This window comes from Polypterus senegalus, chromosome 6 (assembly GCF_016835505.1).
Source record: "Polypterus senegalus isolate Bchr_013 chromosome 6, ASM1683550v1, whole genome shotgun sequence".
Taxonomy (NCBI): Eukaryota; Metazoa; Chordata; class Cladistia; order Polypteriformes; family Polypteridae; genus Polypterus; species Polypterus senegalus.
In genome coordinates, this window is record NC_053159.1 from 193,377,364 (window position 1) to 193,581,933 (window position 204,570).

A 204,570-nucleotide genomic window follows, 5' to 3' on the forward strand; every position below is an offset into this window, starting at 1 on the left:
GCTCAGTGGTTAGCGCTGTTGGAGAAGCTGGGTTCAAATCTCGTCCCTGTCCCTGTTGTCTGCATATTTACTGCCCCCAGCCGTGGCATCAGAAGTGCCCCCCCCCTTAACAGTCAGGTGTGCCCACTGAATGTTTGTCTCCTTTTTGATAACAAGTGGACATTTAAACAGAATAAGGGGGCGTCATTGTGTCTGCCTGGTGGGAAGGGGGTGTTGAAGAGTGGGCTTCATAATACTTCATTGGGTGGACAATTTTTATATTCTTGTGGAAAACATAACTCCACCCTTGGCACCAGTAGCTGGCATTGCCACCTTTGGAAAAACAAACTCAAGCAGGCGTTTCCTGCCCAAGGAGGGTTTTTTCCACTCCTCCATGCAGACGTCTGTATAGCTGTGCAATGTGTGAGGGGTGCCCTGTGTGCCCACCCCACCTCACATGCAAGGCTTTGACTCGTCGTGTTGCCAGGTCCACCTTCAGCTGAGCTTCCATCTTCATTGATGAAGCAGATCCAGCAAAATTCCAACAGCTCAACGGTGGGTCCCACACTGGAGGCCACTGGTGGTTAGGAGTGAAGCCAGAGAGCATCTGGAAAGAACCATTGAGACGTGGAGAGCAGGCTGAGACCCTGAGAACCTTTAAGACGTGCCTGGAGGAGGGAGATGTTGGGGCAGCTCAGCTATTAGTTCAGCGGATGTGCTTGATAAGCTGGGTGGTCTCCTCTCTTAAGTTATTGTGCTCTCTGACAGGTGGTCTCACGTAGAAGATGCCCAGGCCGTGAACCAGAAGACCCCCCAGCAGCCTACTTAACAGGTGCTGTCAGGCTCTTCTGCTCACAAGCTGCCTGAGTTTGTCACCCCTTGTGTCCTCTGGTCCCGTGACCTCGTCTGTTCAGAGTGACTTCCTCTAGATGTTTGTGGGGTAAACCTGCCCTGGTGGACTTTGTGGTTTCCACCCTCCTGTAAATTGTATTTGTGATGGTAGACTCGTGGCGAGAGGTACCTGGAGGTCACCTCACATTCTGTTCTCGGGCTGAGCTCGCTGGGGCGCGTGTCTGGACTCTTCTCCCCTCGTGGACGACCCTCCAGACCGCGGGATGATCGGGAGACCCTTTGCCGCCAGACCCCTAGGTATTGTGGAGGCCTCAGAGAGCTCTTTAGACCTCCGCATGGCGACTCCACACACTGGATCAGCGAAGTGCAAAGCAGGCAGTTGGCGTGTTTGAGCTCCACATTCGGGGACAGGCCGTGCTACGAGCTCCTCTGACGATCTCATGGAGGGCTGCGCTCACATTTTCTATGTGCAGAATTCTCATTTCTGTTCATTTCAGTTGTCCATGTGATGTGGCCTCATGTTGGTCACCGCTATCTAAAGGTGGAGGTCCATGACGGTCACCTCTTAATGTCCACATACGTTAATAACAAAAGCACAAAGCCATTTGGAGATGCCAGTCGCTCGTAGTCCGCACAGCATGGCGTCCGTGTAAATCAGCCTTTGGTGATTCTGCTTTTGTGCGCTCAGTTGATGTCCTGCTCACTCCCCCAGGAAATGTCGCCCAAGGCTTTGGAATCGATCTGTGCCACAACATGTTCATCACCTGGCAATGCCATCGATGCCCGAGCTTGTGGTGCTCACTTTGAAACGGCATACAAAAGTGAATTCACGCCCAGCGTTCCAGACTCCAGGTGGTCTACAACATTCCACAGATAAGTCCAGTGTACACATCTGAAAGGCTGCTCGGGTACGGGCACAGGGCCACCATCCATCATATCGAGTGGTCTGCTTGTATCGCCAGTCTGTGCCAGTTCGGTGGTCCCAGACGTTTGATTTTTACCACCCAGAGGGTGAAGGCCCGTTTGGCTTGTTTCTGTATCTTAGGACCCTCATGTCTTCCTTCTTGGCCTCAGTCCTCCCACCTGTCTTACTGTGCTGTTGTGGGAGGCATGAAGGCACCACTGTGCTTGGCGTTATGCCACCCGAGCTCTCTTGTCATGGCATGTATGGAATTTCTGTGGTCTTCCTCCCAAACCCCAAAGTGTGCCTAATAAGCTGAAACGAGTGGCGGTGGGTGTTTGTGAGGGGGTGCCCATCACTCTGTCCTCGGGTATAAAAACTCTGCATAGGACCACAGCCTTTACCACCCACGTTGGTGTCCCAGTGACGTGCGCTCGTTAGGCCACCTTTGATGGGCATCTCCACGGTGCCATTCACCTGACCTTTCTTTCCAAACTGCCATTCTTGATCGAGCGGTCCTTGGGAATTTGAGTGCCTTGGCATCCAGTCCATGCCCACGTGTGTACACTTCACCCGCGGTGGATTGTGGATGGACTGACACGTCTGTTGAATGACTTGCTGCCTGATGTAGCGCCCCGCTGTTGTGTTTCCTTTTATTTCTTTCTCAAGTGTTATTTTATTTGTTTTCTTGATTTATTATTTGACTTGTGCCACCTGAATGTTTGTATTTTTGCGTCTTTTCTGTTTTCTTTCTTATCGTGTCCTGCCCCTCCATTCTTTCTGTTTTGTGGGAGGAGCCCCATGAGGCGGCGGCGCCATGCTGACATCACCGCTCCAGACTCCGCCCTCATTACGTTGCTGGACGTCTCTGAGGTTTGCTTGTGTTTTGCTGATTGTGCCTCGAGACTCGCTTTCTGTGCGACTGCCCCTCACGCACCTCCTTTTGCCCATTTGTGCTCTTCTGTGCCTTCCCTCATCTTTTCCTGTTTTTGTGATTAAATCCTTTATTTATAAAGATTCTTTGTTTGCCCTTCTGTGCACAATGTGGGGGTTTACGGTCATCCTCCCTCTTGGGGGGATTCTGATCTATTTCGGGGCATTTCTTGCATGCCCTGCAGTGGGCTGGCACCCTGTCCAAGCCTTGTGCCCCCTGCTTGCCAAGCTGGATTTGGCTGGTTATGTGGGGGACTGACTTTAGGGGGTCCTCACCCCCCATCTTGTTATGTTTTGTGTTGTTCTCCTGTGGGTGGAACCTCCAGGGGCGGGGCCACCGTGATGTCACCACTCAAGCCACACCCTACACCTTTAGACTCGACTCTTAGGGGCTCATTGGCTGGGGTCCACTTTTTTGGGGTCGGCATTTCCAGTTTTGTGGATTCTGTTTGGATTCCGCATGGGGTCTTGGTTGCCAATTTCTTGCCTTCTGTCTTTAAGTGTTCGTCCTTATAAAGATTTCGCTTTGGCCTTTTCCTTTCAGGTAATTTTGATATATTTGGGACATGCAGTTTATTTCTGAACTTTTCAATGCCCGTTTCCTTGGGCAGGCCCGTGTAGGCCGAGGCCTTCCTGTGAAGTCAGGGGGTCAGGCTGCCTGGGTTGAGGCCTGTCCTAGACCGGCTCGGGAAGGCTCTGGCCGGCTTTGAGGCCTCACACTCCATTTCTGTGTCAAGTCCTGACATTGAGAGCCATCCTGGATTCAGGCCTGATTAGAATATCAGACCAGCAGGGACCCCACAGGAGTGAGGACATGAATGGAGACCCCTGAGAAGGGAGTGGCAGCAGTAGATCAGTGTGGATGGGATGTTGGGAATTGAATGCCATTTCATTAAGTTAAAGTCTTTATATAGCGCCTTCGCCATGTTCTTTGTGCTTCCCAAATATTGAATTTGAGCAGAAGGCCCCGGAGATCTCAGTGAATAACAAAGAAGGAACTGAGAGGTCCAAAGTGTCAGGGGTGACAGCAGCAGCTCTCGGGACCCCCAGAGGCATTGCGTTATTCTTCTCTGCATTTCATTTGGTTCATTGTTTTCCACGTACCGTTTTTGTTATTTGATTTCTTTACGTATGTAATGAGACAAAAGAAGGAAAATCAAAGGTTGGGAGCCTCCATGGTACCCTGTGTGGTATGCAAAGGAAAAGGGCACAGCATGGGAGTTGAGGGGCCGTCTGGTCGAGGATCAGATCAACGAATCAACTTCAGATGTGAATGCCGGGCGGGGGCGGGCTTGTGCCGATGCAACTTCCTACACAAAAGTCAAGAATTATAAAAGGAAACGGGACGGCGACCCCCAACCCCCGATCAGACAGGGGACTGCGGCCAAACCAGCCGAATGACAAGTCACTGAGCTCGACGCCTCCTGGGCCCCATTTGAGTCCCCTTTTAAGGGGGTCCAAGCTGCGTGCTTGCACCAAAGGACTTTGCTGGGTTTTTGTCACTTTGTATCAGTAACCCCACCACAGGGGACGCACAAGCCCGTGTGTTTCTTCATGTCGGTCCCAAGCCCGGATAAATGGGGAGGGTGACGTCAGGAAGGGCATCCGGTGTCAAATTTTGCCAAATCAACTTGCAGACAGCAATTCAGATTTCCATACCGGATCGGTCGAGCCCGGGTTAACAACCACCGGCACCAGTACTGCCAGCCAACAGGGTGCTGGCGGAAATTGGGCTACTGTTGGCCGAAGAAGAAGAAGAGGGGGGAGACGAGGAAGGTAAAGAGAGTGGCACCGAGGGTAGGAACTGTGAATGTTGGCAGCATGACTGGCAAGGGGAGAGAGTTGGCAGATACAGTATGATGGAGAGAATGAAGGTTGATATATTGTGGGTGAAGAGACTGAATGGAAGGGGAGTAAGGCCGGGGGGGGATCAGAGGGGGGGCTCAAACTGGTCTATCATGGTGTGGATGGGAGGAGAAATGGAGTCGGTGTTATTGTGGAGGAACAGCACGTCAAGAGTGTCCTGGAGGTGAAAAGAGTGTCAGGCAGAGTGAGGATGATGAAGATGGAAATTGGAGGTGTGATGATGAAGGTTGTTAGTGCATATGCACCACCAGTTGGGAGTGAAATGGAGGAGAAAGAAGTGATGAACAGAAAATAGTGATTGGAACGGATTAAAATGGATATGTTGATGAAGACGAGGAGGTGATGAGTAGGTATGGTGTCAAGGAGAGGAATGAAGAAGGTCACAGGATAGTGGATTTTGCCAAAAGGATGGACATGGCGGTGGTGAATATGAAGAAGGTGGAGGAAGATGCCCACAGGTAGATGACATCCTATGGAGGAGAGTCGATCTGAAGGAGACTGAAGACTGCAAAGTGGTGGCAGGGGAAAGTGTAGTTGGGTGGCATAGGATGGTAGTCTGTAGGATGACATTGGAGATCAAGAAGAGGGCAGAGCCAAGGATCAAATGGTGGAAGTTGAAAAAGGAAGACTGTAAGGTTGAGTTTAGGGAGGAGGTGAGACTGGCAGATGTTATAAGGATGACAGCAAGAAGGGGGCTTGGGGTGACATCTGGACAGAGGAAGGAGGAAAAGGAAACCTGGTGGTGGAATTGAGAAGTACAGGAGAGTATACAGAGGAAGAGGATGGTGAAGAAGAAGTGGGATAGTCAGAGAGATGCAGAAAGTAGACAAGAGTACAAGGAGATGAGACACAAGGTGAAGAGAGAGGTGACGAAGGCTAAAGAAAACGCGGATGATGAGTCGTATGAGAGGTTGGACACTAAGGACGGAGAAAAGGACCGGTGGGCTACAGAGAGGGGGGCCGAGCTGGGAAAGATGAGCAGCAGGTTAGGGTGATAAAGATGGAAACAAGTGAGGAAGAGCAAATGACAGGGTGACTGAGAGGAGCTGTGGTATTGGATGAGAAAGTCAGGAGTGGCAGAGAAGTACGTAAGAGTGGCACAGGATATGAACGAGGGGCGTGTGACCGTGGTGAGGTCTGCAGTACGAGTGACGGAGCTGGGAATAAATCAGGGATCGGCTCTGAGCACTTTCTTATTTATAATGGTGATGGACAGGCTGACAGACGAGATTAGACAGGAGCCCCCGTGGACTGTGATGTCTGCAGGTTGAAGAGACCCTGGAGAGGTGGAGATATGAGAGGAGAGGAATGAAGGTCAGTAGGACCACCAAGATAGAATACATGTGTGTGAATGACAGGGAGGTCAGTGGAGTGGTGAGGATGAGGGGAGTAGAGTTGGTGAAAGTGGAGGAGTTCAAATACTTGGGATCAACAGTACAGAGTAACGGAGAGTGAGGAAGAGAAGTGAAGAAGAGAGTGCAGGCAGAGTGGAGTGGGTGAAGAAGAGTGTCAGGAGTGATTTGTGACAGACGGGGATCAGCAAGAGTGACAGGGAAGGTCTACAGGACGGTAGTGAGAGCAGCTGTGTTATATGGGCAGGAGATGGTGGCACAGCAGACAGAGCTGAAGGTGGCAGAGGTAAAGATGCTAAGATTGGCATTGGGTGTGACAAGGATGGACAGGATTAGAAATGAGGACATTAGAGGGGCAGCTCAGGTGGGATGGGTGGGAGACAAAGTCAGAGGGGCGAGATTGTGTTGGTTTGGACATGTGAAGAGGAGAGAGAAGGGTATAACAAGAGAAGGGTACTAAGGACAGAGCTGCCAGGGAACAGGAGAAGAGGAAGGCCTAACAGAAGGTTTATGGATGTGGTGAGAGAGGACATGCAGGTGACAGGAGTGACAGAACAAGATGACGAGGACAGGAAGATATGGAAGAAGATGATCAGCTGTGGTGACCCCTAATGGGAGCAGCCGAAAGAAGAAGAAGAAGATCAGCTGCCTGTTGTCACATCATGGGGGACTCCCCGACGGGTCAAGAATATCTCGGCCAGCCTGCTGTACTGAATGCCGTTCACTGGTTGGCGAGGCGCTACATTTGCAGATGGCATGGGGGCACAGACGTCAGACAAAACACAGCCGAGTTCAAATCTGGAGAATCCACAAAGTCGAAAGCAAATTGAGGAAAAGCAAATGAAACGACGCTGGTGCGAAGGGGGGGCGGGGGGACTGAAGTCCAGCTCCTCCTTAAACACAGCCGGCCCTCTGGCTTACTAGTCGCTGATTGGCTGAATTGTGGAAAAGTGCCAGGCACGCAACTTTGACATCCAAAGCGGGCAAACAGGCTGGGGGGCTCCACTTAGCACTGCATCTGCAACACTTGATCTGAAAAAGCCTCTCCCCCTTCTTCTTCCTCCTCCTCTTCTTCTTTTCGCTCGGCCCCTCCAAATTGACGACACGATGTTAAGACCCCCGCAGCTTTTCTAATGTTGGCACAAAATCATAAGAAAGTCGCTGAAAGTCACCACACACGCAGGCTGCCTGTCTGCTTCTTGACCAGCCGAGGGGCTCACGGACCCCCGAAACATTCGAGTCACTCAGGTTCTGCCTTTCAGGTTTCCTCGACCGCCGCCTCTTGGTTTTCACACGTGTCCATTGTTTTTAGTGCAGGCCGGTCAGGCTGTGGCGAGGAAACTGCCAAGGGGGTGACATTTCTGAGGTGCATGACGCGGGGGTCTTCAGAGGGGAAACACAAAGAGCGCCATTGATTGTTCTTGGTGACGTCACATGCGGTTAGAGCAGAGTCCCACCCAGGGGTCACACAGATATGCCCGTGCCCACGTTGCCAATCAGCTGTCAACACGAACACACGGCGTCCTGAAGTGGGCTTAGTGACTGCAGCGCGCATGCCAACCCACCCAGGCAGTACAGAAAGGGGGTGCCCAGCAAGCCAGTGCCCACACGTATGGCAGATCGAATGACCCTTTAGGGGCATCTCAAGATGAATCTCTGACCTCAGATACCATATTAAGACCCCCGGGTGACATAATGAATATAGCGCCTCAAAGGGAGAGCCGATCTTAGTTTTAACGGTCAGCTTCACCGCCAAACGTGCCCACGTCCTCAGCCACACTCGGCGGGTATTCATTTCATCGCTCTGTTGTGTCACAATTTGTATTTTATCGATCTGCCCTCCATTCATTGCCCAAACCCGCTTACCCAGAGCAGAGTCGCAGGGCCTGTGCCAGCGAGCATCGGGCACAAGGCAGGAGGAGCATCCTTAGATGGCGCTCCAGCCCCTCACCCGGTGTACATGCACTGAGCTCACATTCTTCTTCTTGACCACCTGGGCGATTGTGCACAGGGGCTCTGAGGACGCCAGCAAGTCTGCCAGAAGGTCGGTTATCAAGGAGGTCCCGGGGGGCACACCACGTGTGGATCGGAATATCCAGGAGCGTCTCAAACATGCGAATCATAGACGAGCTCGGGTTCTTCAAAGGCGAAGGAGGACAATCCAGAGCTGAAGAGCAGAATGAGGGCAGATTGGCACGGGTCACTATAAAGCATTATGTCGCCTTCAAGGCCAAATCAGCAGCTGCGTCTCCTGGGGAACCTTGTGAGCCACCAAGCCCTAAACACCCCAGGGGTCCAGCTGAGCCCCGCTAGTCCACCAGGGAGAACACGCAGACTCCATGCAGAGAGCCCGTGGGACGTGAAGCCTGGCATCCTTGCTCTTCATTTGTGTGGCTAATGTGAGGACATCTGCAGTTCATGGTGCCACTCGCCCTCATCTCGACTTCAAGCCAGCTGAGCAGCCCCGTCCCCTGCCAGCCACTAACTGACCCGCGTCCACCCCCCTCTCGGGCAACATTGGGCATTGTGACCAACCCAGCATGGCTCCAGCAAATGGCAGCAGTCCAGCACCCCGAAGTCTCACCAGTGGTCTCTACTGCTTTCTCCAGATGCCTCCACCGACCAGTCTGCATGTGCCCAGTGTGCCCGGGATAAATAAACAGAATGACCAGTAACGGGGGGCAAATGGACAAATCAAAATCAAAGCTGCCAGAGCTGTGCCACCATAACTGGTGGGTTTTCATTTTCCAGTTTTATGTTTTCGCGGTGGGTTGTTGGTCAGCCTACTGGACTCCAGCGCATGCGCACAACTGGGCCGAGAACTGGCCACTCAGCCCGTTGTGGTGCCCGTCGTGCCAGCCCTGAGGGCTCTGTGCTGCCCCCTTTCGTCCGTCTCGTCCCACCTGCAGGTTCTTAATAAGAAGCCGATGAGAAAAAAGTTTCGCAGTCCTCGCTCAGCTGGTCGTCAGCTGGTCGCCCCGCCCCATCACTCTTCTTTGCATGTGTGGCTCCGCCTCTTCCAGAATACGCGCAGACTGCCATTGGCTCGCTGCAAACTCCAGTCTCGGACTGAAAACGGGCATCGCAGCCCACACCGGAGCGGTGCCCAAAAACAAGAAAGGTGGTCGCTGTGCTCGGGCAGCCATCAAGAGTCGACACACAGGACCCCGTCAGGTGTCAGGGAGACACAGGCCGGCCAGCGACACTTCGGTCTGCGGTCGCGACAAACGATGCGTTTCCTCGGGGGCGTCAGGGGGCTCTCCAAGCTCCGCCCTCCCGGTATAAAGAGGCGAAGCGCGCACCCGAACGGCAGAGCGGATACCGAGGCGCAAGTCAACCGTACGGAGCGAGCACTGCAGTCCGCGTGAGTGACCAGTCGGGGGGCCAGGGGCTCTGAGAGACGCCTTACGTCCGGGGACTTTAAACGAGCGTGTGGACCACTCGATGTACACGTGAGGGGCGAGCGGCACCGGCTAGTTGGCGAGGCGCTCTTATGGGGAGGGTGGGGGCTGCACAGGTGTCAAGTGTTTCTGGTCGTGTGACCTCACTGGGAAGGGGGCTATCCGCTGACGTGCTGTCGTGGTCCCCTCGCCCTAAACACCCCAAGCGCGCAGATGAGCACCGAGGAGCCCCCCCCACCAGCCGAAGCCGCCCGTGAAGAGCGGGGGACTGTTGGTGGGGAAGGCGGAGTTCGGGCGACCCCTGCCGGCGGCTCTGCAGCTCTGCGCCGGAGGATTTCACTTTGGACTCCTACGCGGTGGGCACTCTGCCTCTGCCACCCGGTCCAGGGGGTCTTCTGCCTCTCCCACTGTGTTGTTAGTCGCCAAAGTTGCCAAGCCTGCGTCATCACGACCTCCCCCTGCAGGCTCCCCTTTGCTTGACCCTCAGCTGTTTTTCACGCCTCTTTCTCGGTGTCGTTTCAGATGAAGACCCCCAGCCCCGAGGACCCCGAAGCCTACGCGTACTATGACTACAACAGCACCTATGAGTTCTACGACTCGACTGACGAGAGCCCAGACCCCCACCAGAGGGAGGCGCTGCACGTGGTCTCCATTGTCATCTACAGCATCGCCTTTGTGCTGGGCACCGTGGGCAATGGCATCGCCATCTGGGTGATCGTGAGGAGGCTGCGGCGGTCCCTGAAGCCCTTTTGGCTCCTGAACCTGGCCCTGTCCGACCTGCTCTTCGTGCTGACGCTGCCCCTGTCCATCGACTACATCTACAGAGGCTTCGACTGGCGCTACGGCAAGGCCCTGTGCAAAACCACCAGCTTCGTGTGCCTTCTCAACATGTTTGCCAGCGTGTTCTTCCTCACCCTCGTCACCGTGGACCGCTGCCGCACCGTAAAGCCGGGCTGCAGGGCGGGCCTCCTGGTGGGCGTCTGGCTGCTCGCCGCGGGCCTCAGCACCCCCAGCCTTTACTACCGGGACACGGTGAGGGTGCGGGGCAAGGAGGTGTGCTACACGAACTACCACGCCAGCGATGGCACCAGCGCCATGCGCAGACACGCCACCCAGGTGTACATGCGCCTCTGCTTCGGCTTCCTGCTGCCCCTCTGCACCATGGTGGTCTGCTACAGTATCATGGGGGCGAAGGTGTGCCACAGGGCTGTGGTGCGCCCATCTAGCTTTGGCCGAATCGTGGTCACCCTCGTGGTGGCCTTCTTTGTGTGCTGGGCTCCCTTTCACGTCTTCAGCGTGCTGGAACTGCAGGTGCACACGAGCGCTGCCATCCACGCTGCCCTGCGGGTCGGTGTACCCCTCTCCACCAGCCTGGCCTTCTTCAACAGCTGCCTGAACCCCCTCTTCTACGTGCTCATGTCCAGAGAGGCGTGGACCCCCCTGTGCAGGGGTCTGGGGGACCGGGTGAAGCGCAGCCTGCAGGGGGTCGAGTTGCTCTCGCTGACCACCAGCCAGGCCGCAGTTGATACGCAGACCGCCGTGTCCCCCGCGTAGGGGGTCCTGTGAGCAGACGCCAGTGAAATCCCTCATCACCACATGGGGTGCCCACTAGCATCTCAAGACTGTTACAGGTTTATAGGAAAGGTGGGCATACAATGGGCTGCCCACAGGAAAGTTAAATCTGCCAGCCTTCCCATTCTGTGCCATCCAATGACAAAAAACAAAAAATGAAACTCTGGCTTCAAGGACAGTGTGCGGTGCCACCATATTGACCAGCATGGCATCCATCTCTTGCCTGCCCCCCTCATTCAGCAGCCCTGAAGGTGGCACACTGGGTATATGTAAGCTGGATAGAGTGCTATTAATGTAAAATAGTATTAGGTGGCACAGTGGCAGCCTGGGGTTGGGATCCTGGGTTGTCCCCGTGTCTGCGACAGTTCAAAGCAGGTGTCGGGTGGTGTTTGCCCAGACACAGAATGGCACCCTGTTCAGGGTTTGTTCCTGCCTTGCTCAATATGCCCACCGACCTGAAACAAGCTGTGAGAAGAGACCCCCTTTAGGGTGTATGGGTGGACCCTCAAGTGGCCACGAGACGTACGCAAGTCAGGGAGACTCCTGAGCTTCAAGGTCTGCGAGGGGAGCTGCCAGTTAGACAGTGGCATGTATATGTATATATAAAAAAGCCAGTTTGTGCCAGTGGATTTGTACCCCCGTTTTAACCTCCACTTTTTCACATTTATAGATTTTAAACTCTTAATAAAAGCACTTTGCACCCTTAAGTTACTCCCTTACGTTACTTGGAGTGTTTTGTGCCCGCTCATGCCAGTCAGGATTATCGCCGATGTCAGGTTCAACACAATGCAAACTGGGGCAGAAATTAAAGTGCTTTATTGTCTTGAAAATGACCAGCCTAGATCTTATTGAAAGCTGCCACGTCCATCGACTGGACGAAGTCCTCAAAGCCTGTGATGAGCTCTTCCAGCTGATCTGTGCCCACTTTGTCATCTTCAACCACACACTGGATCTGAAGCTTCTTGATTCCATAGCCTACTGGGACCAGTTTAGCTGCAAAATAAAAAAAAGCAAAGCATTGAGCATTGAAAAGTATTAAGCCAACCAGATGAGGGGGTGCTTGGTGGGCACAACACTCACTGATGCCAGAATATTTGGTCACAAAGGCGGACCCCCCAAACTGCTTTGTGATTGTCCGTCTAAGCCGCTGCCCTCTCACTTCGTTGCGTTCCTGTGGCTTCCTCGCCGATTGGCTGCCCAAGTAGCCAATCAATGACTAGCCTTTGGTCATAAAGTGAACGCCTGGACTACTGAAGGGAACCACAAGAGAAAGTCCTGGTCACTTTGGGATGACCGAGTGAACGTCAGCACTGCATTTAAACTCGACGTGGGCACCTCCACTGGGCACAACAGCCGCCCATTCTCTGCCATCACAAGGACCAGACCCTCAGCCCAGCAATTACAAGGCTGTATAAAGTGGACATTAAATCAACTGGCAGAGGGTGGGCACCAACGCACAATGTGAACGGGTACTTCAATCTGATGGACTGCGTGGCCTGGCAGACGAGATTTGAAAGATAAACTCAAGTCCTTTAAACATGGCAGGAGGAAGGCAGGCAGGCTCGCTCACGCCACCCCTTCATGAACTGGGCAGGAATGTGCAGACAACGCTGACTTGCCTTTTCTGCGGCTGCTAAAACAAACGGCCGCCATGCCAGTTACCACACGTTTGTAGTGATGGCCAAGAAAACTAATTTAACCTCAAGAGCCGGGAGACAATTTGCTGTCGTGCAAAAAAATATTCAGACATCCATTTAAAAAGCCTCCAGTTACACGCCACGCCTCAGCTACAGGTCAACTTCTCCAGACGGAGGCTCACAAAAACACGGAAAAAAAAACAATGCCTGCAAAAGAAACTCGTTCAATGGGGCTGCGCTCGGAAATGAAGACCCAGCGCACACACGCTGGTAAAGGGCACACAACTCCGAATTGTACCCAACTTTAATAAAAGGCACAAACGTCTGCCAGTCCATCCAGCGGCTCGCATCATCACTCCTAAAGATGGCACAAATCAGTAACTGCGTTGTTAGGCATTCTAACAGAGGGCGCATCAAACGTGTGCAGCAATCACTACGACAGTTTACTACGAGAGTTTGGCCAATGCATTGCAGCTTTTCTACGTGCATTCCAACAGACGGCGGCGCACTGCCATCATCAGCACCGAGGTCTAGAATGTTCACCAGACGGGACGCTGCACATCAAAGCCACAAGTCTTCGCCATCACCATAAACTACACAGCAACACAAAACCCTCCTCTTTGGGCCGAGGACCCCTTTAACTCGAGGTGTCCCACCCCATCATGGAGGGCTGCAGGTTTACATTCCAACCACTTCCTTAATTAGCAAAACCCACTCATTAGTTTGTCTCAATTCTAAATGACCAGCTAACTTATGGGACGACATCTACAAACAGGACGGCGAGGGGCTCTCGGGTGGTCTGCTCAGGTCCACAAAACAGATTACAAAAAAAAAAAAAGAGCACCAACAAGTCAAATAAATGAGATTGAGTGCCCACCGGGGGGCACACTTCACATTTGATCAGTGGCTACTTTAAGGACGGAGTCAAAAAACTAAAGGAAGTCAAACCGCAGCATAAACAGATTAAAGATGGCAGAAAGGAAAACCTGCCAAGCCTGCTGGGATTGGACTTTAAATGAGGTGCCAACCTGTGAACTCTCACTTTGCCCGACTTGAGTGGCCATGCTGTGCTGTTCCGATTTTTTGGTTTAATGAATGTGAACCCAGGATTCAGTTTCTGTAACCGGACCCTGTGCCAGGCAGTATGGCATTATGCTGCACCCTCAACAAACACCGGGCAACTTAAACAGCTGAGCGGATCACTGAAGACAAAGCAGAAAACTAAGCAGCAGCAAGTAGTGAACACTCTGAACAAACACCAAGTCCGCGTGTGAAGGTCGAAGGGGTACTGCAGTCGCTCAAGCAGGTCCTGCGCTGTCGATTTCCCCTCAGGATTAATAAAAGTATCCATCAATGGCAGACAGTCAAGTCAAACAGCCATTTGTGACTCCAGTCTTCACGTGTGTACTGGGGGTTCAGTTCAAGTTTCAATTAAAGGGTGAATTTCACACCAACATTAGGAAGTTTCTTTACACAAAGAGCGACAGACACTTGGAATGAGCGACCAGGTAGTGTGGTGGACAGTAAGACGTGAGGGACTTTCAGAACTCGACTTGATGTTAATAAGTGGGCAGGACTGGCGAGCTTTGTGGGCCGAATGGCGTGTCCTCGTCCAGAGTGTTCTAAAGTCATCAATAGGCCCCCAAAGAATCGAAGATTTAGGAATAATCAATCACTCGACACCCAACAACTCTGCACAGACATTTTAAAGTCAAATCGTCAAACTAAACGTACCCGTCCACTCGCGCCACACATGGCGACTGGACCATAAAACATTTACTCAGGTGGCTCTCTTTGGGGGGCTTTGTTGCTGAACTCAACCTTAACCTCCGCCATACGAGGGATTAAAACGCGTGGATGTTTAAATTCTAGGAGTGCCAAATCCCTCGCCCGTCGTGACCACCCCTTTAAATTGGAGCTCAGATTTCAAAATGAAAATAAACATCTCTGCTAATTCTGTGCACTTTGAGATGTGCCCGAGTCCGATGTGGAACAAACTGTATTGCTACCCGCTACCTCGGACTTGGTTTAGTTTGTTTGTGCCCGTGTCAGATGTGACCAAATATAAAAGGGAAACATTGAACAGGATTTTAAAAATACGCATTTGTGTCGATTTAAAGTTCTTCATTACCCAATTCTGAAAATGGCCGGCCTGCTAAATGCCTTGAAATTGCAAACCTGAGATTCTAACTCAATCCCCATAACCGCCCCACTACAAGTCCGCCAGACGCCACCACCGCAGCACCCACAAGTGGTAGAAAGTGAAGAGGTGGCCGGCCACTCACAGGAGCCCCACAGGAGGCCGTCCATGCTGATACTCCTAACGCACTCTTCCAGCTTCGCCATGTCCGTCTCATCGTCCCAAGGCTTCACATCAAGGAGAATGGAGGATTTGGCGATGAGCGCCGGCTCTGACAGACAAAGAGACAAACAAACAGTTTGAGTTTGCTGGACTGGGGCACCGCCGAGCAGGCCTTTCCGCCATCCTGGCGATCAGAAGTGAAGAGGTCCATCACTCAGTCAGCCGAAAGATGGTGAATTGGCTCATCAGCTCGCCAGCCTCACTAAAGGGGCACTTTATGAACCACCACAAGCCACTTACTCTTCGACTTCTTTGCCTCGTATTGCGCCAGGCGTTCTTCTTTGATCCTCTTTGCCTCCTCGCTCTCCTAAAATAAAACCAACAAACTTCAGCTGACGCGTCGCGGGACAAAGAAGGGGCAGCTCGACAAACAAACCTTCACAATCCGACCCACCTCCTCCTCGTCGGAGCCGAACAGGTCGATGTCATCATCGTCCTCCTCTGCCGCCGCCTTGCTGTCGGCCGCTGTGGTGTCCTCGATCTCCGCCGGGCCGTACTTTCCCAAAGGCTTCTTTACTCCTGGCAGGCTGGAAGGGGGAAGAGCACAAGGGACATGAGGCACCCCGAGGGAGAAGACAAAAGGGCAGTAAAAGAAAGAGGGACGTGTCGGTTTGTTCAGGTTTTAAGAAAAGCGCATCATCGAGTATCAGTCGAAAGATGGTGATTCAAAATTCATCATATAAACCGACACAGAGCTGCACAATGAAAGCCGGCCAAGCCACCGAGATTTGAGGCGCAGGCCCGGCCCTGTCACGGCACAATGGCGCTTACGTACCTCGACTTCTCCTTCTCGTAAGACCTGATGTGGTTGTACCAGCGAAGGGCGTGAAAGAGGTCCGATGGCGGCGGACTGGACAGCGCCTCAAAAACCACGACATCTGCTTGGGAGGGCACGTACCTGGAGGACAAGAGCAAACCTTGACGAACAGAACACGGGGAAAAAAAAGAAAGAAACGCAATGGAGTGACTGACGTGCGGCTTACAGGAGACACGCAGCCTTCCAAAGGCCAGCAGCGCCCCCATCTGGCAGCACTGCCGAACAGGCGCGCACACAAGCCCGTCGCAGCCCGCCGTTTCGGCGGGGGGATCTGCACATTTCTCCCCACCGGGCGTTCGCATCCTTCTTTTCGTAAGACGATAGCAGCCACCATAAAGTGCTGCGGCCCACTCGAGGCTTTTCATCGGCTGGTCGCCCGGGCTAAGCCGCACGCCTGGCCCCTGCAAGGGCCTCCTCCCCACCGCCGCACACGTGGCAATGAACACCCCGCTAGACGTACCCTTCGATGTAGCTTTTATCAGCCAAGTAGTCGTTGAGGACCTTAAGGCCAGCAGGGGATTTGATGTCACCGAAGCCCATTGTGCACCTTCACTTCAACACAAAAACTACTACAAACAGTAAAGACCAGGCCGGCGAAAGGACCGCAAAAATGGCCGAAGGGCTTCTTATAGGGCAGGAAGACTTGGCACCGCCCCTCTAACTGCGTACTGGCAAGATGAGAGGCCAATCGACGTGCAGATCTTCGTCTCCTCGACCCCCCCACCAGCGCATGAATCTCCCGCCCCGTTTCCGGTGTCAGCGCAGGACGCTCCCGCCCCTTGACGTCACTTTACTCAAAAGCGTGCCTGCGAACCAGCGATGGACAGTCGACCTGCAGGGGGCGCAGCGATACGGCAACGTTGTTTCTTCTGTCTGCCAATGGCTAAAACTAGAAAAGATTTGTCACCTTTCAACGTGGTTTAACATTTTACAAGTACATGGTCCTTTCTGCAGAGAGCTGGAGCCAAACCCAGCAGTACTACACAAAAGGCAGGGATGCATATAATTCTGAAAAAACACACAGCAACATACAGTACATCAGAAGGGTGGTGTGAAGAGGGTAAGAAGATTTACATGTCTTGAAGTCACCCTCACTGACCATCAACTGCAGTGGGCACCACAAGAAGGCCCCCCAGTGCCCTGATGTTCTCAGACGTCTGCCCTCTCTAACTTGTGCAGGTGCACACAGGAGTCCACCACACCCTGGTGTGGCACCTGCCCAGCTCAAGATGGTAAAGCACCTCAGAGGGTGGTGAAGGTGACACTCAATGACAGGCACCAGCTGCCAGCTGTTCAGCACATCTACAACACTTGCTTCCTGAAAAAAGGCAAACAGGATCATTAAAGAGCTCGGCCATCCTGCACAGCTGCGTTTCACGGTCCTCTGTTCTGACCACTGGCTCCCACTGTAAGAGTACTGAACAGACCACCATAAGTACAACCATCCACCTGAAGAAAAGGGCAGGCGTTTGTGTGTCTTTGTTATATGCCTTTTGTTATGGGATTTGTAAAAGCAGTGCTAATGCTTGATGCACCATCTGTTGGAACGACAAATGCAGCGCGTAAGTTTCTGTTATATGCCATTTGGTATGGGATTCATAAAAGCAGTGCTAATGCCTGTGATGTGCCATCTGTTGGAATGACAAATGCGGTGCATTTTATTATGTCAGGCATTACAAATTACTTTCCAGTAGATGTTGCACTGGAAACACTAACGCTGAGGTCTACATTGATTATTTAGATTTTGTTCAGAAAGTCCCTTCACTATCTTCATATTTAATTTATTTTTTTTCCTTCATCAAGTGACACTCGACACCCCAGAATGACAAAGTGAAGCCAGCGTTTTAGAAATACCTGTATCTTTATTTGTTAGTTGAATCCCCTTTGGCAGCCCGAAGTCTTCTTGGGTTTGACACGCCAAGCTTTGCCCACCTGGATTTGGGGATTTTCTGCTGTTCTTCTCTGCTGGTCCTCTCAAGCTCTGTCAGGGTGGATGGAGACCGTCTAGTGGACAGCGATGGTCAGGTCTCTCCAGAGGTGGTAAATCTGGACTCTGGCGGGCCACTCGAAGGACATTCCCAGAGTTGTCCCTAAGTCACTCTTGTGCCGTCTCTGCTTTGTGACCCTTTGGCCAAGTCTGTGGTCCAGAGGGCAGTGGGCAGTTTTCATTCATGGTATCTTTGAACTTTGACCCTGTCTAGTCTCTGAGTTTCTGATGTTGCCACCACCATGCTTCACCGTTGACATGGCTTTGTGATTTCCTCCAGATGTGTCACTTCAGATTGAGGTCAAACAGTTCAAGCTTGGCTTCCTCAGAGCAGAGAATCTTGTTTCTTACACTCTGTGAATCCTTCTGGTGGCTCAAAGTGGGCGTTCGTGTGCCATCAGACCACTGTATCTTGTGTTGCAGTGATGGTTATCCTTCTGGAAGTTTCTCCCATCTCGTCACAGGTTCTCCGGTGCCCAGTCTGAGTGACCATTGGGTTCTTGGTCACCTCTCTGACCAAGACCCTTCTCTGCTGTTTGCCCAGTGCTGGTCGTTCCAAACGTCTTCCATTGAAGAATTCTGGAGGCCACTATGCTCTTGGGGACCTTCAGTGTGGCAGTCATCTCCAGATGACACAATGCTGTCTCTCAGGCAGGTCCTTGGCCCTCACGGCTCACCTGCGGACCTTCTACAGACAGGTGTGTGTCTCTCCCAATCAGTCCAGTCAGGTGAATTGACCGCCGGTGGACTCCAAACATCTCAGTGATGATCGACAGAATGGGATGCACCTGAGCCACAGCGAGGGCCCTGAATGCTGCTGTCAAGTGACATTTCACTTTTTTAATCTTTCATAAATTTGCAAACATTTCAAAAGACGCTGCTCTGGCTTTCTGTCATTCTGGGGTGCCGAGTGATGTCTGATGTTTAGCACAAGGCTGGAATGTAACAAAATGGGCAAACGTGAAGAATTCCTAAAGGCGCTATATGACTAGGGGGCCTTCAAAGAGCTTGTGGCTGTCGACAGTTCCACCCCGAGTCGACAGGGGGCGCCGGTATTCACGTCCTGTCCTTTTTCCTCCATGTGAGGTCACTTCCTGTTCTGCCCCTTAGACCCGCCCCTTCCTGTCCTGAAGACGTGAAACCGTTTTGGATGGCATCGTTGGGGGGCAGTTTGATAGATGGGACACTTTTCAAGTTGTTCCTTAAGCTTATTGGTGAACCTTCACAGCATATGGGGGTCACCAGGCTGCTTTGCTCGTTTTTATGAGAGTCACGCTGTACACACACACACACACACGTACAGTATGTTACCCTCCGTGTACATGTGCCCACCGAGGGTCTGTTGCTGGCTCTTGTGCCCAGTTTTGGACTCATCTGTCCATAGATGATGACGATGATGGCATTGCATTTATATAGCACTTTTCACGACACTCACCAAGCGCTTGGCACACACAGATGGCAGCCCCCACAAGCACCACCGATGTAAGGCACCCACTGGCCACCACACGTTAGCTGTTAGATGGTGAAGGTGGGAGAGGCAGTTAGCCAATCAGAGACAGAATGACCAGGCCGTGGGGACAATTGAGTTTGGACATTGTGAAACATCTCGCTCTTTACCAAGGATGACCACAGAGTGTCAGGACCTCTGCTTTATGTCTCATGTGAAGGTGGGCGCCATATTTACAGCCCAGTGTCCCCCACTGAGGTCCACACACAGACCACAGGTCAAGCGCCCCCTGCTGGCCTCCCCACCTCCCATCCAAGTCCTGGCCGGCCTCAAACGTGCTGAGCTTCAGGTGGGTGACCCCGTCTGAAGTGCTGGTGAGATGGTCACCAGACTGTTCTTGGATGGTTGGCAGAAGTTGCTCTCAGCTGATGTTTTGGTGCCATTCTTTATTCATGGTCGTTGTGTTCTTGGGCACAATTGAGTGAGTGAGTGAGCCCTGCACTGCCTCGGCGGACATGAGTGGTCTCAGGATGCTTTACTGTTGGCCTGGCACAGGTCTGATGGCAGCGCCACTCACCTTTTCTTTTCCCCAGACGCCCCAAAAAATCAGAAAGAGGATTCATCAGAGAAAATGATGTGACCCCAGCAGTCCATCCCAGAATATCAGTCTGTCCCTGATGTCTTTCTTCTTTGCTGCCCTTCTTGACACCCACCAGGCCATCCCCCAAAAGTCTTTGCCTCACCCACACCTGCCTGCTGCCATTCCTGAGCCCACTCTGCCCTGGTGGTGCCCACAGCTGAATACATTTTAGGAGACTTTCTTGGGCGCCCTGATGCCTTCTTCTCCTCTCTTTTGTGACTCCATCAGTGTGACAGAGTGACCTCCAGCCTTGTCCTTGTTGTCACTGTCACCTGAGGTAACGAGAGGATCACTGAAGTGACATCAGCAGGTCCTTTGGTGGCAGGGCTGACGTGCAGTGGCTTTTGGGATTGAAGATCATCGTCATGGCAGTGAGGGACCTTGCAGTTCATCTGATAATTCTCTTCATGACATTCTGGACTCGATACAAACGTATTTGTGTCATTCTCAGAACCTGTGGCCACGACCGTATGTCATTCTCACGATCAGAGGCTTACAGTTTCAGTTTGTAGACGCCGTCCACTCAAGTGCAGGATTTCTTTTAGTGTTTCTCGTCATTGGCACGTGGTGCCACTTTAAAGGCCGCAGACATGAGGAGACACGTGAAGGCCGTTACTCCGTGGGTTACACTGATGTATTAATGCAGCACAACTTCTGTGGCTTCTCCACTATCCACGACTGATGCTGAGGTATTCCACCACTTAAGCATCGCACTCAGGGGGGTTCGGCCCCCCATAGCACCACAATGGGACACTGGAAGTCAATGGAGCCGATGAGATGACCAAGATGAGAGCCGGTAAAGATCTGCCAGAGAACTAAAGCCGCTGAGCTTCGCTAAACTTTTGCTTTTTCCTGTTCAGGCCACGCCCCTTCTTCACTCACCCGTCCACCCTATTGGTTAGTGGTGCCTTTTGTGTGGCCTGTCAATCGGTTCCGCTTCATCCTTCATTTGCATAAAGCTCACTCTCAGAGCAGGTACATTAGCATAATATTAATAGATATCGACAAATAAAACATCCTTTTTAACAAATTGTGATCAAATCCGTCAAAGCGTTTTGGAGATTTTGGGAGGTTTACTTGTCCTGGTGATTTGCCCCATGCCAGTGCCAGCCAATCCATTAGGTGACATGGGCGGCCACCCAGGGCATGGTTCACAGCACAGGGCCCCGTCTATGTGACTCAATAAGCGCACACTCTTCAAGTCACCCCCTCTATGGACACCGAGGGGCGCTGTTTAGGTAACTGGAGGGGCACGTGCACCAGAATGCCACCCGCACCCTACCAGTTCTCAAAGTCTAATAATACTGACTGTGCGCTATGGACACTGAGTCAAGCGGGGTGGGCACTCCAGCATTCAAACCCACGCTCCAGACCACCCACCTACAGCTTCATATCGACCTTGGTTGGCACTGCCCTAGATGTACCACCCTGCCAAATCTCAGCTTTTCAACTGTTTTTGTTGAGGAGCACAGGCAGATGAAGTGACCCGTTCAGGGTGACACAATGCCCCCCCCCACCACACTGTCTGGCATGTCACTGCAGGGACCTTTACCCGCTTTGTTGATGTGAATGGCAATTAGAAAAAAAAAAAAAGTCCAACTAAACAAAGTTCACAAACTCGATTTCCTTTCTTTCTTTCTTTATTTCTCGGATATCAGAAACAGCAGTAATGGAGTTGAGCAGAAGAACAAACGTACAACATTTTCCACTATTTTTAAAAGTTTGACATATCTTTGATCCTTAAATACAATCCAACGGACTGAGGCATACGCCAAATACGCTTTGATTTTTGTTTCTAATATTATGCCCGGTATTAATATTTATTACTAACTTAAACACTTTAGAAGAACATTCCTATTTGTTTTCTGAATATTGAAATCTTCCATTTCTGCTACCCGTTGAGCTGCAATGCTGGCCGACTGACCAACTGACCACACACTTCAGCTACTTGCAAACAGCAAATACGCTTTTTACTAAAGGATCAGTCTGGTGGTCCAGAGACCCAGAAAAATACAACCATGCGGAAAACCGAATTTAATCCTGCAAATAAAATCGAAGAAAACAGCAATAACGTTTGCCATTTAATGCTCGGAAAGGACGGATTTCTGACTGCGAGCTGGTGCTGCCTTGTGGAAATCTGCTGCACGCGCAAATATTGACATGTTTAACAGTCAAAGCGACGAAAGGAACAGCGGACTTTTACGATTATTACTCGCCGGCAGCCTGCGTTTTTTTCCTAAAGTTACACAAATCGTGTGGAGTGAAATGAATACTGCGCGTGCGCAGAGCAGCTTTGGAGGACCTGAACGCCGGCGGCCTCGTAAAGTTTCGCCGCTATCCGTTTGTATCTTCATCTTATTTATGTTTCGTATGAAAAAAAAAAATGATTATCAACACTATGCAAGTGATATTAAAACCAGAAATAAGTATTGCTAAAAACGATGTCTTTATCAGGGAAAACATATTGTTCAACAATATTCTAACAAATTAAAAATATTCACACCATTCAGTCTTCAGTTCTGTCCGACTCTAAAACATGAAGATGTGCATTTATTCTATATTATAATTATTATCTTTATATCCCGTGCAGTCGCCTTCTTCTCTGTTCTGCCATTTAAACGATCTATTTCGTAAGGACATAATCTGACCGTCACGGTCTCGGCAGCTCTTCTTTATTAGCGCACGCCAAGTTAATTAGCCGGCAGTTTAAAATCAGATCATAAGCACGCCATCAGTATTATACGATTATATTTTTACCTTTTCCCTTCTACTCTGCTGTCACGGGAGATCTGGTAACAGCAGCACAACCACACACAACAGCTGTCTGAACTCGTGACGTCACGGGTCAAAGTTTAAACCTAAAAAGCGTTATTTGTACGTCTTTAATAATAAACGCATTAAAAGCATAGACGGGTTTTCTTAGTGATTCTTTTGCGCATGCTCTTTGTTGTTTTGTGTTTGTAAACATTTTTAAACGTAATTCGTTGGCCGGCGGCCTTCGGCTTTTTCCGAGAGGTCGCCGGAGATTGTCGAAGCCGCCATATTGACTAATGCGCCTCTGCTGAGTGATAGGAGGCCGAATCGCATCACGGTAAGAGAAGCGCCGCTACGGGTTTGGGGTGCGCTGAGTACGTCGCCGCTCATACTATTGCCGCTTCAGTAGGAGGAGACGGCTGAGCTCGGCTCGTCGTCCCAGCGAGGTGTGTTAATACACGGCCGACGTGACCCCGTCATTCCGATGTCCTTGAGTGCCGGCACCGTAAAGGTAATCGAGCTTGCCGTCCGGACACGACCAGGGGACGAGACATCATGGATGGGACGTCGAATTGCGCCTCGGGGTGTCCTGCGTGTGAGGAGCTGTGCACCTGAGCCCCGGGCCTTGACTTTGGCGAACTCTGGGACGCCGACTCGACTCTCAGTCAGCCGAAGGGGCTTTGCGAAGGTCAGGTTTAGAGTGAACTTGCAGACCACCCGAGGGTCCCGTGAATGCCAGGCAGTACCGAGCTGGCCCTGCAAACCGAACCAAGGAGGAATGGGCAGGAACTGAAGGCAAGTCCCGGTCTAGAAAGTGCAGCGAAGGTGGAGGATTGCGGGGCATTGCCGTGTGATCCTCATGGACCAGTGGGCATGCTTCAGTAAGCCCCCCACAGTCCGGAGTCGCCTGTGTTGAGTCTCAGTTCAGTAGGGTGGGCTCTGACTGCTATTAAATGGGGGTCTTGGTTAGCACTGAGTTGGACTGACAGGTTCAAGTTTATGTGCGGCCTTGTGCAGTCCTGTAGACTTCAGATCAGATTGTGTTTGTCACATTGATCGTGGGGCGATAGGAAGTGAAATACGGGTCATCAGAGTCTAAATACCCGGCTCTCTCAATAAACCTCAAACTGGAGCCCATTACACTAATATTATAAAATCATGAAAGACCCCCTAGTGAGGAGTGTTCATAGGACAGCTACAGATGTACTCCGTGAGGTACCAGTACGTAATGAACAAGAGTAGTTGCGTCCAGTGATTGAATTATTCAAAGGTGTGCTTCAGTTTAAATGTTTCACTTCTACGTTTTCTCAGTTGTAATTGAAATGGATCATTTTTCACCCTCTGATTCTGCGGGGGGGATCCATAGAAGGCTAGTAAAAATCACATCGAGTTTGTAATTGACCTTAAAACAGCCGAAAACGATACCCACAGGCTTATGGTTGTCATTTTGAACAAATCGGAGTGGCTTTTAGGGGGCTCGGACCACCGGTAAACCTTCAAATATCGATTATATTCACGAACCTCGAGATAGTCTGGAATGACGCGTCTGTGCTGCCAGTGGCCATTTTTGTGAAAAGGAGTAACTGACCACACCGCTCTCTGCAGAGCCCAACGTTCTCCAAAGCAGGCGGTGGTGGTCCTTCCTGTCAGGATACTTTCAATGGTGGATGTGTAGAAGTTCTGTAGTATTTGAGAGAGCAGTCTGAGGTGGTAAAGACGACGTTGTGCCGATGTGCTTGGACCAGGCCAGGTCCCCTGCGAGGTGTTTTGCACTGTCCACCATCTCCACCCGAGGGTCGTTACTCCTGAAATGGGTGGCTGTGACTCCTCTGTCTTGCTGACATTCAGCTGTTGACTGTTGTCCTGACTCTCCACTCCACTCACTGTTGCTGGGGATCAGCCAGCCTGACCGTGATGTCCGAGTCCTGTGCAGCCACACGGTCCTCTAGCGGAGGACTCAGAACACGGCCCTGCGGAGCCCCCCCGTGTGTGTTGAGAGTGAGGGATGAAGAAGTGCGGCCACCCACTCGGACCACCTGAGGTCTGCCAGCCTGAAAGTTGAAGCTCCATCTGCACAGTGGCTTACGGACATGTCGCCCCCCACTACTTTTCCCCTCCATGATATTTCTCCCCCACCCCAGTAACTTCTAATACCCACACGCAGACGTTTTGAGTGTTGGAAATTTCTAGAAAAAATAAAGTGAATGATCAAAACTGACTTTATCATTTTGCAACAAAAATGTTTAAATTAGGAAAGCTAGCAGTGCATCACTTAAATGAAACGCTCTGTAAACGTAAATACATTTTAACTTTGATTAAACGAATCCAAACGGCTTTACAAAAATGAATATCGCATAAGTGAAATACAATTACGTACCAAATGAACATCTTTGTAATTTTAATGTTCACAAATAAGTTTCCATTTCTAAAATGATTCATTAGACACGTAGTTGTGTCGTTTGGAAATTGTGCAAACCTTGTTGTTTTTTAAAGCATCGATGAACCTGTAAATATTTGGGAATAACGCAGCACAAGTGCCGCCCCTCCATGTGATCGCTCAGCGTACGTTCATAAACATTCCATAATTCAATTGAAAACGTTGGGAATTGACGGCCTCTCTGTCGTCGTCTTCCAGTATTTGTATCTTCAGAGCACCAAGTCTTCCGAGTCTATTAAATCTTCAAATGCTTGAATAAGGTTGACTACATTTATACTTGCAGTTCTAGATATGTTCATAAATACTGGGGCAAAATATAGTGGGATTGGGGGGTGAAAATTACCAGTGGTGAAATGTCGGGGGCAACTTATCCGTACACCCTGCACAGTGAGGGGTTCAGACGCAGGCTCTTGGGCTTCATGAGGACCTCGAGGGGTTTACTGTGTCAGATTAGTCAATGAACCTCATTCACGCCTCAGTACCTCTCCTGCCGTCCAGTACTGTATGTGGGATCGAGGTGATGGCCTCATCTGTGGATCTACTGGGGCGATGTGTGAGCGGCAGTGGCTTTAGGTAGAGAGATAGAGAGACTTCATAAATTCACACACTAGAGCGGCAGCATACTTGATAAAAACAATATTAAATATCAGAGCGAGAACAATGCAGGTATAACAGACAATACCTTTAATGTGTAATGTTAACGTTTACCCCCCCGAGTCACAAAGTGTGGGGTCTCCTCAGTCTGTCAGTGGAGCAGGATGGTAACAGCAGTCTGTCACTGAAGCTGCTCCTCTGTCTGGAGATGATCCTGTTCAGTTGATTCTCCATGATTGACAGCAGTCTGCTCAGCGCCCGTCGCCACGGATGTCAAACTGTCCAGCTCCGTGCCTACAATAGAGCCTGCCTTCCTCACCAGTTTGTCCCTCTTCTTTATGCTGCCTCCCCAGCACACCACCGCGTAGAAGAGGGCGCTCATCACAACCGTCTGACAGAACATCTGCAGCATCTTATTACAGATGTTGAAGGATGCCAGCCTTCTAATGAAGTATAGTCGGCTCTGTCCTCTCTTACACAGAGCATCAGTATTGGCAGTCCAGTCCAGTTTATCATCCAGCTGCACTCCCAGGTATTTATAGGTCTGCACCCTCTGCACAGTCATCTCTGATGATCACGGGGTCCATGAGGGTCCTCCTAAGATCCACCACCAGCTCCTTGGTCTTGCTGGTGTTCAGGTGTAGGTGGTTTGAGTCGTACCATTTAACAAAGTCCTTGATTAGCTTCCTGTACTCCTCCTCCTGCCCACTCCTGATGCAGCCCACCATAGCAGTGTCGTCAGTGAACTTTTGCACGTGGCAGGACTCCGAGTTGTATTGGAAGTCTGATGTATGTTGGCTGAACAGGACCAGAGAAAGTCCAGTCCCCTCTGTTGCTGACCACAATGTCAGACCTGCAGTGCCCGAGACGCACACACTGAGGTCTGTCTGTAAGATAGTCCACCATCCACCGATGCCACCAGGTGTGAGTCTACTGCCAACTCTGTCAGCTTGTCCTTAAGGAGCAGAGGTTGGATGGTGTTGAAGGCGCTAGAGAAGTCCAGACACATCATTCTTACAGCACCACTGCCTCTGTCCGAGTCGGCGTGTAATTAAAAGGACTTGCGTGTGTAATTCTTGACTAACATCGTGACAGACTTCACTGCTACAGGCATCGCCGCCATGAGGCCGGTGGTCATTCTGACAGGTTGGATGTGATTTTTGGAGGTACAGGGTCAATGGTGGCTCTCCTGAAGCATGTTAGGACAGCAGACTGAGTTAAGGAGAGGTGAAGTATTACCACAGACACTGGTGGAAGCCAATTGTCACAAATCATACAAACACATCCTGGGATGCCATCTGGACCTGCTGTCACTTGGATTTCTGAGCCTCGTAACACGTTGGCACTTGCTGTCCCAGAGTTTCTATAAAAATCCAATTCAGAGAGAAGAGCCAATGAGAATTCCTGGGGAGAATCGATTTGAAACGTCTGGATCCTGTGACCGAGCTGCAGTGGTGTCTGGCCCACCATAGCCTGTTCAGCCCCAGATTCTCCAGCTTGTTGCTTTGGACTTGTTAACGTTTATGTGAAAGTAAGGCCTGGTGTCTGCCATTCTTACGACTTTGCTTTATTCCTTTGTCTCTCCCGGTAATCTCCAAATTGAGTTCTTCCTCATTTCTAACAACGCACTGTATTTCCCAGGTCGCCTCCCGGGGGCGCTCTAGAGTTTAGGCCTCATTTCCTCTGTTGGTTCCTCACGTGGTATTTGATAACATTTACTAGCTGAAGAGACTGAGTGAGGACCTTCACGAGCCCACCAAGACCCCCGGGTCACGTCATTATGCATACTTTCGTGTAGCAGCGCCTCACATTTTCAACAACAACGTTTATTTCTGTCGCGCGTTTTCATTCAAATGCCGTCGCTCAAAGTGCTTTACATGTTGAAGAAAAGAGAAATAAAAGACAAAGTAAGAATTAGAATAAGACAACACTGATTAACATAGGATAAGAGTAAGGTGGTCCGATGGCCAGGGAGGACAGAAAAACAAAAAAAAATCTGCAGGGGTACTGAGGCCACGAGACCACCCAGCCCCCTCTGGGCATTCTACCTAACGTAAATGAAGCCGTCCTCTTTGTATTTACAGTCCACATTGTCAAATTATTTTGTATTTTTACTTCTCATTTTAGAATGAGTGCCATTTGTCTGCCTGGCAGCCTGAGGCTGTGAATGCCAATGTTAGTCTGCTGCCAGTCACTGATGATGCCTCTCTCTCTCTCTCTCTTTATAGTGCCATGTTGCGACTGCCGCTGAGCCAGGCCCTTTTGGGACTGGCCCGCCATCCCAGAGCCCCCATCCCCACCAAGAGCCATGGTGAGTCTTGTTTCAGATTAGGGTACTTAAGGGGTGGCGGGTGGGAGAGTGGTGACATGCCAGCGTGGGTGCTTCTATGACACCAGGCCTCGGGTTGTGACTGGCTGGCATGTGAGGTGCACACTTGATGGCTTCTTATGGAATGATGATGATGGTTATAATACTTTTTATTCAACTCTGCCTTTCTCTTTATAAAAGTAAAAGACGACACACCAAATATAATAAAACGGCCACAGAGCTCCCTGTGAGAGGACAAAATGGAAGATCTAAAGAGGAGTTTGGAATTGCTGTTTAAATAATAAAATGAAATCGCAAGTGAGCTAAAAGGGACAACAAGAACAGCAGCATCAGCGGAATGGAGTGAGTGAGCAGGGATTTGAAAATCCAACGTGAAAAAGTATAGGCCCCCTTGTCGAAATGCTCAGCTTTGGTGTCGTAAACCGAGAAAGGGAGCCTGAGTGAAAGCACAGACGGTTTCTTAAATCAGGACTTTGTTTGTTTGTTTATTCAAGTTCACCATCACCACCCTGTGACGCAGCGGGCTCTCGCTCCAGGCTCCCATCTCCTTTTTAGGAGCTCTTGAACCCGACACTGTCGGTAATGTCACCGGATGAGCTGAGCAGTGAGGCCACAACGAAACAAGGGGATGGTGCAAAAAGGTGCAAAGTGCTTTTATTTCAAAACAGTCAAAACAAAGTGTTCAGATAAGTAGTGCAGAGCTTCAAACGTTATGAAAGAAAAAAAGAAAGAAATAACCTGTTAAAAACAAGACTAAAACGAGATTCCAGCCCTGCAGATGACACCGGGGTCACACCAGCCAAGCTCTGCTCCTTCCCAGTCTCTCCAGCTCAGCCAAGGTCTATTCAGCGGGAGAGACTTCAGCCACCGCAGTCCTCGCATTACAGACCACCATCATGGCTGACTCTGCCAGCATCTGCCTGAGCGCTCAGGGTCGGTTGTCCTCTTTTTTTTTTTTTTTTTCATCCCTCCGATCCCTAGGGTGGACTTTTCCCACTCTTCTATTAACTCAGTGGGCACAATCCTGTCCCACGAGCGCCGATCACTCGCTCCATCTGGGACCCCTGACCGCGCTGACCTCTCTCTTTCACAGCGGGCTGCCTCGTCCACTCTCCTTCCCCAATGCTGCTCCCAGCCTCTTCCTTTTCTCTTCCGCCTCGCGCTTCTCCTATTTATTATGGGGACGTGGCTCAGGTGTGGCGATTAGCGGCTCTCGGCTTCAATGACGCATGTGGACGATTCCTCACCTGTGCACTTCAGCGAGGAAACGCCCGCCTCACGCAGCGTCCAGGAACCGCCCCGGCCACACGACCATGGGGGCCCCTCTTTAAGCCACGAGTCCGGTGATTGATTATTTAAAAGCTGGCCTCTCACCTGAGCCGTGGACCCGCTGTACCACACACCCATGTGAGAGAGTCATTGCCCCCGGAGCTTCAATACTTGGCTGCAGCACCTGTGAGCAAAAACCACAAGGCTTCCCATCACTTAATGTCCTCCTTCCACATGGCCATTGAGGCAGTCTATCCCAGTCCTCTTTGCAAAATCGCTTTACTTCAGACCCGTTGGTGGCTTTGCAGTCGTGAAGTGCTCGTTTCACGTCCTGCCACAGCCTCTCCGGTGGGTTCAAGTTGGGACTGAGCCGCTCCCAAACTGGTATGTTGTTTCTTCTGAGCTCTTCTTTTATGTTTTGGCTCGTCATTCTCCTGCATGACCCAAGGATGCTTCAGCTTCAGGTCATGGACACGCGAGTGGATATCCACCTAAAGAATATTCCAGTAAAACACAAAGATGACAATATGCAGGCTTTGGAGGCCCCTTTCTCAGGCAAGTAGCTGGTAGTATCGGAGCTGCCCTGAAAGCTGGCATATTGTCATCTTCTCGTTTAGCCAACAAAAGGTGTCATTTTGCTTGACTTCTCATTGCATCCATAATGGCTAACGGGGTACCACACCCTAGTACCCCAGAAAAGTATGAAATTCGTGGCACTTTCTGTAAAGACGAGTCTTCCAAAGTATCCCTGTTTTATTGGCGCTCCGACGTTCTTCCTGTCGAACGCCAGGCATTGTGGGCCCCGTGTTATCCGAAGAGTTCATGTGTCGTCATTCCAAAAAGGCTTCAGGGATCATCCCAGTGTTTGTTTGCACCGATGCCATTTGCTGGCTCTTGGAGGATGCTGCTCTCCCATGAATCCCACTTTCCTCTCCTCTCGGTCTTTTTTCTTATCAATACTGACCTGAGCGGAGACTGGAGGGGCCCGCAGTGCCTTGGATGGTCCTTCAGGGTCCTCTGTGGTTTCTTGAACGAGTTACTGTTGTGTCCTCGGTGGTTATTTTTGGCAAGTGTGCTCCATTTGAGGTCCTTGCTCTCCCGGTGGTTTGCTGCACTGGACTCCCAGGAGAGCTTTACAAATGGCTTTGGAACCCTAAACTGATTGGGAAGTTTGCACAGATTGTTTTATCCTTAGGGATTTGGGAGGTGGTATGGGAATCTGCATATGGAGGGATGTAGAGTCAGCAGGTCTGAATGTGTCCAGTCCGCTAAGTTGAATTATTACATATGGTTGTGCTTGAAAGTTTGTGAACCCTTTAGAATTTTCTAGATTTCTGCATAAATTTGACCTAAAACATCATCAGAGTTTCACTCAAGTCCTAAAAGTAGATAAAGAGAAACCAGTTAAACAAATGAGACAAAAATGTTAGACTTGGTCATTTATTTATTAAGGAAAATGATGGAATATTACATACTGTATTAGTGAGAGGCAAAAGTATGTGAGCCTTTACTTTCAGTATCTGCTGTGACCCCCCTTACTAAACGTTTCTGGTAACTTCTGGTCATTCCTGCACACCGCAATTCCTCCGTACAGAACAGCTTCAACTCTGGGATGTTGGTGGGTTTCCTTACATGAACTGCTCACTTCAGGTCCTTGGATTAGGGTCAGGACTTTGACTTGGCCATTCCAGAACATTCACTTTATTCTTCTTTAACCATTCTTTGGTAGAACGACTTGTGTGCTGAGGGTCGTTGTCTTGCTGCATGACCCACCTTCTCTTGAGATTCAGTTCATGGACAGATGTCCTGACATTTTCCTTTAGAATTCTCTGATATCATTCAGAATTCATTGTTCCATCAATGATGACAAGCCGTCCTGGCCCAGATGCAGCACAACAGGCCCCAACCATGATACCACCACCACCACGTTTCACAGATGAGATAAGGTTCTTATGCCTGGAATGCAGTGTTTTCCTTTCTCCAAACATAACGCTTTTCATTTAAACCAAAAAGTTCTATTTTGGTCTCCTCCGTCCACAAAACATTCTTCAATAGCCTTTTGGTTTGTCCTCGTGATCTTCAGCAAACTGCAGACGAGCAGCAATATGGCTTTCTCATCACCACCCTGCCATGCACACCATTGTTGTTCAGTGTTCTCCTGATGGTGGACTCATGAACATGAACATTAGCCAATGTGAGAGAGGCCTTCAGTTGGGGTCCTTTGTGACCTCGCCGACTATTCCACGTGTGCCTTGCTCTTGGCGTGATCTTTGTTGGTCGACCACTCCTGGGGAGGGTAACAATGGTCTTGAATTTCCTCCATTTGTACCCAATCTGTCTGACTGTGGATTGGTGGAGTCCAAACTCTTTAGAGATGGTTTGGTAACCTTTACCAGCCTGATGAGCATCAACAACTCTTTTTGTGAGGTCCTCAGAAGTCTCCTTTGTTCGTGCCATGATACACTTCCACAAACGTGTTGTGAAGAGCAGACTTTGATAGATCCTGGTCTTTAATAACACAGGGTGCCCACTCACAGCTGATTGGCATCCCATTGACTCAAATTTCACCTTCAAACTGACTGCTCATCCATGAGGTTCTCATACTCACTAATATGTAACATTCTTTAATTTTCCTCAATAAATTAATGACCAAGTCTAATATTTGTGTCTCGTTTGTTTATCTGGTTTCTCTTTATCTACTTTTAGGACTTGAGTGACAATCTGATGAGGTTTCAGGTCGTATTTATGTAGAAATCTAGAAACTTCTAAAGGGTTCACAAACTTTCAAGCACCACTGTAACTTTGGTCAGCTCGCTGTGGGAATAACCAAGAGGGGGGCAATTACCTTTTCACACTGGCAAAACTTTACGCTTAAGCATATGAAGTAGTGATTTAGAAGTGCTGTTCTCGGAGGGCCCTTTTCGCTGTTGTGACATTTTCTTCAGAGTCCTTTGCTTTCTTCCTAGCACTGTGGTGAGATCATTGTGCACATTTATGATAGCCGATCTTTAACTGACTGGCGGTGACATTTGGAAAGACTGGAGGGAATGGGATTGCAGGTTTTAGCACAATGAAGTAAATGCGCGGCCGTCTCCTGAATCGACAAACGCCCGTTTAGCGGCTTGTTAGGAATATGAAACAGATGGGCACTGCGACGGTCTAATCCTGAAGTAATGAATGCACAAGTCGGAGGAACGTCCTCGAGAAACATGACCGCCATAATAAGAAATGCGCTCGGAGGAGTGAGGACTGTCGAGACCCACAGCGCCACCCTTGACGTACTCCGCGTAGTCCAGATATCAACACGGCCAGAGTTTAGCGAGCAGACCTGTGTGGAGTTTACGTCAAGTTGCATCCTCATATTGTCCTGGCGAGACGGAATTGTGTGCCTTCAGGCCCAAAGTGTAACGTGCAGCAAGACGAGCGACACGTTTAACAACCGCGCGTGCTGTAACGCACACCAGGAATGATTAAGCGACCACCTCAACTACTCGCACGTTATTACAGTAGCCAGAGTAACAACGGGAGTCTTGGGATTAAAGGAGTAAACGATTCCAAAGTTCACAGATCAGCAGGCGACGTAGGAGGTGTGAAGGAGCGGACGTGAATCCTGCAGTGCCTGATGGGAGGAGATCAATAAACGTACGCACGCAGCAGGTGAGCGCCGTCGGCCACAGTGCCGGATGCCTTGTTGAGACGTTCCTTGAAGGTTTGGTCCTCGCCAGATTATTACACGTTGAACCTTCCAGAAGAATTGAAACAAACTGAAAAGTGAGGAGCCACGTGGACAGAAGACCTCGGACTTGAGTGCGGCAAGAAGGTCACGTCACCTGTGCGGTTTCACAGGCTGCCGCTAAATACCGTATAAACTCGTGTAGAAGTCGGGTCTTGAAATTCAGACCCCGGTTTGTACGCCCGTTCAAAAGAACGACACTTCCATTATTTTTTTTTTTTTGTTTGTTTCCTCCGATCTCACACCAGTTTCTCGGACGCATTGAATTTTGTTACCAATCTCTTTCGTTAATTCAATGACGTTTAATTTAAAACCAGCTTCCTACTTTCTTCTGATCGTCGATATGAGATGCTCATACGATAAAGGTGTACATTTGAACCTCGGGTCTCGAACGTCTCTGAACACGCACAAATCGGGTTCCGACCACACGCTCGGGTGACGAACAAGCCAGTTTCCCTTGCGGTTTCCGCCCGTCTTCAGTCTCTCCCTGTGCAGTACGTCGTCCTCGGTCAGGTTACCTCAGAACTGTAATCTCCTCTCCTCTCCGCTTCCTGCCAGAACTCGACTCCTACAAAGTTACTTTTCTTGGTCGTTTATGGTTAGTTTGTGTATAAATTACAGATTTTTCAAATGTTCATTTTTGTTCTCGGTGCTTAAAACTCGTTAAAAAAAAATAAGTGTTCACAACGAGCGGTTTGTAAGGCCGTAGCGTGAAGTCCTTCAAGGTTAGTTTTCTCCGTGTTAGTCAGTGTTTGTACATTTAGTTTACTATTACGCTGCGCATTCTGTGGTATAATTTAACTGTGTGCTTAGAAATCTTTACAAAAATCTATTTACATACGGCTCGTACGGTCCGGAACGGATTCATCGTATTTACAGACAATCCTATGGGGGGGAATTAATTTAGAGGTTCCACTGTATGAGGGGGTGAGGCACAAACGTCACTTTGGGGTAGTTTGGGCATTAAATACCGTGTGGTCACGTAGGCACAATACACCGCGGTGACTCTCTCAGGTGGGCTTTAGCACTTCGTAATCTCCTTACACATTCTAAAATGCCAGAAATGATCCAGAACATCAAGCCCGACTTATCTTAAACGTGAAGATATGCGGTAATCCTGAGGTGGGCCGCTTGTGGATTTGATTGGGTTTGTAGGAATGAGAGGCGGAGCCACAAGTCCACCGCTCGTTGGCGTCTGAGCGCGCTCCATTTTCACTCTTCACTGCGTTTGGTTTAGTTAACACTGTTTTATTGAAGCTGCGTGTGTTTGGGACATTGTGACACTAGGCCTGGGTGACTTGACGTGGAGTAGGTGACATTTTTTATTTCCTTCTTGTTCAATGGCTGTTTGATATTAGTTTTGTTCCGGCTGTGTTCACTGTAGTCCCCTAGTTATCTCCGCTCTAAAAATATGAGATGGAAAATGTCTGTTGGCCATCAGTGCCCGGGTTAAGTAACACATGAATGGCACAGACGACATTCCTAGAGCACCCGCCAATTTTGGATGTGGTCAAAAAATGCCTGTTTTTATTTATTTTTAATTTTTTTATTTTTTGTTTTTTCTGGCCATCGCACCACCTTACTCTTATTCTATGTTAATTAATGTTGACCTATTTTGTTTTTTTACTGTGTCTTTTATTTTTCTAGCACTTTCAGCTACTTTTATATGACCATGTGCTATAGCGGGGGTCCTCAATCCCGGTCCTGGAGAGCCGCAGTGGCTGCAGGTTTTTGCTCCAACCCAGTTGCTTAATAAAAAGCACTTATTGCTAAAGTAACACTTGTGCTTCACTTTAGTGATTTTGAGCCCTTATAGCTTCATTTTGTCTTAAACAGCCATTTGAATTGCTCCTTATTATCAATAACATGCCAATGACGAGAGAGAGCAGCATTTCTCCACTTAGCTTCTCTACATTTACACCTGTGTGTATTTAGAACAAGAAAACATCAAGTCAAGTTTTGAAAGTCCCTAACGTCTTACTGTCCACCACACTACTTGGTCGCTTATTCCAAGTGTCTGTCGTTCTTTGTGTAAAGAAAAACTTCCTAATGTTTGTGCGAAATTTACCCTTCACAAGTTTCCAACTGTGTCCCCGTGTTCTTGATGAGCTCATTTTAAAATACAAGTCTCGATCCACTGGACTAATTCCCTTCATAATTTTAAACACTTCAGTCAGGTCTCCTCTGAATCTTCTTTTGTTTAAACTGTAAAGGCTCAGCTCTTTTAATCTTCCCTCATAACTCAATGCCTGTAGCCCTGAATCAGCCTCGTCGCTCTTCTCTGGACCTTCTCTTGTGCTGTTGTGTCCTTTTTGTAGCCTGGAGACCAAAACTGCACCCAGTACTCCAGATGAGGCCTCACCAGTGCATTATAAAGGCTGAGCAGAACCTCCTTGGACTTGTACTCCACGCATCAAGGCGCTATATAACCTGACACTCTGTGAGCCTTCTTAATGGCTAATTTATCTGCACTATTGGGTTTAATTAAATACTTGGAAGAAAAATGAAGAGAAAAAAGTGAAGGACTGAGAATTACTCGTCCATTTTAGCCTTCAAATCAATTGCATGATAGAAAGGGAAAGAAAATCTCGGATATGAGAATGAGCTGACATGGCAGAGTTAATTTAACTTCATCGCTTGTTAGTGCTTTATTGGCAAGAATTGCTTTCTAATTAAGCAACCAGGTCAGAACAAAAACCTGCAGCCACTGTGGCCCTCCAGGACTGGGATTGAGGACCCCTGAGCTATAGAAATAAATGTTGTTGTTTATAGTCTAAACCCTAAATATGCCCCCCAAACTCCGCATAATACATTACCCTAAAAAGCGAATGTAAAGGTAAAGCCGTCCACTGTCGAGTACTGTAGTGCTGAGTCTCCGCGGTGCTAGAATGTCAAATACCGATGTCACCCCACTCTGTACTGGAATTCACGCAAGAGCGTTTCCTTTGGTATAAGTCGGGTAAATACGTAATAAAAACACAGTAAAATATACGGGAACTCGCCAATAATGAATGATATTGATTGAAGATGAAGATGATGATGAGGAATTAGCTGTACAGTACGATGAAGGTATGTAATGAAGATGATGACTGCAGAGGATTCATGGCTCCTCAGGTGGCTACTGCGGCAGAAGCGTTTAGTTCCCGGAGCAAATCCAGCAGTTCAACCTTCTCCTGGAGTCTCTGCGACTTCTTCTGGAGCTTCGGTTCATTGCCAGAAGTCTTAGAAGGTGCAGGGTGTTTGGGCGCCACCTTTGGGCAAAACATAAAACATGAGCACGCTCGGCGAAACACTCGAGACTGTTATGATACGGGAATGCTCCGATGTGTCACAGAGCAGCAGCCAATCAGCAGCCAGGAGACATGAATAACACTCTCGGATTGGCTACTTTCACCATCCCAAGCCACCTTTTCCTTTACGGTTGCTTCCTGTTCTCTCTACAGTGCTGTATTGCCATGGACTTCGCCATCAACTGCGGAGGATATTTATTAGTCGGCTTCTAAGGAAAAATCCACGAATGACAGGCTGTGAACTCTGAACCGCGACTTGACGGGGGTCTTCTGTATTCCTTGAAGTCTGTTTGCTTTACTTGGAAGGGTCCGGCTGACATACGAGCTGTGATAGCAACTGTGGCTGCCGCTCTACAAGCCATTCAGTTTTTTCTTGAGCAATGGACGACTGAAAACGCCCTTCGTTTCTATGATCCATGCTGCCAACGTTCACAGTGAAATCCTGCCCAGCGAGTGCTAATCAACGTGACACACGCTGCCCCCTCTCCTCTCTAATCTGCCAAGAGCCGCCTGCCTCACCTGAAGCGTTGAGAGCGTAGCAGGCTTCACTTCATTCACATCCTACTGCAGCTCTCCATCTGACGTGGAAGACGACGAATCGGCGTGTGCCTGTCTCAGTCTATTAGAATGTCATCGAAAAACGTTCATTTATTTCAGTAATTCCATTCAAAAAGTGAAACTCGTATATTCTGGAGATTCATGACACACAGAGTGATGCGTTTCAAGTGTTGATTTCTTTTCATTTTGCTGATTATGGCCTACAGGTAATGAAAACTCGGAACATTAGAATATGCAGCACAAGGAGAAGGTCGTGGGCTCGGACTTCAGGCAGTCATTCACTGCAGAGGACCTTCACCCAAATACGGTGGTACCTCGGTATTCGTTCTTAATCCTCAGTTCTCAGATCTTTGGACTTCTACCAAACAGGATGTATACCAAATGAATTTTTCCCATAAGAAATAAAGGGAAAATGATGAATCTGTTCCTATGGGGGGGAAAAAAAAATCCTATTGTTGTTGGCATGTTATACAGTGGGTGCGGAAAGTATTCAGACCCCCCTCAATTGTTCACTCTTTGTTATATTGCAGCCATTTCCTAAAATCATTTCAATTCATTTTTTCCCTCATTAATGTACACACAGCACCCCATATTGACAGACAAAAAAAGAATTTTTGAAATTGTTGCACATTTTATTAAAAAAAGAAAAACTGAACTCTCACCTGGTCCTAAGTATTCAGACCCTCAGTATTTAGTAGAAGCCCCCTTTTGAGCTCATACAGCCAGGAGTCTTCTTATGAAAGATGCAACACGTTTTTCACACCTGGATTTGGGGATCCTCTGCCATGATGAGACTGTGGTGGCACGCAGAGCCAACATTAAGAAAATGGCATCCGTGTCCAAATACTTCTGACATGACTGTACAGAAAAGGGAAATCGGTAGGGCAGTAGCGGCGCGTCTGTGAACTGGAGTTGTTCTTTGTCTTGTTCTTCATCTTGTTCTTCTTGGTAATCAAGGTCTGAGATTGGTCACTGCGGCCCCCCAGGACCAAGGTAGCCCACCACTGGTGTAGGAGACTGCAGAATGGATGTCCTTACAGTTGGGATGTTTTCAGGCGTTGGCACAGTCTGAGGACGGCCTGCTGATTTTCTCTTCACCGTTGTACACTCGTCTCTGTAAATTTAGAATTGGAGATCGGCCACTGTTCTAGAGCGTGCCCAGGAGACGGTCGGGCAAGAACACACCACTGGAGCCACTTCAGCACGGAGGTGTAAGACAACTGGTCTGGGGAGGCTGCTGTGGTTCTAGAACAACTCTAGAGCACATTCAGATTCACACAAAGGCCGCTGATCTGACCAGGGGGGGCTGCGGGTTCTGGGGGTCACCCAAGTGCAGACACGGGGCGGGTATTCTAAAGCCAGAGAATCGGTCAAATGGCGGCAGGTTCTAGATATCGCTTGAAGCCGTTCTGGACCCAGAGCTACAGGTCTAGATCGTCTGACCTAGCGATGAGGCTGTGGTGGGTTACCAAGACCATTCAAATGCATCGATAAAGCCACAGATTCCCACAAGGTGCCCACCTCTGGGCAGTCATTCTGGACCCTCAGGCCTGAGAAGCACTAGGCTGGTGCCGTACCAGTTCTGCAGCTGGTCCAGCCCCGTGCGAAGTGCCCCCCCAATACACGCGATCTGCCTTCCCCTCCTCCAGTCCCGCAGCTCCTCGGTCAGCTGGGTGCTCAGGACCCCATCGACCTCCTTCAGGACGTCACCAAATGCTGAAGTGCGTTCGGGAGGTGCGTTGCGTAGCGATGATGGATTCATCGTCTTTGAAGAACAGTGAAAGCACGGTGGGCACCGGCAACCAACGACAGGGGATCGCCTGTCAAAGGACCCCCACCCATGTGGTACTGGAGTTTGGCTCACCCTGCGCTTGCCACTCTAAATGGGACATTTCCCAGTTGTCCTCTCTTTTTATTTCTGATTGTATTCATCTTTGTGGGCCAATGAGACTCGGCTGTTTGTTAAAATTTTTCCTTGGAAATTCTTGTCATTTAATGAGCGAGTTAATAAGTTAGTCAGGGCCGCTTAGGTGACCCGCTGCCTCCCCGATGCCCCCTTTCACCCCTCTTTTATTTGTGTTGTCCCATTTAGCCCTGGCATGTCCTGCCCTTTTACTTTTTGTCACCTGAGCCTTTCTCTCTTTCTCAGGTTGAACTTTCTTGCCAGGCAGCCGGAGTTGCTAGGAATTTGCCGCGGTGTTCCTTGACGTTTTGGGTCTCGCCAGCTGATTCCATTGATTCCTGCGAGCTCGAAGGTTCACTTTGTGCTTTTGTTTCCTTCGCTGCGTGCCTGCCAGCTGCTGTCCCCCTTCAGTCATCCTGCCTCCGCGATGGCGGGCGTCTCTCATTTTCATGCGTGCCCACACAGACCCTTTCGGCAGCCGGCTGTTCCATCCTGTTGCGTTTTTAACAGTGTGGCAGCAGCGCTGCGTTTGGCTTTACTTAAATGGAGAGCCAGGAGTTTGCGAGCCAACTTGTTGTGCTGTCACCAGTGTGACGGTGGCCAGCTGGGATATCTGACTGTCCAGGCCCGAGCACAGAATGTTAAAAAATGCGGTGACGATGGCGCCACTGAACAAACGAAGCAGGCGCGGAGGACTTGTCAGCTCAGTAGCAAAGTGGAATTCTCCACCGACGTTTGAAGTTAAAGTGTACATCCGAGAAATGGCCAGCCAATCTGTCAAAGCCAAATGAGGAAGAATGACAATGGCAAAGCAAACGGTGGCACGCGGGCGGCTTTTACTAAACTTTACACGTTCGGAAGGTGGCAGGAGTGCTCTGTGACTGCCTTCAACTCACTGAGGTCATAGAAACGAGATCGCTGGGAAAGTCGTGGGATGTGACGTGGCCTTTAGGTGAGGGGACTCGAAAACAAAAGGACGACGGCCGTCCGAGAGGAAGGAACTTAAATACCTGGACTGGACTGGACTGGCGAGCTTTGCTGGGCTCTAAGGCCTGATCTCGCCTCTGTGGTTCTAATCTTAAATTGACAACTTGGGACAAAAGAGTAACCCACACAGGGTGGGAATGGTTTTGTGCTGCCTGTGAAATGTCACTTGAGTCTCCGCCATCATCAGGGGAGCCCCAGGCGGGGACGGCCAGCTCAGAATGTTTTATAAATTTGGTTTTCTGTTCCTGGAGAGAAACCGTCAGTGAGTAAGTGTGGCACCTGCCCATCTTAAGATGGATAAGGTAGTCCGTGATGGTCCTGTCGTTCTTACACCGAAATTCCCCGCGTTTGTCACTACATTGGGGGACACGGCCGCCTCTTTCTTACGTGACGTTCAAGACCCGGACAGTCGAGATATTTTAATGTCCCGTGGGCCCTGTTCAGGACTACGTATGCGGATACCGGTGCCCATGGCTGTGGTGGTGTCCTCGGCTGCTGCTTCTTGATCAGGTGCGTGTCACAGCATCACCCTGGTGCACACTCTTCATCTGCTCTTCTTCTTCTTCTTCTCCTTCTCGGCAGCTCGCACCACAGCAACAGCAGCCAGCAACTTGATTGAGGTGTTTGTGGACGGACAGCCTGTCATGGTGGAGCCGGGAACCACAGTGCTGCAGGTACCCGGGCATCGACGGCTTTAGCGTGTGTGGTGGGAGGGGACCTGCGCCCTCGGCTCACTGTGCCGTCGCTCTCTTTCAGGCCTGTGAGAAATTAGGAGTGCAGATCCCTCGCTTCTGCTACCACGAGAGACTCTCGGTTGCTGGCAACTGTCGGATGTGTCTGGTGGAAGTGGAGAAGGCGGCCAAGGTGAGGTGGCTGATGTGCAGTGACATGGTGATGAGGTGCCCCGTCTCCGATCACTTGGTGCCCACTGCCCTTGTCTCCTTTTTCTTTTACAGCCAGTAGCTGCTTGTGCCATGCCGGTGATGAAGGGCTGGAACATCCTGACAAATTCTGAGAAAACTAGGAAGGCCAGGTAAGCAATGAGGGGGCTAAAGAGCGAGTCCTGCTGGCCTGGCACCATTCCTGTGCCTTGGGATCTCCTGGACTGCATGCTTTTTCTTTTCCACAGCTCTGTGTCACCAAAATGGATTTATTTTTGTCCTTTACTTGCTTGTGACCGATGCAGTTCACCTGATCGACTAATGGCTGGTAGTCAACGTAGCCACATTTCAGTGCCACAGGGCTTTGTACAACATACCAGCCTTTTAGCCCTGCAAAGTGCCACGACAGTACTGTGGCCATGCCTGCCTGCCTGCCTGCTTGCTTGCTTGCTTGCCCATCATCATCATCCTTGCCATCCAGGCCCTTTTCTGGCCGTGGCCTACTGCTTCTTAATCGTCTGCTGTTTGTGCTCACGTTTCAGGGAGGGAGTGATGGAGTTCCTGCTAGCCAACCACCCGCTGGACTGTCCAATCTGTGACCAGGGAGGGGAGTGTGACCTGCAGGTATGCAACGGGAAGTGCGTGTGTTCATGTGAGATTCTCGGGCCCAGCATGCTTTTCACCTCCAGTGACCACTTGCAGGGGTTAGCGTGCCAGGAGAAGACTAAAGGTAAAGGCTGAAAGGGGGGCAGCCAGCATGGAGCAGTCAGAAGTCCAAGTGAAGAACAGGCTGGCCGGTCCGCTTCAGGTAGACTCTCCAAAATGACATCCAGTTAGTTCCACTAAAGCACTTGGTCACTTAGTCCGTGTGTGAAGAGAAGCTTTGTCACGCGTGGTACATGACCCGGACACAGACAGACACGTTGGCATTACCCCACACACGTTTATTACAGTGCTCCATGTTTACAAAAGTGCCCCCAATACCCCTCAGTCCAGGCCAACACAATGCCTTCTCTCTCTCACCTTCAGACCACCTCCTTCTCTCCTCCAGAGACCTTGTCCACTCTTCCACCCAACTCTGAAGGGAGGCGGCCCCTTGAAATAAGCACCCGGATGTGCTCCAGGTCTGTTCCCGGCAATCTCCCACCGACACGCCCCAGTGTGGCGGAAGTGCCAGCTGTCTCCCCGGAAGCACTCCGGGTGTCCCCGTTTCCAAATGTGTCCCAGTGTCCTTGCTGAGGAATTTATTTGGATGCAAACCACTGAGATCTTCGGTTCGTGTCGCCTCTTGATCTCCATTGACTTCACCTCCTCCAGTGTCCACTCACGCCTCTCGTCCTCCTTCGGTCAGACTTGTCGGAGAGACCACCACTTGAGGCGTCACTAGTGCGCTATATAACTTCAGTGTCGCCCCCCTTGACCACATCGTGATCTGTAGCCCAGCATCCTATCGGCTTTCTCGATCGCCTTCTGTACGCCGCCTAGATGTTGATGGAGTCGAGTCCTCTTTGACCACCAGGCTCTTGTCAGAAGGCGTACTTTTTCCTTTTTAAATCTTCCATTGTGTACTCAAATCTGACATTTGTGCGTCCTACTTAAACACATTAAGTTTCACCTGCCATAAATCTACCCAAGCCTGTATGGTGCCCTTCTGATTCTCCAGGTTCTACCCTTCCACTCTGTGTTGTCGTGGTAGGGTCCTGAGGTGTCACGTCGTCGTCGTCACGTAGGCCACAACAGGATGTTCCAGGCCCCAAACTCTTCACTCGCTGCCGGGGTTAACTTGTGTTGTAGCTCAATTTGTACCACAGCAGCCAGGAGAGAAAACCGCTGCGCCGTTACTTAAAATACAAGCCAGCAGAGTATAAATATGAGTGATGGCAAAATAATAACGCCACCTTGGCAATACTCACTTCGTCCTGCTGAAGCTACCCGCTGCCTTTCTCTCTTGGTATGTTGATTGGCCTCTGGTTCAGCTTGGTCTGGCATTGCCCTTGGGTGCAGTGGCATAAACAGACCAGTCTGACTGTGGAGTCCAAGTAGGAGTTTCTTTGCTCTCCTGTCTTTATGTTGTCACAAAAACTACAATGAGAAGGTCTGGGGCAGCCACCCGTATAATATGCCCTGGCTGCAAAACGGATTTGGGAATTGATATACAGATCTGTTCAGATTGGCGTCCACAACTGAACTGCTGGTACAGAGACAAGATGGCCACTTTAAAGGCCAGTGTAGGAAGTGACGTCATCAGACCCCAGGACCACAAATGACCTCATCAGAAACGCTCCACCCCTATCCTGGACCAGAAGTGACTTAGTCAGTCCAACACCACACCCCTAAACACCCACCCCACCACTCTGGGACCAAAAGTGACATCATCAGATGAACACCCACCCTGCTCCCCACCGGGACCAGAAGTGACGTCATCAAAGGCGCCGGAACCCTGCGAGATTTTCCTGACAACGGTCTGCAAGGAATCGAGAAAGACGGTTGCCACCCCCTGCCGCCCCCTGGCCATTATTCAGGCCCTTTAGTTGACTCCTACTCGCACGAGTGTGACATGTTTATCCCGATTCCTTGATGTACCTCCCGGACCAATGGGACGCTGACGTGGCTTAGCTCAGGTACAGTAGGTTCCGCCCCCATTCCAGCCCATGCTTTGACTCTGGGGAGAGAGAGAGAGAGAGGAGGAGGGGGGAGCGTCGTAAATGTTACCTGCCTATTCCTTTCTAGGCTATGCCAGCCTGTTAATGAGGTTTCCTCTTGGGCCACCTGTATTCCCCCATGCCAGCTGACCAGGCAGTCGTGCCAGCCCCCAAAAAACCACCCCGATTTTTTGTAAAATATTTTCAACATAAGAAAAATGTATTTATAATGAACAAATATTGTATACAAACCAAATAAAACCTAATCGACAAAAGAGAATCTAAAGAAATAAACGGATGTTGGCGAAGGCGATTAGCGTATTAAAATGTTTTTCCTTTCACTTCACTTTTCTTTAACTTCATTTTCTTCTTCACTAGTTTTTTTCTTTTTTGCCACACTTTCGTCACTTTCATTCGTCACTCAAGGCGTTTCAATAGAAGCCTGTCCAGGGAGCTTTGTGTCGTCCTCCCCTTTAGAATGTTTCTGAAATGAGTTAGGCGAGTGTCATTAAATAGCGCCGCCGCACGATCAGTTGGAACTTTTTCAGGGTTCTTTTCTTTAAAGTTTGAAACCCACATTGCCAACACTTCCTTTATCTCACTTGAAGAGAGAACCTCCTCTGCAGAACCTCCGTATGTTGCCACGTCTGTAGTTCCGTCAACTCCTCCGTCGTCAGTTCCTCGGAATGTGCGGCGACGAGCTCTTTGATGGCTCGTAAGGCAAAAAATGGACCTCATGACGGCTCATATCTCAAAAAACCCGTATGTTGGGGCACTCGTATCGTATGTCAAGGTACCACTGTACTTCTTTTGATCATAGTATTATTACACCGCTCTCGTGACGCAGGCTTTGGAGCACTCGGATCTCCGAGGATGAGAACAGATAGGCGGCCTACTTTAACGAGTGCAGTTTCTGTTCTGTGATTTGTTCTGAAACTTGTCAAGAACAGCAGGTTTATTGAGGTGGTCGCCTAGCTGTGTGATGATGACCTTCTCTGGGATGTCACTTAAGAAAGGCAGGTTAGAAATGAGGCTAAAATGTCGAGATTCTTTTTCTTCAGTCCTCACTCGCCTCCTCCAGCTCTCCGTCATACTGTAGATGTTACCCGATCCTGGTGATTTGTTCGATTGCAGCCATTTTAATCTACGCAGCTCTTCTCCCTCAAACATTTTTCCAAGTCCATCAGCATCTCCTTGGCAGTACCCGTTACTGCTGGAAGTCATCGACTTCTTTAGACGTGGAAACCTCCGAAGAAAGCCAGTAGTCCAGTAGTGCAGAGCATTCACTGTGTCGCTGTCTGCATGTCTTAGTGCTGCCATGACTTGGGGTTAAGGAGTGATTTGAGCTCTGCCAGTCTCCTGCCAAGGTCTGGTTGTAGGATGACCGACCCACTCTGCCCCAACAGTCCGGCTAAAGCAGGGCGTCTCCTTTAATGACAGGAAGTGGTGGTCTCAAAGCTTGAAGAACAAGCCCAGCCAAGGCTTCATGTGGCCTCCTCTGAGCAGATCCATTAGTTAATAAAGTTGGCATATCGGGTAATCGTATCTGCTGCTCTTGTTACCAACAGGACCAGTCTATGATGTTTGGAAGTGACCGGAGTCGACTGACGGACAGCAAGAGAGCGGTGGAAGACAAAAACATCGGGCCTCTCATCAAAACCATCATGACGCGCTGCATTCAGTGCACACGTTGCATCCGGTGAGGCCACCCGCACCTCGAACCGCGGCTGCGGGCACAGACCCCATGACTGGAACACTCGGTTCGACTTTCACTTCCTTTTTGCAGATTTGCCAGTGAGGTGGCTGGAGTGGATGACCTTGGCACAACCGGCCGCGGCAATGAAATGCAAGTGGGCACCTACGTGGAGAAGATGTTTATGTCCGAGCTCTCTGGAAACGTCATTGACATTTGCCCGGTGGGAGCACTCACTTCCAAGCCCTACGCCTTCACAGCTCGGCCTTGGGAAACGAGGTACAGTACGTGGTTTGGGGTCTCCACTGATGGTGTGCATGCACAGCACTTGCCTGGTGACTTGACCGTCGTGTCCTCCTGTCGGTGCAGAAAGACCGAGTCCATCGATGTGCTAGACGCAGTTGGCAGTAACATCGTGGTAAGCACTCGAGGGGGAGAAGTGATGAGGATCTTGCCCCGGCTGAATGAGGATGTCAACGAGGAGTGGATTTCCGATAAAACCAGGTGAGGGGTTTGTGCACGTGGCAGAGGGGCATGTTGGGCCGCCGCACTAAGTTGTAATTCTGTTCAGGATTGTGCTCTCGTTGCCGCAGGTTTGCCTACGACGGGTTGAAACGCCAGCGCCTGACGCAGCCCTTGGTGAAGAACGCCTCGGGGCAACTGGTGCCAACCTCCTGGGAGAATGCTCTGTTGCAAGTGGCCCAAGTGGTACGTGCATTGAAGCGATACGGACGGAGAGTCTTGCTGGATTCCTTTCACCCTCGGCTTTAAATGGCTGTTTTTGTCTGCTGGCTTCAGCTGCAGGATGTCCAGGGTCACAATGTAGCGGCCATCGTGGGAGGACTGGTGGACGCCGAGGCCTTGGTGGCCCTGAAGGATTTGCTCAACAGGTTGGACAGTGACAGTCTCTGCACAGAGGAGGTGTTCCCCATGGCAGGAGCTGGGTAATGTCGAACTGGGCGACCGGTGGGTGGGCTGCACGGCTGAGACTTTGACGTGACTGCGTCTCCTGTACCAACAGCACCGACCTTCGCTCCAACTACTTGCTGAACACCAGGATTGCTGGGGTGGAGGAGGCTGACCTCCTGCTGCTTGTCGGCACCAATCCACGATTTGAGGCCCCCCTCTTCAATGCAAGGATTCGAAAGAGGTCAGTCGGTTGGATTGCGACCCCATCGATTTCTAGAAAAGTGACATTTTTGCAGGTGAAAGGTGAGTGTTTGGACAAATGTGATGTTCGTCTTATCCCATCTTGTTGCATCACAGCTGGCTGCATAACGAACTGCAGGTGGCACTCATTGGCAGCCCAGTGGACTTGAGCTACACGTACAACCATCTTGGAGAGTCCACCCAAGTGCTGCAGGAAATCGCCTCTGGACGTCACCCGTTCTGCCAGGTATGACAGGGCTGGAGTGGGGTGACTTGTGACAGGACACGCAAGGAATGAGATGGGCTTATGTGAGGAGCCAGACCTGGGAAGACCTGGGCATCCGATAGAAATGACTTGGCGTGAGAGTGGAATATGAATGGAGGCCTGCTCTGTCACGAGGTACCCTTTGTTCACTTAGTAATGGCAGACTCTTCCTCCCAGGTCTTGAAGCAGGCTAAGAAGCCCATGGTTGTGGTGGGGAGCGCGTCCTTCCAGAGAGATGATGCCACCGCGATTCTTGCCGCAGTATCCACCATTGCACAGAATGCCAAAGCCAGCAGTGGGGTGGAGGACAGCTGGAAAGTTCTAAATGTGCTTCACAGGTGAGCAGAAGCTCCAACTGAATTTGGTGTGTGTGTGCCAACCACAGATGCATAGGAATCCTACAGCTCACTGGGATGGCACCACCTCCGTAAGTGCCCATTTAAAATGCACCTTTACACAGGTGGCATGATCTGTGTTGTAATCTGAATGCAGGGTAGGGTGAGGCTTTGTGGCCTCTCTGGACGGTCCCACCTGCCCTGTCTCGGCTCACTAGTTTGTGGCACTAGATTTGTCTTGTTGTTCTTGTTCTAGGGTTGCAAGTCAGGTGGCAGCGCTTGACCTGGGATACAAGGCTGGCATTGAGGCAATCCGAAAGAATCCTCCTAAAGTCCTCTTCCTCCTTGGAGCGGACGGCGGCTGTGTCACCCGACAGGACCTGCCCAAGGACTGCTTTGTCATATACCAGGGTATGGTGGCACTGTTGTGAATGAGAGCAACAGTCGGTACTGCTTGGATGGCCTGTGGGCCTGACGGGGAGATGACTTAAGGCTTCACCCGATTTGTCTTTGACTCGCCACGTGCCGTTTGTAGGGCTAGCAAAGGTAAACTTTGAATGTCGCGTCTTCACGGACGGTGGAGATGACATTGCTGAAAGTAGGGGGCCCAGCTCGAATAACGGCAGGGAGTACGGAAACGTCCGAAAAGGAACTCTCAAATAGCGCGTGTCATGCAGCCCCCATGTCTGGTCCTCGGTCACGTGATCACCACGTCCCACCCGTGTACGTGTAGTTAAAGAAGTCCCTTCCAGAAGATCCCCTCGTCCGTGTTGGCGAGATTGAGCCTCCCGCCCATTCATTGGCTACCCTGGCATGTCACATGATATCCGAGAGGCGTGTGTAATTATGCGGTACAGTGAGACGGGTAGACCGTCCGCCTCGAGTTGGTGCAGATCTGAGGTCAGACCTCCATTGAATGGTCCTGAAGAGACGATGTGTCATGAACTCCTGTTCTTTAGCCTTGCTGCGGAGGTGCATTGTTGTTCATCAACAGTTTCTTTATTATCGTCGTCGCGGTGATGTCGCCGCTCTGCCATGCTTACGGTTGCTAAGGTGAATGCTGTTTGATGCCACGTCAGCCTGTTGGTTTGCCATCGCATTGTGTGACGTCATCGGTAAGTGGCTGCTGGCGGCGAGGTCCTCTCGGTATCCTAGTCCTGGGATTCACGTCCACAAAGAAAACCAAAGTCTTGCTTGGAGCAGATTTACTGTTGGCGCCGGATTTCTTTTGTCCATTGGCTGCTTGTGTTTTGGCCTTTTGGTGTTAACGACCGCTGCCCGTTCCACGAATTCAGCTTGGCCGCTGCACTTTTTAAGGAAATGTCTTCATTTCGCGATCTAGTCCCTTACAAAATTGGGGCCGCCTGGCAGCTTGACTGTAACACCAAAGAGAAAGCAGGACTTCTGACCAATGAATGGTGGGGAGTATTCACAAGCTTGGTGGTCTGTGTGTGCTTGACTTTTCTAGAAGTATTTAATAACGTTTGAGCCGAGATGCACACACGTGTATGGATTGACGTGAGCACGTGACTGGCGACAGACACACGTAGACCACACGTTTGACCCCCCGATCTGCTACGATATCTTTCTGTCATTTTTAACTTTGTCATCACTTCATGGCGTAACGACAGCCAATCGAGTTTGGGTAAGCACTCTGGTCTACGGGTATGCGACCTGTTAAAGCGCGGCGGCCATTTTGTCTTGGCGTGTTTGCACGTTCACGTCCTTGTTCAGAAAGTGGATGCTGTGCAGCCTCGTCTGTCCTTCTGCTGGTGTCGTTAGGCCAGTTTGTTGGTTTGGGTGTTTTGAGGGCTGAAGTCCTGTGGCTCTTCATCCTTTTCTCCTCCTTTTCGCTGGGGTGCGACACGTCGTGGACTGTGAGAGCGCGTCGTACATTTCATATTGTCATGAGCACAGCTGCTCACAAGCGTCGTAGCTGAAGAGCGAGCAGACAGTAGCCACGGCCCCCCGTATCATTCACCTTTCCCCGTTGACGGTGGTCTGCAGTACAGAGAGGTTTTCCCTGCGTCGGGTTACGTTTGTCTTTAACACGTGCAGTGCGCTCTCCGCACTGGTGACGCACATTTGTATGTTAAATTGGGGTCTTTTTAGCCGGTTCATCGTAGTCAGAAGCTGGCTGGCTGTCGGACCACATCAACAAGACCACCATTCTCTGTTTGCAACTCCAAAGCAGCGGATTGGCTTAGAAGTGTGACACTCGGTGAGCCCACCTTATTGTGCCCACCCAACTGTAAGTGAAGTTCACCCCTGGTGGTCTCCAAATGTGTGTGTGTGTGGCCGTCGGTCACTGTGGGTCCCCATTCAAGCCCACCGTATTAAAAGCTCTTCATGGCTGTCACTCGGATTGTGATTTTTGGGGTGGCGTATTCTTTTAAAGTAAATGCTCTGGGGGGTATTGGGCACACGAGTATGTCCTGAAGGCCCAGATGGCATGAGGGGAGCCTGCCGACATGGCAGTCAGAAAGTTGGCAAGAGAGCTCCTCACTCACCCATGTGGCCTCTTGTTGCTGCAGGTCATCACGGGGATGCTGGAGCCCCGATGGCAGATGTTGTGCTTCCTGGTGCGGCCTACACAGAAAAGAACGGAACGTACGTCAACACTGAGGGGCGAGCTCAGCAGACGAGGTTGGCAGTCACACCCCCCGGCATTGCCCGAGATGACTGGAAGATCATCAGGGCCATCTCTGAGGTGGGTTGGGGCGGATTATCTTTGGCGTCCCCTTGCCTGCTGTGGTGATGCTCACTTGGCCACCCCACTCTTACCGGCTTCCCTGTGGGTTCTTCCAGGTGGCAGGCGTCCTCCTTCCTTATGACACCCTGGAAGACGTCCGGAATCGGTTGGCAGAGGTGTCTCCAAACCTGGTCCGCTACAATGATGTTGAAAACTGCAACTACTTCAAACAGGCCTTAGAGCTGTCCCAGGTGAGACCCCTGCAGGCCTCGTGGGTTGGCAGATTCTCCTCGTGGGCAGCGTTCTCCCTGGTCACTCATGCCCGCCAGGCTTGTGATGTTGCAGGTCGAGGAAGGTACGTCAAGATGACTTCTCATATCTGACTGGCTGCTCTTGTTTTCCAGAGCGTTAATCAGAAACTGCTTCCCAGCCCTCTGGTCCCAACACAGCTGACGATCAGGGACTTCTTCATGACAGGTAAGCGACTGGGGGGCACTTGTGGAAAGCCGTGTTAGCAGGGGCTCATCTGTGCCTCCCAATACCCATGTGTTGTCTCGTGGAGGTCACCTGGATGCCTGCATTTGTTCACTTCTAGTTCAGGAGGAGTAGGTGGGCAGACAGACCCTTACCCATTCAGTCTGCTTGGCATCCCCTCTGCCCACCCATTTTTTCTGGAACATTTGTGTCTCCTCTGGAAACCCCAATACCTTCAAACCTTTTGAGTTGGAGTTGGTCCACCATGAGCACTGAGCCAAGAACTTGCTTTCGGGTTCGGACTGAAGCTTCTGTCTGCCTAACGTCCCTGACAGATCTGGGAATGCCCACTGGTGCCCACATTTTGGTCTCCCGTTTCATCCATAAATGTCCCTTCTGTCAGACTCTCCACTCCTGTGTATCTCGATGGCCACCAACCGGGTTTGGGCCTCTCACTGATACTCTGCTTTCCTGTCCTCGTCTTATAAGCCAGGGACGTGTGCCCAATGGTGCCCGGCGCCACCCTCTGCTATCTTCTTATCCCTGGAGTGACCAGGCCTCTCTGGCCTTTGTGTTTCCACACAATAGTTCAGAGTTGTCATAAGGGTGGTCCGCACTTTGAGGCGTGGGACTGCTATTTTTATTTTTTATTTCTTTTTTTTTGTGTTTTCACTTGTGCTTTCTTATTGAATATTCATTTATGTAAATCCTCCGTCTGGTCTTGTGACCACATTCAAGTTGTAGCCCCGCCCTTTACTTCTCTGGTCCCCAGTGCTGTGAAAAGGTATTTGCCCCCCCTTGCTATCCTTTATTTTTGTGCATTTGTCACAATCAGTGGCTTACCGGATCTAGAGCATCAGTTCTAAGTTTGTACTTCGTGTACTGGCGGAGTCAAAATTAGGTTAACGTTTGAATGGCAGAAACAATTTATTCAGAAAACATACTTCATGTGTGCCAGCAGATTTACAGGAATGTCTCCACCTGTTTGCCATCATGTGGCACATAAATTATATTCAAGTCGATACATAGCAGGACCATTAGCGTTGGCATCATTTAAATAATAATAATAATGCATTTATAATTACCTTACGTGACACTCGAGGACACGCTGGACCTTGTAAGACGATGAGATGCCAACAGTAAAGAGTTGGGGTGCCAGCCTGCTCACTCCCCTTCACTGCCACTCAAAAACAAAGAAAGAGACGTGAAGGGACGTCCTTGCAGACGCAGGTTCACAACAGAACTGCCGAAGATGGCTGCCCTTCCACCAGGAAGAGGCGGGTTCAGGTGGCCGGCCGCTGGGCGTGATGTCAGAGGTGTTATCGCTGTCAATCATCCTTTAGGACACGGCGCCAACCCCAGGGTGGTGGTGGTAGAATTACAGTCGCTAGAGCCCCTAAGCGCACACGCAAGTTCACATAAAAATGAGACAATAAGTAAGACATCAAGGGACAAGACCACCGAAATGACAAAATACAATCGGCAGGTTTAAAAAAATCGACAGTTGAGGACAACTGGCTAAGATAGAAAGGCCGGGAGCTCCAGTCACTGCAGAGCTTAAAGCTCAGCCCCCCACGAGGTTTGGGCTTAATGTGTGGGGACAAGAGATTCAGCATCAGGGGGGCCTTAAACTGCGACCAGGTGGGCAGTGTCGTAACGAGGGGACGCCACCGTAAAGAGCCTGGGGAGTTAACAGGAGAATTCTGATAGAGCTGCGATATTTACTGGGCAGCCAGTGCAAGGACGACCGTGATGGGGTCCCAGGGTTTAGGGGTGGGTTTAAATTGTGCTGTCATTTATTTAGGGCTTTGGGGGTCCACCAAAGCGCAGACAGAAGTATGAATGAGTAGGTGAGCAGCAAAGATCTGCTGATGTCCTTAACGTGAGACCCCCTAAGGTCCCGACTTCTGAGCTGGCAGAGACCTTTATGTACCATCAGGGCTGGCGTTTCCAATGATTTAAGAGGGCTGACCTGCGATGAAGACTGGACCCCTTCATGTGTGTCACTTTGGAGAATCCTTGGGTGTCATCGGTGGGACTTTGTGTTGCTCACGGAGTCCCCAGTGAGGCACATGACCTGCATTTATGGCACTATGGCCATGTGGCACCATTACCTGAGGGTGATCGGGCTCGTTATTGAGGACCCGAGTGGCTGGACCAGGCCAAGGGGTTGCCCATGTAACACCTGGCTCTGGCAGATAGACGCTCATTTCCTGCCCGCGTGTCTGCCTGGGCGGTTGCCAAATGGGATCCCAAGCTGTTTCATCCCGTGCCAGTGCATCTCCCAACTTGCCTTGTCTTGGTGCCCTCCGTCCGTCTCCAGTATGTTTTAAACAGGTGTGGCTGGCTATTGTTGAATTTGGTTTCAATCCCACCTTTCCGACCTCCATTCCGGTACCAAAACTTCCAAATCTCCCCCCCAACCGGAGTGGGTGTGCCGTTCCACTTAGCTCTTGATAGCCCTGAGGGTCCCGATCACGCCGAAGCAGTAAGGGTCCCCCGTGAAGTCTGGGCAGCGGTCGTTTTTCCACAATGAGGGAGGGTGGAGTTGAGTGGAAAGGCGCCGCTTACTTCTGGTATGGACGCTCCAGAAACGCTGCTACAAATCGTTTTAACAGTTGGCTTTTTCTGTGCTTATCCAGTAGTGGTATACTGCGTGCCCTAGTGGCACAGCCAAGAACCAAGGTGCCCACTCGGGGAGGGCCAGACAAGTCCAAGGTGGAAATCTTTGGATGACGCAGAGCCCACCATGTGTGTGAAGTGAAGCAAAGGCAGGCGAGTGGGCCGAAACTCCTCCACGGTGCATTGAAAGGCTGAGCTCAACTCCTATGAGTGGTGCTGCAAATGAGTATGGAGATGAGGGGGGCAATTACTTTTTCACACGGGGGATGACTCTGTCCCTTGAGTCACTAAAAGCCATACTGTGTGTTTACGGGGGTTTCCTTCCTCCAACTTCACTTGTGCCAAACGTGCAAAGGCGTTGTTGGGGGGCTCTAAGAGAGAATGACTTAGGGGGCACACACTTTTTCAGACGCTCATTGTGCCCGTTTGATTCTTGCAGACCCAATCAGCAGAGCCTCGCAGACGATGGCCAAGTGTGTGAAGGCGGCGACGGAGGGAGCCCAGGCGGTGGAGGAGCCGTCCATCTGCTGACGTGGCCTGAGGTGTGTGCCCGTGTGATGGTGGCAGGCCAGTCGGCTCGCTCTGTCCGTCCAGATTACCCGTTGTGAGTGCTGGCATAATAAACTTATTCTGGAAAGAGCTGTCTGTTGTGAATTCTTATGGGTGGTCTCGTGTCCACTATCACACACGTGTGAGGGTCTCCTTAAGAGTAACTGGGGCAGGCGGAAGAGGGTGAGGCCTCAAAGATGAAGAACCCCGGGCCCAGACCAGCCCAGAGGTGAACAAAGCAGGGATCAGCTTGCATAAGTCCGGCTCCATATTTGATATAGTGCCTGCCATGCGTCGCATCAAGGAGAGCCGGGCACTTCATCCTCAGTCCAGAGGTTGTGCTGCTGCCTGTGTGCCCATTTATGAGCCAGTCTGGTGTCTCTGCTACAGAAGAAATCCAATTAGAGGACGTTAGTCTGGTGGTTCAGCCATTTTGTTTTATATAGTGCCTTAGTATACAGAGACATGGGGGGGCGGGGCGGGGCTTATGTGCCAGTTCAGAAGTGCCACAGATGGAGGTCATTAGAGGTGCTTGGGCACAGATGGCACTGGTGTGGTTAATTAAAGGAGCCAATGCCCAGAAAGGGCACTGCCCGCTGGAATACACCCAGATGATGTGAAGGTCACATGATAGAACTGAGTGACGTCTCCTGTGCATTATATAGCGCCTTTCATGGGGTAGGCACTTCCCACACTGCTGCAGCAGTACTGGCATCTTTTCAGTGTGAGCTTAAAGGCACTTGGCATCCTGGTTTGACTGGACACGTGTGACACGATTGGTGTCTGTGCCTTCACATGTGTGCCCATGTTTGTGCCCCACTCTCTAAATGCTGAATTTGTGTGCTTTGCACTCGGTGAGCTCAAATGTAATGGCACCGTATTACTATTTATTTTTGTATAGTGAAAATCGGAGGGGGTGCCACAATGGGCTTTAACAGCGCGCCCCCCGCACCTTGACTCTCTTGGGGGCGAATGGAAGAAATCTCAGGAAAGGTAGGTTGGGCATGCAGCGGGCATCATTGTGCTGGAGCTGGCAAGGCCTGCTGTGCCCTTGAAAATGTCAGTGCCATTTATTTGCACCTGAGGATGTGCTGCCATTTGGGTGGGAGCTGGTGGGTGTAAAACCGAAGCAATGTCGCCTCCTACTGGCTCAGTAGCTGAAGTATAAAACACCCAGTAGGTCCACCCTGACGTGTGCCAGACCTGCCACCTCCCAAAGTGTGCAATTACGTCGGGGGGCGATGGTGACGCTTAGAAGGTGCTATATAAAGTCACAGGTTCGATGCCCACCTGCTAGTAAGACCCCGAGTTATTCACCGCACCAGCCCTGTTAAGCACATTGAGATTACGTGTAAAGATGGCATAGTGGGCAAGGCTTTGGACTTCAGTCCCACTACTGACACTGTGTGACCCTCAGCAAGTCACTTCACCCGCCCTGTCACTTGTCGTAGCTCAAATGCTGTAAGCCACCTTGGATGAAGACCTCCGCTACACAAGTAAATGAAAGCCCACCATGCAAGGCGCTATATATAAATCCAAAGCCAGCACTCTATGACCCCCCCACCCCGAATCCTTTTTTTTTTTTTAACCTCTCTGTGCTTGCATTGCACAAACAGTCATGTGATGTAACCCTTTACTATGGAAAAGGCTCTGCAAGGGCCATGTATGTGGGCAGGGTGGCACAGTAGTTAAGAATTTAGGCTGCCAACCCCAAGGCTCCAGATGGAAAAAAAACTAAGATGTAACCAAGGGTGCCCACCCAATAAAAGTCATAAAGAGTAACACATGAGGTCACGTGGCAGGCGCCTTGGCAGCACAGCAGTTGAAAGATCAGGGTTCAAATCCCCCCCCAAGGACTCCCTTCAAGACCCCCCAATGTGAGACTTCATTAGCTGGCTGGTCAAAGGTGGAAAGAGCAGACGTGGAGGTGGCAGCTCGTCGATGTCAAGTCCTCCTTCTGCCACCCAAGTGCACACTTGCTGCACTTCTGCTACTGCGGGGAGTCCATTCACTTACTGAGAACGAGGCGGGCAGCGTGGCACAGTGGTGACACCTATGGACTTCATACCCTTTATCAGATCCCACTACTGGCATGGTGTGACCCTGAGAGGGTCCAAATGGAAGCACATTAAACACAGTAAACGTGAAACGACCCACGACCCCCACAGAGGTGGGCTGGAGCTCAGCAGGCACTTAAAAAGCTTCAAAGTCCACCCCACTGAATGCCTTGGGGCAAATGTGAGGCACCCCGGACCCTGCTGCTGCTTTAGATGCGTAAGGCACTATATAAAACGACGAGGAGGGGGGCAGCTAGACGGCCAGTTCACGCCGCCATGTCTTTTTCCAAGGTGACGTCCGACATTTGCGCCGCGCTTCGCTCCATTTCTTTCTCTGTCTCTCTATCCTCCATTTGGCGCACAGGCGGGTGAAGTGACCTGCTCAGGGTCACACCGCATCATTAGTGGGATTTGAGTCCAAAGCCTTACCCGCTACACCACCATGCCAGCCAGCCAGCTAGCTCTGCGCCCCTACGCTTTGGCACTCCACCACCCGCATTTTCAAACGCCACCTTCTTCTTTTTCTTCTTCGACGTCTTCGTGACGCTATGCTGGTCATTTTCAACACTCGCATTCAAGGCGCTATAAAAAGCCCGAAGAATTGCAAGTGAAGCGTTATAAAGCGCAAGCGGCTCCACCGGCGTCAGTGAAGAAGTGCGCCTCTTGGGGAGCAGAGGAGCAGCCCAGTTACCTCTCAATGGACCGTGCGAGGCAGTAGTGCCCAGGGACTGAGTGGGCAAAGAGATGGGACGGTCACCTCAGCCAAGTGGCACCGGCGCTCTCTGGTGTCGCCCCCCTCCCCCCCTCGATCGTCCCCTCCAAAAAAAACAAAAAAAAAGCAAAGCGCCGCTCCAAGTGACAAGCGCGAGCACCAAGCAAGAAGGAGAAGCCGACCAAGTGACAGAAAAGCCACAGAATGAGAGAGTGAGGCGAACTCCGGCAAAGTGGCGAGTCCTCCGAGCCGGGAGGCTCCCGTGCCCGCCGCCCAGGCGGCTTCGCTCTGCGCTCGGGGGCGCGCGGTCCGGTCCGCCCTACTCCGGTTCGGTCCGCCCCGCCCCGTCGCCTGTCGGTCCGTCTGCCTGCGCTGCGCTCAAGCTCGGCTCGGGTCGGCTCGGCGGCGGACTTGTCCAACATGGTAGGGAGGTTGTTGTCGAGCGGCGCTCTCTTGTCATGTCCTCGCAGTGCCGGTAGTGGTGCTGTAAGGAGAGTGCGCGGCTGATTCGGCGCGGCGCCCAGGAGCAGCACGTCTGTCTGCCTTCACGGCTCTTTGCCGCCCGACATAAACAAGCCCACTCCCAGCGCTGCGAGCCCCGCGCACAAACGGCACTCCGCCCCGCCGCGTCTCAGGCACCCGCCAGCGAGATCGAAGCCCCGTTCAGGCGCGGGCTCGGCCAGCGGACCGCATCTCGCACCAGGCAGGCAGCGGCTGCAGGTGAGTGGCTCTCGACCGAGCGAGCCGGGGACTCGGGTGAGGGAGGGAGCCGCGCTGGAGGAGGCCGCCGGGCCGCCAGCGCCGCGACTCCGAAGCCGGAGGGGGCGGGGGCTCTAGCAGGCCTCGGCGGGCCGTCCGCCGGGACTCGCCGGCTCCGGACGTTTGGGCCGCTCGTGCGGGCGCTCGACACGTCACGGCCGTGGGTGGTGGCGGGGGAGCAGTTTGGCGGTGAAAAGGTCCGGTTTTCGGCTTCCCTCATTCGACCGTGGCAGAGGCCCCAGTCGGTGTGGCCTAGTAGCGCCGCCCTTTGTTTGAGCGTTTGTTTTGATAGTAGACGCGGGCGCAGGGCTGCTCTGGGGGGCTCGCCGGCTCGGCTTTTAGCGGTCCTCGCGTCCGCCGCCCGACATTTATCGGGTTCATTTACTTTCTTTATTTAATTATTAACCGTTTTCGGCGCTGCTCTTTGGTTTCTCGGCTTGTTTCCGCTTCCTGCAGGACAGACGGCGTCGCGGCTCCCACTTCCACGGCCGCTTTTCCCCGACTTGACGCCCCGCGGACAGACGGCGTGGCTGGACTTTGGGGTCGGGACCCCCGCCTTTTGGGTTTTGCCCCCTTTCGCTCGTCTGTCTATCTCTCCGTCCCCGGAGGGCGCTGCGGTTTGCGCGCGAGCCCACTTTTGAATTTTCGGTTTCCAAAGCCGTGGGCTGCGCGTCGTTTGGCGCGGGACTTGACCCTCCGATGACCGGCTGAACGGCCGGAGCCCCTCCGACTCGGACGGCGGCTTCTATTTGGCTGCTCATTTCGCACGTGGGGTGGCGCAGCGTTACGCCCCCTTGAACGAAAGGCGCTATATGGCCTTCTGCCCTCGTGTCGTGTTGGACCTGCCGCTTACCCCAAAAAGGCGCCGTATGAACCCTTGAGGGGCCGCAGGCCTTCCGCGATGTGGACCCCCTTCACGGGCATACAGAAGACCCCACCGGTCCCTCGATATAGCGCCTTTCAAGGATGCGGAGCGCTTTAAACGTCTGGCAGAGGGGGCACAGAGCCAGCAGGGCCATCTGTGTGCCCATTGGTGGGCAGTGATTCTCTGGCCCAGCACTGTCTGTCTGAGTCTGAGGTCTCCGCCTCGGTGCCACAACTAGAGGATGGCGCTCTGTTTGGCATCCCCCACTTTGTCTTATGGCACCTTAGCAGTCAGAGCTGTGCCGCCGGGTAGGGGCGTGCAGTTCAGGGCTCAGGTGCCCATTTATGAACCCGCTGAGCACCCAGAGGTGCGCCATCGTTGGCCCACTTCATCCGACTGTTAGTACATCTGCAGTGCCCCCAGTCTGGGGTCTCCACTCGGCGGGCAGGATGGACCTCTTTTATTTTATAAAGCGCCTTGGCAGGCATACGTGGTCAGGGCTGGGCCCGCTTCCCCGTGTTTGCCAGGGTAACCCCTTAACCTCTCGGCCAGCTGAGAAGTGTCACGGGAGGCTGAGAAGTGGGCGAAGGTTGGCACTTAAGGTCATTGGAGAGGTAGCTGGGCACCCATGGCGCTCGTCTACTGTTTGTGGAAGGGGCCTCATGTTAGACCTGCTAAGAGCGTCCACCTCCAAGGCAGGTCACTTGTGCCCCCCGTATAGCGCCTTTCACGAGGTGTGCACTTGTCAAGGGCGTCGCGCCGTGTACCTGGGTGACTGCGGAGTTTGTGTCAAAGTGTTAGCTGGCACGGGGCACACATGTAAAGACTCCATGCCAGCCCATCACTCACTTGTGCGCTGTGACCTTGAGAATAGTGGGTGACGTTTAGTCGCCCCTCGCTGTCCTTTGGCTTCCCGTCCTTGAGCCCGCGTCGTCTTCCTTATTGGTGTGCTGCCTTGACTTGATGACGGCCTTCCTCGTTTAATTCTTCTCCTTCTTCTTGGCAGGCTGGCACGTTTCTCTGTACAGCTGGTGAATCACCAGCCCGGGGGACGCCACGGTTGTGTCTTTACGCCGGAGCTCAGTCGGGTTCAGTGACTTGCGTGGGGTCTGCCAGTGACAGTCCTCGGCCCGCTAGTGACGTTCACTTAAACGCGTGCTGGCATTTGGTGTGCCCTGGCGCTGCCCCTGGCACTCGTGTTGCTGTGCCGTATGCTCCGCTCACAGGCTATCCTTCGTTCCTGCAGGTGCAGTGATTTCTTTATTGCGTTACACCCGAGTGCCACCGTCGCCAACATGTAGGAGCCCCCCGTGACCTTCAGATTGGTGACATGTCGGTGTGCACGCTGGTGGGCTTCTCTGGATGGGTCACGTGAGGTCGTCCCCGACTTGACGGTGTCCTCGCTTGCTCTGTCAGTTTTGTGACGGTGCACCCTTTGACTTGGCTGCTGGTGTTGATCGTGTAGTGGGCACGTGGCACCGTGGGCTGGGCGACTTCCTTCGAGTCCTGCGGTGGTACCTGGTGGAGATGATGGCAATCATTGGGGGGCCATCTCAGGCTCGTTTATGACACCCCTCGTGCTCACTCCCACCTGCCAGTCTCTTTCTTCAGTTTTATTGAGTGGGCGCTGTGTGTGCCCGGGCACAGCTGTTCATTGGCATTGTGTATAATTTGATTTGTTTGCTCCCTCACAGTTTTTAATTCTTGTACTTTGTCACTTCTGTACCCTTTTGTCACTTGTAAACTCCTTGAATATGTGTTCGGTGGGTGGCACCTCGTAAAGCCAAGCTTGATGGAGTTGGCAGCCTTGTGTGGTCCACACCCTTGGTCAGTATGGCACACTTGACGTTTTCTGCCTTCATCCGGTTGATTCCAAGAGTGATAGAATGGCAGAGGGTGTCTGTGACGTCACATTGGCACCTTGGCAGCTGGCATCTGGTCTGTGGTGCTGCTTTGCTTCTGAGCAGTGAGTGTTGGAGAATGGCATGTTGGTGGCATATGTGCTGCCACCCCAGGTGCCCCTTTCTCCTTGCTGCCCTGTAGATGGCCCGTTGTAGGGTATACACAGTGGGTTTATCATGCCAGGGGCTATGAAGCGGGGCAGGTTGTGTTCTCCGTGTCGCGGTGGCCAAGAAAACGTTTGGCTGAGAATGGAGAAGACACAACTTCTGATACGGCAAAAGCCAGCGGTGCCCAGCGGCGGGCAATCGCGAACAAATGAGAAACGGCCACGAAAAAAAGAATCTCCGGCCAGTCGTGTCGCGTCAGACACTCACGGGGTCTGCCAGTCGTACGCTCGGAGCGACCACCACGCTGGCCTTTCTTGTTCTTGTCTAGTTCTGTTTGAACCCTCTGGATGAGGACTCGCCAGTCCTGCCCACTTCACTCCCCCAGAATAACATCCAGTCGAGCTGTGAAGGTCCCTGAGGTCCTCCTGGTCGCTGTGGCTCTCTGTGTGAAGGACAACGTCCTGATGTTTGGGTGACATTCACCCTTCACAAGACCCCAGCTGGGTCCCCCTGCGTGTTCTTGGTGACCTCATTTGAAAGTCCTACTGGACTGACGGCCTTCATCATTTTAAACACTTTCATCTTCATCACTCATCCCCTGTAGTCTTGAATCGGCTGAGTCGGTCTCCTCTGGACCTTCTCTTGTCTTTATGGAGACCCAGGACTCCAGATGAGGCCTCACCAGACCCTCCTGGGACACGTCAAGGCGCTATATGACCTGACACTCTGTGGTCCTCCTTAACGGCCTCTCAACACTGTCTGCTAGTCGATATCTTAGAGTCCACCATGACTCCTGAATCTTCTCCTAAGGTGGGCTCTCGATGTTCAGACCCCCATTGTGTATTCTGTCATGGATTCCAAACTATCTGCCAGTCCACCTCTCTTGGTGTCATCTGCTAACGTCACCAGCTTGGTCCTTCTGTTCCATTCTAAATCATTTCTAGATATTAAAAATAGCAGCGGCCCCCCCACTGGTCACCACTCTTACCATCGGCCCTCTGCTTCTTCCTGTGTCTGAGCCAATTCTGCACCCATCCACACACCACACCCTGACCTGCCACTTGTTTTAGTTTGATGCCCACCCTCTCAGGTGGCACCTCATCAAATACTTTCTGAAAGTCCTCATCAATCATCTCATCTCCTCCTCTCTGGTGGTCTCCTTTTGTTTCCTCCTCATAGAATCCCAGCCTGTCAGTAAAACACGGCCCCCCTCGTCTGAGCCCACGCTGACTGTCCTGTCCTGTCCTTGCCAGGTGTTCCTCCATCTTCTCCTTGATAATTCCTTCCATTTATTTTCCTGTGATGCCCGTTTACCTTCCTGGTCTGCCCGGTCGCCCTTTTTCTATAACGTGATGATATTCACAATCTCCTCAGTGCTCAGTGACTTCCTAAATCTGTGCCAAGGGTCTCTCTCTGCACTCGCTGGCCCCCTTAAGACCTCGGTGGTGAGTCTTTTCTCGGGTCCTGGTGATTTGATGTTTTGAACGCCCAACTCCAGAAGATGAAAGTTCTCCACAAACGGACGCCTCTTCACACGGAGTTGTGCTTTGGAATCGAACCCAGGACTGTTGACCAATGGGGGTGATTGGGGGGTCCATTGGGTCCCATTCTATCACAAACTCGAGTTTAAATCATGTGAAAGTTTATCGTGTTTAGCCGGAGTGTCGCTTTAACACGAGCCGTGACGTCCGGATCATTCCACGCACACTCGGCCGACGTGCCAGACGAGCCCAGCAGCTCCGCGTTAAGACACACAAGCAGCTGGCGCTGAGACCTGACTGACCGACTGGCACACGTTAGAACAGCAACAGTCGGGTCTTTCAGGATTCTAGAAGAAAGCTTTAGAGATTTAACACGAGGGCACTTGTCAGCATCACGGCACAGCGGGCAGCGCCATGCTCTTGACCCATCAGCTGTTCCTTCAAATGTTGATGTGATCTTTAGAGCTGCGGCTGTGCAGGCTGATGAACGGTGGCTGTCCGGCTCGGCTCCATGCTCTTGGGAGCCCCTTGAACCCGAGCCATCGTGAGCCGTGATAAGCCAGGCAAATGAGGACCCCCACACTTCCAGCAGGGGTTTGGTGCCACGGTGCTCAGGGCTTCTATTGAAACAAGAACCAAATCAACGGTGATCAGCGTCCTCGGGGAAATAATCCGTCAAACCCCAAAGTGAATGTGCAGGTTCAAACAATCCAATAAATAAAGGAGCGATGATCCAGTAAAAAAATGAAAATCCAAAACTCCTCCCACTCCCCCCAGATGGCATCCTGCAGCCAGAGGAGCCGTCGTGCCGACTGGCACAGCCAGCCTTTTCATCACAGGCTTGTGTCACTGCTGTCTGTCACCGGCTCTCCTCACCTCCGCCTAATGCAGGAGCTCCCTGTGAACATCGAGTCACTCCTGTGCCCCCAAGGAGTACCCATTGAAGTGCCCCTCGAGCGTCGGCCCTCTGCTCCTCCTGGGGCTCTCCACCTCTCTTTCGTCTTCTGCCGCCTCCTCACGTTTGTTCTCTCCCTCTGCCACGCAGGCTCCTCTTGTATCGGCTCGACCGGGTACAGGTGTGATGTGCCACTGCCTGAGTGGTCTGCTCGCCACAGCTGGCCAAGGACCCCGGTCCATCTCGGAGCGAATCACTTTATTTATTTAAAATTGCACTTCGTCGCGGACCACTCAACACATGACCATTCACCGCCCCCTGTTGGTTTCGAGTGGAGAGAATGACCTGGGGAGGCAGTTTTGGGCTGATGGTGTATGGCAGCCCCTCGCCCTGTGGTCATGTGGGTGACTGGGATATCCAGCAGTGCCACCCAAAAAAAAGAAATTCGAATTTCAAAGAAGTCACAAAATAAGAACGGGGTCAGAAAGAAAACCTGCAGCCACTGCGGACCTCCGGGACCGGAGTTGGGGGCCACCATTACAGACCCTTCCATTTCCCACCCTAATTTCAAAGTTAAATTGCAAACACTGAAATGTAAGTTTTAATCCCCCCCATCTCACATGGTAAGATGTGCCCAGTCCTCCTCACAGAATTGCTCAGGCTGTGCCAGGTCAGTTGGGGAGCGGTAGTGGGCAGCAGTTCTGCCACAGACGTTTGATGGCTTAATGGCCACCCTTCTTATGTTATGCCACTCCATTGTGGCTCTTTGGCTCCTTGTCCTGTTGACAGACAAACTGCCGTCCCGTCCGAAGACGGCGTCTTTTCCTCCAGGATTTCTCCATATTGTGCAGCACTCGTCTTCCCATCAGTCCCAGCATCCCCCTGACAGTGCAGATGATGTCCCCTGACCAGTGTGTGCCACACACGCCACTTGGAGGTGCTGTTTAGTCTCATCAGGTTTCTGCCACATCTTTGAAGGATTGTCCGGTGATGTTGGTTTGCTCTTTAGAGGTAACAACATTCATTCATTCATTCATTTTTTTATTTGCCAGGGCTGCTTCTTCCTTTCCTCTCTTCTGTATAAACGTCTTCTGCAGTCCCAGTGACCGACTCAAGTGACAGGTGGCGTCACAGTGGCCTCTCGGACAAGTGCCATTCCTGTGGGTCAGCCTGACCCCTGCTATGTGCCTGTACTTTACTACTTGTTTTGTTTTTTGCTTCTTTTCTGTATGGTGGGCTGCACTGAGCTCTGAGGTCTTTCCAGTGCCTTTGAGGTGGTCTCGTCCCTCTCCACCATCTCTAATTCTCTCCCTGACTTGCTTTCGGGGCTCTTTTGCCCTGATTTGGGTTTGTTGTACCCCTCTTGTGGACCTTGGGGTCAGACTTGACTTGAGGGACCTTCTAGAACTCGACTTGATGTCATTTCGGACAGGACTGATTGGCCCGTCCTCGTCCACATTGGTGTGTTGTCAATTAACAATAAGTGGCACGGACTTGGGGACGAGACGACCAAATGCTGAAAGGCCTGGCACCACAAGTTTCACAATTTGATTTGCTGAATTGTATTGGAATGCAGCGAGTGTGTTATGTGCGCGACGCCAAGATAACGTGGTAAGCTGTTCACCCTCCTTGTGATTTTTTCATTGCACTCCTCCAGGTGTGCCACTAATTTAAGGCGCCTTTCCTGGTGTCCACACTAGCAGGTCAGACGCGGCCTTTCACCAATTTATGAAGTGCCAACTAAATGCCCGTTTAGAGTGCCAGTCCTGTGTGCTGTGAGTGCAGTGAGTGCAGTGTGCGTGTTTTTAGTAAGGTTCAAGACGTGTTAAACACTCCCAAGCAGTCTCGACGAAGTCCTGGCACACCTACAGTGGCAGAGAGAAGAGTCGCCCCTTTCAAGTATTCCCTTTGTGTTGCTTTACAGCCTTAAATGAAAACCCAAACTAAGATTTCTTCCCAGCTTTCCTTCCTCAATGCCACCTCAAACCTCAAGTGAAAGACATCACAGCTACAGTTCAGGAGAATTATCAAAAACAAGACCCACTGAGATTAATAACGGACCCCCACCATGTCAGTCATTTGGTTCACCCGCCTTTTGCTTTAATGCCAGCCTTGAGTCTGGTGATTCTTCTCTATCAGCTTTGCCCATCTAGACTGAGCCCCCTCAATATTTGCCCCCCACTCTTCTTCACAGTTTGACTGTTCAAGTTCGGTCACATTGATGGTGATGTTGGTGGTCTGCTATCTTCAGATCTCTCCACTGGTTTAGCTCTGGTCTCTCACTGGCCACACCAGGACGTTCACTTTGTTCTCCTTCAGTCACCGTGTGCTCAGTTCTGCTGTGTGCGTCGGCTCGTTGGCGTGTTGAAAGGTGAACGTTCTGCCCATCTTCAACTTTCTGGTAGAGGGTAGCAGGTTTTCCTCCAGAATTTGATGGTATTTTCCCCATCCATTTTTCCTTCTCCCCTAACGATGGCCCCAGGCCCCCCATGACAGGATGATGCCCCCTCCATGCTTTACTGTCGGTATGGTGTGTTGTGGATGGCGAGCTGCATTGGTGGACTGTTTGGTATTGAGGCCAGTTTGATTTTGGTCTCCTCTGACCAGAAGACCTTTTTAACACTTGGCGTCAGAATCTTCAAGGTGCATTCTGGGAAAGCTCAAACGAGCCTTCATGTGGCCTTTCTTGAGAAGTGCGACCCACCTGAACAAGCCACAGTGGTGGAGCGCTTGTCAAATTGTTGTCACCTGCACACCATCAATGACCACTCTGTGCCATCAAGTCCTGTATCTCCATCACAGTGGCCATTGACGTCTCAGTAGCCTCTCTTCCCAGAGTCTCCTGAACTGGAGCTGTCATATCTTTCACTTGGATGTTAGGGTTAGGATTAGGGTTGGATGTTCTACCAACTGTACATTCATAACGGTGTTATGCTAGAAATGATGTACGTTTTGTGAAACGAGAGTTTTAAAATGCTTTGCAGTAAAAGTCAAGTTCAAGTTGCTTGATTTACACTCGGAAAAGAGAAAACTGGTGAATTCCATCTGTTGGTATCCCGTGGCATACGTTAGGTCATAAGGACATCTGAAATGTGACAGACAAGGGGAGCTAAACTGGCCCAGCATCTTCTTAAAGGCTCATCTTCTTGTCTCGGTAGTTTGCTGCCAATTGGCACAAGTGAAGACGTGCCTCCTGGCTCCAGTCCTGGCATTTCCCCGTCATTGTCACTGATGTCCTCGGGTACCCGGCTCACCGTTCAGGCCTACTTTAACGGCACTCTGGAGGATTTGGTCCTCACGCCGTGTCCCCCTCTCAGACTGGTTTAATTCTCAGGGTCTGTCCCAGTGGGGTCCACTTGTGCAGAGGACAGCGACCAGGACTCGAGGACAGCTTCACGTGCTGCTCTGTCTTTTCTACTTTCTGGTATACAAAGTACAGGGAAAGTATTGGAATCGTCCAAAGATTTTGATGAATGAAAGTGGCGTCTTTGGAATTGTGTGTCAGTGTGTGTGTAAAGGCGCTAACCTGAGTACGCTGCCACTTTGGTCAAACAAATATTGCATTCAAGTATGAGGTACAAACGTAGATCTCCATCAACCTTTGGGCTTGTTCTTGTAACCCGAAGTGGTCCTTTACTTTACTTTTCTAATAATTGTTCCATCTGTTATTCCTTTAATTTGATTTGTTGTTGATGGCTCTTTAATGTCCATAATATAAAAATAGAATCCTTGACTTGCGCTTTCCTCCTCAAATATCCGTCTCCATATCTGTCGAAGGGAGACCACTCGGCTCCAGGTGGGGTCCGCGTGAATCTTCAGCATGTGGAGTGGTGTCAGTGAGTATTTGTGGTCAAGATGGCCGCCTTGGCAGGTCACTCCAGCCATGACAGGCGTGCTCTGGTCAGTTTGCAGACCCTCTTCATGTCCCACAGCACCACGGGTGTGTTCTGAAGTCGGGCGTTACGTTTAGTCACGTCGAGTCCTTTTGACTTGTGTTTGTTCACAATAGGACAAGTGACACTCCATCTTCATTTGTGTCCTGACTGGCGTTCAGCATAAGCACTCGTGTGTCGTGTCTTGTCGTGTCGTGCAGCGCCTGGCATGCTGCTTGTGTTCAGAGCGAAGTGTGACAGTTCACGTGACCAGGGGCTGCTGTAATTTAAGGTGACACCTGCTGAATGGGCGCAGTAGGACAGACGACAGAAGCGAATTGATTTCAGTGAGAGCTTCTTATTGCCGATGGACCACCCGGCCCAGCTCTGTGTTCTGATATCCTTCTGAAAGACCCTCCTGATCCGCAGCAGACGTTTAGAAGCCTTACAATACAATAATTTATTGTTGTATAGCCCAAAATCACACAAGAAGGGCCACAATGGGCTTTAACAGGCCCGGTGTCTATGAAGACGAGAAAAAAGAAAACCTTGTAGGGGAAAAAATGGAAGAAACCTCCGGAAAGGCAGTTCAAAGAGAGACCCCCTTACCAGGTATACTGGGTGTACAGTGGGTGTCAAAAAGAAAAAGGGGGGGCAAGACAAGATAAGACGATACACAGAACAGAACAAATCCTCAATACGGTATACCAATAAAAATGTAACAAGTACAGAGTAGAATTCAACAGTAGATGATATCCCATAATATGATTTGTTCAGAGTCCTGGGGACCTCCACCATCAAGCTGCCTCCTCTTATTGGTCATTCCACAGCTGAGTCGCTGCTGGGCCAGCCAATCCGATGACGGGACCCCACGACTCCTGCGATCCTCCATCAGGGATGACTTTACCTTAGGCAGGCAGGCAGGTGGGCCGTGGGCACCAAGTGGCACATCTGAGGACCGAGAAGAGGAAGAGAACTGGTGAGGGTTAGTGACCAAGTAGAGCTGTCATGTGACTTGTGTTTTAGTGCTAATGACAGTCTGCACAGTTAGTCAGCAGCTCTAGTCAGGGTGTGCTAAACTGAAGTCGTGAGTCTTCAGCCTGAGACCGAAGGGGTGTCTCTTATAGTAGCAGGCAGACCACCCCACAGTTTAAGGGCCCTGTAACTAAAAGCTCGACCCCCCCCTGTTATTTTAGTAATCCTTGGAATCCTAAGCAGAGCAGCATCTTGAGATCTTAATGTGCGCTCAGGTTTGTAAGTCATGAGAAGTTCAGACCAGTAAGCCATTTAAGGATTTTGAAATCTGCCGTGACCAATGGCATGTTGTCCCGGCCCATCACAAACCACCACGTGACCACCACCGTTCCACTTGAGCTCGTTGTGGTGCCCATGTCAGTTGCCCTGTGCCTCGCTCGGCCCTGGTCCTGATTGGCGCCAGCGCTCTTTGTCATGGCCAGAGCTTTGTCTTGTTGAGTAGAGAGAGGCCTGCTCTTCCCGACGTCTCTGTCATTTCTGGAGAGATTTGGGCAGTACGTTTTTATTTTGGCTGATTTGTGTGAGCGTTGAGTCGTTCTTCTTAACGTGATGACACAGTCGGCTGTTTATTTATTTGAGGCGGGACACCCGTTTGTTGTTCTGTAGGAGTCATTGGCGAGCGTCGGCTCAAATATTAACTCTGAAGGTTACAAGTGAGCCGAGGGAGACTCGCAGCCGTACACGGCAGGCCAAAGCTGGCAGGTCCAAGTGCGTGTTGCCGTGCCTGCAGACCCCGTATGCACACCTGAGACGGAGCCGAGGCCGATTGTTACCCGCCACGTTCACGTATGTATGGCTGAGGCCTCTCTCGGCGGTCGTAGACCCGCAGGCAGATTTAATATTTAATATTAATAACTCATTCCATGAATGTAGTGCGCTTCACACAGCGAGTGCGGTGCCACCACCCGAATGAGGCGACGGCAGCCGTTTGTGCGCCAGTACACCCACCACACATGAGCTGCGGGGGGGTGATTAGGGGGCCGGGATGACCAGGCTGTGGTGGGCAGCTTCTCACCCCTGCTCTTTACGAAGGAGGCCCGGGGATCATTAATGAACACAGAGGGTCTCGCCAAAGGACGGCAGCATTTTTACAGCCTAGTGTCCCCACCACTGCACATTGAGACCACGGGGTAGGCGCCCCCTGTTGGCCTCACCAGCCCCTCTTCCAGCAGAATCCCAAGCTTTTCCTCGATGGTCTCCCATCCCAGTACTGGTCGGGCCAAGAGGTGGATGACCTCTTCTGAAGTTCACATGGTGTGGCTGCCAATGTGACTTACAGACACAAACCAACCTGGCTGGTTGTCTTTCAGATGTAGGTGGAAGTCTGAGTACATGGAGAAGGTCCACAGACTCCACACAGCTAGGACTTCAAATATTCTGCAAACGTCCATCCATCCATTTTCCAACCCGCTGAATCTGAACACAGGGTCACGGGGGGTCTGCTGGAGCCAATCCCAGCCAGCACAGGGTGAAAGGCAGGAACAAATCCCTGGGCAGGGTGCCAACCTACCACAGGACACACACACACACACAAACACACATTAGGGCCAATTTGGAATCGCCAATCCACCTAACCAGCATGTCTTTGGATTGTGGGAGGAAACCCACGCAGACACGGCGAGAACATGCAAACTCCACACAGGGAGGACCCGGAAAGCGAACCCGGGTTCCCTAACTGCGAGGCAGCAGCACTACCACCGCGCCACCGTGCCGCCCTATTCTGCAAACAACCGACCCTAAATATCACTTGACATGGACGACGTTGGCCACTGAAGACCACGGGGCTGATTACTCTGCCTGCCCACCAAGTCAGGGAGAAAGTTCTTAAATGGGAGATGAGCAGAGATGGCCTAGAAAGGCGTGAGTGTAGTTACGGGGGAAACGGATCTGCTGGCATTTCAGAAGACAAATGTCCTGGCACTGCAGATACGTACAGTTAGTCTTGGTTATGTCCCAGAATGCCCTGCCATCGCTGTGTAAATGTTTGGGCTGTCGCTACGCTGCGTTCATCTGCTAGCTAAGTGGTCGAAGCTCCGGCTTGTGACGTTTCACCTTCCACTTCAGTGTGTTCACATGAACGGGAATTTCTGGTTGGGCTGAAACACAGGGCTCCTCTGGATTTGTTATTTGCTCTGCGGAAAACACAAAGACAAACTAAACGTACAGCGGGTAACGCAAGTATTGAACGCATCGACGTCGTTCTCTGTAAATGCAAGACTCCGCTGCTGAAGAAAAAGCACATTGAAGCTCGTTGAGAGTTTGCTGCACAACATTTGGACAAACCGATGGAATCCTGGGAGAGAAGAGCAACATGGAACTCTTTGGATGTCAAGAACACAGCATCTGGTACTGGCAGACTTGACAGAATTGAAGGAAGGATGAATGGAGGGAGAAATGTAGCGGGACATTCCTGATAAGAATCTGCTGCCATCGCCCAGGATGCTGAGGACGAAACGAGGGGGGACATTTCAGCAAGACACAAGGATCCCAAACACACCGCCAAGGAAAATCTCAATTGGTTTTCAGAGAATGAAGAAGCTTCTAGAATGGCCAGTCAATCAGTCACCTGACCAGAGTCCATAGAAGAGACCTCCAGAACCTTCCAGCTTTGAAAACAGTTTAGGCCCAAATCCCAGCCGAGCAATGCACGCGACTCGTTTCTGCACACAGGGTGTCTTGAAGCCGTCATCAGCCATTCGGTACATTTCAGTTAGCGTCTTCACTCCTCCGCGCGTATTACTTGGCCCCAACTTCAGCTGACCAGGTGATCTTCTTTTTCTTTTTTTCACTGAAGTGAAGGTCAGCGTTGCGTCCGAGAACTCGGGAGGATTTGGTTTTCTCTGAATCGGTACGTCCGAGTTCATAGGACGTTCATGTGGATTTTCTATTTACAGCATGAGAACACAGTGGGCCAGGACTGACCGTACTCGCCATGTGAAATACTTCTGGCAGCTGTCCTTCAGAATCGGATTTATTTGGCCTGCTTTCACCTCCGTATGTCATCACCCTGCAGCATAACTGAAGTGGCCCATCTCGTTGGGGTGCATGTTGACCAGACTTTGACGAAAGTCTTAAAAAGGGAGAGTGGCTTTGGAAGCGGCATGTTACTCGTCATGGAGGACAAGTTCATCTTGTATTTCACAAGCGGCAAGAAATTGACGTGGAACTCCAGAGTGCGGCAGTGCGGAGCTAAAAATGAAACCGTAAAGGAATGAAACGGACAAATACGGCGTCCAGGATAAATAACTAAAGGGCCTACCACAGCCATGAGGAAGCTGAGGGCATCCGTTCAGCTCGTGTTTGAATGTTCTCGGAGCTCTGCGTCTGAAGTGTATTCGATATGGTGAGGGTGAATCACTGGAATAGCAGTATATGCTCTCAGAAGTTAAGTCGTGGACTGCCCAGCAGTTTCAGAGGCTGCCAAGGTGGCACTGAGAGATCTGGAAATTGTAGAGCGAAGAGAGAGAGAGAAGAGCTGCTTAGACTAAAAAGGCTGCCATGGACCAAATGGCCAGGACTTGGTGACGTCTCTCCTCAAGTGTTTAAGGAGGTCAGAGGGCAAAGATGAAAAGTGTGCCTGAAGGATTCTAACTGCACACAGGAGAAACTTCTTCATTACCTTTAGAAGCTGGAAGGTGTGAGAAAGGTGACCGGGCTGATCCAGAACTACAGGCCCGTGAGCGTAACGGTCGCATGCAGTTGTTAAGGGACAGACGGGAGCGTTAATGAGCAGCTGGCATGGGTTCAGGAGAGGAGGTCATGTGTCACCAATATGGAGGAAGTCTAGGACGGCGGAGCACACGCCAACAGTCAGAGGCGCATAGGAGGTCGAGTCTTTATCCTAGCGATCGTGCTATAGAAGTGGGCCGCAGTGTGGAGATGAACTATGGCGGCAGGAACAGAACTTTGTGATTTTAAATGGTGTCCCTAGGGGTCCGTTCCGTGGCCACTGCTCTTTTAAAAAGATGTTAAGGAGATGAATAGAAATAAAAAGCTGGTAAAGACTGATGATGGTAATAAACGGGTAATGGAGAATCGGACGAAGCTGACGGGCATGCAGGAGCAGGTAGATATGTGGACAACAAAATGTAAAGTTGCGTGTCCTGGGAGGTCTGAAACCTGAAAGTACCAGTTGTGAGAAGGAGCTGGGAAGTCCTGGTGCACTGGTCAGTTGACAGAAGCCATTGCGAATGCTAGTAGATGTCGGGTTATCTAGCGCCCTGATGTCTAGAGGTTATGCCCTCATTAGCTTTGTGAGGCCTCATCCGGAGGGTGTGCTGTGCAGTTTGGGTATTCTCCATAATATTCTCAAAAAGACAGAGAAGCACTCGAGGGAGTCCAGAGAAGAGCAGTGAGGCTGACAGAGAGCAATGGAGAGGAGGAAAGACTGAAGGACATGAACCAAATGGAGATAAACAGATGACCTGACCGAGTTGTTTTAAGTGCAGTTCATCGACAAGAACATGGGACACGATGGTAACCCATTAAGGATCAATTTTGCCCAAACATTAAAGTTTTTCCTCACAAAGAGAACCACAGACCACATGGACTAAGTGAGCAGGTAACGTGGTGGACAGGAGGATGTTGGAGGAGTTTAGGATTGATGGGCTTGTTGGGCAGGATGGCCTCTTCTTGCCTCGTGTCGCTGCACTACAGGAGCTCCCTGGCTGTTGTGGCCGGTCCGTAGCTGCCTGTCATGGTCCTGTGCGGTACGTTCAGTTTGTCTTCGATGACCTGTGGTCACTCAGTGCTGCCAGCATAGCCTGACTCTGCGGGGCACACTGGCACTGGGCGCCTGACTTATCCAGTAAGAGTGCCACCCACGTGGCGTAGCATAGACCAGAGGCGGGAGTCATCCAGAGCAAACATCTCTTTGCCCACTGGTGTCATTCGTGAAACGAGGAGCCATGAGCCTAGTGGGCTAATGGCGATTGTCCGGTTGTGTGTTATTTGCCTTTTACAGAACCTCGGCAAACAACCAATCACAACGCCCCTCAAATACAAGAAAGGAAACTTGGGACTTGCTGAAAGGGCAGGCCCAGTGAGGCACTATAAAGGCGCCCACGTGAAGTCGGGTTTCTGCTGGTGTGTCCCACAGAGGGCCGCAGTGTCCTTCATAATGGCACTCGCTTCTGTCTGGGCCAGAAGACGCCCCATAAGCGAGCCAGTGGCCCGCCACACCACGCTGGACATCACAGGATTTATAGGACATTCTTGTCAGCGTTTATCAGGCTGGCCTGCCACCTGTCTCGAATGAAGGAAATTGGAGGAATGCTAGAAGTGATTGACGGCGTGACGCTCCTGTGACATGGGCCCTGGTAACCATGAGGGGTAATGCCAGGGTGCGAGTCCCTGGGGGGCCATCGGCTAATGGCATGTTGTAGTGTTGCAGCAGAAGAATATGAGTTACTAATAATGACAGAGAGGACCTTCCATAATGGCCGACAGTAATACCTTGGAGTGCCTGTCCGCTAATGAGACACGGCGTAATGGCGTGATATGGCCGCTGCCGTGACCTCCTGTCTTTGTAGTGTCAATGTCAGGCCGGCAGTTTTCTTTGTTGCTAATGGGAGCAGAAGTGTTTTGACAGGAGCAGGCCATTCTGCTGAACCTCGCTCATCCTTCTTCTCCTCGGCAGAATGCCAAGGTGAGATTTGGTGGTCCCCGGGTGACAGTCCTAACCCCTGGAACAGATTTCGCATACCCACAATTCCCTGCGTGACGATGTACTTTGTCACGTTAATGTGAAATTCCCTGTGACCAGTGGGGACGTGTGCCCCGAGGCCCTTGACGTTCATCCTTCGTGAGCGGCTCCGCATTGAAGGTTTTATTGCACTTCCTAATTAAATGCGTCCATTTGGTCTTTAATGAAACTTCTCCATATTAGTTAGTGAAGGCTGACCTCCTCATCTCCGTCCGTATCACCTGCCTGCTAGCGGCTCGCCATCTTCTCTATTTTATTATTGCTGGCTGCTGCTGTGGTAATGACAGACGTGTGGAGATGAGGAAGACCGACGTGTGGAGATGAGGCAGTCCTGCTCCCTAATGACGGTGACGAGTTTCACTGGCCTCCGCACCTGTCAGACCTGTAAACGGCGGCCATTTATTTCCACGCGTTGTGCATTAAGCCAGCTGACGTATCTTAATTGTTGGATCGCCGCAAGCCAACGTTCCTCAGTTTGGGGCCTCTCGGCGTTACCCTGCCCCAATTTTTTACTGATTTTTGTTTAATTACACCTTCTGATCGTTTACCCCAGAAAACGGAGTCAAAAACACGGAATTGATTTCAACAGGAATAACGTGCTGCCGGACTCGGGTTTAACCGTAATTGCGTAGAATTCCCGCGCAGGCTTAGCGCTGGCCAGGGAGGTGAGGATTGTCTGCTTGCTCTTCTTGTTACCTGCAGTCGCTCTGCCATTGGTGGTCTCGCTGTGTCTCCACCGCGCGCCCCTCGTTTTCTGTCCGACCAGAGGGCTTCTGCTCCTTGGTTTCCGGTGCTCTCGGCTGTTCTCGTGCTGATGTCCCGTCTTTCTTTCTTTTTCTTCTTCCCCTCATTTAGCACTCGGGTTATTTCGTCTTTCCCTCTCAATAATCTGTAATACTCCTGCAGCCCCCAACTTCCCACCGACTTGCGTGTTTCTTAGGCCGCTGCGTACGACTCCAGCTTTCATGGTTTCTTTATTTTCAGGCCCACCCTAACCTTCTGAAGCCCACTTCGGCAGGCCCGTTGGAGCGGAGCGGAATGTCAGTTCTTTCTGTGCTTGCTTTAGTAACCTCGGTCTTCTCCTTCTTCATTTTATTGCTCAGTTTTTGTCTTTGAGCCTTAAAAGAATTCTTACTCCACTTAAAAATGGCGTGTTTTTTATATTTTACTTGTCCGTTGTGCTTTGTGGAGATGGCCAAGACAAAGTTTAAAAGTTTATGATAGAATGCCAGCCAGAGGTGCTGATCAACGGCAAACAACAACAACAACAACAACAACATTTATTTCTATAGCACATTTTCATACAAACAGTAGCTCAAAGTGCTTTACATATTAAAGAATAGAAAAATGAAAGACATAATTATAAAAAAATAAATCAACATTAACATCGAATAAGAGTAAGGTTCAATGGCCAGGGGACAGAAAAACAAAAACTCCAGACGGCTGGAGAAAAAATAAAATCTGTAGGGATTCCAGACCATGAGACCGCCCAGTCCCCTCTGGGCAAAACGATGGGGACAAACATCCTCTGGAATAAAGAACAGAATGTCATTTGACTTGTGTGGCCCAATCCAAATGTCTGTCCTCCAGTCACAGGCTCAAGGTCTGCAGTGAATGAACATCGCGAAACAGAAACTTCTGGAAACATCCGCACCCACCCTGAATTCGCATGAAAGTTGAGGATCATTCATTGGTCAACTCCAAAGCCTCCATCCCAAGTGCATTGCGTTTCCTGTTCGTTCGGCGCGCGTCATGAAGTCTCAACATGAAAAGTCACTTGAGACGAAGTTAGTCAACTGAATTAATGACGTCCCCTCCTTGGCGTTGAATTCCTTTTCAGAAGATGATTGTTGTCATGCGTAAGAGAAGTAGGGGGTACCGTAGGGGGTACGTCGGGTGTCCACCGCGTCACTGCAGCAGATTTGGGACACGTCCTCCGTGTGACGTGTTTGGAGACACCGTCAGGGCAGCACAAGTGTGTGTCTTTGCACGGGTGGGTGGGCCGCCAGTGTCTGATCCACACGTTCAGTGCGGCGGGCCCTTGTGTCATCGTGGGCTACCACCACAGCACCAGGCTTGGCGACCTCCACGTTTCCCTGGCGGTTGCTGCATTGTGATCGATGCTTAGTGGGCTGACGTCTTGCGTGTCCTTCTACTTGATTGCACCGACTTGCGCCACGGTGGTCTCTGTAGCAGCCGAACGCACCAGGCCTGTCACGGCGGTTTGCTCGTGCAGTGTGGCGTGTCGGGTTGACTACCCATGTCCGCTTCTGATGCCCAGTTCACTCTCGCTGCTTTCCACTAATGGTTGAGGTTCCGGTGTTCCTTCCACGTTTCCTTTTTTCATTTGGGCCGTCGTGAGTTTCGCTGCTTCACTTTATTCAGGAGGTTTTAGACGTGGCAAACGTCAGATGCAAGGGTGCCAAACAATGTGGGCACCAGCAGCACAAAGTGACCCCAGCCCTGGTTTAGGTAGTGCTGGCCCGTGGTGGGCTCTTGTGTGTCAATCAGGTGTCTGTCGGTGGAGATGGGTCATTTAAGGGTGCTGAGCCTGCGTATTACCGTAGACGCTGGCGCACGAGGGGCTTCACTGGGCCCATGTGCCACGTGGTTTGTGCTCTCTGACTTCTCCTACGGTGACCACCAAAGTTAAAGATGTCTGACCTGTGTCTTGTCCTCCCTCTCTCATCAGCTGATGTTCACAAGGACAAGAGTCACGTGATGTACGAAGGCAAACACATTCACTTCTCGGAGGTGGACAATAAGCCATTGTGCTCGTACAGCCCCAAGCTCTGCAAGCAGCGCCGACTCAACGGCTACGCCTTCTGTATCCGCCACGTCCTCGAAGACAAGACTGCGCCCTTCAAGCAATGTGAATATGTGGCAAAGTACAACAGCCAGCGCTGTACCAACCCCATCCCCAAGTCGGAGGACCGCAGGTGAGTCTCGGCCGGGCTGAGGGGGGTCTCCCGTGGGCTTGACTCGCCCGCCTCAATATCTCGTCTTCCGTTCCTCCCTACAGGTACTGCAACAGTCATCTGCAGGTCCTCGGCTTCATCCCAAAGAAGGAGCGCAAGAAAAAGAATGACGCCATGGAGGAACTGCGGCCACGCTCTCACCTGGAGTCGGTGGCGCTCAACATCACGGTGCCCTCGTTTCCCCTGAAGACCCCCAACGGGCTGGACGAGCCGGTGCCGTCGCCCCCGAGCGTCCGGCCGCTGGCGCACTTCCCCGACGTTGAGCTCCTCGACCCCTTTGCCTTCAATGAGGAAGAGGCAGAGGGCGAGGAAGCCGCTTCCAGGAAAGGCTCGGCTGTCAGGAAGAAACTGCAGAGCAAGCTGGCCCTGAATCAGCGCCTTCGCTTGGGGGATGCCATGCCAGAAATTGTCCGAATCCAAGCAGAGCACTTTAGCCCCTCGCCGGCACCTTGCACCCCTCTTCAGCTGCACCCACCTTCCCCACAGTGCACCCAGATCCAGCCCTCCGCTCCGTCCCCTCGCCCGTTTCCCCTGCCCCTCCCGGTCATCTGCAAGCCGCCTCCGCCTCCGAGCGGTGCCCAGCTGGCGCCGGCCCAGACCAACAGCCACTCTCCCAGCAAGAAGCCGGCTGGTGGCGCGTCATTCCTGCTGCCGAGCTCCGGGCCTGCCCCTCTGGTGGACTCTGTGAAAGCCAGCAGCGTCATCCTGAAGCCCAGCAAGTTCACTCCGCCGCCGGCCTGCCTGAGCCGACTGCAGAGACTGGTCAAACTGTGCACACAGCACCAGCAGCAGGAAGGAGACCTGTTCCCTCACTTAGGTATGGCGGGGGGGCAGCGCTGGCCTGGCATCGCTCTGAGCCAGGTGTGCCACTACTGCCTTGTGCGCCTCTCACGGTGTCCCCTCTTGAACTTGCAGGTCTCGACTGGTCGGAGGACAGCGCGGAGGACGATGAGGAGGCTGAGCACATGCCGCCATATCATTACACCTGGAGGTTACGTGAGAGGTACTTGCAGGACAGGTGTGTGTGGTGTACCAGTCGGGGGGGGTTGGGGTGTGGGGGGCATGCCATTCATCTGTCTGATTTGATTCTTTCATTCAAGTGATTCGTTTGAATTGGCAGCAGGGCCTGGGAAATCTCTGTGCTAGATGGTGGGTCTCCCCAAAATGGGTGCAAACGTCTAATCGGATAATTCATGTACAGTGCCTGTAGACCAGGGGTCCTGGGGACCCCCTTCCAACCAGCTTCTGTTTTTAATTGGATTCCTTTCCCAAGTTCTGTGTTTTGGGAACAATCTAGAAATTAGAAAACTAAAAAAAAATCTATTAACGTACCAAGTGTGTGCTTGGCGTGTGTGTGTGTGTGTGCTTGGCGTGTGTGTGTGCGCGCGTGCCCTGCTGTGGGCTGGCGCCCTGCTCGGGATTGGCTCCAGCAGACCCCCCGTGACCCTGTAGTTGGGATATAGCAGGTTGGAGGATGATTGGATAGATATATCTATTAATGTACCAAGCAGTTAGATGGGAATAATGCATTGTTTTCATTCTAACAATATTTTCATCCTGATTTTCATTGTACTTTTAAATTGTTACTAATTAGTGGGTCTGACGCTAAAGTAGTTGAAGCCTTTCGTGATTCTGTGCGGTTTGCCCGGGTGTCTGCTCTGCTCGCTTTTAGTTGTCATTATTAACGACACGATGAAGGGGGCAAAATAGAAGGAAATGAAATCTCTCGCATAGTGTGTTTGACGGGGGGCCCGACACTAATTACTCGTTTTAAATGGAATTCGTTATAACAAACCAAACTCCGTCTATTAAAGTAATAGTGATTTATTGAAGTAAATATGCGCTTAGCTCATAAAGAAAACATACGTGAAGTACAATACACTATTTTCTAAGAAAGTCCAAAATACTTTTTTGTTTTAAACTTTGTAATCTAGGGCATGACGGTGGCGCAGTGGGTAGCGCTGCTGCCTCGCAGTTAGGAGACCCGGGTGGAGTCTGCATGTTCTCCCTATGTCTGCTTCGGTTTCCTCCCACAGTCCAAAGACATGCTGGTTAGGTGCATTGGTGACCCTGGTGTGTGCTTGGTGTGTGTGTGTGTGCCCTGCGGTGGGCTGGCACCCTGCCTGGGGTTTGTTCCTGCCTTGTGCCCTGTGCTGGCTGGGATTGGCTCCATAGCAGCTTTGGATTCGTGATCAGCCCCTTACAGAAACCCTCGCCCTCCTGCTCAGGTCCAGCCAGTCATCTTGCAGGTCACACACCACCTGACCTCAGTGTAGCGGTTCTGACGACTTCAGAGTAAACCCAGCAGTTCCTTGGGGGTCCCTCTGCCAGCCCCTCAAAGGCTTCCCCATGGACGAAAGGTGCAGGATAAAGTTGTGGAAAGGCACAAGTTAGGCGAAGGAGGACACAAAGACTTTGGAGGCTCTAGTGGTCTTTCCGAGTACTGTTCGGAGCATTAAGCACCAGCAGCACCTCGTAGGCCAAGAGGATGTTGAGGAGGGAAGAGAGATGCGATTGGTCAGTCAGTGTGTGTGAGAAGGACCTCACAAGCTGCTTTACACAGCGCTGGCCTGTATGGCAGGGTGGCACGAAGGACGCCTCTTATAAGAATGTCTTGTTTGTTGGATTTTGGGGGAACCAAAAGATTGTGATGCCAGGTGACAACACGTCTTATGGTCACCAGGATCGAACTGGAGATTTGGACTGAACTCCAGAGGCAATGCCCTGTGCCTCCCATTTAGCATGCTGGCGGCAGCAACATTATTTGGTGGAGGAGACTGGACGATTGGCCGGGATTAACAGGAAAAGTCGATGCTGCCAGTTACACCCAAATTCTTGAGGAAAACCTGCGGCCTTCTGCCAGAGCGCTGAAGATGGGCAGGAGGCTCACGGCCCCAAATGCAGTGCCCAGAAAACAGCGTTACCTCTTAAGGGCAGGAAAGTGAATGTCCTTGAGCGGCCAAGTCGGAGCGCTGACTCAAAGCCGATCTGTGGGTGGACTTGAAGAGAGCCCACCAGGTCTACGAGGAAGAAGGGGCAAGGAGACCCCCGTCTAGGTGGGCAAGGCAGTATTTAATAAGGAGGCTGATCACTTCTCCCACCCTGTTGTTCATCGTAGCTTTTTATTTTGTATTGGTTTTCAGAGATGTTGCCTTTTTCTTGTTACGCGAATGTTGTTGGGCAGAAAGTGTAAATAAAACGACTTTCAAACGGGGGGGGCTTGACGTGGGGCTGTCAGACGAAAGACGTGACTACTTCCAAAGGGTATCGTAGCTGTCCTACCACATATAATAAATTATACACTCATGGGCATACATATCGGCACCCCTGCCCACCTCCCAGAAAACGGCCTCAATTCCAAATGCTTTGGTGGTCTTCACCTGTTTATTTTTGTTCCTTTTCTTTGCATTGGAACAACACAGAAGAGAAGAGGGTCCAATCTGCTCACTCCACAAATGGACTGGGCACAGTTAGTGGCACCTTTCCAAAATTGTAAGAAATAACTGGATTTCAGTCAACTGATGCTCCTTTCATTTGTATGTAAACTCGCCTGCGGCCAGTAACTGGTGCTGGCCGCGTACAAACCTCGCCAGTACAAATGGAGGAGCGTTGACTCCATCTTTGTGTCTGCACGTTGCACACTGAGCATGGAGAAAACAAGAAGAGCAAAGAATTATCTGAGAATCCAAATTGTGGAAGAGCACCTCGAGGCTACAAGTCCATCTCCATAGATCTTCACGTCTCTGTGTCCACGGCAATGCAGCGATCCTCCCTGGACGTGGCCGGAAGATTGCAGTGAAGGAGTGTTTGTTTGGGACTTGACTGAGGTTCTTAATCCTCCATTCAAAGTTGGGCTTACCTGAAGACACAGACCGGTACAAACAAGAGTGTCACCTCACAAGGTGGGCCACTGCCATCTGAATGAAATGGGACACTATGGCTAGAGACCCAGGAGGACCCCAGTGCTGACACAGAGACGTAAAAAAAGCCAGACTGGAGTTAAAAAAAAAAAACGAAATCTTACCTGGAGAAGCCAGCATCCTTTGGACAGATGAAAGAAACCAAAATGGAGCGTTTTGGTAAAGCACATCATTGTACCGTTTCAAAGACAAAGCACCGTTCACGACGGTCAAGCGTGGTGGGGGCTCACTGATACTTTTGGGGGTGTCATTGTGCTTCTGGCTATGTGTGTGTGTGTGTGTGTGGCATCGTGAAATCTGAAGGCTACCAAAGAATTTTGGAGTGCAGTGTGGGGGCCCGATGTCAGAAAGCTCGGGTCTCTGTCAAGAGGTCACACGTCTCCAGCAGGACAGTGACCCAAAGCATACTGGAGAGTTGGCATTAAGGAGGCCACTGCGGAGAAATCTGAACATCAGCTGGGAGAAGACGCCCTTCAGATTTAAGAGACCTGGAGTAGCTGGCGCACGATGAAGATGATGATGATGAAGAGTAGTGCTGCAGAATTCCATTAGAGGAGTGTAAGGGACTCCTTCATGGTTACAGTTATTCTTTCTGCTACCACATGTGAAGTTAAGTGTCCCAGGAATTGTCCAGGCCGTTGCTGGAGTTCTGTGTGGAAGGAAGACGATCAGATTGGGGTTTGATTTTATTCGTTTTTTGTGTTTTTCCAATGCAAACAATAGAAATAAACACAAAGACCAAGACGTTTGGAATGGGGACGGTTTTCTAAAAGATGTGCCAATGTTTTTTGGCTATGACTCTGTTTAACTGAGGGGGCTCGAGCACGACATCATGAAAACGCGTCATTTAAAATGTTCTGCTTATTTGTATTCTGTCTCCCCGACAGTGAACCACAAGAAATCTGCGCTTGGGTCTGTGTGAGGGGTTCTTTGTCAAGTCGAGTGATTTTGGAGACCTTGTCCTGCACTTGAGTCCCTCAGACACTAGAGGGCGGGCAGTGGTGCTGCTAGCCAGCTGTGCCAGCAGGAGGCGAGTTGAGACACTAGAGGGAGCTCTAGTCAGGGATGCCTTGGTGTTCTCCTTGGTAGCCATGGCGCAGACAGTGGAGTGGTGAGGTGCGATTAGCTTCAGTGGAGGTTAAGTCCTGGTTTTTGGGGGCTGTGATTGACTTCTTCACAGCACTGCACATTCAACAAAGTGTTTGCCCCCTCCCTGGTGGCCTCTGGTTTTGCGTAATTTCCACAACGAATGACCTTCAGACAAAATGCAACGTAGGAGAACAGGAACCCGAGTGAACACGTGACGTATTTTAGATCAGGACTTGCTTGGTTCAAGGAGCCCCCGTAGTCTCAATACGTGATGACTGCTTCCTGTCATGTCATGTCGGCCTTTCCACCCACTCTTGTTGGCAGAGCTTCTTCCATCCAGACGCGTTGGTAGGTTTGCGAGCGTCGAGTGCTCGTGTCAGGCGTGTGTGTGGGTTCAGGTGAGGACTTTGATGGGCTCAGAGGGTTTGGAGTGGCCCAGTCAGTTTTATTATTCTGCTGTTGAACCCAATGACTCTTCAGGTCCTGGACGGTTCACCAGATGTTCTCCTCAAGAATATCCTGGTCAAGTGCAGAATTCAAGGCTGCTTCAGTAATGGCAAATCGCATGAGCACCGCCGTGTTTTATTGTAGGTCTGATGTTCTTCCTGTTGATTGGCAGACATCAAATCAAAATCTTTGTCATTGCAGCAATGAGACATTGTCTTTTTATTCTTTTTTGGCACTTTTGTTGTACAATTACTCAAGTTAAAACTACAATAAAAAGAGAATAAAAGAAGTGCCAGAATAGTCCGTACACTCCTCCTGTACGCACGTCATATTGCAGGCTGTGTGTCGCCAGCGAGTCGTTCTCTCCGATGGCTTGTGGGTCATCGCACTGATGTGACTCTCGGACAGCTTCCACCTTGCTACTCTTTTATAAATTCCTATCTTCCTCTCGCTCTCCGTCTCATCGTGGTGTCCCGAGCGAAGCTGAGAGTCGACAGACCTGCCGTTCTTTGGCTGCTGACTCGTCGCTGTTCCCTTGGGCTCATTTTTGCAGACCAGCCTGCTCCAAGTGTTCTCCATGTGGACATAATGGCTGTCTTTACGCAAAGTGCTGTGAACCTCGGGAACACGTGTAGTTGAAGCTCCAAGAAGAATGTGGGCGAGACGCTGGGACGTCTTTGCTATTAGCTACACGGACCCTCTTGATGGACCAAGTGGTCTCCTCTCGTGTGTCCAGTGTGTTCTCATTGTGGTGCACTGCGGTCTCGGAGCCTCACCGATGGCTTAGTAACCCGCTCCTGCTTTCCTCCTCTTCTGGGATTTCCTCTGCTCCGTGCCGCCAGTTCTTCTAGAACCCTCATGGTGATGGCGGTGGGTGTGTGGTGAGTTTCAGAGGGCCGGCCGTGTTCAGTCCGCGGATTTGCGTTATCAGTTAACGTTGGTCAGCTGTTTAAGGAAATGAATGTGGGGGGCAATTACCTTTTCACACTGTGCGGCTTTGTTAGCAATTTAGAAAAAGGGGTCCCATGAGCCCTCTGGTTCCATTTTGTCATAATAGCTTGGCTTCAGATCTTTAGACAAATGTGCAGAGATGTGTGTGGTGCCAGGGTGGGTGCGAATACTTTTTCACAGCCGCGTTCAAAGGGATGCATGCGTATTGGTTTGATATCCTGTTTCTATATTTTACTTGAAATGATGGATGCAGTTGATGGTCTCCATGTTGCTCTTGGATGGTGAATGGCAGCGTTGCCCGTGAGGGAGTCCTCGTTCGCTAGCAGAGTTTCAGTTGAAAGAGTCGGGAGAATCGTCACTCAGACTGGCACTGTGCCTTTCGATACCAACTGTGCCCAAGCAGTACTGGGGTACCTCTCTGAATCAATTTGCTGGTGCCCACCAATTGATTCATATGACTCGCTGACTCGCGCCCTGTGCAAAAAGAGCGAATCGGCCGTCTCCAGCGCCAGTTGGTGTGGTGCCCGGACTCGGCCTCACAGGAGTCGTTTTCTTGCCTGCCCACAGCTCAGAGGATGAAGTCGGCTCCCTGCGGAGCCATCGACTGGCCCGACTTTGCACTTATCTGCAGCAGAAGTACAAGCACCTATGCCGCCTGGAGAGGGCGGCCACACGGCAGAAGAGGTGCCGCTACGCTTTCCGGAAGGCGTTGCTCCACGCAGCCAGCAAGGACCCGGACTGCACTGGACAGCTGATTCAGGAACTCAGGACGGCCTCTCGGGCTCACAGCAGGTACAGCCGGTTAGCTGCTCGGCCGCCCACGGGGCCCCCGCCAACTTCTTTTTGAGACCCTCACCTCTCCCTTTTCTGTTTTTCAGTCCGCGGCCCCCAGAACAGAGAGAGATGGCGCCTGCGTTGTGCTTGGGCAGCAATAAGGGGCAGGCGTGCACAACTCCTGCGCTGCCCTACACTCGGCACTGCTTTCAGCGTATCCTTTGTGCGCGCTACGGGGAGGCGTCTGAAGGTGGGCTTGCGGGTCGCTTCTGGCTATCCTCACGTATCCCATGATGCTTTCCTTGACCCTTGTTCTCAGACATCCTCCTGAACCGCTCCCAGCAGCTCTTCTCGAGCTGCACAGCCAAGTTCGCCGACGGCCAGCAGTGCTCTGTACCCGTCTTTGACATCACGCACCAGACCCCGCTGTGTGAAGAGCACGCCAAGAAGATGGTGAGCCGTGCCCGTCAAACTTCACTCCATTGCCTTGCCCTCTTGCTGTTTTGTCTGGCTGACGGCCGCGTTTGTGCCCACAGGACAATTTTCTAAGAGGTGACAGCAATCGCAAAGTACAGCACCAGCAGCAGAGAAAGCCCCGGCGGAAAACAAAACCTCCAGCACTCACCAAAAAACACAAGAAGAAGCGGAGGAGAGGGCCGCGGCGGCCCCAGAAGCCCATCCCACCCGCTGTGCCGCAGGGCAATCTGGGCATGCCCTCCAGCCTAACACTGCCCGCCAGCATCAGGTAACTGGGCGCCGTGGGCGGCACCGGGGCTGGAGGGGGTGCCGGAGCTGCTAATGCCAACTTCTTTTGCAGAAGCCCCTCCACGCCGGAGCTGAGCACAGACGAACTCCCCGACGACATCACCAACGACATGCCGGACATTCCCAACGACCTGGAGCTCAATCAGGAGGACTTCTCGGACGTTCTGCCCCGGCTGCCCGACGACCTGCAGGATTTTGACCTTTTTGAAGGTAGGCCCCCTCGTCCCGGCAGCCCCGAGTCGCGTCACGGGCTCCTTCCCGTCCGCTAATTACGCCCTCTTGGTGTCCCGCAGGTAAGAACGGCGAGCTGCTGCCCACGACCGAGGAGGCGGAGGAGCTGGAGCGAGCCTTGCAAGCCATGACCTCTTACACGGCCTCCCTGGAGTGCCTGAGCTCCATAGGGGGCCTGACCCAGCCCGATGGCGTGGGGGTCTTCTCTGGCGCGGCCGTCGGCGGAGGCGGCATGGCATCCTTGAGCCGCGCAGTGACCGGCGCCGAGCTGGGAGACCTTCTAAATGGCCGCATCCCGACCGAGAACTTTACCAGCCTGGAGCTGGATGAGAATCTGCTTCATTCTGCCAGTGGTCAGTTCAGCGCAGCCCCCCCTCCGCCCTCCGCCACCGTCAGCCTTACCGTGGCCTCCTCCAACCCACTGCTCAGCCAGAGCCCCCTGGCAGAGCGGACGTTTCCATCTGCCTTCCCTGGGCTGCACGAGGACGAGCGCGCCTCGCCACGAAGCCATTCCTCCCACCTGCTTGGCAAAGCCGAGGATCTCCTGTCTCCGCAGCAGCCGTATGCCAGTGAACAGCCGCATTCGCCTCCTCCCAGCAGCCACTTCAGCAGTGAGCACGTCGCGCCTCTCATGAGTTCCACCATCCTGCCCGGCCAGCTGGAGGTACCCTTAAGCAGTGTGCCAGGCAACCCGCCTCGCTCCTCCTGGAACAATATCCCCATGACCCTGGCCGACCCCAGTCAGTTTGGCAACCTGTTGGCAGCCGAGGGCCACTTGATTTCCACCTCCCTGTCCACACCCCCGTCCACCTCGCACTCGGTGACCATCCAGCCCTCTGTTGCCCTTTCGGCACTGCCCCACACCAATTTCAGTGGCTTGCCCGCTGCTGTCGGCTCCTCTGCCACCCCTTCCTCGGCACACGACCTTCTGACCTCCAACCCCCCCAAACAGCAGCTTCCTCAGTTCAGTGCCGCCTTCGGCCACCAGCTGTCGTCGCACAGTGGCATCCCCAAGGACGTTCAGCCCAGCCACAGCTCCACGGCGCCCCCTGCCGGCTTTGCAGTCGCTAGCGCCACCGCCGCGAGTGCCGCCAGCGTCACGTCGCCTTTTACCGTGCAGAAGTGAGGCCGATTTGCGATGTGCCGACGCAGGATACGAGCGGCCAGGGTTTCAAACAAGTGGACACTGGGGGTCCGGGGTGGGGGATAGGGGGTGCTGCTGGGGTTCAGGGTGGGTGGGGGGAGGGGGAGGCTTTCTTTGCATCCCCTGGTGGTGGCAGAGGGGAGGCCTCGGTGGTCCTGCTCAGCAGTCCTGCACTTGGGACGCGTAGCGGCTCCTAGTGGCGAGGCAGGGCACCCACCTATTTGTCATATTTATAATCGGATTCCTTTTAAAGAAATGCCATTTGTTATGCTTTTAACTTTTTGGACAAATAAAGATCATCCTTAACGAGCAGTTGCATGCTTTATTTCTGGTGATGGTGACGCAGGGCAGGGGGTCCTCAAAGCGCTGGGCTGGCGAGGCTGGGCGCTCATCTCGCACTCTCTTGCTGCTGTTCCTTTGTTTGAAACCCTCAGCCTGGTTTAAAAAAAAAAAAAACAGGAAGATATGGGGGCCGGGTGCTGTTGGCGATCCCACGAGCGCATAGCCTGGCATATGGCTCTGCCATGTGCCTCGCCTGCCCAGGCCATTCAACCCATGGCTGTCTCGCCGACACGGGCACTTGGCTGACCGGCACGGTGTGCTGCTGCTGCTGCTGCTGCTGAAAGTGCCACTTTGTACCCGGTGTCACCTTTGCCAAATCGGCTCGGCTTCAGCCTTGGAGTCCAATCCTTCCTATGGTGCTTTCTTCAAACTCGGGGCTGGAAGGGAACGTAAAGATTAGTAGTTTGCGTGGCTCTCGGTCGGCGGCAGAATTGCAGCGGGATGCCATCCCAACATAACCGCCAGCCATGCCGTGGATTCGAGCGGCCTAGGGCGGGCATCCCGTTGGGTCTCTGGACCGGGTAGGCGATGTCAGTAGTGGGGTTGAGGAGCCTGGCGGGCACCCCTTGTCATTCTGGGACGGATTCTCCTCTGGGGTGGCAGTTCCTGCAATTCCTGTTTTCTTTTGCTTTGTCTTGCACAATTTCTGGAGAGCTTGCTGTTTAGGGAGGCCCGTGATGCCGATACAAGAAGTGCCTCTGATGCTCCGAACAACGTGTGTCAAGTCGGCGTCCCAGGGTCCTCGTCCCAGGGTCCTCGTCCTGTTCCTTTTTGGTGGAGGAGGCCGCTGCGTGATCAGGTTAGAACTGTAGTTTAATGAAGAAGCCAATCTCTTTCTTTTTTTTGCTTCAGCTTTGTTCCCTTCACAAAGCCTACCCCGTCCCCTCAGCGCCCCCCACCGGACAGGTCGACTTGGCGGACTTGCACTAATGCGGCAGCCGAGGAGGCACTCGCCGGTCACAATGTTACTGCTGCAATAACTGAAGGCCACGAGGCCTTCGTCCACCCCCTTTTGAGTTTGGGCCGTGCCACCCGTGCCCCAATACCCAGCCCTGTCGAGTGCGTGTCGTCTGTCCTGTCGGTCCACTGCCCCCAATAATAAAGCAGATACCTCTGAGTGGCTGGTGTCGGCCGCGGCTCCCCGTTCCTCTTCTCGTTGAATGTACTGTACTCCTGGGACGAGCTAATCCTGATCGAGTCACCTTTTGTTATTGGTCCTTGTTTAATTTGTTTAACGTATTTTTTGTATACAAAGGTTTACATTTTTATGTATATTTTTCTTGTGTATAAATGCTGTAATATGTGTATAAACACTCGTATGTAATATCTGTATATAGTGTGCCACATATGGATCTTTGTTTTTTGGATGTACAAATAAAACTTGCTGTGAGCTGTTCATGCTGCCCGCTGCGGGGGCCTCTGGCCGAGCTCTGGAGGAGGGTGGTGGTGTGTGCCCGCGTGCAGTGCCACCCCCCCCGTGTCGGGTCGGGTGCTCGCCATCTGCCTCTGACCCAAGTGCCCGTTCATCTACTTGCTTCCTTGGCTGGCATTGGCCGACCAGTCCCTTGGTAAACTTCCCCCTGGTGGCAGGGCTCGGTACTCCCTCGCGGCCTTCTTTGAACAGATTCTCTCTGCTCTGTCACCCCATCTAGGGGCGGGTCCCTCCTCTGCCTTGCTGCCATGGGCCCCTCAGATGAAAGTCCCTTGCCCGTTGTACTCCCTGTCTTTCTCTGGAGGTGGCCCTTTGTAATGCTGCCTCCCCGTGTACCCTCGTTCTCTGCTCTAAGGGCAGATTCCTCCTCTCTTTCACCTGCACAGCTGAGGAGACCCCCGAATGTTACCCCCTCCCTGCTGGCCAAACTCCCCCAAAAACCACCCTGTACTGTGAGAACCCTAATAACCTGCAGCGCCGCTGCTTGAAGGCCACCACCAGAGGGCGACAGGGAGTACAAAGGACTTTGGTGTGTTGACTCTCGTATGCCCCCTGGTGGTTTGTTTTACTGCTCCACTCTCTAAACGTCTTCTCTGATGCCGTGGGTGGTCCCCCAATCTTTTACTTGTATTTCTGTGTACTCCTCTTTCTCTGTAGGCGGCCTTTTCTAATGTTACTCCCTCATCGCCCACTGGTGCTGCTGGTGGCTGTCTTATATACTCCATTGGTGGTCTACCTTACCCGCCACCCTCCATCCCCTCTAAACCTCCTCCGCTCTCAGGCTTCCCCTGCTGCCCACCCTCATTTCTACTCCTTGTCTCCCTTTGGTGGTGCGGCCTTTTTTTTTTTGGTGCCCCCAAGTCCATCACGTCTTCTGGTGGTCTGCATTGAGCCCACAAGCTAGGGATGAGCCTCCTTCACTTGTACTCTTATGCTCCCCTGCTGGTGGTCCCTGCTCTTTTGCTTTAGCTTACCACTGACCCGTTGCCCCCCCAGACCTTGGTATTCCTTATTTTACTTTTGCTTGTATTCATACTTCTTCATTCTCTGCTCCCTCACGCCACCTAGTGGTGCATCTCTCCTCTTTGTCGCTTTGCAGCCATCCTCTCTCTCTCTCTCTCTCTCTCCCTCTATCCACCCACTGCTCAGGTGGTCTCCAATGGTGGTGGTCTTCACCCCTTGACCCCCCCCCCCTCTCTCTTTAGCCATGGCCTTTTGTACCTGCGCATTGTCTCCCTGCTCCTTCTATAGGCGATTTCTGGCGTGCCAACTCTCAGACCCCATTCTGCTCCTTGTCTCCCCCTCTCGGTGCCCCTTCTGTAATGTTGTGCTCCCTGGTGGTTCCCTCTGCTCTTTCACTCGCTCGTCTGTGACTCCCCCTGGTGGTGGGCTCCTCTTAAATATCCCCATCTATGCCTCGGTGGTGACAGGCCTCCTCCCTCGTGTCCCCCTACGTGATGGAGGTGACAGCTCCACCTTATGAACTGCTCTCTGATGGCCGAGGACAGTGGCTGCCACCCTTTTTATCACCTGATTGTTTCCATGGTGACTTTTCAGATTGCGCCGTAATTTGCATTAAAATGGAAATAAGCCCCTGTCGCTCTCGCCGTCCTCTCTGTGCACTTTATTTTCCCCGTGGTGACTGTCACTTTTATCGAGGACAGCCTGTAATGTGGCCTTAGCTTGGCTGACTCCCGATTGTCTCACTTCTCGTTGCCTTTGCCCCTTTTTCGTGCACACGCCTGGCATGAGCGGCCTCCACAGTGCTGAACGATAGACAGTTGGCCCATTCAGCCTCTAGATGGCACTGGACTGCCACCGTGCTGCCCAGGCGCAGGCCTGACTGGTCCCTGCACCCTTCTGTGCCTCTCATGGCCGCTGACGGTTTGTTGTTGAGGTCTGTGGGCATCAGGTTGGCATCTAATATGGCATCTGGGGAGGAGCCTGGCCGGCACCCATGGATACCTGTTGTGAATGTCTGTACCTACCTGCCCTTAGATGGGATGTCCTCACCTGCATTGTGTGCCCGCTCGGTGCCAGTGATACCTGAGGGAGTGCACAGCAGTGGTGTTGCCACGCGACGGTCCGAGCTCTCAGCCCCGTGTCTGCTGGCCCACCTTTGACCCACTTGCTCGTTTTTTTGTGTATTGCCCTCACAAGACGGGTCACTACCGTACATCCATGCCATGAGGGCACAGGCCGCACCCCGACGGACTGGGATGGGCACCTCGTTGCACTGGCACTTTTATTTCCGCTGCTGGGACCCACACTGCTCTCATCTAATTAGGTGCCTGTGTGCCCAACACCTTTAATTGCCATCTTGGCACCTCTCGATGTCACCTGCACTCTCGGGAGTCACTGCTAAGTAAACAGGTGGCACACGTGCTGCTGGACGACAGGCTGAGGCAATGGGGGACAGAGGGGATTTCTCGACGGGTGGCGGGGGTCGAGTTCATAGAAATGGAAAGTTGGTGCTACTGGCACCCATTCCTGAAGCCATGGCTGCCCATGCAACTCTGCTGCCATTTGGACGAAGCCGTCTGCACGCTGTCCCTCTGCGGCCATCGTGGCCGGATGTGCTGTCCCCGCAGCGTGATTAGTGTGTGCGGCGCCTCTCCCCGAGTCCTTGTCCTCGTGCCAACTCGCGGCGCATTGCAGGCGTCGGCCCGGCCGCCCCCCGGGACACCAGGGAGCAGCCGCCGGGCAGCCGTGCCGAGAAAATGAGGTCCTCCTGGCCAGTTCATATACAGAGGGTGGGCAGTAGGGGTCAGCTGCACTGCTGAGTGGGGAAATGGGCCCCCAGGGACCCCCAGAAGATAATAAAGCAGCCGAGTGGAGGCAGAGGATAATGGCTTTATCAGAAGGGGTCTGACTGGCGGGGGGTGGGGGGGGCCACCGTGGACAGCTGTGTTTGTCCGGCCGGACGCTTGGTGGGGTGTTTTTATTGTTTCTGCTCCTTTTGTGTGCCCGTTTGGGCTGGCATGGGAGCACCTGGTGCATATGTGAGGGTGGACATGGCAGAGTGTCTGGTAACCCAATGGCAGTGCAAGTGACAAGGCAGCGTGACACTCCTGAGCAGCACCTGAGTGGGTGGGGATGAGAGAGGAAGAAGTGGGCACCTTTAGGATGTGCCAGGTATGGCATGCACAGAGGGTGAGGGGCTGGTGACAGGAGAGTAAAGGCACAGAGTGCAGGTGGGCAGAGACTTTTAATGAGGGGAGTGCAGGTGAGAAGCTATGGCAATCAGTGCAAGTCTGCACCTGGGTAGAGGTGGGCATGAAAATGGAGGCGAGTGTCACCTGCACGTCACTGAAGGAGAGAAGTCGGAGGGCAGGAGTGTGTGTGTGTGTGTGTCCACCAGAGTACACGTTACGGGCGAGGGAGGGTGGAGACGCAGCTGTTTTTGGTTCTAGGGTGTGCCCAGGTGAGACTGCGGGCAGGTGTGCCCGTCGCCAGGCACCGAATGAGTGTACCTGATTCACCCCTAGCTTAGTGCAAGGAGAGCAGGTGTGAGTACAGGACTGGGTAACTTGGCACAGGTGAGAGTCTGAAGCTGAGGAGCGCGAGGGCATTGGGCCTTGGGGGAGGTGCACAGGTGGGTGCAGGGTGAGGGTCTGAAGAGAGATGGGCGGGCAGACAGGCAGCCACCTCAGGAGGGAGCCAAAGATCTGAAGTTGGCAGGGTGCTGTGCCCACAGGTTTGAAGAAAGAGGGGGGTGCGAGGACAGGCGTGTACCACCCATAGGCCCCCTCAGATGAGGTTTCGGGTGCCCAGTCGCCATCAGCGTGCCACTCACACTTAACATCGTCAACGGTTTATTAAATAATAAAAAAGGAACTTTTTTTGTTTTCTGTACAAAGTCTACAAAGTCAGACCAGTGCGCGAGGAAAGTCTGTCTCCTGTCCCAGACAGAAAGCCCAGTGCCCCCACTGGCACGTTCCGCTTCCAAGGCACTTGGCAAAGAGTCCACGAGGGTACGGAGTGGGCGCGGCACGGCAACGTGCCCTCTGGCAATAGAAAAAGTGCAAGGCTGGCGCCTGAAGGCTTCTGCGGCTCGCTCTCAATGGCTCGTCTCCACCAAGAGTTCACTTAAGGCTCTGGAGGTGGGCTCCCGTGGCGCCCCCCCCAATCTGTAAGCGACCCCCCGCTCCCGGGTCCAGAGCAGCGCCAGGCGGGTGGGTCACGCTTCGGAGCAGCAGCGCTGCTGGTTGAGCTTCACCTTGTGCTTGATGCCATCGTAGAGCTCGAAGTTGTAGTTCTCCAGGGTGGTGGAGCTGCGCGAGGACAGGCCGTGGTAGGAGCAGGTGCAGTAGAGCAGCAGGCCGGCACAGACGGCGCCCAGCAGGACGCCCAGCGAGCTCATGGCGATGATGGTCACCAGGATGGGGTCCAGCGTGTACAGCCAGTTCTTCTCCTTGTCGGGCACGTGCGTCACGGGAACGGGGGTGGAAATCACCCGCAGCTCACCTGAGGAAGAGGAGGAGACCGGGCACTTGGTGACCAGGTGGCAGTCAGGGTGCCAGCCTATGCTAAATGGTGGAGCAAAATTGCCTGTTATCCCATTTCCTAAAAGGCGCTGGGTGCCAGGTGCCTACCTCGGTCCGTCGTGGCTTCTGTGGTCAGAGCCCCTCCGCCTGCGACCTCCGCCGCTGTGGAAGAGACAGAGAGCCTCGTCAGTGTATGGCAGAGCCGGTGCCCGCCCACTATCCCCCACCCCCCCAAACCTCCCCCCCCAATAAGTGGGCATTGACCTCATCGCCCGGCTAGAGTCACATGGGAAGAGCAGCAAAGGTCTAGAAAAATATCTTTATTGCACTGTACACGAGACATCCCAGGGGGCGCCGCATTCACAGCCGGAGACACAAACGAACCCTGAGTGGCACGGCGCAAACAGGCAGATGCCACCTCAGCAGCAAAGTAGCACCTGAGATTCACAGCACCCTTGGCACTGCCCTGCAGACAGCGAGATGAAGGCAACATGGACCGAGGTGCCCACTTTGACCAGATTGATAACCAGCACTTAGGGGCAGCAGCAGCAGGGTGCCACCTCAGCTTTGCCTGTGCCAGTACTGAAGGTGATGGCTGGAAACCCTAGTGGCTTCAGGGGTTTCTGCAGGGCAGTGCCCATCCCACAGCTGCAGCAAGCAAAGGCGGAGTGCAGATAAGCAGAACGTGCGCGTTGGCACAGCTGTCACTTTAAGGCCAGCTTCATGTGAGAGACCACACATGGCACCAAAATGTAAACATGAGCACGGAGCAAATGCCCCCCCGAGTCCTGAATCAAAAGGTCCTCCTTCTCGGTCGGCACAGCTCTGGGGGTTTCTGCATTGAATGCAGTATCATCCTACGGTCCCGGGCAGCAGGGTACCCCTCGTTTGGGCGCAGAAAGCAGCATTCCAGTGGGCGTGCATGTCCAGACGGCATGGCGCAGGGCCGGGCAGATTTGGCAGCTGGCAGCCTCCTTTCATTGCCACCCAATGTCACGTGTCCACAGGAGGGCAGCCCCAGTGCCTGGTCAACGGTTCCATGTCCATCCTCTCCTCAGCAGCGCGAGGGCTGCCGCTCCTCTGCCAGCCTCACGGACAGGGTGGGCTCCACCGCTGGCGCCGAGTTGCTAAGGAACGGGCCGTAGCTTTGGTAGGTGACAATGTGCTGGCTCTTCTTGGCCGCAAAGCGGGACCGGTGACAGTAGAGCCCCAGGGCAAGTGTGGCAACGGCCAGCAAGAGGAGAGCCCCTCCCCCGACCACCACGTAAAGCCAGTAGCTGGGCACAGGCTGCACTGCCACAGAGCCCACCGTGGGCTCAGTCCCTCCGGGAAGGATACCCCCTGGTGGAGAGACACAGAAACACAGGCTTGTGTAGGGACGCATGTCCTGCATGCATCCACCCCCCGCATGTGCTCGCGTGGGCGCCATGCACGCAGCCAGCCGCCCACCCGGGGTGCCATGCATGGGCACTGGCATGCACATGTGCACACCCCACAGCTGGCAGCCACTCGCTGGGTCGTCCTGGGCATGCATACCCATGCAGATGCTCACACATTCGCACCCTGACCCTGCATGCACCCGTCCTGGGCTGGCAAAGCAGAAGTGATCAGGGCAAGGAGTGGCACTGTTGCGTTAGGTTGTGCCACCACCTGAGGTGACAGAGAGAGAGCTGCTGGGACTTGACAAAGGCACAAGGCAGGCAGGAGGAGAGGAGTGGGCACGGAGGCTGGCGTGCATAGGAGTGACAGGAGGCAGGCAGGAGTGAGAGGACCAGCTGCAGCCATCAGGATTCAGAGGCAATGGTGACAATGACAAGTATTGAGTGGGCAAAGCAGGGGACAGGACTGGCACACACCGAGAGGAGCAGAGCACAAGAGGGAGGGCTATGCAACAGTCACGAGGGGCAAGGGGTGAGATGAGGCACCCGAGTAGTGAGGAGGAGTGGCAGCAGGTGCCAAGGGGTAAAGGAAGGGGCAGGAGTGGCACACCCTGAGGTGAGACCGTTCTCTTTGCACACTGGTGCCAGGGGTGGTGGCACACCCCAGTTATGTATCCGAGTGGCACTTCCAGGCCTGCTGTGGCGCACAGCCCTCACACGCTGCCTGCCCCCCCGCCCAGCGCCTTTACGACGTGAATAATTGAAGACCACCGATGCGCCTTTCTGCACCAGTAGCAGTTGCCAGAGCGACAAGTGCAGCCTGCATAATTCAGAGGTGTTTGTGCCGCCCGCCGCTGGGCCTGTGCGGTGGGCGGGTGGGGGATGTGGAGCATGCAGAACCACGGCAGCACCCATCGAGCCAGGCCCCGTGCCACAAACAAGGGTGCCAACAAAAGAGAGCGGTGCCAGGGGTGGGTCTCAGCGAGGAGGGGTAGAGGCAAGAAGGGACGAGGAGCGTGCAATGGTGGCTTACCTTCAGGGACAAAGGCGATCAGGGGCACTGAAAGATAAAGCAAGAGACACGTGAGACTGGGCACGATGGCAGTGCCAAGCTGGTTTGCTCCCTTCTAGCTGGCGCCCCGATGTCCCACCTACCTGAGCACTTGTTGAGTGGGATGTGGGCTGACAGGTGGATGCTGTCCACTGCGATGTCACCTTTGCTCGCCAGGCCCATTTCTGCCTCCAACACAATCTGCAAAGGGACAGACAACAGGTGGTGAATGTGCCAAGGCTGAGGTGAGGCCCCCTGCCACCCGCATGGCCCGTACCAACTTGTACCTGGTATGCCAACGGAGATCTCGGCAGGATGGCCCGTCCTTCCTTCCAGCTTGTTCCTTGGTCTCCCTTCACAATCCATAGCGGGGTCTGCTCGCCTGCATTCTTCAGGGACAAGCGAAGTGCGCCCACTTTGGAGCCCCTCATCTGGTACCAGAAGACGACACAAAGGGGGCCTTCGTCGGGTGGCACCAGAGGGCTCAGCAGCCTGGCACTCTGCCCGCTGGTCTTTGGGCTCGCTTCAACATGGAGGAAATTGCCACTCCCTGGTGGTATGGAAACAATCAACAGTCAAAGGTAGGGGGCGCTATATGGCAACACTGGGCATTGGCACAAAAGAACACACAAGGATGGCAGCTGAAGCAGACAGCCTAAGTCATCGTAAGGGGAATGAAGTGGCGTTCTCCAGGGGACACAAAGATGGCCAAATCAATGCCCTGCTCAGAGTTTAGAAAGGGCACCTTCACTCTGCCAGCCACTGGGCATCAATCCACTAATGGACAAAAGGAGCCGGGGCACGGCGGGCACCAGGTAAGTCTCTTACCATTTAGAGGCACGATGTGGTCCTGGCCTAGGCGGGTGTCCAGCGTACTGCCAGCGTTGCGCGGGTAGAAGCCCCAGTTGAAGTTGGACGAGGGGTCGTGTGTCCAGCCGCACAGGTCGTTCTTCTCCGCCATGCCAAACTCGCAGCTGAAGGTTTCAAAGAAGTCGAAGACTTCTGGACACAAAAGGAACATTTTGTTGGCACAAGGGATGCCCCCAGGGTGGCCACTGAACAACATGCAATCATGGCAAGGAAACTCACCAGCATCCACCTTGGTGAGCACAGGGCAGCCTTTGGGGTCAGCGTTACATGGATACTTGCTAACTGTGTCCTCCTGCCGCGGCGTGGCGGTCAGCGTGTCTGCGGTCGAAGACGTCTCTGAAACGGGAGGTCAGAAGTAGGGGGCTCACACACACACGATCCGATAGTCACACAGACAAACTGGGGACCCCCATGCCCTGACCCTCACTTGGCCACTTCAGTCACACAGACAAACTGGGGACCCCCATGCCCTGGCCCTCACTTGGCTGTGTCTTACACATCGGCCCCCACTGTAGGAGAGTTCAAATTCTTGTCCCTCCCCAAGTGGATCCTGTGCACACCATCAAGTCCTCACTTGGCTGTACTTCCCATACACTCAGATAAACACACACTTCAACAGCCACTCACTGTAGAGGAGTTCAGAGACACACAAACTGGGACCCCCCCAACCCAAACCTGTGCCCCCTGCCAGGTCCTCACTTGGCTGTACCTCTCACACACACCAGCTCCGACATGCCAGCTGAGAGTCGGGCCCTGCAGCGCCTGCTCTGCCGCCTAACCACAAACGCCGCGGCTGCCGTCTGCATTCCAGATGTTCCCTGTAAAGCAGATGTGTTTCCCCAGAAGCCAGAAAGCGGGCGCGGGTGCCGGCATTGGCCTCGTCTCGGCATGACGAGTGGAAATTTCCCAGTGCTGATCTCACCATGCCAGGCCCTTGCGTAACTAACCACACTGTGCCTTCACCCTGAAATCATCTGCCACACGGAGAGTACTACGCAGAGGGCTCCTGGCATCGGCCTGAACAGACTACAGGTGGCATGCTTTGCTGAATTCTGGACACAGCGCCCCAAGCGGGCACTGCACCAGACCTCAGCAATTAACCGGGCAAGAGTACAGCTGCAAATGACACACCACCTGGTAGAACCTGAACTTTTCAGATTTTATTTAAAGGTCAGCGCTTGTCACAAAGAAAATGTTTGACCTTTAGAAACGATTAGGATGGCTCTGTCAGCGGTGCCCGTGGTTCTGCGCTGTCACTCGGCTGCCCAACCAAGAGGCACAGAAGGCATGATGGAGGAGCAGGGCTCATTGCGTCAGATTGAGGGGCTAAGACTGAGGGGCAGAAAATAAGGGGTGTGGCCACCAGATTCAAAATGCAGGGGTGGAGCTCACAGAGTCAAATTAAGGGGTGTGGCCAAAAGAGCCAAGACAGAATGGCAGAACGTGTGGCACAGAGTGTCAAATCAGACTGCTGTGGTCCACAGGCGCAGGGTGGGCTCTTGTGGGGAGGTTGTAATCCAGGTCAAACCAAGGGGGCTGATCCACAGGTCTATGGCAGAAGATTATGACAAGTGGTAACAAATCAGAATGCAATGGCACCCAGGGTATGGTATGGGCAAATCAAAGGGTTGAGACCCGCATGACTAAGCAGGGGTGTGGGGCTCACAGGGTCAGAGCCCCCCCAGAATGAGTCTTGGCACTCTCTCGCACACACACACACTCTCACCTATGCACACACCCTTACTCACCCAGCAAGTCGCAGCCCAGGATCTCCAGCCGCATGCCAATGCCTGCAGGTGACCATCGCTCCGGGTAGATCCGGACGTACTGTGCAGGCGTGGCGTCAAATCGCCGAATCTCCGGGGTGTCGTAGTGCACATTCCCTTCAAAGACCTGCAGAGAAGGCCATTGGTTACATTCACAACTGGACAGTTGACCCTGGCGTGCCGCACTTTTTACCCATGGGCGCGCTCCTCACCTTAGGCTGCATGAGTTTTGTATCAGTGATGAATGCCCAGTCGATGCCATTCATGCTATGGGCGACGCGGAACTTCCTGACGAAGGCGCGGTTCTCGGCTGCAGTGCTGCCCGGATTGACTGAAACTCCGCGGGCACCCTGGATGATCACCCCCTTAACCATCTTGGGCACCCCCAGGTCCACCTGTAGCCACTCCTCTCCGGGCAGTGGGTGCGGCTTCTCGGGGAACCAGCCGGAGCGACTGGCCACCAGCCGAGTGAACCCCGGAGACCAGTGGATATCCCAGGCCGAGGACGACGTGATCCGGGAGTCGGGGATGAGACCGGACAGCATGCCCTGCATTTCAGAGCAGGGGGCATCTGAGGGGGAGAGGAGACCAGCATGAGAGACAGGAGGGGTTTGAGGGGGGCTCAGTGCCCCCTCCTAGTAAGGTACAGTCTGGCAATGGCATACCGGTGATCTGACAGCCATAGAGCTCGAAGCGCAGGGCGATGCCTTTGTGCCACGCCTGGGGTCTGATCCTCACAAAGCGTGCCAGGACAGCCTGGGGGATGCGGTTGAGGACTACCTCCGTGGGATCCGTGTTGGCGTGGAACACCTAGCAAAGAAAACAGAGTGGCGGGTTACGTGCGGCCAGACCTCGGTGTGAGGAAGCGCCTCAGCTGCCTCCCTTCCTGACCCCGGGAATTTCCGCCATGACGAGCTCCCCTGGAGAGTGGGCAGGCCAGACGGCGGGTGTCCGATGACACACACCAGCTGGCCACACCTGGAGCTGCGGGGCCGGCGGGACGTCTGTGGTGCAGCTGCTTCCTCGCCGTCCCCATCGATCCGTGTCACTCGGGCTCCGAAATGAGGGGCTTTTAAAAATCCAATGTGACCCAGGGGGGACGATCCCGCTAGCCCACAAACAGATGCCCCGAAGCCCCACTACATGACAGGAGGTGCCAAGGACTCTCCCTCTGGTATGGGCACAGTACACACTAGGCGCCACATGTGAGAGTGAAACTGAAAAACGGGCATCCCCTGAATATCCCAGAATGCAGCCCTCTGCCCTAGTGCCACTTTTGGTAGCCCGAGGTGTTCAATGACGGCGGGCGGGCGGGCGGGCGGGCGGGCGGTCAGCACCAGAGGAAGTTGGCCAGTCTGACAAGCGCCTGACTGTGGCAGACGGCCAACTCTGCGGCCCGCGGCAGCGGCACTTTGTCCAGCGTGACCTGGTCACATGACCTGGGGGGCGGGGCTCCTCCGTTAACGGCTCCTGCTACCCCTCCCCCACACCTGAGAACATGGATTACCCGCCGCACCAAAGACATTGGCAGTCAAGGCAGGTTCCAGCTGGCATGGTGCCAGGTCTGCCGCACTGCTTTATAAGGCCAGGCGATGCCCAGTGACACGGCTGGGCTTCAGAGGGAAGTGACAAATACAGGAATGGCGTCAGTTGTCACAGTCACAATACCCAATGGCACCCCTGCTGGGGTCTGTCATGCCCGCCGGTTCTGCCTGCAGCGCCAGCTCCTTGCCGAGTGCACAGCCTGCATCTCAACGTGCCTGTCAGTCACAAATCACCGAAAGCCTCCGTTTGTGCCATGTCAGCACTTCCACTCGAGCACCGCAGTAGCAAAGGGCTACCAGGGCTCAATGCAAGTGGCACGATGGGCGCGGTGCAGCCCCGCATGCACACACAGACACACACACACAGGGTACCTTGTGGTTCTTGCCATGGCGATACATCATCCAGTCCTCCCCGTTGGTGCTGACCTCCAGCTTGAAGGAGGTGACGTAGTAGACATTACTCGTCTCCTTGGAGATGGCACCCTGGGTGGCAATGCCCGTGAGCACCCTGAGGAAGAGCAGGTCCACCTGTAGGCAAGAGTGGAGCATTAGCACCAAGCCATTTGCCAGGCGGAGGGGGCTGCCCGGCCGGCCCCGCGGGTACCTGGATGTATTCCCGGTTCGTGTCCTCATTGGGCGTCCAGGCGTTGTTGTCGTTGTTGAGGCGCCCGAACTGTGGCAGCCAGCGGTTGTCATAGAAGGTCGAGGACGCCGTGATCTGCTCATCCGTGATCTTCCCTGACTCGATGCCAAAGGGGCTGCTGCAGTGGAAAGCTAAAAGCAAACGGAGAGGACCCCAGTGAGACCCACGGGCACACCGTTGGCACCTGGAGGGCGGCCGGTTGGCAGCTACTCACAGTCCGTCACCTCCCTTGCTGTCATGCTGTAGCGGGCCGAGAAGCCGTCCTTGGCCACCGCCATGTCAGTGTGGAAGGACAGGGACAGCACGCCCGTCGACGACTGGAACTCCGGGGGCATCTTGACTCCGCAGTAGCGGCCAATCAGAGGGCCCACTGGGGAGAGAACGACAGGTGAGGGGCCGTGGCGGAGGAGGGGTCGGCTCGGATGTGCAGCCCGGCGGTGCCCGCTTACCCTGAGGCAGGCCGTCCCAGACCTCCAGCCAGTCGTACTTGCAGTCGCCCTCGCCAATCTGCAGGGGGTCGTTCTCCAGGTCGAAGGTGGTGAACTTCAGGGAGACCTCCATCTTGGGGGGCACCACGATGATGAAGAGGCACTCCAGGTTGTGGGGGTACTTGTCGGGGAACCCGGGTGACTCAATGACGCCATTCAGACTCGTGAAGTTTCTGGAACAGTCGGAACCTGCGGACGAGGAGAGCCGTAGAGTGAGCGACCGACCGGACCGCCGGAGAGTCGGGAGGAGGAGCAAAGGGGCGGGCTCGCCTGGCACACACAGGCATCGGTGCACCCTGGGGGGGCACACACACGAGTATCCATGCGAGTTTCCTGCACCCCATTGCCTCTCTATGAGCCTCAAGACAAAGTGGGCGTGTTATCCCCCGTTGCTCCGCCCCCAGCACTGACCTGTCTTCTGGATCTCGTAGCGCAGCGAGAAGCCCGCCCCCTGGTGGGCGTAGTCCGACACAAACTTGATGTAAATGGCGGGCCCCGAGGAGGTGATGGACGCCGGGGCGATGTTGTTGCAGTGCTTCCCCAGGAGCTCCGTCGACTCGTTGTCGCCATCTCGAACTTCGATGAAGTCGTATCTGTGAAGAGGAGGAGGGCAGGGGGCGTCAGTCTGGAGGGGCTCATCAGGTGACTAGGGGGTCCGGTGAACACCTGCCAAGTCTCTCACTGCCATGGAGGTCAGAGGTCAAGCACCCGTCAGGCCCTGAGCTGCCCCCTGCTGTTAGTCTTGGGTGAGTGCCCCAGCTTTGATGCCCTGGTGGGTGAGGGTGGCAAGTCTAAGGGGGGGGGCGCAGTGGGCTCTGCTCCAATATATGGGTCACATGGACTAAAGGCTGGTGCCCCCTACAGCTTGTAAAGCATCTGAGCTGCCGTCCTACCAGCAGCCCCCCCATAGTGACGGAGTCGTCACCCCGACCTCTGCAAGAGCGCGGCTACACTAACCACTGGTTTCCATGGTAACAGCCTCTCTAAGTGCGCATGTTCCCAAAATTGTTTAAAAACCTGACCCCCCACCTAGCATTTCCCTGCCTTAGCAGACTCGCAGCTGATGCCCCCCAATGCCCCCCATGCCCTGGTGCCCTTGCCCGGCGCCACACGTATCCTACCTGCAGTCCAGCTTCTCGAGCTCAAAGTGAGGGTTGAAGTTGAGAACGATGCGCTGGGAGGCTTCGGGCGCCGTGATGACCCACTCACAGCGCTGGTGGGGCGGGTACTCGTGCGGGTACCCTGGCGACGTGATGTACCCGGCGTCCCTGGCATTCAGCCTGCCTCCACATGGCGTACCTGCAAGGCAAACCCAGGGTTAGCAACGGCGACCAGGAAGACGGCAGGCGGCCCTCCAGCGCCAGCCCACTAGCGACACCCGCCCCCCTCGGCGAGGCCTGCAAACAATTAAAGCGCCGGCCAAAAGCGCATTCCTCTCGTATCCGACACGTGAACTTCCCGGGTCAGATCCTCTCGGAGCCCCCGAAATCCAGCGGGACGCATTCCAGAGGCGGCGGCCAGGAAGGTGAGCGGGCAGCAGCCGAGGGCCCCCAGTGTGTGTCCTGCATCGCTGATTTACATCTGGGGGTCATCGGGGGCCACGCAGGGGGTCCGCCGCAGATTTTACTCGATTGACGCAGGCATAGAAGTGCTGGGGTCCCACCTGAACGGCATGGTGCACAACTTGGATCAAAGGTCAACCCGACCGGTGGGCCATCGCAAGCGGCTGAGGGTGCACCCCCACCCCCGGGCCACAAGAGGGCGCCACTCAAGAATACGGGCACAGCCGTTCAATATAGTGCCTTTCACATGGACACTCTCAATGCCGGAAAAACTGATTCGTGTGACAAAGAGGGGCTGCTTGGCGGGCTGGCACCACTGTGTGTGGCACGAATGTGTGTACTTGGGTATGAGTTTGCGCTTATGTGCCAGCTGTGCCCATGAGGATGGAGAATACTAGAACGGACATTTCCAAGCCTCCTCAAATGAGGCAGGGCGCTATAAAGGCCTACAACCAAATAGGGCAGCAACAATGCGGAGTGCAGCGCCACCTGCTGGTGAAGATGAAGAGGAGGCTCCATTGTGAAGGCCACAGCCAAGACCTTCCTCAGTGCCTCTTGTGCCCCTTTGTTGGCTGCCCCGTCAGCTGAGTTGTCAAATTTGGGAAGTGACACCCAACACCCCTCCCCCACTGCGCCACATGACAATGACCCCGTAAGGCGCTCGATATGTCACAGTGAAGCCCCGGACCCCATGATGGCGGCTCTGTAAGGCGCTTTATTAGCAATGAGGCGCTCAATAGAAATAAACCGAATTCTTATTCACCACGTGACGAGGTCCCGTAAGGCGCTTTATCAGAAATTAACATACAATGTGTCTCAATGGGAGGTCGCCGTCTGCGTCAACACGGGGGTCTGCTGTCTGCTGCCAGGGTCCGCTCGGAGTCACAAAAATACACACCGCCGACCACCCGAGGAGACAAAGTTGGACAAGAAAACGCGGAGCGGACCGTCAAGAGAACAATAGAGCGGACCACAGGCGAGTGGAAGGACCCCCAAATTTGAGAGGCCGCTCGGCTGAAACAAAAGCCCGTCGCAGTTCCACGAGAAGGGGGGCGAGAAGAAGGGAAAAAAAACAAGAAGGCGGCGCACAAGAAGAAGAAGAAGAGCAGGAGCGGCCGAGAAAGAAGAAGAGAAAGAGGAGAAAGAGGAAGGACGAAGAGCGGCGGAGCCTCCGGGACAGAGCTGCCCAACGGGCGACCCCCGAGACTCGTGCCCAGAGGCACAGGCGGGCACAACGACAACAACAAGTCGGCGGCAAACAAAGCGCGGTGCCCGGGCGGCCAGGAGGGAGCCCCCCAAAAAGGCTGGACGTGACGCTCGAGGGTCCACCTCAAGTTTGGAGGCTCAACAGGTGTGCGGAGCCAAACGGAGCCGCTGCCACCAAAGCCACGTCCATGCAGCGGTCCCGGGAGAGGACCTAGGGGACCCCCCACCTAAAGAGCTCACGCGGGGACACCCCGCCTATCGCCACAACCAGCTCGTGTGGCACTGGGGAGCCGTGCCCGCCGCGGACAAACCGTTACACGGAGCCGGCGGGCTAAACGGGAGGCTCCGCGAGAAAAAGGCGCAGCGGAGACGGGTTGCTGGTCAGTGCCGGCCACGCACAGCACACACACACACACACGCCGCACCGGCGATGCCACTGGCAGAAGTGGGCACAGGGGGCGACGAGTGAGCGCCCTGGCGCCGAGGCTCCGCGGTGGCTCTCCCCAACTCCGCTCAAGTTTGCCTCAAGTTCGGCCGCGGCGCGTGTCAGGCGAAGTGGCGCTCCGCGCTCCGTCGTGTCCCGTCCCAAGGTGCGAGTGGTAGGGAGTTTTTTTAGGGGCACTCCGGGCTGATAGGTCTCGAGACAAAGCAGCGCCCCCTAAAGAAGACGCGTGGGCTGCGCAGTCCGTCCGTTAAGCCCGACGCGCCGCGGCCCGGACTCGGGGAGCCTTACCTCCTTGTCCCACCACCACGGAGACCACGAAAGGCTGCAGTAAAAATCCGAATAACGGGGCCAATAGATCCATGTGAGCGCCGCCCGTCCGTCTGTGCCCCGTGTCCCGCAGCGGGGTCCGAGAAGCCATCTGTCTTCGGGAGTACAGGGACGGGGGGCTAGGAGCTCATGCCGGCCGGCCGACCGACAGCGGTCTCTTTTTGTGATCCCAAGCGCGATCCGGCCGCTCGGCTCCGCGGCAAGTGGGCTTCGTGTTCGCGGCCCTCCAGCTCGTCCGCTCCGATCCGCTTCTCAGCCGCGTGTGGATGGAAGTGCGCGTTAAGCCGCGATCCGATTACACCCGCGATTTGCGCCGCCCCCTGCCTGAGCCGTGAGCGCCCCTCCTCTTGCGACTGAGCGAGCGAGCGAGCGAGAGAGCGGGCGGGGAGAAGAAAAACAGAAAGAGGAGCGCAGGAGAGAAAGAAAAAAACAAAAAAAGAAACAAAAAGAGAGAAAAAAAAGAAGAAGAAAGAGAGGGGCACGAGGGCGCGCGCCACAAGCGAGAGGCCGGCCAGGGTGACGCGCACAAGACGCAGGGCACGCGCCTCCGCTCCGCTCCGCTCCTCCCCGCTCCTCTCGTGCTCGCCCCTACCTGAGCCTCCTGTTTCTAATTATTATTATCGCACACCCCCCGTTAACCCCTCACATCACACCGTGACGTCTTTTTTGTGGCTTGGCGCAGATGAAAGGAAGGCAGCGCGATACGCCGCATTCTCTGTAGAGACCCCCGAGTGGCCGAGCGCGCCATTGTGCGGAGGGCGCGGCAGCCCCTCTCGATTGCATATAGCGCCTTGCACACTCGCCAGGGAGTATCAGAGATCAAAGGAGCTGAGACGGGCGGCCCGCTCTGTAATGAGCGCCTGGGTGGTGCCAGCGGTGCTGCCAGCGCTGCTGCCAGTAATGACAGCCTGGCTTTGTCCCGCAGCTTCTGGGCGCTCCCGTGTCAGACTCCGGCTGCATAATTAGGCCTCGCTTTAAAAATAACCGGTAGGCCTTGGCAGGGAGATAATGATGGGACTGAGCATGGGGTGCTGGTTACACCCAGGGTGGCAGGGCGGGCAACCTGCAGCAGACACACACAGACCAACAGGGGTGGAGAGGGGCCAGCTGACTTACTTCAGATGCTCCTATAAACCAACCGGCCTGTTCAGTTTCAAAGGGGGCAGAGATGGGCAAACGTGCAGACGGGACAGACATGGATATGCCAGCCTGCTCCACACCATCAGGAACAAAGATTGACTAGCTGTTCTACCTCCCTTCCAATAAGATGGCCTGGCACATGCCAACAGGGAAGCAGTCAACCTGCACTATGCCAACACCACTGGACATGGACAAAGGTTGGGCAGAAATGGACTTGCTCTGTGCCAAGTGGAGATGGGCATGCCAACCTGCTCTGTACCAGCACAGGTGACACTGGCTTCCCAGAGAGGGATAGAGATGGACCAACTGGCTTGTCACATGTCAGCGGGCACAGAGGTGGACCAACTGGCTTGCCCACCATCTCAAAGCCTTGGTGCACTGGTGCGGAGCTTGGCATCAGGTCCGTGCAGCGCCTCTCGGTGCATGGCACCTTGCTCCCCAGCCTCTGCGTTAGCACTGGCCGATTGCCCACCTCCGCAGAAGCGCTATAAATAGATGCCAGGGTGGGTGCCGCTCTTCTCTTCCACTCAGATGAGGACAGCTGGAAGCTCTTTGGCGAGCAGATCAAAACGAGCCGCGCCGGCCGCTCAGCGGTGGCCACTCGAGCCTGTAATCGCGCCGCGGGTTGGAGAGCCACAGGGCCACATCAAAGGCCAACCCCGCGGCCTGCCCTGCCAGCGTGTGCCTCGCCTCGGCTTCGGGGGGCCCACACCCCACTGGCCACCTTTCGATTCACGCAGCGCCTCTCGGATGACGGCGACCGCGACTCCCCTCGTGCGGCCCACTGTGGCTTTGATGTTCATGGAGATGGCAGGCGGGGATCGAGTCCGCCGCTGAATTATTAAAGCGCCAGCCACGAGGCTCCTCTGCCATCTTCAACGCCCGCACCATGTGCATCCAAAGGTGCGCCTCCCTCTCCCCCACCTCAGGCGGGCTTTCATGGCCTGGCATTTCCACGAGCTGCCAGGGCTTTGATGAAGAAGAAAGAAGAGTGGCCAGTGAAGAGACAATCGATGGGCGCACCTCACACTGCCGGCTTGGGTCACTCGGGGGGCACAGGCAACTTACGGGGGGCCGGCCACACGAGGGACCTCCTGCAGGTGAAGATGTGGTGTCACACGGTCCAGGTGAGCTGGCAGCCTGGAGGTCTCCGAGTGGGGAGTCACATGACTGGCATACATGCCCATCGTTTCCTTGTTGCATGAAGACACAGCCGACCTCTGGCTGTACATGAATGAAAGGCGCTATACGGGCAGGACGTGGTCGCGGCAGGCTGGCAGCTGAAGGGTTAACGGCACGTCGGCTGTAATCACGTCTGGAGTGGAGCAGAGGCGGCCGAGCGCGGCGGCTAATTAACGGCCCACCGCTAACGATCAGATCGGCTTTTATTTGCTTATTAGCGAGATGGCATCAATTAAAGCTGGCGATGACGACGCGGGCGCGTTTTCTTTTTTCTTTCTTTGTCCTCCAAGATGGGCAGAGCTGTAGGCACGAGTGACGCTCAGGAGTGTAAGGCGCTATATAAACCGTGCAAATTCATCTCCCTCGATGGACTCGTATTTTGTAGGGCATGTGTGGCACTGTAAACAGCTGCTGACCCTCTGCCTCCCTTGGCATGGCTCTCTGATGCCCGTCATGCGGACTGAAGTCATCACAGATCGAGATCTTCAGAGAAGTGGCAAAGAAAAGCTGAGGGTGGCCTGTGGGCGGGCCTATATAGCGCCTTTCTCCTTGGCATGAACGGCTGTGCCACAGAACACGACCACCAAGGCTCCATCGCTGCGGCCCTGTCACTCATTTGGTCAGCCTGTCACCCCTGTCCCCTTCGCCGACGTATTCTGCTGGGCAGTGGGGGTCTACGTCGAGAGGTCCGCTGCCCCTACAGGACTTCATGGTTCAAGGGCTCACAAGTCGCCGGGCTGTCTTATGCAGTTGAGGCTCAGGGGAAGCTGGGTGGCAGCCCATCATGGGGGCACAGGTGGGGACTCGGCCTCGCCGAGCAATTGAATTGTTCCTCTCATTCCGTTTGAAGCGGCGGCTCAGGGGACTGTGTGGTCACCTCACCGTGTCCAGGACCACCTTTTCTTGGGGCCTTGTCATACGGCGTAGTCGGCAGGACGTTCGTGCACAAACCACATTGTCACCTCATGTTGTTCAGGCCTGCCGAGGTGCCATGTGCTGTGTGCAGTCGTGTCACCGTCACCACGCTGCTCGCTTGCGGTCCCCCGGGCCCACCCCAGAAGACACGGTGCGCTCGGCCCGCCTCTCCAGCTAGCTGCTCTCCTCCACGCAGCGGCAGCCATCAAGCGGCATTTTTCCTATCCTCCTGACAGGCGCCGGCCACTCGGGGGTAATTAGCGCCGATCTGTCTGCCCCTGCCACCTGTTGAATGACACCAGTTGAAAGTGTTTTCTCGGGGATGACGGCAGATTAATCACAGGTGTGACGCCGTAATTGGCCGCTCCTTCAGGGGCCCGACCCTCGGTGAAGCCGCAAAAAACTCGGGCAGAGTTGGCGCAACGCATTCCGGTGTGTGCGGCTGGCGATCCCAGGCAGACCACTCCACACTGCCCGCCGGCCGGGCGGCTGACCGCTGAGACTGAGGAGCAGATGGGCGCTGTCAAAACACATCTGTGCAAACAGGCCGGTGGCGCGGCTCAGGGGCTTCTGGGAGGCTTCTGGGAGGCTTCTGGGGATCTGCGGGCGCAGGGACGTGGAGAGGCAGCGGCCACCAAAATCAGACAGGGGACAAGTGAAGCGCTGAGCTGCTGGGCACTGCCACCAGAAACGCCAAGGCCATCGTTGTCAGCTCAGGCCCCAGGCATCTGGAAAATGGCATGAAAGGGGGCGTCGAGTGGATCAGACATTAGGCACTAGAGTGCAGGGCACCACAGGTGGTCACACCTCCAGAATCACCCACTAGGGGCTGACAGGGCATCAGGTGGCAGAGATCTGGCAGGCAGGGTCAAACTGGCAGTAATCAGACTGCCAGGTGTAAAGAGATGGGCTACAGAAATCTGAGCAGATCAGACTTCAAAGAGCTAAGGGTGCCAAGCAGAAAGCCACCCGATATGTGGAATATGCCCGGTTCAGACTACAGGGTGGTACAAGGGAGGTGGCAGATGTGTCAGGATCAGATGCCAAGCTGTGGGTTCTGCCACCTCATAGGCAGAGTGTGATCCAACATTGAGCTGCACTGCCACCCAAAGTCATGAAACACCAGAGGGCACCAGGGTGAGAAGTCTGGCAGCATCAGGCATGCAGGGCAACACTGGCACTGCTCCATTGACAAGTGGGCAAGGCTGGCAGAAGAGGGGGTGACAATTGATGAGAGTTTTTGGGTAAATTTCCTTCTTAGGACAAACGAGAGGAGGCCATTCAGCCCATTTGTCACCCAGTTGTGTAGCTGGGAGCTCCGCCATCCCAGCGCCTCAGCAGATCCTTCTGGAAGGTTGTTGATGTCTCAGCTTCAAAGTCTTACCTGTCTGTTTATCTGCTATATAGCGCCTTTCACTCTCGTCTCTCCTTATGGGGTATGAAAGGCGCTAGATGTCTGTCTGTCTGTCTAAAGTGGCAGATGTGGCACACAGCGGCCTGTTGGTGGCACTGGAGGTCAAATCCAGCCTGTGGAGGCCACAGGACCCGACGTGCTAGTAGAAGGCAGGTGGCCACTTTGGCCCAGCAGGCCCGTGGAGGGTCTTAGAGTAGCGGGTAATTTGTGGGGTCTTGGGATGAGATGGCGAGGACGCGGAGTTGCCGGGACACATCTCCAAGGAGTTTGGGAATGCAGCGGGGGCACGTGGCACAATGCCAGGCATGCGCCGAGCCTGCTCAGGTCCCAGGGGGACCCCCGATTATCTCCTTAATATTCATGAATTCTCCCATCACACTGCCAGACACGCGACAGACTGGCGAAGAAAGAGGCACTACGCCATCTCCGAGGTGCTGGGTGCGGGCATCGGGTTCAAGGAGAGGGCTTTATGAAGTCCACAGCTGCTCCGATTGTCGTGATGGTTAAGGCTAGGGGTCTCCTGACCTGTCTGATGTGGCTGAGTGCCCCAGGGTGGGCGAGCGTCCAGTCCCCGTCCAGCTGGGTCCCTTTTCTTAGCTTTAAGTACAGGAGCTGAGGAGGATTAGCTCCCCTTGCACTAAGCCGCCTGCCTCGGCCACACTCTGCACATTGGCACGTGCCCTGGCAGCTGTGCACGTATGGCGGGTGGTCAGCTCGAGTGCTGGCCGATGCCCGTCTGTCTGCCTGTCTGTCTTTTTCTTTCTTTCTTTCATGGAAGGTCAGCTGGTGCGAGGAGAGAATCTGCGCCACCACAGACGCCGAGTGTCACACAGACGGCTCCTCCATATTCATAAGCGCCTGCCAGTCGGTTGGCACACGCGCTCTCACCCCTCACACGCTCACGCACCACAAAAGGCACTATACAGTCAAGCGTGTGGCATGCCTTGTGTGCCACCAGCTAATCAAAGTCACGATCACCAAGGACCCCTTTATGAGGGGCTGGTGGGAAAGAGCTGGGCACAGGGGGCACCTCAACGCAGCCAGGTGTTCTCACACGTGCCTGCTGACGCGGGTGCCTGGCAGCCAGTAATCACTGCTCGGGGGTGACGCATGTGGGCGACTTGTCAAGCCTGAGTGGCTCAAGTGAGCAGCAAAGCCCCCCGTGCCCGAGAAACAAAAGCTTAAAAACAGAAGAGCAGCTTAGAGGGCTTTAAAGTGTTAAAGAGCTCAGCAGCTTACTGAGCCACGGAAATCGATGCCACTAAAAGCCCCCCGGCAGATGGGCTGGCAAATAGGATTGCACTGGTGGGCTACATGATCTGCCTCTCCTGGGGGACCCCGAAGTCTTAGGAGGGCAGTAGTCATGATAGAGGAGAAAATGGGGGGCACCTGGCACATCAGGAGTGACCATCTCAGGGGGTAGGGAAAAAAAAAAAAAGAGAAGGAAAGCTGGGGTGCCTGGCTGCAGGAGCGGGCACCTCATTAGGAGCAGGTGGGCATAGGGACTCCATATAAGTAAAGAACCACCTGGCATACCCACTTGTGTGGGAGTGGGCAACAGCTGTAAGGTGACCAGTGGCACCCAACACATCAGGAGTGGGCAAAGGGTGCAAGGTGGCCAAGTGTGGGAAGAGACGCCATATAACTAAAATCAGTCAATGCCCACCTCAGATGGCACAAGACATGTCAAAAATAGGAATAAATGAGAAACGGGGCACACTGCCTATCAGGAGCAGGCACCTCATGGGGTACAGATTGGCAAAGGGGCAGCAGATCAATTCAGGAATCCATAAGTCAGCCCCTTGGGGAGCAAAGGAAATAAACGGGCACCTGGGGCTCATTAGAAGCAGATGGGCAAAGAGGCGCCATATAAATAAATAAATGAGCAGCGAGGGCACCAGAAGGCGGGGGTGAGAAGACAGGCGCTATATAACCAATCAGACCCCCTGAGGGGCCTTGTAAACAAATCAATAAGTAAAAAGTGGGGGCACAGGGGTCATGAGCAGCAGATGGCGCTATATAAATAAATCAGTAGAGAGCCCCCGACTCATTTGCAGCAGACAGAAGGGCCGCCATATAAATAAATTTGGGGAGCCCCCCCTGGTCATCGATAGGGACAAGAAACAAACAAACAAGCGAGTGAAGAAGACCCCAGTGAATGAACCCCCCCGGGGTGTGCGGCTCATTCAGAGTTTACATGGAAAGGACCACCCGGGGATCCCCCCATAAACTTCTGCTCGGACAGGACCAGTGCCAGCCGGCTGGGTGCCAGTCAGTATTGAGCAGGGGTGGTCTGCCCTGGGGGTCCGGCCTTATCTTTCAGCCTCGCCAGATCGGGTGTCCCGGCCTTTCACAAAGTAGCTCCTGCTGTGGAATCCGACACCCGCCACTTAGGACGGTACAAAGGGGGCGCGTGACGAGACTCAAATCGTGCCAAGCGCGGCCTTTATCTGTCGGCCCGTGCTGCGCCACGGACACGTACGACGGCGGAGGGCTGGGCTGGGGGTCCGTGTGTCACCTCGGGTCACCCTCTCACTCACTCACAAACGACAAGGCAGGCGGCGGAGTCTCCAAGGATTTAATGCAAAACGGGATAAAAAATACAATTAAGAAAACGGAAGAAGAATAAAAAGGAAGGCAGGGTGGCGCCACAGAAAAGGCGACGCTTTGTTCCTTCAGCTCTGCCCGCTTCGTACCATCCGAGTCACCTCACCACGTGGGCCCAGCACACCTCTTCTTACTGGCGCCCGCTTCCAGTTTCTGGCCCCCCCCCAACTACACCGCTGCAGTCATGGAGTTCTTCTGCCGGGGGTCCTGGCTGCGGGGGTCTCCATAGCTGTACACCTCCTTGGCAGGCCCCAGGTAGGGCGCCCTGCCCAGGCTGTCATACTGAGGGGTCCTCTGTGGCAGTGGGGGAGATGGGGGTACATCCTGCCGGAAGGGCCCCCTGGAGGGAGCCGTGGCATAGTGGCCCATGTCCCTTTGCTGGGGGGCCAGCGCCCGGCGATCAGAAGCCATCAGGTGGCTGCCCCTCCCTGGGTAGACGGGGAACACCTGCTGAGCACCCGGGAAGGGGGGCACATCACGCTCGCCATATGCAGCCCGCTGGTACTTGGGGAACTCGTTGGGGTCCAGGACCCCGCGCCTGTAAGAGAGACAAAAAACCCAAGGTCACGGTCAGAACGCTGCCGGGGGTCCCAGAAAGCAAAGGACAAAGAGTGGAAGCAGCAGCTACAATGAGGACCACCCTGTGCACGTCCAGGCCAGCGGCGTGTTGCTTCAGCTGTCGTGGGAATGCCAAGCATCCAGAACTCGATCCGCGTCTCAGCTGAGAGCAACATGGGCACTGGCACAGGCCGAGGTGCCACATTCCTCCAGTGCTGGGGGCTCCTATCCCATCAGCCACTGCTCCTTCAAACTGGAGACAACAACATGCCATGCAGAGGGCAACGAATGACAGACACAGTCTGGACAGCTGGCACTGCCACATGACTACCTACCTGGGCAAGGATGCATACTGTCTTTCTTCATAGGGGGGCACTGCTAAATGGCCATCGTGGCCTCTGCCTGCCACCTGAAACACAAAAGACACTGCTAAGTGCCAAGCGGGCACCCAGAGAGGCAAACACCCCAGCGCACACAGTGATGGTGCGAGACACCCGAGCTCGTTATGCCCACCGAGCCCCAGGCATGTGGCACCCGCACAGCCAGACGTGCACTGTGCCCCGGGCGGAGAATGGCACCCTCCTGCCCACGTCACGCACTGCACAAGGCGGCAGACGTGGCAGCTTTCGACTCGCACGGCAGTAATTAGCGCCCGTTTCGAGATCCATCAATTTCCATAATACGGCGGCATTGAGGCTCTGAAAGGATCTCCCGCTGCCAGCCGATAGCAAATTGGCAGCAATTAGAAGCGCCATCGGCTCCCTTTCATTTGCACAATTTGCCTTAATTACGTTCCATTGATTCTCACGAGCGGCCCTCTGCTTTCAAGGAGAGGCCCTGCAGGCAATCAGAGCGACGGGCGAGGTGCCCCCCGCGTGGTGCCCACGCTGCCACCACTCCGTGAAGAGAAGGGGCAGCAGGCCGCCCACACGCGCCCGGTGGATTCCATTAGCCCTTCCACAATGGGCAGCCGGGTGCCAGCGGGCTCCTCCTCTCCCTCAGTTTGCACTCGGCCCACAGCGCGGCTCACAATTAATATTCTGACATGGCGAAGCGGCGAGATTTCATTCCAGATTGGGTGGGCCGCCGATGAAGTTATTAAAGGCTGCAGTCCGCGCGCCCGTCTGCAAATGAAAACATTTACACAAATAACTGCATCTGATAGGATTTACAAATGAAATCTGCCACTCGGCGCCGCAATCTGGGTCGGGGGTGGGGGCAGTGGGCTCGCCGATAAAAATAAACAAACCCACTGGTGCACCTCACCGAGAGGTGGCGGTCATTCACTGGCGCAGCACCCCCTAGTGCCGGCAGGCACCTCTTCAGTTAGTCGGCTGTGCCCTCCTGAGCCGCTTACTGAAAAGTGAAATCAAAGGCACTATACTCAAACGAGCCGAGCGCGGGGGCTGCCAGGTGGGCGTGGGCTTATCTGGCGGCCCCCTGCATTCCTTCAAAGACGACTTTAAATAACAGAGGGGATTTCTGGCCAATTACAGAGGATTAGAGAATCCAAGCCCCCCGGCCGCTCCTAAAGGGATTAGTGGTGGAGTGGGACCCCCTCGGCCGCTCTGCCACCACACATTAGACGCATCAGTCGCTGACGGCTCATTTAGCAGGCCGGACCCCCACCAGGATGAGAGTCATGAAAGCTTTATGGGGTCAGGCGGAGCAGAGGAAGGCACAGTGCCCAGTTTGTTGTCTTGAAACATTCAAGGTCACCCAGTGGAGGGGCGCTGGCACGCACTCATAGTCTGACATGCCACCCTGCGCAAACAGGCAGGTCAAGGGTCACACACTAGTGGGCTCACCCGGTGCTGCTCGTAGTCCGGACCCCTCCGACGGACCTCCAGCTCCTCGTAGCTGGGCATGGTGCCCTCCCTCCGGGCTTGATGGTACTCCATCCTGAGCTGCTGGATCCGGTCATTGCTGCTGCTGCTAGGAACACAAGAGAAAGACTGGCGTGAGTGCGAGAGCTGGGCACCACCTTGGCACCGGATGGGATTCATTCACTGTGATCTCGTCGGGGGGGTTTAGTGTGGCAGCAGCTCATAACAAAGGGGGCCATTGAGCGGCCTGCCAGACACAAGGCGTTTACTTCATTGCTTGTCACGCTTTCTTCATCTTCACATTCTGCCCCGGGGGGCACAGCCAAACAGAGTGGCTCTTCAGCTCTGCGCCCAGCGGCTCGTCGCATCTGGAGGAGGGGGCGGAGCCTGCCAACAGGTGTCGGCCCCCTGGGAATGCCAAGGGGCACAGCCCTCCCAGGAAGGTGCCACCTGCTGGCTAGGGTGTCCGTGCCTGGTCTGTAACGGGACCCCCGGTGGGAGGGGCGAGAGCGTGACGGCTGCGGCAGGGCGCACTGCAGAGAGTGTCACTGGGAAAATCCATTAGCTAATCCCAGGCACATAATTAGAGCTGCCAGTGTGATTGAGCACTCAGCACGCGGCCCAAACGAATAACACTATCAATGTTTAATTAGAAATCACGCGGCAAAATAAAGTGCGCCGCGCACTCTCACCCCGCCGGCCCACTCCGCGCTCCCCCCGCTCCCCCCGGCAGGAAAAAGTCGGCTCAGCAAAGCTTAAGTGCTTCATAAATCGCCGACCAAGTGCGCCTCTCACTCGCCAAATTTATAGTTTCATTCTGGAAATGGACTGGGAAACGCCAGGACGCCGCTGTCAATCAAAGCCCCCAAAGGGTCATAGGTGGCATCCTGGCACACAGCGGGCAGCACACCACCCCCGAGAGATCAACTCTTGAGATGACCGAGGACGCGGCCAGTAAGGCGCTATAAACAGTCAAGGGAGGCCCCTCCCACTTTGGCTCAAGAACAACCCCATAGAGGGGCGGAGCCCACCTACAATCACATACCTGTCCGCGTGCGGGGACGGTGGGCTTCTGGCCCGGTTAACCTTGGCGTACAAGCTGTCTGCAAAATCGCCCTCAGCGGGCGCCTGGCGTAGGTGACGGGCACAGGTGCCAGGTGAGGGGACGGCTCCCTGTAAGTGCCAGGGCGGTCTCTGAAGTTGTTGATGCGGGCGTAGCTGGGATCAGCTTCGTCGTCCTCCATGTCGGGCAGCAGCTGGGCGCCGTGTCCGGGGGTCTTCTCCCTCGCCTGCCTCTCCCTCAGCTCCTGGTGCTTGGCCTCGATCCTGCCCAGAGAAAGCGAGAGTCAGGCCACTCACTCCATGCCAGGGCCGAGCTGGCAAGCTGCCAAGCCACCTCGAGACCCCCCGCTCCGGACTCCAGGCTCGGCACCCCCAGGCGCACCCTGCAATGTGCCGCAGGCAGCACCGAGGGGGGCCGCCATCGGGCTTTTTAATTAAGTAAAAGCGTCTGGAGATGAGCGAGCGAGCGAGTGAGCCGAGCCTCGGAGGACACACGTAATCTAATTTCCGCACTCGCTGTCTGGCTGCGGCGCGGCGCTGGGCGCGGGTTGGTTGGCTCCGAGTGTCTGCGGCATGCCAGCCTCAGACTGGTCACCCGGCGTGCCAATCAGAGCCTCACCTCTCTCTCTCCTCCTTCATCTTCTCCAGCTCCTCCTCGCTCAGCATGTCGGACTTGGCCTTCGAGAGCACCGCCACCTTCGGCTCCATCTTGGCCTTCTCCTCCCTCCTTCTGCCGAACCTGAGGGAGAGGGGACAAGCGCGACGGGTCAGTGGGGCGCACTCCGGTGACATCTCGACGCGGGCGACTTTTCCAAAGGGCTGTGAAAAAGTGTCTGCCCCCTACCCAATATCATCCATTTTTGAATTTGTCACAATGAACGGCTTCAGATCGTCACACAAAATGTCACCTGACAAAAGGCACACAGAACACCACTTGGAAAGCGCTACTTGATATGACCCGTGTGAAAAGGTAAGTGCCCCCTCAAACGTCGCTGATCAATCACCTCAGCCAGCCCCTCTGCAGATGCGGACACTCCAAGAACGAGACCCGCATCAAAGAACACTCCAGAAGAGAGCAGGAAAAGGGGAACACTGGCAGAGGGACCCCCAAGTGCACAGCGATGACTTATCAAGAAGGACATCTGAAGAACTGCAGGCCTCTCCAGGCTCTCTGGAACAACCACCGACGGGTCAAAACGGCTGGCAGAGAGCCCACCATGGCTGGCACTCACCAGTCACAGCATCAGGCTACAGATGGGGCGATGGGGCGAAGACCTGCCATTACTGAAGCGACCAGGAACCGAGCGCCTGACGGGAACGTTCAGAAAGGAGAACATCCAGTCATCTGATGGGCCACTGGGAATCACTGGAGACGGGTCGCCAATGCAAAGAACCCCACGGAGTCCAACAGTGTGTGGCACAAATGAACAGCGGACCTCCTTAAAGACTGTGCCAGGCTGTGACCTCGTGTTCAAAATCCCAGGAGTGACGCGGTGTGGCCCCGAGCAAGTCACTTCACCCACAGGACATGTGACCAAGGTGCCAGCCTAACAGTAAGCAGTGCCAATACTGCAGCAGGCTGATGTGCCAAAGCCCAAAAGCTTATCAAAGTCCTCACTTGACCCCAACAGAGGTGCCCGAAACGAGCAGCTGATGGTCACCAACTACCAGCGGGCGACGTGAAAGACAAAACCAATCGAAGGAGGCGTCGAGTCGAGCTAAATGCTGCGTAAGGTAATGGCCATCAAGTAATAAAACCACGAGGACAGTCACTTTGTCACTAGGGGATCAGGCCTGCAAGACCGCCTTGTGGGTTCACGTTCTCCAATGTTGTGTTTCGAGGCCATAAAAGACGCAAATCAGCAGGGGAGATCAGGAAGGGGGCAAATACTTTCTCACAGCAGCTGCTAAAAACAAAGGGCCCTCCAATCCCTGGTCGCTCCTTTCACAAGGCTGCCAATCATGGCACCGTGCGGGCAGAGCAGGGTGGCCCTACCCTGTACGCAGTGACAAGTGGCACAGGCTGTCTTGTCCCTTCGGGGAGCTCGGAGGTCCTCCCACCGTGGGGGTTTTGTCACCTAAGGCTGCGCCCGAGAGGGCAGGCTGGCGCCGGAGCGGGTAAGCGGGACTGCAGTGTGAGCGGCACGCTGGCCCGACTGGGGAACGTCAGCACAATGCGAAATGAAAAGGCGGCCCGGGGGTCCTCGAGAGCGGGCGGAAGTTCAGGCCGAGGAGGTCATCAATCACTGCCGTCGCGTCTCTAATTGTTTCCTGCCTTCTTTCTGCGCGGCTCAACTTTCTCCAGGTGCCGAACCCTTTGAAGTGGCGTCTGAGGGAGACCCCCCCCATGAAAAACAAGCGGGCACAAAGAGGCCGCCCAGAGGCATCTTCAGTCGCTTTCTAGAGCTCGCTGAAGCAAAACGGCGGCGCCGGCCGACTCACTAGAGTGGGCTACTAGCAGCAGGCCCACCGCCATGAGCGTCGCCCCACATCCTGCCCAGCCCTACCTCAGCATGGCTCCAAAGCCCTTCTTCCTGGCCTTCTTGTCCTGCTCCTCGCCCTCGTCAGGCCGCTTCTTCTCCTTCTCTTTGCCTTTCGCCTTTTCCTTCTTTTTCTCTTTGCTCTTCTTCTTCTTCTCCTCCTTCCTGCCTTCCTCCGCTTCGCCAACTCCCTGCCGCGAGGATCCACTGGCGGGGGTCTCCCGGCCCGAGCTCTCGTCGGAAAAGCCATCTGTGGATGGGAGCAGAAAGGCGGGCTGTGGTAATGGAGGGGGCATCACCAAGGCAACGGCGAGCCAGGTAAGGCAGGACCCCCAGTTCCCAGCAAACCTACACCAGACGCACACAGGCGAGCATCGAGGTACGCACCTTCTGCCAGGTCTGGCGGGCCGTCATACGATTTGTCAATGGCCGCCCGGAAGCTCTCGTTGCACCCTCGTCCTCGTACCATGTGAGGGCGCGGCCTGTGGAAGGGCAGCTCGTTCTTGCGCACCTCGGCCACCGCGGTCTGCAGGCTCTCCAGCGAGCTGGACTTCTTCAGGCCCAAAGTGGGGCCCACGTCATCGGCATGCAAGGCGGCTGAGGATGAGGAAGATGTTGAGAAGAAATGGGGGGTGACGAGTCCAAGCGATCAGCCACCACCATGCTGTATTGTGTGCCTAATGTTCAAATGGTGTCACCCGGCAGAGGCTCACCAGGCTCAGTTGTGCCACTCGGCCTCCCCTCAGGCTCCATGGGACCAAATCAACAAGTGAAGACGGGGCAGCCTGGCACCCCAAGTGACAATAAGAATTCATTCTTTTTCACACTACTCAACGCGCTTGACACAGATGCCACTTCAACCACCACCAATGCGTAGCACCCACCGGGATGATGGCATTTTGTGCCAGTACGCTCGCCACACATTAGCGGAGTAGAGCGAGAGGTGGTTAGCCAATTAGAGGGGCCAAAAATGACTAATCTGTGGTGGGCAATTCAACGTGGACATTGGGATACACCCCAGGGAGAGTCAGGACCTCGCCAGGTCTCACCTGAAGGATGGCACCATTGATCCACACAAAGACCACAGGGTTAGGGTTAGTGCCCCCTACTGGCCTCGCCATCACCTCTGAAGAGCAGCAAGCCCGCTTTTCCTAGATGGTCTCCCATCCAAGTCCTGGCTGGGCACCAAACCTCCTCAGCCTTAGGTGGATTTTGAACTGCAAGAGGTGACGTGCAGAGTGTGCCACCTCCCTGTGTAATGGCTGTCAGGAGGGCACTGCCAGCCTCCCCTTTTCAGTGGGCCCCCCCATGGCTCTTTGTGCGTGTGGAGGTGCCCCAGAGCCCCCAATTCAGAACGGCTGAGATCATCCAGATGGGCCCAATAAGTGGGCCTTCATCACCCTCCTCCTCCTCAGTGACCAGACGTACCTGGCACTTGTTCAACGAGGGATCCAACGTTGCTCTCATCGGCCACTGCAAAAAAAAAGTCTGCCATTAGTTCACATCAACTTGCCACAGTATGCCAACTTGGCATTTGTGTCAATACTCTGTGCCTTCTGCCCTACAAAAGGTGCTACACAGGAGGGTCATGTGTACATGCCACACACTCCGGTGCCTCAGGCTGGCAGGGGAATGGCACCAGGGCACCCCTCACTGGGATGAGGGGGCTCCCTGGCTAGAGGTGTGCATGGGTGCTCGGGTTCGAGGGCATCAAAGGCGTTCATTAACACCTCCATGGTGCAGTGGCCAAGGCTCTGGGCTTCAAATCCCACCACTGACACTGTATGACCCTGAGCAATCACTTCACCCGCCTGTGCCCAAGTTGGAAAAACAAATGAAATGGAACCAGCTGTATCTCGAAAGATGGAAGTCCCTTTGGATAAAAGCGTCAGCCAACTAAATAAATGTGGAGGATTACGAGCCATGACATTACAGAAGTTCAGTCCCATGTTGCAGCTCACTCCATGATGCCATCTCCCAGTGCCAGACGCTCGGGGCATATTGAGGGGATGGGACAGGCTGGCGTGCAGGAGGTGGCACAGTGAAGAGACACAGAAGTGGGGCAGGTGGACCTGCCCTTCACTGCTTTAAGGTTCAAATGGCTACCGGAGCTGCAACAAAAGTGACAAGACTGAGGGGCACATCAGGGACCCCTACTTGTTGAACAGACGCTGGCCACACCAAATGGCCTTTTGGGAGAAGACACCGAGCCAGAAACAGCAAGGGACAGGTGGCACGCGTGGGTCCCTTACAATGCAATGGGGGGATTAGGGGGTTATTAGAAAAGACCCCAGCATGGCAAACACAAACAGTCCTGTGCACAGCTCTGCCCCTGGCATTGTGGGGCAACAGTGGCAGAAGCAGGGCAGCTCCATGGCATCTCTGTAGAGCTGGCAGAGAGCAGGTACTACGCTTGTAGGTAGCCAGACCGTCTGGGATAAATGAAAGGCGCTATACCCAGAGCACTCCTTTCAGATCTGGGGTGGGGCGCCGGACCCCCCCGCTCTTACCCAGGTCCATGCTTTTGGAGGTCTTCAGCTTCCCTGTCTCACCCAGGTGGCTGGCTGCTGGTTCGGAGTGGAAGTCCTCGGCGTCCATCCCATGGCTGAACAACAAAAGACACAGCAAGTGAGCGAGTGGGATGTCCAAGGCGAGCGACGGGCATTACCCAGCATGCAACACAACCCAGGCCAGGCTGGGTACACCTGGGAACCTTAAAAAAAAGCTGCCCCCTACCAAGGCTGGCACACGTGTATATGGCCACCCGTCTAAACATGGCGGAGGACTCAGGGGGTCAGCCAGACACGAGTGGGCGATCCTGAGCCCCCCCCCGAGGGTCAGCCCTGAGGCTCGTCTTTGATCTTGAGACACTAATTTGGGACTTGCTGGGCCCCCTCGGCTCTTCATATAGCGTCTTTCACACAGAAGCTTACCTTGTGCTCACCAGGGGCCGGACTACTGCCATGTCACTTGGGTGGGGGGGGAGAGGTGGAGCCTCGTCATTGTCCTCCTCGACTTGGTCCAAGTTCTCCATTTGGCTGCTCACTGGGGGGGGGGGGGGGGGGATGGAGGGGGGCAATAAAAAAAAAAAAAAAGAAATAAAAGAGGCAGGAAAACAAGGAGGGGGGATGGGATAATAAGGCGCGGACAAGAGTGGGAGGGGTCATGGGACAAGGGGGTCCGGCGGGGTGCGAAGTGCCACCTCCCGACTCCGCCTGGCATCGCCGTGCTGTGTGCCGGGCCTGCAGTTCCAACCTCACACCCAGGCGCCACTTTGGGAATAAAAAATCAGACCTTCAAAGGGGACAAAGGTGTCAAAGCAAAGTGACAAAACCTACCGGGGAGGCGCTCGCCACCGAGGGGCTGCAAGGAGCCACCGCCCACCTTCTTCTGTGCCCAACCACCAGCGTCCTAAAGGGAAAAGGCACAGGTGAGACAGCCCATGCACATGAAGGTGCCACGTGTAAAGCGAATGACAGCCCCGGGTGCCCATTCACCGAGCAGAGGCCCACCAGCATTCACTCTGCCCTCATCACATCAGGGGGCCTGGCAGACCACTGTGCAGTCCCACTTCCCTCCCCCGTCTTACCTCAGTGGGTTTCTCGACACTCCTGCGCACCACCAGTTGGATCATCCCTCGAATGTTGCCCTCCATGGACATCGAGCGGCGCAGGGTCTCCATGGCCTCGTGGTTGGACTTTCCGAGCAGCGACTCCCCGTTGACCGCGATGAGCTGGTCGTTGGCTCGGAGGCGCCCATCCTGCAAGCCCAAAGCACAGCAGGGGTTAACAGACCTGTCAACCTGGTTGATGTGTGCCAAGGGGGTCGGTCAGGAGAGTCGAGCCGTCACCGCCCCCACCTTGTCACATCGTCTAGAGGGACGGTGGCAGCGCCTCATTAAACCAGGACTGGCTTGCTCCCCGCGTACTCCCCACCTTCAGGTGCCACCACAGACGCCCACCAGCAGCCCCTGACCCCCAGTGTGACCCCCACCCACGCACACGCAGTTAATTAGAGGAGAGGCTGAGTCAGCAGGCCGCGTGGTGAAGACTCGCGAGCGCTCGGCTGGCTGCTCGGCTGGCTGCTTGGCAGGTGCAGGGTGCGCCCGCGCTAATTAAGCTGCTCGTTAGCGTGTTAATTACAGGTAATACTCGCAGCGGTGAATTTGTGAGCGTTAAGAGACTCGCTGGAGTGTCACTTAATGCAGGCCGTCGGGAGGGGGGGGGTACATCTCACCTTGTAGGCAGCACCGCCATGGATGATGGACTTGATGAAGATGCCCAGGTCCGCGCCCGTCTCCCTGGACTTGTTCCCCTTGAGACTGACGCCCAGCCCGGCCGAGCCCGAGTCGTTGAGTGGGATCTCAAAGAGGAGCTGCTCCTTGCCCTCCTGCAGGGGGCGCTCACCTTTCTACAGAAAAAAACAAAAACCCACAAGATGACAGGGTAGAGCCGCCTCTTTACACACACACACACACACACACACGCCAGCGCTCTCAGAATGTGCCGCGTCAGCTGCCCGCTTACACAATAGCACGCCAACTACACGAGGAGGAAACACCCCTCCAATAAACAAACCAAGGGAGGAGCGGAGCAACCCGGGCGGCACACAAGGGGCAACAGGGACACACTAACAGGAAGGCAGGGCGCAATGTGCTCCCTAACCTCAGCACCCTGCTGTGGGGGCAGGAAGCTGGTATCCCGGCACCCCCACGCTGGGCTGGCTGACGCTGATAATTCACACGGGCGGCTGACACTCGATACACACTTCCAGGAAGGAGGTGCACCTGGCAGCGCGCCACGCACTTCACTGTCTCATCACATCTGAGGGCCACTCACAAGGATCAATTACAGTCTAGAGAGACAAAGGTGCCAGTGCGGGGTGTGCCCAGCAGGCACCGGGGAGCTCCTACAAAGTGGTGCCAGTGCAGAGCCCTCTCGGTTTAGCAGCACTTGATGGGCAGGACTGCCACCCTGGCTACGGTGTCTGAGTGGACATTACACAGTGGGCACCGTGTGTGTGCCCCCCATGATATGCCCTTTTCATGACTTGTGCTCGACATTGAGGGCATCTCCACCTCAGCAGTGTCCGGCGCACGTCCGAGTCGGTCAGTGTGTGTCAAGTGCTTCCTGGACGCCTGCCGAACGCGGCAGCAACAAGACAATCGGCGATAAGCGGCCAGTGGGCAGGAAGCAGCTGGCTGGTCCTTGGGGGCTCTTCAGGAATCCTGCCATGTCAGCAGACCACGTCCATCCTGGATCTAGCAGCGAGTGCCCATGGAGCAGCCAGGCCCATCAATACGGGTGATGCCCATTAATGTGAAGGACACAATTAACAAGTAGTCATGCCAAGCGGCCCCTCTCACCGACATTCTTTTTGGCTCCACAGAACACGCAAGGCGCTACATAAAAACACAGAAGCCATACCAGCTCACGAGGTAAGAAGCCATCCTCTTGACGTGCCACCAACAGGGACACAGTCTCTCCCTGCTTTGTTCCCCTCAGCATGGCCACCAGCTCCTCTTGACTCTTTCCTGTGATGTCTTTCCCATTCACCTAAAAGGAAGGAGACGTGAGCCCGAGCGGCCTGGCACTGGTGGCCCACTTACCGGTCATCGGCCACAAGTCTCACCTCCAGGATCCGGTCCCCAAACTGCAGGCGGCCGTCCTTGACCGCTGCCCCCCGTGGAAGGATGTTCTTCACCAGGATCGGGCCGGGCCCGTGCACCGAGGAGTCTCTGGTCACCACCGTGAAGCCCAGCCCCTCCGGACCTGTCGGCAGACGAGCGAGGGTGGGACACCGTCCGGCGCACGTCCATCACGCAACACGCAATTCTTAAAAACTACTGGCCTACCTTTCTTCAGGTCAATCTGGACCTTTTTGCCCAGTTTTTTGTTCCCAAAGCCGAGGTGAGGTGACAAAGTGGAGCTCTTCCTGACCAGCGTCGGCTCACCGGAGGGCGGCAGGACCGTGCCAGTCTGCTGCGGGGGTCCGTCCTCGGCGAGCTTACGGTCCTCCTGCTCTGTCCTGAACAGATGGGCGATGACGGTCTTCTCGTATCGTTCACGGTTGTGCACCGGCAGCACCTCGAGGTGGACGGCGGGACCCCTCATGGCCTGCCGAAATATCTCCTGTGACCTGCATCAAGAACAAAGGAGTCTGAGGCCGCGCTCAGGGGGTGGCACCGGACTGGCACCCACCGGGGGCCTCGACTTACTGAGTAAACAGTTTGTCCTTCAGCTCGATGTCGTTGATTTTCACGATGCACTCGTTCTCCTGGAATAGGCCTTCCCTCCTCGAGCGGCTCTTCTCCTCCACGCCGCGGATGAAGAGGCCCAGCATCCTGTCGGGAGACGAGCGCGGGTCAGACCGGCCTCCTCCTCCTCAGTGCCCCCCATGCAGGTAGCTACTGTAGGGTACTTTCCCCTTCGTCTGTCGGGGGCTTGTGCTCCCCCCCGTAATAGCGTAATGCTGCTGCCGCTGATTCGATTAGAGGCGCACAGAGTGGCCGGCCGCGGCCCTTAATGCTCACTCGGCGCGCTCAATGCAATCTTTATCCAATTTGGGAGTTTCCTAAATGGACGGCTTTTGTGTCTCCCCGGCTGCCAGCCCTCGGCCCGTTTGTTCTCGTCTTTCCAGCGCTTGGCTAATAACAAGACATTTCAATAATTGCCAGCTCTTTCAATTTACCTCCCGCTCAGAGACGAACAATAAGGCACCACATGAATTCCCAGGGGGCCGTCCTCTCCGGCAAAGTCCACCTTTCTGGTCAGCTCCCTGGACACAAGAGACAAAAGGAGAAGAGAGGGGTCAGTAGACGCAGGGCGGTGGCACAGGTGGCATCGGGAGTCAGAGTCTCATGTCCCACTGCCCGCTCGTCCGTCCATGCACACCAAGGGGCAGGGCTGGCATGGGCATGATGAGTGGGCTTGTTGTTATGGGCTCCAGCTTCTGCACTAATTCAGCACCCCCACCGTTTAAAAAAAAAAAAAAAGACCCCCTTTAAGAAAGAAAGAGCAGCTTTTATGACCTCATAAAGAGGCTGGCGTTGAAGCGTCACCAATAAACCAGACAAGAGATGACGGTGTGGCCACCATTAGGGCTGGGGACAGGAAGCCACAACAGGTGAACAGGGCTGTGAGTGTGTGGGCAAATCTCTTACCTGAGTGTCGCAGCGGGGGGCACATCCTCTGGCACCACAGCCTCTGGCTCCGGGCTCAGCACCTGCGGGTGACACGGCCGTGTTAGCAGGGCATCAGGACCTGCCCTACTGGCCCCCCTGCATCACTGACTTGAAAAACAGGAAAGGCGCTGGAGTGGATGTCAAGTGACCCCCTGCCCGCCACCACCTCCCTTAAGCTGTAAAGCACTTTAATGTCACGCCCCGGCCTGCTGAGAAAGTGCCATTAATGGCCAACAGGTCACATTCCACAGGTCCGCTGCCCAAACAAATCTGCTTACGTCTCTTAAGAGCAGGCATGCGAGAGTGAAGCCCCCCGGAATGCAGCCAATCCTGCTTAAACGCTCGCCCGCCACCGACAGATGGCAGCCACCCGTCAGAGGGGTCACGGCAGCAGCTGTCCCCTCAGACAGCAGGACAGGGGGGCCATAGACAGGACAGGCCCCACACTTGCCCACGCTCTCTTCAGGTCCCTCGATGGGCACGCTAAGTGGCTGAAAGTGGCAGAGAGGCCTAATCCGGCCCCCCACTCAAATCTGCGACATATCTGCCGTGCCTAATCCAAGATGAGCGGGGCAGCTAATCGCGCCAACCTGCAAACGCAAAGATTAGCAGGAGATAAATATTCCCAGCCCAATTAGAAGCAGCTGGAGATTAAACGTGTTTACCTGATCTAATTGACGGAGTTAATGACCTAAGGTGCGGCTCAAACAATCAGAACGATGACACGGCGCCAATTAGGCACCTTAAAAGGCGGGCAGACAACTGGGCCGCCACAGGCTCAGAAGCCTTCGTTCATCTGCGGGGGAGGGGGCGTCACCAGGTGGGCAGGTCAGTCACACTTCCATCATCACCCGACAGATGGTGACAAGAGGGACAGGAAGCCACCGGCTGTTGTGCTTCATCCAGGCCAGTGGTATGGGCTGTCAGGGCATACCGTTCCCGAAACTGGCACAAAGGTCACCGGGGTCAAAGGGCTTGAGGACAGCACAAGAAAAGAAAACACAAGAGCAGCAGGATGCCAGATTGGCTTTGGACAGGCCACTGCGGCTTCCCTAAAAGTTTCAGTGCCAGCCAGATATTCCCATCATGGGCACACTGCCCACGTTCCGGTAAGGCCCCACCCCACCCACACCTTCTCCTCTTCAGGAGCCCCGGTTATTAAAGCTCAGACCCCGGAAACCCCCCCCCCACGAGACACCTCGGTCTGGCTGCTACTTACTGTGACGATTGGCTGGTGGCCTCCATTGTCCAGCAGCGAATGGCCAGCTTGGAAGTGGACAGGCAAACCGAGAGCTGGGTCACTGCTCCGCCGGACCAGGAGGGGTGTGCCTGTGAAGTGTGAACAAACATGTGAGTGCCAAGCCCAGTCACATCTCTAGTGGTGCCAGGCCCTGCGTGTACAGAAGGCACAGGGACAAATGGGGGGCAGGAATTCAAAGTGTGCTGGGCATCACCGAGGGCACATCACAAGAGAAACACCACCAATAAGCAGCGCCCACGTTACACGCACGACTAGGGCACGGCACACAGTGAGGCAGGCCGTACACTAGGTCAGTAGAGTAGAGCCACACGGGGGACTCGAGGCACACAGGTGTGCCACTCTGCCTTCTCCCTCGTCTCTCTGTGCAGGTGGGGATGCCCTGCGGATGGCATGTTATTCTGCAACGGGGCGCAGCTGTCAGGCGTGCTGCTCCATCTACCCAGGAGAAATCAGAGCACTCGGTACTGGCATGGGGATGGCAGCGAGACATGGAGGCTCAGTAGTCCTGGCATTCAGCGCCTGGTCAGAGCAAAGCTGGCACCAGTGCCATTTGGCATTCAAGAGAATGTGAGTGACAAGAATGGGGGTGCCTAGACACATACTTGATTTGAGGGCACTCGAGTTGACCTCAATCTCGCCTCCTATTGGCTGGAAGGCCGCAAGCTGAGTCGCCAGCTCGTTTTCAAAGGGGTCAGGGCTGGCCCTCCCTGTCGACTGACCACCAGCTCCCTCCAGGAGGCGCTGCGACGGCTGCTCTTCATAAACGGCAATGAGCTGCAGGGGGGAAAAAAGAAACAAAGAAAAAAAAAAACATATGGAGGATGATGGGCACGCAGGCACAGACAAACAGACACGTGGGCACGGGCACACCTACACACATCAGCAGGCGTGCAAACACACAGGCAGACACGCACAGCCCTGCACCGACACACTCACACCTACACACACACACACACACACACACACACACACACACAGCATCCTCATCTCACTGCCACAGCACGTCAAGCGCCGCCCTCTGCCACTTCAGCTTTAACTTGTGCCACTCCACACATCTTACACAATGGCCAGTGCCAGTACAGTATTTACCCCCCACTGCTGTCCATGCTATTAATTCAATATATGGCAGTGACCCCTGGCACTGTCCCAGACTGCCGCTAGAGGTGCCAGCCGAGCACAAGCAGAGCACAGTGCAAATGGGCCACCTAAACTAAAATGACTGACCTCCCCCTGCGGCCCCTGCACTCTGATAGGTGGCTTGTCCTAATAGCCCCACCCCCTAACACTTGTCTTTTGTCTGTGGGCCCACCCCTCTGACAGGTGGCCTTTCTGGGAGCCCCTCCAACAGGTATTTATTCCCAAAAGGTCGTCTCCTCCCTAAAGTGTCACCCCCTGACAGGTACTTTTGTTTTTTTTTTTTTTCCCCACCCCTCCATCACATGTTCTTTCTCTGCGGCCCCACCCCTGTGACACAAGGGCTTTCCAAATGGCCCCATCATTCTGACAGGTACGACTTCCCTGTGACTGGTGGCCCCTCCCTTCTGACACATGGGCCCTCCCTTTGGCCACTCCCCACTGACAGTGGCCTTCACCCTTAGCTCCACCTCTGACAGGTAGCTTTCCCCCTGTGGTGCCCTCCCCTCTGACACAAGTCCTTTTTCCATGGCTCCTCCTCTGTGACACATGGGCTTTTCCCTATTGCCCCACCCCACTGCCAGTGGCTTTTTGCTGTAGCCCCACCCCCTAATGGTAGTTTTTTCCCTACTGCCCCACCCCTCTGACTCATGTGGCCCCTCCCCTCTAGCAGGTAACTTTTCCTACCGGGTCCTCTGTGTTGCCGGTGGCCTCTCCCCTTTAGCTCCGCCCCCCTGACAGGTGGTCATTCTGGCCCATTCCAGCCCTGGGTGCCATTTGCTGAGCCCACCCTGTACCTCTGCTGTGGTCCCCGCAGTTAGGGCCGGGGTCGGGGCGGTGGTGGCCGCGTGTCCCCCCCCAGTGGCCCACTCGCGTGATCTACACAGCTGTCAAAGGCGAATTAGTGGTAATGCAGGAGATTCATGTAGATTGTCGACAAGGTCCCGGGGGGCGGCTAACAATTCATTTAGGCCGCGCATTAATCCAGTGCGGGGAGCAGTCTTTCAGGAGCTAATGAAATCTGGACAGCATGAATTAAAGTGATTAATACGGCACGGCCAGCGTCTGCCTGGAAACTTCCAAATCCGTTCAAAAGTCGCGGATGTAATGATCTAAAAAGCCTCGCCGGCCCACCCGGCCTTTGTTTTCGGGCTGATTTTATGATTTTTTTTAATAAAGGCAGAGTGTCCATCTCTAACGGATTAGAACGGCGGCCACATGTGACAGGACGGACCACCCTGGGATTTCTGCCGAGTCCATTTCCAGTAATGACGAGTTGGGGGGGGGGCACGTGCTGTCGTGGCTGCTTAACCCCGCAGGTTGGGGGGGGGGCTCCCGCATAAGGAATCAAATTATTGCTAAATTGCATGTGACAAGAGAATCAAAAGCTGTCAAACACAATGACATGGCTGCCTCTTCTCCGAGAAGAAAGCGCTGACCAAGCTGGCGGGGTGACAAACGGCCGAGCGGCCGGCGCGCCGATGGATCCATTCATTTACTTATGATAAATTAGTGCCTTCCATACTACAGCTCTCATTTACAATCACGTCAATCGGGCGGGCACCCGCCAGCGGAATGCTAAGTGCAATGAGAGGGAGCTGGCGAGCGCACCCGCGGCCCTGACGCTAATCGCCCGGCTCCAGTTACAAGCCCCCAAAGTCAGAGAGCAGCGCAAATCCACAGCACGCACGGCCCCCTTTAATTTCATTGTCTTTGCAGTCAGCGGCACACCATGCCATATGGCAAAGCTGCTGATTGCTACAAGCAGGCACTAACGCAGACAGATGCAGCGCCACTCTGCCAAGATGCACTCGCACCGTTTAGACTCCCGCTTAGAGTCGTTAAAAAGCCGTCAGAGACGAGGGGCGGGCAGACGGGCGAGGCTGCCAGGGCCAGGAGGCACACGGGAGCGGCAAGCGGAGAGAGTGGCCAGAGGCCTGGCGGTGAGGCACCAGTGCCCGCCACCCCCACCAGAAGGTGAGCACGCCCCCCTAGCCTCGCCCAGTGCTACCTCAGTGGCCAGGCCGGAAACATCAAAACGGGAGCGCTGCAGGAAACGGGAAGCCCAAGACACGGAAGCGCCTGGTGCCGCTGGCACCTCCCTGGAAGCTGCCGCTCGTCTCTCATCCGCCTTCACTCACATGAGCCTCGGCAGGCTGGCACATCTATTAATAGCAGAAAACACGCTGACTCGTCACTTGAATCATCCGAACGCATCACACACGGCAGCAGATCGGGGGGCTTGAGGCGAAGCTTTCAACATTCCAGAAACCTGTGAGTGGCACGTTCATCACTTTATATAGCGCCTTTCACGGCCAGACGTGCCCACCGCCTCGTCCAGTAAGAGTCCACTCGCAGGTGGAAGTGGGCGTGGCACACACCACCCCCACGGACAAGGTGGCACACAGGCAGAGAAGTGCCACAAACACGCCCTAACAGAAGCCCCTGCCCACTCACACCTTCGGCAGGCACAGTGGCTTTACGGGGTCCTTACTGCCATGTGGTCAGAGTTCACGTGCTAATAGACAAGCCACACATCGCCACTCTCTGGTGCCAGGCTTAGGGTGTGGAACTGACACACTGATACAAAAGGTGCCACATAACAGATAGCTGTAGACAGGAGACAGGTACTGTATTATCTCAGCCCCGGATGGCAGCACTGGCCCACCTATGCCCTCCGCATGTAGACCGAGGCACAGCTGGTGATGCCCAGTGGGCCCTCCTGGCAGCACTCACACACACTGCAGGGAGCGCCAGGTACAAGTGACGTGCCACCCCAAGTGAAGAGGGTGGGGTGTAGCAGGAGACAGGTACTGTATTCTCAGCCCCCGATGGCAGCACTTGCCCACCTATGCCCTCTGCTGGTAGAGTCAAGCACAGCATGTTAGGGGTCCAGCAGGGGTACACAGACCTTCTCTGGCCGTCCTAGCAGCACTCACACACTAAAGCTGGGAGAGCGCCAGGCACAAGTGACATGTCACAGCAAGTGAAGCGGGTGGGGTGCAGACAGGGGCCACGCATGGCCGCAGCCCCCCCGCTGGCAGGTAGAGCCCGTCGCCACACACGGCTCAGAGAGCAGGCGGTGCAGCAGATAAGAGGCTCGCTGAGAGCCATTAATCCACAATGTGCTCTCGACACGAGACGCCATCCACTTTCATGCATTGTTGAGTGAAAAAGGCATCAGATGAACTATGGCATGGGGGGGGGCCCACTGGCACGGGCCGGGCGCACTCTTTCTCATTCTCGCGTCGGCTCACAAGCACATTTATGAGCCCAGCGCTAAGACTTCTCAGCGTTTCTCGGCGCTTCATCCGAGAACAAAGGCAGGTAATTGAGAAGTCAGCGGCGGCATCGTGCCCTCAGCGCTCGTGAGCCATATCTGCCAGTTCAATGCGGGGATTGAGGCGGCACACAATAGGCACTCTGAAAGCCGTCCATTAATCTCAAGGAGCGCGGCTCTGATAGACGCACGGACACATCCGGTGGCGCAGCCCGTGCCAGCCTCTGCTCCACTTTGGATATGCAAGGCGGTGCTCGGTGGCCCACTTTCATTAAAGGGCACCCCACACGCTCGTCGGTTTTGTTTAATATGTGTGCCATCCATAATTTAACAGTGTAATAATCCTGGTGCCCCTCAGCCTGCCCACTGTGCCACTGCAATGCCGCTTCAATCGCGCCAGGCCTCAGGGATTCATTTAGAAAATATCAAAACTTCAGGCGGCATGAATAATGAAGGGGGGTGGGCTGCCCGTATACAAGCGCTAGTGCCCCGCACCTCCACTTCTCCACGGCACATCTGCTCACCTCCGCTTCGTTGCCCGCCTGCCAAGGGAGAGACACTTCCAATATGGGCCTAATTAAAAATGAAAGGGTGACATTACTGCTCTGATTCTCTATCTAACCAGATCAGTGCCGCCGGCCAGCACTGGCACGCACTCCCGTTACCATGGCATCCGGCTTTATGGACTTATTAGCACGCCACTCCTGAAGCCCACAGGAGTACTCGCCAGCCTCCCAAGTAGCCAGGCAGCGCCAGGAGGGTACCAAACCCAGGAGGAAATGGTAAGGTGCCAAACCAAAGACGCCAAAGTGGCAGCTGACCACTTGGGTGCACACGCACCACACTTCCTCCCTGGTGCCCGTCCGTACGCACCAGACGACACGCACAGGTAGAACAATGAAGAGTGAGAACAAACATGTTGGACGTGAGCGAAGCCCCCTCGATGTGTGCGCCCCCCCCCGGTCTGTCACACTTATCTGACACCAGTCTGTTTCTTTTGTCTGCACGCTTTTGAAAAGCCGCCACGTACGCCAGCGCCTGACGAGTCTGTCGAGAGCCGCCCGCCTCGCCACTTCCCGGCAGCCTGAATCAGGACCCCGACACTCCCGCCAGCCTAACGGAGGCTCCTTTGGACAACCGCCTCAGCTGGGGTGCCCACCGGCCCATGGCGCTCTGTGGAGGGCGTGCAGTGACCCGGGCAGCACATCCCGAGGGCATGCCGGACTTTTTTCTCCGGGTTTTGCAGCAGATCCCCCAACAAGGCTCAGCTCCGGGCCTAATTGGCGGCTCTCGTGGCTGATTAGCAGATGTGTTCTGCAGTTGGGAGCCCCGCTGCGCTCTCCACGAGCAAGTCTGCCCATTCAGAGTGCCCCCCATTGTGTATCGATAAGTAGACTACCTGCCCGTAATTGAAGATGCTCTGGGTAATTCAGGAGCCGCGCGTCCGATCCGGACCTCCTTAATGAAGATGTTTTGATCTCGCGCAAGCAGGCGGGCGACGTCAGGGGTCCCGCCACCGGGCCCCCCCCCACCTCCAGCTCTCTATTCATTATCGGCCATTTACGGCGGAATAAAAGGCGAGATGTGAAATGGCGTGCCCCCTCCCCCCTTGCTCTTTGGTACTTCGACACGATGCCACGCTGCACCTGACCAAAGGCCTAATCGCCTCGATGAGGTCCTAATGGGGCACTGCCAGGCTCTGCCAAGGGTGGTGCCACAGTGCAAACACGGTTCAAATGGCATCACCAGGGCATGTCAGAGTCTGAAGCTCCAGGCCAGTGGGTGGGCACCACGGACTGAGACAACAACACATATATAGCGCCTTTCTCACCTGCTCATAGCACTTGACATGGATAGTGAGGGGCCACTTCAGCCACCACGCCACCAGTGGGCAGCAGCCATTCCTGCGCCAGTGCACTCGTCACACGTTAGCTATTAGGTGGCCAAGGGCGGTGATTAGGAGGAGGAGGTCATATGGTGGGCAATACAACCGGGACATCAAGAACTGGGGCTACACCAGTGGTGGAAAGAAACCTCCCAGTTAGTCAAATGGGTTTCACGAAAGGGAAGGGGATGCTGGAGCAGAGGTGCCAGAGGACGGGACTCCGGTCTTCAAGATGGCGGCTCTGAGGCCAAGGATCTCTCACCAACTATGGAAAAACCTCGGACGTCACATCCTTCAAGTTTACGGCAAAAACTGAGAAAACGCGGAGGCCCCTAAATTAACGTCCTCTATAGGGTGGTCCAGATCTAATTATGCAATTGTCATTACGCTATAACTTATTACATTTATTACACAGAAAATCACCCGAAAATCCCAGACCATCGAGAAGTGTGCCAACTGACGACATGAAGAATCGTCTCCTCATAAATCAAAGTCATCCAGACGATCAGGATCTGCAGAATTAGATCAGGACCACCCTGTAGATTTCATTTTACCGGAGCTTCACGACGCAGCACCTCCTGCCATTTAAATCACGTCATTGGCTGGTGGTCTTTCCTCATTGGTCAGTGGAGATGCAGTGCGTACATACGAGCGTCTGCCATCGTGCTACCACCGGAGTGAAGACGTATTTGGCCGTCACCACCACGACCTTAGAACATCGAAACACGAAACAAAATGGCAGCCACGAGCCACGGGAGATCTGCGCTGGTCTCCGGAAGGCTGCCTGCTCTGGTGGGCCCTTAAACCTGCAACTGCTCCAGGGGTGCTGTACAATGGCGGACCCTGCGCTCCGAGACCCCACGGGGTATGCGAAAAATAACTTCTAATACAAGAAATTGTAAAATAAAGAACAAACAAACAAACAAACGGGTCTGCTAATCAGTGACGCCTGGGCCCGGCAGGAGAAGACCACCCTGCCAAAGCACCCACAGCAAAGCCAGGGGCATCGGAGGTCTCCGACAAAACTGAAGCTCAAAATGGTCAACCAGCAGGAGACAAAGACGACAGGGGAGAGGAGACTAGAGTGCGGTGGTCAAGAGCGAGTATGGGGGTCTGTCCGCGGACCCTCCCTTACTTTTCCTGATTTTATATTCAGGACGTTGAATCCGCTGTAGTTACTGAACTTGGATGAGCTTCAGAAGGTCTGGGGGGCACTTGAGTGTGGAAAAGTGCCACACGGTTTGGGGCATCAAAGATGAACACAAGATGGGAGACCCCAAGCTGCAGCAAGTCTTCATCATCTGCGCAATGTGCAGCGGCCATTATGAAGATCAACAGACTGGAGTCCAATAACACGAGAGCACATCTGGAGTGGTCACCACGCGACACGACAGACATTACAGCACTTGAAGTGGGGCCGACGAGAGCCTCCAGGAGCATCATGGGAGTAAAGGGACAGACCCCGAGGTTAACACCCGTGCAGTCTGAGCGAGGGGACCTCATCCAGGTCTCCAACCTTCTCAAAGGCGTTGATGAAGAGGACCAGGTGGAAGGGACTCGAGGAAGTTAAGGAGAAGTGCATTTAGGACTGAAGCCAAGGAGCACTTCTCCATGCAAAGAATTGTGGGAATAAACTAGCGAGCCAAGGAGTAGAAGCAGAAACCTTTGAGGACCTTTAAGGAGGATCAGGATGAGACGATGGCACAGCTCAGCTATCCACGAAACAAACAAGTGACAAAAGGACCGAAGGCTCTCCTCTCATTTGTCACACGGGGACGCTTTTCAGTCTGGACAGGGAATTCATGTTGACTGAGGCATTGGGGGGATAAACAGAGGTGGGCATCCGTAATCAACGTAAGATAAAGAGAGAGAGAGAGAGAGAGAGAGCGGACAGCACAAGGGGGACAGGACAGGAGTCTGGGGCTCAGCCTGAAGAAAACCAAAGGAGCCGAACACAACAAACAGAATCCACCGGGACGGGGCAGAGAGCTGGAGGCAGGAATACAAAATGATGGGAGACGTGAAACACAAGGAATTCACGAGAGGAGACATGAAACGGCCCTGCAGAAGAGACCATGTCAGTGTTAGGAATCCTCAAGAGCAAGTTAAGGACGTGAAACGGGGGGCCACAACAAATGGACCCTCACGAGGACAGCGGCGCTCGGACACCAGAGCTACAGGTGATGGGGTATAAACTGAAATGCATCATCAGTGCAAAGACCCAACTGGACCGACCAGACCTGATGGAGAAGGTCACATTCTGGTGACATCATGAGAGCTTCGCTGGGGGACACGACGGTAAACATACTGGGAGGAAAGCGAAACTGGAGACGGAGCAGCAGGGCCAGCTGGGAAGAAGCTGCATTGACGACAAAAAGCCAAACAGCGTAACACGGGGGACTACAGTGACATAAAATGACACACGACGGTCAACCGTCTGCCACTTGAAGACTTGGGGGGCACCTGCTCCTTCTTCTGAAAGACAGCGGAGAGTCTTAAGCTTTACGTCACCTCTGACCTACCGTCTTGACAGCCCAGCGTCCCCGTCACGTCACCCAGGCATTGGGATCCATGCAGAGACCACCAGGGTCAGTGAGCCCCCCCCTCGGCCAGGCCCAAACACACTAGAGTGCCGGTGGGATGGCTGCTGGCTATGCCGGGGTCCGGAGGGTCCCACTGACAAGTTCACATTTCCGGGCCGCCAGCGTGTTTGTAGAGGGGTCCCGGTGGGCCACACTCGGGCAGGTCTTGAGGTGGGCGCCACTTGTCAGGGGTCACCTGCTCGTCTGTATCGGCGCGGCATCACTCGCGCGCTAACACGTCGTGAAGGACGCTGATGAACAGCTGCAATATCCGTGCTGTCATTTCGCCGTAATTGGGCCGTTGATTGCCGAAATGCTTTGTAATTAAAAGCCAAATGAAGAGAAGTGCCAACGAGCGCCGGCGACATCACCCCCTTTTTTTTTTTGAATAAATTTCCCGTGAAATGAGATTCCTCGAGCAGGTCCGTGGCGGCGTGTCAAGCGCGTCTGCGGCCCGGCAGCTCCGATAGACTCGTCAAATTAGAAGTGACGCCAAAGTCAGGTTTCTGAAGCGGCTTTTATTAATTTTTGTCTTACCAAAGTGCCGAAGCCCATTTGGCGTAGCAGGAGGCTAAGAGCTCTCGACTGCGGTGACAGTAATCTGAGAACGAGTGCGGCTTTACAATCCCAGATGAGCGTTTGAAAGCCGTTTGAGCTCAAGTGTGGCTAATCAATTTCCTCGATGCTAAATTAGCAGTTGTCTAAATGGAGGCGCAAAAGAAAAGTCTCTCCCTCGGCCCGGCGGCACCGCGCGGGGTACAGAGAGAGCGCACAGGCCGATGGGTGGTCCTGCCACGGCAGCCGCTCGCTAATCACCTCGCTTCCAAATAAAAGATCAAGTAGCGAGCGCGCTCACGGCCGCATTGTTCAGGGGGCGCATTCCTTACCATGTAAGGGCAAAAAAAGGGGGCCGCTAATCAGGCGTACGCCAGCACCAGTCCAAGGTGCACCCCTGCGAGCACAGAATCTCGCCTCACGTGCGACTGCTGGGCCACAAAGACCACCCACCCGAGTGACAGGTCACCTGGGCCTCCAAAGGAATGTACAAGGCCACCGGGCACAGAGGGGGCGGGGCCTAAGAAAGTTGAGCACAAGGGTCCAAACGTGGGCGGGCCGTCCAGTTCACTGTGTCACACCAACTGCACCTTCACAAGACAAGTGACAGGAGGCCACATCTGGGCGCCGCCTCCTCTCGACCGGACCGGTGCCGACCGGGACCACCTGCTTTCTTTTGTCCAAATCCACAAAGCGATGGCACAAGCTGCTCGGGTGGCCTTTGATTGATTTGTCAACATCAGCCTGTCACACAGAAGGGCACCAGAAGGCCCCCAGGCTTTGATCACACGGGTGAGAAATTCCTGGGAATTCCAGGAGGCCTCGACCCGGGATACCGGCAGGCTGACTGCTGAATCTCAAGTTCAGGGTCTTCAGCGGGTGCGGACAGACCCTCAAAGCCAGTGCTGCACAAATAGCACAACGACCAAAGCTCCGAGGCGTCACGTCACGTCACGTCAAGTGGCTTCATTGTCATCCCATTCATACTCCGTATTGCAGAGTAGAACGGGAAGTAGAAAGGGTTAAACAAATAAATAAATACGAGGGTTCAGTGAATTGGTGACCAATAAAGACGTAAGGACAGTCGTGACAAGCGTAACCGACGGGCTGCGGGGAAATCAACGACTAGGAGCAGATGTGAGGGACGACCTTTAACACGTGTTGTGCCACTCTGTGGTGGTCCGTGGTCTGCTGGGCCCCTAACATCACATCAAATGACCAAGGCAGGCGGGCTCACTTATGGAACATCCTCCGGAGGTGACAGTGAAGACCACACATCCTCCCTGTGACACGCCAGCATGGACGCGTGTCACGAACTGCGACTGGGACCCCTTCAAACCGATGGCGACATGCCTTGATGGTGCCAAGTTTGGAGTTTGCGTCCTCTCCAGTCAGTCCGGGTGGGTTTGTCATTTGTCACAACACAGCACTGTATAAGGATATTTATTTACAGAGCTTCTGTAAAGAGACCCCCTGGGGACAAAGTGCTCGCTCGCTCTCTCTCTATTATAAATATATAATAAAATGTGACAGTGTGCGGTGGGGGGGGGCTGGGTGGTCCCTCGAAGTAATCGTGCCTGGTGAGAGTCAAAGACAGCATTTGACCAGCATGGCGAGTCACAGGGGGTGATACTGAGGAACTGCTTTCCGGACCACTCAGGTACCCTCAAAAGCGGGGAGCAGCCTTCAAAACAACAAAGGAGCTAAAAAGTCTCGGAATGCGAAGAGGAGGAGGAGGACTTTCAGCTCTGTGCCAACTCTGTGCCAAGGGGGCTCTGAAGGGCTCAAGAAATAGCAAAGTGAAGTGGGCACAAAACCAGAAAACCAACTTACTCAGCGTGACGTGTGTGGAATGGACTGGGGGCTCTGGTGTCAGGTGGGCTAACACCCTGACCCGCCTTCTTCCAGTGATCAGTAGCCCCCCTCAAACTGCTACTACAGAAAGAGCCGGCGTGCCCAGTGGTCCGCCCACCTCCGAACTGAGTAGGCTGCACGACAAGATGGAGTCGGTGCTCGAGTTCTTAAGGCCGGAGCTGACCAGCTTGGTGGTGTCCCCTGTCACCTGCCCAGTCTGCCCCCAAGGCTCCAGAAAGTGCCACTGCTGTAGACAACAGCCTGCACTGTAAGGTGGGCGCCTCCTGACCTGATGACTACAGACCAGTGGAGACCACCGTCAGGCCGCTCCTGGACTACACGAGTCCTCTTGTGAAATGCCACTTGACCCCCGACCAGACAAAGCTGGCAGCTCTGTGAAGATGCCGTGTTTCGAGTTCTCTAGTGCCTTCAGTACCATCCAGCCGGCCAGCCCTGCTAAGGGGTCAGCTCAGAGATACGCAGGTGGACAAGCCTGTGGGGTCCCGACGATGGACCACGTGTGGGGCGGACCACCGTTTGTGAGACTCGGGGGCTGTGTGAGCACCACAAGGATCAGGCCGGTCACCGCGTCTCATCACTCAGTGCGCCTCAGACTAGAAACAGAGCAGCAGGTCATGTGACCTCAGAGGGGGCTATCGATGAGGGGAGTTGGGGGAGAACTTTGACAATTGTCTGCAACTGAACATCAGCAAAACCAAAGGAACTGCTTCTTGGCTTTCACCGCACCAAACAGCCTCCATGTCCGGTGGTCACCATTTGGGGGGGTATAGAGGTGGTCCACATCAGTGACCGGCTGGATGGTCTCGTAACACAGAGGAAGGACAGAACGGAGTTTGTTTATTAGGTGACCGCACTCCCTGAATGCGAGTAGTGACATCCATATATGGTTTAGTAACTCTGTGACAGCCACTGATGTCACTCTAAGAGCGGCCCACCCAGTCAATAAGTAGATTAAGGCAGCAGGGTGAGACGCCCCCTGGACCCTCTGGAGGCAGGAGAGGAAGAGGAGACAAAAGTGACGGCCATTATGAGCAACGCCACACACAGCAGCATGGAGGACGTGTGTCAAGAAAGGCGACTGGGACAGCGCCTTACTGGCAGAGTCAGACATTGGGGGGGGGGGCTTGCGGTGGGCTTGTTGTTGTTGTGGTTGGTTATAATATTTCATTATTTCTTCATCAACTTCTGTAAAAGCTCAGTTTCACCCCTTGGGACAAATGAAGTTCAATCAATCAATCAATCAATCAATCCTCTGATGGCCTCTTCATTGGACCAGAGGGGGCTTGAGGTTAATGCGAGACCATCGGTCAGAAAACAGAACCTCAGCTGAAAACCAGACCTCGCAGTATGACAAAGACCCCCAACAAACCCACCAAGGAAAGGCTGGTAGGAAAGGAATGGAGGCTTCTGGAATGGCCAAGTCAAAGCCCGGAGCGGAATCCCACCGAGATGCTGTGTGGGGGGCTTCGAAATGGGCTGTGCACACAGGACACCCCTCAAAGATCCTCCAAGTCCATGTCCGGGGCAAACAGACATGTCAAGAAATGCCAATGTGAGCGGGCAATGCCAACTATTAGAGCCACAGTGGGGGCACAAACTGATTATCGGTTCCAATTTTTTTTGGTTAATTATCACCAAGCCTGTTTTTATCGTCCATCATCTATAAACTGTTTAAACGGAGACCGAACCTCGATGTGCCCGTGTACGTCTTCACAACACTTCACCACCGCGCTTTCTACTTCCTTGTCACTTGACTGTATGGACACAGCAGGGACTCGGAAGGCATCGAGACCCCCTTACTTTCTGCTCACTTTGTTGTGTGGTGGGCTGAATTGTCCGTCAGTCTGAACTCCATAACCCATCACGACAAAGTGAGCGTCCACAAAGGACTGCAAATTTATTAAAAACAAAAAACTGAAATCTCTCAAGTGGAGAAGCAGCGAGACCCTTTACTGTGGCACCTCGAAGGGGTCTCCTTTAAGGACCTGACTGGAGACCACCGGTGGTGAACTGAATAGACAGACACACGTGTCACTGTGTCACACTGCACGTCAGGACATCCATGGACCCCTCAGTAGACTTCCATGACCAAACTGTGGAGAGGCAGAGATGAAATCATCTTTGAGGGTCCGAGGGTCCCCATGGATTGTGAAATGGACTTTCCTGGGCTGGCTGTCCCGCCACACGACAGAACTGGAAAGGAAGGGCGGGCCTTGGTCAGGGAGGTGACCAGCACCACAGTGGTCACTTAACAGCCGAGATAGGAAAACCTGTCAGAAGAACGGCAGCCGCCCCCCCATCAATCAGGCGTTCATGGTGGAGCGGCTGCCCAGCGGGCACTCAGGACTAAAGGGATCTCATTGGCTTCCGAGTGCCAAGCAAAAAGATTCTCTGGTCTGACGAAACAAAAAAACTGAACTCTCCGGGCAGAACTCCAAGCACGATGTCTGGCGAGGACAACACGTCACTACGTCACCTGCCTGATGCCATCCCTACTGTGAAGGACAGCGGTGGTAGCATCACGCATGGTGCCGATACAGAGAGACTGGTGGGTATTGAGGAAAAGACCTCAAAGACCTGGAAGACAACCTGCTCCAGAGTGCAGACCACCTCAGACTGGGGGGGACGGGTCAATGGCCTGAAGCACTGAGCCAAGACGCAGCTGGAGTGGCCCTGGGGTGGTCCAGAAGTACACCTTAAGTGTAGCGAGACCCCGTTCACAGACGCCCACCATCCAGTCTAATGGACCCTGAGAGGAAGAGTGGGATCAACTGGCCAAACAAATCCAGGAGTGCAAAGCTGGCAGAGACTCACCACGAAGACCTGAAGCTGCAACTGCTGACAAGGGGGCTTCGACAAAGGACTACAGGAGGGGTCTGAGCACACCGAGGAAGGTCAGATTTCAGTTTTGTGATATTTAAGGAATGTGCAGACCTTGCTGGTCACAGGTCTTCACTTTGTCACGGTGGGTTATGAAGTGAAGGCTGATGGGTAAAAATGGAATGAATTGTGAAACACGCTGAAGTGTGCAGAAAGTCGGGGGTCTCGAGAGATTCTGAACCCACTGTACATAAACACACATTAAAACGGCATGTGTGTGTGTGTGTCTATAAGTTACAATACCTTTGGGTACAAACTGTCCCAGAATGCACTGGTGTGAGTGCCCGTAGTCAGAATGAAGGACTGAGAAGAGGGGCCGGGTGCAGGGTGCCTGACCCCACGTGACTTTCTAAGGCGGCGAGTGTTGTATACGTGCCAATCAGAAGGGGGGCTGAGTGTCAGTCATATTCCAATGCCACCTTCACCACCCTCTCTGACCTCTGGCCCCAGTCTGAGCAGGAGCCACACCAGGATGTGAGGCAGCCAGAGAAGATGGGCTCCACTGAGTGCCTCGGCTAGCAACGGAGGGAGAGAGGTGGGCTGCCCTTGAGGAAGTGGACGTGGCTGGCGAGCCTTCACCACGAGTGCCCAGTTCAGGTTGTTAGCGATGGTCACTCCGTTTATGTAAAGTTGCTCATGCACAGGAGATGGCAGTGTGGTCTGTCATCTGCAAAGCCAAGGAGCTGGGCAGAGACTTGAAGAAGCAGGTCAGATTACTGTCCTGGCACCACGGAGTCAGCGGGTAGACCTCTTCTCTGCAAGTCATTTTGTCACAGTTGGCAATCAGGCTGATACTGGTGGTATCAACAGCACATTTAATGGTGGAGTGGACACCATGCCATAGCAGGGGGCTCAACACACTACACTGCGGAGTGCCAGTCTGGAGGATACGATACCCCCCATCCACACATGCAGAGGAGTCTGGTGGTCAGCTTTGCCAGTCCATCAGGGTTAAATTCTGCACTGCAAGATATAAATGGGCTGAGCAGACTTGTTTTTTATCATCCAGCTGTGCCAGGATGGTGTGGAGTACAAGGGGTGTGACATATAGACGAGGCGTGCCAACATGCAAGCTGGAGGTGATCAGGACTCTCTGGAACATTCTGTTCAATGTGCCTCCAGCAACACTTCAGCCATTCAGGACACCCACTTAGGCACCTCTCTGCTTCTACACGAGAGACTGGCATGACTCGGTATGAATAGCTAAGGTGGCACCTCAGCGGGCGAGGCTCAATGGACTTGTGAGTCTCACCACAGAGGTTCTGCCTGTGCCTGGCACTCATTACCTGGTTAGCTTCAGTAAAAAAGCTACAAGACGAACCACCGAGAGACACGCGGGATAAGCAGAGGGGTGTTTAAGGGGCCACTCGATGTTCTTCTGGAGGAGCTGGGTGAAGAGGGCATCAGAACTGTGTGACGACGTCACCTACCTTGTCCTTGTCCTCTACCAGGTCCGACAGCACATCATCAGGGTCCAGTATGCTGCCGTCGAGATACTCCATGTGGTGGATCTTCACAGAAGACGTGCCGTCCTATCAGAGAAAAGGAGAGCAGAGCGGTGAGTGGGACGCCGAGCTCAGCACAGGAGCGTCACCTAGCCAGCCCCCCCCCACCCACTGCCCCCGTACCCGCTCCGATTTACACCGGCCAGGCGACCCTGCTGCTTCAGCACATCTCAACATGAAAGGCGCACTAACAACACCAGCGCCATTGATTTCTGCAGAAAGTGCAGCTCAAAGTGCAAGAAGTGAAGGACCCCCAGTTACAAAGAGAATAGATAAACACAAAAGAAATAAGACGGGGGGACGGCGGAGGGGCAGAGGGACGAGGCAAACACACAAAATCAATGGCAACCTAAACGAGCACAAACTACGCGCTGCTCTAAGACGCGAGCCGTTGAAGCAGTAGGCATCGAGCCTGGCACCGAGCCATCTACGTGAGTGTGATGTTTGCAGCTTTCCTTTATCAAAGTATGCAGACATGGCACTGCACTGCGGACCACCCTGACAAGAATGGACCTGATAAAGCCGAGCATACACAGATCAGCGCCAACGTTAAGGGCGTTACAGGTTTATGGGGTCCATGGCTTCATGTGGAGCCCCCCAGTCATCCCCCACCACTCTAAAACCCACCAAGGATATTATCACCCGCTGCTGGCTCTCACTTTATGGTCATGAAAAACTGAAAAGTGCCCACCTCAGGCCTGAAAAGACCCGCAGTACATGGATACAGAAGGTTGGTGGGGGAGACCTTTGCCATCAACAGCAGCTATTCCTCAATCAGCGCCATAGGCCGCTGTTGTCTGGGCGTGCCAATGACGATGTGCCAACTGGCACCACAATTACAGAATGGGTGGATATGATCAATAGAGACGGGTATAAGGAACTGGCCAGCTGGAATGGATGGGATTTCCATACCCAGCCCAGTGGGACGCTGGGTGGCTGCGTCTCCCCTCATGGGGATCCCACTTGAAGACCTGTAGGGGTCCATTGGATTTGCAGTTCCAACAAGCAGCTCTTTTGGGGGTCCTTGAATGCCCCCGTGACTCAGAAGTGCTTCCTGGCCAAAGCACTGATGTGCCACATGTGACCAGAGTCCAACTGCAGACCAACAGCCAATTGGATGACAAGTTTCCATGTCTGGCTGTGGTCCGCGGTGCCACTCGACAGTGGCGCAAATCGAGAGCCGGGCATATCGCATGGCACGTTCACTCGAGAGTCGTCATTACATATTTGTAGGATGGCCCACCCGCAACATTAACCCTTAACCGCTGCGTAAGGAGGCTTGAAATGGGCGTGTCCAGTGACATCACTGCCACCAAATGTCATCAAATGTGTGCAGTCTGAGTGGAGGTCTGACACTAAAGGCCCCTCTGCCAGGCCAGGCCAGGTCGGGTGAGACAGAGGTGCCACAAACCTGGTACTCCTGTTTAACAGGGATGAGTCTGAGATGCCCCAGTGCCACAAGAACCTGGGACTCGAGTCTAACACACTTGTGTCCCCAGGTGGTCCCAACAGGTGGGTGTGAAAGGCACTATATAGCAGGCGTACAGGCTCCTTCCTCACCTCAAAGCTTCCGTCTTCCTCACCCGGAAAACCTCCAAACAGAGCAAAAAGGAGCACAACGTTGGGGGGTGTACATGCGGCCCCCGCAAGCACACAATGAGCACATTAACACAAACAGCCTGAGCCCCCCACACCGTCCAGGCCTGATCTGGACTACCACCTTAGTCAGGCCCCCCACCACGGGTCGCAACATTCTGTACCAGGCCGTTCCCTTCCCACACTGGCACCCTGACCCCGAAGAGACCCCCACTTTCCACACTGCGTTGCCCGCCTCGCTCAGGTCCCATGTATTTTGTTAACAGGGGGCTCACAAAGTCACAAGAGGGTACGATTAAAAAAAAAAAACACACCAACAAGAGTGGCACCCACCTCACAATGGATTACATGGGGCACAGCAAACCCTGACTGGCATTTGTGAAAGGTGCTGTGTGAACACACACACGCACAATGAGAACTCACACACACACACACACACACGATATTAAAACTAAAGACACACGTAACTGGTGTATGTGTGTGCGAGCAGCACACCCCCCACACACACCCCCCCTCACAGACTCCCACACAGACAGTCCACACACACACACACCTGCATGTGAACACACACACTCACACTCCCAACAGACCCTCTCTCTCTCTCTCTCTCACACACACTCGTCTGTTTCTTCCTCTTGCAATCCAAGTCACAAGACTGTCACACACGCGCGCACACGCACACACTCCCAACATACCCTCGCTCTCTCTCTCACACACACACACACACACACTCCTGAGCCGTCTTTGCCCTTCTGCCACCCTCTGGGTCTTTTGTCCAGACCACTGTGGCCGTCCAATCACGTCCTGGTGAGGACAGAAGAGGGGCATGACAGGAAGTCTTCACTCAAGCCTGGCACTGGTCAGTTCGCAGCCCCCCAGAGCTGCCAGGAAGGGGGGCAGGGAGCAGAGTCAGTGCTGACCCCTGCAGGCCAGCCGTGTGCCTATCAAAGCCTCCATGCCACTCTAAAGAAGCCCAATTAGCCAAGGGGCCACACCCCCCGCGCCCCACTAAAACAGCCGTCTGTCTGTCTGTCTGTCTGTCTGTCTGCCCGCCGCGCTCCATCGATGCTCATCCGTTTTCCGGCTCGTTTCTGCAAAGCCCTTTGAGCACAACAAGAAGAGAGCGTAATCAACACATGTTGAGACACACCGGCCCCCCGACACTTTTCGATTCAACACGTAGCAATCACAGCACGGCTCTGGGAAGCCGAGCGCCAGGTGTTGCCATGGTAACCCCGATACAATTCACACACGGCTCTGGATGTGAAAATGTAAATGGCAGCCCGTCAGCGGCAGCCTCGCCACACCTTCCACACCAGCGAGCGGAGCGGTGCCAACGGGGACCCTGATGGAGGGGGGGGGTTTACAGTCAAGGGGACCAATCGGGTACTCATACCGAGCCCCCTTGTGAGCCAATGGTTACAAAGCCCAGCTCAGCAGCATGGGACACAAGGCAGGAAGACGCCCTGAACAGGACGGCGGTCCAGGAGGAGGCCGCAGTTTGAACCCGGGCCCGGGCACCACTAGGCAGCACGCCGCCGTCATCTCCACTCATGAAACGTTATGTTTCGAGTAAGAAAAGACAATCTGAGAGACGGAAACAACAAAGAGCGAGGGGCCTCGGGGGGGATCGCTAATAATACGAGCGATTTTAACAAGCTGACACAACCCATCAAGTCACGTGCCCGACCAGTGACAAGGCGCTATATGAAGACGGACTCGCAGGTCCCCAGGGCACCACCCCAGACATTTGCATGTCCAAAGTGGGCCGTTTTATTTTTAAACTCAAAGAAAAAAAGTAAACAAGCGGCGGCGGTGGCGTAACAGCGAGCGAGTCACATGGCGGAAAGGACGACGTATGTGTGGAGTGGCCGCATCACGCGCACGAGCCCCCTTCAGCGCCAGGCTTTATAATTAGCGGCCGCACTCGAGCGAGCCGATGACTTCCTCCGAGCCTGTCGAAAACTTCCTTCCACGGGCTGCGGAAACTCAACGGGCACAGCGCCACCGCGGCCGCTCCCTCAGACCCCCTCACGTGGGGCAGGGGGGCCGTGGAGGGCTGGCATCGAGGGTCAGCGGCAGAAGACCAAAAAAAAAAAAATCGAGCGCTTTGTAAATCACGCTGCTCCACCAGCCTTTGGCACGGCCACAGGGAATCATGGGAGTGCTGGGCTTGCAGAGGCCGCACGGTTTCCATGGTAACTAAAAGCCAACAAATCAGCCGGCTGCGAGCAGACTTGGCGGCATTTTGTTCTCGCTGTGGCTTGTTAAGTGTCACGCGGTGGGGTGGCAGGTACAAATTAGGGCCGCAGCAGGTCTGCTGTGCCGCGCGGGATGGCGTTTCTCTTTGTACCCATCCCATCGTTGAGGCTTCTCACAAATGCTGGCAAACACCTGGCCACAGGTGACACCTTGGTGAATATGCCAAATCAAATTCAGGCTGCTGGTCATATGTCACTCACAGGCCGGTGACAGTAAGACGTGCAGTGGTCACTACGGGCAGACTCGTGGCTCGAGTGTAAAAATGGCATCTGAATCACGTGGAGCGAGTGCCAACGTCTTCATTAATCAGCCTGCCCTCGGCTAACACTCTGTAAAGACGGGTGGCACCAGGCACCCACCGCCAGTTAGGACCACAAAGGGGGCGGCGGGGAGCCCACCGGATGACAGCCAAGGCGGGTGGCATCCAGCACAGGCTTCCCCAGAAAAGGCCAAAGGCAGGCAGAGCGGGAGACGAAGCCGCAGAAGAGGGCAAGAAACATCCTGATGCCAAAGCGTGCCAACGGTGAAAATGAGAGGCCATGAAGCAAATCAACAGCGAGGAGCAGAAGACAGCAACGCCCGGGGGCTCCATGCCACCATGTGACCGGTAACCCATAGAAACCGTAAACAACACGGAAAGGGCCACAGAATGGCAGCACTCGCATGGGCAGCTTCACGAGATGGACAGATGGATGGATGGATGGATAGGCACGATGAGAGCGGGCATCTCGTGTTAAATTCACAAATGCACAGAAGTGGGGGTGTGGAGACCCTCGGTGGGCTCATTCAGGTCTTCTTGTTCCTCACGGTGCCCGAGGGTGGCAGGCACGGGAGTTAGGGTGTGTGACAGTAGGAGTCCTCCGCAGCTCACACACGTATAGAGCGCCTCTTCATAAAGCGCCTTCCCTATCCACAGCGCTGTGAAAAAGTATTTGCCCCTCCATCACAATCTTCAGATCTTTAACAAAATGTCACAGCAGACAGTGGGCTTCATTTATGGAAGTCACAAAGTCCGCCAAGACCCCTACGGCCTGTGTGAAAAGGTAAGTGCCCCCCTCAAACTGAACACAGCCAGTCCTGTTAACTCTAAACGCCCCCAAACACTGAAGCCATCAACACAAGGTGTCTGCATGAAGACTAAAGGAAATTCCACAAGAGACGAGGAGAGAAGAAGTTGAAACGGAGCAACCAGGACAGAGCACACCCCAGTGAGGGCCACCAAGTCAGCAGGTCCCCGAGACCCCCAAGGGCACAGCGACACCAGACAAGTGCAGGCCTCAGTAGCCTCGGCTTGGGTTCAGGACTCCATGGAAATAAAAAAAAGAGAGAGATGAAGAGGAAGAGGAGCGATGGAAATGGTGGGAGAGCAGCAAGGCAGAGACCACCGATAGTCAGGAGACACCAGGTTGATCCCCAGGCCTTCTGGAAGAACAGCAGGCAGGCGAGTCAAAAGTCAAACTCCTTGGACAACAAAGGGCCTACTGGGTCTGGAGGTGCGGCTGTGAAGATGTGGGGGTCCGCTGGAAGACCTGACATTACCTACCGGAATATTCTTAAGAACAACAAGCGGGACAAGGAGACAAAACACAAAAGCAAGTGGACAACTGAGTGGCCTGGCCAAAGTCTGAGAAGACCTGAAATAAGCAGGCGATGCTCACAAGCCCCCCAATGTGTCCGAGCGTAAAGGGGCTCTGCAAGGAACAGTGGGCAGAAATCCCTCAACGGCGATGTGGACGGCCGAGTTGGGGTTGCTGTCGCTGAAGGTGTTGAAACCACAGCAGTGCTGGATATGAAGAGCCGTCAGCGTCCCCTTCTCTAAAATGACATTTCGTCAGAAGGTCTGGGGACATCCATTGGGAGGCTACCTGGGGGGGGGCGCAAATACTTTTTCACAGCAGCACGGTGTCTGTCAGACTGGCCACCTGCTGGACTCGGGTCACACACGCTGGTAAGAATGACACGGGACAATCCGAGTAGGACAACTGAAGCTGGGACAGCAAGAGAAGAAGACCCCAAAATAAACAGAGCAGCCCACCGAGCAGGGGGGTCAGAGCCCCAGGAGTTTCAAGAGACTGGCTTGTGGTCTGCCGTCTTCTTCCTCTTCCTGTTTTTCAGAGGCGGTGGTCCTGGCAGCTCCTCCCGGTCACTGCTGGTGGTCCGGCCCACAATGTTGGCATCAGCAAATTTAACGGTTAAGTGGCAGATTGGATCAATGTGCTACATGATGCCAGGAGGAACATCTCCTGATCTGCCCACAGTCCAGAGGCGGGCACTCAACTGCACCATAGCCCACCCCCCTGTGGCTACCCATCGTGCTGCGTAGGGTCCAGTGAAGCTCTGCCATGTGACACATCGCCACTCGGTGGCACCATAAATGGAACTCAGAGCCACCTGACCTCAAAACTTCCACACCTCACGAAGAGACAAAGTGAATCCGGCCATCGGCGTGACACGCGCCGCGTCAGGGAGACCCCCTCAAGTTAAGTCTGCATGTGCATGCCAGGCTTGTGAGCGTTCGGCCCACGGCCACCGTTTGGCTACTCGACTATGCAGCCCCCCTGGCCAAGTGCCACCATCCCAAAACCCCTCAAATGACAACAGGACAAGACCAAATGAAATGTGACCCACAGGTGAGTCCCCCCGGGAACACAAATGCACGCTGGGGTGACAGGTGGCTCCCTGAACACGTCAGATTTCCAGAAGCCCCAGAGACTGGCGGTCACAGCAGTCTGGGCAGCCCGTGCCACGCCGAGCACACAGCTTATTGAGTCAAGCGACGAGCCGCCAGCCATTTGCCATCTTTCACTGGAAATAATAATCCTTTGGCTGGCAAGGCTTGGGCGTGATGGACAGCAGAAATAAGCGGAGCACAGCACCGCAGGGAGAAAGGCTAAACGGTTTAAAGACGAAGAGGAGCGGGAGCAGCGGTAATATACGGGCGGGCGAGCGGGCAAGGGAGGGAGGGAGGGCAGACTGCGAAACCAGATTTGTAGAGCTGCGCGGGGGCACACACACACACACACTCCACACCAACGCACAGCGGTGCCCCTCTTTGTCTTCTCAGAAGTGACAGCGCCTCCTGCTGTCTGTCCGGCCCCACAACAATGGCAAGGGGTCCAAATTAGTGGGGCCTTCATTGACTAAAGTAAAAGGGACAACAAAAGCCTGGAGCCCCTCGCAGGCAGGAGGCACAGCCTGCCCACCTGCTCCTCCAGGGCGCGAGGGGTCCTCTCATCTGCTCCCTCCGGTGGCCGTCTCTCTCTCTCTCTCTCTCTCTCTCCTAGGGGCAGCCCAGGGAGTGATTCGGTGCCAGTCTTCAGACCCTTTTCTCCGATGCCCTTTGTACTTCTCTGCTCTGCTCCCCCTCCTCAGTGCCACCCCGTACAGAAGGTTGCGCCCCCTGCGCCACTTCTCCGGGGTGACCTTTGGCTAAGCGGCCTGTTGCCGTTATCAGAATGCCGGGCGCCCGTGGAATATCACAGTCCCACCACGAAATGAAGCGCTTGCTTTCCATCGTACGCGGTGATGTATGCTCGGCGCGTGAATACGTGACATTTCAATTAATTGCCATCTTAAAGCCTGGCAGTCTAAGTACACAATGATCAATCACATCCCACAAGCTGCTAAGCACACACTTTTAAGTACATTAAAAAAGCAAAGAGCCGCAGTCACACACCATGCGGCGCACTGGCACCATGGCGGCCTGTCGATGAGCAGCCGAGCGGCATCCACCGGGAAACAAATGACAAAAATGAGAAAGTCGAGGCGGTAATGAGCCATGCTCGTCATCTCTCACACAGAGCGGGGGGGCAGCCAAAGCATAAAGTCAGGGGGCTTTCCTCTGCCTGCTCACCCGATGGCCGTCCCCCACCATCCTCACCACAGAGGGGCCTGCTGCCCTTTGCCCACTTCCTGTGACACAAGACACGTGCAGACAGTTGTGGGGTGGCACACCTAAGCCGGGTCAAAGTGCAGCCCCTGGTCACTTGTTAGTATTTACTAAACGTGGACTCCAGGCAGCCAGAGGGGGCAGGCGCCCAGGTGTGCCAGTTGTGGGTGCTGCCTGCCCACCCCCTTCTTAGACAGACCGTTAACATTTTATATTGCACTTCTCTAGACAGCTGAACTTCTTTACATAGACAGGGGGCATCAACTTCATGAGAGTGACTGGCACCGAGCTCAGCTCACTCCGGGCATACCCTCGATGCTGGACTGCCAGTCTCTGTTATGCCCACCCAACTCGCGTCCTGAATGACTTCATCAGGCTGACAGCCAACTACTGAGAGGCAGGATGCCCGAGATGACTGGCATTAGCTACCTGCTGCCAGAGCCCAAGTGGAGGAGTACGAGACCGCCGGATATGAAGATTTCTGAACCCACCGATATTGGCTGGGATGGATGGACACAAGAATGAAGTCAGACGACCGGATTCCACTCGCCCACACCCCCCCAGAGACCATGGAGGCAGGCACTGGCGTTACGGCCGAGTCAGCACAAACCCCCCCACAGACCAACTTGGGATGAAGCAGGCGTCCCTCCTCACACATTCCTCCATCGCTAAGCATGCTGGGTAAAACTAAATATTTATATAAAGACACTTCAGAGAGAGAGAGAGAGAGAGAGAGAGAGAGAGAGAGAGAGAGAGAGAGAGAGAGAGAGTGGTCCGGCGTGAGACTCGCCCAGGCCAATGCAGTGCCAACCCACTCCCCCACAAAAATAATTAAAAAACAGGCAAGTGACGTGCGAACACGAAGACCACGTGCACTGAATGCGGGCAATGCCAGAGAATGCGAGTGGGCACGGTCTCCATGGCACGCCCCATCACTGCCAGCCGTATCTCTGTTTGCAGGAGGACCAGCTGGCCACGGACCCCAAGACGATCACTTCTGCCCTCGGCAAGTTGCCCGATGTTTCTGATTTACTCGTTTATTTTCCTCCTCGCCGTGTGCTCACCGTCCCGAGCCCCCCGTACAAATCGGGGAGCTCTGCGTGCCACAAGCATATCTGCAGCGCCTCTTTCACCCGGGCACAAACGCCCGTCACCCAGAGGCCGCCATGTGAAGTTCCCTCGCTTCGGTCGGGCCAGCTGCTATGCCAGGGGTCTCCTCTGTGCTTTGTAAGTCACTTTGGATAACTCGCTAGCCAAGTGAAGGAGTGTCATTGCAGTTTCTCAAAGGTCCTCCGGGTCTCACTCCTACGCACGAGCCTCGAGGTGCATGGCGCCAAGAAACGTTTGGGCTTCGCGCGTCTCCGACGTCGCATGCCGCCTGCCTGAAGCGCAACTCGCAATCGGGGGGCTAAAGGAACATCTTCAGTCGCCCACGTTCCGCACTCGCAGGCTACAGCCGGCCAATCGCGCTTGGCCCCGAGAGGGAGCATCTGCGGTGCCTGGTAACCGTCGCCGTCTTCCTCAAACCCTGGCAGTGCCGCTCACCAGAGCCGTCAAGTTGTGAGCAACAAGCCAGATGTCACCCTCGCTCTCGTGCAACGTGGCGGGAGACGAGACGAAAATGGAAGCAAATCGCTTCAGACATCGCGCCAGCCTGCAGGGGAACAATACTGCCAACGGAGGGCGCATGACACTTGGGATGAGCGTCCTCGCCCACCTGTGCCCACTGGCCAGTGAGGGGGCGACGGACCTTCTCAAGCATCCCCCACCCCTCTGTCTTCTCACCAAGTGGCTCACCTTCACTTCAGGTGGTCTTTCAGCTGTGCCATACGCCATCGGGCAGCTCCCACGAAACGCTTCCTTCTCACCCAGACGTCTCTACGGATTTACGCAGAATTCCGATTTTTTACATTTTACTGAAACGACCCGCGCCTCCCAGCCAGCACGACTATCAGCTCGAGGTCACGAAAACGCAACGCGTAAGTCACCTTCGGGGGTCCCATCATGTCAGGTTTACTGTCACACCATCTACCGCTGCCATACATACAGACATGCATGTGCGCCTGGGGACCACCCATCTGGATCTGAGGAGGTACCACTGAGGGACTTGAGGGGGCGCCCACCCTATCTGCCCCTCCCTTGTCCAGTCACAGCTCTAAGAAGCTGCCAAGGGAGGGCAACCAAACCCTGCTGCAGCACCCAGAGCTGCCTGCCCCTTCCTTTAAAAACAGAGAATGGCACCCGAGCTGGAGAAGCCCCCCCCAGTGAGTTGCCCGTGCCACCCTAACCTGAGAGTCCTTTATTTCTTGTGGTGTTCCAAGCCGCCCTTTCTTTTGTGCCATCCTGGACAAGGTTTGTCCATTTGGCTTGCTGAGTGGGCCACCCGGCTGGTGCCCCACCAATCACAGAGACTCGGCTATGCTGGCCGGTGGTCCCACCACACATTTAGAGAGAGTTTGGGAGCAGGCAGTGCATTTACAGTGGATTGGGACCTCCGAGTGCACAAGTACAAGACAAGTAAGAAATTACACTCTACGCTATGGAAAGACCCCCATGGATGGTCTGGAGGAAGGTTAGGCAAAGGGTTAGGGTTAGCTAGCCCACCCTGTTTATATAAAAACAAAAACAAAAAAACAACGTTAGCTACAGAAACAAAATGAGAGGGCAACAAACGGCTGAGGGGGTCTAGAAGATGTAAAACAAAGTGCTGGACCAAGAGGACCACCTATGAGCTGCAAACCAACCGTGACACGGGGGGCACAACAGACTCAACAGATGAGCCCACTCTGTACTCTGGCATGAAGACAACGAAACCCCGGCACATAAGGGGTGGTCCTCACACTACAAATGGAAGCACCAGGACCACCACTTACTTCAGCATCCTCCACCATTGAAAACAAGAGCCAGAAAATGAGGATCAGCAAAGCCAGGGGGGTCTCCTGGAGCGCCAAAGAAATCAGCCGGACCACCGAGACAAAGCCGAGCGACGCAAAGGTCAAGGCAGCGATGAAGGAGATACGGGGACAGCGGAGCTCAACAAACGAGACTGACGGACCCCACGGCCTCCTCTATGGGGCAGAAACCACACGGGCTGCCAGGACGATGAAGAAGAGTCCCATAGAGCAGAGTCTTCATCAAATTCTTTGTATCTGCCACTAAAAACCATCAGCAGGGAGGTGCACCAATGAGAGAGAGAGAGAGATGAAAGGCACTATATGACAGACAGACAGACAGGTAAGACAGACAGACAGGTAAGGCACTATATGCTAGATATGAAAGGCACTATATGATAGACAGACAGACAGGTAAGACAGACAGACAGGTAAGGCACTATATGCTAGATATGAAAGGCACTATATGATAGACAGACAGACAGACAGGTAAGGCACTATATGCTAGATATGAAAGGCACTATATGATAGACAGACAGACAGGTAAGACAGACAGACAGGTAAGGCGCTATATGATACAGTACAGACAGACACAGGTACATATAAAATACACGATATGACTCGCTCACTCGCTCGCTCGCACAAACACACACACACACACTCTCTCTCTCTCTCACTCACTCGCACGCACACTCACTAGAAAGACTAAAAATGAAGACAAATTTAAAACGAATGAAACGTCGTGTCCCGGCTGTCCCAGTCCCTGGGAGGTGCTATACAGGTGTATGGTCACTGGTATAAAGACCCCCGAGTTGCATTTCTTAACACGCTTCTGCTGAATGAGAGGTCTGGAGGAGATGGCGGGGATGCCAAAGTCATCCCCCCGAAGAAACGGGCAGACAATGTCACAAGGCAGGCCTTAACCTGGAAGGCACAAGGGAGGAGGAGGAGGAGAAAGTGAAGGAGATCCTGTGACACCTGGAGAGGGGACATGGATGGTGACATTAAGTTACCAGGACTTGGGTGGGTGATGGCAGCACAAAACAGACAGTGCTGAAGGCAGCCCATCACTGGCCTGGCGAGCTCGTGCCCTGCTGAAGCCCACCACGCCACACCATACAAAGTTCCAGATACCAAACAGACAGAAATACGTTGAACCGGAGTGAAGTGTGCCAGCAACGCCACCCAATGCCAGAGACGGCAGGGGGGCCAGATGTTGTACTAGGAGCAGGTCGGAGGGCAGGTGGGCCGGCACCGAGTTCAGAGTCTGCCCAATGAGTGACACAGACGGTGGCTGGGTGGGAGAGGCCCACCACAATGCGACAGGCTTTGCGGATTCTGCGCTTTATAAAGACGTCCCTAATGGAGGGCAGGGCGGTCCCAGGGATCTTTCAGGCCGAGTGTATTATCCATGGTAAGACCCTGTGGTCAGAGACACTCGGTGATCCAGCTGGTTAGGAGGCTCCTGATGTGGTGACATTAGGGAGAGGTTGGCTTGCCACCCTGATCCACTGAAGGAGGTGAACATCTGAAATGTGCCGAACGGGAGGAGCCCACCGAGTGCGCCAGGCTCGTCCGTTTAGCTGTCCCAGTGTCTCATCAGACACTTTATACACAGAGTGCCGCTGTGCCATCTTGGATTGGCACAAACATTTTGACTTTGGTGTCGATGTCAGCTTCCAGTCCTCAGTGCAGGTACCTAAATGTCATGGACCCTAATAACGGATAACTCTGAAATCCCCCCGTCTTACTCCCGCCTTACTCCTTAACCCTAACCCTAACAATCGTGCTGAAGCCTGAGGTGTTGGGGTCACTGACCCCGCAAACTCAAGCGGTGGGGGTCTGGTACAGAAAATCCCAAAATGTCAGTACCGTACTATTGTCACATGTGTCTTTTGGAACTTTCCAGTAATTGTACACCACTGAAGCCCACTATGGAGGTCAGCTGCCAGGTGCGCTTGACCAGCTCCACATTACCTGGTCGAGGGGTCTACATGGGGCTCCCTCTTCTCCAGGACTGCACTGCCATCTCGGCTCTCTTGAAGTTTAATCTTCAATTCTGTTCTCAGCTTCTGCAAGTCCCATGCAGTCCACTGTCACAGAATGCGCCCGCCATGGGGGTCTCTCTAGGGGTGTAGGTCAATACTTCTGCATGTCAGCACACAGGTCACTTCACCTGCTTGTGCTCCAGAAACCAAAGAAATGGAGCCCCCTGATCTCAAATGTTATAAGCGGTCTTGGCTGAAGGCGTCTGCCATATAATAATAATAATAAGTAATCATCATCATCATCCTCATCATTTACCAGGAGGTGCCAGCCTGTCAGAAACTTGATAAGGCCGGCATTCCTCAAATACACTGGCAGGTGTGACTGCACTGCGTAGGAAAGCGAGACTAAGGAGGACTTTAGAGTCGGGTGCCTACGTTCCTCACCAAACTGGCAGTGGTTGGCAGCGGGATGGCCAGTTTGAAGGAAGCAGGGAGCCAACGTGAAGCCACTAATCGAGACCGGGGTTGAGGTGGGCAGGTCCAGGCTGGACTTTGGTGGGTATACAAATATAATGGGGGTTATGGGTGTTTGGGTTTGGTCCTCGAATTCCGGGCCCCGCCCACTGAGCCCATCTACACCCTGCCGTCACCCCGAGCCGCGCGCGCCTTACCTTCTCCAGGGTCTTCCGGTACCTCTGTGCCGCCTGCTCCGTCAACTCTCGGACCGTCCAGCCATCCCGGCAGGGCACCACCACCCCCGTCCTCCCGAAACAAACAGTCACCTTCATCGCCGGGGGGTCTTCATACGGCCGGGGGCTCTCGGGGGAGGGAGGCTAGGCTAAGCTACAGCAGCCCGCTCGCTCCGTACAGCCTCTCGGCGGCCACTTCATGAGAAGAGAAACAGGAAGCAACAGGTGAGACAAGTGGGGAAGAAAAAAAAGTGTCCCAAAGTGTCGTCGGAGAGCCCCGGCGGCGAGATGAGAGGGGGAACGGGACGCACCTGTAACGGAGGCGGAAGGAGCGGCGGGCGGGGTACAGGTGCAGGCCTCAGTCCGGTCCGGCCCGCTCCCGGATCCCACAGGCCAACAGTTCCCACTTCCTGTCTGCGCCGCCGCGGCCGCCTGCTTCCCACTTCGGCTCGGCGCTTTTTCACGGACGGGCCGGGCGAGTCCAGGCGAGGCGAGTGCCCTGTAGTCGACTGTGCCTGCTGCCGGGCGACTCCCTGCTATTTGAACCCCGAAAAGATGAAGAATTCCCAAAGTCGGCACTTCTGAAAACAAAACAAAACTCCTCCAGAAAATGCCAGAGCCGCCACGGGGGCGCGCGCGCGCTCCCGCGCCCGCCACTCCACTTCAGTCTTAAAGGGACCGCGGCATGGCGGGAATGAGGTTTGACTTGACGCGACGTGACGTGGCGTGGCGTGTGCTGTCCGCTCGGCGCGGGTTTGAAAGGCGGCTTGCCGGACACTCGGTCGACGTACGGCGGATCGGTCCGAGGAGGCGCCGCAGGGAGTGCCCCTGAACCGCCGTGGTCGTGAACCCCACGTCGCGCCCTCTCATCCGAGCAGAAGATGCGCCTCCATCTTAGGAACGGCCTGCGTGGGATGGTCGAGGACAGTGGGAGACCCTCGACGAGGCCCAGTTTGAGTCTGCTTTGACCATCGTGGGGCCGGGTGGGATACAACCATAGATGGGCACAGTCGCCCACCCCGGGCAGACTAAGCAGCGTCAGGTAGCCTATCTTTTTTTTTTATTTAATCTCCACCCCCAAACCCCCCCCCAAGATCTGCTGAAGTGGACCCAATCCCAGTATGGCCCACCAGCCAAGGCTTTGGCCCCAGAGCTGCCAGTTCAGTTTATTTTGGGTGGTGGTGCCCTGTCGGGATGGCTAGATGAAGACCAAGCAGTAGGCATCTTGGACCCCTGCTGCTTGTCAGGCCCCCCATTTTGGAGTCCATGGAACTGGAGCAGCCTACTTGGGGGTCTGTGTGGTCAGGCGCTATACAAACCGGAACTTTGCTGCTTTGTTCACACGGGGTTTCCTCAGGATATTCCTCTTTATGCCCACAAGCCACAGACGCTGCAGGAATCTTCCACCCAAAAAGGGTTTTATTCGAAGGTGCCACTCGGCCCGTGGGGATGACCCAGAAAATCTCGAGAACGAGAAAATCAAGTGTCAGCTGTTTGAGAAGCCAGTGGTGGGCGATGTTGTACAACAACAAATGACGTGAAATACACCTGGGGGGACCAAACATGAGAGACCTCGGGGTGGGGGGGGCAATTGGTGTGGATCAGAAAACAGGAAATGCAGGTCACATGGGACTGAGCCCCCCCACCTCGTTCATTGGTCAGGAGGCCTGGCATCACTTGACATGTGACACACGCTTTGAGCCGACGTTTGCATCGTGTAACACGAGTGATGGGATGGGGGGAGTCCCCCTGCCCCCCCATTCTCTTTTTTTCTCTATTGTTTGCCATTGGCTTCAATTCAATAAACGTTTTTATTTTATCTCCGTTCTGCTTGAAAACCTGAGATTTACCGTTAAAACTACACAGGAATCTCGATTTTGGGCCGAGGACTCTGCTAAGCTAGCTGTATGTTAAAAGTGTGCCCTGCAATGCCCTGGCATCAGTGGTGGCTTTGTTCCTGCATGATGCCCGATGCTAAACTGGCATATGTTGGTGATCTTTCTGTTACCTTTCAGCGGGTCAGCCGCTCCGTCTCCATTGATATTTACACTCGGGGCCTGATGGGCTCCTCTCCTGTTGTGATCTTTTCAGCTCTTTACTGTGTAAGGCGCTATATACAGTCAATGCTGATAATAACAGAACCAGTTTGTCTCCCATAATGTTATGTCGATTCAGTGACATGAAGCAGAAGTGCGCCAGTGTGGCTCTGTGCCTGACCTTCTCCTAAATGCCCGCACTTCCCCTTCTCCTTGTGCCACTCTGCTGCACTTCCGCGTCTGTGAATAGGAGGCGCTGCCATTGCTCCGTTGTTCTTGTTTTTTTGTTTCCTCCTTAGTGATGTTGCTGTTCTGTATGATCGGGCGGAGAAGTGTTTTAGTTGGCATTGCGAGACAATAATTAGAAGGAAGAAGAAGGAGGCGCCATGACACCCCACTATGGATGTTCTCGAAGGGCCTTATTTCAGGTTTTCTCTGTTTGTTGTGTTGAGAAGAATTTACTAAAAATCAGAAATGCGCCTTCCCTTCAAGTCAGTGTGAAGTCCCCCGGGTGACTGTCCCAAAGGGTCCTAATGGTTCACTTCCAACAATGCCCACCAGGAGGGCTGGAGATGAGGGCAAACGCGGGCTCTTATACAGTAAAGCGTTTTGTTCTCCCACAATGCTCAGCTGCACTGTAAAGCCCCGAAGGCATAAAGGCGACTGAAGGTGATAAAGACCACCAAAGAGAGAGAGCAACAGGTTGAAAATCGCATTAAAGCCCAAAAACAACCCGCTAACCCACCAAAAACTCCTCCGGGCAGAAGCTGTGGGAGACCCTCTGGAGTTACGGGGCAGTGATTGGCAGCAAACGATACCCCAAAGTAATAAAACTAACAGAAACACGAGAATCAGGCGTGAACAGAGATGCCCGAGACACAACGCAGGTCTAGAGGTGGCAGATTTCTTTAACTCTGTAAGTGACATAAGAGGGCATGGAGCCCGGGCACAGACGTTTGGTTGGTGCCTGTCAGCTGATTTTTAGTCTTATTTCTCACATGAGAAACCCCACCATGCTGACTGTTTGTGATATCGATGTGATACAGAGAGATGACGGGCAGCCATATTTACTCCTCAGGGCGACCCTGTAACTGGCACACCCGCGTGTGCCAAGTCTAGGACAGTCTGCCCAGCTCCCTTTCCACAGCCCCTGCCAGTTCCCCTGACTGTCCAGGCTGTGGCACCATCCCTGCGGTGTGTCCCTCCTAGACAGACGCAGTGGTGACTCCTGTCTCCAAGGGGACAGTCCTTTCCTTTTCTCGTCCCCTCCTGGACCACTTTCCTCAAGATGGTCCTGTGGCGTAGACGGAGTGTGAAGTACCCGTCAGTAGTCCGCCCGGGCCTCCTCTTTAATTTGGGTGCTTGACCAGACCCACATGGGTGAGAAACGAAGAAGACGTCAAGTGGACCTCACAGGACCCCCCCTGCAGGGTCCCAGACATCACCTCTGCTTTACCCCGCATTTGATATTCGAGGCTTTGACTTCTTTTGTTTTCTACTTGACCTTTCACCTGAGGTCCTCAAAGCTTGTCCTGCGGCCTGAATACGTCCCGAGTTGTCCTCCTCCTCCACCGAGAGACCCTGAGACTGCACAGGTGTTACTAGCCAGTGGTCTCGCTCCCCCTCCATTTCACGTCCTTACGTGTGAACCGGAGTGCTCCTTGGCCACGGTGGTCCAGAAGACCCTCAGCTTACCCAAAGCCCCCAAGTTCAGAGCAGAAGGAGAAGAGAGTGCCTGCCATTACATCAGCGGCCCCTCGCTGTTAGTCACCCCCTGAGCGCTGGAGTCCTCTGATTGGCTACGCTTTGACCTGCTGACTGGGAGGTCTCGGGTTCATGACGGGGGGGCAGGACCCCTGAGGGACAGTAGGAGGGTACAATGACGTACATACATACAGTGGCCACTTTATTAGGACCTCCACAACGGGTCTGGACGTTCCTTGGGGATTTTGGTCCGTGCTGCCCTGATGGCGTCACGCGGCTCCTGCAGAGCCTGTGGAGCCCCCTGGAGGTTGAGATGGGCGGGGCTTCAATCAGGTGGGACGAAGGAGGAGCCACGTGTGACGAGGGTCAGTACTTTGGTGACCTTTGCTGGGGTTCAGTTTATTGTGTGTTTGTGTTTTGTGTTGCTGTGATTCGTCTGAATTCGTGGAGGGCGGAGCTTCACTTTCTTCTTATGGCTTTGTCTTGTCGTTTTATTCTGCTGTCATATTGTGAATGTCCTGTGACGTCCTCTTGTGTATCAGGACACGCCCCTGGAAGTTGTCATGTGACTTTCTTGGCCCAGCCTTGTTCAGGTCTATGTAAAGTGAATGAGAAAGGGGCGTCCGCTGTGCATTGGTGGGCCGAGCCGTGAGACCCCCAGGCCTGGACTTGTTCGCTCTCTGACCTGAAGTTTCAGGTTTAGCTGCACGCCCGCTCTGACCTTCTGGCTCTGGTCCTCCTCTGCTGCCCTTTTGAGTTTGCGGTCAGCCAGACTTGGTGACGTCCTGCTCTGGCCCGTGACATTTGGGTGGGCGACAGCAGCCAGCAGCTCCAAGGACGTCGTCTTCAGTAGGAGGTGCACATCGTCACACGTGAGCCTGTCAGCGCCGCGTCTGTTGTGCTAGAAATGCTAACGAGACGTTTACTTCGGTAACCAGGAGAAGAGACGGGAAAATGGGAGGAAAAAAAAAAACAGGAAGTCGGACAATCGGAATCCAAAGGAAAAACACGAGGCAAACCTCACAGACGGCAAACGGGCATTTGAAGAGGGGGCGAGGGCAGCAGCGGGCGAGGAGGCCTGTGCAGGAGTCTGTTACTCACACAGAGGAGGTGACCTTTAAAGCCAATGAGGAATCGATTAGAGGTCGCGACCTCAGAAGACACGCCCATAGAGGCACTAGAACTGTGCCCATCCAAGATGGAGGCAAAAATCGTGAAAATAATCACAAAAACCTAGCAGCAGATTCACAGTCTGCACCGCGGAAAACCCTCAACGTGAACATCGCAAGCTCGCGTCCTTTTGTGAGTATTCGCTGTCATCTGAGGTGACGTGTGACATTTGTGTGTGGGCGACCTCCTCAGGGTCACACGGCATCACAGCCTCCACGTTTGGGGTGCAGAGCCTTAACCACTACGCCACGCTGTCTTTCCGTTTATATGGCGCCTTTTCTTTCCATCTATCGCCCGCTATTTGGTGGGCACCTTTTATTATCCAAGGCAATTGTTTGCATTTCTTTTGTGTTTTTTTTTCCACAGGTGGGTGAAGTGATGTGAGGGATTTGAACCCACAACCTCAGCGCTTGGAGTCCACAGCCTTAGCCACTGTGCCACACTGCCCTTGTTTGTTTTGAGGGGTCCGACTGCAGGTGGAACATAAAACAAAGTGGGGCTCAGAAGCAGAAGACCACCCGCTGAAGCCAAATGAAGAACCAGAGAAGCGGAGGGGACGTCACTGAGGCCATCATCAAGTGTGACATGCATCGGGGGGGGGCAATAAAGGAGAGAATGACAAAGCAACACAAGTGAAGAAGAGGAGGAGGAGGAGTGTCACAAGGGCTGTTGTGACAAATTTGCAGCAGTCGGAGGACGATGTGATAGAAACAGACAATGAAACTGCAGTATTACAGAGGGCACCTGGCACCAAACTCACAGGAGTGGGCATTCATTGCATAGTATGCAGGTGGGTGCAAAACTGGCAGAAACGCAGGACCTGTGTGTGGATTGCAAGGTGATGTTAGGAGTGGAGACCAGCAGGGGGCAGTGCTGGGGCCGCTGCTCATTTGAATATCCATAGATGATCCGATGGGGATGTGAGGAACGAGCTGCTCAAGGGAGGGCCGTGGAGACCCCCTGAAGTGTTGAGCGTCTCTTTGAAGTTGTGTGTGTTTTGTTGTTTTCTTGTGCCTTTTGTGTTGCCCTTTCAGAAGTGGGTGGAGCCCCAGGAGGCGGGGTCACTCTGACGTCATTACTCCTGAGCCCCTCCCTCTGGCTGGTGGACTTTCAGTGAGTAGAGTTGGGGGGTCCGCCATTGTTCAAGTCCTTTGATTTTAACCCACGCACATCCCCAGATTACTTGGGACACCAGAGACGAGGTCAGTACTGAATTGTTTAGGGAGTAAAGACGGGGCACAAATCTGGACGTGGTGTTCAGTACGAACACGCAGAACACGCCGGTGACACGTGACAACATGTCGGGGACAATGGCACATTGCCTTTCTTTCAACTTGCTTTATGACCTGAAAGAGAAAAGCAGTAGGACCCCCATATCTGCAGATTCTGCACTTTCGGTCAGCCGTGATTTGCCAGGGTCTGCCTCTGCGCCTGATGCCGTTTTTACCGCGCCGACGGGTCAAGTGCATTGTAAAGGCCTCTAGCGCCCTCGCTGTCCGCCTTTGATATCACAGCGCTGTGTGAAAATCGCCATTGGTCTTCCTTAATGAGCCCAAAGCGCCAACGGACGTGTGGTGATGCTGGAGGGGGAGACGTGAAGTTGTTGGCGCCCGCACGTGACCAAGCGTGAAATGTAAAAAGAGCGTAAACCTTTTGTGTGGGTGGGCTTCACTGTCCCGTCGTCCCTTGGGGGTTACGCTAAAACATCACAATCCGTCCATTTGAGCGAGCGAGAGAGCGAGCGAGTCTCGTAATCGGTGACGTCTTGTTGTGTGTGACTTTAAAACAATAAAACGTTGTCAGTGGTATTTAAACGAAAGTCGCCTGATGTTTAGGGGTCCGCTGCTATCGGCCGCAGGTCCAGAGTATCGAAAAGAAAATGGCGTTCAAAATCACGGAAATGTGCGTGGAGAGAAACAGAAAGAGAATTTACAACACAAGTGGCACACCGCGAGGGTCTCGTCACTCCAGCCGCTCGTTGTCATCGCCGTCCCTTTTACTTTTTAGTTTATTCCCCCCTGAACATTTTCAAGCCGCAGTCAGTTGAATCTGCAGACGCGGACCCTGCGGATTTGGGGGATTTAGTTCTTCTTTTCCTTCATATTTATGCTCCATTTAAAGGTTGCTGCCTTCAGACGGCTCCGTTGCGCCTCCTTCTGCTCTGCCGAGCTTTTCTTTGTGCTTTTCTGGTTTCTGCAGAACAAATCCTTGGCTTCCAGAAGATTCTGTTTGCCTTGTAATTCAGGCTGGGGGTTTACGTGCCGTCCCCTCTCTTGTGGGGTTTTCTGAGGTATTTCTGGAGCCTTTCGAGTTGTTTGCCAAGCTCCCTGTTCTTGGGCCTGCCACAGCAGAAGCCAGCAGGTCTCCTTTGGGGGGCAGGGGGGCTGGCAGAAGTCAGGTGAGCTTCTGCTGGGCAGGCCAGGTGGGATTTTGCCCACCCCCTTCCCCCTGGCTCATTTTAGGAGGCGTCCCACCTGTTGTGTCCTGAAGTGCAAATCAGAACCACAAGAGAAAAGGCTGCCATGATAAAAGTGCCTAAAATGGAGACAGGAACGATGCCCGTGGATGCCAGCTTCTGCCTGTCAGTAAAGTCTCCACCAAGAGAGTGGGTTATGGCGGTGGATGCTGTCAGATGGCGTCTCAAACATAAAGAGCGGGCGTGAGGCCCCCCAGGTCAGGTCAGGTCGTTCCTCCAACTTCTAGCTAAGGGCTTCGGCCTACACGGGCCCAAAAGGGTGAGCTGGCATCGGACGTTCAGAATGCAAGAAGGGAGGAGGTGACCAGAAACGCCAGGCTTGTAGACAAAGAGGGCAGTGAATACCAACCCTATCTTATTAACGCAAATCAAGACAAGGCCAACAAAAAGGACAACGATGGACGTGCCCAACAAGTAATCCGAGGCACACACGTCCCAATCCATGAAACAGAGCCGGGAATATTCCAGAAAAATCTAGGAAGGCCGCCACTGGCGTGAAGGCAGAGCCGCACTGCTGGGCCTCACTAAAGCCAGTGGGAGGAGCCAGCAGTAGTGACATTGGCACCGCCCCGCATCCCAGAGCTCCGCCCACCAAGCAGCCCAATTAAAGTTCAGTGCAGAAATGACGACGAGTGGGAAACACGCAGACGTGAAGAACGAACTCCAAACCAACAACAGGAAACATCAAAGAGCAGCAGCACCGGTCAGGGCCGACATCTTCACAGCCTGAGTGAAGAAGAAGAGGAGGGCTGGCGAGTCAGGGGACAAAGTGACCGGGCCAGGGGGTGGACAGAACGACTCTTGACATCATTTAGGACCACCTCAGTGATGGTGGTCTGTTCAGTTGGAGATCCCCCCTGAATCTCCGCCATTAGGTTCGCAGGTCGACGTCCCGTGCGTGTTCAGCTGCAGCAGGCCCAACTCGCTCACAGGACTCGCCAAGTGACGGCCATGGAGAGACGACATAACTGAGGTGTCGCCGGTCGTGCAGGGAGGGCACTTCTGAAGAACGGGGAGCGCAGCAGTCGGCGAGAGGTAAGACGGAATTCAGAAACGGTAAGAATGGCGACGAGTTCCGTTTCTCCTGCCAGCCATCACACCAGTGACGTCACCGCTGGGTGGCCCCAGTGAAACATGGGATACATCGTCATGGAAACCAGCAATGCGAATCCCCCAAAATGCAGAAGATGCTGAATGGCTGTGGACTTGCACCACCTTGAAGATTTACTCCGGTGGTCCGCCACAAAGCCGCACACCCGCGGTGTGAGCTCCATCCGGTGGCCATGCAGAGGCCGTCCCCGACCACTATGCACAGCGTGCTTGACAGTGACATCTGCTGCCCTTCCGTGTGCAGATGTGACATAAAGAAAAACAATGACAGGAGTGGATTCTCAAAGCCCCCTGGAGTGACATCAAGACCCCAGGAGCCTCAAAAATGAAAAACGGCCGCCCATCATGACACATGGGCTCTGGTGTGACCACCGACTTCCGCTGGTCGGTCTCTTAAATAGTCGGCAAGAGGAGGAAGTGACATCACAGCTCCGCCTTGAAATCCGAGGGGAACTGAAGTTAGCCGCTGTGTCCCCCTGCTGTCCCTCCACTATAGCGTGTGGACCATGGCCTGCCAGTCATCCCGGCCAATACCCCCAGGCCACCAGGTGGAGCCCTCCCTGCAGCATGGAAGTGCCCCGGATACCAGCAGGGAATTATGGACAATGGAGTTTTCATCCACAGCCCTGCTGGATACCACAGGGGCCACTAGAAGAAGCTGCATGGAGGAACGACGAGTATTTTTCCTATAACCTGGAAGTGCATCCTAGTCACATGGACAAAGGGAATGACGTGCTTCCTGGTTGAAGAAGAGGACCTGGAAGTGCTAGGAAGTCACATGGACTGCGGGTTCAGAAGCACTTCCGGGTCACAGACTATAAAAGGACTATGGGAGAGCCCAGATGTTGAGCTGAGCTGGGTGGCAGGGTGGCAACGCGTCTGGTAGTGGAGGATTGTATTGTTATTGAGAATTGATTGTGATTGATGAATACAATACAATACAATACAATACAATCCAGTTTATTTGTTGTGTAGCCCCAAATCACACAGGAAGTGCCGCAATGGGCTTTAACAGACCCTGCCTTTTGACAGCCCCCCAGCCTTGACTCTCTGAGAAGACAAGGAAAAACTCCCGATAAAAACCTTGTAGGGAAAATGGAAGAAACCTCGGAAAGGCAGTTCAAAGAGAGACCCCTTTCCAGGTAGGTTGGGCGTGCAGTGGGTGTCAAAAGTAGGGGGTCAATACAATACAATACACAGAACAGAACAATTCCTTAAGGCAGCATAATACAAATTTTAGAAGTACGGTTTAACAGTAGAGGATATCCCATAATTAGGTTTGGATATTTTTAGAGTCCTGGAGACCTCATCCATCAGCTGCCTCCCCATTTGGCCATGCCACGGCTGAAACGTTGCTCCGATGAAAGGACCCCTCTTTCACATGATTCGTGTGATCCTCCATCAGGGATGACTTTACCATAGGCAGGCAAACAACTCGGCAGGTGGGCCGTGGCATCAATGGCCACATTTGGGTACCGAGAAAAGAAACAGAATAGGTGAGGGTTAGTATTCAAATATAATTATCATGTGACTTATGTTATAGTGCTAATGACTAACAACAGAGATGACGTCTGTACAATTAATCAGCAGCTCTAGTCAGGGTGTGCTGAACTGAAGTAGTGAGTCTTCAGCCGGGATTTAAAGGCTGAGACTGAAGGGGCATCTCTTATGTAAGCAGGAAGACCACCACACTGTTTAGGGGGCCCTGTAACTAAAAGCTCGACCTCCCCTGTTATTTTATTAATCCTTGGAATCCTAAGCAGACCGGCATCTTGAGATCTTAATGTGCGCTCAGGTTTGTAAGTCATGATAACTTCAAATAAGTCGGCCATTTAATGCTTTATATGTTAAAAGGAGGATTTTGAAATCTGCCCTGAACTTAACTGGGCGCCAGTGTGAAGATTTAAGGGGACGACAGCGCCCCCTATCTGTCACAAGCGCCTTGCAGAAGCTCTCGTAGCGCGCGGCTCTGACACAACCAAACGCCTTTAATTGAAGTCGCACCCCGAGTTTAGGTGTGGAAACAAATGAGGGGGAAAAAGCCACACGGTAAGCGACAGACACAGGAGGACTGGCACAGGTGACCATGGAGGCAGCAGGACCCTCAAGTCTCCACTGGGCGAATGAGGGGACTGGGAGTGGAGATCTGCTAGGACTAAAGAATTGTCACATCTGGCAAGAGAAAGGAAAACAATGGAGGGAAGGTGGGCATCCAAATGGGTAAATCATCTGAACTGTGAAGTAGGAGGAACGAGCATCAAATCACAACATGGACAATGAGAGTCGAAAGCACAAAGACCCCTTGGCACCTGCCCATCCAGCCCCTAAACCGCCACTAACGGCACTCTTAAGAGGATGGCAGTGGTAGGAAGACACAAAATGGCAACGTCCAGGAAGTGAGACGAAAAGTGCAGTGGCCCACTAAAGTCACCATAACCATAAAGTCCTGAATGTCCCCAGCGTGGTCAACTTGTGACGTGAGCGTGTACCCAAGTGGGCCTGACCCAACTATCTATATGGGGGTCTTCGCTGTCGGACCCCCTCTACTGTGCGGTGCTCTGGGAGGTGAAGCGCTTGTATCACTTCAGTCACTCTATCATGGCACCTTTCTCATCTGCATGTGGATTTTCTGGCTCTTATATAGCGCCTTTCATGCCCATTTCTTAGATCACACTTTTTATTTTCTGTCTTTTATGAATGGGCACTTTCTGTTTGTTAGGCATTGGCACCAAACATACACAAATTACAACAATAAAGAAGCATCACTGACCCTCCTCTGTCCAGTTTCTCCCCTTGATACCCAGCTGTGCCACTTGATGCCACTGCCAAGCTCTTCTTGTGCCCATTTGACAGATAACAGCCATAAAATCCAAGGATGAAAGGTTTCTTCCTCTTCCTCTTCTTGGACTGCACTGCACAAAGTCACAGTAAGTGAACCTCGAGAGTGGCCAGTGGGGGGGTGCCAGGTGACTGTGACCCTGCCTGACTGACTGCGGACCCCCAGAGTTTCTTCTCTCCTCTCTGCCGTAGGTCTGTGCTGATGCCAATGCCCAGGCGCCGTGAGGCTCCATGTCTGTTCCTCGGGTGGTCTCCCGATTGCAGATTGGCCCTCCCTTAGGCCCACCTTCTTTGTTTCTCTTCCAGTTATGATTGTGGGGGCTCCACCAAATACTGAAAGGTGAGGCCTTTAAAAACAGCCCTCCAAACCCGTGTCACCCCAAGGCAAGCCTGGCTCCAGGAAAACGGGAGGCTGTAGGCCTCACTAGGCCTCAAAATGGCTGCCAGGCTTTTAAATTCAAGTCTGTGAATGTAAATGTGAAGGCGGGTTTGTCTCTGTGGGGGGAGAACTGAGACGAGACCCCCGGAAATCTTTATAAAACTGAACATGTATTAATAATAAAAAAGGAAAAGGAGAAGAAAATACTCAAGGAGAAGAAAATGGAGGCAAAAAGGATTTGGCTGAAAGATCAGCAACCAAAAAACAGAAAGTCTTGAGAACTGCCAACAGAAAGAAGCAAATAAAACAAAAGGAGGTCCTACCAGACCACCAGGCACTGCCAGTGAGAGCCCATCAGCCTCTGTGGGGCAGGGAGGCGGTCCCTCAATGATGACAGACAGGTGGCCCCGCCTCTTGGGGATCATCCCACCAAATATAGGGACAGGGCAGAAGGGCTGGCAGGCATTGAGAGCAAATAAAACACAAAAGGAGACAAAGAAATAAAACAAACCCTGAAGTGTAAACCTGGCGCCAACGGGCAGCCCTGGCAAACACTTTACACATCCTCTTTTACAGGCCGACGGTTTTTGGTCATCCTCTCCCTTGAATGACATTTTTTCTTTTTGAACTTTTAAAACCTGCCTTGTGAGTTTGGGGCCAGGCTGCCTGATTGGGGTTTCTGCTTCTTTGATGCCCTCACGGTGGGCACACCCTGAAAGTCGACATGGGCGCTGCCCGTGACGTCACACACGATATGTGACGACTCCCAGTCACATGATAGTGACAGCACAGGCAGCTACGATAAAGAAACCTGCAAAGCAGCCCTGCGACAGACTGGCACTCCGTCCAGGTTTGAGTAGAGTGAGTGGGTTTGATTTCCATTGGCATCTCTTTATAAACAGCCTGGGTACAATGCCAATCACCCAGCACTCAGTTCCTGCTTTGTTTGCCTGGCTGGAACTCCACGGATATGCCAAAGACCACCAGGTACAAGTGGGCACAGTAGGAGGGAATGCATCCCACTGGGAGACGGGCATCCTGTCCAGGGCAGCCCAGCTTCTGGCACTCCGACGCCGCATCCACTCAGGGACGTCAAGCAAGTGACCTCACAGTCCGAGCCAGAATAAGCTGGTGAAGTGTGTGCCATGCTTACTAGCCTGGTGAATGGCACTCATGGCATCACTCCGCCAATGTGCCCAGCTGAGTGGGGCATTGCCACCGCAGTCTTAACAGTTCACTTCAGACAGCGCACAACACCGGCCGGTAACTGTGACCACCAGGCAGTTTTGCCCCCCACCTCACAGACAGTTGGGGTTCTGCCCTTCAAGTGAGACTGACTGTGGTGCCACTGCCACCTAAATGGTGCCAGCTGGCATGAATGTGTGCATGACAGTGAGGGACTCCTGTCACCTCAGATGGATTAAATGGGGGGTACTACTGTGTGCCAAACAGGTGTCTTGAGTAAAAGGGGGTCTGGCTTCATGTGGGTGACCTCAGCACTACACCTTTAAAAAATGTCCGGGTCACAGGGACAAGGACAATGGCACTCCGCACCCCCATTTAGGGCACCAGGACCACTAGGGGGAGCCAAGGTGGTGCTCTGTGGTTGGGGGAGGGGGGCTGCACTAGAGCGTGGCACGGTGCCAGTCTCGCCTCTCCACACTGGCCAGCTGCTGAAGGAATTTAATTAAATGGGTTTACAGGCGGGGGGTGGCACCTGTGAGGAGTTCAGGACTTCTGATTTGATGGCAGGCTGATGCCACAGCACAGCAGGGCTATATGGCACCTTTCAGGTTGGAGGGAGCAGCGAATGGATGGCAGGAGGAAGTCAAGTGAGTGGGATGGGAGTGAGACACAACAGCCGGCCACATGTCACCTCCTGGGGGCAACAGGAAGCCAGTGGGACGCGAGGAGCGGATGGAGAGTCAGCCTGCACAGGATGGTCGTCCTGAGACTCCGGGAGGTTTGAGTGGCGCTGACCGCTGCACGTCCTACGGGACGCCCCCGCCTGTGCTGTGCCCCTCGTGCTGAGCGATTCTGGGGGGCGCAGAAGTGAGAGGCCCCTTTAACTCATTGTCAGAGGCCCCTCTCCCCATGCCCGCTCTGTGCCCAGGGACCACACTGAAGAAAGGGTTGGGGGGGACCCTGCGAGGGCCCCTAAAGACGCACGTCTGTCTGCGGCCCCCCGACCTGCGCCCGCCGGCTTTGACCTTCTCCTTGCTGCATTCCGCTCCTCCATTCCATTAGCGTCGCCTTCTCATGACACTGCGGAAGAGGCAGGCGGCCAAATCCCACTCAGCCGCGCTCCGGGCAATTAAGGATTTATGCGGGACACGGCCGCTAAAAGCTCCCCGAGTGATTGATCCGTGCCGCCGCCACCGCCAGCTTTGATTCATCGATTCCCACAGCCCGGCCAGGGGAGGCGCTGGCAGTGCCCGCTGTTAGCCCGAGCACATTCACGACTGAACGCGTTAGGCAGGCATTTGGAGAATGGGCTGAGATGGGGGGTGGGGTTTGGCTGCTTTTGGTGCCCCTGGTCTAAGGGGGTGAGTGCTGGCCAAACTCTCATAATGCCCACGTGGTGCTGCGTCACCCGCTTCACACACCTCAAAACCAAATGCTAGGTGCCCAGCCACTTCTTAACTCACCAGTGTGTGTCACCAGTCCATACAGGGTATTGAGGGGGGCACTGCCAGTGTGACACATTAGGAGCCATCCTGGCAGGCCCGGACAATGCCCAGTAGGTCCCACTTGCTCGTTGGCACACACAATCCCTGCCAAGGGGGTTTCCTGCTGAACTTTCCATCGGCGGAGGAGCGCAGATCCGGGTGGGAGCGGCCTGTGACCCCAAGATGCAGCCGTTGCCATGGCTACCTGGTAATCGCTCAGCTAGTTTTTTTTTTTCCTCCGGCAGCCACTGGCTAAGTGAACTCTGTGTGTGTGTGTGTGTGTGTGTGAGGTGTGCCAGCCGGTGGGCTAAGGCAGCGTTGGCAGGGGTCTGAGGAGATTATGGGCCAGGAGGTGAAAAAAGCAATAGAATGGATAATAATAGGTGCCTGGCACTGCCAGCAGGTCAATGGGGGAGCCTGGGGGTCCTATGGACAACTGTGAGCTTCAGATGTAAACAGCAGTGTGGGCCATCAAGGTGAGAGGGGAGTGAGTCAGTGGGTGAGGGCAGCAGCGTGCCAATGTTGGTGTGTAAAGGCAGTGCCAGCACATTTGCTGCACCCATACAAAGAGCACAGCTCCTCAGGTAGGCACACGCGATGGCTCAGGCCTTTCCACTGCGATGGCACCAGCAGGAAGGCCCTGGACGGTGACCCCCTGCCCTCTGCGCAGGCGCCAGTGGCATCAATGGGGTGCCTCCCGCTCCCGCGTGACTTCCTTGTGTGCGGCTGACCTTCCTCCTCCTGACAGGCCGGAAAGCAGACGAGCGGATGGACAGAAATGCGGGGTCAGCTGGTGACCTCCGGCCGCGGGCCTAGCGGATCTGAGTCGGCACAAGGCGGGCTCTACGCGGAGCTCAGGCCTTTGATGGCGGCCCCACTTCCTCCTCTCCGGACCTCCTGTTCCTGTCTCGTTCGCGGAGCTTCAGGGGGCCGCCTGAGCTTGAGCAGAAGTGGATGGCATCCTGCCCCTTCCTCGGGGGGTGACACCACAGACCGCTGATGGCCCTCGCCTTCGAGAAGCACCTGCGGTGGTCCTCTGCTCCCTCGTCACTCAATGCCACGGTCCCCATGTCACCTACACAGGTTCCCATACACCCCGCTGTCCCTTAGATGCTCATATCCTACACCTTCTAATGTCCCTCAGCTCCTTGTCCCCTCATATGTCCTTTTGTCCCCTGTGCCCCCATGTCCTCCTTACCTTCTCATGCTGGACTTTCCCTTCTTCTGTTTTGTCCTCTCATTCCTTCCTGGTTTCCTTTTCCTGGCCAGCAGTGGACATTTTCTCTGGACACCGGTGGTCTCTGCTGTGTTTTCTTGGTTTTTGGTGGGCTTCTCATCACTGTCTCACTCAGCTGTAGTGGGATGCTAGTGTGGGGAGTGTAGTGCCACATTGGCAAGGTCCCCCGTAAGCCTCACTTGCCCAGCCAGTGGCGTGACTGGAGCTTCAGGTCATCCTGGAGGATCGTCCAATGGTGAGTGAGGACAGCAGCCTGCTCGGGGGTCTCAGGCGGTGGTGAACTTGGATTGGCTTGACCACCGCTGGGATTTCCAGCCTTGGCACAGCTGTCACAGCTTGTTAGGCGCCCTGAGTGCCGACGGGCATCTCCTCTCCAGCTGGGCACCTGTGCAGATTCCTGTGCATCCAGCAGTGGCCGTTTAGCAGGCATAGGTGGTCTTCTCTGTGCGGCTCAGTGCGAGTGCCCATTAGTTCAGGTGCTCAGGCTTCTTTGACTTTGCAGCTGATGGGGTACCAGGGGGACGTCTGCATGGTGAGGGGCTCACCTGGTGGTACGCGAAGTCACCTCTGCACCCCCTGACCTGCTGCCCAGACGCAAACGAGGAAAGCCACAGCAGTGCAGCAGTGGCACACGGACCCCCCCGCCCAACGTCTGGCCCCTCCATGTGAAAGGTGCCCAAGGCCCGGAGCTGGCATGTGTTGTGATGCCTGTGCTTCTCATCTCCTCTGCGGTGGGCACCTGGGCATCAGGGGGCAGCAGCAGCTCACCTGTGTGGGATGGACGAGTGGGGGTTCTGCTGTTAAGAATGAGAGCTGTCTGGGGGGATGGGCGGCCAGTGGTGACCCCCTCCGCTGCCACCGCTGATGAGAATTTCAGGCCACAAAAGCCACAGCCGCGCATTGTCCACCCTGAATGGCCGCTGATGGATTCCCAGGTCGGCAGATGACCTCATTTTCTCAATTTTAATAGAAAAAAGCCAAAGCAGTGCCAGCGGGCAGGAGGGTGGCAGTGAAGGGTCATCCACAGGTCCAGGCAGCATAGCATGGCCAGTGATGAGGGTGACGTAGGAGGACACTCAGTGTGAAGTCAAAGGTCACAAGAAGACTGGCCACGAGGGAGAGGAGGAGCGGTCAGTCTAGAGAGCTGGACATCCGAGGAGGCCCGCTGAACAAGTGGTCTCTCAGGTGGTCTCCACAGTAGAAGCTAGAAGAGGTGGTCACTCACGACAGGCCCCTCGTACATGTGGTCACTTGGGACAAGGGGGTCACTCAAGCCACTCCGATAAGGGGAACCTGAGTAATGGTCACCCAGACCAGTTCCCCCAGTGAGGTGGTCACCCAGACTAAGTTCCCCGGTGAGGTGGTCCCCTTGCCCTTTGTGCCCACGGAGGCAGCCGCCAACAGCCCTGATTGCCTTTTTGGCATGGCGGGCCATCAATCAGCGGCCGATTATTTCATTTGCCGCTAATCGCATTTCCCCTCCCTGGCCCCCCGGCCCCCATAATATTTTTGTTTATCGCCGTCGTCACGGCGCGCGCGCATCCGCCCTCCCCTGGACGCAATCACATTAGCGTCCCCCTCAGATACATCACTGACAACGTGTTTATTAAACAAAAAGCGGCCGATTGAATTATTAATGACAAAGATTCATTTCTGCGGCGCGCGGCACAAAGAGTGACGCCGGGGGCCACGCCGGGCTGCCCATTAATTGCCCCCGACTTTTATTTGCAGCCTCGCCACGCACCTTATTGCTCATCCATAATAAAGCGCGTGACATTCGCCTTTGTTCCCGATTTGCATCCCGATGCCTCGTCACAGTGGAGCCGGGCTGGCAGTGCCAAGCTGTGGGCACCTCTTTAGCCGGCCTCTGCCCAGGTAGCTCTGCATGCCATTCTTAAGCAGCTGTGCCCTGCCTGAGGCCCTGCCGGAGCTCCCTGACCGTGCAGGTTCTGTGTTGGCCAGCGACTGACCCTGGTCATCCTCAGTGGGCACCTCCATCTTGAGTGGGCACATCCAGCGACTGCCCCTGCCTGTCTTCAGTGTCCAGCCTGCCTGAGTGACCACTGACGGCCGCCAACTTTGTTACTCAGTTTTCTCTTCTTAACGAGCTCGTTAGTTATGCTAATTTTCTCTTGTGAGCTTTAATGTTATTGGCTGGCGGGTAATTTGGAAGAATGAAAGCCACCAACTGAAATCTTTTTTGTCAGCAACTCCTCGTTTACATCGTGTCACCTGCTTTAGTGACCTTGCTGGTCCACCCCCCACCCGGCCCCCCAGCTCACCACCTTCTGTGCAAAGCTGCAGGCTGACCACTGAGCCAGCTAGGAAACGAGGAGAAAAAAAAAATGTGCTGAGGGTCCCATGTTGGGCACATGGGCAACTCGGGTGAACCCCTGGCAGTCCCCTTCATTTCAAAGATAGCCCCTGATATTGGGGCGCCCTCTGCAATCATCACCTTCAGCTCTGGAGTTTGCCTGGGGGTCCGTGTCACCATGGGGCCCCTGATCCCTTAGAGGGGCTCCTGCAAACACAGGGTGTCCCCTTCTCATCTTTAGGGTCCCAGGCAGTTTGAGTTCCCTGTCTGCCATCTCCTCATCTTCAGCCCCTCATCACTCTGGGGTCTCTCGTTGCTTCTGGGCTGATACCACTATGGGGGCTCTGGGACCCCAATGGCTTTCAAGGTTGCACTCACTTTGGGCTCCCTATTCACTTTTTGGGGTTTCTTTCACTCTGGGCTTCTGCCACTTTTAAAGGCCCTGTCACATTGCTCTGTGGTCCCTAATCACTTTAGGGGGCACATCTCCTCAGCACTCGAGGGCGCCATGGGACGGGCACTCCTGGCACTGCTGGCGTTTCAGGTTTCCAGTCCTCCAGAACAACAAACGCCGCGCCGCTGAGTAATGAGCTTCCTCTGCTGACCGCGGCGCTCTTTGGGTGGTCCCAGCAGACCGGCACACGCTGTTAGGACTTCAAAGCGCCGAGGTGGCAGCGTCTGCCATTCCCTGATGGGATCAAAGAGCACCTGAAGCCCCCAGTGCCCCCCTGAATAAATATTTGATGGGACGTAGGAGCAGAGCCGTACCAAACCATGAGGAGTAGGCATCCCTGCCGGGTGTACATGACGGGCAGATCTGTGTGTGTGCGCTGGGTGGCAGAGGCAGGGATGGGCATGGGTCTGGCCAGGCATGTCCTCCCTTCACTTTGCCTGTCTTAATGTGCCCCTTTTTGTACCAATCTGAAGGCCTGGTGACTGCTGCCCATTGTGTCCACTAGCACTATGGAAGCTGCCAGCCTGCTGCTCGGTTGGTCTCAGATGCAACACCCCCGATGAGGCTGGCAGCAGGCGGGCGAGAGCTGGCGTGCTTTGCAGACAGATTGCTCATTATCGCGCTCTCATGTGCCGCTAAAGAGCTGATGCCTCCTCGCTTGGCACCCACAGAACCTCACAGCAGATCAGAAGTCGTGTCCCTGGTGCACACGGCACGCCTGGCATCCACAGCGGCCACATGGTATGACAGTGGGGGGGTTGGGGATTGGCATAGCGTATCCCAATAACAGGACCACACCAGTGTGGTCCTTCAGTGGTGTCCAGCAGGCATGCAGTTGGGTACCTCCTCACACCTGCTTGGCTGTGGGTCATGGTGTGTGCCATCACGCAGCTGCCAGTCAGCTCTGGGCAGTATCGCACATGTTACCCAATTTCCTGCACTTCCCATGCCACCCCCTTTAAAAACAGGTGTTTTATTAAAATGACCTTCCTGCTCACCAGGACCCCTTGTGCCCATTCAGGGTAACAGTGGTCAGAGAAAAGCATTCCAGTCCACCAGGGGGCACACACGCTCATTGGCCAGATTAGTGACCTCTTCACCTAACCTGCAGGAGATGCCAATTGTGACCGGGCACAGGATTTGAACCCATGTCTCTGGAGAGAAGAACAGTGCCCACCAGTGTGCCACCTAGATGTGAATTAGCAGTGCAATTCATTTAGCTGTGCAGTGCCAGAGTGACCACAGACTGGCCCTGAAAAGCTCAGCAAGCGTCCAGCCAGGTGGTCAACTGACTGCAGTCACAGGTGCTGTCCACTCTGCTCAGGTCGCCTTACGTTCTCAAATGGACAGACAAGCGGGCATCAGCTCTGCCCCTCGGTGCAACTGGGAGGCAGACAAGGCAAGAGGACCAAGTGTGGCCACTCCTGTATGCCACACTCGGGTCTGCTGCCAGCTCAACTGGGTTCTGTGGCCTGGCATGGGCAGTGCCCGCGCCTCTCAGGGTGCTCACCAGTTGTGTGTGCTGACAGTGAAGTGCTCTGCTGCGCTCTAGTGGCACGTGGCGGTACTGCAGAACGACAGGGATGAGGACGGTCTCTGCTGTGTCGCCCACCTCATGCCCCCAGAATCACAGCTCGGCCACTTGCTCTGCCATTCGCTGTGTGAGGTGGCCAGATGACCAGTGTCTGTGAGACTGCTGCCCCACGCCACGCCGAGCTGGACCTCAATAAACAGAAGCAGTGGACAAGACCCTGGCAGAGAAGCCAAATCAGGTGGGGGTCTAAAGGGGGATTTTGTGCCAACTGGTGAGAATCAGCTGTGGTCAGACGGTGGCCTCGCAAATTAAAAGAGCCACTAAAATTAAAAAAGCAGAAGCAGGCGCCCCATCCTGGCAGCACTGGGCACAAAGTGGAGCCCGGACCACTCGGGCTGTGAGGTAGCTGCACATATCAAATGTGGTGAAGACGTCAAGGGCCCACACGCCAGGGGCAGGCCGCTGCCACCCCTCAGACAAGGTGCCATAGTGAGCCCCCAGTATGTAAGCTGCGGTGCCGGGGTGTCCTGGTGCAGACCCTCGGTGAGTCGTGGCCCCCACCCTGACGCCGTCCACCTCGCCTTCCCTCAGCACTCTTTTCCACACTGCTTGGCCCGTCGGTCACTCCATCCTCTTTGTGTGCTCCTAGCGCCTCCTGCTGTTGTGTGGGAGGCCGATGCCACACATCACGCAGACAATCGGGGACTCTGACCCTCGGTGTGTCCCCAGCGGCCACACGCCAACACCCCACCGTCAGGGCTTTCCTTCCTGTCACTCGCATTGCCGCAGGGCGCTGACAGCAACGACAAGGAGGGCAGGAAACCAGGAGGTGACCACCAGCTGGCCGGCCGTCCGCCCGGCACTCGGCCCTCATTGTCCAGCCGCACAGACGTTTCCGGGATGCTGAGCTGGCGAGACGTCCACAACAGCTGGCCGACTCAGCTCCTCAGTGGCGGCGGCCATCCTGTTGACATGCAAGGCGTTATAAATCGGGAGAGCCGAGTGTGAACAGCAGGGGCAGTGGAGGGTGGACAGCAGTGACCTGCATGTGTGGCAGCGCCTATGCCAAGCTGGCATCTCACAGCACTGCCCTCCTCAAGGTGGTCTTCCCACTGTCCCTGTGGTCACCCACTGACCACGCCCCCAGTCCAGACTCCCAGCTAACCTCCCACATCCTGCTGGATGCCGAGCCCTCAAATCACAGAGATGGCCATCCATTCACTCGACTGGCATGAGGCCATATGGCTGGCATCCCTATGGTTACAGTGCCCAGGCACAGGGCTGAAAAAAATGAGGCTGTGTCTCCCTCTGCTGGCCAGATTGTGTCATGACAGGGTAGACGTGGGAGCGTCTGAATCCAGCTTTGAATCACGTCCATTTTATATAGCGCCTTTAGTTTATTTGTTCTGGTAGATTACGATTTGATTACAATGGCATGCGACAATTCAGAATAATGGAAAACATGCGACTACTTAATGCAGAGAAAACAAAAGAACCCCCCCCCCCATAGTCAAATGCACTATATAGCGCCTTTACATCTCTCGAGAAAGCACAGCAGAGTGAGAGACAAGATGGGGTGGGAGGAGCCAGCAGCTGTTCCACCAATCACAATGAGAGACAAAGGCAATAAGCGATGATTGACAGCATAACACCTGGAGAGAAAGGGGCGGGACGCCGCAGTGGGGCTTTGGAGGTCACGAGAAGGTTAGGGGGGTCCAACTGGCAGATGGGCACAAGTGTAAGAGGGTGCCTCCTGTGATTAAAGGTGTGCCACATGGGCCAGTGGGTGGCAGACTGGAAGCTCCCTCATCCCTGCTTTAATGGTTGCTGCCTACAGGTTGCCCCTTGTCAGCGCCCAGCCAGCCACGTATGACGCAGTGATATGGTGCCACAGAGATGCCAGCGCCGTGGCACCACTGAAGTACTTTGCATGCACAGACTCGACGATGAGCATCACGCCAGCCTGAGCCTCTTGGCACGTCGCTTCAATCTGTTCCTCGGGCAGCAGGAAGCCATGGGTGCCATTGTCACGCAGCTCTAGGGTGTAGGAGAAGGGTATGCCCATGTCTCTTGCCCAGTCCCGTGAGGAACCTGAGTTGTTATCTGTGGACAAGAGAGATCCAACTTGTGAATGCCACCTGGAGTCGGGCATTGCCCGCATCTTGCCCTTCTCTTGGTCAACTTACACAGGATGCTAGATGGAGGGCCCACCCTGTATGCGGTGCCATGCTTCTTTTTAATGGCCTCTGCAGCCTGCAGTCCAAGGTCCAGCTGGCAAAGAGAAAGGGCGGCGATTCAGACTGGCCTGTCCACCAGGTGGTGTGATGTGATTGGCCCAGCGTTCACCCCGCCCACACTTGCCCTACCCCTGTGCCCTATCAGCACCCCATTGCCCACCTTACCAACTCTTTGAAGTTGCTTGCGTTTTTGTCCGGGTGGCCGTAGGGCATCAGGATCAGCTGACCGTAGGAGTGGATGGTGAAGAAGCACACGATGTCTGCCTTGCGGCTCCTCACAAGGTCGGCAACGGCCTTCACTTCGCTCTCGGACTCTGCCAGCGGTCCGCAATACGTCTCCGAGCAGGGGTCTCTCGAGGCGCCAACACCTGCACACAGAACAGGAGTGGCTCAGCCGCTGGCACGGGGCACATGTATGCACGGCAGGCGGGTCACAAGTACTCACTGCACCATGTTGAGTTGAAATTGCGGTTCAAATCTGTGCCAAGACAGGCATTGCCCGGGTAGATGGATCGAGATTTTCGCCAGAGTCGGTTCTGAAGGGGCAGAAACAACAAGCTGAGGACTGGCACATAAAGTGGCCAAGTCATTTGTGGGCATTGCCAGCAGTAAATCCCACCAATACAGCACAGTGCACTGGTGTGGGCACCTTGCGAGCAGGCACACTTACTGTCTGCCATGAGTATATGTACCCATCGATGTTCAGCACCGGAACAATGTAGAAGTCCATGTCCTGCAGGTAGCGGCCCACCTTGGCATCCGACTTGTAAGTCTGCAGGATCTGGAGGCCAGAGACACAAGTGAGTGAGGGCACAGTGCCTGGCTTCTCCCGGTAAAGCCCATGCCATGTCCACCAACCTCTTTGACAAACCACTGGCAGAAGGCGGGGGAGATCCACTCGCGGGCATGGATGCCACAGTCCATCCAGATGATCTTCTTGGGTTGCTCAGACCTGTTTCCAATCTGAAGAGAGACGTCAGACTCAGCAGTGGGCACTACCAGTGGGCATTGGGGAGGGGGGATTCTGTGTCATTAGAGACCCCCACTTTACCTTCAAGTACAAGATGTTCTTCTTTTCATATGTCTGGCCGAGCAGGTCCAGCTGGACCACATCTGGGTGGCGCAGTGCCACCTCCATCATCCATTTTGTGATCTGCAGTAAGTGACATGGACACCAAAGGTCAGAGGTCTGCTGTGCAGCTCTATGCCCCCTCTGCTTGCCACCCGCTAACCTGGTCAGCCGGGTGGTAGGTGGTGTAATTGTAACTGTCCAGAGACAGTGTGTTGATGCCAGGCACCTGCATCTTCAGCAGAGAGTGGACATTCGCTGTCAGCGTCCTGAAGGAGGGAACAGTGGCAGTAAGGATGGCAAGGGTCCAGGAGACTCATCCCTGGATGCCCGGTCCACTTACCTGTGCTGGACTGCGTGATCCTGAAGACCCCATTCCAGTTGCTGCAGCTGTCCACCTGGCACCTGCATATGGACTTGTGGGCCAGGTTGAATGTCCTCCGCCGTGGCAGGCCTCCACAGGTGAAGCTGCAGATGACAAGCATGTAGTGGGCACACAGGCTACCAGCCAGACCCCCAAAGCCCCATCTGTTCATTGCCAACCACTGGAGGGTGCAGGTTGTAGACAAAATGGACAGGAAGGGCCAGACGGGGACAGTAGCCATGGGCTCCAGCCTGTCCAGTGCCCGCCAACCCTGTGGCCACTACTCACCGGCAGCGAGGTCAGCAGGCTTCTTATGAATGCCGCCTGATTCTCATCTTCCAGTGCCACCTGTAGGACCCTGTCGCTGAAACAGAGGAAGGCACAGGGCAGTCAGGTGAGACAAGGTACCAGCTGGTGACATTTGGGCACCTGCTACTCAGTGGGCACCTATTGAGTAGCCCAAGTCAAAGGAGCACTGCACTGCAGTGGGGGGGCATCATGAAACATGGCATAAAGTGGGCTCATTGTGCCAAGTCAGACGAGGACAAAGAACATGGAGACTAGAGTGGCATCACAAAATCAGAAAGACAAAAGTAAAAGCAGAGCCAGTGCCACATCATAGCTGATGGCACCTGCTGCTCCCAATGAGGAAGCCCCCTTTTTTTTGGGCACCAAGGTCAGTAGCTCCTTGGCGTGTACAGTGCCATCCTTTTCAGATATTATTAGATGTGATTAATGTTATTAATCCATCCATCGATTATCCAACCCACTATATCCTAACTACAGGGTCACGGGGGTCTGCTGGAGCCAATCCCAGCCAACACATGGCGCAAGGCAGGAAACAAACTCTGGGCAGGGCGCCAACACACCGCAGTTGTTATTAATCTTGGGGGGAAATTCAGACACAAACAGCAGCAGAAACATTAAAACAAATCTAATCAATCAATCAATCGATCGATCAATCAATCAATATGGAAATCAAATTAAATAGCAAGGCAGATGGAGACCAGAAACTCAGACCCTGCTGCCCCAACTCTTCTATGCAGGCCTTTTCTTGACACCCACCCTCCCCAGTGCCATTTTTCACCTACCCCTGATGTCCCTCTGAGTGACTACTCCAGAGCAGGATGCCCACCACCAGGAAGCTGTTGCTTTTCCAGTTGGCTGTCATGGTGCCACAGCTGCTCAGACTGGTACTGCTGAGACCTCGACGCCCGCTGCACTTTGATCGCTGCTTCCTTGTCAGTCACCCCGTCATAAAGTCACATGCATGTGACTGATAAGCTTTGTGCCCCGTTATGAACCTATCTGCCTGGAATATGCCACTCCCTTATGTTCCTCATATAGTGCCCTCCTGTGCTGTCACAATCCCTGGGCATATGTGACCAGCATTGTCACCAGGGGTTCACTGTGCGGGACCTGGCCTGTTGGTCCACCTCCTTGTGTCCACTGCAGCTCTTCATCTGGCAACTTACCCGCATAAGTGAGGTGGGCAGACTGATGCCCTATGTTCACCTTGCCAGGCTTAGCTGTGGTCCTGCAATCTGTCTTGTAGGCTGATGGTGGGCTTTGCTGCCTGTTTGGTTGTCACCTCTTAGCCCCCAGGGTGATCCTGCAAGAGTCACTTAGTTCAAATGGTGAGAAATTAAGGGACTTAACAGCCCTGGGCTGTATAGCGCCTTGAGAAGACATTAACTGTCCATCAATACATAATCACTCTTAAGGGGAGCAGGTGGATGAGGGAACTGCAAGGCAATAAAAGACCAGGCTGGCATCCCCCTCCGGCTGGGTGTTGTGCCTACTCATTCTTGGCTGAGCGTGAGCTCTGTAGGAGCAGTGACTCCTAAGGCCACTAGAGGGCAGCAGGATTGCATGCTCCAAGAGTTGCAGGGGCTGCTGGGAAGTGTAGTATGTGAGGGTAGTAGAGCCTGACGTGGAGTGTGTCTGGCGGTGTGTGTGAGTGGGTAGAGCTGAGCCGAGCCGAAGGCTGCCTGGTAATGCCGGGACTGCCATGATGGAGTCGGAGTGGGAGAGGGATAGAGACTAGTAGAAGAGGAGACTCTTGTGAGCAGGTGGTGTGGTGGAGGGATGGCAGGCTCAGGCGGGCACCTCTGCTGTTTTCTTTACCATCCTTGTATTTGATTGGTGGTTTAACTCAATGTCCCTTCTGTCCATCATCTGGACTGTACTGGCACCTTTCTGGGCCCGCAGGGGTCTTCTGAAAGGCATCCCACCTGGTCACAAGGTCCAGTTGAAGGTCTTGGCATCACCCTGTGCCATCCTGTTGAAGGCAGTAACTCCTATGGGGCAGTTTGAAGTCATCAGTCCTGCAGCTCTTTGGGATGTGAAAGGAAAATCAGAGGACCTGGCAGAAAACTCCTGCAGTCCCGGGTTCAAACCTGACTGCATTATATAACGATCCTTTAGAAAAGGACCCCATTGGGTGTCTGCAGACCGGTGGGATTGAGTGACCTGTGCGGACCGCCTGCACTGAGCGGGGGACACCTCAGCATGGGGGCCTTGTAGGGGCCTGAGAGCTGAAGAGTGTGAAAAGAGAACGAGCAAGCGGGCATCAGTATGTGTGACTTGGGTGGGGCAGTGAGGGCATGGAAAATTTGATGGGGTGACAAGGACCTGGGTGGGAAAGAGCTGGAGAAGGGGGTGGAGCCTGAGAGGGCACGAGAGAGATACTGTCAGAGGGCGGAGCCTGAGTTAGGGGGAGGAGAGACACACACACACATACTCAAAAGGGGCGGGGCCTGAGAGGGAGGGCAGGAGGGAAGAGACATCAGGGGTTGGACACATGTACACACACTCTCAAAAGGGGTGGGGCTGTCAGAAGGGGCAGAGCCTTGGGGGGTCCCCACACACACACACACACACCCACACACTTGGAAAGGGCGGAGCTTGAGAGAGCTAAAACCAAAGTAGGGCTGCGCAGTACACCAGTACTGAAAAGGGTTCAAAGAGCCCATTTCTAAAAAGGGACGGTACCAGCATTACACCAGTTTCAGGACCCTCAGACAACTGAACCCCCCCGCTCTTCGATTCTTCAATGTGGCTCGAGTCACCACTGTGCAAATGTAAACATCAAGTGTGACACCCCCTCTGATCAGAAGCCGTGTAATGTGACATGGGTATTACGGATACGATGGGGGTCTCCACGTTAAGCATAATTACACACTGCGTGACTTCCAGCCAGAGGGGCTTGACACCACACTCCTGGGAATGTCAGGTGACACAACTAGGACCACTGGCCAGCGTAACGACTTTCCAGCACAGTTTCACAAGCCCACCCCTTTTTCTGACGGAGTGGGTGCTATACAAAGCGTCGCAGCCCCTTTTTCTTTTTCCCATCCTGTGGTGGTCCGTAGAATGCCAGACATCAGATGGACAAGCTTGTCCTGTGCTTGTGAGGGGTCCAAAGCCCCCCATATTTCTATTCCTCTTTACCGTGCTATATGCATTGTACTGCCAGGAGGAGGTCATAGGTTGTCACACACAGAGAGCCCACCGCTGCAGGGAAGTCACGGGCTGGTCAGACTGAGTCGCTGGGGATGTCAGGCTACACGACTGGTGGGCACAGTGGTCACCACAGCTGCCACCGACACACCACGACTGTGGAAATGAAGGCTGCAGCTGAAAATGGCAGGATAAGTCATGTAGTGTGGCAGTGGTGTCACTAGAGGGTGACTGCAGTAACCAAGACACGATTAAGACCCCCACAAGCCCCTGGCTGAATATAGCGCCTTAACAGAGAGTAGGTCACCCTTCAAACCCTGCGGCGTGTGGTAATTCCCACTTTTAATGGCATACAGACAGTCGATTGCTTCATTGAGTTGGGTCGAGGGTCCCCTTGGTGACTTCAGCTCAAAAAATGGCACAAAGCTTTGTGTGTCACCCCCTCTGATGGTGTCACCCACTGCGTTCCGCACCCCTAGTGTGTGCCAGGGTCTTTGGTGCTAGCAGACAGACATCGGAGTCTTTATGTTGATTCTAGAATTACTCGTTGGTAAGTACCTGAGAACCCGTCACAGCATTCTGAGCCTGCACTCAGTAAAAGGCGCTATATAAAAATCAAATGAATGTGTATATGAAAATTAGGGGTAAAGAAAAAGGGTTATGGGGTGCCAATGCAATGCCCTTGTTAGGCTCAGGTCACTGGGTGCCCACTGACCAGCAGGGTGGCCTATGGGGGCTGCACATTTGACGTCTGCTCATCGTATTTCACATGGCAGTAGCAGTGGTATCGGGCAGTGCCAGCTCTAGCACTATTGGTACCCTGCTATAGGGCATGCTGATCTCTGAGAAATGTGAATGATAGCGAGGAGTTGGGTGCCACCGACCCCCTTAGTGTTGTTGTGAGTCCCAGTCATGTTTAAAGAAGGTGCCCTAAGCGGCCACCTACTGTACCTAAGTGATAGAGCCAGCCCTGGTACCTGGCACTGCCCAGGAGAGAAGGTGACCACAAATGACACCTTTTGGCTCTTAAATGTGTCACCTTCTGCATGTGACCACAACACAGAGACCTGCGAAGGGCAAGTGACAGAAGAGTGCCATCTAGAGCTGCGCCACAACGCAATGGGAAGGGCAATGCCCAAGTACAAAGTGAACTAGACCACCAGCCAGGCCCCCCTCGTCTGTCCACAGATCACACGGCAGCATTTCATGGCACTCGCTGCTTTGAACCCATGGCTGCCCCTCACCACTTACTGCAAATTAAAAGTTGGAAGAAAGGGCCGAGTTCAGATTCCATATGACAAGAGACCCCCATTGTGTTGGCTGTGGGGCCGAGACCCCTTAGCTGAGCTCCCGGCTTGAGCCACATGATGTTGTCTGCTGCTGTTATTTGTCATTGATTTGGTGGCTTCTCATCCACTTTAATGTAAAATGTGGTGACGCTGGGCTGGAGAAAGGCGCTATATAACGAAGTCCGTCTCGTCGTTGTTGTTCCTTAACTTCTCCGTCTCTGCTGGTTGCTTCTTGCCCAGAGCCCACCAGGTTCCTCAGCTCTTGTTGTCTGACAGTTAGGAATTGGTCATGTGGTCAGTTCCGAGGAGGGTGGTCTTCAGACCCAGGGGTGGCACTCACTTCATCTGGCAGTCCATCAAGAGCGCTCTGATATTGACCAAAGCCTTTGCGTTCCATGTGTGTCACATCTCCGTCTCGGGGGTCCTCGTCATTGCCACTTATTGCTATTATAAGGCCAACTCTTTTCTGCTCAAGCCCAACTTGCTTTGAATGCCCCAGAGAGGCAGCGCCAGGCACGCTATGATGGCACCATGAGGCCTCAACCTGGACACAGACTGCAGGTGAGGGGACGCTTGATCTTAAAAAAAAATAGTAAACACACATGGCAGGCATTAAACCCGCATTCCCTGCCAACGTGCATGCTGTCATCTTTCTGTTGATGGGTCACACTGCAACATTTCACAGCACATGTGGTAACCCTGTGACCCCCGGGGCTGACTGTCAGAAGGACAGACTTGAATTGTGTGCAGGGCACAGAAGACAGATGGGTAGACTGGCATTGTGCGGTGTGGGCGTGGAGGAGTTCCGCTTGACATCTCTGCTCGGGTCTGCCACCCATCCAACCCAACCCCAAATGGCGTCTCGGTGACTCCTGGCCATCTGCCTTCCTCTCCTGTTTCTGTGCATTGTCAGACATGCCAGTGTTGAGGTGGCTGGCATCTATGTGGGTGAAGCTGCTCGTATTTCCTAATTGTATTCCTGAGCAGAATAAAAAATAAACTGCAAAACAAAAAAAAAAAAAACGGGAAAGGCGCTATACAAACTAAAGCCTGACCCGTCCACGTATGGGGGCGGGGGCTAGTGTGGGTGGGGTTTGCTCAGGTGAGTCGTCTGCAGCTACCCACAAATCCGCGGGTGGAGACTCGGCTGACGACTCCGCCCCCTCGCGAACATCCGCCAGTGAGTGCCGTGCGATGGGCTTCGGGGAGCTGCTGCTCGGTCTGTGCTGCTGCTGCTTCGGCGATACCGGGGAGCAGAACTGCGAGAAGGAGCCGCTGCGGAGGTGAGTGACCAACCGGGACCGGCCGGGGTGGGCGCTGCCGATGGGACGGGCTCGCTGGGGGTTGTTCTGGAGGCAAACCGGGAGGGAAGGAGGGAAGGAGGGCAGGTGCGTGCGGCCGCCGGGAGGTCCGCAGCCGCTAACGTGGGGTCCGCACTGGAAGGGTCCTCCGCTTACCGGGCGGCGTGTCGCAGTTTCGGTTCATCGGAGGCGCTATATAAGACGTGACCTGTCCTCGTGGAGCCCCCCGCTGGTGGCTCATTTGCACGTGTATGGGGCGCGCAGCCTCCTCCGCCATTCAGATTCAAATGCTGTGAATGGCCGCCAAGTGTCCGGGTTCAAAAGCACAAAGAGGGGCGAGCCGTGCCAGGGACTGCGGGCTAATCCTCAGCTGATCCTTGTGTTGTGTGGGCTGCGCCTTTCATGCATGCCCCTCCCCCCACACCCCCCACTTACCGGGCCGGTTCGGCGACTTTCAGTTCGTCACTCGCACCCGGGATTGTCACTTTCAGGCAGGGCAGTGAAACGGGCGGGGCGGGGCGGGGGGGGGCATGGGGTTTGGTTATTGCCGCTTTTATAGTGCCTTGCATAGCGAGCTATTTGCTGGGGGGGTGGGGTCTTCCTGCGTTTCCATCCTTCCAGTGGGGGCGGCCGAGAATGTCGCCTGTTCAAGGCGCTTTATGACACTCAAAGGGCCGAATGTTGTGTCTTCACCGTGAGGGGGCGCTACGGTAGGCTAAGCCTTTAAAGAGCCTTGTGCGCTGACTGGGGGGCGTGTCCTCACCCAGTGTATATAGCGCCTTTCCGGCTCCTCTTTCTAGTAACTCCACCTTTTTCTTTTTTTCTCGCATTGGCAACTGCCAGCTGTGTGGTGCCCTCTTTTCCCACAAGGCTCTGGTTTGCTCTGGCCTTGACTCACGACATGCCAGCCTCCTAAGTGTAGACCACTGCCCACCCTCAGTCATCTGTTCCCCTTATATAGCTCCTTTTGTGCGGTGTGGGTAGCACCTCTCATTTCCATGTCAGCTCTATATAGCGCCTCTCATGCCAGGCTTTGTCATTGAGCTCCGTGCCACGTTCAGTCTGCTGCTTTCTAGCGCCTTTGGTGGTCTGCATCTCCATGGTCCTCACTCATGATCAGCACACCCATCACATATACGGTGCTGCACCCTCTATATAGCGCCTTTTGTGCTCTGCTTTGCTGCAGCCCATAATCTGCGAGGAGAGCTGTGTTGTGTCTTTATATAGCGCCTTTCATGGACCGGCTGTTCTGAGCTCTTTTCATATAGCACCTCTCATTGCTGTGCCCCCTCACGCCATATAGTCAAGTCGGGGAGCCTGCACTGGTACAGCACGTTGGCACACCCACTACACGTCGAAACAGCTCGGGATCCCGGTTGGCAACCCCCCAGGCAGACACGCGGTCCAGTCTCACCCTCCAGAAATGACCCTCTATCTGCCGCAGCCAGGTGTTACATGGGCGACCCCTTGGCCTGGTCCAGCTACTCGGGTCCCCAACAATGAGGGTCCTGTGAGCTGATCACCCTCAAGTAATAGCGCCACACGGTCGTAGTGTCGTAACTGTGCAGGTCATGTGCCTCATTCGGGACTCCATGAGCAACACAAAGTCAAACCAGCGGGACCCCAGGACCCTCTGAAGAGACCCACAAGAAGGAGTCACGTTTGCACTCCATGAGAACCCTCAGCGCCAGGATGTGGTCGATGGTCGCCTTCTTAGGTGTAAAACCAGTCTGCGCCGGTCGCTGGTAGGTGAGCAGGTCATCACGGATCCCACTGAGGACGACCCTAGCGAGGACCTTACCCGCCACAGAGGGCAGTGTTACCCCCCTGTAGTTGTCATCCCTATCTGGAAAGGGAAGGGTGATCGAGTCCCGTTTTCCAGTCAGTTGGAATGATGCCAGTCTCCCAAAAGGAAGCAATGGAGTGTCGGAGGACCGCAGTGGGGAGCTGGTGACTTTAAAAACGTCATTTGATGGGTGACCGAGCAGCTGTTGTGCATTGGTGGACAGTGACATGGTGCCAGCTCACATGCTGGTCACTGCTCTTCTTGTGCCCACTGTGAACCAGTTTTTGGGTTGCTGGGGGTGGAGCCAATCCCAGCAGCATCAGGTGGCAGGCAGGAGCCCAGGATGCATCCTGGTGGGCCGACTGCCTTAAACAATCGCACGTCTCAGGCGCTCAGTGGCCAGGGTCTAATCTTTATAGCGCCTTTCCTAGCCCCTCTTGCTTGTCCTCTCCCCCAGTGGCCACCAGAAGTCGGTGTCCATGACACAGCCATCGATTTGGAGGGACGAGGACTGGAACCTCTGGAGTTCGCCCCACGACTTGTCTCACATGGAGACCGACGACGACCGGCAGCTCTGCACGCTTATTGTGGCCAGGAATCAGCTGGACGAGGACACCGAGGTAAGGGGGCATCCCGCCATGGGGGGGGTGGTGGTTCTCAGCTGGGCAGCCTGGGCATCACCTGACAGTTTGTGTCCACTGCAGGAATGGGAGAAACTGAACTTCGACATTCACAGCCTGCGGCAGGTGCGGCGAGAAGTCAAAGGTCGCTGGAGGAAGATCCTGCATCAGCTGGGTAATCTGGGCGGGGGGTCCGGGGCGGGGGCACATGACTCTGGGGAATCTCCCATCACTCCCTGTGTGTGTGTGTGCCAGGCTTTCAGAAGGAGGTCGAGTCCCTGCTCTCGGTCACCAAGTCCAGCACCCTGAGCGATGCCACGAAGCTGGGTGAAGCCAAGGACATCCTGCTCAAGCTGGCAGAGGAGACGGGCATATTCCCCTCGTGCTGTGGAATGCAGGAGCGATACGTCTTTGTGGTGGTAAGTGTCACCTGTACCCGATGTCATGCCCTCCTGATGTGGGCAGAGCTGCCCGCTGACTGACCTCTTGTCTTTCTGCAGGACCGTCTCCTGGTGCTGGACCTGGGAGAAGAATTCTTTAAAGTGGCGAGAAGGTGTTACCCCCCGAGCTGTGACTGACCTGCAGGTGGCATCGTAGGCTGCTAGGCCTGTGGCTAACTGCCGTGATGAAGATTCAGTGCTGCCACCCCCTGGCGAGTTCTTGAGCTGGGCGGCCGCCTGCATTGAGCGATGTCCGGTCGGGATTAGAGGACACAGGGTCCAAATGGGTAATGCGTGGTCACCTCTGCCCACTCTGGGGTTTGCACTTTCTCAGAGTGAAGCCGCCAAGTCAAGCTACTTGGCACAACACCACACGCTGGGCACGTCCAGTCTGGTGTCACTTGAGTTTTAGTATTGGTTGTTTTACATTTGGAGATTAATAAAGATGAATTTTGGAAGACCGCCGTGTCATCTGTAGTGCCTGCTGTGGTTGATGGGTGCCCTAGAGAGCCCACAGTGGGGCGCGGTGGCCAAGTTGTGTGCACTGTGTTGCCCAATCACCAGAAGTGCCCACCCCTTGATCTGTGAACACACTGAGCCAAAAAGACCGTGGGGGACTGTGAAGGTGACCTCGAGAGGCAGCTGGCATGTGCCAACTCCTCATGGGGGCATGATATGGTTAATGACAGCACGAAAGTGGGCTGTGTTCAGACGGGCACCTCACTGCTCGCCAAACACTGTGCCCAGGGTCTTGGGTTCATTCAGTTGGACAGTGCATCATGAAGGTGGCAGGGTCAGGGTAAGCTGGGTTGGCCTTTGGACATGGTGGGCACTCAGCAGAGCAGCACTTACAGAGGATGCCCAGTCACCAGAAACATCAACCACAGCCCTCTCCTGTGCGCAGTGATTTCTTTCTACCACAAGGTGGCAGTGTATACTCACCGTTGTCCATCTTGCAAGCCATTGGCTCCTGTGGTGACTCTGACCTTCACTCTGCTGCTGTCCATGACTTTTGTTCCCAGGCCTGACTTGGACGTATTAAAGTCTGACCAGTCGTCATGTGCCATGCTAGAGGTCTTCTCACACCTGGGTCACCTGCGTGCCCAGAGGGCAGTAACTGAAGAGGTAGCTCACATTTTGTTTGCTTCAAACATACTGATGTTGCCACTGGGGGCAGCAAAGCGAACTGGAGCTGCGGGTTCACATTCCACTGAGCCAAGAGAAATGCAGAAGACCACCGTGCAGTGCACTTGTCCAACCAGCAGGTGGCAGCAAAGCTTCTTACTGAAATGTTGCAAATTGGCACTTTCACCAGTAGGGGCAGCAAGGCTCCTCTGGTCAGCGTCAGAGGGTCACAGCAATGGCCGACTCCACTCCATGAGTTACTGGAAACGAGGGGGCCACTTGACCACTGAGTCCCCAGATCACCTGTGTCCACTGTTTGTGCCCAGGGCACAGCCTGTTTTGCTCACTGATGCCAATTGATCCTCATAAAGAGATGTGAACTGCTGGCATGTCCCCAGGCTATTTGTATTTCCAGTCGCTGTGCAGTGGGCTGGTGACACCTGTGAGGTCACATCTGTGTGCTGGTCAGGCCTGGGCCTCACTGGACCACCAATGGATGAGTGGCAACAACGTTGTGTGCAGAAAGTGTGCAGATGGCACCCAATGCCCATTTGTGCTGCCCAGCTAGACAGGTGGACTTCTCAGATCTGACCCAAAAGGGGTGCCAGTGCTGTCTGGGTTTGGCTGGGAGATCCAGTGCTGGCAGACCCAAGACCATCTATTAGTGACATTTTTGCCAACACGTGTCACTTTCCCACTCCATAGTCCACTCACACTGGCACTCTGACCAGATGCCCATCAGGCCACTGATCTGATCTGATCTGCTTAAAAGAGTGTGCCAGTGGAGAGGTGGGCAGCAGCAGCTGGTGGAGATTAATGCCTAAAGAGTGCAACTGCCGATGCTTTATAGCGCCCTGGCAGCCCGCCTCTGTGCTGCCCCTCTTGAGCATCCGTGCTGATGGCCTGCGACCTGGAGGGACCACCGCTGCCCTCACCATTCATCCATTGGCTCTCTTACCCACCTGTCCCTCAAGTGCCATACCAGCTGACCTCATATAGCGCCCAGCTCTTCCACCACTTCTGCAGCCTCATAGATCTGGTGGTGCGAGTTTGAGTCCCACCTGAGGCCATCAGCTGTGTGGAGTCTGCGTGAGTGCAGGGATGTGGCACCCCACCTTTGGGGGTCCTGCCTGATGGCGTTGGGCTTGGCACTCATCAATTGTATGTTTCCTCCTATTTCTAAGGTGCCTTTCCCATTTTCAAAGCCCCTTGTGCCCTCTGCAGTGGTCTTGTCTGCTGGTCCTGCTGATGCCATATAGCGCCCTGCACTACGACTCATTTAGAGGTCGATTGTGAGGCTCCCTGCTGATGCTCTATAGCGCCCCCTACGTGATGTCCTCTGTTTCCTACTAGCCTAATGTGAAGCTCTGTATAGCGCCCTGCACTTCAGCCTTCCTGTAGGTCACTGGTCCAGCATGTGATATAGCGCCTTGCACCTCAGCCCCTCTATGCATCCTCATCTTCATCATTCTTGTCGTCGGCCTCAGAGCGCCCAGAGTGCATAATGCAGCTCCTCTGTGTGGCACGCGGGCCCTAGGGGGCAGCACAGACCCTCTCTACTGCGTGCATTCAGGGCGGCTGAGGAACATCTGGTGGAGAAACACAAAGCCGCTCCGCCACCCCAGGGACGTTTCTGGAAGCCGAACCCCATGAAAGGAGCGGACGTCTGGTTTTAATTTGGAAAGGAAAGACAGATGAGAAAACGGCATGGAAAACGTGAGTCAGGAGCAGGGGAGGGGAGCGGCGAAGGTGGGACGGACAGACAGACGGACGGACGGGGGGCTCAGCTGCTCAGGTTTCCACACAGGGAGGCCTTCAAGTCAGGATTGCGCCTTCCCCCTAAAGAACACGGACAGATGAGGACACTGGGACCCCCTGCCTGCCAGCTCCAAACCCACCCCCCCCATCGTCTGCAGCACTTCCTGCTAGGTCCCAGTGCTGGCACGAGGGGGGTCCCTGACGCGAGGGGCCTTATCAGCAAATGCGCATCTGATAACGAAGTCGCCGGCGGCTGTCACGTGGAGTGGCCTTTCATCTGCCGCCACTGCTGGAATGCCGGAGAGGGGATGTGAGGGGATTCCCCTGCAGGGGCCGGACAGCCGGGCGTCCCCCCCCTTAGGTCACTTCTGTTTACCTTGTCTGTCGCCCCCCACCCAACCCCCCATTGCTCCTGGACACAGCAGGCCAACCGAGTCTCAAGCTGTTGACCCCTCGACAGCACCTGCCCTGGGGTCCCGTGTCAGGTGGTCTCCCCTCCTTCCCTCTGACTGAGCCGAGTCTCCCCCTTCTGGCAGACGCCGGCCTGACAGGCCCCCTCTTCTGATCCGCGTCCAGCACGGGGCGGTCACTCCCACAGACGGCCTCCTGTTTGAGGCCCCTGACTCACCGCCGTTCCCAGAAGCTCTCGGCTATTTTTGCTGTGCTGACCGCCGTCTGGGTCGCCGGGGAAATTTTAGGTCCTCATACCACAGCCGGAGAAACAGTGGGCCGCCTGTCCACCCACCCGGCCAGCCAGCCGTCCCACTCCCCCTCGGCCCCCTATGGGGAGTCTGGGTTCGCCCCCACCGCTCGTCCTGCTGCCGGCCCCTCTTCTTTAAGGACACAGACCAGGAGGAGGTCACCAGCTTTGATGTTCTGTGGTCATCCTGTACCGCTCAAGTTGGGGACACACATAAGACCTGTAGCCCACCATTGTGGAGTGACATGGCACTAGATAGGTGGACCTGGCAAGAGGATGGATGCATCTCCTGGACTCTGAGAGCACGAGACCCCCGGCCGAGGCATGGTGTGCAGCAGCATGTCTTGTGAGCCGTTCAGAATGCCCACTGGTCATGCTTGTTGGCGCAGCTCATACTGGCATGAGTCACAGACAAGCCCAGGCTGGTGCTGGCAGCTGGAATTCCTCCCAGCTGTGATCTGGCGCTGCCTGGACAGGCTTATCACTCCGTCTGCCTGCTAAGTGTGCGTGTGTGTGTCTCGGGGGGTCTCATGTTTGGTGACAGGTCAGCCTGTCCAGTGGCACTCGAGTCCAGGCGTGAGAGAGGGACAGTCTGCTTTGTGACTGGCACAAGTGGGGTCTGCTTGTCCAGTGTGCACGGGGGTCTGTCACAGGTGTGCAGTCCCAGGCGTGTGTGTGTGTGTCTGAGAGGCCAGCCTGAGCCCCGAGGGTCTCTCAGTGTGTGTGTGTGTGTCTGAGAGGCCAGCCTGAGCCCCGAGGGTCTCTCAGTGTGTGTGTGTGTGTGTGTCTGAGAGGCCAGCCTGAGCCCCGAGGGTCTCTCAGTGTGTGTGTGTGTGTGTGTGTGTGTGACAGTCCATCTGACTAACGCTCTGATTCAGCGGCTCTTGTGAAACTTTCCCGTCTCCTGACGCAGTGGCACCCTGAGGTGGGCCGTGTGTACTTAGCGCTGACCACACGGCCGGCATTCGGAAAATGTGCACCGCGGCCCTGGCCAGACACCCCACCCTCGCTGGCACCGACTCAGACCGAGCATTAGGTCACCCTGTGCCCATCGGAGAGGCTGACGGAGTGTCCACTCAGGGCCCCGGTGCCATGCGCTGCGCGCTTCCTATGCTGGCGGGGGTCCCGTGTTTCGGCAGATGTCCGGGCCTGTGGTCTCGCCAGCCCCCCTCGCTGTGACTCAGCACCCCAGAATTCCTCTCTCATTACGTTGTGTTCCTCCATCGCCATGGCAACCCCCTTATTTTCAGTGATTTCATAAAACACGAGGAGCGCCGATGGGCACAAGAGCTGGCCGCTGGTGTGTGGAGCCCACCGCGTAAGGCGCTATATAAGATAATGGCTGACAGACCGGGGGCTCTGCTCATTTTCAGCACTAGCAGCGACGGCAGCAGAACCGGGGGGCCGAGCGCCAGGGAGAGCGCAAAGCGTGACAGGCGCACATCATGAGCTCAGACGGCCTCGGGGCAGCCATTAGTGCGCCCTGATTGTGATCTCACCGCAGCGGCAGGGTGGTCCGCCACCATTCTTCTCATCGAGCCCCTGCTTGGGAACTCCTGAGAGCGTTGAGCTGCGCTGACACCACAAGTTCGTGTAATATAGCGCCTTTCTGCCACCACCCTTTACAACGAAAGGCTTCTCAAAGCGCAGAATCCATTCAGGGCTTGACCACGAGCTTAGAACCCACCCAGGACGGGGCGCCAAGGGAATGTGAAACTCCACATAAGCTGTGCCAGTGTGGCATCCGCCCCTGGCCACTTCATGAAGCTCTCTGCACTTCGCTTGTGGGGGTGCGCTCGGCCTGCTCTGTGCTGGCGCTCCCTGAAAGAATGAGCTCACGGTCTACAGCTGGGATATGACGGCCGCCGGGGGTCACAGGTCACGGCGCTGATGTCACCGCGTGCTTCCATCATCGGCATCCGAGCGCCTGAGCAGTGTCGGCTCTGGTGGGCCATCTGGCCTCAGGGCCTAAAGAGGAGCTCTCTGTTGAAGACCGCCAGTCGTCTGCCAGCTGGGACCCTCTCTCTGACCGCCGCCCTGACGGACACTCTGCCCGCTTTATACCCAACCATCTGTTTGCGGCCTTCCTTCTGTGCCATTTCCAATTTGTGGATGTGGTGGCTCTTTGTGACCTGGGCATGGACTGCTGACAGTTGCTGGGTGGTCAGTGTGGGTCCAATGTGCCCGCCATGTTGTGTTTATGTTGCGGTGTGACAATAGCAATGTGCCGGCCAAGGACAGGAAGCATGAAGTGGCCATCGTGCCCACTCCCTCTCGTCCGTCTTATCTAAGCCGCCACGCCTGCCCACGCTCCGGTCACTCTCCTTGGGTGAGTCGCCATATGACCATTTCTGGTGGAGTTGCCCAAGTGTGTGCCATCTCTTTCACACAGTCTGTGTAAATCAGGTGGGGGGGATCCCTTGGTGTTGAATCGAGTATGAAAAAAAACATTACTGCCCTTGGTGACCCTGTGTACGATTATGCCAGCCCTGAGTCTAACCTAATGGGCACCTTGGTGAAGGCGGTGAGACCCAAAATGCCATAACGATGCCCAGCCTCCTGTAATCCGGCTGGTGATGACAACTCAGAGTGGGACGAGGGGACGCTGAAATCCTAGCAAGGTGAGTGTCAGGCATGCAGGCCCCCCTCACAATCAGAGCGGCATAACATGTGCGCCACTGCCCGTCCAACCCGTCGAGACTCGTCTTTGTTTTGTATTTTGAACTGGCGCTTTGGGGCCTGCCGGGGGTGACGGCTGCCAGTGACCTCCTCCTCATGTTGTGCGTCTCGGAGTTGCGCCTGATCGGATTGCATGGGGGTGACGCCATGACGGCCGCGTCGGTTCTGCTAACATTTCACGTCCCGCAGCCCGCGTGCCCACCCAGCCCACGGGCTCCTTCCACCGCTGCCGGCCCTTCTGATTTACGTGTCTGTCATGTGTGGTGGGACCCGGAGAGGCTCGGCTAAAGTGGCACACGAGAGGTGCAGACCACCATATGGCGCTAAAGTGGAGCTCTGGAGGCTCCAGGACTGGAAGGCTGGCTGGCATGAAGCTGGCTGTACTGGGACCAAGCGCCTTGGTGTCACATCGCTTTACCTTCAGTCCCCAACCTCTGGAGTCACTCGGCCACCCTGCTTCCACATCACACATTGACCTTGTCCTTCCATGGGGACTGCAGACCCAGAAAGGGTGTCCCAGTCTCGCCAGCGCATGTCACTGCCAGCCTCCTACACCACAGTGGTCCCCTCAAAGCCCAGCTCCTCTGGAGAGACCCTGAAGATGGCCGTTCACAGACGCCTCCTGAGGATCTGCCAGGAAGAACGGGAACAACTGGGCAAATCCAGGAGTGCAAAGCTTGTAGAGACTCGCCAAGAAGACCCGAACGAAGGGGGCTGAACACTCCTAGGGAGGTCTCAGGATTTGATTTTGAATGAATCTGCAGACCCGTCTGCTCACATGGATTGGTGGGCAGACATGGGGGCTTCCTCCACAGCACAATGAAGGGGACCTGAAGGGGTCTCAGTAGTTTGTCAGTGTGATGCCACAGCACGACAGCAGGGGGTGGTGGGTCATCTCGTGAGGTCTTTTACCCAAATGCAGGCGCTCTGAAGCCCCTCACACTGCTCCTCCTCCTCCTCCTCCTCCACCTGGACTCCTGCAGCAAAGCGAGAACGGGCATCAGTGTCGACTGCTGGTGACTTGGCACTGCCAGGGTTATATTAGGAGATGTCATTCCTTCCGCCTCATGAGAGCCGTGACTTTGAATTGTCACACACGTGTGAACAGGGGGGCACTCCCACCCCACACTGGCCCACTGGCACACTTTGCACCCTTGTGTGTCTCGAGGGTCTCCACCTGCAGCTCCAGCGCTTCCTGGTTGTGAGTTCATCCTTATGAACTCTTTACAGGCTCAAGTTGGGGGTCCGACCCCACGCACTCCCCTAAATCAGCCGGTGACCCACCACTGGAGGTCCTGGTTTATCATGACTGGGCTGACCGGTGTGACACAGCTTGGGGGGTCTCCTCTTAAACTGCTTGTGCCTGCCGTTAGTAAAGGGGGGGCACAATGTGCAGTGAGGTAGCAGTTGACATGTCGTGGGCAGACGGAGGTGCGGGGGGCACAGCAGTGGTGACCGGGTTAGGGGGCAGTAAAGAAATTCCTGCAGCTGTCACCAACATTCTGATTGAGACGAGACCCTCTGGCATTAAAGCCAAGTGAGGAAGAATCAGGGAGCGAGAGGAAGGCGATGAAGGAGGAACGCGAAGGGCAGGAGACCAGTTTAAACAGACAGGTGGGCTGGAGGTGAGGAGCACGAGGCAGAGGAGGGTCAGCTGAAGAGGGGCACCGAGATGGGCATGGAGGGCCACAGGATGGCAGGCACTGGGAACTGTGGGGGTGGGGGGAGGATCGGGGTTGGGGCAGGCCGCCATATTGGCAGTGATGACGAGGAAAGATGCCGTGTTCAGAGTGCCCCGTCCCGCTGGTTTGTGCCCCCGTGTCCCTTTTGGTGTGACAACCCGTCACGGCCTGCAGGCTTTCTCGGAGTTTGTGAGCCTTTTAGATTTCCCAGAAGGGCCCGAAGTGAGTCTGTGGTGGGCATCTGCAGGCTGGACGTGTTGAGGCAGGAGCCCCTCCAGACGTCGGAGCGGATGATCGTTAAAAGTCGCCCCTTGGATTCTCCTCCGGACTTTACCCTGGAAACCTCGGAGCGGTCAGCGGCCTGCATGGTGAACGGCCTCATCCGGACATCAAGACAAGCCTAGCGCTGGACCCCTAAGACGTCTGTGCACTTGTGCCTTGAAGCGGAGACCCCCACTCTGCCACCCCATGTATATGTATTGTCACCCATGAAGACCTCTGAAACTATGGGACCAGAGGGGGGCGCTGCTGCCAACTCCACTGCAGTTCCAGGAAGATGTCCCACCAGGGTGCCTAGCCCCGCCCCTTCTGTTCTGGACACTGTAAAAGTGGGCGGTCTTTGGAGTTCATCCTGACCCTCGATGGAGGCGGAGCTCCTGCTGATGTGTGCTTTGGGGCTGCTGAGGCCCCTCCTACCTGCCCGTCTATGGGCATCAAGACTTGTTTCTGTTTTTGCAATTAAATGGGGCTCCCTGATTGGCACCTCTTGTTGGCATCACTGCTCTGTTTTGCCGTGTGTCACTTACAGTCTTTGTGTGACATTTGAATTTAGCATTAAGTGACTGTCAGATTCAGTGACAGGTGCTGTTACCCGCTGTAATTACCCACAACACCAGATGGCCAGATGTAGGCCAGTCTAGAATGGCACACCTGCAACCCCAAAATGACTGGCATGAACGAGCTGATCAACAACATGGCAGAACATTTCAACTGCTGAGCCTGCAACCAAGGTGGGGACCCCATGTCTCGTATTTCTGTTGTCCGAGCCCCCCCATCCATTTTCACACTCACGCTGAGGGGCTTTACAGAAGCCTGCAGCATTAAAACGAGTTGATTATGAGTTACGTAGTTAAACACAGAGACGTCCAAATGTTATAAAACACGGACCCCCCGACTGGACACAACACCCCAAACTGGCAGGCCGCCGCTGAAAACCCAAAGTCCATTAAACAGAGCCAATCAGCATCAATCCCACCAAAGCAACTTGAAATGGCTGCTCGACGTTTGGCCAGGAAGAAGGAAAGCCCACCTGAGCGTCGAGGTCATCGTAGCCCCCCATGTCGACTTTGTTGAGCTGAGGATTCTGAATTCACACTCATCACCTGCCAAAGCCTGACGCCAGTCTTCATGAAGAATGGTGAAAAGCTCTGCCATGTCGAAGCCGGGGGTCCTCCACTTCAGTGCCGAGACCCTCTTATTCCTGCAGCTGTGTGTTCATTTTTCTCCTCTCGCTGATCTCTAATTCTGCATTCAGAGACACAGAAGTGTGAGGTTCACATTTAGAAGACATTTCAAGATTTGCCCGTCCTTGGCGCCAATATTAGCGCCCAGGTGTCTTTGGTCATTTTGTCACCAATTCACCTTCACCTTAATGACAGTTAGTGGAGTACAAACAGATAGATAGATATGAAAGGCACTATATAAAGTAATAGATAGATAGATAGATAGATAGATAGAGTGAAAGGCACTATATAATAGATAGATAGATAGATAGATAGATATGAAAGGCACTATATAAAGTAGATAGATAGATAGATAGATAGATAGATAGATAGATAGATAGATAGAAGTGAAAGGCACTATATGATAGATAGATAGATAGATAGATAGATAGATAGATATAAAAGGCACTATTTAAGAGATAGATAGATAGATAGTGTCACCAGTGCACCCCAAACCCACAAGTTCCAGGTCCAAACTCAAGGTTTATTAACCCAGATCCCTAATAAAAGGCTTCTGGTACCTTCTGCAGCTGGGGCTTAGCCCACTGGGAGCACCGCTGGGCCAAAGCGCCTCCAGAACCCAACTAGATTGCAGTACCCAGCATGCCTTGTGGGTGTCCATACCAGTAATGCCGCCTAGGGATGCCACCATCTAACATGTCTGGAGAGCATGTGGCCCCGACTGGTTGTCCTTCTATCACACTGGGCTCCTGGCTGGATATTATTCCTCAGTTTAACCCTGGCAGGACAACAGCATACCCAGTTCCAGACTGGCATCTCCTGCCAACTTGCTGGCAAAGTGCCTTTCTTCTTGTGTCTCTGGAGGGCTGGCTTCCTGTCCAGGTGAGGAACCTTATGCCAACCTGGCTGGGACGCCCATCCATGTGCATCGTCCTTTACAATAGATAGCGTAAAAGGCAATTGAAAATTGATAGATAGATAGATAGAGTGAAAGGCGCTATATAATAGATAGATAGATAAATAGATAGATAAATAGATAGAGTAAAAGGCACTATATAGATAGATAGATAGAGTGAAAGGCACTATATGATAGATAGAACTGCATTTATGGGGAATTCTGACATTTTTACAGAACCTCAATAAATAAACTGTAAAGTGTGATTTAGTGTAAGCCCCCCTAATTTGGGGAGCTCATAGGAACTGTAAAGATTTACTTCATGAGGTCAATAATTAACCGTAAAGGTCGTGTCAGATGTTTGAAATATTCAAATGTGTGCTTCAGTTAAAACTTGTCACCCTCACAGTGGTCCGCAGTGGGCCAGCGCCACAGTAAAGGGTCCAAGCTAACATCCTGTTTGTAATCTAAAGTGATACCACCCCATATGCTTATGTTGCTAATTGTCACCGTTAACCTCCTGGTAGTGGCACTTAGAGGGCTCGGACCACCGGTAAAGCGTCAAATATCAACTGTGATCGTGTTGGTGATCGGTATCCTGAAAATGGTGCCAGACGACACTCCGCCTGCTGAAATTTCTCTCTTACTTGTCTTGTGACCCCCTTGTACCCCATTAGAGGTGAACCCCTGGGGGTCAAGTTGTAATCATTTTTGCTGAAGACCCCAATTGCTTTACTTCTTATCATAAGGGTGTCTTTTCCAGCACAAAATGTGGTCCACAAATGACCTAAAACTGAAGGGTCTAGAGGGTCAAACATGGGGGGGCTCCTCAAGCGGCCGACATCTTGTATAAGTGGACACTGAGACGAGTGTGACGGGGCTCAGATGCACGTCTTGTTATTACATTCTGATAAAGATGAAGCCCCCCGGTCTCAGATAAACACCAGCCTGACTATAGTGAAAGAAATGCTGTGACTTGCTAAAGATAAATGGGGCAGTGACAGTGACAGTGACGGTGACGATGACGATGACACCGACTGTTAGAACGCATCACAATAAGCCGAGATCAAAGCCCACCAAGTTATCTTTGTGTAAAACACTGAAATGCGCAGCTGCCTTTGCCCCCCCCTTGACTGAATGTGAGACCCGCCAGCCCCCGTGATGTCACATCTTTTGACAACAGCCAATCAGACGCAGTTTTATTACGACTTTAAGTTTATTCTGCACGTGGAGTCTGATCAAACCGTTATTCATAGAAGAACAGAACCTGTGACCCCCTCAGTGAAAGGCGTCTGTTCCTGTCTCATTTTAGGGTCCTCACCTCGGCCCTCTGACCTTCAGCACATGAACTGGGTCTCCTCTGCCAGTCCTCAGCTCAACTCAGACCACAACTCGACTGCTCTGTGCCAGCTGGCACTCACATTTAAGGCTTATGGGCTAACGTAACTATGGGGACCCCTGTGTGTGTGTGAGAGAGAGATGTGGCCCCCCTCAAGTGGAAAGGCATGGAGAGCGGCCGACGTACGTCACACACTTCACAACGGCAGAGACGGGCAGGTCGAGGTGAGTGACGTAAGAATGGCGCCCAGCACACTGCGGCTCCACCCAACATGGCAAATCACAAAGCCACACTGATGGGCACAGTATCGAGTAGCCAGCACCGGGTCACATGATGCCCCCCCCCCACTATGTGTGCCGCCATTGTGTTGGTTGGCAATGGAGACTTGAAATGGGCTTGAGGGTCTTTTTCCCTTTAGAAGGGGTGGTCCCGCCATTCACAGAGGGTCCAAGCACCAGACTGCTGATTTTCACGCCAGGTGGTCTTTTTGAATTTCTGGATGGCATGTTGTTTGGCGATATGGATGAATCCCCCTTGCCCTGCAGTGGGTGACGGGGGGGGGTGTCTGTCGGTGTACGTTGATCGATTGTTTTGCCACTTTGTGTGACACTTTGACGGATTGTCCTTTGTTTAAGTGTCATTCTCCGTCAGATGTGAACAGATTGGTTTGCTCGGGCGATTTTAAAAAGCAAACAAAAGCCGCAGGTGGGCCGCCGATGTATCTGTGTGCCTTAATGAGACTTTAACAGGAGTTAAGGGGTCTTACATGCCACAGCACTCGTGTCACCCTCAGGGACGTCATTGTCATTCACAAGTAACACCATTCTCATGTGACGCATCGCCACCTCTGCTTCACAGGTCCACAGTCCCGGGTTCGTCCCCAGGGTGTGCCAGTTTTCTGCCAGTCTGTGTTTTTCTTTTCTCGGGGGGCCCACTTTTTGTTCTCTGAGTGAATCTGTGACTTTAACTGGGCAGGGTGTGGCAGACTGGCACCCTGGCGGACACCCAGTGCTGTGGCCCTGGCGCGGCCCCGCGTGTCACTTGGCAGGGTTGGAGTTTCCTGTTTCTCGAGGTGTTAAGTGAATCCCATTTGACACGACGGCTTCAGAGGTGTCGGCTTGACGCTATCGACGCTGCAGAAAAGCCACGCCACTCGCGCCCGCGCTGTTGATTTCACACTGACCGGTTGGTGGCTTCAGTCAAGCGCGGGTCTCCTCTCCTTTTGTTTCACTCGAGCGCTGGGCTGGCGCGGCTTTTTGTAAATCAGCAGCACACTTAATACAAAACAATCAGGGGGTCTCCAGGAAACAAAGCCTGGAATAAAAATCCAAATCCAAAGCACAGACAAGAAGGAACTGCTAAGGTGAGAGACACAAAACTCGGGCGCAATCAGGGCACATGCCAACGGCACCCCCCTGGCGGTAGAGAGAGTCGCCTTCACGGCAGCATGTCGATTCCTTCGGTGGTCTGCTAATTCTTGGCGATGCACATTTCCGGTACAATCTGCTCCGACTGGGCCACCGGCAGGTGACGTGACTCACTTGGGGTCACACGGTGGCATCAGCAGTGGGATTTGCCTTAACCACTGTGCCACCCTGTTGAGAACCTTCATTTTAAACAGCTGCAGCTTTTTAAAAAGTTCATTTGACGTGGAAGCTCATCAGACATGCCCATCGGGACATTCGGGTGACAGTGCTGGCGCGTCACTAACGGGCCACTCTACCACCTTCAGGTGGCACCGCCAGGCTGAGCACACCCCGCAGATCCCCCTCCTCCACCACAAAGGCCTGCGAATTCGGCCAAGCGCCGCTCTTAGCTTCACATTTTCTGAACGAATGCCGAGGGCTCACACGGCCCCTTTGGCAGGAGACCCTCAGGGAGGGCAGAGGGCACTATGGAGAGTAACATTCGTTTCCCTGCCAGTGCTGATGATGTTTGTCATTCGTCTCCAGCTGGTGGACCCCCCGAGGAGTCTTAACTCAAGTCTTGAATGTTGTCATGCTGGATCACTTCAGAGCACATGGCGGGGACATTGGACAGTTTGGTCACTTGCTGTCCCCACACTCAGCGCTGTATGAACACGTGAAGGTGGCTTCCATATTCACTCGACTTTCTAGTGCCGTGTCGTCAGGATGTTCTGCCCGATCACTCACTGCTGGGCACTGAACTGGAGACACAGCAGTGAGGGTCCTAACTGGCACATCATCTTCATCATCTTCATCATGTGCAGAAGCTCAACTAAAAGTCAAATAAAATGAAGAAGGCAGTGACATCAGGAGTCCTCTGTGCACCCGTGGCCACCAAACTACAAAAAGACACAGCAGCACATGAGGAGCATCATGGGAGTGACAGACTCCGAGTATTGAAGCCCCTCAGTCTGAGCGGAGGACCGAAATCCTCCAAGGCGTCCAGAAAGGAGACCCCGCAGAACTGAATGACAAATCACCGGTGACAACTAAGAGGAAGTGAATTACGACTGAAGTCAGGACGCCGTCCCTCACTTGAAGAGTTTTGAGGATCTGAAACGAGCCACGGAGCGGAGGCCGAAACCTCGACAACCCTTAAGACGGCCCAGGGTGACGTTTGGGGACAGCTGAGTCACTAGCTAAACAAATGGCTAAGGACCCGCACTGGCATCCAGAGTGTTGATGGAGCAAACCCCGTCACTGCCCAAGGAAATCCAACTCTGCTGTCTGCCAATGCTCCAGGGGGCGCCGTACAATGGGGTATGCAAACAATAACAAACTCCTAATACAAGAAACCATATAAGGCAAAATAAAAAAAAACGAGGGACAGGTGGCCTCCTCTCGTTGGTGACATTTAAATCACAGAAGTGGCTTGCAGTCGAGCTTGGAGGGGGCGGTGGCATGTAATTCACCTCCTGACCACAGGGCAGTGCCGTCACTAAATCCTTCTTCCCTCTACCCCTCACAACAGAGGAAGGTCACCCAGAAGAAGGCCATCGGTTTCACAAACCCCACGGAAGGGCAGCAGTCACCACACGTCCACATTCAGTGACATTGACATTTGGGAGACACCTGGAGCACAGGCGGGTCAGGAGGGTCACGTGACATGCTCAGGGTCCCACAGTGTCACCGGTGGGATTTGAACCCACAGCCTCGGGGGTTTGGATGTCCACCGCCTGCCTGACGACGACTCCAAGCCCAGACGTGTCATTTTGAGGGGGGGCCGTGTGACAGGTGTGTCAGCAGTTTAATAGCGCGGTTCACCAGGCTGGTACCCCAACGCTTCATCCGGCCCAGTCCGGTTCTTTTATGACGTCGAGATGTCGAGGTGCAGGTCGACGATCAAACGCTGCACTCGCACGACTGACCCACCAGCGCTTGAGAAGCCCACCCATCTGAGCAGTAAGACCACAAAGTAAGTAAAATACACGGCGCAGTTCCACCTGCTGCTGCTGTGACCAAGTCATTGTCATTGTCACTGTCTTCTCTTGTGTAGTTCCCCACATGGAGTGTCACCTTTGGCCTGTATGTTTGGGGGCAGTGGTGCCCCTGAGGGGCTGCTGCCGACCCAAAATGTTGGCACCTGAACGAGCGTCTGTGGGCACAGGTCTGTGTCTGCTGCATGGCAGTTCGGTGGTCTCTGCTGTGGCTGACTTTGATTGTAACCGAGAACTGCCAGCTTGTCTTGTGAGAACCAAGTCATGTGACGTGAATGGTGGCGTCCTCGGGGACCCGCTCTATAAAGACCCCTTCACAACGCGCTAATGGGACTTGCATTCCCCACAATGACATGCCACCTGAGATAAAGAAAGAGAACCAAATGCTCGCTTGGTGACATCCAGAAGCGCAAGGCCGTGACACTTGAAGACCCAGCCAGCCAGCCAGGCACCTCCCAGATGATTCAGAGGAAGAGGAGCGTCCTCAGCACCCAGCTGTGAAGATAAAGCAAACAACCCCCAACCCCACTGACCCCTCAAAGCCGTTCATCTTCTGTCATTGCAACACTCGGGCTCGGAGGAAATGATCTGCAGGGCCGCCCCTGAGTCACTGAGCCATCGGCAGGTCAGATGGCGTGTCACAGGTCACCGCACGGCGCCATGTGACTCATCGAGTGTGACCTTTCATACTCCCTGTGAGTCCCCGTCCTTCAGCTATCCCTCTGTGTCCGGAAAGGTTCACTGGCCATTCCAAATTAGCCCATCGACGGGGGGCTTCTGCCTGGCACCCAAAGCTGCCTCCATCCCCGGGGTCAAGGGAAGCCCACTGACACTCAGGGACCCCCACACCACCCAAACAGCTTCCTTCAGGTGTCTTGTTGAGAACATTCGAACAACACAGATGGGGGAGACCCAACAAAGGTGGTCCACCTGGAGGGTCCATAAATAACTGAAGGTCCCTAAGACCCCCTGGCCACCTGTGTCTGTGTGACATTTCTCCTAACAAGTGTTTTCTCGATGAACTCGTTTTAAAGTCGCCGTCTCACTCCCTTCAGTCAGGCCCCCTCTTTTGATGTTTCACCCCCTGTAGCCCCTCGTCGCCCTCCTCTGGACTTTCTCTTGTGCTGCTGTGTCTTTATGGAGACCAGACGAGGGCTCACCAGTGTGGTACGAGAAGCCCCCCGCTCCGCATGTCCCCCGCTAATCTCAGCCACGGGTCCTCTGAGGGGCTGCACCAGGAAAGGCGCACGGCTTCACTAAAGACGTGCCACTGTGTAGCGATGGCATGCTGCGCCGTATCTCAGGCTCACGTCCAGGGGTGCCACTAGAATCAAATGGACATGTGCCCCTCCTAGTCTGCTCCCTGCCACTCCAGACCACCCAGTGAACTCTTCATCGACTCTTCATCATCGCTTAGATTCCAAATACAAAGGAGACCTCGTCAATGCAAATCCTGCCAACGTGAACCCTAAAAACAACCCAAGGACCCTCTCAGTGGGCTTTAACACCCTGCTCTTTGCCAGGGAGGCCTTGGACTTCAAGCCCTGAGGCTGTGGGTTCAAATCCCACTACTGACACCAGCGGAGCGAGTCACATGACCTGCCTGGGCTCCAATTGGAAAAGACAAAGGAAAAGGAGGCAATCGTATCATGAATGGTGTGCAGGTCGCTTTGGATGAAAGGCGTCAGCCAAATGAGTAAATGTAAATGACAGCCCCCCAATCCCCCCGCCTTGACTCTCTAAGACCCTCCAGGTCACTTTAGCCAGCAGAACTCTGAATGGTCGCCAAACGAGCGACTGGTCTCAGCCCTGCCGTCTCTGCACACAGAGCCCCCTGAATGTTTCCTCGATCGCCCCCTCTGCTCCACGGTTTGAAATTCCAAATCAAACAATTCCGACATCGTGAGTAACGAGCGCATCGCAGACTTTCACGGAAGGGTCACATTGGGTACAAATGACAACACTTTGTCTACGTGGTCCCCCCACCATAAGGTTTGGGTGATTTGTGATTCCTCAGGTGGGCTTCATAAGCCATCAGCAACACCTTAGGATGTCTGGAATGTCAAAGTGGCTAAGGACAGTCACAGTGGGGCGTCATGATGGCGCCCATTAGTGTCCCCCCCGCACCACGTTCGGTGCCCCAATCATCACCGACGTCTGCCAGTTTACCAGCAGTCTGCTGGCTCTCCGTTTATCAAAGTTACTGGGCCAACGGGCCACACTTTACGGCAGAAGCTCTCGTCGGCCAACCAGAGTCAACGACGTGTGACACAGCGGTGCCAGCACACATTCTCCTTCTATTCTTCTCTCTTAATGCCAGAGGTTCAGGAGGCACTGCTGGGGACACTGCTGGGGACACGGCGGGTGGCCTCAGCAGCAGTCGACTTGGAAATGAAGGAGACGTGCATTTAGGGTGGAAACCAGGAAGCTCCATGGAGCAGGAGCAGGAGCAGACCCCTTGAGGACCTTTGAGGAGGCTCTGCATGAGTTGAATGGTCCATCTTATGTGCTAATTCCTTGATGACTTGAGGTGGGCACCACACACCTCTGCAGAGATCATCAACAAGACAAATGCTTTTGTTTCCTGAGATGTCTTCACTTGAGTGTCTACAGCTACCAGGACCAGGCCCACCCAGTGAGGCAGGGCACCTCGGTGGGCAGTGAAGTCAGCACATGTAGGATATTTGCTGACTATGAAAGACCCCCGTGGTCCTGCACGGTCACGTTTCAGCACCAGTAGATTCAGGGGGCAGCCTTTATCTCGGGGTCTTCAGGCTTCTCAAGTTCAGCTCACATCGACGCCTGCGTGAACGTTTCAAGTGCAGCGGGTTAAGAGAGTCTTCAGACCCCTTCATGTTCTGCACGTCATTTTAAAAGGACGTATCTGCCATTTTTACTCGTCAGTCTACACTCGATGGCCCATCATGACAAAGTGAAAGGACATTTTCAGAAAGATTTGCAAATTTATTAGAAATGAAAGAACAAAAAATCTCTCATTCCCACAGTAGAAGTTCCAGAGCCTTCACGCAGTCTCCTTGGTCAAGTCCCTACCAGCTTGGCACTCCTGGATTTGGACAGTTTATCCCATCCTTTCTGGCCGATCCTGGTGCTCTGCCACCTCCAGGTGTCTCCACACATGGGGACTAAGTCTGATCTTTGGCTGGGCCACTCAAGGAGACTTGTCCCAAAGCCACCCCAGCCTCGTCTTGGCACTGTGCTTCAGGTCACTGAACTGTCAGCCCAGTCAGAGGTGGTCTGCACTCTGGAGGAGGTTTTCTTCATGGATTTAGTTCATGCTGCCCCTGCTGCTGAGGAGCTCCCCTAGCATGGCGCTGCCACCACCGTACTTCACCGTAGGGAGGGTGCCAGGCAGGTGATGAGCAGTGTGGGGATCCTCACCAGACATCATGCTTGCCGTTCTGCTCAAAGAGTTCAACGTTTGTTTCACTGGACCAGAGTCCTTTAAATGCCATCTCACACCTTCCACTCAAGCCACTCGGCCATAAACGTCTGACCCTGAGGTGGTCCTCCTTCCGACAGGCTCGCCCACCTCAGCAGAGGACCATTGGGTTCTTCCTCACCTCCCTGACTGAGGCCCTTCATGCTCGGGTACTCGGCTCTCAGAGAGTCCCGGTGGCTCCACTCGCCTTCCGTCTCACAGTCATTGGGGACACTTGGAGCCCCAGAGGTGTCCTGACCTTTGCCTCTCCACAGTCTCATCACGGAGGTCCCCAGAGAGTTCCCTGGACTTCATGGTTTGGTTTTCACCCTGACCTGCATTATGAGTTGTGGTCTTCTAAACATGGGGACACCTGGGCCAAGTTCTAGAAACATCTCAAGCAAACAGGTGGCACAATCGGAGTGGCACTACAAAGGGTCTGAGCACATCTTCATGCTGTCATGGTGGGTTATGGTGGGCAGACTGGTGGGTGCAAGAGGGCCAACATTTCAGCACAATGACCGTGCAGACGGTGACGTCCCCCCAGGTTGGATTATAAACACAGCTAAGAGGGCCACCCGACGTTGTCCTTAAAAACGTCCTGTGAGGGCGACGGGGCTCTGCCACACGTTCTGCCCAGCGCAGGTGGCAGAGGCGGAAGTGTCGATAAGGTGGCACTCGAATGCCTGGATGTGGGCCCTTGAAGACTGACAAAGAGGGTCCGGTGAAACGTCGACTGTTGGGGGGTCCTGAGTGAAGCGAGGAGCTCCAGGATCCATCAGCATTTGATCGCTGGTCCCACTGTGAAGATTTGCAGTAATGTGCCC

At 54.1% G+C, this 204,570-nt stretch overlaps 8 protein-coding genes across 16 annotated transcripts; 4 read left to right on the forward strand and 4 right to left on the reverse strand.

Moving 5' to 3' along the window:
* Positions 1–8,932: 8,932 nt before the first annotated feature.
* On the forward strand, positions 8,933–11,452 carry LOC120531956 (G-protein coupled receptor 1-like). Its single transcript, XM_039757865.1, has 2 exons — positions 8,933–9,247; positions 9,807–11,452. The coding sequence occupies exon 2, from the start codon at positions 9,807–9,809 to the stop codon at positions 10,836–10,838; it is 1,032 nt and encodes a 343-aa protein (XP_039613799.1). The 5' UTR covers positions 8,933–9,247; the 3' UTR covers positions 10,839–11,452.
* Positions 11,453–11,655: 203 nt separating this feature from the next.
* eef1b2 (eukaryotic translation elongation factor 1 beta 2) lies at positions 11,656–16,287 on the reverse strand. Its single transcript, XM_039757866.1, has 6 exons — positions 16,133–16,287; positions 15,631–15,753; positions 15,250–15,382; positions 15,096–15,162; positions 14,779–14,904; positions 11,656–11,849 (listed from the first exon to the last, which is right to left on the reverse strand). The coding sequence occupies exons 1-6, from the start codon at positions 16,210–16,212 to the stop codon at positions 11,695–11,697; spliced, it is 684 nt and encodes a 227-aa protein (XP_039613800.1). The 5' UTR covers positions 16,213–16,287; the 3' UTR covers positions 11,656–11,694.
* Positions 16,288–22,736: 6,449 nt separating this feature from the next.
* ndufs1 (NADH:ubiquinone oxidoreductase core subunit S1) lies at positions 22,737–52,990 on the forward strand. Of its 3 annotated transcripts, none has more exons than XM_039757868.1 (19): positions 22,737–22,837; positions 27,760–27,842; positions 40,183–40,274; positions 40,357–40,464; positions 40,557–40,633; positions 41,024–41,105; positions 44,692–44,822; positions 44,910–45,095; positions 45,186–45,320; positions 45,410–45,524; positions 45,615–45,760; positions 45,838–45,966; positions 46,083–46,212; positions 46,408–46,568; positions 46,822–46,976; positions 49,100–49,275; positions 49,374–49,508; positions 49,662–49,734; positions 52,793–52,990. In XM_039757868.1, exons 2-19 carry the CDS (start codon positions 27,764–27,766, stop codon positions 52,882–52,884), a joined length of 2,202 nt encoding a protein of 733 aa, XP_039613802.1. In that variant the 5' UTR covers positions 22,737–22,837; positions 27,760–27,763; the 3' UTR covers positions 52,885–52,990. The 3 variants fall into 3 exon arrangements, with proteins under 3 accessions (XP_039613802.1, XP_039613803.1, XP_039613804.1); XM_039757869.1 differs by lacking the exon at positions 22,737–22,837 and adding an exon at positions 22,882–23,011; XM_039757870.1 differs by lacking the exon at positions 22,737–22,837 and adding an exon at positions 23,273–23,295.
* A 2,921-nt stretch (positions 52,991–55,911) lies between these two features.
* On the forward strand, positions 55,912–84,645 carry ino80db (INO80 complex subunit Db). 3 transcript variants are annotated; one of them, XM_039757874.1, is made up of 10 exons: positions 55,912–56,391; positions 74,984–75,230; positions 75,314–76,086; positions 76,185–76,272; positions 82,244–82,468; positions 82,555–82,664; positions 82,770–82,903; positions 82,987–83,195; positions 83,268–83,425; positions 83,509–84,645. In XM_039757874.1, the coding sequence occupies exons 2-10, from the start codon at positions 75,013–75,015 to the stop codon at positions 84,570–84,572; spliced, it is 2,979 nt and encodes a 992-aa protein (XP_039613808.1). In that variant the 5' UTR covers positions 55,912–56,391; positions 74,984–75,012; the 3' UTR covers positions 84,573–84,645. The 3 variants fall into 3 exon arrangements, with proteins under 3 accessions (XP_039613808.1, XP_039613805.1, XP_039613807.1); XM_039757871.1 differs by having other exon boundaries at positions 55,913–56,391; positions 76,185–76,287; XM_039757873.1 differs by lacking the exon at positions 55,912–56,391 and adding an exon at positions 62,673–62,691 and having other exon boundaries at positions 76,185–76,287.
* A 5,517-nt stretch (positions 84,646–90,162) lies between these two features.
* Positions 90,163–102,432, reverse strand: LOC120531960 (neuropilin-2-like). Of its 3 annotated transcripts, none has more exons than XM_039757876.1 (17): positions 102,094–102,424; positions 99,714–99,891; positions 99,004–99,185; positions 98,554–98,781; positions 98,319–98,474; positions 98,066–98,235; positions 97,834–97,989; positions 96,583–96,727; positions 96,130–96,488; positions 95,900–96,044; positions 94,371–94,487; positions 94,110–94,280; positions 93,569–93,831; positions 93,386–93,482; positions 93,264–93,290; positions 90,960–91,013; positions 90,163–90,831 (listed from the first exon to the last, which is right to left on the reverse strand). In XM_039757876.1, the coding sequence occupies exons 1-17, from the start codon at positions 102,221–102,223 to the stop codon at positions 90,545–90,547; spliced, it is 2,865 nt and encodes a 954-aa protein (XP_039613810.1). In that variant the 5' UTR covers positions 102,224–102,424; the 3' UTR covers positions 90,163–90,544. The 3 variants fall into 3 exon arrangements, with proteins under 3 accessions (XP_039613810.1, XP_039613809.1, XP_039613811.1); XM_039757875.1 differs by having other exon boundaries at positions 94,110–94,283; positions 102,094–102,422; XM_039757877.1 differs by lacking the exons at positions 90,163–90,831; positions 90,960–91,013 and adding an exon at positions 91,157–92,192 and having other exon boundaries at positions 94,110–94,283; positions 102,094–102,432.
* A 6,915-nt stretch (positions 102,433–109,347) lies between these two features.
* LOC120531961 (partitioning defective 3 homolog B-like) lies at positions 109,348–153,389 on the reverse strand. Its single transcript, XM_039757879.1, is given in 25 exon segments — positions 109,348–109,928; positions 110,284–110,357; positions 111,757–111,877; positions 112,820–112,901; positions 112,904–113,100; positions 113,456–113,575; positions 115,344–115,566; positions 115,704–115,913; positions 116,745–116,789; positions 117,827–117,921; positions 118,250–118,361; positions 118,655–118,727; positions 118,906–119,076; positions 119,553–119,726; positions 120,743–120,871; positions 120,948–121,087; positions 121,171–121,454; positions 121,534–121,659; positions 122,007–122,093; positions 122,479–122,540; positions 123,719–123,828; positions 124,363–124,534; positions 139,382–139,483; positions 152,754–152,966; positions 153,083–153,389. Coding segments are annotated over 24 exon segments (3,396 nt in total). The 5' UTR covers positions 152,871–152,966; positions 153,083–153,389; the 3' UTR covers positions 109,348–109,558.
* A 20,695-nt stretch (positions 153,390–174,084) lies between these two features.
* On the reverse strand, positions 174,085–194,649 carry cpo (carboxypeptidase O). 3 transcript variants are annotated; one of them, XM_039757881.1, is made up of 11 exons: positions 194,587–194,649; positions 176,651–176,726; positions 176,342–176,466; positions 176,162–176,267; positions 175,981–176,082; positions 175,788–175,892; positions 175,600–175,710; positions 175,375–175,465; positions 175,095–175,297; positions 174,879–174,963; positions 174,085–174,795 (listed from the first exon to the last, which is right to left on the reverse strand). In XM_039757881.1, exons 3-11 carry the CDS (start codon positions 176,407–176,409, stop codon positions 174,524–174,526), a joined length of 1,143 nt encoding a protein of 380 aa, XP_039613815.1. In that variant the 5' UTR covers positions 176,410–176,466; positions 176,651–176,726; positions 194,587–194,649; the 3' UTR covers positions 174,085–174,523. The 3 variants fall into 3 exon arrangements, with proteins under 3 accessions (XP_039613815.1, XP_039613814.1, XP_039613816.1); XM_039757880.1 differs by lacking the exon at positions 194,587–194,649 and adding an exon at positions 177,838–177,911; XM_039757882.1 differs by lacking the exons at positions 176,162–176,267; positions 176,651–176,726; positions 194,587–194,649 and having other exon boundaries at positions 176,342–176,348.
* On the forward strand, positions 182,236–185,718 carry LOC120531963 (melanoregulin-like). Its single transcript, XM_039757883.1, has 5 exons — positions 182,236–182,396; positions 184,658–184,820; positions 184,905–184,995; positions 185,076–185,239; positions 185,321–185,718. Exons 1-5 carry the CDS (start codon positions 182,308–182,310, stop codon positions 185,396–185,398), a joined length of 585 nt encoding a protein of 194 aa, XP_039613817.1. The 5' UTR covers positions 182,236–182,307; the 3' UTR covers positions 185,399–185,718.
* Positions 194,650–204,570: the final 9,921 nt, after the last annotated feature.

What these genes read in the sequence shown, in the direction of transcription:
- ino80db (XM_039757871.1), top strand. Translation starts at nt 75,013, where the DNA reads ATGTACGAAGGCAAACACATTCACTTCTCGGAGGTGGACAATAAGCCA. An exon ending in AGACCTGTTCCCTCACTTAG is followed by an intron (nt 76,087 to 76,184) that starts GTATGGCGGGGG and finishes TTGAACTTGCAG; the next exon opens with GTCTCGACTGGTCGGAGGAC. An exon ending in GAGAGGTACTTGCAGGACAG is followed by an intron (nt 76,288 to 82,243) that starts GTGTGTGTGGTG and finishes GCCTGCCCACAG; the next exon opens with CTCAGAGGATGAAGTCGGCT.
- LOC120531956 (XM_039757865.1), top strand. Translation starts at nt 9,807, where the DNA reads ATGAAGACCCCCAGCCCCGAGGACCCCGAAGCCTACGCGTACTATGAC.
- eef1b2 (XM_039757866.1), bottom strand. Translation starts at nt 16,212, where the DNA reads ATGGGCTTCGGTGACATCAAATCCCCTGCTGGCCTTAAGGTCCTCAAC. An exon ending in GATAAAAGCTACATCGAAGG is followed by an intron (nt 15,754 to 16,132) that starts GTACGTCTAGCG and finishes CTTGTCCTCCAG; the next exon opens with GTACGTGCCCTCCCAAGCAG. An exon ending in CGGCCTCCTGTGGGGCTCCT is followed by an intron (nt 11,850 to 14,778) that starts GTGAGTGGCCGG and finishes TTTATTTTGCAG; the next exon opens with CTAAACTGGTCCCAGTAGGC.
- cpo (XM_039757881.1), bottom strand. Translation starts at nt 176,409, where the DNA reads ATGCAGGTGCCAGGTGGACAGCTGCAGCAACTGGAATGGGGTCTTCAG. An exon ending in CCTACCACCCGGCTGACCAG is followed by an intron (nt 176,083 to 176,161) that starts GTTAGCGGGTGG and finishes CACTTACTGCAG; the next exon opens with ATCACAAAATGGATGATGGA. An exon ending in ACATATACTCATGGCAGACA is followed by an intron (nt 175,466 to 175,599) that starts GTAAGTGTGCCT and finishes CTGCCCCTTCAG; the next exon opens with AACCGACTCTGGCGAAAATC.
- LOC120531963 (XM_039757883.1), top strand. Translation starts at nt 182,308, where the DNA reads ATGGGCTTCGGGGAGCTGCTGCTCGGTCTGTGCTGCTGCTGCTTCGGC. An exon ending in GAGAAGGAGCCGCTGCGGAG is followed by an intron (nt 182,397 to 184,657) that starts GTGAGTGACCAA and finishes CCTCTCCCCCAG; the next exon opens with TGGCCACCAGAAGTCGGTGT. An exon ending in AGCGATACGTCTTTGTGGTG is followed by an intron (nt 185,240 to 185,320) that starts GTAAGTGTCACC and finishes GTCTTTCTGCAG; the next exon opens with GACCGTCTCCTGGTGCTGGA.
- LOC120531960 (XM_039757875.1), bottom strand. Translation starts at nt 102,223, where the DNA reads ATGGCTTCTCGGACCCCGCTGCGGGACACGGGGCACAGACGGACGGGC. An exon ending in CTCGAGAAGCTGGACTGCAG is followed by an intron (nt 99,186 to 99,713) that starts GTAGGATACGTG and finishes TCCTCTTCACAG; the next exon opens with ATACGACTTCATCGAAGTTC. An exon ending in AGCAAGGGAGGTGACGGACT is followed by an intron (nt 98,236 to 98,318) that starts GTGAGTAGCTGC and finishes GTTTGCTTTTAG; the next exon opens with CTTTCCACTGCAGCAGCCCC.
- ndufs1 (XM_039757868.1), top strand. Translation starts at nt 27,764, where the DNA reads ATGTTGCGACTGCCGCTGAGCCAGGCCCTTTTGGGACTGGCCCGCCAT. An exon ending in AATGCAAGGATTCGAAAGAG is followed by an intron (nt 45,967 to 46,082) that starts GTCAGTCGGTTG and finishes GTTGCATCACAG; the next exon opens with CTGGCTGCATAACGAACTGC. An exon ending in CTGCTTTGTCATATACCAGG is followed by an intron (nt 46,977 to 49,099) that starts GTATGGTGGCAC and finishes TTGTTGCTGCAG; the next exon opens with GTCATCACGGGGATGCTGGA.